The 275,081-nt window shown below is 35.8% G+C and overlaps 8 protein-coding genes and 1 non-coding gene across 15 annotated transcripts; 2 read left to right on the top strand and 7 right to left on the bottom strand.

The window, feature by feature from the left end:
- Positions 1 to 39,113: 39,113 nt before the first annotated feature.
- Positions 39,114 to 45,163, bottom strand: LOC138329547 (uncharacterized). The gene has a single exon (XM_069276616.1). It carries the CDS (start codon positions 45,056 to 45,058, stop codon positions 43,886 to 43,888), a length of 1,173 nt encoding a protein of 390 aa, XP_069132717.1. The 5' UTR covers positions 45,059 to 45,163; the 3' UTR covers positions 39,114 to 43,885.
- A 2,001-nt stretch (positions 45,164 to 47,164) lies between these two features.
- Positions 47,165 to 66,329, bottom strand: LOC138329545 (dynein axonemal intermediate chain 7 homolog). Of its 4 annotated transcripts, none has more exons than XM_069276615.1 (20): positions 66,220 to 66,329; positions 65,768 to 65,812; positions 65,208 to 65,295; positions 63,609 to 63,700; positions 63,229 to 63,333; positions 62,657 to 62,797; positions 62,098 to 62,178; positions 61,616 to 61,785; positions 61,074 to 61,228; positions 58,292 to 58,401; positions 55,361 to 55,484; positions 55,082 to 55,225; positions 54,398 to 54,560; positions 54,044 to 54,150; positions 53,466 to 53,632; positions 52,701 to 52,790; positions 52,170 to 52,241; positions 48,561 to 48,713; positions 48,092 to 48,193; positions 47,165 to 47,726 (listed from the first exon to the last, which is right to left on the bottom strand). In XM_069276615.1, exons 2-20 carry the CDS (start codon positions 65,768 to 65,770, stop codon positions 47,589 to 47,591), a joined length of 2,205 nt encoding a protein of 734 aa, XP_069132716.1. In that variant the 5' UTR covers positions 65,771 to 65,812; positions 66,220 to 66,329; the 3' UTR covers positions 47,165 to 47,588. The 4 variants fall into 4 exon arrangements, with proteins under 4 accessions (XP_069132716.1, XP_069132715.1, XP_069132713.1 ...); XM_069276614.1 differs by lacking the exon at positions 66,220 to 66,329 and adding an exon at positions 65,944 to 66,069 and having other exon boundaries at positions 65,768 to 65,852; XM_069276612.1 differs by lacking the exon at positions 66,220 to 66,329 and adding an exon at positions 65,944 to 65,962.
- A 4,229-nt stretch (positions 66,330 to 70,558) lies between these two features.
- On the bottom strand, positions 70,559 to 117,749 carry LOC138329544 (kinesin-like protein KIF27). The gene is given in 37 exon segments (XM_069276611.1): positions 70,559 to 76,091; positions 76,788 to 76,969; positions 80,530 to 80,629; positions 80,951 to 81,045; positions 81,374 to 81,564; positions 81,842 to 81,979; positions 82,385 to 82,496; positions 83,128 to 83,342; positions 83,470 to 83,574; positions 87,765 to 87,861; positions 90,839 to 90,981; positions 91,755 to 91,854; positions 92,014 to 92,121; positions 92,765 to 92,868; positions 93,356 to 93,452; positions 96,840 to 97,011; positions 97,774 to 97,895; positions 98,166 to 98,356; positions 98,724 to 98,849; positions 105,601 to 105,720; positions 106,382 to 106,468; positions 106,869 to 106,952; positions 107,486 to 107,621; positions 108,453 to 108,583; positions 108,807 to 108,887; positions 109,303 to 109,404; positions 110,312 to 110,433; positions 111,182 to 111,277; positions 112,936 to 112,953; positions 113,262 to 113,336; positions 114,089 to 114,235; positions 114,492 to 114,627; positions 115,130 to 115,231; positions 115,411 to 115,497; positions 116,022 to 116,159; positions 116,494 to 116,631; positions 117,621 to 117,749. Coding segments are annotated over 36 exon segments (4,134 nt in total). The 5' UTR covers positions 116,527 to 116,631; positions 117,621 to 117,749; the 3' UTR covers positions 70,559 to 76,050.
- A 4,673-nt stretch (positions 117,750 to 122,422) lies between these two features.
- Positions 122,423 to 122,495, bottom strand: Trnat-agu (transfer RNA threonine (anticodon AGU)). Its single transcript has one exon. It is a non-coding gene; the product is annotated as a tRNA-Thr (tRNA).
- A 6,343-nt stretch (positions 122,496 to 128,838) lies between these two features.
- LOC138329543 (carboxy-terminal kinesin 2-like) lies at positions 128,839 to 150,383 on the bottom strand. Its single transcript, XM_069276610.1, has 15 exons — positions 150,281 to 150,383; positions 147,916 to 148,020; positions 146,653 to 146,950; positions 145,722 to 145,799; positions 145,122 to 145,371; positions 144,149 to 144,359; positions 143,772 to 143,939; positions 143,293 to 143,439; positions 142,925 to 143,038; positions 142,463 to 142,636; positions 141,124 to 141,285; positions 137,709 to 137,847; positions 136,217 to 136,356; positions 131,798 to 131,947; positions 128,839 to 131,416 (listed from the first exon to the last, which is right to left on the bottom strand). Exons 1-15 carry the CDS (start codon positions 150,293 to 150,295, stop codon positions 131,372 to 131,374), a joined length of 2,196 nt encoding a protein of 731 aa, XP_069132711.1. The 5' UTR covers positions 150,296 to 150,383; the 3' UTR covers positions 128,839 to 131,371.
- Positions 150,384 to 150,674: 291 nt separating this feature from the next.
- On the top strand, positions 150,675 to 162,765 carry LOC138329542 (SAP30-binding protein-like). The gene is made up of 10 exons (XM_069276609.1): positions 150,675 to 151,156; positions 151,351 to 151,454; positions 151,674 to 151,713; positions 153,417 to 153,505; positions 155,084 to 155,175; positions 155,639 to 155,699; positions 156,452 to 156,503; positions 159,485 to 159,543; positions 160,362 to 160,410; positions 161,472 to 162,765. The coding sequence occupies exons 1-10, from the start codon at positions 150,907 to 150,909 to the stop codon at positions 161,624 to 161,626; spliced, it is 951 nt and encodes a 316-aa protein (XP_069132710.1). The 5' UTR covers positions 150,675 to 150,906; the 3' UTR covers positions 161,627 to 162,765.
- Positions 162,766 to 163,617: 852 nt separating this feature from the next.
- Positions 163,618 to 199,085, bottom strand: LOC138329541 (uncharacterized). Of its 3 annotated transcripts, XM_069276605.1 has the most exons (28): positions 198,953 to 199,085; positions 197,519 to 197,769; positions 193,278 to 193,401; positions 192,607 to 192,717; positions 192,265 to 192,363; positions 191,350 to 191,409; positions 189,530 to 189,667; positions 187,177 to 187,209; positions 183,800 to 183,894; positions 183,070 to 183,151; positions 182,653 to 182,742; positions 181,866 to 181,992; positions 181,515 to 181,594; positions 179,923 to 180,027; positions 179,348 to 179,477; positions 178,462 to 178,541; positions 177,977 to 178,219; positions 174,881 to 174,991; positions 174,460 to 174,559; positions 173,460 to 173,580; positions 173,104 to 173,257; positions 172,633 to 172,791; positions 172,154 to 172,329; positions 171,238 to 171,318; positions 170,875 to 170,952; positions 170,157 to 170,350; positions 168,393 to 168,479; positions 163,618 to 167,896 (listed from the first exon to the last, which is right to left on the bottom strand). In XM_069276605.1, exons 2-28 carry the CDS (start codon positions 197,689 to 197,691, stop codon positions 167,673 to 167,675), a joined length of 3,255 nt encoding a protein of 1,084 aa, XP_069132706.1. In that variant the 5' UTR covers positions 197,692 to 197,769; positions 198,953 to 199,085; the 3' UTR covers positions 163,618 to 167,672. The 3 variants fall into 3 exon arrangements, with proteins under 3 accessions (XP_069132706.1, XP_069132708.1, XP_069132709.1); XM_069276607.1 differs by lacking the exon at positions 191,350 to 191,409; XM_069276608.1 differs by lacking the exons at positions 191,350 to 191,409; positions 192,607 to 192,717; positions 193,278 to 193,401; positions 197,519 to 197,769; positions 198,953 to 199,085 and adding an exon at positions 190,908 to 190,924 and having other exon boundaries at positions 192,265 to 192,351.
- Positions 199,086 to 199,288: 203 nt separating this feature from the next.
- Positions 199,289 to 212,102, top strand: LOC138329540 (mucin-4-like). Its single transcript, XM_069276604.1, has 4 exons — positions 199,289 to 199,437; positions 201,848 to 202,612; positions 202,914 to 203,054; positions 204,992 to 212,102. Exons 2-4 carry the CDS (start codon positions 201,866 to 201,868, stop codon positions 210,065 to 210,067), a joined length of 5,964 nt encoding a protein of 1,987 aa, XP_069132705.1. The 5' UTR covers positions 199,289 to 199,437; positions 201,848 to 201,865; the 3' UTR covers positions 210,068 to 212,102.
- A 10,462-nt stretch (positions 212,103 to 222,564) lies between these two features.
- LOC138329539 (uncharacterized) lies at positions 222,565 to 256,689 on the bottom strand. Of its 2 annotated transcripts, none has more exons than XM_069276602.1 (5): positions 256,464 to 256,689; positions 246,574 to 246,761; positions 234,155 to 234,305; positions 229,375 to 230,421; positions 222,565 to 225,891 (listed from the first exon to the last, which is right to left on the bottom strand). In XM_069276602.1, the coding sequence occupies exons 2-5, from the start codon at positions 246,748 to 246,750 to the stop codon at positions 225,353 to 225,355; spliced, it is 1,914 nt and encodes a 637-aa protein (XP_069132703.1). In that variant the 5' UTR covers positions 246,751 to 246,761; positions 256,464 to 256,689; the 3' UTR covers positions 222,565 to 225,352. The 2 variants fall into 2 exon arrangements, with proteins under 2 accessions (XP_069132703.1, XP_069132704.1); XM_069276603.1 differs by lacking the exon at positions 256,464 to 256,689 and adding an exon at positions 250,125 to 250,315.
- Between the last annotated feature and the right edge of the window lie 18,392 nt (positions 256,690 to 275,081).

Here is a 275,081-nt window from a genome sequence, read left to right as displayed (position 1 = left end):
CCGGCCATGCAGCTGTAATTAACCAACGTGTACGTAGCTGTTAGTCCGAGCTGAGGAAGTTAGAGTGCAAGAGGACTCTGCTTTGTACAACGAATTTCCATCCTCTTGGCCATAATTATTTACTAATATAGGGGTATAACCGTGGGTTGAAAATTCGTTTAAAAGCTCTGTGTGTGTTTGTTGATTGGCATTCGTACCAAGTCCATGTAGTACATACCGTACTATACTATATAAAAAAGAATGAATGAAAAATAAAAAAAAATGCAAAACAATGATTTTTTCATGTTTTGTTTTCTTGCGAATCACGAAAAATACCAGTTACGTAATTTAAAAGCCATAACGGTCACAGAACAGGTACACAATACACATTGGGAAACCAGCTTGATATAAACTTTATTTCGTTTTCTTTGAGAAACATACAGCAATTACAATTCTAAGGTTTGGATTCGGAAACAAGTTTTACAACTTATATAAATCCGTCTCCAGAAATAGAAAAAGCATTAGATTATGGACGAGGCATGATGATGTGTGGAATATTTTGATATATTTTCACATAATTGAAACAATAAATAACTGGATAATTATAATTCGGGAATGGGGAGGAAGGGGTGGGGTGGGGGGGGGGGGGGGGGGGAGAGGTTGTTGCCCAACATGCAAGTGAAATAATTCATGATTAATTAAAAGTAAAAGTTATGAAAGGATCTGTACAGGATGCGGAAAGCTGTGCAAATGGGACAAAGAATATGAAATAGCATACATAAAACTACATGTTACAGTAAATGGAAATTTAGTTAAATCTCTTAGTGCTTATTATAAAACTTTGAACACACGTGAATATTCGGACATTTTCATTATATGACAATTCATCATTTCCGAACAACAATATTTGAGTTGAAATTGGACATGTTATTTCATTATAAGCACGTGTACGAAGTTGAGAGAAGAGGCGACAGTGTAATAAGAAATGTTCATTGGTTTCATCTCCATCATTGCATGGACATGAAGGACTGTTTACAAGATTTCTGCGGAACAGGTAGAAATTAAGAGAGCTGCACTCCATCCTTAATCTAGCATGATGGATTTGGCCAATTCTGCTACCACAATAATAGAAAGAGGGAATTTTAATATTGGATTCGTTTAGATGTCCTTTTAGTCTAGATATAGAAGGGTCTCGTTTTATCAATTCGGGTAGGGAGTTCCAAAGGCTGATTACGGAAGGCAAAAAAGATTTCTGATATAAACTGGAGCGACAGGCAATAGGACGGAAGTTATTACAAACACGAGTATTGTGGTCATGTATTCTACTGTTTCGCGGAGGAAGTATATCATGAAGGAATTGAGGGACCAGTCCATGGACCATTTTGTGAAACTGGATTATTTTATGTTGTTCGCGTCTTCGCTGGAGGGGAAGCCAGCCAGTTTCGGTATAAAGTTTTACTCTACTTGTCAGCTTAGTGGCACCAGTAACAATACGTGCTGCTTCCAACTGTATGTCTTCCAAAAGGTCGGATTGAGCCTTTGTAAGACAATCCCAGACAATATCACTATATTCGAGAATAGGTCTTATTAGGGTAAAATATAATGTTTGTAGACAAAAACGGTCTAATGTAAATTTAAATGACCGCAAGATATTTATTTTAGGTGACGTTTTAGTTATTAAATAGTTGATATGGTCTTTCCAATCCCCATTACTCGATAGAAATACACCTAGGTGCTTATGTGTTTTGACTTCAGTAATGATAGTGTTATTCATAGTCAAGGGGGGATGAATGGGATTCGGAATTTTTTTCTACTTATTAGTAAAGTTTCAGTTTTACCGGGATTGAAGTTGACCAACCACTTCTGTGACCACTCGTGGATCTTATTTAGATCAGTGTTCAAAATTTCTGCGCTTATCCTGGGAGAATCAATAATAACATACAAAGAGGTATCATCAGCAAAAAGCTTGATAATAGAGTTGATATTTTTTACAATGTCATTAATGAAGATTAAGAATAAAAGTGGGCCAAGTATAGAACCTTGTGGAACACCTGCCTTGACTTCTGACCAATCAGATTTTTTACCATTAATTACAACTCTTTGCTTTCGGTTACGAAGATAATCCTCAAACCATAAAAGCAGAGAACCCCGGATTCCAAAACTAGATAGTTTACAGAGAAGACCCTTGTGCCAAACACGATCAAAGGCCTTGCTAATGTCGCAAAAGACCAATCGTATTTCTTTACCTTTATCTAAAGAAGAGTATATGTCATAAATGATTGAAAGAAGCTGGTAGGTCGGTGAGTCGCCGTGTTTAAACCCTGACTGATAGAGTGACAGAAGGGAATGGGTAAATAAGAAATTATATACGTGTTTGAAAACACACCTTTCCATCAATTTACCTACAATGGACAACAAAGAAATTGGTCTATAATTAGTCAAAATAGACTCGCTATCTTTTTTATGTACTGGAGTAACATTCGCAGCTTTCCAGTCACAAGGAAATACACTTGAATTAAGAGATTTATTAAATAGAGAACTTAATGGGATACATAAAACATCTACTGCTTCTTTAAGTAAGCGAGGATTCACAAGGTCTGGACCAATAGCTTTGGAACAGTCAAGAGATAGTATAGCGTCTTTAACGTCAGCAGCTGTTATATTTATAGTGGACAAAATAGCGTTAGTTTCGTTCTTAATAGTTGGGAGGTTAGCATTAGTTTCATCAATCTGTGATTGGGAACAGAAAAAGTCATTAAACAAATTAGCTTTCAGAAAGTCATCTGTGACTACAGTGTCATTAATGGTCAGTGGAGGTATACAGAATTTGCCAGAGTTTGGTAATAAAAGATTAACAGTTTTCCACCAATCTTTTGCACTAAGATTCGAGGGTCTTTTTGTTTTTCCACATAAGTTATCAATATACTGAATTTTAGCCTTCTTTATAGTATTTACACATTTATTTCGAATCTGGCGGAATGCTAACCAATGAGTGTTGTTCATGGTACGTTTAGCTCTCTTATGAGTGCGTTTCCGTTTGCGAATAAGTCTACGTATATCATTAGACATCCAGGGAGGGTCGTCAGATCTGACTGTTACAGTTTTATTAGGAATACAAGATTTAGCAATGGCTAGTAAAGTACCTATGAAATGTTCTACCGAGAAATTAATGTCATCGACATCAATAAAATTTTCCCAATTAACTGCACTCAGTTTCTCCCTAAATAATGGATAGTTACCATGGTCAAAAAGCCATATGTTACGTTTAAATGTGTGCTGCTCTGGCTTAACAATATTAAAGGAACAATACGTTGGGCAATGGTATCTTAACGGCTGGTCGAGAAAACTTTCGCCAACAGTACATTTACTTATTATATTAGCGTCATTAGTACAAACTATATCAAGTAGAGATGTAGAAGCCTCCGTATAGAATGTTGGGTCTTCTACTAGTTGTGTTCAAGTAAGATGATTGACGATCGACTAACAAATTAGCATTGAGGTCGCCTAATATTACAATTTTAGATATACCAGTATTAAACGCATTTTCAATAGACTGTGAGATATGGGACCAAATGATTACAGGGGAGTTAGGAGGTCTATAGAATGTACCATATAGGTATTTCTCTCCATCCAAAACAAGTTCAAGCCAAACACTTTCAACAGTAGGCAGCTCCAGATCACGCCTACGTTTAGCAGATATATTTACTTTCACATAGACAGATATTCCACCACCCACTCGATCGGGCCTACAGTGGTAGAAAGGGTCTGAGTAACCGTGTAAATTTAAGTTGGAAGAGATGTCATCGTCACTTAACCAAGTTTCGGTAAATGATAATATAGAAAAAGTATTGAGCTCAGTATACAGGACATCGAGCTTATGTTTGATACTTTGAACGTTCAGATGAACAAAGGAATACCTGTCGGTGCAGAACTGGGTACTTGGATTAGAGGACAGAGACGAGCTCAACGAACTAGTAGATAAGGGACCTGGATTTAATTCAATATCACCGGATATTCTCAAGGTGATAAATGCATAATATATCGAGATAAGACTGACAGTATCTGTTATGAAATAAGCAAACCAGAAGAGGGAATATCTTCGACTACATTTATAGAGAGATGCAACACTTATACAAGTGTAAAATATGAAGGGATAAACTAGAAATAGTAATAGTTTGATACACAGCATGTCGCGAACGTTCACGAGAGAGATAAATTTTGCCGTCTGTACACAGTTGTTGAAGACACCAATCCTAGCACGGTAGAGAGATACATTAATTGGCATTATGAAGTCAGATACATGTTGAGCAACAAGGGGTGGGGTTGGGTAAGGGGAGAAGGAACTATAAAAACATTCAGTAGATCTAAAGGAAGGGGGGAGGGGGGAGGATAGAAAAAAATGTAAGATTGGAAGAAAGGGGTGGGGGGAAAGATGATTCCTAGCAGAGGAGGAAACAGAGAAAACAAGAATAGAAAACATTTGGAGTTTAATAAGAATGAAAGAGGGATCCGGAGGACAGAAAGTGCACGATAACATACTTAGTATATGGAGGAGGGGAACGCTCAGGGTATAGTAATATAATGCTTGGTAACTAGAAATAAGAGGGGTAAAATAACTTTTTGTAGTGTAGGGGCAACGAGGAATATATATATATGTAATATATAGAATACATACATACATACATACATACATACATACATACATACATACATACATACATACATACATACATACATGACGTAGATATAATGTACAACATACATATTCAATTGACCTTGATGAAAACAAAAATCACTGGATAAAAGGCGGATTTGTGATAAATGCATTTCTTGACATAGATATAAAGTGCAACATACATACATCATTTGACGTACATATAACGTACAACATACGTACTGTATATCACTTGAATTGTTGAAGTGACGTAGATATAACGCACGACTTACATGCATTTCTTGACGTAGATATAACGTACAACATACATATCACTTGTGACTTAGATATAACGTACAACATACGTACTGTATATCACTTTGAATTGTTGAAGTGACGTATATATAACGCACGACTTACATGCATTTCTTGACGTAAATATATCGTACAACTTACATACATCATTTGACGCAGATATAACGTACAACAAACCTACATCATTTGACGCAGATATAACGTACAACATACATACATTTAACGTAGGTATAACGCACGACTTACGTGCATTTCTTGACGTAGATATAACGTACAACATACATACATTTAACGTAGGTATAACGCACGGCTTACGTGCATTTCTTGACGTAGATATAATGTACAACATACATATATCTTGTGACGTAAATATATCGTTCAACATAGGTATATCACATGTGACGTAGATATAACGTACAACATACGTATATTACTTATGACGTAGATATAACGTACACATACATATATCTTGTGACGTAAATATAACATACAACATACGTATATCACATGTGACGTAGATATAACGTACAACATACGTATATCACTTATGACGTAGATATAACGTACACATACATATATATCTTGTGACGTAAATATAACGTACAACATACGTATATCACATGTGACGTAGATATAACGTACAACATACGTATATCACTTATGACGTAGATATAACGCACAACATACATCTCTTGTGACGTAAATATAACGTGCAACATACATATCTCTGGTGACGTAAATATAATGTACAACATACGTATATCACATGTGACGTAGATATATGTAAAAACATACATCAATCGACATGGTTAATTGTGTGCATAAATATGTAACATGCCTACACCATTTAATATATATATATGTATTACTTAATACAACCACTGCTCAACATACATGGTTTGGCATGACATATAATCGTAGTGTATTTGTAGCATACAGTAGATAAAGCATATCACATTGTTATTTTCCATAATTGTGAAAGGCAATTTACGAATCATTACAAAGTCATCACTGCATCGAGATAGGTAACAGTATAGATGTAGCTGTAATGTAGCTTTACTTGTTAACTTGCCCTGTCCATATATAAATACATAAATATTTACATCCCTCGATACACTTATATAAAGGCACAACGAATTTTCCTTACGGTCAACCTTTCGACTAAAAATCCTCCCGGAACGCAGTTTTATTAGGATTTATTAGGACAATTGATGGATGCAGGCTGGAAGCCTCTATATCCATATCAACAATATATACATTCATAAAATAAGTAAATAAATTCCAGTATATCAATGGCTATGATCCTACAATATAGACTATTAGATTTTAAAACAAATGTTTTTCTAGTGTTCATCTAACATTACTTCAAAGTTGTATACAGTATCTGCATCTATAATATGTTGCGGCAATTTATTCCATATGTCTACTATTCTGTTACTGAAGATATTTCTATCTTAATTCTAAATTGCAACGTTTCTTAAAAAATTTCTCAGAGTGACCTGTCGTTCTGCCTGTACTGTCCATTTGCAAAAAGTTCTCAGTTACTCTACGATCATATTATGTTTTTTTATTTTAAAAACATTTATAATGTCCCCTCTAGTTCTCCGATGTTGTAAAGTTGGAAGATTTAGTCTTTCTAAGCGTTCCTCGTATGTTAGGTTTTTGAGGTTTTAAGCTCCAAACTCGGGATACATAGATCTGCATCTATTTTTCGTAGTAAAAACACGCGTTCATTGTAGTCAAACGTAGTAAAAAAAAAGTCACGTGCTTATACTTCATTCATGCCATTGGTCGGAATATACAATTGTATTATGGGTAACTAGTGATCACGTGATTGTGTGTTTACTTCCAAATATGGTGATAGTTTGCTTGCCATTTCTTCGGAAAAAGTGTTCTATTTGAAAACATTTGAACTCCAAAATGTTATTAATATTGCATGCATATCATTTTGACTTGCACATATGCACTATTTACTATAAATAATGAACTGAAATGAGTTATAAAACTGATATTTCCTCGTTTTGTAAATAAATGATATAATGCGAATTGACCAATTCAATAGGTCTAACCGTCTAATCTAGGATCAGCGAAGATCGGCTACTCCCGGCTAAATTCGTAGAATTATAAATTTATATTGATATATAATTACCTGCTTTAGGTTTCAGAACAGATACATATAACACAGCGAAAATAAGATTACTAAATACCAGGTCAGAGAAATCACTATATTTGGAAGTAAACACAATCATGTGATCACTAGTTACCCATATTACAATTCCATATTTATTTCGGCCAATGGCATGAATGAGGTATAAGCACGTGACTTGTTTTACTACGTTTGACTACAAAGAACACGTGTTTTGTGCCATTATTGGGCAAATCCCCCGCGGATCGTGGTTTCATTTCCACCATTAGAAATTGCTAAGCAATACTATCATTTCATAGTTTAATTTCCAAATTCTTTCCAAACAAATGGTTAGCTTCCGCGTAGCCCACTTAGCTTTTTGGGAATCTAATACATGTACATTGTACTTGTACACATGCTAAGGAAAATGATGTGCATGCACGGGCTAATGTGCTAAATTGGAACCTACATTATGCTTCGGTAGGTTCCGTACGAAAATGCCTAGATACTACTGGTTATTAGTATATCATTTTGTTTGTCAGAATTACTCTTCATAGATTGAAAGGTCTCAAGGCCCTCTACCAATTTTATGAATTTCATGGCCCTGCATGGGGTCTCGGAATTTTCCCCAGGGAAGAGGGGTCAAATTTACCATAGTTTATATAGGGAAACACATTTACGAGCATTATTTGCTCGATTTTCATAGGAAATGTAGCAGATGTAATGGAATCAACATAATGGCAACAGAATTGTCCGCCTGACTGTGTTTTGAGCTACACAATCCCATGGGAGCAGTAGACAGTAAGTCAAATAGTCAGACTAAATTGAATTTTTACAGATAAACACTTTGTTGATAGATCAATAATATGAGAGCCATTAAAATTTAATCTGTTGAAAAAGATTTGGTTACATTGTAAATACTATATCACCAATGCTAGGAGATGCGCACGTCAGTAAATGAGTTTATTTTTATTTCAAATTCTTTAAAGCATTGTTGGTTTTTCCTAAGTTGGACATTGAAATGGTGGAAGAAGTTTTTTTCATGTCCTTGACATTGCAGTCTTTACAAAAAAATGAGTCAACACCCAGTGCTTCAAAGCAGAAATATATATATATAATTATGTATATGTGTTTCTGTTCAAAGGGTATCAAGGTGATGAAATACAAGTACAAACACATAACGTCAGCTGATGAAGCATATGTACTATGGAAAAGAAAATATATCTGTCTTAATTCTTAAGGATTCAATAATTTGGGCTTTGAAGTTGCATTTTAATGCTAAAAAACCAATAAAGAATCCGGAACTTTGATCAAGTACATATGAATGTTTTAAAGATGCTCCATCGCCGATAGAACATAAATGATACACATCATTTGAACAATAATTGGTGTTTAATCGTGTGTATATATGTCTAATTAACACACAAAAAATAAAATAATTAATTAATCTGCAACCAGTACTTCATTTCATATAGGACATAGTGCGACGGAATTTTTTCGGGATGCAATTAATTATTTTTAATATTTTTATCTTCAAGTAAAATGAAAAGCTGAAACTTTTCGATGGTGGTAATGATGTAAAGTCAGTAACTTTGTAACTGAAGAAAAATTCTAAATCGTCTGTTTTTGTTTTTGATAGATAAAAAAATTACCATTTGTCAGCGGTGGATCATCTTTAAATGGGAGCATAAAATATTTACATCAAAAGCTTTTTGTGTGAAGTCATGAAAGTTAACATTCTCATAATCTATTAATTTCACAATTTCAGAATAGAAATTATCTGCGATATTTTCATGGAGGCTGATGTTACAGGACCAGAATCTAAAGGTAGGAAGAAGGGAGACAACCTTCAGCGCCTGTCAACGAGACATTTCTTAGGACACCTTCCATCCAACGGGAACCAAAATCTGTGGGCCAGGTGAGATAGAGCTGTATAGAGCTGTGTTCCATTGTGTTTTGAACCCTGTTTGAATTATATCACACAAAGGCAGAGTTTGTGTTAGCTTACAGAAGGCTTAGAGTAGACTTTGATTGTGAAACATTGATAAATTGAAGATTACATATTGTGCCAGATGTCAAAGTTCATGTATATACTTGAAAATTACTTGAAACATCATCTAATAAATTTGTGTTGAAATTATAATTGACGTTGACCAGGAACTGTCCCAGGCTAATTTTTTGGTTGAATAATGCATGGAAAGTGAATTATAATCTTAACTTTTCCACTTTGTGGAAAATCCCTCAAAACGGATTATCTCCCTTGATTGAAATTACAAACCATGTACATTTGCTAGGATAGTTTTTTTTCTTCATTTTTTTTAAATTAAAACAATAAATGCAGACTAAATATATTAATCAAATATGTGTATTAATATAATTTGAAACATGTTTGTTTTGCTGAAAATTTGCAAAAAAAAAAAAATAATAACAATACAAAATATTCATGATCATAATTTTATTGTTGTTGTTTTTGAACTTGCTGTAAAGTAAGAAAAACCATGTTGTGGAGAAGGAGTTTGTTAGAATTAGAATTGCTTACAAATGGATGAGAGTTGAGAATGAGCAGAAGGCAATAAGGATATATATATCTAACAGTCACCTGAATTTCGATATGCACAGTTATAAATAATGTTTTACTTTTAAACAAATAATAGATATGTCTCAGCTCTCTGACTTGGCACATAGGTCAAGATCATTGATTTGAACAAACTTTGTATCCCTTAATCCCAGCATGCTATGGCCCAATATCATGTCCATGTATGAGGTTCTTGGTTATTAAGAAGATTGTAAATTGCTTACAACAGACACTGGAAGATGCCGGTGTAACGTTGAAAATGGACCTTCGTTGAAAATTGACCTCGGGTCATTCTTCAACGTTGAAAACGGACCCCGAATGCCGTTGAAAATTTAACATGCCGTTTAAAATTGACAGCGTCTAGGGTCAATTCTCAACGGCAGGTCTGTTGAAAAATGACCGTTGAAAAATGACCTTGGCAAACTCTCAACGGACGGTCTCTTGAAAATGACCTTAGTGCATTCACATATGTAGCTGTTGCACAAACATAATTCTCGAATTCTGTTATCGCCATTCTTAATATAAGCCCCCCCCCCCCCCCCCACTTATGTGCTGATATCTAAATTACGTAATCACCGCGATTTGAAATGAAATTTTGTATTGTTATCATCGTTGTGTTTTGTGTTTTGTGTTGTTGTTATGTTGTGTGTTATTGGTGTGTTGTGTGTTGTTGGATGCTGTGTGGCTGTGTTTTGTACGGTGTTGTGTTGTGTGTTGTTGTCGTGTGGTTGTGATGTGTGTTGTGTTGTTGTGTGTCGTGTTGTTGTGTGATATGTTGTGTGATGTTGTGTTGTGTGATGTTGTGTGTCGTGTTGTGTTGTTGTTGTGTTTTGTTGTTGTTGGGTGGTTGTATTGTCGTTGCGTGGTTGTGTGTTGTGGTGTTGTTGTGTTGTGTGTTGTGGTGTGGTTGTGTTGTGTGGTGTTGTTGTACAAAAGATGTTATGTGTCAATGGGATCAGACAACAGGCATAGCCTATCTTTGTCTTTTCCTGAGAAGTGTCACTTTTCAACGGGGTCCATTTTCAACGGGTCGATGTGAAAAGTGCGCTGAAGTTCAGTTTTCAACGGTTTTCGGGGTCATTTTTCAACGTTGAAAAATGACCCGAAGTCAGTTTTCAACGGGGGTCCATTTTCAACGTTACACCGGTCAAAAGACACTTGAGACTTCACTCCCACACGAGGAGATTAATTCAACACGCAACCATATATACTTTCATGTTTTTCTCATAAATCATTACATATAATCCTTGTACACATCCACATCTTTAGACAGTGGCGACGCTAACAGGAAATTAATGAATAAGCAAAATGGCGTGCGAGCGACGAAGGGTCGAGATTTTGGTGTTTGGGGTCCGGGAGTCTCCCCCAGAAAAATATTACGATTTTGAATTGCTGAGGTAATTTTTACGATGTATTGTAATGATTTTATTACGATTTAGAATGGCCAAGAGGAGTTTTACGATGTATTTTGAGGATTTTAAAGCGACTTAAAGTTACCTGCTTTAAGAAATTGTAATTGTGAATGCCGTCATATCATTACCGGCTTCACACCTTCAGCACATTGTTGATTAACTCAAAAAATAATGAATTGATTTAATTGTCTTGCTAAGACATATAAACAAATTAAAATTTTAAGAAACATTTTTGAAATAGTAGAATCCCTTGATGGACATTTTTAGTCTTGTTCATGTGTATTGAATTTTTATTTTTGTTAAAGGTTTGAACATAACGTGATTGAACGTTTTAGGAAATGTGCCGCAAAGCTGCAAAAATTTCTAAAATGAAGTACGAAAAATGTGCAGGAGAACCCTTTTCTTCCTATGCCCCTTCAGTTGCACATTAAAGTTTAATTATCTTGGTACCCACTACTGACTGATGTAAATCATGCCAATTAAAGATGGATCTTTTCTCTATTTCTGTAATTCTTTACCTTTTTCTTTCCTCTTGGAAATGTTTTATAACATGGGAAAACTAAAAATGAAGTCTATTTATTTAAATAGCAGTAATAGCCACCTTTCAGCCATGTTTTTTGTTTTCTGATTGGTCACCTGAGTTCGGATACAGAATGAAACAAAGACATACACCGTATATAAGCACCATATATTGGCCTATCAGGCCCATGAAATCAGTCAATGATGATATCAATTTAACCTTTTAATCTATGAAGAGTATTTGATTCTATTATATCTGTTACATTTCATATGAAAATTGAGCAAATAATGCTCATAAATGTGTTTCCCTATATAAACTATGGTAAAGACCCTATCCCATGGGGACAATTCTGAGACCCCAGGGCCATAAAATTCACAATATTGGTAGAGGGCCTTGAGACCTTTCAGTATATGAAGAGTATTTCTGACAAACAAAATGATACATTTTCTTACGGAACCTACCGAAGCACAATGAGTTAGGTCCTAGGTCCCAAATTACCAGGCGTGAAGCTGCCATGTAAGCACATAAGCCCGTGCATGCACATCAGTGTCCTTAGTATGTGTACACATGTATTAGATTCCCAAAAAGCTAAGTGCGCTACACGGAAGCTCATAACTATTTGTTTGTAAAGAAAATAAACAATTATATGATAGTATTGCTTAGCAATTTCAAATGGTGGAAATGAAACCACGATCCGCGGGGGATTTGCCCAATAATGGCACAAAACACGCGTTCTTTGTAGTCAAACGTAGTAAAACAAGTCACGTGCTTATACCTCATTCATGCCATTGGCGGAAATAAATATTGAATTGTATTATGGGTAACTAGTGATCACATGAGTGTGTGTTTACTTCCAAATAGAGTAATTTCTCTGACCTGGTATTTAGTATATATAATTTGGCCTTTTGACGAAGATCTTATTTTCTCTGTGTTATATGTATCTGTTCTGAAACCTAAAGCGGGTAATTATATATATATCAAGATAAATTTATGATTCTACGAATTTAGCCGGGAGTAGCCGATCTTCGCTGATCCTAGATTAGACGGTTAGACCTATTGAATTGGTCAATTCGCATTATATCATTTATTTACAAAACGAGGAAATGACAATTTTATAACTCATTTCAGTTCATTATTTATAGTAAAACAGTACATATGTGCAAGTCAGAATCATATGCATGCAAATTTTAATAACATTTTGGAGTTCAAATATTTTCAAATAGATCACTTTTTCCGAAGAAATGGCAAGCAAACTATTACCATATTTGGAAGTAAACACACAATCACGTGATCACTAGGTACCCATAATACAATTGTATACTCCGGCCAATGGCCTGAATGAAGTATAAGCACGTGACTTTTTTTACCACGTTTTACTACAAAGAACGCGTGTTTTTACTACAAAAAATAGTCCCGGCAGGATTTTTAGCCCAAAGGTTGAAGCTGGCTATTAAGACCTTAACAAAAATCCATTGTGCCTTTATATAAGTGTATCGAGTGATGTAAATATTTACCTATATATATATATATGTATTGACAGGGCAAGCTAACAAGTGAAGCTGGTTTCCCAATGTGTATTGTGTACCTGTTCTGTGACCGTTATGGCTTTTAAATTACGTAACTGGTATTTTTCGTGATTCGCAAGAAAATCAAACATGAAAAAATCATTGTTTTGCAATTTTTTATTTTTTCATTCATTTTAGCTCACCTGGCCCGAAGGGCCGGTGAGCTTATGTCATGGCGCGGCGTCCGTCGTCCGTCCGTCCGTCCGTCCGTCTGTCCGTCTGTCCGTCAACATTTCCTTTAAATCGCTACTAGTCATAGAGTTCTGCATGGATTGTAACCAAATTTGGCCACAAACATCCTTGGGGGAGGGGTAACAGAACTTGTATAAATCTTGGCTCTGACCACCCCGGGGCAGGAGGGGCAGGGCCCAATAGGGGAAATAGAGGCAAATCCTATAAATCGCTACTTGTCCTAGAGTTCTGCATGGATTGTAACCAAAATTAGCCACAAACATCCTTGGGGGAAGGGAAACAGAACTTGTATAAATTTTGGCTCTGATCCCCCAGGGGCAGGAGGGGCGGGGCCCAATAGGGGAAATAGAGGTAAATCCTTTAAATCGCTACTTGTCATAGAGTTTTGAATGGAATGTAACCAAATTTGGCCACAAACATCCTTGGGGGAAGGGGAACAGAACTTGTATAAATTTTGGCTCTGGTCTCCCGGGGGCATGAGGGGCGGGGCCCAATAGGGGAAATAGAGATAAATCCTTTAAATCACTACTAGTCATAGAATTCTGAATGGAATGTAAACAAATTTGGCCACAAACATCCTTGGGAGAAGGGAAACAGAACTTGTATAAATTTTGGCTCTGATCCCCCAGGGGCAGGAGGGGCGGGGCCCAATAGGGGAAATAGAGGTAAATCCTTTAAATCGCTACTTGTCATAGAGTTCTGAATGGAATGTAACCAAATTTGGCCACAAACATCCTTGGGGGAAGGGGAACAGAACTTGTATAAATTTTCGGCTCTGGTCCCCCGGGGGCATGAGGGGCGGGGCCCAATAGGGGAAATAGAGATAAATCCTTTAAATCACTACTAGTCATAGAATTCTGAATGGAATGTAACCAAATTTGGCCACAAACATCCTTGGGGAAAGAGGAACAGAACTTGTATAAATTTTGGCTCTGACCCCCCGGGGGCAGGAGGGGCGGGGCCCAATAGGGGAAATAGAGGTAAATTCTATAAATCGCTACTTGTCCTAGAGTTCTGCATGGATTGTAACCAAAATTAGCCACAAACATCCTTGGGGGAAGGGGAACAGAACTTGTATAAATTTTGGCTCTGACCCCCCAGGGGCAGGAGGGGCGGGGCCCCAATAGGGGAAATAGAGGTAAATCCTTTAAATCGCTACTTGTCATAGAGTTCTGAATGGAATGTAACCAAATTTGGCCACAAACCATCCTTTGGGGAAGGGGAACAGAACTTGTATAAATTTTGGCTTTGGTCCCCCGGGGGCAGGAGGGGCGGGGCCAATAGGGGAAATAGAGGTAAATCCTTTAAATCGCTACTTGTCATAGAGTTCTGAATGGAATGTAACCAAATTTGGCCACAAACCATCCTTTGGGGAAGGGGAACAGAACTTGTGTAAATTTTGGCTCTGACCCCCCAGGGGCAGGAGGGGCGGGGTCCAATAGGGAAAATAGAGGTAAATCCTTTAAATCGCTACTAGTCATATATAGTTCTGAATGGAATGTAACCAAATTTGGCCAAAAAATCCGTGGGAGAATAAGGCATGAGTTTGTATAAACTTTGGCTCTGGCCCCCCGGGGGCTGGAGGGTAGGGCCCAATAGGGGAATTATAGGTAAATCCTATAAATTGGTACTTGTCCTAGAGTTCTGCATGGATTGTAACCAAATTTGGCCATAAACGTCCTTGAGGAAAGGGGAACAGAACATGTATAAATTTTGGCTCTGACACCCCCCAGGGGCAGGAGGAGGGGTGCAATAGGGGAAAGAGGTAAATTCTATAAATCACTACTTGTCCTAGAGTTCTGCATGGATTGTAACCCAAATTTGGCCACAAACATCCTTTTTGGAAGGAGAACAGAACTTGTATAGATTTTGGTTCTGACCCCCTCGTGGCAGGAGGGATGGGGCCCAATAGGGGATTTAGAGGTTAATATTAAAATTCCTTCAGAAAAGAAACAATGAACCTGTATTCAGAACATTACTTGGCATTACAAACCAGGTGAGCGATACAGGCCCTCTGGGCCTCTTGTTTAATATAGTATAGTACGGTATGTAGTACATAGACTTGGTACGAATGCCAATCCACAAAACACACACACAGCTTTTAAACGAATTTCCAACCCACGGTTATACAATGTACCCCTATATTAATAAATTATTATGGTCAAGAGGATGGAAATTCGTTGTACAAAGCAGAGTCCTCTTGCACTCTAACTTCCTCAGCTCGGACTAACAGCTACGTACACGTACATGTAGGTTAATTACAGCTGCATGGCCGGGATGTGCAGGATCACAATTTTTTAATTTTGAAATCAAATAAATAAAAACCTGAATTAACAAAATCAACGTCGATCTCTGCTGTATGGTACCTTGCTGCATATACACAGTGCGTCATGAAAGAGTGGCCTTTGATTTCCACTTTCAAGACAGATGTCGACATCTTTTAGTTTAGATGTCGACATCAATAACTGACAAGTCGGTGTCACACCCGAGCATAAACACGATTAATCGCCGAGTTACCGACTTTCTACATAATTATCTTGGAATCATTACGTGGGCAGGTACATGTGGTAAGTCGACATATTCTTCTGTTTATGTCGACATCTTCCTATATGATGTCGACATAATGCCTTAATTATGTCGACATCATTAAGTCGTAAGTCGGCAATTCGATGGCAGAAATATGCCACCAGTATACTTATTTTATTTCAATTTACTTGAATTAAAACTTACAGTGTGTTTTACACTGTGACAGTTATATCAAGGTTTTGTTAACGTTTCTTTGTATTTTGTCAAAGGTGTATAACACTGTCTGACAATTGGCGTAACAAGTTTTCCTTGACAGAAATTCAACATTTTGTCTCTAATTACGAAATCATTGCCACGTTGTACAATACATAGATACATAGATTTATTCCGACAACATACATGTTAACATGTACAGGATTTTTTATAATCCTATAATAGTCAGCTCTTAGAAACTTACGGATTTATTTTTTCAGTGTATAGATACTTTTGTGGCTGATTTTTCCAATGTGAATCGAGTTCATATTCAAATTGCTTAACTGTCTTAGATGAACAACATTTGATGGGAGACTGTTCCAAGTATTCACAACTCTATGGGTAAACGAGTGTTTTCTCACGCACAGCCTTGAATGGTCTTTGTACACTTAATTCAAATCATGTCTGCGGGTACTTGATCCCTGGTTGATTGAAAACAAATCTGCGACTTCTTTATCGTATTTTCCAGAAAGTATTTTGTACATTTCAATCATATCCCCACGTGACAGCCTGTATGCTAACATTGGAAGTTCGAGTACAACATTCCTGTTTTAAGCCGTTGTGGCATTTTCAGAACAAAACATATTTTGTCTATCAGTTTGGCAATTAGGAAGACTTATGAGCAAAGATTATATTGAACTGTGATGACCATATCCAGAGATTTAAATAGTAAATCTCTGCCATAAATGTCTGGTCAGTGTATTGTTAGCTCACCTGGTCCGAAGGACCGAGGTGAGCTTATGGGATACCGCAGCGTCCGGCGTCCGTCGTCCGTCGTCCGGCGTCCGTCAACAATCGACTTCTTCTCCATAACCGCTGGTCGGATTTCAACAAAATTTGACTGGTAGCATCCTTATGGGCTACTAACTGAAAATTCTACAAATAATGGGGCTGATGCCCCGGGGGCCTGAGGGGCGGGGCCAAAAGGGGTCAATTTGGCTATTTCCATATAAACGACTTCTTCTCTGAAACCAAGCATGGGATAGCACCCATAATGCAATGGTAGCATCCTTATAGGGTGGGGATTCAAAATTGTACAAATGATGGGGCTGACCCCCCGGGGGCCTGAGGGGCGGGGTCAAATGGGGTCAATTTGGCTATTTCCATATAAACGACTTCTTCTCTGAAACTAAGCTAGAGATAGCACTCATAATGCAATGGTAGTATCGTTATAGGGTGGGGATTCAAAATTGTACAAATGATGGGGCTGACCCCCGGGGGGCCTGAGGGGCGGGGTCAAAAGGGGTCAATTTGGCTATTTCCATATAAACGACTTCTTCTCTGAAACCAAGCATGGTATAGCACCCATAATGTAATGGTAGCATCCTTATAGGGTGGGGATTCAAAATTGTACAAATGATAGGGCTGACCTCCTGGGGGCCTGAGGGGCGGGGTCAAAAGGGGCCAATTTGGCTATTTCCATATAAACGACTTCTTCTGTGAAACTAAGCATGGTATAGCACCCATAATGCAATGGTAGCATCCTTATAGGGTGGGGATTCAAAATTGTACAAATGATAGGGCTGACCTCCCAGGGGCCTGAGGGGCGGGGTCAAAAGGGGCCAATTTGGCTATTCCCATATAAACGACTTCTTCTCTGAAACTAAGCATGGTATAGCACCCATAATGCAATGGTAGCATACTTATAGGGTGGGGATTCCAAATTGTGCAAATGATTGGGCTGACCCCCCGGGGGCCTGAGGGGCGGGGTCAAAAGGGGCCAATTTGGCTATTTCCATATAAACGACTTCTTCTCTGAAACTAAGCATGATATAGCACCCATACTGCAATGGTAGCATCCTTATAGGGTGGGGATTCCAAATTGTGCAAATGATAGGGCTGACCCCCGGGGGCCTGATGGGCGGGGTTAAAAGGGGTCAATTTCCATATAAATGACCTTTTCTCTACAGCTTAACATGGGATGACGCTCATAATGCAATGGTTACATCCTTATAGGGTTTGGATTCAAAATTTTGCAAATGATGGGGCTGACCCCCCGGGGGCCTGAAGGGTGGGGTCAAAAGGGGCTAATTTAGCCACATGTATTTCCATATAAACGACTTCTTCTCTGCAACTAAGAATGGAACAGCACTTATAATGCAATGGTAGCATCCTTATAGGGTTGGGATTTGAAATTGTACAAATGATAGGGCTGACCCCTGGGGCCTTAGACGGCAATAGATGCGAGGTCAAAAAGGTCAATTAGGCAACTACTTTCATATAAATTACTTTGTCTCTGAACCTATGTATTGGATAGCATATTTGTATGGTATCAATAGCATCATTGTATGGTTGTGATTCACAATTAAACTTTGGGAGTCAATTTTGCTTATTTTTCTAATTGTCAGAGTCTTGTGATAATCACTAACAAAAAACCAGGTGAGCGATACAGGCCCTCTGGGCCTCTTGTTTCAACAACAATTGTGAAGACCAGTTTTTATGTCCATTATTATAGATATCCACCATGTTCCTCTTCTGAATGTCCAGGAGGGATGAGTTGCTTACCATCTGACATGTCGGGCTGTTCTTTAGGTAACTTGTCCTATTCTTCTCTTTTTTCCGGCTTTAAGCCAGCACTCTCACTATACTGTCACAAATGCACATTGGAGAAACTTCACAATCTTCCAAAAACCATATCGTAAGCGTATTGATGTGGTTTAATCAGATTTAGAGATTTCCTAATAAGGTATACTCATCTTTCATTCTTCCAGAGACTGCCTCCTCATTCGTGGTGGGGATTTGATACAGGAGTTAGGTTAATCTCGGCATACCCTAGGGATCTACCCTTGTGCTCCCCTGGAAGTCTACACGAAGACGGAGCGGGGCCTGGGTGATCTGGTTCTAACTGTTATTTGCCTATGCATTTGATTGGACTTCTAATGACTGAAGGGATATCTTCCCTCAAGGCGTTCAGTGTGAACTGCTGGTTTACCTCATCCTCAGCACAGGGATCTGAGAATCAGTTACAGATTACATAATCATGGACCCACCAGAGTGCCCTAAGACCATTTTAGACGTTTTAGAGGTCTAGATAAAAAACGATAAAAATCATACTCTACATGGTATTAAGGATCTGAGAATTAGTTACAGATTATATAGTCATGGACCCACCAGAGTGTGTAAACTCTGATGGGTCCATGATTATATAATCTGTAACTATTTCTCAGATCCATGTGATCCTCAGGACTATGATAATGTCCAGGTTTGAAATGCGGTGCCCACGTGATCATCATCCAATACATTACGGTCACATGCGTGGTATGGTTTTTGTAGTAATATATCCTCTATACGAAACCTGGTACACATTTACTATACTCTCCGTAAGACACCATTAAATCAGGGGCGTAGGAAGCGGGGGGGGGGGGGGGGGGGGGGGCAGTTGCCCCCTGTTCCCCAGGACGGGGGGGGCAAACATGTCTTTTTGCCCCCCCCCATTTTCGCCGACTGAAATGTTCTAAAAATGCATATTTGAAAGAAAAAAGAGTCCTCCTGCACAATTATCGTACTTCATTCTAAAAAAATTTCCGCTGCGCGGCGTATTTCCTAAAACGTTCAAGCACATAATGTTCAAACCTTTAATAGTAGTAATTCAATACACATGAACTACACTAAAAATGTCCATTAAGGGATTCTACGTACTGCATTTGTATTTCAAAAAATGTCTCTTAAGAGATTACTTTGTTTATATGTCTTAGCAAGACAATTAATTCATTATTATTTTGAGTTACAAAACAATGTGCCGATGGTGTGAAGCCGGTATGTTCAGATCGAGCAGGGCTGCACAATGATATGACGACACAATTATCACAATTATCATTTTTAAATGCAGGTTACTTTAAATCGAAAATTTACCATGGTAAGAACGCTTTAATATCATTAAAATACATCGTTAAACATTCTAAAATCGTATTTTTTTGTGTGTGTTGAATTAATCTCCTCCTGTAGGTGCGGCGGGGGAGGGGGGGGGGGGTTACAAAATATTGAGGACCTTTGCCCCCCATTACGTTTCATCTTCCTACGCCACTGTAAATGTTATTCATCCTCGGTCAGTACGGTCTCCGCATGCCCCGTTTAAAACGACATTCACCTGAGAGTATTGGTGAGTTAAGTTTATACTGTTACATTGTAATATCCTCTCCTCTAGATCCATAAAAGTTCTATTCCCCGACAGAGAATCTTTAACCTCCCACATAAGTAGTATATCATCTTTCGTGTGTTATTGGACATACGAGTTTAGGCCGCCACCTCCATCAACAGATATAGGACTGATCCTTAGGTTCACACAATCCTATCAAAATAGACAAGGTTGTCTTCTTAGCTTCTCTAATTATTTGGCTGATAGCATGCTCCAAGCATTCTGACCACCATATGTTATATAACCAGAAATAATAAAAAAATAATATCCCTTTCTAAGCTTAGCATTGAGGTGGTCCTAAACTGGTCCACTGTCATCAATATTTTCTTTTTTTGAGTCAAGATGTCGATACATCCTTTGGAGTCAAGATGTTGACTCATCCTATTGAGTAAAGACCTCGACTCATCCTATGGTGTCAAGATGTCGACTCATCCCTTGGAGTCGAGATGTCGATCCGCGATATATCTTTTGGATTAAAGACCCGACTCATTTTTTGGAGTCGACATGTCGACTCATCCTTTGGAGTCAAGATGTCGAGTCATCCTTTGGAGTCAAGATGTCGTAACATCCTTTGCAGTCAAGATGTCGAGTCATCCTTCAGAGTCAAGATCAATCTTGATGTCGACTCATCTGCTCTTTCCGGCACCTCGGTATTGCCCATTTCTTCCACACAATTTCTATACGAGTCTCCTTAGTAAAGTTTACGTGTTTTATTTTGTGAAACTTGAATGCAATTCACTTGGGCCTGGTCTTGATATTGCATTTCTGACGATAATTACAACATGGGCGAAGCTTCGTATCCACTGAATGGTAAGTTGGGGCACCCATCTAGTTTGATAGCGTAATGTTCGAATGAGCACTCTTTCGACGTGATTCGACTTCGCAATATGTTCTTGGTGAATTGAAAGGAGTCATTAAAAAAGTCGATCTTTTCTTTGTTCTCTTCTTTGTACTTTCCGAAATCCTTGGGTAACGTTAGGGTTCTTTAAAGGCCCACTACCTTTCCGAAACGGCTTTTAATTTTTAAAATGGGAATGTAAAACAAGATCGTTAATTTTGTAGAGTCCTAAAAATTATTAACTTACCGTTAATACTACATTTATCATCACCTTCAGAACGATTTGATTAAAATAAATAAACGCGGGTCGTATTATGTTTCCCGCCGTCGTCCTAAATACCGCGCGGTAGTAGTTGACTATCACTGCGCCAGACGGCAAAACAGCGAATTGACTCTCCACTGTTTTCATATATTACGCAGGCAATCTTGCATATGTTTGGTGTCGTAACCTTATTTTAGATCATCGGTATGCATTTTCTGGTGTTTTATATTTTTGCTCCGGAAAGATAATGGGCCTTTAAGGTAATTTCTGAACTGTTTAACCCCAAAGCCTTCTTCATCCGATGCTTACTTGCATCAACTCTCCAAATCTCTCGCCTCTTTGGTAGATTCACAATTCAGCGCTTTCTCTTACTTGGTGTTGTGACTTGTGACTGGTAGGCTACTGTCTCTCCTTGCTTAAGATGGCATTGAAGTCTCTTGTCTTGTGACTGGTAGGCTATCTGTCACTTCTTGCTTAGGATGACATTGAAGTCTTGTGACTTATGACTGATAGGCTATCTGTCTCTCCTTGCTTAGGATGACATTGAAGTCTTGTGACTTGTGACTGGTAGGCTATTTGTCGCTCCTTGCTTAGGATGACATTGAAGTCTTGTTACTTGTGACTGGTAGGCTATTTGTCGCTCCTTGCTTAGGATGACATTGAAGTCTTGTTACTTGTGACTAGTAGGCTATTTGTCGCTCCTTGCTTAGGATGACATTGAAGCCATTTTTGTGTAATACAGTGGAACCTCCCAAAACCGAACCTTCTCAAAACCGATCACCTCTAGAAACCGAACATGGATGTCATGTACGGAATGAATTCCTCTTTATTAATAGTATATAAAACTTCCCAAAACTGATCCCTCCCAATTCCGAATACCGGACGATTTTAAGATCGGAATAGTCAAATGTAACTAAAAATACACTTCTGAAAACCGGCCTTACCTGGTGAGCGACACCGATTTGGATCAACCGACCGTGAAATACCACACGTACCTGTACCATAGTTGTCGCATGCCATGGGGGCATGTATACAGGCTGTAAAAACGCTATAAGGTATATGTACACGGTAAATGTATACCCGCGATGGTGGTGTAATTATTTAATCATGCTATTGTTTAGATGTAATCTGACAGCATGTAGTCCAGTCAAACTAGGTTTCAACGTCAAACTAATTGCAACAGAAATTATTTTTGTTGGAATGTTTTTAGATTTCGACTATAAGTAACTGGTAAAAATTCCCAAAAAATCCCATAAGGGGAAAGTGGTTAATTTTACCTATTTATAAAGCCATCTACACCGCCGGTAAATGTGTCCCGTATGGGCCGCCGTAGATCGGAAGAGTTCCACAAAGGAGGTGGAAAAGAGCTACAATGTTGGCATGAGTGGAATACAATTCACATAAACAAAAGCGTTTATTATTGACAATCGTGCATCATTGGCAGGTTTTATGATAGTGTGAGCTAAGTTCATGATTATTTTAAGTTATATTATACATAGTACCATGTACTTCACAGATGTCTATAAGTGTTGAAATGGTTAGCGATCGGTGACGGTAACCTACCCGACGGAAGTACCAATTTGACGACGACATAATATTGTATTTATGTTAAATAAAACATATCTGAATTTCGATATTTTGTCAGTGTATGCTTTAATTTATCTTTAATGAGTAATGGTTCTGTCATTACGATGTATTTAAGTTTTAAAAGTTTGCCAGTTTTGATAACCCTGTTTTCATTGACGAAAAAAGTATGGAAGCCTGTTTGTACTAGCGCGATATTGATCAAAATTTTCATTTTACACATACATTTTGTATTTCCGATAAAATTCAATATTTAATACTTATTCCGAAGAGTGGTTTGGATTTTTGTGGCCTCATTGTTGTTTTTGGTTTTAACTGTGTATTCTATATGTACTATTTTCTTTTATTTTTGTAATTATTTTACTTTATTGCCATTTTATTTCTTAATACATGTACGTGTCATAGCTCTACATATAACAGATACTAATGGTCAGTTAGTTCCATGTATTTATTTATCTGGGGCCAGTTGTTCAAAGGTCTATTAAAAGTTAATCGAGGATTAAACCTTCATTAAACCGTCATTAACTTGATGACGTCATTTCCAGAAAATATGATGTTGCACAAACGTCCATTAAAGTTAACGGAGCATAAAGCTCTAATAAAGCTTTATTAAAATCTGCGATATTTAATGGACCTATGGGGCTCCTTTAAACCACAATTAAATGTTAATTTGTATGGTAAAACTTTTGTATAAACTCTTTTAGCAGATTTCGGTTACCAAATTGACAGAGCATTTATATATTTGAGGAAATATTTAGAAATGAAACTGGAAGAAGCAGAATTAAAAAGTGAACTTGCCGGGTTGGGGATGTACATGATGTACATACATGTATATGATAATCAACTTCTACATGTTCTTTATGGATACATATTGAAAAATTACTTTACAGTGAAAACTAGTCATCATGTTATAGACTTTTACACCTTCTTATTAATAACAGAAACAACAATATCAAGCAAATAAAATAAATATTTTAACAAACAAATGTCAAAGGGCATATAGATGTAGCTCTGAATAAGTAGTAAATACACACAGTGATGAATAAAGTCAATATACAGTAAAACTTCCTTAAGAAGAATTTGCTTGATACGCATTTTTATTTATTACGAAGTAAATTCAAATCTTGGGTTTATGGCTCCTCTTTATTTATACTTCTTTGAGAAACGTATAGCGGATTTCCTTATAACGAATTATCTTTTGATAGGAGTGATTTCGTGGTCCCTTCAAGAAAATGTTTGCTCTATAACAATTTTTTTTTCCAGAAAGTGTTGGATGTAGCCTTGTTTTAAAGTGAAACTTGGGGTTTAAAAAGGGAATTAATTTATAGAAAATCAAATACGATCAAACAAGTGTACAATTAATTGTTGATAATGGAAAATCTGTCAAAGAAGACATTGTTGCTGACTTCGGAATTTGTGAGTTAGCTTGATAACTATGTTGATTCGGGTTGCAATCGGCCTATGACTTTAAAGATGCTCCACCGCCGACAGAGCATGAATGATATTTATTATTTGAACAATAATTGCTGTTTAATCGTGTATAAATGTGCCTAATTAACACAAAAAATAATATAAAATAATTTATTTCGCCGTTGGTGCATGCGCAATCATTACTTCATTCCATATAGGATAAAGTGCTACGGAATTTTTTCGGGATGCAATTAATTATTTTTCATCTTTTTAACTTGAAGTAAAATTAGAAGCTCAAACTTTTCAATGGTAGTAATGGTGTAAAGTAAGTAACTTTTGTAACTGAAGAAATATACTAGATCGTCTGCTCCCGTTTTTGATAGTGAAAAAATACCATTTGTCAGCGGTGGAGCATCTTTAATTAACTTATAGTTTCAGAAACTCTATATCAAATTTCTGTTGTAACGAATTATTTCCTCTGGTCCCAAGTCTGATTGTAATTAGATTTGATTAAAGTTTATTTTAAAGTATAGATGAAAATTGAACTTTTGAGCTTTTCTACACACATGTACATATGGAAGTAACGTATAATGTAACCAGTGGGTTCCCGCCAAAAATATAAACTGTTCTTATTTTTTTTAGAATATCACTTTATACAACGTCAACGTAATGTTGTAGACCACAACCAATCCCCATGACACAAACCATAATATACATGCATATATGAGGCTGTATTATTTGAAGGTAAGCTATTGGTACAAGGACAATACTGCCACATCACTCCGCTAATTACATTTTAAACAATTTGACGTCAATATATAGTTCCGCTTCTTAATCATTTTAGTTCTTTATATACATGCTGTATTCGCCGTAATTGGCGCCCCCTCCCCTCTTCTGGAGGAATTGATTTGTTTTTCTGTTTGTTTGTTTGCTTGTTTGTTTGATTAAATTAACGTCCTATTAACAGCTAAGATCATGTAGGGATGACCTCCCATGTATGCTGTGTGTTGTGTGTATGAAGAGCGTGGTGGCAGCTTTGGGAGACTGTTGTATATTCGTGTTGTATAGTGGAAGTCTTGGCCTTTTTATAGTGCTATATCACTGAAGCATTCCGCCGAAGACATTATACTGACGGGTGAACCAGTCGTCCCACTCCCTTAATGCTGAAGTTAATATAAATGCCCCAATCATCCGATGAATTTAACGATGTGATTTGTGGTTTGAACGATCCGAAAAGCAATTCCGGACGCTTGAACGCAGTTCACTGTACAACTGTGTGATGCTTACAGGCATCGTATTCCATGAACTTGTGAGACTTCCACATGTGAATCATTACGTGCTAATGCGTAATCAAAGGAAAGAAGGCGTATGTATGTTTACTGTGACAGATTAATGTGCCATGAGTGTGGAAAGAGTAAAAATGGGCGCTAATTACGGTGGATATGGTAATTAATAAATAAATATTCTGTAGTTGATGTTCATTTTATGTGATTTTAGTTATCACGCCACTGAGGTCAATTATATAACCAATGACAACACAAAGAATGTTCGAAGTTTATGTGCGAAAGGCTGGGAAAGATACAACCTTGGTATTAGACTACATTCATCAAAGAAATGCCTTTGGCCAAAGTTTGTTTGTTTGTTTGTTTGATTAATTAACGTCCTATTAACAGCTATGGTATAAAATATAGCAATGTCATTATGTAATTTAACTTTTTGGTCCATTGAGCCTTTTGAAATTATCAAAATCCAGCATTTCCCCCTTTAAGTCATTGTCCATATACCACAATTATAAACCAAAATTATTGCAGAAATAAATGTCAGTTCTGACATATGACAGTATTACAACACTTGCACCAAAACCTTAACCTGCCTACTTCGGCCAATTGGGCCTCTTGAAATTCTCCAAATCCAGCATTGTCCTTCTTTAAATGCTTGTCCATACTTATCATAACAATTTTAATCCAAGTATATTATAGAAATTAATGTCAGTTGTTAAAAATAGCAGTATATATTACAACACACAACCAAAACCTTAACATGGGATTTCTAACACCGAAGCCGACACTGACACCAAAGTGATTCCGTAAGCTCCGAGTAGCGAGCTAACAATGTAATGGGACATTATATAGTTGCCATGGTTATATTTTGTAGTGTGTATGAATTTATTTTAACTTTGTGCAAAGATGAAAATGGTATAAGTGATATAAATGCATTATAAACCTACAAGAGAGTAAATCTGAAAGCACTGCTGGTTTTTCATCATTTTTTCACCAATTCGTCAGTTTTGACCTTTATTTGACCTTCATAATAGAATGATTTTTACAGAAACAAATATCATAACAAAGTTTAATCTATCTTTATTGTAATATTGCAAGTATATACTGTGTACATATAAATACTTTCCAAGAAAGAATAATTTTATTACCCTACCCCCTTAATCTACAGTGCTTATCTGCGAGGCTATATAGGTCTTAGAAAAGCTGATATTTTTCAATTTTCCCCTTTTGGGATTATTTGGGAATTTTAATACATCATTTACTACATATCAGGGAGTAAGAAAAATGCATAGTTGCTTCTGTTGCAATTAGTTTGAGGTTCAGCTATTTTTATGGCTAGATTGACTGGTCTCTGACGGTTACCGCGGAAAAGCCGATCGTGTGACGCGGTTTTATTTGGTTAGGGGGTGGTTGTGCATGACATTTCGCGAATCAACCCCCTAGATCATGGTCCAGAATATCTATTCACAGTTCTCTGTCTTGGTTGATGCGCGGTCTGGTGGCGGAGAGGTAGCTGGCGGGGTGTTATTATTTTGGTTGCAAAGTCAAGTTTGCCTTGTAATCCATTCACTTTTAAACGTATGATTTTCTCTTTTTGTGGATAATCAATCACATTAACTAACTCAATTTAGGTCGGTTGTTTTTTTAATACGGATCCACTAGCATACTTTGCACGTGCGACTTAATTTTAATAAAAATAAAAAAAAACGACCTTCCGAACGAATGTAATTTAGATCCGGTTCGTGATTGATCGTTATTCGGTATCACTTCCTCCAAACCGAAACCCTCCTACTCATAATACATGTAATTTGATATAAAATAAAAACAGTACTGTAAATCATGTGATTCAATTTAGCGTTATTGTAGTACAATTTATAATTAGAAATCCCAGAGAAGCATTTCAATTATAGGTACTGAACAACATTAAGATATTTATAATAGTTTAAGATCTTTATTATGATTCAGTTTCTGTTGTCTGTTGTTCGACTTGCCATTGTTTCGTCAGCCATCTCTTCGTTGTAGGTCTCGTCAAAGTCACTTAGGTTGAGTTTCATTGATCTCCTTTTGGTCATCAGGTATACACCCCAGTCCTCCTGTTAATCACAGAATTATTCACGACATCATGACAATCCATCAAGATACTGGAGTGTTAAAATCAAAGAAGTCAATTGTCAAAGGCTATTTCTATGGCATCTGCTTTTTCAATAATACTTCTGGTATCGCATGTATCTTAAAACTGGTTATCTCAGGAACTTTTTCAGTATGAGGAGAAACAAATAGCATACTTTTGTTGGTGAAGTTTATGATAACAAACTAATAAGTATACGAGGCACATTTGTTAAATTTCTTTTTGTCTTTCCTTGCTTAGGATGACATCGAAGTCTTGTGACTTTTGACTGGTAGGCTATCTGTCTCTCCTTGCATAGGATGACATTGCTTCCCACTTCCTCCTCTTCACTCAACTACAGTGTATAGCTTCAAGTATGAATATAAATCAAGGTTGTTTCATGCTTGGTCAATGCAGTATCCATTGCCTTAAACTGTCCTTTCTTGATCATATATGGCGCCCTTGTCACCCATGTCTACCTCACAGTCATGAGCTGACACTAACACAGAGATTCTCATACTTTGGGGTTTATACTGTGTTGCGCAGTTCTTCGTCTATGATAGCAATTGCATCATACATGTACTAACGAATCTTCAGTCGTTTGATGGTTCTTAAGATTTTAAATCATCGCATCTTGTCTCTTCTTCTTCTTATATAGAACACAATTCCATCGATGCCGATGATTATATTGTGCGGATTGGCAGAGGCGTGATTGTGAAAAAAAAGAGTGAAGTTATTTACAGTGATTGTGAAGGTGCATGTTATTTCTTTTTTTTTAGTGACAGTTATAAGATAAAAAATATGAAATAGAGAAATTTTTCAAGTTCCTGTTTTTAGAGTACGTTGAAGAACCCTCTAGTTTTAGTGCTTTTAGGTACGGCCGTACCGGTAGGAATATTAAAGTTTCCTTTCTGATTTATATTGTGTGTGACAAGATGAATTTTAGAATTTTTATATCCCCCCCTCTTGTTGACAGCGTAATATATTATGTCATATGTGAATTGAGTGTTGATATGTTTAGTTGAGATCCCTTAAGTATTTCCATGATTAAGAATTTGACTATTAATATTATTGCCACAAAAAGATGATATGATATTTAAAAAAATAAAAATTAACTAGTTCCTTTTTCTGCCCCCCCCGTGGTTTGTATGGAGGTCCATTTATGAGGTTTTTCCATCATTGTGTCATTGTACTGTAACTTGTGTTGTAAGTGATCTGCTTGTTGGTGTAGCGATCAGTGCTGCCCTCAGAGCTTTATGTGTTTTTTCGATTTGGATCACCAGGATCACACCACTCATTGTCAGTACTCAAATATGTTGGTGAAATACGTTTAATTGTCACGGTTGTCCCTGATCGTTATCGGGTTTTAGTACGTTTTCCAATGAACCCTCCATCTGAAGGCTATGGAGGAGATATTGCACTTTTTCAGTTGAAGTGAGGTACATTTTGTGCCGTGAAGATAACTAAGGAATCAAACTGGCCTATCCGCTAAAATACTTTACGTCAACCAACGTGCTGACTCAAAAAATACACCCCCAAAATTACGCAATATTGGTTTTCCGTTTCAGCAGAGCCCATTTAGCCTGCCACGAGATTAACATATTCAGGCATCTGATATCAACGTCTCAATAGTACTCCTTCCCATACATCGATCCATGGCTTTCTTGCCTATTCACCTTCGAAGTTTTGTAGCATGTCTTCGATTTGACATCAGGACAAAAAAATCATTTTAGCAGACCTACCCTCCACTCTAAGCGCTATTTGGAATAGTTGCCCATGCCCCAAGTGACCAACCATGACCTACTCCATCATCCAAAAATATCATCTTTTCCTTTCATAGGTGTCGGAACACAGACACATGATACGAGGCTATGTAGCATGTGATATAATATAGGGTACAAAGTGGCTTATTCAAAGTTTATTCACTCAAGGTCGCTGGGGTCATATTGGCTACGGTAAAATGTTTCAGTAATTTTATCTCGGTAACCAAGTTATAAAAGGCATGATGACAGGTGAACGAAATAATGAAAACAAACACTTCATTAATGTTTTGATTTGTATTTACAATAGGATTTTTATTGATAAATAACACTCATTATGAGTTTATAATGTACAAAGACTTTTAATATTTGTACAGTTCATCAAAGTAACATGTAATAATCCAGGCATGTTATTCTCATATCACAGATTATCTACAAAATTTATAAACTTTTATTTACAATATTCAACATCATTACGTAAAGTTAAACATGCGTTGGTAATTCGAGAGTCCACTTTGTATGATATAAGTCATCTGCACACGTACCTGACCTGGTAGCGATGGAAATTTGTAAGATATCTATCTAAAACTGCACAATGGTGAAGGATTTGACCCAATTGATGTCTTTTAAGGGAGGTTTAAACGCAGTTAGTTTTGATTGGTATTATAATATCACAACCTTCAATAATAAAATAAATACCAAAAAAACAAAAACGGAAAGTACAATGCTTTATCATAAAATTACCTATTATCGGAAATAATAAAGCTTCATTATAGTGTCTTGGCTTGAGGAAGTTGTATCCCTATGTCGGAGTAAAGTACTGACTGAAAGAACGATCATGGGTGTTTTTTCTTGAATTTTATTTACAACGTTCACGGTTCAGTGATTATAAAAGTTGTTATTAATATCTAATCCTCTGCTAAGGATTCATGTTTAGTGTTATTCTTTCACATTGTGCTGGACAACAAGTAATTGTTAGACTTTCTAAAGAACAAAAAAAAACGATTCACTAATGAATCTCGTTATTGATCACGAAGAAAATATTTCAGACATTTTTTAAATAGCTCTGAATTGTCCTCAGAGTCTCTTGATATATTTCTCTTAACTTTCTTTGTCTGGTTCTTAGAATCTACATTTTTTTCTATTGTGGAGCCTATCATCTTGACATGTTTTATCTACTGCGGTGGAGATTTGGGGCGTAACTTCATTTGCTAATTTATTTATCGCATCAATCTCCGTGTCATCAGCAGTACCACCAGTCTCAGACGCATCTACAAAATCATCATCATCGTCGTCATCTGTCTGAGTGTCAGCGTTTTTGTTTCTTTTAACTTACCTTTCAATTGTGATAAAGGTATAAGTTCATCATCTGAATCAATAGGACTAGCTTTGTCCAATTCTCGAGTCCGGAGCCTTTGTCTTAGCTCCATTAACGGAATATCATCCTCAGAGTCCGAATCTGACCTTTCTTGTCTTCTATATCTTATGACTCTTTTTAAGGATGTTTCCTCCTCAGACTCCTCTGAACTACTCTCAGGGGGAACTACATATGTCGATTTCCTTAAAGGTCGACCTATATTATCTTTGGGCAACTCCCATTCATCAACATTTGCTAATCGTAAATGCCTCGCGTGTGTCTTCGTGACTTCACCTGTAAGCTGGTTTCTTACCTTAAAACTTACTTGTCCAGTTTGCTCTATTACCTATAGTAAGGTGTCCATTTATTGTCCAGTTTTGAGGTTCGCTTATGGTTTCTTATGTAAACCGGATCTCCTGTCTTAAGATTCTCGTCTTTACAGTTCCTATCAGCGAGTTTCTTCTGTTTCTTCTTCGCTTGCTTCATGTGTCTATGCACTAGAACAAAGGACTTATGTTGCTGCTCTAAGGCGATCTTGTGTAACTCTTCACCGGCATACCGCCGTCTTGGCTTTAAGATTGTGTCCAAGGGGAGTACTACATCGCGGTAATATAAGCAGAAAGAAAGGCGAAGCCTTTGTTACCTCACTGGTATGAAATCTTACTGCGGCCAAGACTTGGTTCAAGAAAAGATCCCACGTGTTAACGTTTTCTTTGATCTTCTTGGCCAAAATGTCTACCATCGTTCTATGAAATCTCTCCACCTTTCCATTTGACTGAGGGCAATAATAAGAAGTGGTAACATGGTGGATATTCAATGCTTCTAGTGTCTCCTTTACTGATCTAGCTATATTCTCTGAACCGTTATCTGTAACCAGTTCCAATACGCTACCATATCTTGGGAATAGTTCTTCCAAGATAAGATGTACAATGTTTGCTGCTGATTTGTCAGGGACTGGAAATGCTTCCGGAAAGCCAGAGTAAACATCTCTGAACGACACGATGTATTTGTTTCCTGATAATGTCTGGGATAAGGGCCTGACAAATCCATTGCTACCTTAGCAAAAGGGTATGGGGGTATCTGGCTGTCTTGAAGAGGAGGATGAGGGTTACTGTGACTTCTTGTCTGACAAGTCACACACTTTTCAATGTGTTGGTGAACCTTCTTGTATAACAAAGGAAAATAATACTTCTTTCTTATTACGTCATATGTTTTGTCAACTGCCATATGACCTAGGGAATCATGATACTGTCTTATCACCATTCCTTCAAGTTCCTTCGGAATGTAAAGTCTCAAGACCGGGTCATCTGATTCCGCGTTTGACAAATAATACACTAAGTTATCTACAACCAAGAAGCGCTCCTCCTCACTCTTGGTTGCTTGTCCATTACAAAGTCTAAGTCTCAGCTTTGATATGTCTTCGTCATTGTCTTGCGTTTTTCTTATGTCTATGTCTTTAGGGAGATCCATATGAGGTTTACAATATCGTCTGGAGTATCAACTGCACTACTGACAAAGTCTCTTGGCTTAAACTTGTTAGAGTTGAGAGCTCCAATCTCTAAGGCTCTGTCATCTACGTCCAAGACATTATGAATGTCTTTAGTTTCCTGGGTTTCTCCTTGCTTATCCTCAGCTTCTTCTGCTGTATCTATTGGTAGTCTCGATAGTAAGTCCGCGCAACAATTAAATCTACCTTCAATATATTCTACCTTACAATTATAAGACGCTACAGTAAGGGACCATAAGGAGAGTTTCTTCTTCTTCTTGTCTGAGAATATGTAAGAAAGTGGGCGATGGTCCGTTCTTATTACAAAGGAACTGTTGTGTAAGTAGTTATCAAGCTTCTGAAGAGCATATACCACAGCAAAAGCTTCCTTCTCTATCACAGACCACCTACGCTGTGTTGGGCTAAGCTTATGTGACAAGTAATAAAGTGGCATTTCTTCACCTTCCTTTGTCTTCTGTGTAAGACAAGCTCCTATGCATGTGTCTGATGCATCTGTATAAAGCACATATGGTAGGTTTGGGTCTGGGTATGCTAGTAGAGGTACTACTGTAAGACTTTCTTTAAGATAGTCAAATGACTTCTGACATTCTTCAGTCCATTTGAACCTAGCATACTTCTTGGTTAGTTCTGTAAGACATTCCGCTCTTACATCTCTTACGCAAGTAGGGGTTGGTAAGGCCCTAATAGCTTCAACTTTCTTTTGGTCCGGCTTTACACCTTTGTCCGTAATCATAAAGCCAAGATATTCCGTCTCTTTCTTGAAGAAAGTGCATTTCTTAAGCTTTAGTTTGAGTCCATGTTGTCTTAATTTGTTGAAGACTATCTGTAAGTGTTTCAGGTGTTCTTCGGCTGTCCTACTGTAAATTATGACATCATCAAGGTAAGCTGTGGCGAATTGTTCACATCCTTGTAAGACAATATTCATCAATTCTTGGAAGACAGCAGGGGCGTTACTTAGTCCGAAATGCATTCTGTTGAACTGGAATAGTCCTTTGTGACAGGCAAAAGCTGTCTTTTGTTTACTTTCCTCGTCGAGTTCTACTTGCCAATATCCACTTTTCAAATCTAATGTAGTGAAATGTTTTGAGTGTCCTAGGAGGGTCAAAATGTCATCTATCAAAGGAAGAGGTACTGACATCGGGGGTAACGATCTTATTTAAACTCCTAAAATCTACACACATTCTCTTACTTCTATCTTTCTTATCAACTACCACTAAGCCAAAAACTCCAGGGACTTCTAGACCTATCTATGACCTTTGCCTTTAACATCTCGTCAATAGCTTCGTCCACTACTTGACGTTTCTTCAGGGGTGTCCTGTAAGGTCGGTTCTTAATTGGTTTGTGATCTTCTGTTTCTATATGCATCTTAACTGTTTTTGTATGTCCAAGCTGAGAATCTTTTTTTGGCGAATAGATCCTTGTTTCTTCTTAATATCTTTAGTGTCTCAGCACTGTACTCGTCTGGTACATCTACCTCTTTAAAGTTTTCTTCGTCTTTGTCATCGTCTTTTGTCGCAGTTATACTTGAAATGTCTTTGTCTTCTAAGGCCTGTGCTTTGCCTACTACACTTCCTCGTTTTAGGTTAATCGTCCTGTTTGTTTGGTTAAGTATCAAGATAGGTATCTTGCGAGGGTTCGTGACCTTTGTTACACCGTTTTGTAAGGTCAAACCAGGTTCATCATATATACAAGTGTTATTTGGTGATAGTTCTAGGAGCTTTGATCCTGATATCTTAAAAGTTCTTGGGAGTCTTACCCTGACATACCGTTGCTGTTTGCGGTCTTAACAATGTCTTGTGGGTGGTCCTCATTATTGAGGCAATATGTATGTCTTCCTCTAATTGAACATAGGTCTTACCTATACGCATACATGCAAGGTCAAAATACATTCTAACGCCATTTTGTTTAAGAAAATCTAAACCAAGGATACAGTTTCTGTTCATGCCATCAACAACATAAAAATTTATGTCTTAAGGTCAAATGTCTTATTTGAAATGAAATGTCTGCTGAACCTATTACCTTGAGCAGTGTACTGCTGACGGATTGGAGAATCATGCTTTCTTTTCTTAGTCGTGGTTTGTTCGGTAACATCTTAAAAATCATATTGCTGATTATGGAAACCTCAGCACCTGTGTCTAAGAGAGCTCTTATTTTTTGTTTACCTATTTTTATCACAGTTGTACTTGGGTTACCTGATATTTCTATTTTCTTAGACACATGCTTCGTATTTCTTTTCAACCTCGCCCCATCGGTTTCCTTATGAAGCGAGGTCTTTAGTTTAACGGCCTACCTTTTCTATTTAATTGGGGACAGTTCTTTCTTATGTGACCTTCTTCATTACATTGAAAACATCTGAATTGTGATCTTTGTTTATTTGGACCTAATGACTGCACTTGTGGGGGGTTCTGAGTTTGCACTCTGTTACCTGTTCTATACGACCTATTTTGACTTTGGTTCTGATATCTGCTATTGTCTGAATTCCTATTTCTAGGGGCTCTATTAGGGGGAACCTGCCTCTGTGTTTCCCTAAAACTATTTCTGTCTTGTACTGGGCGTGGTCTATGTCTTATGATATTGTTCTGTTTACATTTATAACACTGTCTCTGTCTGATGTGGTCAATGTCCATTGGTACTTCTCGCCTCGTGTTAGTTTCGTTATGTCTAAGGTTAATGTAGGTGTCTTGCGTAGGGGCTACCTGAGGGTCATATACATGTTCCTGTCTTGGCCTTAAGACAATGTCATTATCATTATTCATGTCTTGCCTTAGATTGAACCTTTTCCTAAGGTTCTGTTCGCGCATAGCTATATGTACCGCCCTCTCTAATGTGTCTGGGTCCTCGCGCATAACCTTCATCTTAACATAGTCGAAATGCAACCCATCACAAAAGGCGTTAACTAATTGTCTTTGAGCAATGCCCTTTTCACATTCCTGGGCATCAGGATACGCGTCTTCTGCTACTTGCAGGAGTCGTTCAGCGTATATCTAGACGCTTTCGTCCCGTTTCTGTATCGTTTTACGTAATAAGGCCATAGCTTGATGCGAATCTGTTATGTCAGCGAATCTTTGTTTGAGGAGTTTTCTTAAGGTCCTCCCAAGACAGATCTCCCTCTAAATCGTCTAAATATCGTTTGATAAAATCCCCTACTGAACCTACACTTGTTTGATACGCTATATTAGGGATTGCCTTGTCATCTAGCCCTACTAATTTCGCGTATTTTTCTATTTCTTTTATCCAGGTCTTGAATTTAGTGGGGTCACCCTCAAATGATCTAACGACCTGGAAAACTCCCTGCGCTGTCATAGCTGCAGAGAAGTTCTTAAAATGTTGTGCCATGTTTCTGAACACTACCTCACTATTGTTCTGAGAAATATTCTGATCTGTGGGCATACTTTGATTTTGTTCTGTCTGTGTTAGACCTGTCATACGGTCAGTTAATTGGGCCATGTCTACATCTAAATTGAGAGACATATTTCTTTTTAAGATATTGCCAAAAATATGAATACTGACAGAACCTGGTTTCTAACTAACCAAATTAAACCACTAAATACCTAAAAAACATTAAAAATGGTCAGCTACTAGAGGTACAAATCAAAGTAAAGAAATTTCGCTTACCTTTAGCTGTCTGTTTCTTCGTCTTCAGGTTCTTTCTTTTCTTCTTTATATTGAAGAGCCTGGTCATGCAGCACCAAATAACATACCCCTTACCCCACCTTGTCGTCCTATGGCTGGCTGTGTTGGTCGAAATGACGGCAAGGAGTAGGATAGAAGCTTGTTGACGGCTTTCATTCAAAGTGTAGACAAGAGTTCTCACTTTCTCTCTCTCATGTGTGTTGCCCTAGAGGAGGCGGTGACGTAGGTGTATGTGAGGCGGAAGTACCCAGTCTCAGTCTTATTCCCGTCCAATGTCCGTCTAATTTCAGTCTAGTTTCAGTCTAGTTTCCGTCTGACTGGGGCATATTGCGGCCCTCTATTTATAATGATTGGGTACGTGACTGGTACACGTGCCGTTGGGACAAAGCTTGCCCCAAAGGTTACCCAGCTCATCATAAAACTGTCAAAATTTACTAATTTTAATTCAGAATACAGCCTTACCAGCGCCTGATGCAGGCTCAACAAAATATAAATGTTTTGATTTTCTGACTGGACTTGGTTGAGGCTGGACATAACCGCCTGTAATATGCACATTTTGCACAAACTATACTGCGCAGTGAAACAGGTGTGTGGACTACGTGATGTCCTATCATTCCTTCCAGAACATTCCACGTAGTCCCTACCATACCCATACCTATTCGGTAACAATTAACTAATAAGTTGGTCACCTAGTTTAACACGTGCATAGACCGTGAGATGTCCTGTCATGCTTTCCAGAACATCCCACGTAGTCGCTACTAAGTAGGTGCCGTAACAATTTACTGATATTTCGGTCACCTAGTTTGGCCATGCCCTAAAACAACAACCTAACTCTGGCTGCAAGCATGAGTAAACAATCCCGCGTTACTGACCTTTAAATATACTACACATCGGTACTAGGTCTAAGCAACACTATATACACCACAATAATGCACTATGAAATTAAACACAGCCTAATAAATATATACATGGTTGTTATCAAATAACTAATACTTGTACTCTTATAAAATACACTATAATTTAACTCAGCCCCGCGATCCACAATTATACACGGCTAACATAACAACTTCTGTCAAGGTTCAACAGGTACCCCACTTCCTGTTTACCTAGCGGGAATATTCAAATATCATATCTATTAATGATATTCATGGGGACTTCAGCAGGGCTACTAGCCTGTCTATCTCTATAGGGTTACAATCATCTATCACCAATAATATCATTGGGGCTTAAGCAAGGCTACTAGCCTGCCTACCTCTATAGGGTTACACAGTTCAAAAATTCCCTTGAATAGGAGCAGTAAAGATAATGGATTCAGTTCCCATCCATAATGTAGCAGGATTTCACCGGGTCGATCATCGGTGACCAGTTAGTGCCTGGCTCAGCGGTGGAGTCTTCGGCTGGCCCGGATCCCAGTCTGTCCGCTACATTTTCTCCTCTCCTGTTACATAGGTACACATTGTTCAATGATGTTTTAGTACATTGGAGTTACAACAATGTCACCAGTGGCATCAGGTTTGATATAGGCGTCTGAACATAATAAACAAGCGTACTGAGAGTTTTACTGAAGCATTGTATGTCCTTACCGGTCCCCGCATCTTATCACACTAGCCTTAGCATATTTTAAATAACAGTGCTACCTGCAATTGAAATTTTGACCTCAGAATCAATCCCAACTGTGTTACCTCATATTAAAGCTACCATTGTTGAAAGTTTCATGAAAATCCATCAATACCAATCCGTCAATACCTTTCTAAGTTATCGTCTGAAAACCTTTATTTCCCAAAACAAATATAATTCTAGTAAGAATTATTAGAAACTATTGACGTTTGTTGTTGACCTTTGGACAACCAAAATCAATCCCAATCTGTGTGTCCTCTAAGCTACCATTGTATGAAGTCTTGACAAAATCAATTCATCTGTTCTCAAGTTATCTTCTGAAAACCAACATCCGGACAAACAGACAGACGGAGACAAACACTTCACCCTCCGGTTTCACCGCCAGGGGACTAACACGCAGGACAGACCAATAAACTACAAGTAAGAACAAACGTGTAGTTATCAAGCCAGTCAAACCAAAATAGGACGATCTGTAAGGAGAATATTCAGTGGACGAGCAGGACGCACACAACCAGAACAAATCTATTGCCCTAAAATATCCTTGTCGCCTTCACCATACATGTACATATGGTTCCATCCAAGTGAGAGAAATAAGGGCGCAGCCCTTCGTGCCCGATGCACGAAGTACTTCTGAGGTAACATATACATGAAAATATATGAAAAAACCCAATCTTCAAAATTCAATCCTACATACTGACAGCTTCAGTTTGCGGCCGCCATTTTTCATACATACGGGGAGAAGAATCATGGGTAATCACCATGGATATAATGCTTTAAAGTTAGCTCACTATATAACCGAGCGTTTCAAACGCTTTTATGATCTGACAAACTTAATCTTCATCCGGCAGAAGCTCAGCGCTATCGCTCTTTATTTACAAACGTTAAAGTGATTAAGACCAACTTCCAATATAATCAGCTGACCAAAACGGAATATCTGTTACGGAAATAAAATTTCTTTCTTCTCTTATGGGTGAAATAGGGGTTTTTGGGACAAGGATTGAGTGTGAATATATGAATAAAAAATAAAAATAAAATTCGGCTCCTTTATTCCCACGAATTGCACTTATTAACATTGCATAAGTAATAGTTACTGAAACATCTGGCTGCGCCTTTTAAGGCCTTGCCTTCAGTCATATTAGAATCGTATGTCTCAACTCAAGTGGAAGATTTTGGCATGTTAACCGAGGTTTGCAGAGTGTTGGTAAAATTATCTTGCAAGAGGGTGAACATGTCCCTGTCCATATGACAACCCCATGTTCGATTATTTTCTCTGACACTTTTAGTAGAAGCATTTTCATCGCGTCCCCATCACAAGCACGCCATACTCCGTCAAAAATTGATGACGACGTCAACAATGGTTGGCGCTTGTATTGATGACGTGCGAGTGGGCATGAACTGTCTTCCCTATGATATCGTTTTCGTACCAACAGCGGGGTAACTCTGTCAAGTATGGAGCATGATTTACCCATGGTAAAACAAAAATGATAATTAAGATAAGAAAACATTGGTAATTTTCTACAAATGCGTTTTATTTCCAAACCATATTAGGTTTATACAAGGTTAAAGTGGAAAAATCTCATCAAGACAGTTATTACGAAATACCAACAGATTCTTAAACAAAATATAACATAAAACTAAAAAAATAAACATCAACAAAAATACATCTATCTACAATACTTCTGGCCCTATGACTAAGTATTTTTGGCCTTGGTCACGTGTTCTTTGTCAATTTAGGTCGAAATCTACGAATGGTAATTTTGAACGTGTATGATTTGATTACACCAGAATTTATGGATCAGCAATATAAAAAATCATATTATAACCTAAAGAAATATTCTAAATTTGATAATATATTATTTTTACAGGTACTTCTATCAACAATTATTCGGATCACATTTTTTGTCTGGAATTTTAACAGATTCCAATGTGATTTCTAAATGAAGCATAAAAAATTCCCATTGAAAAGACAATGCAGCAGTCTGGCCACCAGATTTTAAGTTTTTATAAGACTTTCTCAGCAGAGGTCTTTATTAGATAATCTCCCCCTTTGAAACTTCTAGAATAATACATATAGTAGAGATAATAATAAATAAGCCAAATGTAAGTGCATTGTTTTTTAATATTCTAGATAGAGACTGGTGGCCAGTCTGGTCATATGGGATAAAATATAACCAGGTTTTTAATGGCTTGTTTACAAATTCAAATTCATTTCTAATATAATAAACAAAGTATAAAAGTAAAAAAATGAGCATTGGCATTATAAGATACATATATAGTGTAAGTAAACCACAACAAAATGGGATGAAATTAAAACTCAATGTATAGGATAAGATAAATCTATAGTAGGTATAGTGTTCCGAGGTTTACTGTTCAGGACTTATTCATAAAGGTTTATTTCTGCGACTCTTTGTAAGTTTTGAAAACACAAATTAAGCGACAGAATTTGACAGGAAAGAATCGCGAGGTATTATTTTTCGCAAATTAGTGCGAATCCGCAAATTTAGCAAACTAAGAACCTCCGTAAATATTAGCAGAATTAGATAAAAAAAATCCAATTAATATTACAGTTTCTATTCATGCTTCATTATTTACTCCACAAAACATTTCCCGAAGGAAAATATAATAACCCAATTTTTTTATTATATATTTCCCCCTTTTTTCTAAATAAAATATATCACTACAGACTTATTTGCCACAAAATGATATGACCCTGAATACATAACATACATATTATTATTATATTAAATACATAAAAGAAATATTTGAGGAGCACTGTTACATGGATACTAGTGAGTTTACTGCGTGAAAAAGGTCCAATATATCAGCACGTATCCATTAATTAAATAAAAGAATTGAATCAAGTTTGTATCGATTCATCATACTGTAAACCTAATTATTTTCGCGTGCGATTACATATCCGGATTATTGAATTCGCGAAAATTCATGAAACACAGGTACATTAGAACCTCACGAGTCAAAATGACGAAATAAAATTACCGCAAAAAAGTTGTTACGCATGAAAACGCGATATTAAGTTGTCGCGAACATAAGTTAGTTTGCAGTGATTTTATCATTAAAACAATTATATACAAATTACAAAAAAATATCAAAATAATACTTAATATCAAAATATTTATCATACCTCAAAATGCAGAGTAAGAAATTAAAACGTAACTGATAGGATAAAAAAGTTTTTTAAAAATATATTTAAACGTTGAGTTTAAATATCGAAGGCACTCTCAGAAATATTTTGTAGAAAATTTAAAACATCTTCGGGGGAATGAACTAAATTAAATACATGACATATTTAAAATAAAATTTTAAAAAAAGTTTCAGAGAATATCCACAAAAATACCAGAAATTAGTATCACATTTCATCTTCAACCATGCATGACACAAATGTTAAATAAATGTAATGAATAAGTAGTCATCTTTAGAATTATAAACTTATTAAAGACACACTGACGATTAAAGAATTATTAGCACAAGCAGAAATTATTTTTAAGACAGTCGATAAGGGATATGATAAGTATTAAATGCATGCTTCCGATTTTCTTAACTTTCAAAACCGAATGAACTCGCATTCGCTGAAACATATCTCTGAATGCCAATTTTCTGTATGGTAATTATGAGGTCAATGTCAACAATTAAATCTAACCGATGATACGTAATGAATCATAATGCACTAATTTTGATATTAAAAAAAAATCCAAATAAATATTACACAAAACTATACTTTAGATGACCTTTTTCAATTGAAAAGGATACATTTTTTAACTTAAACGAAACATTGGAAATATCAGCGTAAACATGTTACATTTTGGTCGAGCAGAACTAAAAATATACATATTGATGATAAGTATTTCACACATAGATAACATACATATTTCACAGCATCAAAAAAATCATTTCTTTCAACGAAGTGTGACATCGAAATGACATGAATTTTAGATTATATATCTATATAAGCTTGTGTATTTGAGATGTCAGTAAGTTTGCTTTTTGTGGTAGAACGTAATTATTGCTATAACAGTCAAATTTTAATTGACACAAATAATATGATTTAGTTTTCTAAGGTAAATGATTTTTTTTAAAATCTATTTCACAAACAAATAAGAAAAAATATTCATTTGTCATAATAAAAAGCAAACATCTCACTATAACCTAAAATGTACAATGTTCAGTTTCAATATTTCTAAAAAGGCACATAACAGAATGTCACTTAAATACACATGTATGTACATGTACTGCCTAGCTAACAAAATTAAGATAACCTTTCAAAGTCTTTTAAGCAGTTAAGTGACAAAAGACACTGTGTTGAACACTTGTAAAAAGATTAAACAGTGTATAATTAACTTATCATTATTTCATTTTGAAAAAAAATATCGTTCAAAAATGACCTCATTTGATGAACACTGTCAGAATATATTATACAATATTCTAGTACTTCCGGTTTAAACTATCAAAACGAGACTAAAGCACACCCTTTTTTAACTAAATAAAACATATTCATGTCGCAAATTGTAATATAATTATATGCAATTTGATTGCCTAACATAATAGGGGTACTTCATACTACGATAAAGAAATACTGAAAACGTAATCCGAACGTGATTGCCATGTGACCTAATTAAACTACTCCAGCTCTTATTGGTTTCTTGTCCAACAAGACAACAAGATGGTCAGGAGAAACAGAAATCTGTCGAACAACTGAGTTAGTATCCTTTTCATACACGTGTTCTTTTGGAGAAATGAGTTTCTTTTCGTCTCCCGATGATTCGTTCATAGCATCAGACTCTGCGTCAGCGGTGTCGGAGAGTGAACTAAATTGTTCTCCCCTTAAGAGATTATCTCCCGATTCGTCTCGAATTTCACCACCTTCTACATCCGTAACAGCAATTCCCTGATCCGAACATACTTTAACGTTTTCTATCTCGATATCGGCTACGGTCCAATTCTCCTGGTATTTTCTGATGAGATCGTTTAAGACTTCCCGGAAATGAAGGTTTTCAATGTCAACTCCACTGTCCACAGGGGCTTGTAAATATTTTCTAAATAGCCAAGGAATCAAACCACCGGCGATGGCTGTCAAAGTTTGATTCGTACCAATTGTATCGGTTTCCTCGCTGAACGACAGAGCAGTGACCATAATGAAGAAAAGGAAGAAAAATACCCTTAAGATACTGTTAATGACGTCCAAGAAATTCTGTCCGAGTGGTCCGGGAACACCTGCGCAGTCCATGACGCATGCGTCAGAGAAAAATAGCCTTGGTATGTATGGGGAGTCTTTTCTGTCAAGAAAGAACATCAATCGTTTAGTTTTCCATGATAGCGTTCCTTCCTCCTCGAGTACCAAGTTGAAGTTATCATTTGGTATGACACTGGCTTGTTCGGCATCAGGATCGCCTATTGGTATTTCGTCAACTAACTGGAACGCTGTGTTCTTCTGAAGATTTTCATTTAACATGGATACTTTGAGAATATCTCCCTTTGTCTTTTTCATTGCTTCGGCTAAGATAGTATTATTAAACTTAATGTAGCTATTTGTCACACCTTCAAATAGGTCACGAATGTAAAAGGCCAACATGAGATATAGAATCACATATTTTGTGGTGAATGCCGCATTCAGAAGTAGTCCAATCACGACATAGATAAAGATGTCAATGTAGAATGACATGCAATCTAGGACCACAAACAGAATCAATGGCATGGAACACAGTAAGATAATTATTAACAACATATCGGCAGGTGAAAATAATATGCTTCTCTCTTTGTCTTTTTCGTCACCACCATCCGACTTGTCTACTCCGTCGCTCTGGCCTAAAAAGATAGGATTTAGCCCTAAACCGTCAGATAGATATTTAGCAATATCCCGCATACATTTACTGCTAGAAAAGCAGCCGCACTTGTTGGACAGTACGAACGTAAATAGATAGATCGGGACAGAACATGTGAGGTTCACAGTGGGCAAAAGATAGAAGATGAAGTTAAAAACAACGAAAGGAAGGAAGAGAATGAAGTAAACCAGAGCCAGTAATTTTCCTAACACTTTGCTAGCACTAGTAACAGAGCGACATGCTTTGTAGATCGTCTTGAATGCCAATTTTATCCGTCTTTTACGAGAATCCCGAAGGCACTGTTTAAGAATTTCAACAACAATGTCTACCCGGCGTGTGCCCCTGATCTTGAAGAATTGCACAATTAGAAAGAGTCCGATGAGAACGAAGTATGTCAGGTACAACTCAAAGCGAGGGATGACGCTGACTCCGAAACTGCGATACTATATGAGTACAGTATTCATTTGAAGTTTTTCTAGGCTTCTAACGATATACCAGGCAGGTGCCGTGTAAGTAAAGAAAACAGCCAGCCGTATTATTACAGGGATATTGATCAGCGCGATTATCAAGAATAAATATGCTGTGTTCAAGATCTTCCCATATAAAATACGAATATAGTCCACACACGACTTCCCCTCGCTGAATTCGCGTCGCCTAAGCTCATATCGAGCAAGAGCGTCGTAAGGTATTACGAAACGTCCAAATGGATCATCATCCTTCCCAATCAAGTTACCTTTATCAACATAAAAATGGACCTTCGAGAGAGTACACTCATACTTTATGTTTTCATTCATTGTTTCTAATGTTTTCCGGAATTTAGGCATTTCCTCGAAATACTTCTGAGGGATTTCTAATTGCGAATTCTCCTTGTGTTCCTCCGACCGCTTGGTGACGTAGATAAGAAGAGAAGAGTCCATCTTATGTTGGAAGAAAACGGCGGTACTGTCATCACGGAACAGATCGTAAGGAATCAGCAGTGGGGCAAACATGAGAGCTGCCAATGGTAACCCAATGATGAATATAAAGAAAATGTCCATCCATTGATTACGTTTGAGCTCGTAGCAGGTGGTCTCGAAGGCGTCATCTTTTGAGCAACACACAAAATATACCTCAGTACCGGTTTCACCTTTTCTGAATCTGGCGTTGCATATTTCACCGCCTGACCAGGTGTTATTAGCATCGGAACCGTCAAGATTATTCAGAATAAGATCACTGACCTGTTCTGCGATATCCAAAGATGACTTCGTGTCTAAACAACCCTGTGGATTGTCGGATATTTGTATTTCCATATCGGACACACCATATCTCAGACTGGTCAGTGACAATATCTCGAAGTTCTGTCTGAGCCACAGTAGACCCTTACCGTGATTCCCTGTCACGTGCACCCAGGTCAGAGGCTGTGGGATGTCCACAGACGCGGGTAGCTCCCGGCTGGTATTGCTGAAGGAAAATAGCATAAACAACATCTTGTTGCCAATTTCCAACGCACTTTGCAAATCATCACTATTCTTGTTAGTGCTCAAACTGCAGGTTTGTCCCTTTGTCTGACCGAAGAGTGTGAGCAACACAAGCGATCCCAGCAAGGCTCCATTGAAAACAATCGTAGTCCCTCCCATGACAGCTTTGTATTCGGAGTCTGTACTCTTTCTCTTATACTCCTTGTATTATCTGGAAAGATATAAGTAACTTATACATATATGCTTATAAAAACGAAAGATATAAACTGCTGGTAGAATGTGAACAATTTGTGCCCAACGTAGTTGATGGACAAAATTAAAATAAAATATTATAAACATTAACAAAGGTTAAAGGAAATATGATCACACAATTTACACGATATAGCTGACAGAGAAGTGACCCAATTTTACAAAATTTAGGTTCAGCATACATTGTGGATCCCATTATTGTCCCTAGTCAATTTTAAAAGTAGGTAAGAGTGACATAATTTTGCAATTCAACTTGAACATGCATTATGGATTTTCAGTTCAGAACGTTTAACGCCCCATGTTCAAGCCAGCTTTCAATTTTCATTGCTCTGTAACTTTTTTATCTAAAAATTAGGTCACAGTGACTTGATGGTAGCTATTATAATCGGTCGCTTTGCCTGCCATGTTGTTCGCATTTCACATGGTTATAAATAATCTGTTCACTTTGACTGGCTGGCCGAAACGATTTACGTGTGTTGATTTGTTACTTGTTGTTGATGATTTCATGAGTGTAAGGGGTACCAGTGGGGAAATGATTGCAAACAAATCATCATTAGTTAAACCCAGAGAAGTCCGAATTTTTTTTCTGGTTGTCGGACATTATTCTGAGAAATCACACAAGGCGGCGCTACACATACTGAATAGTTTATTAAACATTTTCTTGAGCGAGTGGAGGATCTATATATAGCCTAACTAGTGAAACAAAGTTAGACTTTACTTCGGGGATATTTGTGGAACTGTATGCGCTAAAGTAAAGTACAGTTTTAACCGAGATGTTATGCTTATGTTATGTACATGTATATCAGTACAGTGTATTTTAGACGGAAAACTTGTTAGCATTAGGAAAAGGCCCACTACACCTTCTGAACAACTTTATTAAAATAAACAAAAAGTTAATTTTCAAAGCGCAGGTCGTATTATGTTTCCCGACGTCGTGTTAGTTGAATATTTGTGCGCCAGACGGCAAAACTTCAACTTCGTTAATGTTGTAACCTCATCTTTAGCCATTATTATCAATTTTATTAAGTTAAAATTGTTTTTAAGAGACCTTTATTTCTTTTCATTTTTTTTTTTGTTTCGGAAAGTTAGCCTAGTGGCCCTTTCATGAATATCATGAAGTTAATTATCTTTTACATTGAATGTGAAAGCATTTAAATTATCATTCTTCAAAAATGAATTGTCATAAGAACTATGGCAGCTAACTGTGAACAGAACAATTCGTCAAGCTTTCCTATTATTGCTTCCTAATAAATAATGCTGTATGGTAGCCTTCTTAGCTTTTTGGGAAGCTAATACTTGTTTGTCATTAACTTTCGTTATTTCATCCTCATATTCATACCTCACCCACGATTAGGCCAAGATGGAACAAAAGTATTTAGTATGGTGGCTGATTACGGCCATCTCGTGTTGTTGTGTTGTCGCCTTGTCGAGTTGTCGCGGTCTCAAACTGCGACAACCCGAGATTTAACAGTTAAAATGTCGACTAGTCGCGTTTTCGAACCGCGACAAGTCGACAACACGACAAGACGACAAGTCGACAACACGACAAGTCGACATTTCAAACACGCTAATTAGCGCGTACAGAATCTCGTGTTGTCGCGGTAAAATGTCGACTTGTCGTGTTGTCGAGTTGTCGACTTGTCGCCTTCCTGTACACATGCGCAAACAATGGATAACACTCGCCATATTGGATTGCTAATGAAAATAATTGTGTGCATGTGTTTGTACATACCTAGATGAAGAAATTTGATAGCAATTTCTTTACCGAGAGTTGTCAAAGTATTTTTCTCTGAACTATGAATTTCAATAATTTGTTTATTATATGATAATTGTGTAATAATGGTCTGGTCACGCCGTCTGATTAGTACGCAGTAATCGTCATCTGTTAATTTTAAGGTCACTTGAACCGCTAAGGCCTAATAGTTCGAAGGCCCGTTAATCCGAAAATTAGAAAATATTGCAATTTTATGGTGGCATATTTCTGCCATCGATTTGCCGAAAACTTAGCGACTTACTGGCTAGTGTCAGAGTCACATATGATAGGCAGCCATGCTTCTTCTCATTTGGATACAAAATTGTGAATGTTTCCCATATCATAAAGGGAGACAATCCAAAATTAGAAATCTTGTTTCCCATATCATAAAGAGAGACAATCCAAAATTAGTAATCTTGTTTCCCATATCATAAAGAGAGACAATCCAAAATTAGAAATCTTGTTTCCCATATCATAAAGAGAGACAATCCAAAATTAATAATCTGTCTTCATTTCGTATTGTTCATATGCAACACTTCTTTTCCACAATTCTATAACATAGTTGGTCAAAATGAAAGTCATCATCTCATGAAAAGGAGGTTTGAATGGTGATGGAAACAGGTCACCTTTTTCTTCTGCAGAAAACAGTTGGCGACCATTTATGATGTCCAGTGAATTTTACAGGCTTCATGCAAAGGTTAAAAGTTTAGTAGACTTGAGTATCTGCGTGACACAGTCTACAAACTGGAAGCTTGTGTCTGTAATCCTGTCTTTGGCCGTCGGTGTGGCTAGGTCCATGACCAGATGGTACAAGTTAGATTTAAACTGGAAATAAAAACAGATTCAGGTCAGACAGGTGTTAAACAGGGGAAAGTATGGTGAAATTTACAGAAAGCAAATATCTTCAAATACAGGTTGTCACAAAATAGATAATCATCTAAAATATTAATTAAATTATCAAATATGTTCTTGGACCATTTGTATGTAATACTCATATTACATGTAATTTGATATAAAATAAAAACAATACTTAAAAACATGTGATTAAATTTAGCATTTTTGTAGTACATTTTGTAATTAGAAATCCCAGCAAAGTATTTCAATTACAGGTATTGAAGAACATAAAGATATTTATAATAGTGTTAGATCTTTATTATGATTCAGTTTCTGATGTCTGTTGTTCGACTTACCACGGTTCCGTCAGCCATCTCTTCATTGTAGGTCTCGTCAAAGTCACTTAGGTTGAGTTTCATTGATCTCCTTTTGGTCATAAGGTATACACCCCAGTCCTCCTGTTAATCACAGAGTTATTAAAAATTACGACATCATGGCAATCCATCAACATATTGGAGTGTTAAAATCAAAGAAGTCAAAGGCTATTTCTATGGCATCTGCTTTTTCAATAATACTTTTGGTATTGTATGTAACTTAAAGCTGATTATCTCAGGAACTTTTTTAAGTATGAGGAGAAACAAATACCGTACTTTTGTTGATAAATTTTATATAGCAAACTAATATAAGCATACGAGGCACAATTTCTTTTTATTCTTTTTCAGTAATAATATCAAGTGGCATTTCAATTGACATTAGATAACTATTTAGATACCAATGACATGAAAATCATGTTCACCATCAGTGCTATCACACTGTGTGACTTACCTCCAGTAGGGGCTCGTCCTGGAGACACTCAGACACTTGGAAGAAGATCTTATCGCTCTCCTGAATCTCACCGTTCCACTTTGACCAAGAGTAGGCGAAGGAGGAGGCTGTCAGTGCCATCTGTTCGTACGCATTTTCTGCCACGATTGGGTGCTGTAGAGGCAGAGAATTAATGTTAATATTTCAATAAAGATATCTCCCTCTTATAAAATGTATGTATTGGTTTCATCATAAGTCAAAATTTCACAGCAAATGTCATTCAATATACAGTAGACCTACATATTTAGGCACAATCAAATTTGAGCGCAAGATTGAATTTGAAAAGGTTGGGGCAATGATAGGTTTACAAACAGCATTATGGTTATATGTATAAACATTTACAATGTACAGAAATACATTACTTATCAACTATAACTTATAACTAAGTGTTGGTGAAATCCAGTAAATACTTAAGGAATCTACCAAAGTTAGCTGGGATGTAAAATAAGTTTAAACTTGACTTCTTTATTTGCATTAAAAAACGACCTGCTTTCAAAACCTCACAAAACATGGCAATAAAACCTTTTTTCTATTTATAGCTTGAAATTGACTTTTCAGATGGAGATCAACATTAAAATCAAAATATCAAAAAATCAAAATCGCACTCAATAATATAAGCAAATTAACTTCAACAACTTTTTTTTCTGTGACTGCATGTTTCCATATCTTCAAAATCATAAAGCAAACAAAAAACACACACTGTGTATAATACCCACCACATGCTGTAGAAATCATTTAAAGATAATGTTAGTACAGTATTTATACTTCAATGAAACATACATATGTAATACCATAATAAACAGTAAAGGACATCACATATAGTTATCATATCTTCAATCTTACCAAAAATATGTAGCCTGATGGGAACTTTTTTGCCATTTTTCTGCTTGTAAAAGTCATAACACTCCTATCTACGTATACCTTTAGTTCACTTTTATCTTTATATCCCACCATACCAGATCTGAGATAAATCTATGGTAACATATTAAAATGATAAAATTTGGTGGATGGCCAGGAGAAGTGATACAACCCACACATCAATGTAATGATTGGTGGATGGACAGGAGAAGTGATACAACCCACACATCAATGTAATGATTGGTGGATGGACAGGAGAAGTGATACAACCCACACATCAATGTAATGATTGGTGGATGGACAGGAGAAGTGATACAACCCACACATCAATGTAATGATTGGTGGATGGACAGGAGAAGTGATACAACCCACACATCAATGTAATGATTGGTGGCTGCTATGTATAGATGTCAAGATATACCAGGTGATATCAAGATCACTTTGAAATGAATGTCTTCTCCACAGGTTGTTCTTGGTTAAAGGACACAGTAAGAAAAAAATGATACACAAAACTGTACCATGGACTCCTGTAGAATGTCATCCTTGGTCCCAGGTATAAACCGCCCACACATTTATCTACCCTAAGTGGCAAATCAAGCCTATGTATACCTATGGCAAGGGTATATAAATAAAAGTCAATGGGATTTACACCTGGGACTGAGGATGGTAGAAGTTCTTCATCAAATCAATGATAACTGATATACATATACATGCACTATAATTATTATAAAATATTGGAATAACTACAACTGTCGTCCAGGAGCCCAGCTTATACCCCAACCACTCCTGTTTGTAACAAAGTATAACTCTGAAACAAGAGGCCCATGGGCCTTAACGGTCATCTGACTATTAGTACAATACAACATAGTCGTTTAAAGATTTTAGCCTATTTGACCTCTGTGACCTTGATTGAAGGTCAAGGTAATTCATTTGAACCTTGGTAGCCCTTCATCCAAGCATGCTACATGCCCAATATCAGTAGCCTTGGCCTTCTAGTTCTTGAAAAGAAGTCATTTAAAGATTTTAGCCTATTTGACCCCTGTGACCTTAAATGAAGGTCAAGGTCATTTATTTGAACAAACTTGGTATCCCTTCATCCCAGCATGCTACATGCCCAATATCAGTACCCTGGGCCTTCTGGTTCTTAAGAAGAAGTCATTTAAAGATTTTAGCCTATTTGACCCCTGTGACCTTGAATGAAGATCAAGGTCATTCATTTGAACAAACTTGGTAGCCCTTTATCCTAGCATGCCACAGCCTAATATCAGGTCTCTAGGCCTCTTAGTTATTCACAAGAATTTGTTTAAATGATTTTAGCCTATTTGACCCCTGTGACCTTGAATGAAGGTCAAGGTCATTTATTTGAACAAACTTGGTAGCCCTTCATCCCAGCATCCTACCGGCCAAATATCAGTACCCTGGGCCTTCTGGTTCTTGAGAAGAAGTCGTTTAAATATTTTAGCCTTTTTGACCCCCGTGACCTTGAATGAAGGTTAAGGTCATTCATTTGAACAAACTTGGTAGCCCTTCATCCAAGCATGTCACAGGCCCAATATCAGTACCCTGGGCCTTCTGGTTCTTGAGAAGAAGTCGTTTAAAGATTTTAGCCTATTTGACCCTCGTGACCTTGAATGAAGGTCAAGGTCATTTATTTGAACAAACTTGGTAGCCCTTCATCCCAGCATGCCACAGGCCTAATATCAGGTCTCTAGGCCTCTTAGTCATTCACAAGAAGTTGTTTAAAGGATTTTAGCCTATTTGACCCCTGTGACCTTGAATGAAGGTCAAAGTCATTTATTTGAACAAACTTGGTAGCCCTTCATCCCAGCATCCTACAGGCCAAATATCAGTACCCTGGGCCTTCTGGTTCTTGAGAAGAAGTTGTTTAAAGATCTAAGCCTTTTTGACCCTCGTGACCTTGAATGAAGGTCAAGGTCATTTATTTGAACAAAGTTGGTAGCCCTTTATCCCAGCATGCCACAGGCCTAATATCAGGTCTCTAGGCCTCTTAGTTATTCACAAAAAGTTGTTTAAAGGATTTTAGCCTATTTGACCCCTGTGACCTTGAATGAAGGTCAAGGTCATTTATTTGAACAAACTTGGTATCCCTTCATCCCAGCATCCTACAGGCCAAATATCAGTACCCTGGGCCTTCTGGTTTTTGAGAAGAAGTTGTTTAAAGATTTTAGCCTTGTTGACCCCTGTGACCTTGAATGAAGGTCAAGGTCATTCATTTGAACAAACTTGGTAGCCCTCCATCCCAGCAACCTACAGGCCAAATATGAGTACCCTGGGCCTTCCGGTTATTGAGAAGAAGTCGTTTGAATAAAAAGTTTACGCACGGCGCACGGCGGACGGCGGACGGCGGACGGCGCACGGCGCACGGCGCACGGCGCACGACGACGTACGGTGCATGATGACAATAGGTCATCCTGACCCTTCGGGTCAGATGACCTAAAAAGGTGAAGGACAGACAGACAGACTGATAAAGAGCATTTTATGTACATTTAAACTGTATAAGGATTATTGCTGCCAAGTTTTGTTGAAAATCCAGTCAACTCCCTCTAACTTTGTTGTGGGGGGAGGGGGTATAATTACTTTCATTATAAATGTGCACCTACTGTGTACTTAATTATGAAGAACCCTTCTCGTCAATGTAACACCACAAGTAATTAACTATTACATACTGTTACAGTACATCTTGTAACTTACCTTATTCTGAATGCTGACATATTTTGAAGAATCCACTGCTGGGAACACATTTATTCCTGCTTGTTTCAACATCTACAGAATGAAATATATCAAGTGTTGCAGACTGTGGTCAAAGACAAAAATCTCAAGGATTTACGGGGTATAGGAAGACCACATGAAATGTGAAAAGAAAATTGTTATGAAACAGTGGTCAATGTATTAAATTTTTTAGAAAATTTTGAAAAGTTAAAAACTTTGTTAAGAAGAAATCAAAGAAACACTGTACACTGTCATTTATTTAATGTATTTAAAGCAAATTTGAGTCATAGTTTGATGTTTGGTGAACACTTTCAAGAGTAAGTCATTTTCAGATGCTACAATACCTGTACCACCTAGAATCTTTAGTTAGAGGATACATTTTTATGTTATTGAAATGTTTTGTTTTTTAATATCATTTTAAATTGTCTTTTTCTAATAAATGGCCAATATCAGTTCAAACATATTAGGTTTTTATTATACCTTTGCTCTAACAAGCTTCCTCTGAAGACTTACCTTTACAAGTTCCTTAGGGGTGACCCATACATTCCTTATCTTGTCTAGCTCAGGGCGGTCATCAGGTTTGCTTAGACAACATACAGAATCCTAAAAAGTTGAATGTAACATATAAATTAATCAAACAGAAATGCGATACATATTATAAATTGTAACAATGACGAAGGACAATCTGTGTCAAAAGAATAAATAATTCTGTTTCATTATTTCAAAATCTCCACAGACAGGGGAATTAACAGGTGCTAATCAAGCAAGAACAGTAACGTGATAAAACATCCAAAATTTTGTTGTGGGAGCCTCTTAATTCAGATTATCATGCATTTGACACAGAAATAAAATATGATTTTTTTTTTTGTATTTGATTTATCTTTACAGCAAAATATAACCATACCGAGCATGTTTAAAAAGGAATATCTTTGACACTCTGTCTAAATATAGTAATGTGGGCACCTTAATTTCTATCTCTTAATTCAGCAGTGGCAGAAAGCTATAATGGTACTTTGGTTTGGACTACATTTTACCATTGTGATAATGAAGTAATGTAGATACCTTTATGTCAATTTGTAATAGAGTGCATGATTTGTCATAAACATAATCACTGTCTCTGCCAGGGATTTTGAACTCTGGACCTCTGAGTTACTAGTCTGATGCTCAACTGATTAAGCTAAAGAGAATTTCTCTGTAACCGAGTGGTATATTGTGGCTAGTATTCACCAGGGTTACAAACCTGTTTCTACAATGGGGTAAATGAAGTGTGGTTTATACCTTAATTTCAATTTCAATCTCTACAATGGCGGCGATGATGGTCAGAACAGCGGCGTTGGTGCCGTGGGGCCGGAGTTCCCAGGACTGGAAAGGCATGTTTAGGTGTGAATCCTGCATCAACGCAAACGTCCCAAAGTAGGCGGTCTTGAAAAAGAACTCCCTCTTGTCTGCAAAACATTAATGAATATTGTATGATGGAAATTTACACGATGTGGAAATTTACTTATGGAGAAAATTTATGAAAGGTGGAAATCTACGCTAATTATACAAAGGCATTTTTACTACAAAAAATTCCGAATATTATTTTTTTGTAGAAATGTATAAACTTGATTACAAAAAGCAAGCAAGTGTAATAAGCATGAAAACAGCAGCAGCACAAAATGTTTACATAGTGTGCAAATCACTACTGATAAGCACTTGTGAATATATATTCACAATTATTCACGTACAGCAAATAAAAAATAAGACTAATATAGCTTCATTTTCCATGCTACAAAACAGGCTCTATTTGTCAGTAAAGTGAAATCGAAATATATTTGAACAAAACAACAGAATAATAAAATATCATGTATACAAACCTTCATCATATTTCATGTCTGAGAATCCATCTTGCTTCCAGTGTTTCTTTGTGTAGTCCCATCTGGCAATCAACGGCTCCTCAGAGAACAGCACTTCTGACGGGAGTCTGGGACAGAAAACAGTATCATTAGTTGAGTCTCTCAACGTAGCTAATATTATATAGCTAGTTTGAAGGAATTCTCAGCTAATGCTGATTTCTTTATCAAATTCCATTGAGACTATTGAAATTATATATAGTATACATGGTGTTTAGTAATTACAAAATATCTCAGAAACAAAAGTGATGAAGGAAGACAATCTTATGCCCCATTCCCTGTCACTAAATCACTTAGGCATACAGCAGTCATACATACTTCATGGTAACACCGATCGGTGGTTTTTCGTCACGCTTGGTGTCCTGAGTCTGTTCTTTCTCCTTCTTCTCCTGAGTGGGCGTGTCACCCTCCGCAGGAGCGGGTGGGGCCAGAGCGATGTCTGCTATGTAGTCCATGTACTGAATCTCAGGTGGGTCTACCACTGCAATGCAATGACAGTTTATCTGGGTAAATTCTAGGGGAACTTTCTATCATTGTGGATGAGAAACATCCAAATGTACTTCACTAGAAAAGAAAGCTAACTACCCTCCCCCATCCCACCTACACACGTTCAATAGTATAATCAATTTCCTTGCGTTATTCTGATGTTCTATACACATTCATGATGGAACAGAATTGAGCAATATTTATTTCCCTTTAATGTCATACTTTGTGATAGGGGGCGCAGTATACGGGTGTGTGGCATATGTACATGCTTGACATGTAGCACTGTACATGTAACGGTCATTCAGAGTGAATACTCTATATGTTTTAAAAGTTGACAAGATTTTTCAATTAAATTCCAATCAAAACTACAAAAGTCCCAAAATTTATGTGTGGTTTCTATGATTCTTATCTAATCATGCTAGGTTTAAACAGAAATGTACGGGGATCAGCGAGTGTTCTGGTTTCCTTCAACATCCATTACAACCACTGTATTGCTATAGAATGCTAAACACATACATAATGTAGTTGTCCATGAGGCCATGTTTTTGGGCTGGGGTGGCAGGTGCATCAAATCAAAGTGTAACACTCCTCCTACGATATCATTGGCTCGCAGATCAACAATGTCGTCATCCTCAGCAAAGTCCTCCCATTCCTGTGGCTCTGTAAAAAAATAAATAAATAAGGATTCCTCACCAAAACGATGCAATGAACTGGTCTGACCTGTTTTTGTTGTAGTAAATCAAAACAAATTCAGGCATAGAGAATGTTATAAATCCAAGTAACCTGGCTCCCTACCTGGTGTTGCTCTTTCCTCAAACTCTTCTATTTCTTCTTCCTTTTCTTCTTCTTCTTCTTTTTTCTCTTCTTCTTCTTCATCTTTTGGTCCATCTTCCAACTCCTTCAATGCAGCCATTAAATCCTGCAAGTTCAGAAAGTGAAATCATTTTAAAACTTGAATCATGAAAATGTAAGCTTCTGACAATTTTCTTTTTTTCAAGTTTTACTATTTTTTTTTAAAGATACAAATGTGTTCAATACTTATTAAAAAACAAAACACTTTTATCATTCAAGAAGTCATGTATTTAGTAAGAAAACATAAAATGATTGCTGTGACAGATATAACTGAGATGTAATCTGCAGTCATCAGTCTTAAATCAATCTAAAAACTTTTTTCAAATGATAGTTTCGTATTTTAACCAGGGTATGTTACGTCTAACTGGTAAAAGACACACAAACACACATGGTTAATTTAAAAATCAATGAAAACATAACAATTAAAATTGCCAACAAGTGATATAGAAGTATAATAAAAGCTATTTGAACAAACAGTGATTTTGAACATAAACATTAAATGTTCATTTGTAATATGTTGCCTTCAGTAGTTTGTAATAAAACTTTCCTTGAAATGTGATAAAAATCCAATACTACAGCAGTGGATGGGACAGAGCAGGGAAACACAAAGTACTTTTTTATTTATTAATTAATTCATTCATATTTCTTTGTGATTTTTATCTTTTTGTGAGTGAGTTTTAGTTTTGTTTTTATTTAAACATCGAAGTCACTATTTTTTAATTTCATCTGGGTATGAAAGAAATTTTGTTGGCAAATTGTGTGAATCCGCGTAGTTTATTTCATAACCCAATGAAATTAAAAAATAGTGACTTCACTGCTTATAATTAATTTTCCAGGCTACTTTATAAAATGAAATACGTTTACCCGTATGATTCCATTGATTTTTTCCAAGGGATTATTTTTTCCAAATCGATATGCAACCTCAATGTTTATATTTTGACATAACGATAACGTCGGGTTTCCGTGCTATTCTTGGAGTTTTTTTCTTTGTTGAATGAAAAAAATGAATGGGCCAATCAGAAAGCCAGAAACAAAGAGAAAATTAATTTCATTTAAATATAACACTGTATATGGTTATCTTGGATTGAATGTCTATACACAAAACTGAATTTAATTAAAACTAACAATTTTAAGAAACTTTTAACTTTAATGGTACAGGCATTATCTGGAAAACTATTTTCATGATGTGTATATAAGCAAACAAACTGAATCATCTAAAATAAACTTGAATATCTTCAGTGTGTTTTGTGAAAGCTAATGAGGTGAACATTCAATAAAGCTGAGCACAATTTTATCAGAGTATTCATGCACACATTCATGTATAATATTTATGGTAACCTAGACAAAGTGACACCTGGTCTATGAGTGTTTTTCCATGCTGTGTCTGAATTAAGAAATCACAGGCTTGATGCCGTGTTAGATAAATATGTAGTCATAAGGTTATATATACATATTCTAACTTCTGTGTTGGGAGTAGCTTTAAACTGGATTGGTAAAATGATATCATGCTGCACATACATTGTAAATTCTTCAGTAATTACAATGAAAAGCTGAAAACAATTGTTATAGCATAAAAGGCATAATACAGAAGTTATTTATTAACAAACTTATTGTCATGAGTGATTCCAGTGCAGACCCAGAAATATTTGCCAGTTACATGTTCATTGCCAGTTTTCACAGACCTGCTAACTTTTCATACAGAACTTCTTGGATAAATTTTCCTACAAAATTATCTCCCCTTGACGAAGGAGACTATCATTTATGTCACTATTACCAGCATGGTGGTAGGTTAATGTAAGTTGACAAATATTTCTGGCTTTACTGTAACATGCACCAACAATCAAAATCACAGGTAAACCTTCCCATGGATACTTACAGGTAAATATAAACAGGTGTGTGTAGGAGAGAAAGGTGATACAGGTAATTAGAGTGTGCAGAATATCACAGTAAGGTTACTCGGACAAAATCAACAGTTTGTTTACATATCTAACTTTATATAATATAAACAGGACCATTCACTCAATAAAATATCCTACCATTCACTCAATAAAGTATTCTACCATTTACTTTAATATCCTATCTTTAGATATTGGACTACTTATTATATCCGTATACATGTATTCAAAGATTTCCCTTTATTAAAAAAGGGTTTATCAAAATGTTCAGCTGCAATGGCATCACAATCTTTAATTTTCAAACTTTGTTATTTGTTACTATAAGTCCTAACACTTCCATCCAATATTGTCCAAAAACATTTTCTTCACAAATATCAATCACTAAACATTCCCAAAACCAAAATAATATGTACAAAGAAAGTTTCTATTGGAATCAATGCATAGAAGGATAATAAAAATATATGGGCTTGAATGTGTACAAATCTCTACAATCAGTGACTCAATGAAATAATTGTTAATTAAGTAGGTTAAGGTCACAGAAACAAGGTTTAAAAGGTCATTCTGAAATAAAGTATGTTAATTAATGCTCAGTGCTATTACATAAAAAAAATTTGAATTTATGAGACACTGCTGAAAGACAGGTAACATAAATTTCTTTGAAATGTCTATCAGTCTTATAAAACAAAACAAAGGGAAAAAACATGGAGAATTAATGATTTTTATAGATTTCAACAAACGTATCAATTCAAAATCCTTTTCTTTATCATGCTATGGTAGGAAGTTATAAAGCCAGTAAAACTAAAGGATGATACGACATAGAAAAGTAATGTTTAGTGAGTATGTGGTTGAGGAGAGATTTATAGGTAGACAAGAAATATTGAAAAGTTTATTTGAACTACAGCAATGATAACTAATTTGAGGTTCATATTTGTACTTTCAGATTGATCTACATTTCTATGATAAGATCGATGAAGCATACCGTCTCTTCACGCTCCACTGGTTCCTCCTCTTCTCCCTCCTTTTTCTCCTCCTCAGCTGGGGCCTGTTCCTCCACGACAGGGGCCTCCTCCTCTGGTACTACCTCAGGTTCTATATAAATATCGTCAATATAGTGTTATCAAAAACATTAGGTACATAGCAAAGTTATAGCAAGTGTAAGTATACTAGCTGCTATAACCTCAGGTTCTATGTAAATATCATCAATATAGTGTTATCAAAAACATTAGGTACATAGCAAAGTTATAGCAAGTGTAAGTATACTGCTATAACCTCAGGTTCTATATAAATATCATCAATATAGTGTTATCAAAAACATTAGGTATAATACTACATCACCTCAGGTTCTATTTAAATATCGTCAATATAGTGTTATCAAAAACATTAGGTATAATACTACATCACCTCAGGTTCTATTTAAATATCGTCAATATAGTGTTATCAAAAACATTAGGTATAATACTACATCACCTCAGGTTCTATGTAAATATCATCAATATAGTGTTATCAAAAACATTAGGTATAATACTACATCACCTCAGGTTCTATTTAAATATCATCAATATAGTGTTATCAAAAACATTAGGTATAATACTACATCACCTCAGGTTCTATTTAAATATCATCAATATAATGTTATCAAAAACATTAGGTATAATTCTACATCACCTCAGGTTCTATTTAAATATCGTCAATATAGTGTTATCAAAAACATTAGGTATAATACTACATCACCTCAGGTTCTATTTAAATATCGTCAATATAGTGTTATCAAAAACATTAGGTATAATACTACATCACCTCAGGTTCTATTTAAATATCATCAATATAGTGTTATCAAAAACATTAGGTATAATACTACATCACCTCAGGTTCTATTTAAATATCGTCAATATAGTGTTATCAAAAACATTAGGTATAATACTACATCACCTCAGGTTCTATGTAAATATCATCAATATAGTGTTATCAAAAACATTAGGTATAATACTACATCACCTCAGGTTCTATGTAAATATCATCAATATATAGTGTTATCAAAAACATTAGGTACATAGCAAAGTTATAGCAAGTGTAAGTATACTGCTATAACCTCAGGTTCTATATAAATATCATCAATATAGTGTTATCAAAAACATTAGGTATAATACTTCATCACCTCAGGTTCTATTTATTTAATATCGTCAATATAGTGTTATCAAAAACATTAGGTATAATACTACACATCACCTCAGGTTCTGTATAAATATCATCTCAATATAGTGTTTATCAAAAACATTAGGTATAATACAACATCACCTCAGGTTCTATATAAATATCGTCAATATAGTGTTATCAAAAACATTAGGTATAATATTACACCACCTCAGATTCTGTATAAATATCATCAATATAGTGTTATCAAAAACATTAGGTATAATACTTCATCACCTCAGGTTCTATTTAAATATCGTCAATATAGTGTTATCAAAAACATTAGGTATAATACTACATCACCTCAGGTTCTATTTAAATATCATCAATATAGTGTTATCAAAAACATTAGGTATAATACTACATCACCTCAGGTTCTATTTAAATATCATCAATATAATGTTATCAAAAACATTAGGTATAATACTACATCACCTCAGGTTCCATATACATGTCATCAGTATAGTGTTATCAAAAACATTAGGTATAATATTATACCACCTCAGATTCTGTATAAGTATCATCAATATAGTGTTATCAAAAACATTAGGTATAATACTTCATCACCTCAGGTTCTATTTAAATATCGTCAATATAGTGTTATCAAAAACATTAGGTATAATACTACATCACCTCAGGTTCTATTTAAATATCATCAATATAGTGTTATCAAAAACATTAGGTATAATACTACATCACCTCAGGTTCTATTTAAATATCATCAATATAGTGTTATCAAAAACATTAGGTATAATACTACATCACCTCAGGTTCTATATACATGTCATCAGTATAGTGTTATCAAAAACATTAGGTATAATACTACATCACCTCAGGTTCTATTTAAATATCATCAATATAGTGTTATCAAAAACATTAGGTATAATACTACATCACCTCAGGTTCTATTTAAATATCGTCAATATAGTGTTATCAAAAACATTAGGTATAATACTACATCACCTCAGGTTCTATATACATGTCATCAGTATAGTGTTATCAAAAACATTAGGTATAATATTATAACACCTCAGATTCTGTATAAGTATCATCAATCAGAACAAAAAACCATTATATATTATACTTAACCAGGTTCTGTAAAAATGCCAAAATAAATACGATTACAGTATATCACAGTTGCTATTTCAGAAAAACAGACATAATGTGAACACTGAATGTTATTGCTGTGTACTTGACAATTTGTAATTAATATCTTTTTGTAGGTATATTTAACCAAAGACTGGTGGAATTGTAGATTTCCTAACAGATTCTGTAACTGAAGCCCTGACCCTTACTGTAACACTTTCAAAAGTCTCCAAAACATACACTGGCAAGAAGTACAATCCAAGTTTTATCCCAGTTTTTTATATGGCACAACCAGACAACAACCAGTTAAGAGTGATGTGGTTTGATTACCAGTAGTCAGCTAACTAATGGTGTCTAACAATAAGTTACAAGTACAAGTAATACATCCATTATTATAACCAATATACATTTATTATATAATTGATACATCTGACAATCTTCCACTAACGATATGTCTTTATAAAGTACAGGTAATGTAAACACACCTGGCTGTTTCTTTGGTCTGGGGCGGAAACTTTTACAGGTTGGAGAGTAGTGGTCATACTTAGGGTCAAGGACACGGATACCACAGTCTGACAACGTCAACGGCCGAGGGATGTCAAAAGTGAAACCCTGCTTTGTAAACTCAAAGGATTTAATTCTGAAAAAAAAAAAATATAGATTGGTACCTCAAAATGGTGTCCATTGCAGAGGAATCACTATATAAAGTTTGAGTAAATCTAAGATATCCAGTACAATAAAACATGTTTAAAATGAATACACTTACATTACAAATTCATGGTTATAACACAGTAATTTTCATTACCCACCCAGGTTCCTATAAAATGTTTGTAATATGTAAATCACAAAATCTGGTCTCTAGAGACATGTTATAACCCTGTTCTACTGTACAACATATTTTGTATGAAATAAAAGATCTCATCCTCCTTCAACGCTGTATTTCAACCAAAACTTTGAGACATAGCCAAGTGATAAAAGTTAACTTAAATAGCAGTCTATATAATGTACAGAATATAATACCATATACCTGGGATTTTTACTCAAGTTGCCCCACACACTCAAACAGGTGTCTTCATTTTTTATGGCAAATTGTAGGTTAAATGTTTCAGGATCCGCTCGGACAGATGCTTCTTGTAAAAGTTTCATTGTCGCGAAATCAAGTTTTGTCTTCATCAGTGTTTGCAGATCTTCTTTGGTCTGTCAATCAGAAGTTCATTGTTATTACTGGCTTAAGCTTCAGGGTTTGCTGAAGCAAAATTAAGTAAAAATAAACTTTTAAAATACTAAAATGAGTTATATTTTTAAAAGTTAATTACGCTCCAATTTCCGTTATTGGATTTTAAGCTTCTACTCAAGCAATAGAGGACTTTTCTAGATAATAAAACAGGATACATCAGATATGATAAATTAAAACCCTTTATTGCTGTCAAAGGGATAACACTTGTAATTTTGAAATACAAGTGTAGATAGAATATATTTTACCTTAGCTTAGTCAAACTAATTTCTTACCTCATAATACCTTGCTACCTCATCCGGCAATAATTCTTCTGGAGGCGTGTCCTCCAGTAAAAAGTCAAGTTCATTGATCAACTGCAAAGAGAAAAATAATTGCCTTATTTTTGGTAACAACAACTTAAATATAAGTAATGGATAAGCTTAGAAACTAGTAGTATAAAAGAACAGGGTAAATACATACTCCTAAAATTCAAACTGAGCCAAAGAAGCATACTCTGTCAGCTGAGTGACAAGGACCATACTTAACACAGTTTCATACTAATAAAACTTTTATATATATACTGATCAAGTTTGCAATACTAATGCACCATAACAATTAATGAAATTACTGGTATTATGGCACACTTACAGAGATACCTGGTTATACACTTACTGAGTTATCTAGTTATACATTTACCTAGATATCTAGTTATACACTTACCGAGATATCTAGTTATGCATTTACCAAGATATCTAGTTATACACTTACCGAAATATCTAGTTATTCGTTTACCGAGATACCTAGATATACACATACGCATACGGAGATATCTAGTTACCTGTATACACTTACCGAGATATCTAGTTTACTGGCCTGTAGAACTGACTCTACGTCATCATGTTCTCGGTCTTCCATACGGAGGTTGATGTACGTGTTTATTTCTCCGGCAATAGTGGGATCTGGGGAACCGTCACATCTCATATATCTGGCCCACTGTCAACAGTTTATTTAAATATAATTGTAAAACACTAACTTCTTCTGTATTATTGTATTTCATTTCAAAACATTTACTGATAATACAAAAATTATAAACAGAATTACAAGATAAATCATGAAATAATAAAATATTAACAAATGGATGGGACAACAGGCAAAGCCTATACAAATTCTTTCCAAAAACTAGTAGAATATTATTGTATTATTGTATATTCATGTAAAATGCTGTCATCATATTTCTTTAGGTATCTTTCTCAAATCCACAAGTTACTCATAAATGATTATCGGGGTATTGTTTGCAATGAGGTTTGGATACATTGTAGTGAATGTGTTTTTTAATACACTAATGTATACATAAATGAAAACAAGAAATCTGTTATTTCGTTTTTAAAAAATTATGTATTTTTCTGAAAGTAAGACAAACAAACCTTGGCTTTCTTTCGTCTGTTATTGTGAAGTTCATTTAAAGCATCTCTGTTTCTTTCCGTGATCTGTGTTAACTCCTTCATCTCTATAGATCTGTTCTTTTTCTCCTGAAAATTACAATTATACTTCATGCATTAAAAATAAAGAATATCATATATATCTAAAAAACATTTAAAAGATATTACCTTTAAGGTTTTTTTTTTTAGCTTTACTAGTTATAATCATCATTAAATAAATCTACATGTATGCTCATCTTGCATGTTGTATGATTGAAGGGCCAGGAGAATTTCAGTGAAGGAGTCACTTTAACTTTGGATCTGTTGATTTTGGCAATATAAATGACAAAACGTTGAAAATTAGTTGTAGGTACAATTTGTCTGACCTCATTTTCCAACTTCTTCTTTTCTGCAGCTACTTGTTTTTCTTTTGCTTTTCTTTCTTTCTCCTCGACAGCGGCTTTTTCCCGAGCCTCCTCTGTAAAAAGTCAAAATAAAATTGCTCTGAATTCTGATATGCAGGTAGCTGAAATCTGTTTGCTCAATTTAAGTAACAAGAGGCCCAGAGGGCCTGTATCGCTCACCTGGTTTGTAATGCCAAGTAATGTTCTGAATACAGGTTCATTGTTTCTTTTCTGAAGGAATTTTAATATTAACCTCTAAATCCCCTATTGGGCCCCACCCCTCCTTCCCCAGGGGGTCAGAGCCAAAATTTATACAAGTTCTGTTCCCCTTCCCCCAAGGATGTTAATGGCCAAATTTGGTCACAATCCAAGCAAAACTCTAGGACAAGTAGCGATTTATAGGATTTACCTTTATTTCCCCTATTGGGCCCCACCCGTTCTGCCCCCAGGGGGCCAGAGCCAAAATTTATACAAGTTCTGTTTCCCTTCCAAAAAGGATTATTTATGGCCAAATTTGGTTACATTCCATGCAGAACTCTATGACTAGTAGCGATTTAAAGGATTTACCTTTATTTCCCCTATTGGGCGCCCCCCCTCTCCTGCCCCCGGAGGGTCAGAGCCAAAATTTCAAGCCACAAGTTCTGTTCTCCTACCCCCAAGGATGTTTATGGCCAAATTTGGTTACAATCCATGCAGAACTCTAGGACAAGTACCGATTTTTAGGATTTACTTATAATTCCCCTACTGGGCCCCGCCCTTCTGCCCCCCGGGACCAGAGCCAAAATTTATACAAACTCAGTTCATATTCTCCCAAGGATATTTCTGGCCAAATTTGGTTACATTCCATGCAGAACTCTGACTAGTAGCGATTTAAAGGATTTACCTCTATTTCCCCTATTGGGCCCCGCCCCTCTTGCCCTTGGGGGATCAGAGAGCCAAAATTTATACAAGTTCTGTTCCCTTTCCCCCAAGGATGTTTGTGGCTAATTTTGGTTACAATCCATGCAGAACTCTAGGACAAGTAGGGTTTTAAAGGATTTACCTCTATTTCCCCTATTGGACCCTGCCCCTCCTACCCCCGGGGGGTCAGAGCCAAAATTTATACAAGTTCTGTTCCCCCTCCCCCAAGGATGCTTGTGGCCAAATTTGGTTACAATCCATGCAAAACTCTATGACTAGTAGCGATTTAAAGGAAATGTTGACGGATAGACGGACGGACGGACGACGGACGACGGACGCCGCGCCATGACATAAGCTCACCGGCCCTTCGGGCCAGGTGAGCTAAAAATGGTCTGGTATATTTCAAGACAGCTGAAATAAGTTTACTTGAATACATAGCATATAGTAAGGAAAAGTGTTGTCAACAAAATACTTTGAATCAAACAGAATATTTGAATTAAAAAGAATCTTTGAGATATAAACAAGTTAAGTTACAAGGTTCAAATATTTCAAAACCAACGTTTCATATGACATAACTTATAAATTTCTAACACCACATAAAACAATCGTTAGCTTCATCCATTCAATAAACAATTCATTTCATAACCTCATCCTGTCCAGCTTATATGTAAAATTAGCTACCATCTTCTTGTGCTTTTCTTTCATCTTCTTCCTGCTGGAGTTTTTCTTTTTCTGCTTTTGACAGCTTAGGGGGTGCCTTCTTTGGAGGCTACAAAATTATATAAAGAAAACAATATCAAACATGTTTCGCTAGATAGGGATCCGTCAATATCTAAAAATATAAAAGTAAAATCAGGACATATATAACTAAATTTCATTTTGATTTGGAACAGTTAGAGTCTAATTTTGCAGCTTGTTCCTGGGCAAAATAAAACCTGGACTGAAAATATGTTACATATATATTCTGTTGTATGGTCCATGCATTTCGATAGATTTACATGTATGAATTTCCCCAATTTAGATAGTGCTGATCTAATCCGATCCGTAGGCCTTGTAATTTGACAGTATTTAAACACCGATGTTTTCAGTAAATCAGCCTGTTGTCTGTAGGGTAATTCGATTGAAATGTCGGAAAAGAGAGTCATTTTGCATACTGACTATATTTTCTGGTATGCCAATTTAGACAATAATTAGCACATAGCAAATAATTCATGCTACGATTGAGAATAAATGGTATTTACCATGATTGTTCTTTCAGTCGGTGCGCGGGGACCTTCTGTTGTTTTCTGTAGCAACCAACAATGGCGGCTATCGTAAAGTGGTTCTCTACCAAATTACGACATAACAAATCAAACTCAAATAAGTATAGTATAGAATCATAAAAAAGTAAAATATGACAAGCTAATCATTTGAATACTTTGCATATTGATACACTGCTTTGTTTGTATCGTTATGATTAGTTTTATAAGAAAAGGCGTTGAATAGATTACGAGTCCTACTAAAGACCTGAATGGACCTGAACGGGACCTGAAGGAGGACCTGAACGGGGTTTTAGAGTATTAAATGCATATTTATATACAATATCTCTTTATTTTATGCTAGAATATATATTAATACACATCTTGATGTCTTTTTTTTGTGAAAAAATTTTTTTGAAGACTTAATTATAAAGCTCGACAAAAAGGTCGCTTACCGTACCGATAATATGGCGGACCTGAACGGGACCTGAAGGAGGACCTGAACGGGGTTTTAGAGTATTGAATCGATATATATAAGTAACATCTCTTTGTTTTCCGTTTGAATATATATAAATTCACATATGGTTGTAATTTTTTTGAAATATTATATATTTATTTAAATATAGCTCGCCAATAAGGTCGCTTACCGTAACAATAACATGGCGGACCTGAGCGGGACCTGATACTCAGATAGGCCTATTATAAGTTACCTGTGTTAGTCTTAGTAGTACATATGTATATGTAATTTCAACAAGAAATATGTAGAACTCTTGGCCATATATGTTTCCAGACTCAACGACGGGGACGTGGTTCTACACTGAGTCCATATAATTTTATTTACACAATAGATCTTGGAGACTGAATTAAGACAAACAATTTTTTCTTACTTTTATTTTTGATACACCTGCATATTGTTTTTACTAGTAATGAATTGATAATAATTATTACATCTACATTAAGCCTACTTAACACAATAAAAATAAAGTCCAATGGTAATCAAATACTTTATTTCTAAAAATTAATTACAAAAACAGCAATTTACTAAATACTTACCATGCATATTGTTATGAAAATGTTGTACAGCTATACCAAGAAGCACTAAGAATAAATGCAAGAAAAATGTTTAACATCCGAGTATCTATACGCAACAAGGCGAACTGCAAATGGAAACATTTATTAGCTAAAAAGCACTAGACTAATTACATATATATTTTTTACATGAAAATGTGTACTATGAAAAAAAATGTTAAACATCCGAGTATCTATACGCAACAAGGCGAACTGCAGATGGAAACATTTATAGGTTAAAAAGCACTAAGACTAATTACATATCTGTTTGACATGAAAATGTGTACTATGAAAATAAAATGTTTAACATCCGAGTATCTATACGCAACAAGGCGAACTGCAGATGGAAACATTAGTAGTTAGAAAGCACTATAAATTAAATGTATATTTGTCATCAAAATGTGTAGTCTGCAAAAATTAGAAAAAACATCCTGGATGTTTGTACTGAATGGTGAACCTACTTATATCAACTAACAGTGTTTATCGCAAAACCAAGTGTCTCCTGCAGATAATTTTACACAGTTTTTGTGTTTCCAAACATTACAGACTTTTTTGCCTTTAATCCATTCACATCCTACCATATCTTCCCAGCAATCTGGTTTTCCACAAGAACAATTAAATTCTATTTTAACAGATTTAATTTTGGAACTACCACAAGTCTTACTTTGAGTTTTTGGAAATGGTGAAAATGATCTTTTTTCTAAACAGCTAACCAAATGAGGTCGAGATACTGGGGACAGAACTCTATTTTCTTAGACCCTGTGAATGTATTAAAACAAAATTCTACCAAAAATGCTATAGCAAATAGACCACAATCAAAGCTGTTACTTTGTTGTTGAACTTCTGGGATTTTAACTGATAAGTTTTGACCTGGTTTACCATATATGGATGACAATTGGATTTGAAGTGAATCTGAAAGTGGGACAGAGTTTTGTAAACTGTCAAGAACAAAAATTGAATTTTCTGATGTTTGAACTGATGTTACCCAATGATCTTTACCGTTATGATGTATCTGACCAGAAGGAAAAGAAGTTGACTTAAACAAAGAAGTATTTTTCCATGATCCATCATCATGCTTTGTTGGAGCTAGCAATGTGTCTTGAAATCCTTTTATGTTAGGAAACTGTTTGGAAAGAATTGAACTTTATCAGGATCCATGTGAAGTTCCCCGACCACTACCTCCACGACCTTGTACATCTTAATGACACCGGACTCCAGACACAGTTCCTTTCAGTGCGTAGGCCAATGTTTTTGTGATGTATGTGTACATATTGACATTTTACTTCTGTAATGTACTTTTTGAACATTATCTGTAAATACCGTGCAAAATGTTTTGATGAATTAGATATGTGAATGTGAAATGTACAAATGTACCATGTAAAATAATTGTGTATTGATAAATAATAAATTAATGATGTATTTTATATCTATGCATGTATTATGTGAACTGATGTGTATGTAAATAATGTTTATATATATATATTCTAATAAATAAATGATTTAATTCACTCTGTGTCCTATCGTATTTTATTTTTTGACTATAAATATTAGGTTAGCATTACTTGCTATTAGCTAACAAGAGTCAATCACCTTTACATTGATATATCTGTATACATGTATGTGTATATACATAAATTAATTCAGTTTTTTACTAAAAAAAATGAGAAATTACTGAAAACTTCACTCATGTCCATTCAGTTCATGTTGTCTTCAGGTCCACCATATCGGCATTAACTATACAGTACAGTAAGCGACTCTTTTCTACAAGCTTTGAAATTAAGAGTTTTTTTTTTACTCATAAATAGCATTAATATAGTTTATTAGTGAATAATATTGGATAAAACAAAGATATATTGCTTCCATACACGAATTAATACTCTAAAACCCCGTTCAGGTCCTCCTTCAGGTCCCGTTCAGGTCCGCCATATTATCGGTACGGTAAGCGACCTTTTTGTCGAGCTTTATAATTAAGTCTTCAAAAAAAAATTTTTCACAAAAAAAGACATCAAGATGTGTATTAATATATATTCTAGCATATAATAAAGAGATATTGCATATAAATATGCATTTAATACTCTAAAACCCCGTTCAGGTCCTCCTTCAGGTCCCGTTCAGGTCCATTCAGGTCTTTAGTATGACTCATAGATTACGACATACGGAGTACATGCCCTTGTGATGTCTTGCCGGTACAAACAGAATAGTGAGTAAAGTATTTTATCATTTAAACGACTTCTTCTCCATAACAGAAAGGTACAAGGTACTCATATTGGGCATATAGCAAGCTTTAGGAAAGACTACCAAGTTTAAATGAATGACCTTGACCTTCACTCATGACCACAGAGGTCAAATATAGATTGAAACCGTCAAATAAATTCTCAAAAAAGGCATAAACTGGCCTGCTGGAAGAAGAATTGATATCCAAAAATACAATCATTTCTTGATATCAAGAATTCGAATTTTGGATATCAAGAATTGATTTTTGGATATCAATAATTTGGATTTTGGATATCAAGAAAGGTTTGTTATTTTTGGATAACAAGAATTATATTTTTGGATATCCAAAAATCATTTATTGATATCCAAAATTCGAATTGTTGATATAAAGTAAAGATTGTATTTTTGGATATCAAGAAATCGAATTCCTCTTTCACAAAATAATAAATTCTTCTTTGTTTTGGCATTTTTTGACATCAATAATTCTGATTCCAAAAATGAATTGATATCATGTTAAAAAGTAATTTCTTGTATATAAGCTATATTTTTATTGTAGAATATGTAATTTGTGTTTGCAAATAACCTAACCTAAATTATTTGATTTGAGATATTACACAAAGATTATTTACAGTACATTAAAAGATCCTTTTCTGTCCTGACTTTTGATATTCACACCAGTGAAGAATGTAATAAGTGAAATAAACTTAGCGATATCCATATATAGTCTAATAAATAGTCTAATTCATGAGGATACATTCATATCTGCATGACCTTTTGTTCATCTTAAAACCAGCTCTTTATTCGGTATGATTTGTGATGTATGCTTTTTTTGTTGTTGATTTGTTCATGATGTCAAAAGTCACTCAGACTGGAGAGGAGGAGGAGGTGGGGTGGGAGAAGGGTGATGTCGTGTTGTCAGTCACACCATTTTGTACATTTTTGAAATGCAATCCCTTAGCTGTCAAATGTGAATGGGATCCATTACTTGTGCAAAGGTTTAGAGAACAAACGTTACTACAGATTTAGGTGATCTGTTTGTCCCTCCTGCTCAGGGATGATGTCAGACTGGTCATTCTTACAACTTGTAATCCCCACCAGATCAGATGGCTACTAGACAAACCATGGTGTTAGGATCGGTCATTCTGAAGAAATCATTTGTACTCTCACAGCAGGCTGCACAAACAGACATCACTGCTTTTCGCCAAAAAAAAAACACCATATGTCTGTTTAGGGTTACCTGACCAACCCTAATTTTTTACCCCCGACCCTAATTTTCCCCCCACTTCTCTAGGAAAAAAAAGTCGGGATTTCGATCTCAAACTCTGGTTCCGGCCATTATTTTAGAGTGAAAGACACTAAAAATTTTTTTTTAAATCTTCACGACCTACCGACCCTGTTTTTTGCTAATGTAACCCTAAACAGACATATTTTTTTTGGCCTTACATAAGCTCATGGTCATTCTCACAAGGTAAACTAGAAATGTGTATAAAATGAAACACAACTTCCAGTAAGTAAATTGTTTTACATACTTAATTTATTAATATTTCCAGACAATTCCTTGGCAGAGAAAATCTATAGAAAATTTTATAACAAGCAAGTGACAAAAGAGCTTGAGAAATACTACCGTTGATAGATGTAACCTTCCACACTGTAAACAGTGACACACAATCTATACAGTACAGTACTAACTCAGTACTGAATTACTGACAGATGAAATTTTGATATTTAACAACTGTAAAATACATGGAACTACAGTAAAACACAGTTATAATGAGCCTCTAGGGTCCAGCATAATTACTTCATCATAAGTATTGTTTGTTATATACATACAGAGACTGTATTACAAACATCTTATAAAAACCTTTGTATTATAACCATGGATTCAGTATTTGCATGCTCATTATAAATGAGTTTTACTGTAAATGTATTTATTCATAAAATGAAAAATTACGATAAACTATTATCCTTACATCAGATCTTTGATTATTATGAAGTTTATCATGTATTGACATCATGAAAGAAATTTAGAGGAATGGAATACACCAGTTGGAATGAATGACTTTGGTAGAAGAAATGAAGTTGAGATAAGTTTCACCTGTATTGGAAGAACAAGTTGACACATAAACTTACTGAAGTTCATTTGTACACCAGTCACTAGTCTGCTAATACCAAACAATGTGACACTCAACAAATATCAGTTTCAGGGGACTTGTAGTCAAACAACAATAAATTAACATGACCCTGGAATTTTTTACATCATAGATGAAATATTATAAAATACACAAAAAATGTATTTTGATGATCACAGTCAGTTATACCACAATGCATATATTGGGACAGCTGTTAAGCAATTTAAAATAAGTAAAGACAGTTTAACACATCAAGTCACTTCTAAAATATCTGTATACCGGATCTTAGTATCACACTATAGTTGAGTTCAAAGTTGAATTTGTAAATTACAATATACAGTTGCAATTTTACAGGAAATTCATTTAGTGCAATTATCTTTCAGCACAAATTTTCTGACATCATGACGAATAATGATTTAAATAACATTTACCGCGAAAATAACCTGGACTTAACAGAAACTGGTCTAATGGAGAAGTCATGAAAAAGTGGGGAAAGAATCTTAAACAAAGTGTAAAAGTAAACATTTGATTTAATGTGATTAAATAAAGAAGATCACAGAAAATCTGGTGTCCTGATGCCGAGTTTGTAATTTCTGAGACATTAGCCCTATATCTGCAGACAACAGAGAGATTACATTTACTAGAAAAAGTAGAAATAATAAATATTATGACATACATGTATATATCACATGATATAAAAATAATACAAGATTTTATCTTACAGATGTTGTCTATAGATTTGGTCCCAACATATCATGGTTAAAATGGATTTATTTCACAAAGTCACTATTATTATATCAGAAATTCAGACACATTCTTACACAACCAACACCACTGTTAATTTATATGACAGTTACCATAGCAAATGCAAGACAGATTGGATGTTAAGTATACTTATAATGATATGTAAACATCAATTATTGACCAAATGATAAATATTATTTATGCTCTGTTGGCAGTGGAGCATAACTTTTGGATTATTCCATCAAAAAGAATTTGCTTTTTAAAATAATATCAAAGCAGTATCATTAAAGAAACTGTGAGATTACCATCTCTAAGTTATCATTAAATATGTTGTCTCCATTTAAGTTTTTCTGTCATGTTTTTAAATGAGATAAAGAGTCATTACATTTTATTATCGGTTTCATTTAATATTAAAATCTATATATCATAAATTTTTAAACCCAGATTAGTAAACACATTTTCTTAAAGCAGCTTTAATTCAAACAGAACCTGTGTACTCTCACTTTTGAGGAATTGTTACTACTTTTGAGTGATGACATCTGAATTACAATCTATTAAGGATTAGTATTGTTGCCATGGTTATGTATAATTGTGCTGTAACATGTATTATACTGGAATGTGTGGATTACATAAATATATATAACTCAGGTGCAAACAAACAGAAATAAATAACAATATATAGATCAATCAACATAAATACCACTCAAAGGTAAGAATGATTATTCAATAAAAGTGTATCCTATCACATCACTTAATGTGTTAGGGGTACACACAAGAGAGGATACATCAACACAAGATTCTATATATAAATTCATATAACGAAACATAAAACAGACATCTAAATTCAAATTAACAAACAAGTTTAGTAAGCCAGTGTCTGGGTTTCCGGAGCCTAACTCAATTTGCCTTCTTCTACTTCTAGAATATAATTTTCCGGACACTAAATGTGTAGCTTTGCTGCTTTTGGATGCAATGTTCCACCTCATAAAGAGAAGACTTCTTTTCTTAGAAGAGCGCAAATCGAGTTGAGCTGAGAGATTCTATAGACGGAGGTAAATTATTAATTAGGATTTGTGGTGGAATAGTGGATGAAAATATAAATATATTTAAACAACAGACAATATGTCAACAACCTATTGTGATTGGCGAGTGGTTCACAACAATTATGATATGGACAACTTTGATTTCAATAAATAAATACACTCCAGTTGGTTAGGCAGTGAATATTACTCTCTGTATTTCTGTTTTAAAGTACGTCTGAAGATAAACTGTTATATCTCTCTAATATGATCATTCAATAACAATGGTTACTGTACTGAAAAGTAAAACACAGCCATTTTATAAGTGAATTATGTCTTTTTAATGTAAAATAATGTTTGATATATGGACGGAGAACCTTGACACAAAGTGAGTGGAAACAAACACATCACATCTACCAAGAAAGGACGGCTATGGAACCATATATACAACCCAAATCTGTACCACACTGTACAAAAATACTACATTATTGACATGTAGCTGGCAGCAAATTACAGTTAAAAGTCAAAAATAAAGGAATGCCACACTTTTGAATACATGTAATGAAAATATACATGTATTCAGTATAACGGTAATATATTTATATGTGTACCATAATTATATCACACATACTTCCCTAGTGCAACACAAATGCATAACAATATTTTATACAATAAACATCAGTTACAATTCTATACAGTTGAAAAAACACAGACTTTGCCAAGTTTTTACATAAACCCTAAAATGATGGTTTACAGGAACACATATTCCGACTACATTGTTTTCCTTTCGTACTCTTTCATTGTTTCATCCTCAACATTTCATTACCAACACATTTTTACACTAGTCATAGAAGTACAAAACTAAACTCCAAATCTTATACAGATCTTTCATACTACGAAAAATGGAAAACAATTTCTTATGGAGCATGTAGTATTGTTATCATTCTTTATCTATAAATAAAAACAATTTAGTAAGTTATCTAGGTATTACTTTCATATTACTAAATAGTGTTTACTATCCTTTACTAATACATGTATAAAAACGTTGCATGGTTCTATTAAATGCATGAAATAGTAGGAATAAAGAATAGGTTTATATAATGAAACCTGGATTATCTGTTATTTGATAGTACAAGTAAAGAATTACTACTTAAGACACATTGGACAGCATTACTAAGAATCAGCAGTAAAATTTCATAACCTCGACCGATGATTCTCTCACATCATCATTAACTCGACCGATGATTCTCTCACATCATCATTACCTCGATCGATGATTCTCTCACGTCATCATAACCTCGACCGATGATTCTCTCAAATCATCATAACCTCGACCGATGATTCTCTCAAATCATCATAACCTCGACCGATGATTCTCTCACATCATCATTACCTCGATCGATGATTCTCTCAAATCATCATAACCTCGACCAATGATTCTCTCACATCATCATAACCTCGATCGATGATTCTCTCACATCATCATAACCTCGACCGATGATTCTCTCACATCATCATAACCTCGACCGATGATTCTCTCACATCATCATTACCTCTACTGATGATTCTCTCACATCATCATAACCTCGACCGATGATTCTCTCAAATCATCATTACCTTGACCGATGATTCTCTCACATCATCATAACCTCGACCGATGATTCTCTCAAATCATCATAACCTCGACCGATGATTCTCTCACATCATCATTACCTCGATCGATGATTCTCTCAAATCATCATAACCTCGACCAATGATTCTCTCACATCATCATAACCTCGATCGATGATTCTCTCACATCATCATAACCTCGACCGATGATTCTCTCACATCATCATAACCTCGACCGATGATTCTCTCACATCATCATTACCTCTACTGATGATTCTCTCACATCATCATAACCTCGACCGATGATTCTCTCACATCATCATTACCTCGATCGATGATTCTCTCACATCATCATAACCTCGACCGATGATTCTCTCAAATCATCATAACCTCAACCGATGATTCTCTCACATCATCATAACCTCGATCGATGATTCTCTCACGTCATCATAACCTCAAACGATGATTCTCTCACGTCATCATAACCTCGACCGATGATTCTCTCACGTCATCATAACCTCGACCAATGATTCTCTAACATCATCATAACCTCGACCGATGATTCTCTCACATCATCATAACCTCGACCGATAATACTCTCACATCATCATAACCTCGACCGATGATTCTCTCACATCATCATAAACTCGACCGATGATTCTCTCACATCATCATACCCTCAAACGATGATACTCTCACATCATCATAACCTCGATCGATGATTCTCTCACATCATCATAACCTCGACCGATGATTCTCTCACATCATCATAACCTCAATCGATGATACTCTCACATCATCATAACCTCGACCGATGATACTCTCACATCATCATAACCTCGACCGATGATACTCTCACATCATTAACGGAAATAAGCAGTCAGAATTTCCTATTAAAAACAACAACCTATCATAAAACAGACCACAGAAAAAGGATTAATATAGTTGTGTTTTGGCAATCAATTTGTGAATTATGAACAACAATGATAAATTCTTCTGAATTCTAATAGACAGACAAAATGTGACAAGAAAAGTGTATTGACCGTCTTTGGAAATAACAGTATTATTTCAATGATATCTTCACAACCTCTTACAAAACATATCATTATTCACAGGTACCTTTAAAGACATTTTCCATAGAAAAATCTATTAAGGTCGCTTTCACAAATCACCTTTGGTTAAAAGTTTTTGTGTGAACTTCTTGTTAACTTGTGACTCCGTAATTATATTAACACAAATGTCTCCTGTTTCACTTCAACGTTTGTCATACAGTTGTCACTGTCATTTTTGCACTGTAAAATAGCACTAGCTTTGTCTATAAAACGTTACATACAATACACTACCACACTATTGATAGGCAGTACTAATGAATACTGAACACAATGGTTACTATCTAATGTGATTTATCCCACTAGATCCAAGGAAACTTTTCTCCCACTAGAACCGAATCTCCTTCCAAGGAGTAATAAACCCACATAATATGTTCCTGTTCCTCCGAGCCTCAGCTCCATGGATTGTTATCAGCATTGGAATCAAGTGAGTCTGAAATTGACAATAAAACATGCATATATTATAAACACTTGGTTACTGCTAATCAAACTATCTCAGAATATTTGTATAAAAAATGAAGACCCTGACTAATTTCATAACCCAACTTTACACAATGCCAACTTACTCTAATAAATAATTGTACAGAAAAGTTTTACAATGGCTACACTTGTTCAACAGTTTCATCTGTGGTATTTGGATATTTCACCACTTGCCAATGTAACTTCCTATGAAGATCTTCTCAGCCTTAAAACCAACCATTTCAATGTTCACTGTAAACAGTTTCACTTTTCTTGCACTGCCCTTTTTGAATGCAATTAAATCTATGACAAAGTCAACTAAATGTGAACCACTTCCCTTGAGTCCCCTTCCCTCTGTCCTACCACCATCCTTGACGTTTCATGAGTTACCATTACTGTAGTAATATCCACCCTTGGAGAATGAGATAGCAAAACTTAAGGCATTTTAGGAGAGGAAAAAACAGACCAATAACAGGCCCACATAAGTCGTTCTTTGAAGATTACCAGATATGTACAGAGTGAGGCCAACATCAAAGGACTAAACTACTGTTTCGTCTGCTGTTGCACATCCAGCCTTCAGTTTTGATAAGACATATTCCAGGGGTGGATATTACATCAGTGATAGTAATCTCTGGAATATCGAGGATGTCCTACAACTATACCAATGTACCTCTAAGTTGCTGAGAACTGCCACTGTGACTAAGGTTAGACCTCCGTAGTTTGACTTCGGTATCTGACATCAGACGTAGGTCCTTCCTCGATATTTTGACAGGGGTAGCATTGGCAGGAATGTGTGGCACAGATCGTGCAGAGTTTGGGCGTGAACTAGACTTCTCTCCATGATGGGAATGACTGCAAGCAAATTTGTATAATGTTTTGAGCATTAGAATTATAACTCAAGATAAAAAAGAATTGTTTTGCTCTGCTTTTTACAACAATTATACGAACATAAACTTTACTCTAAATGTTGATCAATTTAATACACATTTTTATTTCAATTATAGCTGAACATAATCAAATCAGGAAAATGTTTTAAGTGCAAAGGAAAACAACAACCCCATTATTATCCGTAAATTTCATTTTTTTGATGATAATTATTTGTTTACATTGTAACAATCTCAAAATTTATTCAAATATCTGGTTAATTGTCTGGTTTGTTTCCAAATTTAGGGTCAATATGTGACCTCAGTTTTCATCATGGTGGCATCCAATAATATACTACATGTGCTTAGACGGTGCCTAATCATCCGGGATAATAATAATATTGTCATGTCATTACATTGAGTAATTTCTGTAATTTCCTTACCTGCCGTTATCATTTGTTCTGTGATGTGACATTACATAGAGTAATTTCGGTAATTTCCTTACCTGCCACTATCATTTGTTCTGTTATGTGACATTACATAGAGTAATTTCTGTAATTTCCTTACCTGCCACTATCATTTGTTCTGTGATGTGACATTACATAGAGTAATTTCTGTAATTTCCTTACCTGCTGTTATCATTTGTTCTGTTATCATTTGTTCTGTGATGTGACATTACATAGAGTAATTTCTGTAATTTCCTTACCTGCTGTTATCATTTGTTCTGTGATGTGACATTACATAGAGTAATTTCTGTAATTTCCTTACCTGCCACTATCATTGGTTCTGTGATGTGACATTACATAGAGTAATTTCTGTAATTTCCTTACCTGCTGTTATCATTGGTTCTGTGATGTGACATTACATAGAGTAATTTCTGTAATTTCCTTACCTGCCGTTGTCATTTGTTCTGTGATGTGACATTACATAGAGTAATTTCTGTAACTTCCTTACCTGCCACTATCATTTGTTCTGTGATGTGACATTACATAGAGTAATTTCTGTAACTTCCTTACCTGCCACTATCATTTGTTCTGTGATGTGACATTACATAGAGTAATTTCTGTAATTTCCTTACCTGCCGTTATCATTTGTTCTGTGATGTGACATTACATAGAGTAATTTCTGTAATTTCCTTACCTGCTGTTATCATTTGTTCTGTGATGTGACATTCCATAGAGTAATTTCTGTAATTTCCTTACCTGCTGTTATCATTTGTTCTGTGATGTGACATTCCATAGAGTAATTTCTGTAACTTCCTTACCTGCCATCATTTATTCTGTGATGTGACATTACATAGAGTAATTTCTGTAATTTCCTTACCTGCTGTTATCATTTGTTCTGTGATGTGACATTACATAGAGTAATTTCTGTAATTTCCTTACCTGCTGTTATCATTTGTTCTGTGATGTGACATTACATAGAGTAATTTCTGTAACTTCCTTACCTGCCATCATTTATTCTGTGATGTGACATTACATAGAGTAATTTCTGTAATTTCCTTACCTGCCACTATCATTTGTTCTGTGATGTGACATTACATAGAGTAATTTCTGTAATTTCCTTACCTGCCACTATCATTTGTTCTGTGATGTGACATTACATAGAGTAATTTCTGTAATTTCCTTACCTGCTGTTATCATTTGTTCTGTGATGTGACATTACGTAGAGTAATTTCTGTAATTTCCTTACCTGCCGTTATCATTTGTTCTGTGATGTGACATTACATAGAGTAATTTCTGTAATTTCCTTACCTGCTGTTATCATTGGTTCTGTGATGTGACATTACATAGAGTAATTTCTGTAATTTCCTTACCTGCCACTATCATTTGTTCTGTGATGTGACATTACATAGAGTAATTTCTGTAATTTCCTTACCTGCTGTTATCATTGGTTCTGTGATGTGACATTACATAGAGTAATTTCTGTAATTTCCTTACCTGCTGTTATCATTGGTTCTGTGATGTGACATTACATAGAGTAATTTCTGTAATATCCTTACCTGCCACTATCATTTGTTCTGTGATGTGACATTACATAGAGTAATTTCTGTAATTTCCTTACCTGCCACTATCATTTGTTCTGTGATGTGACATTACATAGAGTAATTTCTGTAATTTCCTTACCTGCTGTTATCATTTGTTCTGTGATGTGACATTACATAGAGTAATTTCTGTAATTTCCTTACCTGCCACTATCATTTGTTCTGTGATGTGACATTACATAGAGTAATTTCTGTAATTTCCTTACCTGCCACTATCATTTGTTCTGTGATGTGACATTACATAGAGTAATTTCTGTAATTTCCTTACCTGCCACTATCATTTGTTCTGTGATGTGACATTACATAGAGTAATTTCTGTAATTTCCTTACCTGCCACTATCATTTGTTCTGTGATGTGACATTACATAGAGTAATTTCTGTAATTTCCTTACCTGCCACTATCATTTGTTCTGTGATGTGACATTACATAGAGTAATTTCTGTAATTTCCTTACCCGCCACTATCATTTGTTCTGTGATGTGACATTACATAAAGTAATTTCTGTAATTTCCTTACCTGCTGTTATCATTGGTTCTGTGATGTGACATTACATAGAGTAATTTCTGTAATTTCCTTACCTGCTGTTATCTTTGGTTCTGTGATGTGACATTACATAGAGTAATTTCTGTAATTTCCTTACCTGCTGTTATCATTGGTTCTGTGATGTGACATTACATTGAGTAATTTCTGTAATTTCCTTACCTGCCGTTGTCATTTGTTCTGTGATGTGACATTACATTGAGTAATTTCTGTAATTTCCTTACCTGCCACTATCATTTGTTCTGTGATGTGACATTACATAGAGTAATTTCTGTAATTTCCTTACCTGCCACTATCATTTGTTCTGTGATGTGACATTCCATAGAGTAATTTTTGTAATTTCCTTACCTGCCGTTGTCATTTGTTCTGTGATGTGACATTACATAGAGTAATTTCTGTAATTTCCTTACCTGCCGTTGTCATTTGTTCTGTGATGTGACATTACATTGAGTAATTTCTGTAATTTCCTTACCTGCCACTATCATTTGTTCTGTGATGTGACATTACATAGAGTAATTTCTGTAATTTCCTTACCTGCCACTATCATTTGTTCTGTGATGTGACATTCCATAGAGTAATTTTTGTAATTTCCTTACCTGCCGTTGTCATTTGTTCTGTGATGTGACATTACATAGAGTAATTTCTGTAATTTCCTTACCTGCCACTATCATTTGTTCTGTGATGTGACATTACATAGAGTAATTTCTGTAATTTCCTTACCTGCCACTATCATTTGTTCTGTGATGTGACATTACATAGAGTAATTTCTGTAATTTCCTTACCCGCCACTATCATTTGTTCTGTGATGTGACATTACATAAAGTAATTTCTGTAACTTCCTTACCTGCCATCATTTATTCTGTGATGTGACATTACATAGAGTAATTTCGGTAATTTCCTTACCTGCCGTTATCATTTGTTCTGTGATGTGACATTACATAGAGTAATTTCGGTAATTTCCTTACCTGCCGTTATCATTTGTTCTGTGATGCGACTGACTATGATTAACCTCCATATCTCCCATAGAACTCTGTACAGAACTATGTAGGCTCATGTGGTCATCTCCTGTGGGGAAAACATTATAAACATACTAATAGTAATGTGTTATACAGTTAGACATTACATTAATATTGTAGCTACAGAACTCAATTATTATTATTAAAAAATATCTTTGTTAATATTCTCTTTAGTCTTTAGTGGGATAGAAAAGCCCCATAATCTCATATAATTCAAAGCTGTGCATTTCAAAACAAATGGATATTCAGATTAATAAGATGTTCAAATAGTTTTGTGTTACCTTTGCAAAAGAACAGTAAAATCACAAACCTAAAGCACCAGAAACATGTATTTTTCTAACTGCTACAAGAGAACAGTAAAATCACAAACCTAAAGCACCAGATGCATGTATTTCTCGTAACTTCCTCTTCAGATCTCGACTAGTTTTCTTGTAATAATATAACTCCTTCTCCAGCTGTTGATACCTACAAAGAACAATGGGTAATAAGTTTCAGTACATGACCATTAAATATACATTACTGATTAGGATCCTAGTTCTCTTCCATTCAGCTGATGTGTTTGTGCTGCAAATCTTGTCTCCTAACACAAACTTTAAATTCAAATTTACCTAGTAAACTCAAATTTAAAGTGGATTATTAAGGGACATTCTTTAATATTTTTACAGACAGATCAGAACAATGACGATTGAATAATTACCAGCCATGAACTTTAATAATGACAAGTATGTTTGATTGAGAGATATGATTGACAGCTTATTTCTGAGTATCAGTATCAACCAGTATGTTGACTTACTTTGAGTCCAAGTTTTCACTCTGATGTCCATTTCCTGCTCCACCCATCTCTGTAATCTGTCGCATCAATAACTGTATTTTCTGTTCGTACTCCTTCTGTTGTTTGGTGAGTCGGCGGTCGATATCCACCTGTGTCCTCTGTAGTGACGACTCCAACTCACGGATCAGTCGCTCCTGTTCATCTATCTTCACCTGCACATTATACCACCAACTTACTGTAAATTCTGTCATTTTTGTGAGGGGTTAACTTTATCATTTCTTTTCGAAAGCTATACATTAAGGTTTCATATATGACTAAAGAATAATTTTTCTGCAGTACACCTTTCATTAGCACAGCACTTATCACAAACTTTGTTTAATTATAATTTGAAGCAATTTTCATGACTGAAAGACACATAGCTTAATTTCCATGGACCATGAAAAATATTCCATAGTTTGATAAGAAAACAATTATTCAACCTGTACTTACCTCCTGCTCACTGTTATGAAGACTTATCTTGCGTTCCGTTTCTCTCAGTGAAATGACCTTATCAAAGTATCGTGATAGAAGCGTCCTCGTCTCAGCCGTGGACAAGGAATTCAGGCGGTTGATCATATTGTCTTCACTCTGGAAATTTAAAACACAGTTCAACTCAAAGATTGTGATTCATTTTTAGAATTTATGACAATATATGACCAAGGTGTAACTTTGAAAAGACATAATCTGTGTATTTTCTTTCTCCATGACCTAATCTTTCTATTTCTTCACAAATGTCCATAGAATGCACTTGCCTACTTTTCACCTTAACATGTTTAAGTTATATCATTTTTGTTTTTTAATTTTTAAGTTTGGCTCTAAATAACCCTGAATGTTGATGGGCTGTTAAGCTTAAATAAACAAACAGAATATTTCTCATCCCTGTGCCAACTGTTGACTCAAAGTTGCTATTTTCTGTTGCTTTTTTTCAAGAACAACACATAATGCAAGTTTCTTACTTTCCGTACATGTGATTACTTGGTATGACTTATTTACCTGCGACAACATCTGTGAATGTCGGATCTCCAACTGTCGACTATTGATGTTCTCATTTTTATAATCTATAGCAGCATCCAAGGCATCGATAGCTTCGTCCAGCTCAATCATTCTACACCACAAAGTAAGTGTTAAACAAAGCATTCAAAGGGAATGTGAATACATAATTTTTTGATGTGCAAAAGATATTGATTATTTTTCAGTATTTTCAGCCACCAAAATCCCTGCACAAATTACATGAGATTTTATGGCGGACAATTTTACACCAGACCCTAAATAGTCAGGATTTCCTGAGAACAATAATTGTAAATCATCTATCAAGTTCTTATCAATATGTATCATTCAATTTATATGAAAATATCTTCAGATTTGATATCGATACAGATTTTGTAAATTGATTTGAACATGAATTTAAATATTGCATATGGAAAAGTCATGTAAGGAATGGCTATTGTAAATGGTTTCCTTTCACTCAAGTCTATTATGTTTATTTTTGTTATGTATTAAAACAGAAGTTTTAGAGTTACAGTAAAACATGTTTATAACGAACACGCTTACAACAAATTCATGGTTATAACATAGTAATTTTCATTCCCAGTCAAGGTTCCTATATGATGTCTGTAATATGTATATAACACCCTATACTAATATAATCTAGTGATTTGTATTGTCCCCAGAGGTTCGTTATAACTGTATTTTACTGTATATGACTTCAACAAGTTAGACATTAAATCACTACTCACCTCCGCTCTTCTGGACCTGAGAGAATTCTTCCATCCTGGAGTTTCTTCTCCAGTACGAGCCTCTGTTTGTTGAGTTTTTCCCGATTCTCAGACAACCTCTGGATCTCCTCCTTCACTTGTGCCTGATGTGCCTCAGGGGTTTGTGCTAGTTCCTTACTTTTCTCCTCTAACTTTTTATCCACAGAATCAAGTTTTGTTGACACCGTTAAGATATTCTATTAAAATCAACAGAAAATTTGTATCTTAGATTAGAAAATTATTGACTTGCACCAACGTTCATTTATGAATGCATCATATATCAGAAACCATGAAAGGACTAAATATTTGAATTAGGAATACTACCTTGTTAATGACTTGGCTGGACCGTAACCTTTTCATCTCTAATTCGCTCTTTTCAGCTAATATAAACTCCTTCTTTGAAATGATTGCCTCCCTTTTCTTAAGCTCCTGTTGTGAACAAACGAAACAGATCATGATTTAATAGAGAATTACATTTTCTTTAATCTGAATTCCACATTTTTTCATAGGATTTTTTTATGCATTCCTTGTTCATTTGACAATAATCATCTTGTTAAAATGCAAAGAAAACAATATCAGTCATGCCCTGGCAAATCGCATGCCACCAAAATTGTAGCAAGCATAATTAAAGGCCCATTACCTTTCCGGAGCAAAATATAAAGGTTTCTTAAAAAAAACATTAATAACACCAGAAAATGCATACCGATGATCTAAAATAAGGTTACGACACCAAACATATGCAAGATTGCCTGCGTAATATATGAAAACAGTGGAGAGTCAATTCGCTGTTTTGCCGTCTGGCGCAGTGATAGTCAACTACCGCGCGGTATTTAGGACGACGGCGGGAAACATAATACGACCCGCGTTATGAAAATAAACATTTTATTTATTTTAATCAAATCGTTCAGAAGGTGATGATAAATGTAGTATTAATGGTAAGTTAATAATTTTTAGGACTCTACAAAGTTATCGATCTTGTTTTACATTCCCATTTAAACAAGAGGCCCAGAGGGCCTGTATCGCTCACCTGGTTTGTAATGCCTAGGAATGTTCTGAATTCAAGTTCATTGTTTCTTTTCTGAATTCCCCTATTAGGCCCCACTCTTTCTGCTCCAGGGGGTCAAAGCCAAAATTTATACAAATTCTGTTAACCCCAAGGATGTTTCTGGGCCAAATTTGGTTAAAATCCAAGCAGAACTATATGACTATTAGCGATTTACAGGATTTACCTCTATTTCCACTATTGGGCCCCGCCCCGCCTGCCCCCAGGGGGTCAGAACCAAAATTTATACAATTTTCTGTTAGCCCCCAGGGGGTCAGAACCAAAATTTATACAATTTTCTGTTCTCTTTCCCCCAAGGATGTTTCTGGTCAAATTTGGTTACAATCCATGCAGAACTCTAGGACAAGTAGCAATTTATAAGATTGACCTCTATTTCCCCTATTGGGCCCCGCCCCTCCTGCCCCCGGGGGGTCAGAGCATCAATTTATACAAGTTCTCTTCCCCTTTCGCCAAGGATGTTTGTGGCCAAATTTGGTTACAATCCATGCAGAACTCTAGGACAAGTAGCTATTTATAGGATTGACCTCTATTTCCCTTATTGGGCCCCGCCCCTCCTGCCCCCGGGGGGTCAAAGCCAAAATTTTTCCAAGTTCTGTTCCCCTTCCCCCAAGGATGTTTGTGGCCAAATTTGGTTACAATCCATGCAGAACTCTAGGACAAGTAGCGTTTTATAGGATTTACCTTTATTTTCCCTATTAGGCCCCGCCCCTCCTGCCTCCGGGGGTCAGAGCCAAAATTTATACAATTTTCTGTTCTCTTTCCCTCAAGGATGTTTCTGGTCAAATTTGGTTACAATCCATGCAGAACTCTAGGACAAGTAGCAATTTATAAGATTACCTCTATTTCCCCTATTGGGCCCCGCCCCTCCTGCCCCCGGGGGGTCAGAGCCAAAATTTATACAAGTTCTGTTCCCCTTTCGCCAAGGATGTTTGTGGCCAAATTTGGTTACAATCCATGCAGAACTCTAGGACAAGTAGCGTTTTATAGGATTATCTCTATTTCCCTTATTGGGCCCCGCCCCTCCTGCCCCCAGGGGGTCAGAGCCAAAATTTATACAAGTTCTGTTCCCCTTCCACCAAGGATGTTTGTGGCCAAATTTGGTTACAATCCATGCAGAACTCTAGGACAAGTAGCGTTTTATAGGATTTACCTTTATTTTCCCTATTGGGCCCCGCCCCTCCTGCCCCCGGGGGGTCAGAGCCAAAATTTATACAAGTTCTGTTCCCCTTCCCCCAAGGATGTTTGTGGCCAAATTTGGTTACAATCCATGCAGAACTCTATGACTAGTAGAGATTTAAAGGAAATGTTGACGGACGGACGACGGACGGACGGATGACACGACGGACGGACGGACGGACGGACGGACAGACGGACGACGGACGACGGACGACGGACGCCGCGCCATGACATAAGCTCACTGGCCCTTCGGGCCAGGTGAGCTAAAAATTAAAAGCTGTTTTGGAAAGGTAGTGGGCCTTTAAGGCCAATTTAAAAAAAAAAAAAATATTTGACAGAAATATTTATTTCTTCACCTTTCTCGGTAAATAAATATGCATGTGAGTAGGACTTAAATGGTCCGCTCTCTATATATAATAGGAAGAGATGAGAGGCTACAGAAATTATACTTGCGACTATAAATCTTGAGCCCTTACCTCCTGACACACTTGCGACTATATATCTTGAGCCCTTACCTCCTGACACACTTGTGATTATAAATCTTGAGCCCTTACCTCCTGACACACTTGTGATTATAAATCTTGAGCCCTTACCTCCTGACACACTTGTGATTATAAATCATGAGCCTCTACCTCCTGACACACTTGTGATTATAAATTTTGAGCTCTTACCTCCTGACACACTTGTGATTATAAATCTTGAGCCTTTACCTCCTGACACACTTGTGATTATAAATCTTGAGCCCTTACCTCCTGACACACTTGTGATTATAAATCTTGAGCCCTTACCTCCTGACACACTTGTGATTATAAATCTTGAGCCCTTACCTCTTGACACACTTGTGATTATAAATCTTGAGCCCTTACCTCCTGACACACTTGTGATTATAAATCTTGAGCCCTTACCTCTTGACACACTTGTGATTATAAATCTTGAGCCCTTACCTCCTGACACACTTGTGATTATAAATCTTGAGCCCTTACCTCTTGACACACTTGTGTTTATAAATCTTGAGCCCTTACCTCCTGACACACTTGTGATCATAAATCTTGAGCCCTTACCTCCTGACACACTTGTGATCATAAATCTTGAGCCCTTACCTCCTGACACACTTGTGATCATAAATCTTGAGCCCTTACCTCCTGACACACTTGTGATCATAAATCTTGGGCCCTTACCTCTTGACACACTTGTAATTATAAATCTTGAGCCCTTACCTCCTGACACACTTGTGATTATAAATCTTGAGCCCTTACCTCTTGACACACTTGTGATTATAAATCTTGAGCCCTTACCTCCTGACACACTTGTGATTATAAATCTTGAGCCCTTACCTCCTGACACACTTGTGATTATAAATCTTGAGCCCTTACCTCCTGACACACTTGTGATTATAAATCTTGAGCCCTTACCTCTTGACACACTTGTGATTATAAATTTTGAGCCCTTACATCCTGACACACTTGTGATTATAAATCTTGAGCCCTTACCTCCTGACACACTTGTGATTATAAATCTTGAGCCCTTACCTCCTGACACACTTGTGATTATAAATCTTGAGCCCTTACCTCCTGACACACTTGTGATTATAAATCTTGAGCCCTTACCTCCTGACACACTTGTGATTATAAATCTTGAGCCCTTACCTCCTGACACAATTGTGATTATAAATCTTGAGCCCTTACCTCCTGACACACTTGTGATTATAAATCTTGAGCCCTTACCTCCTGACACACTTGTGATTATAAATCTTGAGCCCTTACCTCTTGACACACTTGTGATTATAAATCTTGAGCCCTTACCTCTTGACACACTTGTGATTATAAATCTTGAGCCCTTACCTCCTGACACACTTGTGATATAAATCTTGAGCCCTTACCTCCTGACACACTTGTGATATAAATCTTGAGCCCTTACCTCTTGACACACTTGTGATTATAAATCTTGAGCCCTTACCTCTTGACACACTTGTGATATAAATCTTGAGCCCTTACCTCTTGACACACTTGTGATTATAAATCTTGAGCCCTTACCTCCTGACACACTTGTGATTATAAATCTTGACCCCTTACCTCCTGACACACTTGTGATATAAATCTTGACCCCTTACCTCCTGACACACTTGTGATATAAATCTTGACCCCTTACCTCCTGACACACTTGTGATATAAATCTTGAGCCCTTACCTCTTGACACACTTGTGATTATAAATCTTGAGCCCTTACCTCCTGACACACTTGTGATTATAAATCTTGACCCCTTACCTCCTGACACACTTGTGATATAAATCTTGAGCCCTTACCTCCTGACACACTTGCGATCATAAATCTTGAGCCCTTACCTCCTGACACACTTGTGACTATAAATCTTGAGCCCTTACCTCCTGTAGAGCCTCCATCTGACGCCGCTGTTCCACCACCTTCTCCACCTCGTTATCCAGCCATCGTTTCTGTTCATCAATCTTGTCATGGTCCTCACTGTTAACAGAAACATTGAAGACTTAATCCCAATGTTCTTGGTAGAACTATTAAATAGTTTAAACCTGAGAATTTGGTATATTCCTTTGTGATATAATATATATGTTTTACTGTATTGTAGGTGTACCTTACATCTGTCTAAAGGAGCATTATCTTTGTTTTGTAATATATAGATTTTGCAGGTGTAAAAGGACTAGATATGATAATGGCTCTTTTTGGCCCCTAAATCTACCAAATTTTAAATTAAGTATTTAGAAATTAAGTTGCCGTGTTTGAAATATTGAATACACCCCTGATAAAAACTTAATGATGTTTTTGTTGACAGAAAGTATGTTTTTGCTATATAACCATGGTAACTTTGCATAAATTATGCAAATTTGAAAATTATGTCAATTTTGGCACATATTTTGATAGTTTTTCTTTTAAAAGCAATAGAGCGCATTCTAGAACAAACTTTATATTTTAAGAGAATTAGCAGACTCAAAAAATACATCATTTTGAGAAATATAAAGTTTTTTCTAGAATGCGCTCTATGTTAACTAGATGAAAAACTGCATAAAAAATGCCAATTTTGATGAAATTTTCACATTTTGCATAATTTATGCATAATAAAATGGTTGCCATGGCAACTAGAACTGCTATATTACCTTATAGCACTATCAAATATGTCCGGTATGTAGTTAATATTTGAAATGCAAGAATAACATCTTAAAATAACAGACTTTGAAAAATAGCGGATTTGGGGGCCATAGATGACCCTTACCATATCTAGTCCTTTCATGATGTTATATTTGAAACTTCTTTGGGGGGTGGTCTATTTTCGCGAATTATCTTTTTAGAATTTGAACTTCATTTAAACTACAGGCTATATTATGTAAAACCACGATTTTAATTTTCAATTTTGAAATAAATGAAATTGCAAATTTAGCAAAATTAAAACTCTCACTAACATCAGCAACTTTACAGTATTGTACTAGCTATTTTATATTTCACTGTTGAATAAGAGGCCAACATTAATGCAGCTAGGACAAGTTATTAGCAGTAACCAGTATTTAAAGCGATATTACCAGTATTTAAAGCGATATTACAACAGACTTACATATTAATGGGAGGCAGTGAGCCACTCCTTAACTTCCTCTGAGCCGCAGCTATCTCTTCATTTTTACTTACATATTTATGGGAGGAAGTGAGCCACACCTTAACTTCCTTTGAGCCGCAGCTATCTCTTCATTTTTACTTACATATTTATGGGAGGCAGTGAGCCATTCCTTAACTTTCTTTGAGCCGCAGCTATCTCTTCATTTTTACTTACATATTTATGGGAGGCAGTGAGCCATTCCTTAACTTCCTTTGAGCCGCAGCAATCTCTCCATTTTTACTTACATATTTATGGGAGGCAGTGAGCCACTCCTTAACTTCCTTTGAGCCGCAGCTATCTCTTCATTTTTACTTACATATTTATGGGAGGCAGTGAGCCACTCCTTAACTTCCTTTGAGCCGCAGCAATCTCTCCATTTTTACTTTACATATTTATGGGAGGCTAGTGAGCCGCAGCTATCCTTAACTTACATATTATGGAGGGAGCACTGAGCTTCCTTGAGCCGCAGCTATCTCTTCATTTTTACTTACATATTTATGGGAGGCAGTGAGCCACTCCTTAACTTCCTTTGAGCCGCAGCTATCTCTTCATTTTTACTTACATATTATGGGAGGCAGTGAGCCACTCCTTAACTTCCTTTGAGCGCAGCTATCTCATTTTCTACAATATACCTTTGAGCGCAGCTATTTTTTTACTTACATATTTATGGGAGGCAGTGAGCCACTCCTTAACTTCCTTTGAGCCGCAGCTATCTCTTCATTTTTACTTACATATTTATGGGAGGCAGTGAGCCACTCCTTAACTTCCTTTGAGCCGCAGCTATCTCTTCATTTTTACTTACATATTTATGGGAGGAAGTGAGCCATTCCTTAACTTCCTTTGAGCCGCAGCTATCTCTTCATTTTTACTTACATATTTATGGGAGGCAGTGAGCCATTCCTTAACTTCCTTTGAGCCGCAGCTATCTCTTCATTTTTACTTACATATTTATGGGAGGAAGTGAGCCACACCTTAACTTCCTTTGAGCCGCAGCTATCTCTTCATTTTTACTTACATATTTATGGGAGGCAGTGAGCCACTCCTTAACTTCCTTTGAGCCGCAGCTATCTCTTCATTTTTACTTACATATTTATGGGAGGCAGTGAGCCATTCCTTAACTTCCTTTGAGCCGCAGCTATCTCTTCATTTTTACTTACATATTTATGGGAGGAAGTGAGCCATTCCTTAACTTCCTTTGAGCCGCAGCTATCTCTTGGGAGGCAGTGAGCCATCCTTAACTTCCTTTGAGCGCAGCTATCTCTTCATTTTTACTTACATATTTATGGGAGGAGTGAGCCATTCCTTAACTTCCTTTGAGCGCAGCTATCTCTCATTTTTACTTAATATTATGGGAGGCAGTGTGCCATTCCTTAACTTCCTTTGAGCCGCAGCTATCTCTCCATTTTTACTTACATATTTATGGGAGGCAGTGAGCCATTCCTTAACTTCCTTTGAGCCGCAGCTATCTCTCCATTTTTACTTACATATTTATGGGAGGCAGTGAGCCATTCCTTAACTTCCTTTGAGCCGCAGATATCTCTCCATTTTTACTTACATATTTATGGGAGGCAGTGAGCCATTCCTTAACTTCCTTTGAGCCGCAGATATCTCTCCATTTTTACTTACATATTTATGGGAGGCAGTGAGCCACTCCTTAACTTCCTTTGAGCCGCAGCTATCTCTCCATTTTTACTTACATATTTATGGGAGGAAGTGAGCCATTCCTTAACTTCCTTTGAGCCGCAGCTATCTCTCCATTTTTACTTACATATTTATGGGAGGCAGTGAGCCACTCCTTAACTTCCTTTGAGCCGCAGCTATCTCTCCATTTTTACTTACATATTTATGGGAGGCAGTGAGCCACTCCTTAACTTCCTTTGAGCCGCAGCTATCTCTTCGTTTTTACGTTTAAGAATTTTTTGTTGCTGTTCATTTTTTAGTTGCAATTCTTTCACTCTATGAACTTCTTTCTGCATGTCTCTCTACAAGAAAAGAAAAGAAGTTAAAGTTTGCTTGTACTAACAATCAGAATACAGTCACAAAATATTTAGCAAACATTAAAATCAATTACCAGACCTTCAATTAAAATCTCAATTGTAGGATTATTATCATCACAAGTCAACAATAACCATTATAACAATATTCTCAATGTCACAGTAAAATTATTTTTCCAACTGATGTAAAATTCAAATATCATCTTTTCCTTTTTTTGTTGAAAAGTCCAAGCTAAATCAGAAATGTGGTAGCTTGTAACATTTTATTTATTAAGCAAAGTGTTAATAATATGACAAAGACATTCTTGATGGTGATCAAACTACACTTACATAAAAAAAAATTGTTCAAGGTTTAATTGTTGGCATGTGATTTCATGGAAAAATGAATCCTGCTGCCAATGTTAGCAGTGATCACAAAATCCAAATCTATTAAAGACTTGCAGACATGTTAGCTGACATTGATGTAACAAGGGGTGACAATGAGAGTCAAGCTGACAGTGAGACAGATACAACGTACCTCAAGGCCGAGACCCATCACCTTTAAAATATGTAATGTTGTCACTCTCTTATTTCTATCATAAAAAGTATTTTTTGCAAGTAATCAAAATAATTTTCAAATAGCTTCTTTCGCAGATCATCAAGGTGTTCTTTCTGACTTAATTTTTGTATTTCTAATAGACAAGACATTAAGACTGTTAACTCTAATGAAATTACCCCTAATCAAGAATCTCTGTGTCTGTGAAAATCATAGAAATACATACCTCTAGTTTACTTTTCCTCTCTGTCTCCTCCCTCAGACGCTTGTTCAAAGTTTCTTGCTGTTGTTTCATTCTGTCTACGTTCAGTTCCAGGTCCTGGATTCTGTTTACAGAACAAATATTCATCAAAACAACACTTCGGCCAGAAAAGGCTAATTTATAGTAGCAATGTATTTGGAATCTATTAAATACCAGGTCTTAGGGGCATGAAGTAGTTATTATAAAGTAATTCAGAAATTATGACAATGTCATCATTACTTACTTTTTCTCATTCTGTTGTGTAAAGTTGGCAATTTTTTCTGTGTCTTTTTGTTTTCTATGAAGAGTTGATATCCTGGCTTTAGCACTTTCTATTTTCTTTCTATATTCACTGCAACAAAGAATGCCAAAACACCATTAAATCAGAAAATCAAGCATTAAGAACAGAACCTTATCATCTTTCCTCAAGGGCCATGTTTAATGATTATCTACGGGAAACATATAAATCTAAATGTCAAAGCTTTTCATTTATTTTATTACCCCATTCAAATACATTATTTATACAATATTAAAATCATAAGGACTATTACATTAAAAGTTTTTTAAACCCCAATAATTCAAATTAAATCTATGTATGACACTTATAAACAAAACTTGTGTCTAATGTTGATTTTGTCTTCTTATTTATTACATAAAATGCTAAACTTTACATGAGCAGCCTCACGAAAGTCCAGTTTCCAGACAAGTGAATTTGGTAGAAAGATGCAAGTCCAGTTTCTAGAGAAGACTATTTAGCATTGACATTTTTTATGCATATTTACTTTTCATTTGGAAAACAATTTGTTCACTTTTTACACATTTTTGTATGTATTCTGCCTGGTCATGTACTTATGAAGACGACAGAGTACACATATCATACTAGTCACTGAAACATCACACAAGAAATATTTACTGATTGTGTAATAAGATTACTACATGAACTACCCATTATATAGCATAGACAATATACTAAAAAGGCCAATAATGCTACATACGACTGTAATCTTTGTTTTTCTGATGATTCCTGTTGACCTTTGGCCTCTATATCAGCAAGAACCTTCTGTGTCTCAGCCAGATCACCTTTTACTTTTTCCTTTTCCTGCAACGAAGCAGAGAAATAAAAGATTCATAATATTACAAAAGTACATTTAGTATTTCTATACTAGAAGTGACTCTAAGAGCCATGTGAACTCTAACAGTATACAGTTGTTGGATTGAGGGCCAAAGGTCGAGGGCAACTGTTTGTTTGAGGGTCCAACAAATCATCTGTTGCCCTCAATCTCAGTCAATAGCTGCTTTGTTATACCCATTGACGTCACGATTTGTAGGTGTGACATCACTCCGGTCCAACAGCACATTTTAAGAGTCAATTTTAAAAGTTCTTTGGACGGCTCGATGGAACAGTTCATTTATTGTCATTTTTGTCAATAGAGTTTATATAGCAACGATTGTATAGGGGTATAACAAAAAGGGATGCGCCAGGACACAACTATATACCTCAGCATTTCATGGTAGGGGCATAATAAAAGTGGCAAGCATATTGGACAGATTAATATATTTAAGCTTTTAATGATATTCATGCCAACCTTTTCCAAAGCTTTGATTTTTTCAGCATATTGTTTATTCATGCTCTCCGAGTCTTTCCCTGTCTTCACAAGTTCTCTGATTAGTTGTTCCTTCATCCTGTAAGTAAGTAAACATTTGAGTCTCAAGTCTGTTTTAATAAAAGTCCATGATAATGTGAAGAACTTGAGTACCAAGTAACCAGTACATAATTTTAAATTATTTCCACATCTGTAATACTTCTGTGGTATAAAACATTCCTCTAAAAAATTCCATAGGTATAAGGAAATAATCTACAACTCAATACCTAAGTCAATTGCCCCCCCCCCCCACCCCCATATCCCCATCTGTCCCCGAATGTTTATACACAACCATTAATAAATTCTAAGGTATCAGGAAATAATGTACAACTCAATAACCTAAGTCAATTGCCCACCTCCCCACCTGTTCCCCAGTGTTTATACGCAACAATTAAGAACCAAAAACAACAACTTTGCTAGTGAAATATGCAAGCTCTGGAGAGATCCGCCGTTTTTCGAGCTCTGATGAGCTAAAGCTTACTCTATGTTGACTGCAGAGGAACCTCATTTTTTTAGCCTTGATAAGCTGCAACTTACATCATATTAACGGAGAGACTACATGTACTCACTTTTCAGCTTGGTTGAGCCAGCACTTATTTTATAGGGATTGGATTGCGCTTTTATGTTAACCATGCTTGTATGGAGCAATTCCTCTAAGAATATATTCTATGGGGCGCGTTAGCGCCCCATATTGAATATATTCTTAGAGGAATTGCTCCATACAAGCATGGTTAACATAAAAGCGAAATCCGATCCCTATATTTACACTCACATGACTTTTTTCATTTATATTTTATGCAATAAAATCGTCATTTGAATGTGACGTAATTATTCAATAAAAGTCGGTCAAAAGTGGGAGGAGCTTACTCAATTGAACAGCGAATGATGACTCTTCACATAAGGTAGAATTATTCATCCGCGACGACAAAAAGTTCAATATTTTATTGTAAAATAAACATGACAAACAAAGTCAATTTCAGAGATAATTTGATTTAATCAGATCAGAACTTTAAATATATATTCAATTTTGCTAAAAGTTAGTATATAGCGTAATAACATAAAGAATTTGTAAACGGTCACATGTGTGTACTCGGTGACCGTTATTGTGCAGCGAGGCGAAGCTGACGCACGCTTACACACTGGAGTTGTCAAAACACCGATTTTCAAGTAGCTCAATGTGTTTGAGATGTCGTCTGACTTGACGATATTACATCCTTGGGAGCCATGTGATTATATAATCTACGCTCATATCGCCATCGATAGATGAAACAAATTCACTTGTATTCGATGGATACAATGTATTTGTGGTGACGCGTAACTGTCAACACGTGGATTATTAGCGGTGCATGTTTTATAATACACATTATTAAATTCTCAAAGAACAAAGACAAGAGGATATGTTTATAACTGACCTCTATCAGAGGATCTCACGCCCGTCCACCTCAAAGACTCGATCGTAGGACGAACATAGGCACAGAGGTAATGTTTTCATTTGACACTCATCATTTTTAACAAAAATGAAAGCACGTCGCCTCGGTCGGGATATTTTTCCGTTTCTTTATAAAATTGTTAATTTAAAAATTGTTTGAATCATATATAAATATAAAACATGTATTATTTTGTTTACTTTCTTCCAAAATCCTATGAAAAAACAACAATATATACGTAATGTTGCGTCAAAATGTAAACAAAGCCATGTGTTTCTTTTTAAAAAAAGTAGTCCTTTTACGTTGCACAGAACATTTTCATACGCCAGTTCAAAGTTCAATGTTACCATGCAGTTATGGTAAACAAAATCGGCTAGTACTTACGTATAGTGACCAAGCCTAGCAAGTGTAAATATATATCAATGGAGAGATCCCTCATTTTTTAGCCTGGATGAGCTAACACTTACTCTATAATAAAGGAGAGGTGCCTCATTTTTAAGCCTGGATGACCTAACACTTACTTTATATTAATGGAGAGATCCCTCTTTTTTAAGCCTCGATGAGCTGAATCTTACTCTTTGTTGACCGCAGTAGGAATCTCATGTTTTAGCCTGGATGAGCTAACGCTTTCTTCATATTAATGGAGAGATCCCTCATTTTTAGCCTGGATGAGCTAACACTTACTTTATATTAATGGAGAGATCCCTCATTTTAAGCCTGGATGAGCTAACACTTACTTTATATTAATGGAGAGATCCCTCATTTTTTAGCCTGGATGAGCTAACACCCACTTTATATTATTGGAGAGATCCCTCATTTTTTAGCCTAGATGAGCTAACAGTTACTTTATATTAATGGAGAGATCCCTCATTTTTAAGCCTGGATGAGCTAACAATTACTCTAAATTATTGGAGAGATCCCTCATTTTTAGCCTAGATGAGCTAACACTTACTTTATATTAATGGTAGAGATCCCTCATTTTTTTAGCCTGGATGAGCTAACACCCACTTTATATTATTGGAGAGATCCCTCATTTTTAGCCTGGATGAGCTAACACTTACTTTATATTAATGGAGAGATCCCTCATTTTTTAGCCTGGATGAGCTAACACTTACTTTATATTAATGGAGAGATCCCTCATTTTTTAGCCTGGATGAGCTAAACACTTACTTTATATTAATGGAGAGCATCCCTCATTTTTTAGCTGGATTATATTAATTAATGGAGAGATCCCTCATTTTTTAGCCTGGATGAGCTAACACTTACTTTATATTAATGGAGAGATCCCTCATTTTTAGCCTGGATGAGCTAACACTTACTTTATATTAATGGAGAGATCCCTCATTTTTTAGCCTGGATGAGCTAACACTTACTTTATATTAATGGAGAGATCCCTCATTTTTAGCCTGGATGAGCTAACACTTACTTTATATTAATGGAGAGATCCCTCATTTTTAGCCTGGATGAGCTAACACTTACTTTATATTAATGGAGAGATCCCTCATTTTTTAGCCTGGATGAGCTAACACTTACTTTATATTATTGGAGAGATCCCTCATTTTTTAGCCTGGATGAGCTAACACTTACTTTATATTAATGGAGAGATCCCTCATTTTTTAGCCTGGATGAGCTAACACTTACTTTATATTATTGTAGAGAGATCCCTTCATTTTTTAGCCTGGTAATGAGCTAAACACATTACTTTATATTAATGGAGAGATCCCTCATTTTTAGCCTGGATGATCTAGACACTTACTTTATATTAATGAGAGATACATTTTTTTACACTTACTCTTAATGGAGAGCATTTTTTTTTGCCTGGATGAGCTAACACTTACTTCATATTAATGGAGAGAGTCCCTCATTTTTAGCCTGGATGAGCTAACACTTACTTTATATTATGGAGAGATCCCTCATTTTATAGCCTGGATGAGCTAACACTTACTTTATATTAATGGAGACATCCCTCATTTTATAGCCTGGATGAGCTAACACGTTACTTTATATTAATGGAGAGATTCCCTCATTTTTTGCTGTGATTCTATCATTTTTTCAGCTGCGACTCCTTGATCTGACGTTGCGTGTTTGTACTTTTCCTAAGATCCTCACTCTGTTTAAGGAAATGTCCATCCAGATCTCCAGCCGACGGGATAAGCTTGACCTTACGGAACACTAACAAAAGAACAATTTTCATAATTTCTTACTAAATTAAATTGTTACTGATCAAAAATATGTTCAGGTATCACAGGAGTAATATGGTTTGTTTGTGTGACAAAATAACATTTCTGTGTATTTTTTTGTTTCATTTTTTCTTGTAACCAGTGAAATATCTTTAAGAACTTGCTTGTCATAAATTTTGTTTGATGTCTATGTTTTGGCTGATCCACAGATGGATGCAATGTTGTTTGTTGTTGAACAAAATTAACATTAACATTAATAAACATTATAAATTTTTATTTATAGACATCAAATATCTACTGTAGCTTTTATACTTTGGATGCCTTGCCAGCTTGTTTCTTCAGGTTGTATACTGTAATTAGACTAAATGTAAAATGCACTGTAGCTTTTTCTATACTTTGGAGACCTTGCCCACTAAGCTTGAATTTCTTTCAGGTTTTGTTGGTTGGTAATTAGTTAACAGCCAGTATCATTTAAGGATGGGTGTGTGAAGTGTGTTAATTTTTTAGGGAGACTGCAGTAAGTTTGTGTTGTGTCTTTTTGTATTAGTGGAACTCTTGCCCGTTTTATAGTGCTATCTTTCTGAAGCATGCTGCCAGAGACACAGAAAAAACAGATCCCATCTGGTCACATCATACTGATAATGGACGAAACAGTCGTCCCACTCCCTTTATGCTGAGCGCCAAGCAGGAGCACAAACTACCAATTTCATAGACTATTTTGTGTCTCAGCTAGTTGACACATGATAATATTTACCTGGTCGACTGAGCCTGATCTCTGGAATGTTGACACTACTGGCGTTGTTTTCCTTGTTTTCCTCAGCCTTCTTCTCTTTCCCCACCTTGAATGTACCTCTCCTTGTGAGCCGTGAGCCAGCCCTAAACACAAAGTCATTCATTGTACAACCATTGGCATGTAAAATATATTCAAAGAACATCCAAACATTTAAATAAGAAATATTCACAGTTATTTATCATAAGCCAAAGACTTGATTTTTTTTTTCAAAAGAATGCTTAATATTGAAAGATTCATATGAAAAAGATCACAATTAAATAAGTATATTACAATTATTTTTGTATACCAAGCTCGTTATCTTCCATCACACTACTCAATCATGAATCAGATACAATATTTTCCGTATTACATACACGGAAGTTGTCCGAGGGTTACTGTTGTCTGGTTCCTCTCCAAAGTCTGGATGTAGGACCTCGTCATTGTCCTCCAGACGGCTAACCAACAACTGACTCCGCGCCCTGAAACTCTTCATCACTCGCTCCAACGTAAACAGGGCAGGACTTGTCTTGATGTTTCTGGACGGTGGTCGTAGACCAGGGTTAGTCTAGATTAAAACGGTTCATTCAACATCAATTTTATCTTTTAAATAGAATTTTAATATCTGAATGACATATGTTTAGATTTAAAAAAAGATGAAAACATGATGTTGTGAAAAAATATCTTTATCTGTATATTTAAACTCTTAAATAGTGCACTAAACTTTAAGAGAGTGGGAGGCTTTCGGTAGTATTAAAAATAAATTTTGAGTAATGGTACGCTTATTGTGAATTCATGGATATAACTCCGCATTTTTAAGTCCTAGACATGTACAGGCAGACTTTCTTTTGTGTGTACGTACATATTTATAAGTACTGTAAGACAAATTATGCTTGTAATAAACCAGTTTAACAGTTAGTCCCATTACTACTTACTGTATCTGGCCTTCGGTTCATGTGAGCAGGAACAGACTTGGGCCGTCGACTAGACATGGGAGCAGGAGGGGCACTTGCTGATACCGCATCATCTTCTATTATACTGCTCTCATTGAGGAATGTGTTCTGTGTGTAGAAAATCATGGTGAAAATAGTAGCGGTCATCATAGAAAATAGCTGTCATCATAGAAAATAGTGGTCATCATAGAAAATAGTGGTCATCATAGAAAATTATGATCATCATAGAAAATTATGGTCATCATAGAAAATAGTGGTCATCATAGAAAATAGTGGTCATCATAGAAAATTATGGTCATCATAGAAAATAGTGGTCATCATAGAAAATAGTGGTCATCATAGAAAATTAGAAATCATAGAAAATAGTGGTCATCATAGAAAATTATGGTCATATCATAGAAAATTATGGTCATCATAGAAAATAGTGGTCATCATAGAAAATAGTGGTCATCATAGAAAATTATGGTCATCATAGAAAATAGTGGTCCATCATAGAAAATAGTGGTCATCATAGAAAATAGTGGTCATCATAGAAAATAGTGGTCATCATAGAAAATAGTGGTCATCATAGAAAAGCCTAATTGACCTTTTGACCTCGCATCTATTGCCGTCTAAGGCCCCGGGGGTCAGCCCTATCATTTGTACAATTTCAAATCCCAGCCCTATAAAACGATGCTACCATTGCATTATAAGTGCTCTTCCATTCTTAGTTTGCAGAGAAGAAGTCTTTATATGGAAATAGCTAAATTGACTCCCATTCAGGCCCCCGGGGGTCAGCCCCATTTAAAATTTTGAATCATATAAGGATGTAACCATTGCATTATGAGCGTAATCCCATAGTAAGTTGCAGAGAAAAAGTCTTTCCACTTTTGATTTAGCCCTATCATTTGCACAATTTTTTTAAATCCCCACACTATAAGGATAACTACCATTGTATTATGGGTGATACCGTGCTTATTTCAGAGAAGAAGTCGTTTATATGGAAAGAGCCAAATTGGCCACTTTCGACCCCGTCCCTCAGGCCCCCTGGGGGTCAGCCCCATCATTTGCACAATTTTGAATCCCCAATGCTACCATGCATTATGGGTGCTATACCATGTTAGTTTCAGAGAAGAAGTCATCATATGGAAATAGCCAAATTGGCCCCTTTTGACCCCGCCCCTCAGGCCCCCTGGGGGTCAGCCCCATCATTTGTAAATTTTGAATCCCCATCCTATAAGGATGCTATCATTGCATTATGGTGCTATCCCATGCTTAGTTTCAGAGAAGAAGTCGTTTATATGGAAATAGCCAAATTGGACCCCGCCCCTCAGGCCCCCCGGGGGGTAGCCACATCATTTGCACAATTTTGAATCCCCAACCTATAAAGATACTACCATTGGTGCTATCATAGAGAGAAGAAGTCGTTTATATGGAAATAGCATTGAACATTTACACCGCCCCTCAGGCCCCCGGGGGGTCAGCCCATTTTGAAATTTTGAATCCCCACCCTATAAGGATGCTACCATTGCATTATGGTGCTATCATAGAGAAGAAGTCGTTTATATGGAAATAGCCAAATTGACCCCATTTTGAGCCCCTCAGGCCCCCGGGGGGTCAGCCCCATCATTTGTACAATTTTGAATCCTCCCCTATAAGGATACTACCATTGCATTATGGTGCTATCTCATGCTTGTTTCAGAGAAGAAGTCGTTTATATGGAAATAGCCAAATTGATTTTGACCCCGCCCCTCAGGCCCCCGGGGGGTCAGCCCCATCATTTGTACAATTTTGAATCCCCAATAAGGATGCTACCATTGCATAGAAAGAAGTCGATTATTAGGAAATAGCCAAATTGACCATCATGAAAATTTTGAATCCCCAATAGAAATTGCATTATGGGTGCTATCCATAGAGAAATAGTTTATATGGAAATCAAATTGACCCCTTTTGGCCCCGCCCTCTCAGGCCCCCGGGGGGTCAGCCCCATCATTTGTACAATGGTCATCATAGCATCATATTTAGTTTGGTCAATCATAGAAAATAGTGGTCAATCATAGAAAAATTATGGTCATCATCGAAAGAATTATGGTCATCATATGAAAAAAATCAGTGGACCATCAAAGAAAATAGTGTCATCAAAGAAAATTGATCCCATAGTTTAATAGTGGTCATAGCCATAAAATATGGTCATCAGACATAGGTTCATAGAAAATTTAGTGAATCATCATAGAAAATAATGGTCATCATGGTCATCATAGAAAATAGGGTCAGCCCCATAGAAAAATAGAAAATTATGGTCATCATAGCAAAATATATGGTGCTCATCATAGAAAATAGTTCAGAAATAAATAGCCAAATTGACCCCCATCATAGAAAATAGTGGTCATCATAGAAAATAGGTCATCATTTTGTATCCCCATGTTAAGTTAAAAAAATAGTGGTCATCATTTTAAAATTATGGTCATTTTGACCCCGCCCCTCAATAGTGGTCATCATAGAAAATGGGTCATCATAGATGCTTGGTTTCAGAGAAAAAGTGGTTCATAGAAAAAATAGTGGTCATCATAGAAAATAGTTTTGAATCATCATAGAAAAATGCTACCATGGTGCTATCATGCATCATAGAAAAAATTGGCCCCCTTTGGTGCATCATAGGGTCATCATAGGTAATCATATGGTTTTGACATCATAAAAAAGGGGTCATCATAGAAAATATGGTCAAAATAGCATAGAAAATTTGGTCAGGCCCCCGGGGGGTCAGCCCATAATTGTGGTCATCAAGAAAATAGCGGTCATCATAGAAAATAGCTGGTCATCATAGAAAATAGTGGTCATCATAGAAAATTATGTATCATAGAAAATAGGTCATCATAGAAATAGTCATCATAGAAAATAGTGGTCATCATAGAAAAATAGTGGTCATCATAGAAAATAGTGGTCATCATAGAAAAATAATGGTCATCATAGAAAATAGTGGTCATCATAGAAAATCATCATAGAAAATAGTGGTCATCATAGAAAATTATGGTCATCATAGAAAATTATGGTCATCATAGAAAATAGTGGTCATCATAGAAAATAGTGGTCATCATAGAAAATTATGGTCATCATAGAAAATTATGGTCATCATAGAAAATAGTGGTCATCATAGAAAATAGTGGTCATCATAGAAAATTATGGTCATCATAGAAAATAGTGGTCATCATAGAAAATAGTGGTCATCATAGAAAATAGTGGTCATCATAGAAAATAGTGGTCATCATAGAAAATTATGGTCATCATAGAAAATAGTGGTCATCATAGAAAATATGGTATCATAGAAAATAGTGGTCATCATAGAAAATAGTGGTCATCATAGAAAATATGGTCATCATAGAAAATAGATGGTCATCATAGAAAATAGTGGTCATCATAGAAAATAGTGGTCATCATAGAAAATAGTGGTCATCATAGAAAATTGTGGTCATCATAGAAAATAGTGGTCATCATAGAAAATAGGTCATAAAGAAATAGATGGTCATCATAGAAAATATGGTCATCAAGAAAATAGTGGTCATCATAGAAAATAATGGTCATCATAGAAAATAGTGGTCATCATAGAAAATAGTGGTCATCATAGAAAATAGTGGTCATCATAGAAAATAGTGGTCATCATAGAAAATGAGTGGTCGATCATAGAAAATTATGGTCATCATAGAAAATAGTGGTCATCGTAGAAAATAGTGGTCATCATAGAAAATAGTGGTCATCATAGAAAATAGTGGTCATCATAGAAAATAGTGGTCATCATAGAAAATTATGGTCATCATAGAAAATAGTGGTCATCATAGAAAATAGTGGTCATCATAGAAAATAGTGGTCATCATAGAAAATTATGGTCATCATAGAAAATAGTGGTCATCATAGAAAATAGTGGTCATCATAGAAAATAGTGGTCATCATAGAAAATAGTGGTCATCATAGAAAATAGTGGTCATCATAGAAAATAGTGGTCATCATAGAAAATTAGTGGTCATCATAGAAAATAGTGGTCATCATAGAAAATTATGGTCATCATAGAAAAAAATATGTCATCATAGAAAATTATGGTCATCATAGAAAATAGTGGTCATCATAGAAAATAGTGGTCATCATAGAAAATAGTGGTCATCATAGAAAATTATGGTCATCATAGAAAATAGTGGTCATCATAGAAAATAGTGGTCATCATAGAAAATAGTGGTCATCATAGAAAATAGTGGTCATCATAGATAGTGGTCATCATAGAAAATAGTGGTCATCATAGAAAATATGGTCATCATAGAAAATGGTGGTCATCATAGAAAATAGTGGTCATCATAGAAAATAGTGGTCATCATAGAAAATTATGGTCATCATAGAAAATAGTGGTCATCATAGAAAATAGTGGTCATCATAGAAAATAGTGGTCATCGTAGAAAATAGTGGTCATCATAGAAAATAGTGGTCATCATAGAAAATAGTGGTCATCATAGTGGTCATCATAGAAAATAGTGGTCATCATAGAAAATAGTGGTCATCATAGAAAATAGTGGTCATCATAGAAAATAGTGGTCATCATAGAAAATAGTGGTCATCATAGAAAATAGTGGTCATCATAGAAAATAGTGGTCATCATAGAAAATAATGGTTATCATCAATTACAACAAATCTTATCTCTAATTTTTTCAAGATAGATGTGCATTTAATGCCATACTCAAGAATCAAGATAAGCTTTAGTATTTCAATCTCGATAAAAAATTACTAACATTTTGATAATTACAATACTTACAATGCATAGGTTTTACTAGTAAATTTACAAGTACAGATAAGTAAATTTACAAGTACAGATAAATAAATTTACAAGTACAGATAAGAGCTGAAAATGATTTTGGCAGTACTGCTGAAAATCGTTATATTTACATCAACAGCACAGTTAAGTGAGTGCACATGATCAGACATCCATGAAGCTACATTGTGGTCTACAATTTCATTTCACATTTTTACAGTGTTATCTGTAATTATAAAGTGATCTGTGCAAGTATGATACCATCTTAACATACATAAGGCATAAAAACAAGAACTTGACAGTGCATAAACTCTGTGGTGTAACTAATGTTTAAAATTTTCTCCCAGTTACATCACATATAACTTTAAAGTTGACGTTATTAATCTACATTTATTTTCTGTAAAGCACTGCTGCAAGCATTGCACTGAAATAGTAACACTTTGACTTTCGTTTTCTTTTTAAACTACATATGTAAACACAATGTATGTATAAAATATCAAATGAAATAGGAACATATAGAAGTGTACTCGACATAATGATATAGACTAAACTAATAAAATGATTAGATAATTCAACATTCAAACTCTTCCTAATTTAATTTTGGAGCTTCACTAAGTCAAAAAGTCATAAATGATTTTAAAGTTAAGTCATTACTATTAAAGTAAGTGTCCATTGATTATGCCTTGAAAATAAACGTTTGTATGTGATAGAGATATGGGAAAGAGACAATCACAAGAAAAAATTCAATGAAAAAAGTGAGTACACAAAGAGAGAAAATGGGATGTTTAGAAAACTTGACATTGAATTTAACATTTAATTGACATCTCAAGTTGCAGTTTCAAAACTTCTGTTTGAGTTGAGCATCATACCTGCACATTAAATACATTTCATTTACTCTGCAGAAGAAATAAATTCTAATATCTTAATAAAAAAAAAGAAAATTAATAATAGTGTGTTCTCTCAGGTTTTCAATGTGAAAAATTAGTGACAAATGTGAATGATAGGCAAATTTGATTTCAAAACCCAAATTATTCCTTAATCTAATGCCATTTACTGACATTTTTATTATAATAAATTAATTTTTACTAGATATATTATAATTCTGTTGTAAACTTTAAGGTCAATGCCATATGCTTGTAGTAATAGTGTAAAATAGAAAGAGTTTTACTGAGAAGAAGATAGATATAATGAAAATAGGTTCATCTGGTGAGTGTTTTTACAAAATTAGGCATGGGCAGAATTACTAGTAGCCAGGGGTCAGTTTTAAAAAGTTATACAGTATATTTTAGAAATGAAATAATAGGGCATAGATGAATATATGTAATTCATGTGATTATTTTTTAATAATTTAATAATATATTATTAAACAAATTAAATCTAGTGAGTTGTAACTTCGTTTTAAATCAAGGCCATGAATTCAACTAAATACAATTGTGCAACTAGCAAGGAAATAAGCATAAAGTTAGAAAAAATTATCTAAATTGTGTAAGAACTAAATACTGTGATAATTATAGCTGTTTACCTCTGCCTGGAACACAAAATAAAGGCAAATATATAATAAAATTCAGATACTGTTAAGTGTGGAAATCCAATAGGTTAGTTATTTTTTAGGCTTTCCCAAATAACACAATCAGTTCTATAAATATGGTTAGATTCAAGCTCTTTTAATTCTTAAAGTAGAGCAGTTCATGATAGAATAACAGCTGGTGTTCATGAAGTGCTTAATAGACTTTTTTTAATTCGTTAAGTACACTAATTAGCTAATAAGTGGAGTTCAAAATTAAATAAGATTGCTTTTGAGAAAATGCTTTGTCAGACGATAAGTTGTAAAAATCTCAACACCTTTTGAAACCTTGTGCAATTAACCATCTTATGTGATCCAGCTGTCTTGAATGAATTTACCATTATCATTTCGATTAAAACATAAATCAGTGAACTTTAATTTTATGATTTGTGCTGATTCTAAATCTGTTAGTACCAATGCCAGTGTAAGCTACAGTGTAGGTTTTCCTACAGTGAAGGTTTCCAGACAGTGTAGGTTTTTCTACAGTGAAGGTTTCCAGAGTGTGTAGGTTTTCCTTTGTGACTTACCTTGAGAGCTTGCTGCAGTTCCTCGATCTTCATCTGCTGTTCCAGTAACTGTTGCTGCTGCTGTTTGATACGTTCATCTGAATCTATCAGTTCCTGGTCCCTCTGTTCTAGAATAGCCTCCTGTCATATACAAACAAGCACTTTCGGTGAGAAAAGTGTGGATGAAGTTTCGAAATTGATCGGCGATAGAGAGCTTGAGTGATGACACACAATTTCCTACCAAATTCTGCATCAACAACGCTGTCATAGTGAAACCTATATGTCGTCTACATGGTGCATGTTATCTTGTTATACTTGTAGATCATAGATCTGTTGCTCATAATGCTATTGTATTTTTTTATCCATATAATATACAAAAGAATAATTATATAATCATCAACGATATGTCCATCTTTAGCTAATTATGATAGAATTTTCATCAATTACTTTATGTTGTATACATGTAAGCCATAGACTAAAAGTTTAATAAACAATCAACAATCAATCAGCAGGCAATGTTACAAAATCTGTGTATATCATGCCAATTTGAATCTACAGAATACAACCAAAGTTTATCTTTAACTGTCAAGTTATTTTAAATTTTTCATTTGGAAATATTAATTTCAAAATTATCTTCTTTAATTATTAATTCTGTACTAATTAATAATGGTTTTTGTATATAATACAATGATAAATGCATTTTTTTATCAATTCTGTTTGTACATATTAATGTCTTTACTTGTGATTTGGGAAGTAACAGCATATGTACTGTAAATTAAGGAACTGACAGAGGCATACGTACAAACTCCTCGAGCCGGTCCATCATCTGACTGTGGTCTCGACTCTTCTCAGCAAAGATTTCCTCATCACTTTTTAGGTCTTCCTTACACTGCATTATCAAATAAATTCTATGTAAAATGGTTTCATGGACTTCACTTTTCAAATGAATTCAATATATTTGGTGTTTGACAACAAATGCACAAATGTATAGTTCTTAATGATAGTATCTTAAACTTGTCTACTGGAGCAATAAGCTATATTTTGTGTCTTCCAAAACAAGAGCTTGACTAGGTAAAACAGAAAATCCTTCTTATCCTATCACAACATTTTTTATTCTTTTTTTTTCCAAGTCTGTATCAAATCTGTCATGCAGCAGTGTTATAAGTCTCAAAATTAGGTACTGAAAACTAGTCTAAATGTATTTCAATGCAAACAGTCATAACATATGGAGTTCAAAGCATGTCAGCAGTTGCCTATTTGATAGTAAACTGAAAGTAGATTAGTGTCACCTTAGAGAGTTGTGTCTGTAGATCCCTGATAGTTTCATTTTCCACTTCCTCCCTTGTCAGTGTAGATGGCACCTTATTCTTAATCTATAAACCACATAAAACAAAATTAAAATCACCTGACTTCAGAGGCACAATTTCTAGAAATGAAGGCCAAACATTTCAGGAGATAATTGCAGACTACAAACACTAGTCGGTGATAGAGGACCTTACATGAGTGGCTGTGAAAACAAGAAATTTGTTTAACACGTTCAATAATTTGATTTGCCACAAGATTTTAACAAGTTTCACTAATTTTATTTTACATTTTCACGAATGTCATATATTCTATTCATCACATAACTAACATTTACGGAAATATAGACAAAACTTATAACTTGTTTCTATATAGGAGTGGCAAGATCAAGGTCAGATTTGACGTCTCCATCTACCAAGACGATCATGCCAAGTCATGTTTTGTTTATAAAATCATTATTACATGCGACATCACAATATTGTTTTTCACATGGGTTTCTTTCGACTTTTATAACATGGCCGTATGTCATGTCTGAAGGGGACAGTTAAATGTTTAAGAAGTATAAACTGACCTGAGAATTTAAACCAGTACAAAATCTACCTACCTCCTCCATGAGATCTAACCAGTCTTTTAGTCTGAAATCTTGGCTCTGAGATAAAATATCTCGGTCTTGGATCTCCATAAGTTGTTTGTATGCTTCGTCTGCTATCATCTTGTAGTGAGAACATTCTGTTTGCAGCCTGAAGGTAGAAATTCAAACACATTCTGTACTTTTTATAGAAAACTTTGATAAAAGCCGATGTACAACCATACAGTTGAGAAATTGTCCCTGTTATGTAGTAGTACTTATTCCTAACCTGACTGATGTCTCCACCACCCTGCCATATATTTGATATATACCCATACCTAAACTGTGGTAGATGCTGAAAATAAACTCTAAGGTGTACACTAAGATGGCACCAGACCACAGAGTTCTTCTAATATTAGTCTGGATCTGTAGGAAAGGTGATTAACTTCAAGGATGTTACAGAAAAAGCAAGCTAACTCACCAACACTAGTTATTACTCGGTCACAGCTTATACACTGAAAAACCTATGAATCATACCAATGTGCCTGACCAGCTACTAAAGAGCACCATTTTTTATCTAACAAATCATCAACTAATGTTCACAACTATCATATGTCCTTCTCAAGATGAACTGAACAATATTGAAAGAAATTGGATAAAGCCATGATACAATCAACACATGCTGAAAACAAACTCTTAGGCTTACACTGAGAGGGCACCAGACCACAAAGTTCTTCTAATATTAGTCTGGATCTGTAGGAAAGATGATTAACTCCCAGGACATTACAGAAAAGGGTAAGATAACTCACCAACACTAGTTATTACTCGGACACAGCTTATAGACTGAAAAACTTATGAATCATACCAACGTGCCTGACCTGCTACTAAAGAGCGCCATTTTTTATCTAATAAATCAACAACTAACGTATGTCCTTCTCAAGAAGGTACAATATTGAAAGAAACTGGATAAAGCCATGATACAATCATCACATTCCGTATGTACCTGCTGACTTGATCTTCCAGGTGTTTCATGTTAGCAGCATCCTGTATTGCCCTCTCAGCATTGACCATGTCTCCAGCCCCACCGTTACTTAGTATGGACGTCCGCTGGCGTACAAGTTCTTCTCGTAGGGCCTATCAACACAAAACACACATTTATACCATGTTTTTAAAATCGTCACATGTGTAAGCTTGTCCAGGACACTGGCTGACTAGCAATTAATAACCAAAGGATACCGCTAGTGATGAAATCTAATCTCCAAGATGCAGATAGAATGTCTTATTTTAAGTTAATTTGATCAGTAAAAATAAAGCAGAGTGAAAGGTGAAACTATCAAACCACTGTTGATGTATATACCTTAATTTCACATTGCATCTCCTCAAACCGCAGTGCCTGTACATCTTTGTTCACAATTGGCTTGTTCTTGATGTTACGTGCCTGTAAACATAAATATACTATGATTATTCTACGAAGGGTTACTGGTAAGTATATAATTGTACACATACGATAATTTCTCTTGGTAGGGTTATATCAAATCAGTGACCAAAGTCTAAGAAGCAATTATTTGTTCGAAGTAATTTCCAAAGAAATACTTGTCTAAAAGAGATTTTAGTACAACAAAGAAATAAACACAAATTCCCTATATTACAATATTGAGCAGCTTTTCATTGTTACAGCTGCTTTGTGATTTATTCATTATAGATTATGGACCCAACACATTCAGGATAACCCAAGACTTTTGTTTGTGTTGTATCTCCTTCCATTTATAGCGTGTTCATGGTTTATCATGATTAGTCATTAAATCTGAAGTTTACTGTCACTAGTATAGAAGGACAGCTATGGATAATCTTACCCTATTGGCATACTTGAGGGCGTTGAGAGATTCGTCAAAGTTTGCTGTGGCTGGACTGATACAACACACCATTAGGGTCTGGGCGTTACCCCCTAGGGAGTCCTGAAATATTACAGACAAAGTCATGTTACAATCTAAACAGGACTGATACAACACACCATTAGGGTCTGGACGTTACCCCTAGGGAGTCCTGAAATATTACAGACAACCTCATTACAATCTAACAGGACTGATCAACACATATGGTTGGGCTTACCCCTAGGATCCTGAAATATTCAGACAACCTCATGTTACAATCTAAACAGGACTGATACAACACACCATTAGGGTCTGGCGTTACCCCCTAGGGAGTCTTGAAATATTGCAGACAACCTTGTGTTACAATCTAAACAGGACTGATACAACACACATTAGGGTCTGGGCCTTACCCCCTAGGGAGTCCTGAAATATTACAGACAACCTCATGTTACAATCTAAACAGGACTGATTCAACACACCATTAGGGTCAGGGCGTTACCCCCTAGGGAGTCCTGAAATATTACAGACAACCTCATGTTACAATCTAAACAGGACTGATACAACACACCATTAGGGTCTGGGCGTTACCCCCTGGGAGTCCTGAAATATTACAGACAAAGTCATGTTACAATCTAAACAGGACTGATACAACACACCATTAGGGTCTGCATATTGGAGTTCTGAAATATTACAATCAAATTATCAAATAACTGATATTTCGCATATAACTATTGGACCCTGCATCTCATTTCACGTTACCAACATTCATAAAAGGAATTTTCTTTAAACATGTATTTTGATTTTATATAATATTTATATATAAACAGTAATTATTTCAATCTGAGAATAAGTGGACATCACAAATATGATTTTTGAGTAAAATATTCATATCAAGTTCATTGTATTGTTAAGAAATCATTAAAGAATCCTAAAGTCCTTACAGCTAAATTTTATTAATGATTTGCATTCTTTGCCTTTTCTCAACTCATACCTTAAGGAGTCTGGTGATTTTGGATTCTCGGTATGGAATGTGAGTGGATTTCTTCTTCGGATCACCTAGAGCACTGATCACATTGCCGAGGGCCAGCAGTCCCGAGTTGATGTGTACAGACTCTGTAACATTAGACATCACATTAAAAAATGTAGACCTTTCCAACCTGTATCATTACTTTACATCAAAACATATTATAACATATAATTTGTATCGTCACATCCTTAAATTCACTATCAATTAAAATCAAACAAACAATATATCGCCATGACAATTAGTTCAAAATAATTTACAAGTCAACCCAATTATATCAAAATATACCACTTGTCCTATTGTAAAATGGATCTAAAAGATATATTCTGCATTTGTATATCACAGAGTTATCTGTGTTTGTGGTACACCTAGGTGTTAATAGTTATGTGAGTGCAATATTTTTCAGAAAAGAATTACGTGTAAATATAATATATTGCCTGTATCGCATTGCTGATTTATTACATAACTATAATGGAATATTTCAAAAAAAAAACATCTGAAAGTATATATAAATAAAGAAAAAGTGAAATGCAGTAAATAATGTCCTACAACATCTGAATCCCACAGGCTGAAATGAATCCTGCAAAAATTAGGTGTGTTGAGATGATAATGATGGCCTTTAGCTATATTCCAAGATTGTTTAGGATTAGACATACACTTTTTGATAAAAACAGCTATAAAATACATTTTAACATCGCAATACACGATACAATAAACAGGATTAAATAGCCCACAAAACAATGACATAATCATCAATACTACCCTCAAGAGCAGATAACTCTGTAATAACAAACACAGAATTGGATTTAATGTACTGTTATATGATTCCGTCTGTACCTTTGAATCTGTCCCCAACATTGCCAGTCCTGTGTGCCCGCTCAGATCCAGCCAGATCCACAAAATGGAATTTACCGGACATACAGTGGGTAATATCTGAAAAGTTAGAAGATATCTTTTATGTATGAATTTGCAAGAGGGAGAAAAGCACTGTGAACCAACCATCCTGAAGGAGAAAACATTAAACATTGAGAAGACATGTATAAATCTTGATCACTCGTCAGATCAAGTAAAATATTACCATTCCTTGTTATCATAAACTGATCTACCACACTTAATCACTACGTCTTTATATTAGAACATTAAAAAAATCATGTAGAATTGTTTTAGTAATTTAGACTTTTTAAACTATTTATTTGAAAGTATCCTTAATGAGAAAAGTTAGAATGTATTATATTAGAATAAATTAACTGTATCAGATATGGCTCGAAATTGTCCTTAATGTCTGATAAAGATGAAACTTGAAATATTTTCTTTATATCATATATTCATATCCATGTCAACAGTATGTTACAGGCTAAATTGAGATTACTGCAACAATTTTAAATGAAGTTTAAGTAATAAAATAAATAAATTAAGTATTACTGTGACAATAAAAAGCAGAAATCTTTAACATTTGGGATCTAAAGTTTTCATCCTTCAGAACGTAAGTTTAAGAAAAGTGATTGGATTTGTGTTAGTTTAGAGTGAAATGGTTAAAGAGGGTCATTATTAATTAACTAGTGCATTAAAGGACTATTTAATACAAAATCTGTAAAATAAACATTGTTCATCCTCTTCTGATACAATATTCCAGATCAGAAATTAGTAGACAAGTACCAGTAATCTTGACTGATATGCATCTAAAAGTAAAAGTCAATGTTCATGATTGATAATGGTACAGTGTAATGTTTAAAGAAGAATTTCAAAATTTGAAAATATATTTTTTTAATTAAATGAGGCAGATTTAAAAAGAATCTTAATTTCAGTAAATAAAAGTCAAGCTACTACCACAATGATAGTATAGCTAAAACATTTAACTGGTTAATCTATACCACACATAAACTATGAGAATAAGTAATCAAATCTGACAAACCAATAGTGAAGTTGAAATTAATATTTTTGCATAAATGACCATTCTACATAAATAGTGAAGATGGGATTTGAATTGAACAATATATGAAGAAGCTGATGAAAGAATTTCTATATAAATTACTTACTTGATAATTTTTCTCAATTTAGTTCATAATTTTTCTCAACTTATAAATAAAATTACGAAATTAGTAGAAGAATTTCTACGTTGATTAAAGCCATTAATGATTTCATTTACACAGAAATAAATCTGGGAAGCAGACAATGAGTTTCTATGCTAAGTAGGAAAATGACACAAAATGGAGAATTGATACTTAGATTTGAACAGCTACACAAATAAGAGAGTTGGCTTTTGAACAATTACGATTTGTGTATGTAGTCATAATTCTATAAACAATAGATAAATGACAATTATCTCTATACATATCTAATAAGGAGTGCACACAAATGGATCTTGGGAATTCAATTGTTTTTACACCATGCAAACAAATTTCCAAAATTATGGACATGGGAGGATGATAAGAAGGAAACAGCTTAGCAACCTACAAAATGTGCAACACTCTGTTAATCTTACAAGCAAGAAAAAAAAAGGAAACAACATCAGCATTCAAAATATAACATACAAATGATGACAAAAGTGCAAAAACAAATCAAAATATAAACTTGTAACTTAATAAACAAACCTTGTGGAATATTGGCAGCTGAAATACAGACAGCCACATCATACAATAACAGAAAACATGATGATAAAGGAAGAAATAAACATGCTGGAATTTGATACATGCTGGAGTATGGTAGGTCTATACGTTTGTATAAAGAAACACTTCAGAATGCTTGGTAAAGTAAGCAGTCTTTCAGAATACCAAAGTGGTCAAAGGTAACATGTAATAAATATATGTACCTGACCAATCAACCAAAGGTCAAATATTTCAAGTCAAATTAAATCAATATATGAAAACACAAAAAAAAACCTTAAACATATATAGTTTACTAAAATCATGACACTAACCTTCATCTACGACCTCCGAACTTTCACTAGCCTTTCTCTTTCCTGCCATCACATCTGCTTCTGTCCACTTTTGCTCTAAAACAAACACACATAAAAAAGCTAGACAACAAGAAACACTATGATATTTTGAATTTTAATAACTTAAATACGTAAGAGCTGCTGAACCTATCTGAATTGAACATTAGGAGATTCTGCATCACCATGATAACAAATGATCTGTACTTCAGCATTGCTTTGTTAGATATCAGATATGAATATTGATTTAATGTTTTATCACATAATCCTCCTGACATCCAATGATTTCGCCCGTGTAATATTTTTGCGTATGTCACTAGCGTAATATGACCTGGAGTGATTTTCATTGACTGCAAATTAATTGTGACGTCAGACAGAAACAATAAACTGACGTCAGGAAAAATGATGTGACATCAGGATTAAGATGACGGCAGGACAAAATGGGGGCCTCTGATGGATTTTCGGAATACATTTTCACGCGTAATTCTTTGTTATGTAGGTATTTGTAGTTATGTGATAAAAAGTATCCTAAATTTGTGTTCATTTCATATGAGATTTTATAAAATGACAACTCATGTAAAAGTCTATATTTACAGTATAATAGTGAGATATGTAGTAAATAGGTTGAAAAATCATATTTTATTTTCCAAAATTATTCCTAAAGCTGATCTTACACTTTTTTACTGGATATTAAATTAAAACAAGATTGAAATTGAATATTATTATATGAAAGAATTAGAAGACGAGTGACCAAACTTCCACTTACATTTTGTGGAGAAGGTATAAAAAGTTTGTCTAAAGGACATAGATACCTATTAGTACAGTAAATATGGAATGTGAGCGACTTGATTGTTCATTCATCTGTGTTGAGCCAGTCTGTCTGACAGCTGATCCCGCCTCAAGTAAAGTCATCACGTCATCCAGCGACTCACACTCAACTTCTCGAGCTCCAATTATCACTGAAATAAACAGTTCATCAATAATTTTAAACCCATGTTAAAGACCTATCTTAACACAACAATCTCTCAACGTCACAATGAATTCTTTTATTTGAAAATACATGTATCCTCTTAAATATTTTATCATCAATTATTTAAACTCAAAATACAATACCTAATTTCTTATTAATTCTGGACCTTAACCAATACATGTAGTTCTGCCACGATCAGAATGTGATGAACCTTTAGATATTTATGACCATAGATGTAACAGTACCTGTGTTGCCTTTGTCGTCCTCGCGGACATGGAGATCCTTGTAGGAGGTGTCTGTGTCCAACAGATCCTGAAGTTCCTCTTTGTAAATCTCTATATAGGATACCTTCACCAGGAACTGCTGGTCTTCTTTCTTGGACTGTTTCATAGTTTTTTTAACTGCTTTTACTAATCTGGGTTTTTGTATGATTTATTTCAAAACAAATTTAAGTAGGTTTCTGTCAACCTAGATGATAGCATTATCTCCCTTGCCTCAATACATGAACATACAGCTACCAATCACAACACATTTGTTTGTATCATACCGGACTGTACAGGTGAACTTTGCTATTTCAAACCAGTATTGTATTATTATTTGTTTTAAGACCTTTTTTGGATTTTGCAATGCATTATTGATCCCAGTCAAAATTATAAATATTCCATTTTTCTTCCTAAACTCATATCTTTTTGCTGTAAATATTGTACATTTTATATGTTCAACCACAAAGAAAGAGTCTCTTACTCAATTTGCTTTCGAAAGAAAACATAGTCCATTATTATTTTATTGTAACTAATATAATCTCATAACTCCCCATTTTATTAAGGCCTAAACTTTTCCCAAATAATAACAGGTTTAAATATATTTTCTATTAGATGATTACCTCTATAGTGTCAAATATCTCCTTCAGAGCTCTTGGTATGATCCCATATTCTTCCTCACTCGAGATATTTCCTCCTCCAATAGTGAATGTCTTACCGGAGCCCTAAATAAAGGAAAACCATGAAAAGGTTGTTTGTATATTGATTCCGCACCTAATTGAAAAAGTAAAAATAGTGAAGTTTTTCAAAATATTTAAAAATTCAGTAATCTATAAATATTTCTTTTTCTTCTCACTGCTTATTGCTATCCATGTATTATATCTAACTAAATCTCCTTTCTTACCGTTTGACCATAGGCAAAGACTGTAGCATTGTAGCCATCAAATGTACACTTCACCAGGGACTCGACACAGGATTTGTAAACATCCTCCTGTACAGAAAACAAACATTTACAATGAGATTATAATACTGTGCTCAGATTTATTGAGAAATTATTAGAAAATCATTCTTAACATCTACAATAGTCATTGTAGTGAGAATCTACTCTACAATGTGGCTCAAACTTTACAATTTAACCTACAAATCTATAGACAGCTTTTCATCGATATAAAAATGTAATTAAAATTTTGCATGTAACTAAAATATTGAACAAGTTATTCTTTTAACTGCAGCAGTATGGTCAGGGCATCCCTTGATTCAAGAGTCAAGTCACAATTTCTCAGAAATCTGAGAGTCATAACATATGACAAATAGATACATGCTTCAAACTCAAGAGTCAAATCTGATTTTTTAGAGTCAAAAACATACTCTCAGTGGTATACTATATGCGTATACTACATTGCCTGATGGTGTATTTATTCACACAACTGTAAATATCTTAAGCATGTGAAATAACATATTTGTGCATTTAAAAATTGACAATGATGGATATTCCTTAGGAAACTCTGAACAAACCTGTGTTGTCTTGGAGGACAGGACATAATCAAACGTGAAGGCTCTATCCTTGCCCACTACCACCTGTTTGGTGTTGGGTAAAACTCTCACACAGATCTCCTCTCCTGCTATCTTCTCCTTCGGGAGCATGGGGCGTACCTAAACAGTAATCCATACATGTTGTAGAACTGATGGTTTGTTTAATTAATGTCCATAAAATCAACTTAGTTTATTATCAATGAATACTGAAAATCTGTGTTTGATAATTTTTCTTTAATTCTAGCCTGTATTCATTAGTTGATAGACTTTTCTCTTAATTAAATTCTTTTTCATCTCATTTTCGTTGTATTGTTTTTATTTCAAAGTAATTATGTCCAATTGTCAATCATACCAAGTAAAAGTCTGATCTTTGCTTCATAGTACAAGTCTAGTTATCGATTGAAATACACTGTTTTAGTCTATTTTTATTATTTTGATATTTATAGCTACTTACCCTCACAGCTACTCTCACATTAACTTCTGCCATTGTGGTGAGAGCTAGTAAACACCACTGTGGCCTTGGAAGATACTGGTACTGTAGTTAATTCTGACTTCAATACTTCATTGATTCTTGAATACAAGCATCATTTCACTGAAAAACATATACAAAATATTATTTACATGATGGATATGGTTACTGCTACAAAAGAATAATCAATTTTCTACTGCAAGTATCATGACCATTGAGCTTATTCATTATTGTTGTGCTACTTATCTTTTCTTTCTGTTACTGTCGTTGACATTGAGTTGGATGTGATGTTGTCTTCATAACATTTTTTATTACAAAAGGATAAAACTTAAAACTTTGCCAGGGGTTGAACAAGACAAACTGAGATCTAGTTGGGCGCCAATTCTGTAACGGGAGCGGAGAAAATGTAGCAGCCAGACCGGGATTCGAACCCGGGACTGTCTGAACACTAGCCAAGTGCTCTACCGACTGAGTAGCTACTGTTGTAGCGGAAAAGAGATCACCTTTTGACTGGAAAAGTCAGTCAGAAGGTGATATATTTTCCGCTACAACAGTAGCTAGTCCTAGTAGAGCATCTGGCTAGTATTTTGATAGTCCTTGGTTCGAACCCTGGTATGACTGCATTTTCCGACTCCTCTTTGAGTACAATAGCTATTCTCTGTCACACGTCTAAATAGTATAATCCCTGCATTAATGTAAACTATAGGAGTGAAACCAAATTTTTATCGGATTCTGATAACTCTACGACAATATAATACTGTATGGGCCGAAATGTCCTGTGATCATGAGAAAAGTAAAAGTTATAATTCGTCAATGGTAAAATGTGAAGAATTTTAAAGATGTGCATTTCATAGATGGTAATCATTTTGTTTACTCTAAACGAAAAAGATTATTAAATTAATGCCCCTTTGTAAATAGCACTGACTCATCTAGCAATTAACTAAACCACAAAGACTCTCAATGTCGACCCATTCCTATTATGACTCAAACAGTAGCACCAAGTTCAAAAAGGATCACCTCTACCGAGTATACAACCTCCATACGGTATGATCGACAGATCAAAACATAGGATAGAATACTTCATATACGATTGTTGGCGATGAAATTATTACCTTTTAATCTGTCTTCATAGGAAACATTTCCTCGGTAGCTTCCAGCGGGGAAACCGATGTAAACAACACTGAAACATTTTGCAAGATGAGCATTCTCCGCATGCGCAGAAGGGTTCGGGAGAAAATACGAAACTAAAAATAACACTGACAAACTATACTAAATATTTCATTATCATCTGCTCTTTATATATTTTATTGAAAATATATGACAAGACAATATAATTGTTAATTTCTCGGATAAATTATCGATTAAATTATTTCTATTGTTAACATTTAGTTTCGCATTAAAACATGATTCACGCACTTCACTCTTGTTACAGGCAACTACTGCCACTTCAGGCTCGCGAGAAACTTCAGGTACAGGTTTACGACGCGCAAAAAACAAAAACTAAAATACTGTATTTCAGCATTTTTAGTCTTTTTTTTGCGCGTCGTAAACCTGTGCTTTAGGCTAGCGAGATGCTGTGCGTAAGCTACCTGGTCAAAATATATTAAAATTCATATACTAATAGTTTAGCTATAGAGTTTTCCAAGGACGTATAAAATCCTTGGGTTTTCTATAATACTTTATGTTTTAGAATATCACAGTGAATACTGTTCTTCATCGTTTTATTTGTGTGTAATTTTTTGTAGACCTTTCCTGCTTCTTAACAATCTTTTTTTCCGAGTTAGTTTGTAAGAGCAACGTTTGGTTTGTAAGAGCACACGTGCTTTATACTACATACATCTCCATATCACCAGAAACATATACATGAGGCTAGCCTATATGTTTCTGATATCACAGATGCCTGCAGTAAAGTTATGGAGCTACAATAATATACCTTCAAAGTCAAGTCACTTCAAAAATCACAAGCGGCCTATGTGTAATTCTTATATATAAAATATACTTTGTTGTTAAAATACCCGCGATAAGAGTAAAATTTTGCTTCATATATTTAATTTTTTTAGTTATTAAGCATCACCTGGGTAGATACGTTATACATGAACGAAAGTTGTTGGAGTAGAATTAATCTCATACAAAGGTAGAGTCTCATATATCTATACCACAAGACTATAATTCTTTACTTGACTTTGTGATATTAATATAAGTTGAAATCAGTAACTATTTGGTTTTTTTCGTCAAAAGTCTGCAAACTGATTTTAATTTCATTTGTTTATGGCAATTTAAAGCTACATTATCTATAGGAATTTTCCGTTTATTTTCAACATACTTTGGCTTATTGTTGTCACAACAACACATGTACTCTTTGTTGATACATTTACACAGCCACATGATAACAGGTTTTTCTTGTTGTGACAATTCTATTATCTCACATACCCGAGTACTGACCAGGTCGAAAAGATTCTTCATCAAGAAGTGCCAACGGAACCCCCAAAACCCGACTTATGCCACCGACTATTGGGGATGAAGTGCAATATTGCAAAATTTGCATAACCGATGCTGGCGATTTATTTTTTTTGTCCTACCAGTTTCAATTTCTTGGTTGTGATTCCTGATCCTAAGTTTTGCCAGCAATTTTCAATATTCAAAATTTTGCAAAGAAGTTTAAGTTTATTATAAAGAAATTGCTTATTGCAACTGAGCTTATTACTACAATCTAAAAGCTGCATCTACACTTTATGGAGTTTTCAAATGACCGTTTTAATCTGGCTACTTTCTTCCTACTGAAATTTCCTCTTTTAATGTCAAAATGTGATTTTGTTTTCGTCGATAATACTTGATACGTGTGAAAACCACGAGTGTGGTCCACTTTCATTAATGTTTTTACTGACCTTCAAAACTTCTTTTACAAGATTCTTCATGACATCTTGTGATATTCTAGCCAAATAACACAATGCTTGAGTATTAATGAAACAGTCTAGTGTATACTGTCCTAATTCAGGCCTGGAAGCAACTGCATTTACTGCATACTTTCCAACCCTAAGGGCCATTTTGCAAATTTTTAATTTATTTCTTCAAATGGCGTTTTATCTAATATTGAAAATTCGTCATATGTTGAATTATTCACACTATTAAACTCCATATAAACTTTTTTCTTACAAATATGGTCAAACAAATGAATGTAATATATGTTGAACTTCTGATGTGAAAAGATTTTAACACTAAAATATAGAGTTTATAAGCTAAGGAACGTAACTCGAAATTATTTTATCATTTGATAACGGAGTTGTTTCCCTTATTTTTCATCTATTTTAAATATAATAGTCTAATTTTTTATTCAAAGGACAATAAACATATATTTAAATTATTAAAGTATTTTTGTAACATAGTTTTTTCGTCTTTGGTACTTTTCAAAATACAAAATCAATATAAATAATCATTGATTTAAAAATTAATCTGAAGGAAAGCTAATATATATACTAACAAATAACAACTTTTATTGAAACTCTAGCACGAAATTCTGACGCGAAAACTCTGAATATAACTTATATTTTTGACAGACCATTGGTCTATTTTGACTGTGCAGAACTATCAAAAACTGTAATCGTAGATCGACGATGAATTAACTATAAACCAACCGTTAGCTTAATTGCAACTTATTTCACTGATTTAGAGTTGCCTAAATTCATTCTTATATGATTAATATACAAAATGTATTTCCGTTTCATGTATCAGTTACTTTAAACAAGTTTTCCATGCTGTACATTTTAGTTCGCAGGGGTAATTGCACATTACTGGGGTTACCGGTTGTCCAGTTCAACCAGCTAGCACTTCATCACAACTTTATTGAGATCCTAAAGTTTACCTGCTTATAAAGACCACTATTTCTCTGTTCCTTGTCTGGTCATCATACTGTTACCTATATAGATATATCATAAGGATTCTAGGATTTCAATTTCTTTCTTGAAGGCTAGCATTTTTAACTGTAATTCTCTTAGCATTGAAGCTATCAATTTTAGAAAGATGAAACAAATAGAGTGAACTGCATTTACTGTATTCATTAGACATCCCGTCTCTAATTAAACGTCTCCGCCTATTTCCTTAGTCATACTCCCGCAACGGAAGTAAATGGGGTTACTGGAACCGGGGTGTCCGCCTGTCTATAGACACAACTTTGTCCAAAGAACTCCTCAACTACTCGACAGAAGTAGGAACTCAGAACCCTGACATAAAGGGGAGCTGAGTAAACTATAAGGATTCAATTTATCACGTACGCTCCCCAGACGCAATATCGATCTCGTTTTACATTCCAATTTTAAAACGGAAAGGTAGTGGACCTTTAATATACGTTTTATGAGGTATATATTTACAATGTTTCTTATACATACTCCGCGTTGTTGGGAGAGCAGTGGTGACTAAGCCATAACGTGATGACGGAACTTAATCGATCTAAGACTTCCAGCCTTCGTCTATCTGATAGTGTCAAAATTACTTAACATCCTCAGAGCTCAAGACCCTCAGCAGTGAACCTTCTCATTTACACAGGGTCAGATTACATTCCCCATACACCTCTTTAGAATTATCATATATACATCTGTATATATACATTATATAGACGTATCAACATAACTTTTTTTGAGTTATCGCCCTTTGTAAAGCGATAGTGGCGCCGGGAGTAAAGCAACTTCCGGTTTACATGGACAGAGCATTGCATGGTAGTAGATGTCAGCTGATCTTTTGCGTAAAACACTTAAATTACGAAATTTTAGAGGTACATGAATGTTATGTTTGGATTTTGAACTGCTGTTTAAACCAAGTGAAAGAATATAGTTAACTGTCAAGTCATATTCACTAGAAAAACTACCGACTCTAAGTCCCCGGTAACGTGATAATGGCGGTATTACACTGGTTACATACACGTACATTTCGCGTAGATACATTACTGTTGACGGTGATTTGACAGCTGTATTAAATGTACAGATAAAACGTCTACATATCATGTTTGTTTGTAAGCATCTGTGATTTAATTCTAACACTTAAAAGTAGCCGTTTTCAGTGAAATAGGTCAATAAATATTGTGTCTTCGACCATAGCACATGAAGGAGTTTGACGTCTCACGATTTGTATACATCCTACAGTATCGACATAAATATACCACTCTATAAATTATTATTAACAAAACCTATGTTTTTGAACTGAATAAAGTATTTAATGTCACCGTAACAACATTTTGTTAATTTGTGTTATGTACTTTAATTGTATGTATGTAAATTAAAATAAACATTTCCCACTATCATAACCATATTGGAACAGACTACAAATATGAACCTGTAGACTGAATTTGTCTTCTAATAAACCATCTGAAAACATGCTTAATGTAAATAATTAAATGAATGTTGTTACTACATGTATGTACATCATAACATGTTCAAATGTAGATGTATACAACATTCAAAAGAGTATGTTTTTGTTTTTACAACAATTACATGTACATACAGGTATCAATCTACATGTAGCTCTGATTTAGAACCGTTTATGGTTAGTTCCCCTCAAGGATTGAATTACCCTCTAAACTTTAAAAAAAACCCATTTGAAGCTAAAACTGAACACTTTTTATGACAAAAATCCCCCTTTGTCTTATTTTTCATCACATTTTAAGCCTTTGGTTGTAAATGTCTTCATGTTTATTATACATCTGCTACATATATCTATGATGATGGAGCTTAAAAAACTGTTTACTGAATCCTGCAATAACATTCTAGGTGTTAAAACACTTCAAAATGATTATTTCTACCAAAATGAGAATGGTCAAATATCCGATAATGCAGCTATTATAAACTTTTCCCAATTTTGAAAAGGACCATAGTTTTCCCCCACAACCTAGATTTGATCCCTGGTATATATACAGGAGAAAATGTAGCGGCCAGACCGGGATTCGAACCCGGGACCCTCAGAACACTAGCCGAGTGCTCTACCAACTGAGCTATCTGGTCACCGATGATCGCCCCAGTCTAATCCCGCTACAAATATATAATGCATATTTGGTTATGATAATGTATATGTATGTTTACTTCTAAGACTTTGGTTTATGCTAGTCCTAAGACAATGTCACAGCCAGCTGAAAGCAATAAAATCTTCAAACCAAGGGCTTGAACACTTATAAACTAACCTGAAAAATAATTATCCATTTCTGGAAGAAATGGGTGGGAAAATGTCACTGATTAGAAAAAGATCATAGGTTATGTCTGAAAGTGTACCTAAAAGAATCATTTTCTCATAAATTTCTAATGTATTTTCCATCTGTATTCCAAATCAAATAACAAACAATTATGTCTTCAAATTCTCATACAATCATCATTATTTATGATGTTCGTTACATAATACACATAGTGTACATTTTTTTGGCAGTTTTCCTATGTGTCGCTGTCATGGCCATATCCCTTACTAAAGAGACAATGCAGTGAGGCTAGATACACAAGATTTCTGTCAGCTTGAAAAAATAATTGCAAATATCAAGATTTGAAGATAGTTTTCTTTTGGTTTGGGCAGTTTGCTAGCATCAGTATTTTCACAAGAAATTTACAATAAAAAATCTCCTAAGATGCATATCAATCACTAAAGAAGTTTGATTAGCCTGAACCTGAGTGTATTGTACATGTATTTATATCCAACAAATAAAAAAATATACAATATACAATACATGTAACCTGTGAAGGACCAAGGTGAGCTTATAACAATCGCTTCTTCTCCAGGCTGGTCGGATTCAACAAAATTTGACAGGTAGCATCCTTATGGGCTACTAACTGAAAATTGTACAAATGATGGGGCTGACCCCCCCAGGGGCCTGATGGGCGGGGCCAAAAGGGGTCAATTTGGCTATTTCCATATAAACGACTTCTTCTCTGAAACCAAGCATGGGATAGCACCCATAATGCAATGGTAGCATCCTTATAGGGTGGGGATTCAAAATTGTACAAATGATGGGGCTGACCCCCCAGGGGCCTGAGGGGCGGGGCCAAAAGGGGTCAATTTGGCTATTTTCCTATATAAACGACTTCTTCTCTGAAACCAAGCATGGGGATAGCATCCATAATGCAATGGTAGCATCCTTATAGGGTGGGGATTCAAAATTGTACAAATGATGGGGCTGACCCCCCCGGGGGCCTGAGGGGCGGGGTCAAATGGGGTCAATTTGCTATTTCCATATAAAACGACTTCTTCTCTGAAACTAAGCATGAGATAGCACTCATAATGCAAATGGTAGTATCGTTATAGGGTGGGGATTAAAAATTGTACAAATGATGTGGCTGACCCCCCGGGGGCCTGAGGGGCGGGGTCAAATGGGGTCAATTTGGCTATTTCCATATAAACACTTCTTCTCTGAAACTAAGCATGAGATAGCACTCATAATGCAATGGTAGTATCTTTATAGGTTGGGGATTCAAAATTGTACAAATGATGGGGCTGACCCCGGGGGGCCTGAGGGGCGGGGTCAAAAGGGGCCAATTTGGCTATTTCCATATAAACGACTTCTTCTCTGAAACTAAGCATGGTATAGCACCCATAATGCAATGGTGGCATCTTTATAGGGTGGGGATTCAAAATTGTGCAAATGATGGGGCTGGACCCCAGGGGGCCTGAGGGGCGGGGTCGAAAGTGCCAATTTGGTGCTATTTCCATTTAAACGACTTCTTCTCTGAAACTTAAGCACGGTATAGCACCCATAATACAATGGTAGTATCCTTATAGTGTGGGGATTCAAATTGTGCAAATGATAGGGCTGACCCCCCGGGGGCCTGAGGGGCGGGGTCAAAAAGTGGTCAATTTCCATATATATATGACTTTTTCTCTGCAACTTAACATGGGATTACGCTCATAATGCAATGGTTACATCCTTATAGGGTTTGGATTCAAAATTTTGCAAATGATGGGGCTGACCCCCGGGGGCCTGAAGGGTGGGGTCAAAAGGGATCAATTTAGCTATTTCCATATAAACGACTTCTTCTCTGCAACTAAGAATGGAAGAGCACTTAAAGTGCAATGGCAGCATCCTTATAGGGTTGGGATTTGAAATTGTACAAATGATAGGGCTGACCCCCGGGGCCTTAGACGGCAATAGATGCGAGGTCAAAAGGTCAATTAGGCTACTATTTTCATATAAATTACTTTGTCTCTGAACCTATGTATTGGATAGCATATTTGTATGGTATCAATAGCATCATTGTAAGGTTGTGATTCAAAATTAAACTTTGGGAGTCAATTTTGCTTATTTTTCTAATTGTCAGAGTCTTGTGATAATTACTAACAAAAAACCAGGTGAGCGATACAGGCCCTCTGGGCCTCTTGTTATATATAGGATCTCCGATTCTGTGTTTTTCTGAAGCTTGAAGGTACCATTCTGGCTAAAATGTGATTAATGTATAGATGGATTTCTAGCATAGTTACAATGTACTATGTTCTAAAAAGTAAAAAAAAAACCACTTTATTATATGCATTTTTACATCAATAGCTGCAGTATCATGCTTCATCAAAGTGTATTTGTAACACAGTATGGTTTGATGTATATGCATTTATTATTTGTATATAGTTATCATCAAATTATAAATAAATAATAATTTGCTTAATTGCTGACTATCTACTCTAATATATAACCACATAAAATGAAAGAGATAACGGTTTAAACTTCTTCATGAAGGCGGTGGAATACAATTCACATAAACAAACACACATAAGTACAAACATGTACATTCTTTCAGCTTCCTCTTCATTTAGACAGCAACACCTACCACTGATTACCTTTTGTTGTCATCAGCTTATCAACTTTTTAAGATTTACATGTAGGTCAATTCAAATTGGTTTTATTTGAAACTATGTGCACATAAGGATTCATACATGTATATCTAAATAAAGTGCTATGAAGTATGTGTAAAGAGTGCATGTGTATTTCATTTTGAATATAAATAATAATAATACATTTATCTACCTAAAGGGATCATGATATGGCATTAAATATTTCTGATTTGAATGAAAAGACTATCATCATTTACCAAGTCTTTTAGAAGAAAGCAAACATTTCAAAGTACAAGTCAAATAATCCATTTAAGATTTGGTATCACATAAACAATTGTTTCAAACTATTCCAAGTAGCAGAAACATTGACAAAACAGTGATGGTAAGTTTTAACAGTTTTTATTTCCAGATCCTAGGGTGCAGAAAAGAAATCTATGTATACACAAGTGTCATCCTATTTAGACTTTTGGATTGAAGGGTGCTGTTTATAATGAGAAAAAAATCCTTAATCTACAGTATATTCTCTCTGTGTCCACTTCAAATACAGCAACTACACAGTATTCATTTGTTTGAATGATGACACTTACAAGATATGGACAAGTTGTATTAGGTTTTGAGTAAATATAATTCCAAGTGACATGAAAGAATCCTATATTATAATAGCCATTAATTGCCTATAATCAATGAAATGTACATGTCCATTTCCACAGTGCGTTCTAAGTTGTCAGTTACTAATTTGGATCGAATTATGGTAATCCCTTACCCATTCAATTTCGTATCCAAACAAACTCGTACCCACATTTGGCGAACTCGCAACCAATCATGGCTAACCCATACTCATGGAATTTGGAGAACTCGTACCCATCATAAAATAGATAGTTCATGTATTTGTGATTGATATATATAAGACTTAAAGTGAATAGTCGGGGAAAAGGAAACCAGTCTAAATGCGTTCTTTGGCCTTCCAAAAGTCATTGCATACCATAATTATGGTCAAGTTCTGCTTACGGTGTCCAGTTTTGACCATTGAAATTTTGGGGAAGCCCCATGTAAACGCCAAACTCTCTGAAAACGAGGCTGCGTGGAAATGTCAACATGGACATGTGTTTCTCAGTCGTATCGGTTTCGTTTCGTGTGATAAACCACTAATACGGTATGTAAATTGTTGTTTTGAGATGATACATTTGATGCAAATGAAGTATTCTTACATTAATGACAATGCTTTGTAATCATTTTTCGATAAAAGCATCTTTATACATGGAAATCGACACAAATATTCTGCCGATGTAGAGATGGGGCCCCGGCAAGGGGCAATTATTGCAGCATCGCATTCGTCGTATTTTACATCAACCGAATCATGAAGGTTAAATACAAATAATCGTAACATAATTTCCCATTTAAAACCACACGAAAACGTTCCATACAACGTCCATGCATGTAGCTGTCAAAGATGTGAAAATAAATTAGCTCATACAAGTCGAATTGACCCTCCACTAAAACTTTTAATATCGGCCACGCCCACTTAAAAAATGAACGAAAAAGTGGGGAAACTATCCAATATTTACAAGAAAAAACACATACATATAAGAAAATATGCAGTCCAAACAGTATTACCAACAACACGGGTCACAAATCGGGGAAAATCGTTTCAAAGTTACTCAAAAATGCAGGTAGTTGTAAGCTGTTTCTATATTGCGCAATGAAAACCGGAAGTGTCTTTACTCCGATCAAGGGGAGGATAACTCTAAAATTTCAAGATGGCGGATTGATGTTGATACGTACATTATATAGAAATAGCTTATTACTACAATCTAAATGCTGCATTTTGCTTGAGAATATAACGTAAAATCTACAATGTCTAGAGTTTTTAAATGACTGTTTTAATCTGGCTTCTTTCTTCCTATTGAAATTTCCTATTTCAATGTCAAATGTGATTTTATTTTCGTTGATGATACTTGATACGCATGAATCCACGAATATGATCCACTCATGAATGTTTTTAGATCTTCTAGCCAAATAACACTATGTTTGATTCCAACCCCAATGGCCATTTTGCAGAATTTTAAATTTATTTCTTCAAATGGCGTTTTATCTATTATTGAAAATTCGTTAAATGTTGAATTGTTCACTCTATTAAACTCCTCGAAACCTACTTGCTTACAAATGTGGTCAAACAAATGAATCTGAGCTACAGGTAGTTTATAAGCAATGGGAGTTAACTCGAATTTATTTTTTCTTTTAATGACGGAGTTGTTTCCCTTATTTTTAATCTACTTTAAATAAAATAATCGCAATGTGCTGATTAAAGGACAATAAGATGTATTTAAATTATAAAAGAATTTTTGTATCATAGTTGTTTCAGGTGTTTGTTCCCTTTAGAGATATATAATTCTGACAATTATCATTTTTTATATATATTTTTAAAGGAAAGCTAATAAGCCTACTCACAAATGACTATTTATTTTGAAACACTTACAAAAACGTAACTTTTGGAGAAAATCGACTTTTTATTTTTACTGGTCTATATCATGGTCCATACAATGCATATATAACTGAATAGCTTACGAAAAAATAACTTCTGGAGAAAATCAACTTTTTATATTTTTATAAACCTATCATGGTCCATACAATTCGTATATAACTGAATAGGATGTCCTTTGTTTAGCTGCTCTTGTAAAGTTGATCATGCGTGACCAGATACTCTCTTGCTAAGTGCCTGGAAAACTTCCAGTTAGGATCGAAAGGTTCCATAAATAATATGTCAATAAGATTTGTTGAAATTGGAATTGAAAGATTCCGAGTTCAACACTCAGTCTGGTTGCTATATTTCCTCCTGTTAGTAGCTGTGGCTTTTTAGGTGGAAGTCATACCCCAGAAAATATGGCTATGTACTACACAGTCACAACTGCCTTAGCTACCACCTCGATAGATATAAAGTTGACCTGCTCATAAAGACCATTATTTCTTTATACCTTGTCTGGTCTTCATGCAGGTTTTACTGTTACCTATAAAACTATATCATATGGATCCTTGGATTTCAATTTCTGGGAACCCTCAGCAGGCAACCTTCTCACTCACATAGGGTCAGCTTACACCTCTTCAGAATTATCATCAAGTGTCTGTTCTCTAAGAGTATTGGACTAAGTTGTTATATAACCATAAACAGAATAGAGGTCCAATATCCACAACAAAGTTCTAGGTCAGTATTTTCACACTCAAATATCATGTTACCATCTTATAGGAGTCAGCCTGCCACTGACAAAGTTGCACCATCCATGTTGGTAGCTGTGGATAAGTCTGTTCTGTATTTGAATATTATAGAGTTATCTGCCCTGGCAAGTAGGTATTGGTTATGACGTCATGTGTACTTTTCAGAGAAAACAACATGAACTTCACTTAAAAAATAACGTCACAATTGATTATGCAAGAGAGATAAATCTGTAATATATAACGACGGAATACTTTACTTCATAATCTGAGACACTGCAGACTATTGACTAGTCTAGTTAGTTTATTGTTTTGGAAACAAACCAAAAGAAATAAGTCTGACTGATAAATGAATTTATTCCTAAAATTGAAGCATATTAATTCATACAATACATAGATATCCAGTATATATACATCAACATATCAATATACTTGATTTGTAAATATATGCTGGCTTCCAAGTTCACATAGAGATGTAGTCTAAAGTAACATTGATAATGTCTGAAGTACATTTTGTCCTTCATTTAATTATAATTGCACAGATAAACTCGAATCTTTAATGTAGTTGAGTATGATATGGAAGTGGCAAATGAAACATGTATGTTTGTATTACAAATTTATATCTTGATTCCATTATATGCTACAAGAACACTCTGATATGAATCTTTCAAGGACATGATTGGAAAAAAATGAAGAAATGAATGTGAAAAAGGAAAGAAAGTTGAGAAAGGTAGGAAGAACATTGGCATTTGACAGGCAGAATACAGAATTAAGAAAAAGTCATAGGAGTCATAGGAGTTCTAAGTATATAGTTACACTGAAAGGAAATACTAACATCGTGAATCAAACGGGTATCAAACTGGATAGAATGATATAACCAGCTTGATACATGTATGTATAGCAAGTTATTTTTACAGGGATGATCAATGTTCCACTGGCTTTAGTATAGCCCCAAGAATGTTATTCCATATTACAAAGTTATCTGCCCTTGGTGGTATGTATTGATTATGACGTCATACTTGCGAGCTTAACATCATACATTTCGGGGAAATCAATGTGAAATGCACTCACAACATTGTAATGTCACAATGGATACCTACCCCCAAAAGAGCTAACTCTGTAATATGCAAAGACGGACTTTGTGACACAACAGACATGGATAAACAAACAAAAATCAAAAGGTTATAAAATCTGAAATACCAGGTACTTGTTTTCTAATTGTTCTTTCTATAGAAGCTTGTCAAAAATAGTGACATTACATAGAGACAACAATATTAAAGATATATACCTACCATTTCTTATGTTTACAATACAAAGCTTGAACATTGGAAAATTAACATAATAAGCATCACATACAAATTACAAATGCTGCCTTTCTTACTATGTTTTAACAAGTTATAAGATATGAAATCAAAGATTCTCACAGCAACACAATGCATACAGTAAACATGTTTTGATACAAATCTGATATTGCATACATTTTTAAGAAACAAGTCACAATTGAAACAAATCACACAGAAGTCTTGGAAAATTTATTCCGTGCTATCAGGCGAATATTTGTATCATATGTAAAAATCATTTTGAAAGCATGAAAATGTATCATATTAGTCTACTAAAGTTGACTCAATTGGCAACATTCTTCTTCCAGAATTTGTGTTCCAGGACTCTTTTGGAAGCCATTCAGGGTCTGCTATTCTATGCGGTTTAAACAATACATATATCAAACAATATTAAGACCCCAATAATGGTTTTCCTGTTTTCTTTTTGTCAAAACATTTTCATATCTGCCCTATTTGTTTTCTGGTAGCTTGATTGCATTCACCAGTAAACAATTGTTCCAAAAAGGTCTTCTGTTTTTAGTGTATGCTTTATTACCTCTAAGAGCAAGATTTAGGATATTGATCTAGATACAGTGTTTTAAGTCAAATTTACAACCAGATTGTGTTTTGCAATAATAAAACATCAACATAAGAACATCAGAAATTCAGCCATGAAAATGCAAAAAAAATTATCAATGCAGGTGTACCAGAGATAGTATACCAAAGAGACCAGATGGGACTTATCCATTAGATAAAATATACATAATTTTCATCCTCAGCTAAAACATGAATTAAAATGATACACATGTCTGAGTGTACTTTCCTGCAAACTAAAGTGTCCTTTTATTATATCGGTATATAAATATGTGTGCTTATCAACATCCAGTCATATTATGTTTTAAGTTGATTTATTGTTTCTATTAGACAACTGTTCCCCCATTCTTACAGATATACTAAAATCTAAAATGATAATTTATGTAAAATCGATAATAAAATTGAGATTTTCTACATATTCATATTTAAAAATGATATATGAGGATAAATTTATATTAGTACAATATCTGCAAAAATGCATGCTTATATGTTACTCCTAGAGATTCAAAAAAAAATTCCAGATCTTCACAGAGAGGACAATGAAGTTAGACATGGAATTATCATATTTGTACATAAAAACAAATTAAGATATTTTTTATAAATAATATCTACATTTACAATACCTATATGAAAAACAGTTAAACCTAGCTTGTGAAAATGGTATTAAAGTTTGGCAGTAAAATGTGTCTCATTGCACCTAATGTCATTTTGCTGAATACAATGTACATAATGGAAATAATTACTTTAAATTAGGCTGGTATCAGGACCTTTTCCAACATGCTGTTTCTAAAATCTGTTATATCCAATAGGATTTAATTAATTTAGCCATCCTTATTTTTAACAAATAAACATACAAAAATAATCGTTGACATGACTACAACTTTTAAAAGCACTCTCTTGCACAGAAAATCCCACCATCCTCTCATGCTTTTATCATTTATAATCTCCGTCTTTCATTTTTATTTAGCTTTCTTCTGGGCTGTTCCAATATTGCATTGATTTACCTGAAAGGAAACAAGAATTTCAATGTTAAATTCTGGAGTTTATGAATATATCAGCAGTTTATAAAATGCAAGACAGCATAGGTTTTCTAGCTGTTAAAATAGAAACACTTCACCATACAAATTTTAGAAAGTCATCATACAGTTGTAGATAAGGGGGTAGTAACTTATTTTATAATGCACTCCCCTTTTTCTTTAGTAGTGTTCTTTTTTTTTTAATTCTGCTCATTTGTGTATCAACATCAACAATCACTTTCCCAGAAATAGCAGTATCAAATATTGAGCTTGTTCAAACAGACAAGGATAGATGAAGTGCTGTTTTATCAGTTTTTTATTGGTTGGCAGTGGTCGTATCAAGGGTATAGTAATCATTGGAGTGTTTACCTTGGTTGCAAACCTCAGTGAGTTGAGTGTCTCCTGGAAACATTCTTCCTTTGGATTAGCATTGACAAACATGAGTGTTTTACTGTTACCACCCAGTGAGTTCTGTAGCAGGTATGTCAACTTAGAGTTCCTATAAGGAATGTGGCTATCCTGAAACAAAAATAATGGATCAGTCATTCAAAGACAGTTCAAAGGGTAAAGTAATACATCAACAAATGAAAACTTTATACATTGTATACACATATACATACAATAAATCTAAATCAAACATTTCCCTTATCAACTAAAGTGTATCAGTTACTGTCTAAGGGGTTGTGAATCTTACCCATATCCTAAAGCACCAACTAAAAGTGTTACTGTCTAAGGGGTTGTGAATCTTACCCATATCCTAAAGCACCAACCAAACGTGTTACTGTCTAAGGGGCTGTGAATCTTACCCATATCCTAAAGCACCAACCAAAAGTGTTACTGTCTAAGGGGTTGTGAATCTTACCCATATCCTAAATCACCAACTAAAAGAGTTACTGTCTAAGGGGTTGTGAATCTTACCCATATCCTAAAGCACCAACTAAAAGAGTTACTGTCTAAGGGGTTGTTAATCTTACCCATATCCTAAAGCACCAACTAAAAGTGTTACTGTCTAAGGGGTTGTGAATCTTACCCATATCCTAAAGCACCAACTAAAAGAGTGTTACTGTCTAAGGGGTTGTGAATCTTACCCATATCCTAAATCACCAACTAAAAGAGTTACTGTCTAAGGGGTTGTGAATCTTACCCATATCCTAAAGCACCAACTAAAAGAGTTACTGTCTAAGGGGTTGTGAATCTTACCCATATCCTAAAGCACCAACCAAAAGTGTTACTGTCTAAGGGTTGTGAATTTACTCATTCCTAAGCACACAAGTGTTACTGTCTAAGGGTTGTGAATCTTACCCATATCCTAAAGCACCAACTAAAAGTGTTACTGTCTAAGGGGTTGTGAATCTTACCCATATCCTAAAGCACCAACTAAAAGTGTTACTGTCTAAGGGGTTGTTAATCTTACCCATATCCTAAAGCACCAACTAAAAGTGTTACTGTCTAAGGGGTTGTGAATCTTACCCATATCCTAAAGCACCAACTAAAAGTGTTACTGTATAAGGGCTTGTTAATCTTACCCATATCCTAAACACCAACTAAAAGTGTTGCTGTCTAAGGGGTTGTGAATCTTACCCATATACTAAAGCACCAACCAAAAGAGTTACTATCTAAGGGCTTGTGAGTCTTACCCATATCCTAAAGCACCAACTAAAAGTGTTACTGTCTAAGGGGTTGTTAATCTTACCCATATCCTAAAGCACCAACTAAAAGTGTTACTGTCTAAGGGGTTGTGAATCTTACCCATATCCTAAAGCACCAACTAAAAGAGTTACTGTCTAAGGGGTTGTGAATCTTACCCATATCCTAAAACACCAACCAAAAGAGTTACTGTCTATTAAAGGGGTTGTGTATCTTACCCATATCCTAAAGCACCAACCAAAAGAGTTACTGTCTAAGGGGATGTGAATCTTACCCATATCCTAAAGCACCAACTAAAAGTGTTACTGTGTAAGGGCTTGTAAATCTTACCCATATCCTAAAGCACCAACCAAAAGTGTTACTGTCTAAGGGCTTGTGAGTCTTACCCATATCCCAAAGCACCAACTAAAAGTGTTACTGTCTAAGGGGTTGTTAATCTTACCCATATCCTAAAGCACCAACTAAAAGTGTTACTGTCTAAGGGGTTGTGAATCTTACCCATATCCTAAAGCACCAACTAAAAGTGTTACTGTCTAAGGGGTTGTGAATCTTACCCATATCCTAAAGCACCAACTAAAAGTATTACTGTCTAAGGGCTTGTGAATCTTACCCATATCCTAAAGCACCAACTAAAAGTGTTACTGTCTAAGGGGTTGTTAATCTTACCCATATCCTAAAGCACCAACTAAAAGTGTTACTGTCTAAGGGGTTGTGAATCTTACCCATATCCTAAAGCACCAACTAAAAGTGTTACTGTCTAAGGGGTTGTGAATCTTACCCATATCCTAAAGCACCAACTAAAAGTGTTACTGTCTAAGGGCTTGTGAGTCTTACCCATATCCTAAAGCACCAACTAAAAGTGTTACTGTCTAAGGGGTTGTGAATCTTACCCATATCCTAAAGCACCAACTAAAAGTGTTACTGTCTAAGGGGTTGTGAATCTTACCCATATCCTAAAGCACCAACTAAAAGTGTTACTGTCTAAGGGGTTGTGAATCTAACCCACATCCTAAAGCACCAACTAAAAGTGTTACTGTCTAAGGGCTTGTGAGTCTTACCCATATCCTAAAGCACCAACTAAAAGTGTTACTGTCTAAGGGCTTGTGAATCTTACCCATAACCTAAAGCACCAACTAAAAGTGTTACTGTCTAAGGGGTTGTTAATCTTACCCATATCCTAAAGCACCAACTAAAAGTGTTTCTGTCTAAGGGGTTGTTAATCTTACCCATATCCTAAAGCACCAACCAAAAGTGTTACTGTCTAAGGGGTTGTTAATCTTACCCGTCCTAAAGCACAAACTAAAAGTGTTACTGTCTAAGGGGTTGTGAATCTTACCCATATCCTAAAGCACCAACTAAAAGTGTTACTGTGTAAGGGCTTGTGAATCTTGCCCATATCCTAAAGCACCAACTAAAAGTGTTACTGTCTAAGGGCTTGTGAGTCTTACCCATATCCTAAAGCACCAACTAAAAGAGTTACTGTCTAAGGGGTTGTGAATCTTATCCATATCCTAAAGCACCAACCAAAAGGGTTACTGTCTAAGGGGTTGTTAATCTTACCCATATCCTAAAGCACCAACTAAAAGAGTTACTGTCTAAGGGGTTGTGAATCTTACCCATATCCTAAAGCACCAACTAAAAGTGTTACTGTCTAAGGGGTTGTTAATCTTACCCATACCCTAAAGCACCAACTAAAAGTGTTGCTGTCTAAGGGGTTGTGAATCTTACCCATATCCTAAAGCACCAACTAAAAGTGTTACTGTCTAAGGGGTTGTGAATCTTACCCATATCCTAAAGCACCAACCAAAAGTGTTACTGTCTAAGGGGTTGTGAATCTTACCCATATCCTAAAGCACCAACTAAAAGTGTTACTGTCTAAGGGGTTGTGAATCTTACCCATATCCTAAAGCACCAACTAAAAGAGTTACTGTCTAAGGGGTTGTTAATCTTACCCATATCCTAAAGCACCAACTAAAAGTGTTACTGTCTAAGGGGTTGTGAATCTTACCCATATCCTAAAGCACCAACTAAAAGAGTTACTGTCTAAGGGGTTGTGAATCTTACCCATATCCTAAAGCACCAACTAAAAGTGTTACTGTCTAAGGGGTTGTTAATCTTACCCATATCCTAAAGCACCAACTAAAAGTGTTACTGTCTAAGGGGTTGTGAATCTTACCCATATCCTAAAGCACCAACTAAAAGAGTTACTGTCTAAGGGGTTGTTAATCTTACCCATATCCTAAAGCACCAACTAAAAGTGTTACTGTCTAAGGGGTTGTGAATCTTACCCATATCCTAAAGCACCAACTAAAAGTGTTACTGTGTAAGGGCTTGTGAATCTTGCCCATATCCTATAGCACCAACTAAAAGTGTTACTGTCTAAGGGCTTGTGAGTCTTACCCATATCCTAAAGCACCAACTTAAAGAGTTACTTTCTAAGGGGTTGTGAATCTTACCCATATTCTAAAGCACCAACCAAAAGTGTTACTCTCTAAGGGGTTGTGAATCTTACCCATATCCTAAAGCACCAACCAAAAGAGTTACTGTCTAAGGGGTTGTGAATCTTACCCATATCCTAAAGCACCAACTAAAAGTGTTACTGTCTAAGGGGTTGTTAATCTTACCCATATCCTAAAGCACCAACTAAAAGTGTTACTGTCTAAGGGCTTGTGAATCTTACCCATATCCTAAAGCACCAACCAAAAGAGTTACTGTCTAAGGGCTTGTGAATCTTACCCATATCCTAATGTACCAACCCGGGTTTCAAGTGTCCGTTATATATGTTAAAAAGACAACAGACATCAATTGGTGTCTGTTGTCCGCATTGAAGGTGTTGCTATATAGAGTGCATTTTTATAGTAATTTACATTGGGTGTTCCTCACACTTGTCTGTTATAGACTTGACTGTATATTTAAATCAACATTTAGTTTTAGGCAAAAGCGTTTTAAGATACATCAAGACTGCCTAGTACACTATGTTGAAATGCCAAATATGCAGACTCAGTAAAAAGATTTGGTGCACTAAATTTCCGTGACATCAATTTTAACATCAATTACAATAAAGTGAACGCATAACACATAGGAGCAAACAGAATGAGTACAAATATAATGCTGATAAAGTTTTAGGCTAATATTTCGTACCTTATTTCCAAGGGCCATGATTACATTGCCTAGTGTGCTCAAGCTCTTGTTTATACTCAGGGTCTCCTTCAGTCTCTGTCCTTCTGATCCTGAATCCTTCAGTCTCTCACTTCCTGCCAGATCGACTAAATTCAGGGTTCCTGCAATAAACATTCAAGTTATATTTTTATTTAACTTTCTCCACATTATATATACATATATAAACATTTTTATTTAGAAAATGACAAAATTAAAAACAAAGCTTTTTTCCTGAATTATAACACCCAATCTTTCCTCCTCTATGTAATATTATACAAATATTCAATGGGGTACTGTGCTCTAGTTCATAATATTTAACTCGAGGTGATGGTAATCAACAAATGTTATATTGCACGAGGCCAAAGGCCGAGTGCAATATAACATTTGTTGATTACCATCACCGAGGGGTAAATATTATGAACTGGAGCACAGTAACCATGGAATATTTGTTTTAATACATAATCACCAGTTTTTCAGTTGAATATTTTTTTAAATAAAACAAATACGACGATCAATTGTTTTAACAAAATCATCAACACTGTACTGTACGGAAAAAACCTTAATATCCTATTGAAGATTGACGTATAGCCCACGTATGTCACGTTGTAACTCCGGTTTGGATGTCTTATTGTCTGTTTTCACATTATTAGACCTGCTTGCAGCCTTTTGATTAAATATGTTCATCGTGTCCGTCCTTTACTCGGTACAGTAAACGTCTACATGACGTGCTTGATTCGAGATCTACAAATCCAGCGCAAAATAGTGCGTGAACCTTTGTGACGTCATAATAACGTAACTCACTGTTACTCGCAATTCCTCGGAAGTTTTCTACAAAACTAGACAACAACAGCGAGGTGTTCCTAAAGCCGTGCAATATAACATCTCGAACCGTGCAATATAACGTTTCCATGGAAGCGTGCAATATAACTTTGAACCGTGCAATATAACAAGGTTTTATTGAACGGTCGGTGTAATTGTTGAAAATATTATATTTCTTCATATATAGAATGGTGTAAACAAATTATGTAATAAACACGTATATAGAATCTTACATGAGTGTTCACTTCATATGAGATTTTATAAAACAAGTCTTAGAACTTTTAATTTTTGCAAGCTACTTTTTATCACATATCTACAAATACCTACATAACAAAGAAATTAACATCAAAATGTATTCCGATAATCCAGCAGAAGACGCCATTTTGTCAAACTGTCCTTGTAATCCTGACGTCGCGTCATTTTTCCTGACGTCATTAATTTATTGTTTCTGTCTGACGTCACAATGAATTTCCAGCCAATGAAAATCGCTCCAGATCATATTACACTGGTGACATATGCAAAAATATTACATGGGCGAAATCACTGGATATCAGGCGGATTATTTGATAAAATTATATCCTTTATCAACATTTAATAGAGTATTCCCCTCATTTTGTGAAAACTATGATATAGATCTATGACAGGCTATACTGACCAACACAAGCTTCTCCACTGAGTGAATTTTCCCCGGTCAGCTTCAGACGTAGCACACTGTGGCTCCGAGATGAGTGTTCGTTACATTTTGTTTCTGCTACAGCTCTATTATGTGATGCTTTCTTCAGCAGTGTAGTGATCTGTGGAGATAAATAAATAATCATTTGTGGTACAGGGCTTGATCTCAAAAGGTATTCTTCTGATAAACTTTACATACTAATTCATATCACAGTATTACTACTATTAAATAAACATCTGAAAAGAGAAGCTTGAGAAGTCAATGAGTATGATTTGAACATGAACAATTTCAGGCATACCCGGTACTTTTGAATTAAAACAGTAAGTCTGACTTACAATGTACATATGATTGTTTGTCTTGCCTTTCCTGCTTTGCTTATCATGTCAATCTTTCATTAACCACAAGAATTCCACGGAAGTGGATGTGTCGCCTGCACAGCATCACAAAAAATAGTTATTTACAGTTGAAAATATTGTTAATAATTTAATAAAGTTCCATAACTCTTGCAAATATTGATGGATTTTGAAAAGTATCAAAACCATCTAAGATCTCATTGATATAAAGCAATATACCAAATTTGGTTGAAATCAGACAATAAATACTAAAGTTTTCAAGCGGAAGCCACGTTTCGACTATCTTAAAGATGCTCCACCGCCGACAGAGCATAAATGATATTCATCATTTGAACAATAATTGGTGTTTAATTGTGTATATAATAGTCTAATTAACACAAAAAAATAATATGAAATAATTTATTTTGCCTTTGGTGCATGCACATTCAGTACTTCATTCCATATAGGATATAGTGGTACAGAATTTTTTTTGTGATGCAATTAATTGTTTTTTATATTTCTAACCTGAAGTTAAATTAGAAGCTCAAACTTTTCAATGGTGGTAATGGTGTAAAGTAAGTAACTTTTGTAACTGAAGAAAAATACTAAATCATCTGTTCCTGTTTTTGATAGTGAAAAAATACCATTTGTCAGCGGTGGAGCATCTTTAAGGTCCTGTAACTCTTGCAAATATTGACAGATTTTGACTAGTATAGAACCCATCTAAGATCTCATTAATATAAAGCAACAAACCAAATTTGGTTGTAATCGGACAATAAATATTTAAGTTATCGAGCGGAAACCATGGATTTTTCTGTTTTGATGATTTTAAAGTCCCGTAACTCTTGAAAAGATTGATGGATTTTGACCATTATTGAACTCATCCAAGCCATCAATGATATAAAACAATTTATGAAATTTGGTTGAAATTGGATGATAAATATTTAAGTTATTGTGCGGAAACCATGGATTTTTCTGTTTTGACGATTTTAAAGTCCCGTAACTCTTGCAAATATTGACGAATTTTGACCATTATCGAACTCATCCGAGAATTCATTGATATAAAACCATTTATGAAATTTGGTTGAAATTGGATGATAAATATTTAAGTTATTGAGCGGAAACCATGGATTTTTCTGTTTTGATGATTTTAAAGTCCCGTAACTCTTGAAAATATTGACGGATTTTGACCATTATTGAACTCATCTACGATATCAATGATGTAAAACAATTTATGAAATTTGGTTGAAATTGGACGATAAATATTTAAGTTATCCAGCGGAAACCATGGATTTTTTCTGTTTTGACGATTTTAAAGTCCCGTAACTCTTGCAAATATTGACGAATTTTGACCATTATCAAAGTCATCCGAGAACTCATTGATATAAAACAATTCATGAAATTTGGTTGAAATTGGACAATAAATATTTAAGTTATCGAGCAAAAACCATGGATTTTCCTGTTTTGATGATTTTAAAGTCCCGTAACTCTTGCAAATATTGACGGATTTATACCATTATCGAACTCATCTGAGATCTCAATGATATAAAGCTATATACTAAATTTGGTTGAAATTGGACAATAAATACTTCAGTTATCGCACGGAAACCGTTTCCCGGACGCCGACATAGTGATACCTAAGTGTCGCCCATGCGTTGCAGGCGACACAAAAAGCCCTTAGGTACATGCTTATAATGTTGAAGATCATTTGGCAAAAGGAAAGCAGGACAACTATTTCTCCATGAGTTTAATCTCATCATTATGTATTGATAGTACATGTAGCAAGAACTTTACTACGTCTTTGTAAAATCAAATTTAGATAATCTTTGTTAAAATGTTAACATTTTTTAAACACTAATTCTTAAAATCCACAAAAATTTCAAATGGTCCTGCACCATAAAACTTTCTCAGACAGATTTTTTACTCAGGTATTTGATTTTCCATAGGCTTGAGTAAAAAATTTGTCTGAGAAAGTTTTATGGTGCCGGGCCCCGATTTTAGATACTTTTCTCTAGGGCTGTTACGAGTACCCGAGTACCCGGTTACGGGGTCGGGTTGGGGATGTAACCGGGTCAAAAAATGTTGTACCCGGGTACCCGTCAAAATAGGACAATTCGTCTGGATGTACGTAAAGAAGTCTAGAACTTATATTAAAAATATTACAAAATCCAACTCATTTGTTTTGTTTTCACTCACCAAGGATGACACCTTATCTTTTCACAACATTCTCACATGCAACATTGTTACAATTTTTATTTTTGATGCGAGAACAATCTACTTGACGGACATGTGCTCTCAAATAGGTCACACTATAGTCATATCGGATAACACTAGAGACCGTCCGAATGAAGACCGGAAGGTTTCCGGTTGTATTATTGAGCATGTGCAAAAACATTTCCTCTCGGACTGGTATATGCTACAGACACGCTGGTTAGACTGACACTTTACGGCAGCTCATTATCAATAATGAATGTTCAATAGAAATGAAGTAGACAATTAACGACTGAAGCTATCTTTACTGAACTTACATATTATTTCATTGAATTTCCGTTGATCAACCGATCTTCCCAAACAACAAACATAACGTAACCCAATTTGTTACAAAAGCAGTAGATCTGTGTCGAGTACCCGGGTACGGGTCGGGTACTAAAAATCGGGTACCCGGGGACAAAATTTAGAACCCGTGACAGCCCTACTTTTCTCAACTTTCTGAGAAATAGTGGTTACAAACTTCTTAACTATCAAAGTTTAAGACCGTTGCCCGTTGGTCATGTTGACAGATCAGTCCCAACATGCATAACTAGGGCTGATGAGGAGCATATAATTATGTATGAAATTTGAGTCAGATCTCTTTTGTATTTTCTGAGAAATAGTGATAACAAGAATTGTTAACGGCCAGGCAATGCATCAGGTACAAAACACAATATGAATAGCCCAATTTATCCAGGTGTTGTGGCTGATGCAAAGAGAAGTTTGACCAAGTTTCAGTTCAACTAAATATGATTAACTTGTCAAATTTAACTAAATGCAAATATTGTTTCTATAGTTTCTATTGTGTCCATTACCTGTTGGTCAGTCTCCACATTGACTAGTGTGAGGTTAGTCACACTCACATCGTTACTGCTGGTACCGGTCAATTTTATTTCATGCTTAACATCTTTGTCATTTCCAAGCAAATCCCGAATTGTTTCATTGTAAATTTCCAAAAAGGAAGCCTCCATATTGTACTGTAACAAACAAATAAAAATTGGATAAATAAATATTGAATTAAATTGGGATATTTTGGATGGGGTCATTTTTGGCTAATTTTGAATTTGGCATAAAAACACAAAAATTACACACCAAAATTTGACTTTGTCAGTATCTTGTTCACTAACTTGCTTTCTATCTACACTGCCCTCCAACAGTTCTGTTACATATGTTAAAATCTGCTGACAATTTATCGCAAAGAAAACGATCGAAAATGAAATTAATGATTTAGAGAAGGTAAATACTGTGAAATCATTAATTTTAGTGGGGGTTGAATTTTCGTGGATTTAATGTAAGTTTATGCTTTCATACATTGTAGGATGATTAGTACCTCATTACATAAAGTCTATTTCGGGGAGAAGCATGACTAGTTCAAAGTCGGAAAGTATTGTTCAAACAAAGATAGTTTTCAGAATTTCGCAGACTTTTCTACATGTACAAATGTATGAATTAATTAATGTATCATGAATCTATTAATGTGACACAATAATTGTTTGATGGACACAACTGTAAAAACACTGGTTGAGTACCAACTCTAGCTTGTGATTGTAACTCTGTTGTGTGGAAGAGCTTTGTTCCGCTTGAGCAATCACACAGTACAGATGACAGTGTTGACTGTGTATTTCAACGATTATGTGTAAGGTTTTCTCCACGAATTTACATGCCAACGAAAAAGTAAAATTTTAGAACCCAACGAAAATAAATGATTTCACAGTAAGTTGATATATAATATATACTGATGCCTGTAATAACAAAATTTACATGTTTCCGTACTTTAACAAAACTTTTGGAGGGTAGTGTATGTACACGTAGTGTTATTCTATCTACTATCTGCATATTTTCTCGCCGAGTACCCATTCTCGCCTTCGGAATGTGTATTTGTATGATCACATACAAATTTTTAGACTTTTTGTGGAAACCAGCATGGTAAAGTCTTCTATCAGAATATTACTTTATTGACATAAATTTGCGTGGTAATCGTGCAGATACAGATGTGATGGTGAACTGGTACTTGGCGAGAACTGGATGCCTGCCAGTAGTTCGAAATTGAACATTCACTTGAAAATCAATAGTGTTATTTTGGTAAACTATTGTACAACTTTATGTGAATTACAGTTGGAAATTGATCAACAGCATTAGCATGGAAGTCTTTACCTTCCATCCTTTGGTCTCGAGTTCCTTAATAGTCTCAAAGATCTGAATCACAGACCTGGGTATCATGCCCTGGCTCTCAGGGTCATCCACTGATCCCCCCTCCATTGTGTAGGTTTTACCCGACCCTGTCTGTCCGTAGGCAAAGATACACACATTGTAACCGTCGAGTGCGCTCTGCAGAGGAAACACACAAAACCATATTTAAAGTCAGAGCAGTATAAGGTTTCTGTGATGTAATGTTAAATACCATATCTTTGTAGCAAGAGTATTGACCAGGTGTCACATCCTCATCATATTTCAAAATGGTGGTGCTTTATCATTTTTCTAATATATATTTCTCATTTGGGTTTTATCAAAACAGAACATTGTCAGAAATATCAGCAAGGATTTGACAGTATCAGCCATTGTACAGAAGTAATCACACCAGTACCTTAAAGCCTGAGTCAAGTTGCTATGATTTACCTGTATCAACTGTGAAATCTCTTCAAAAACCTCAGCTTGTGTAGAGCACGGCTGGAAAACTCGGTCAAATGAAAATTCAAATTTGTTTCCTCGTCGGTTTGATGTCAGACAACTCTGAAATCATTAGCAAATGATAAGCAATTAAATCATTACAGAATTAAAACAATTACTGATAATATTCCTACTTCCAGTAAAAATCTTCTCATATTTGTTATCTAAAGTGGAAACCACATCAGAATTCACTTAAAAACAACCAAGCAGTGTACTAAACATTGTTGTGACAAGGTGATGACAACAATCATCTAAAACATCAAACTAACAGACATTTGAAATTTGATGAAACAAATTTAAGCACTGTAACTACTGACCTCGTTCATAGACATGTCTCCAATTTTCTCCAATTCCAGAACCTTCTGATCAATGTCGGGAAAGTTCATGTGTTGTATCTCCCCATTGTTACCCAAACATTCATCTCCTAAGAGTGGACGCACTCGACAAAATACTCGAATATTACCCTGTAAATAACAGAAACATTACCCTGTGAACAATTTATTTTAACATGGTACGATAATTTGTGCTAGAGTTTGTATTGTATAATGTGTGAGAAAATGTGATGAAAAACATTAAAATTCAGACATATTTTTTAATTTGCATTATTTTTCTTTTTCAAATTTTGATACTCAGCACTGTCTTTTTTTACTAATGACCCCACTTTTTCAACCCAAGGGGGGGCCCCAAAGACCCTTCTTTTTTGAACCCTAGACTGAACACTTACACTGGATGTAAGCTATATAAGTGGTAAAGGAATAACTAATGATAATATGCTATTGACTGATTGCCTTATTACCTTCAGCTCTTGGATAGTGTTGTGGAGTTTACGACGTGCTGTTTCGTGTTCCCTGAACTTGGTATTAAAGTCTTCTATGGTTTCTTCATTTGATTTCACAACTCCTTTTAGTCTGCGAATCTCTTCATCCTTCTCCCTGCCTGCTTTTAAAGCTGCCTCTAGAGAAATCTGCCAAATACATCAAATTTGTTAAAAATACAATTTATATTGATATGAAGCAGAGCAATGTTAAGTTTTACCTTAGAAATAAATTTCACATTTCTCTGTTGTTGGAAAAGATACCATACCATTTACATGTCATTGATAATGATTTAAAATAATAAAAAGTAAAAAATTATACAAGTTACAATCTATACACAGAAGGTTCCCAAACCTACCTTAGTGGCATCCAACTCGGCAGACATGCCTGCCTGTGCTGATGTCATCTGGGCTACAGTGGTTTTTAGGCCACTGATCTCAGCATTAGCAGTGGAGATTTCACCATCCAACTGACGTTTCTGTCGCTCTAAGGATTCTTTCAGAAATGTCATATCACTAAGATCTCCTTGTAGTTTTCTTCTTACATTGTCAAACTTTTCCTCCTCTTCTCTGAAACAGACATCAATTAAAAGTTATGTTTTATCATAGCTTTGTGAATAATGATTAAGCTCATTGAACAAAAGACCCACAGGAAGAATATTTCTCATTAAAATTGATCCCATGTAAAAAAAAAAAAAATGTCAATAATTGAATTTAAAGCAAAATTTCAAAATCTATCAAAATTCTGCCTTGTTCATCTCAAAAACAAAAACACTAAAACCTAAACATGTTTGAACAACCTTTACCCATGTTTTTATGACTTATGTATACTTGGCCAAAATTCAATTCAACTGAATATAATTAACACTGTCAAATGTGGACCGATGCCAATGTTGACGCCACCACTAGAAAGCTCTTTAGATTTGGCTGTCTCGACTGTCACCAAAGGCATCACAAAAATGTGTAAATAAGGCAAAATACAGTACATGTATATCATTGCAAATTAGAGGACACATAAAAACAACATCACCAATAGGAAACAACATATTTAACATATATCTTGTAAGTTCAGCCTGAGCCATGTCATAAATATCCTGTATGTGAAATAACACTATTGTGATGTCACTAGTAGTTATGATACTATAATCAAATACACTTCTACTGTTTTATATAGAGATCAAATACAAAGTTTTTCCATATAAAATAAAAGTTAAATGTGATAAATTGAATCTTTCATTCACTTAGAAGCTTGTGGCATGTCAAAATATTGTTCACCAGATTTCACATGACATAGTCCGACACTATGTAAGATGCTTTATATCAGCCATTTACCTCATCTGCTTCTTCAGGTGGGCGATCTCCTCGGAGGCACTGGATGCCACTTGTTCTTTCTGGGCTACAGTACCAGATAGCTGGTTGTTCTGGTTCTCCAGTGTCTGTATGCGGTTGTTGTTGAGCTGAAGCTGCATCATCAGGTCAGAACGAGAATTTTTCTGCTCTTGCATGATTAATTCCATGTCCTGGAGACGACCTTTAAGGTCCCAAGGTGGACGTTTCTTTGTTCCACCTCCTCCGCTGCTCTCTAATCAATATACATTGTCATATAAATGTAAGGCACCAACATACATTAATCAATCTGCAGAAAATACTTCTACTTTTGAGGCTTATGTATAAAAGCCTGGTTTAAATTGAAACTAATTCACATGACATAATTTCCATCTCTAGTCAGACTATTATATAACATGATTAATTAGCGTTTAAACAAATACAAGATAACTGGGTTTTCTTCATAACTTATACACTAGCATCACTACATATATATCCATATACCTGTTGAGCAGAGTATACATAGAAGGGGCCGCTACATCATTGATCTATAAACTTTTCATGAATTAATAAATCAAATTTTAAGCAGAAAGGTATGATTGTTACCTGAAACTTTCTGTCCTTGCTGACCAGTTGTTCTTGTGTTGGCTGTAACTCGTGACGTTACTGTGGACCTTGTTACAACTGTAAGTGATAATTATCAACTGTAAAATACTTTATCATATATTCAAATCTATGTCAATATGTAAGATATATTTAATAAGTCAGGAAGATTTTTTTTTACATTATACATTTATCACACTATATACTAACTGGTTTAATTTATTTCTGAAATGATCAACTGCTTTTTACTAAAATCAAAATTTTAAACATATTTGGTAGCATTCATGCTGCAGCATCATAAAACACATCCATCATGAAATACACCTATCTACAGTCATTATTTTCATTCTGAATGTGTAGTTGGTTCCAGCAATGTATCATCATTGTCTGCAAGTCAAACCTTCTACATTTATTTTTTAGCCTTGGAAAATATTTGAATTTGGAGAAACAATCAGATTGAAATGCAGATCCTTAGAACCACTCCGTTCAATACAGGATCTGACAATATCAGATATGGGGTCACGTTCGGATGACCTTTTACCACGTGTACTCCAGATCAAATACATTTTCTACACATTTCTAAGTAAATTGTTAACGCCATTTCGTTCCAGTAAGCATATACATCTAGCATTGTTGTTCACTTTGGGCGAGATGACTATGTACACGAAAATAATTAGGACAGCTTTTTCAAACTAGTTCGTCCCCAGGCAAGATTCTGGCAGTGCCAATTTCATTGGCTATTTCCAAAGGTCATCCTGACGTGACCCCTAATGGGATGTTGTCAGATCCTCATATGAAACGTAGTGATAATAAGGATCTGTATTTTAATCAGATTGTTGGAGAAACACATGCCAGTGAAAATTCAACGCTTTTTGCTGATGTAGAATGTAAAGTGAAATAAAGGTATATATAATATCAAACAAGAAAGTCTTACTTGGCTTTGTGGCTGGTTTTGCTGATGATACAGAATTAGATCTTGCTGGACCATTTCTGGTGGGTACGGTCCTACTCGTAGTAGGAGGTCTTCCTGCTACAGCTTTGGGCTTGTTCAGGGTACTGCTGTTTGCACGTAAATTTGAACCAGATGTTTGAGGACGTAGACTTGATCCAGATGTTTGTGAGCGAAGTTTGGACCCTGATGATTGTGAACGGAGACTAGAACTGCTACATGTACTGGTGTTAGATTCTGTTGACAAACGATCCTCTAGGCACATCCTTTTTTGTGAAGGCAACTAAAGGAAAAATTTTCATAAACAAACCATATTGGAAACAAAACAAATTTAAAGCTTGACAGACTGATCAGGATAGAGTGAATAATAGGATAGCACTCAATCCAATCATCTTCAGCAAGTGGCAATAAATTTAAGCCTACATTTACTATTTTCATTTTAATTTAGAAAAATTTGATAAAGATATCGTATACATATCATACAACAGGAAATGATGTCTAATTAATGTTTATCAACTCATTCAGAGATTTGTTTTCACATTTTAAGACTAATGGCAGAATGATTATACTCAACCTCTACTATCAACATTGTCAGAGTGATTAAATTGTGTGTTTTCTTAAATTCTTATTGTCCCTGCCTCCGATAAACAGGAAATTTAATCACACATGGAAATACTTATGATTAGGCCAAAAAAAAAAATTGTCTGCTTGGGGTTACCTGACCGACCCTAATTTTTTTAACCCAATGTAACCCTAAACAGACATAAGTTTTTTTGCCTTGCAGATAGTGACATCCTTGATACTCCAGGGGTTAGTATAACTGCCTTTATATCCATCCCTGGACTATATCTCATAGTCAGAGTAAAACTGGAGGCAACAGAACAGGTAATTTAGTCCTTTGATACACATTAAAAGTGCTGTATTACAGTACTCGGTGGTTGACTGTGTGGCTTTGAAGTTGGGAGTCGTTCTCTCTGTAGTCTTCAAATGAAAGCTTTGCAGACCTGTGATTGGTTCAGATTTTATCTCCTAAGCTGTCTCCACAGTGTAGCAATATATAGCTCTTTTAATGTACATCAAAGGACTAAATTACTTGTTCTGTATTGTTGCCTCTAGTTTTACTATGAGGTAGTCCAGGGGTGAATATAACGTTAGTGATAGTAATCTTTGGATTATCGTGGATGTGATAGTGAATGATAAGATATAAAATATGCATTTTCAAACATTATAAATGTTATGTTTTTATACCTCATCAGGACTTCGGGTTCTTTTCATTGGTACAGGCATCTTTGTCTTAGGCACTGGTAATCTTGGCAGCCGACTACTTGTACCATTTAGAGATGCTAATGGCCTCTGACAAATAAAATTCAAGAAATTTAATAATATTAGTAGAAACATTCCTTTAGCTATCTAATCAATGGTCATCTATATTTTTTTATGATTTGGGGCAGGAGCTCGTGGAACGGGCCACAATAGGGGCAAACAGATGGGTAAATCCTTTAAATCATTACTATATTTGCCTACAGTAATATTATATATAGAAGAGCAGTTATCAATTTAGGGTCTTACTAGTGCTTTTTATGCAAGTTCTTTTATACATGCATGATCATCAGCCCTTAATTCGTCAGAGACCTGTTTTCATCATGTTTACAATTTTCCTTATATCTTGTAAACTATCATGTGATTTCATAAAGAGTGTTGTCAGCCAAACCAGATTTGTTCAAGTGTGGTTTGTACATAGTGTTAAATACGGTCTCTGTCACTCAGCTGACGGAGGATGCCTCTTTGGCTCAGTTGGTAGAGCCGTAGATTTCCACGCTGGACACCTGGGTTTGATTCCTGGTCGGGGCACTCGACAGGAATGTGTATTTTCCCTATTCTTCTACAATAGTATGAGGAATCGGTAACGATGTGTATATATCATATTCTACTGTTCCATTATCAACGGAAAAGGATTTCAACAATAATGAAATGCCTGTATATATTATATGGTCAAGTGCCCTAAATTCGTCAGGGACCTGTTTTCGTCATGTTTACAATTTTGCTTATATCTTATGAACTATCGCATGATTTCATAAAAAGTGTCGTCTGCCAAAGCAGATTGGATCAAGGAAGATTTGTCATGCTTAAAAAAGATTGTGTCCTATAACCAAGTGATTTTATAAAAACTATGTTGCAATATACCTCAAAATGAAGGTATTTTCTGAAGTCTATTTTAAATGAAACTTTTAAACCCTACCGTCAGCATTTGACTGCCCACGTGTACGGATCAGCAGTATGGCAATAAAGTACCGGAAGTCACGTGTCTGATCGTGTGATTCATAGCCCAGATTTTGGGTTATTACAAATTATTTTGTGCGATTCAACTTACCCGGAATTTTTGGTATTGGTGAAAACATAACGTTATTCTATGTAAACAGAGGTGTTCGCCACTTTCCATGACCAAGAGGTTTAAAGACTTAAAGTGAATAGTCGGGCAAAGAAAATCAGTCTAAATGCGTTCATTGGCCTTCCAGAAGTTCTCACATATTAATACGACGGTCAAGTTCTGCTTAGTTTCCCAGTTCTGACCATTAAAGTAAAGAAAAGTTGAAAGCATTGAAAGCGAGGCTGCGTGGAAATGTAACCACGGACATAGTGAGCCGGGAGAACGTTTTAGAATTTCCATACTTTAAATTAATTTCTTCGTACGCAGACAGATTTTGACGAGAGATTTTATTTTTCCATTTCATAAGAAATTATCCTGGATACATTCACACCATTTTACCGACTTTAGCCATCCCTGCCCAACTGTTCACTTTAAAATTGATGTAACAACAAGAAATTTTCAGCTTAAACACGGTCTCACAAGCACCTGCTGCTCAACATTTTATTTTATTTGGAATTACGTCAATTTTCATAATAAGCCAAACGGCCTCCCTGACGAAAATAAGTCTCTATTGTGTTTGCCATCACCGAGCCACCGGCAGGTAGAAATCTTCCGTATCACGATAGATAAATAACAAATTGATAGACAACTTGTTGTACAAGTAAGGCAAAATATTATATATTTGTGTTGATAAAATTGGTACATTTTATTTCTTGCTGGTTTGTTGAAATACGGAAGATTTGATTACCCTGACGAACATTGGTCCTTCAAGGGTATATATTATTTTAAGCAACAGGAAGTTCATAGTAAAAGCTAGGAGTACACTTTGACATATAATTTGTTCGAAGAAACTATAATACATCTTCACAAGCTAGCATCAGCTTACCAATGATGCCAACTGAGCGAATATTACTCAACACAGGTAAATTTACTCAAATGTCAATGGAGTATTAGGCCGGTGTACTGTTCAACCCCGTTGTGCCCAACCTGTTAAAATTTAGAACGAAACAGACTCAATGCAAACGGTATTTAGAGCGAAACAACCCGTCACCATCATATAAAAGATTGCGTAAATATTAACCACATGGCACTAACTCAGATAGTGCCAGCGTAAACATTTACGTTACTGACAGTAGCCTCGATTGACATTGGAATCAATTGCATTACAACGCTGCATAACCGTCAACATATATCAACATGACACTGACTCGTCAAATGAATGTTTTTTCAAATGAAATGCAATACCTGCAGCTGGCTCATTATTCTCGACTATCGCTGAAATCCGTCAAAATATTTTGCCTTTCAAAAAATGAGCCAAAATCAGACGCAAGATTTGATTGGTATATGTTTGAATGAAAGCTGTCATCTGATTGGTTAATTTCAGTAACAGTACTAAGCCGATCACAGTCGGATTCCGATTCCGGAATATGTTCTATTAAAAAAATCTAACGAATTGCTTATGATTTAAACAAGTATGTTAAACTATTTACCTACGTTTCATTATTAAAAAATAAATATTACAATACTGACATAGAATTAGATACACTAGGAGAGCGAAATTTAGAAGTAAAGTGAATATTTTTTAACAGGCCGGAAACAAGAAACTCCAAGAACTCTTTTACTTTGAAAGATACAAAAATCGAATTGACGAAAGAGAACCGAAAGCTTCGTTTTGAACCTCGACATATTCTGAAGAAAAAAATACGAGTGTGATCCCGAGAAATTATTCTTACTACCGATTTTATAATTTCTTCAGTATGTGAAGAACCGTACAGACATATTTTGCTGAAATGAGTTTAACATATACTGTAACTGAAGACTTAATTTGATAAGTTGCTGACGAACCTGTGTTCGCTGATAAGATAGACATAATGGAAAGGAACGATAGCTCAAGCGCGATGTCTTCGCTGGCTATGTATGGAAGGGCCGACGAAGAGATTTCTGATGATGAACAAGAAAAACTTGATTCGCCTTCCATATCTGCGATTGATAATATTTCAGACGAAGAGACTGAATTACCAGGCTCACGACCATCTTCAAGACCAGTTTTGGATGAAGATTACAACTCTGGCTCAAGTGTGCCTGATAGAGAGCCAACAAAGAAACCACTGAAGAGAAAACGTGATAATTAACATTAATCTTTTTGATTATTTACTAAATTACACTCTATCTGTTTGTGGTTTAAATGTTTAATATTTTCACAATAATCCCAACTTTGAATATGTAACCCTCAGCATCTGGTTATAACATTTTCAGTTCTGTTAGATATTTAACTCTGTATCAGTATGTTAAATATATGTTTTGATTCATTACAGCTACTAGATTGGTGTCTTATGCTAAAGATGACCTAGAGTCTGATGAAGAAGAAAAATCTGATGAAGAAGAAGATGAAGAGGAAGAAGAAGATCTTGTGTCAAAGGTAAAGTGATTATCATATACATAAAGAAGCATATCATTTGACATCAAACTGCAGTTCAATTAAAAAGTCAAAACAGGAAATACAATTCACTTCCAGGTAATAAAGTATAAATTAATAGATCAATATAAGATGGTGAATTAATTAAATGTTTTTTCTTTATAAATTGTTTACTCTTTATTTAGATAGTCATCTGTTCAATCACTTTTGTTTTCCTTGTAGGAGAATGATCTGAATTCTTCCTTAAACCCAGAACAAGCTTGTAAGTTGTAATTTTGTATTTTGATTTTTTTTTATTCAAAGTATCCTAGTATAAAATGCAAAGATCAGACTGATTAAAGTGATCATGTTTATGAAGATGTGTTGAATTTGATATAATAGCTTTTAGTTTTGATTTCTAGTTCTGTGATTACAAATCAGCGATTGGAAAATATTGGAACTATTTTTTTATTTATATTGTTTTTCACCCAATCAGCATCAAAGGCAAAATGAAAAATGAATGGGTGCTTACCGTAATAGGACCAAATTTGGACTAACAGTTTGCACAATTATTACACAAAATAAGTCTTAAATCATATAACAAAAAAAATGAAATAGAAAGATATTCACTGTTTCCATAGTTTCAGTCTGTAATTAAGTCAAAAAGTGACATTTGAATCCTCAAAAAGGTGAAGAGGTGCATGTATATAGATGGCTTGGACAGGGCACCTTATTGGGTCAAATACAGTATACATATAGAGATTGAACAGTGTTTTGATTGCGTTAAAGGTGGTATGAACGCAATGGGATACAGACATATTCAATGTAGCGCGTTAGCGCTACATGTAGAATATGTCTGTATCCCATTGCGTTCATACCACCTTTAACGCAATCAAAACACTGTTCAATCTATATATTTACATAAATAAATCTACCTTTACGTACAATTTAAAACGGTGATGGTTGCTAAGTTGGGTAACTACGGTAGTCAGGATGACCGAAGATATAGTTCCGATTGTTGAATGTTATAGCTGTAGTTTGGTTTGAAATACAACAATGACACTTTTCAATTATTTTCAACATATTTTTTTTTTCAATTTGATAATATATATTAATAATGTCCATTTCGAATAAAAATTGAGATAACCAAGGCGGAACGACTACCGGTATGTAGCGTTGTCAGGGTAGTGATGCGGTCCGAAGTGAAGCGAGCCGCCATATTTGATTTTCAACCGAGGAAAGTGACTGTGATAAAGCCTATTGATGGTATGACCGTTGAGCTGCTGAATGTTTGTCATGTATGTATCGGTCTAAGAACGCGATATACACTAAATTCTTCGCAGTCATGACTTTTATTTTATTGTACGGAGGATAGACAAGTGTTTGCATGTGTGTAGGCCTATTTTGAATGCAAAGACGGGGCCATTAAGCTGATGATACTGTTTCGGATAGGCTACCTGTAATGATTTTTTCTGGAAACCTGTATATGATCTGTTAACCTATTGTTCGCTTAGACGCTCCCAGAATTATTCACCGACAATCAGATGTTCTGTATATTTAGGTGAGATGAGTGACCGTACACACATGTACATCTGACGTAACTATGGGATTCCCCGAACATTCATGAGGAAAGCCCCCCGGTTGTAGCCCCGAACAGCGATTCATTTTGTAGTTTATTACCGTTACAATGCTTGAACACATGTTTTGTTTTGATGTCAAATACATATTTAATTGGATCTAATAAAAACTCTTTATTGTTATTTTAAAATCCGTCAACTTATGACGCAAAATCTTATCGAAGCGTGAACTAGAAGTAGTCCGAACCTGCACTGCGTTTGTATTCATACGTCATTGCGTTTACGCTAATTTGAACGCAACTCCCCTCCCGTTGATTATATAGGGGCATATGTAAATATATGTATATGAATTGATGTTTACACTTTTGCACAATTTAAGATGAATGTTCTATTATTTCATTGTTAACAGCTCTTTTGTCAAGAAGCGTGCTGAATAAAGCAGCAGATGAGATAGAAATTCCGCCGGAGCCTGCAGGAAAATGTCCTCGACATCTACAGGTACAAATATGTGGCAACTGATAGAAACATTTACATACTCTAAAAAAATATTTCTGTAGAACATTACGAACTGTCTCCAGGAGCAAATAATAATATATTATCTTGGGGTTAACCATTACTGTAAATCAACCTATTTTTTGGGAGCGATTGATTTTTTGGGTATTTCGCGGACGATTAGAAATCGCAAAATGAGTCGCTGCGAAAATGCATAAGACATGTGTACATTAAAACCTCATGAGTCAAAATCACAAAATTTAATCACCATGAAAAAGTTGTTAGGTATAGAAACGCAAAAGAAAGTTGGAATAGAATATTTGATATAGGATAAAACAGTACATGCTGTACCAATGTTATGTCAAAAACTTATCAATGAAACAGGCTAGCTTTTAATGAAAACAGCATTAGAAATTGCTATTGCCATGGATATCAACTCATTTATATGGATACAATAGTGAAGGGTTTCCTTAAAATCTGTTTATAAAGCCTCACTACCTTTCCAAAAGGCTTTTAATTTTTAGGTCACCTGACCATAGGTCATAGTGACCTATTGCGATAGTCTTTTGTCCTTTGTTGTGCATCGTGTGACATTCGTTAACATTTCCTTGTGAATGTGAAAACTTGAGTAAATATGCACCAAACTTAATGAAACTTTATAGATAGATGAATATTGGAAAGACTTAGAAAATCAGCTGGATTCCAATGAGTTATTGCCCTTTGCACTAATAATTATTATTAGACCCTGTGTATGCGATAATTTAAGTAAATATCAATTGAACTTAATAAATCTTTGTTTGTTGACTGACAGTGGAACGATCGCGGACGAGTTCGAAAATCAGCTTGATTTGATGGTAATTTACAGAGTTATTGCCCTTTGCTCTAATAATTATTATTTGACCTTGTGAAGGCGATAATTTAAGTATATATAAACCAAGCTGAATGAAACTTTGTATGTAGACTAACAATGGAAATATCTTGGACGAGTTCGAAAATCAGCTTGATTCGACAGTACTTTACGGAGATATTGGCTGTTTTCATATAAACAACTTCTCTGAAAATAAGCATGGGTTAGCACTCATAATGCAATGGTAGCATCGTTATAGAGTGGGGATTCAAACTTGTACAAATGATGGGGCTGACCCCCCGGGGGCCTGAGGGGCAGGGCCAAAGGGGGTCAATTTGGCCATTTTCATATAAACAACTTTTTCTCTGAAACTAAGCATGGGATAGCACTCATAATGCAATGGTAGCATGCGTATAGGATGGGGATTCAAAATTGTACAAATGATGGGGCTGACCCCCTGGGGGCCTGAGGGGCAGGGTCAAAAAGGTTAATTAGGTTAGTTTTTTCATATAAATTACTTCTCTCCGAAACTGTATTGGATAGCATATTTGTATGGTATCTATAGCATCATTATATGGTTGGGATTCAAAGTTAAACAAATCGTGGGGTCAATTTGTCTTTGTGATTTTTGAACCACTATTTACTAAATTACAGAATTACTCTTGATGGGCCTCTTGTTTTTAGTTTTGGAAAGGTAGTGGGCCTTCAAATCATAAATGTTATCTTTTTTCTTTCAGGATAAGATTTCTAAATTGTATGAGAAAATGCGAAGAGATGGACTCAATATGGTAGCGTCAATAGAAAGGAGGAAAGACTTCCGTAATCCTAGGTATTACATATTTATTTACATTCCTTATTGATTTACTTTTCATGACCAATTTACCTAGTTTACATTTATGATCAATGTTTTCTGTCTTTCCATATTACAGAGTCACATTCCTTACGGATAGGTATCAATCGTGACATTATTTTATGAGCAAAATTCACGTAATTTTCGCTGATAAGTATGACATTACGCTTGCAAACACATGATGTCACAATCAGAACCTACCCACAAGGACAGATAACTCTGTAATAATAAAATACAGAATATTTCTTTGGCAATTATTAATTGACCTGTAGGATCTATGTTCCATCATTTAAAGTAATCAATTATTTTTTGCTGTAGACAGATAATTATGTAATACCATTATGATTTTATTTTAAAAGCGTTACTTCAACAAAAATGCAGCATTTAGCTTGTTTCACATTCATACAAAACTAATATTGTTTGATATACCTTTATTTTCCAGTATATGTGAGAAACTTATAGAATATTGTGGTATAGACGAAAAGGGCACCAATTACCCACCTGTAAGTGTTCTATATTGAGTAGTTTATAGAAATATATTTAATGAGATATAATAAAGTTATCTGCCCTTGCTGGTAGGTATTGATTGTTTTGCCATGTTTGTATAAGTGTAACATCATAATTTTTTGAGAATATGACATTATTTAAACTGATTTTTACTCACAAAATAATGATGTCACAATCAATATCTTTCTGTAAGGGAGATAACTCTGTAATGAGTAACAATGGAATACACAATTCTTTTGTTAAATTGTGGTAATTCACTTCCTATATATATCACTAAGTCAGAATTTGATGATTAATAAATTTCTTACACTCTCACTACTAGCTGTATTGTTCTCTTCTAAAATTAATGAATGTTTGTTAGCCAAGGTGGAAATAGCCCAAGGCTGCTAATTAGGGCCACTGGGGTGTTGATCAGGGGGTCAAGGAGTGGTCACACCACTTTTGTTTACTTCATTATCAAACTACTGCCTGGTATTTTGGTAGTTTAGTAAAAATGTACTGGGGACAAACAGGGCAAGGCGTAAGGTTATAGGGGCATGGCGTCAGGTAAAAAGGGCACGGCACGGTGCCATGCTAATCGGGGCTGTGGGAAACACTATTATTTCATAAAAACATTTTATGACTGTGACAATTCAAAGCTTTTATCCAGGTGTTAATTTAGTGTTTCAGAATGAAATCTCATATAATTATTGATTATTTACATGTACATTTTATACACTAGAATAAACAACAGCTTTTTTCTTTTCAGGAAATTTTTGATCCACATAGATGGGGGAAAGAGTCTTTTTATGATGCATTAGGTAAGAAAATAACACTACATATGGTCAAGAATAGTGAAATAGCAAATCAAATGCGAGGTGTTTTTGTGTGGGTTTTTATGTGGATGATACCTAATTATAGCCACAGAACATCAATTATTGTTACGTGACCTTCAAATCAAATGCGAGGTGTTTTTGTGTGGGTTTTTATGTGAATGATACTAAGTTATAGCCACAGAACATCAATTATTGTTACGTGACCTTCAAATCAAATGCGAGGTGTTTTTGTGTGGGTTTTATGTGAATGATACTAAGTTATAGCCACAGAACATCAATTATTGTTACGTGACCTTCAAATCAAATGCGAGGTGTTTTTGTGTGGGTTTTTATGTGAATGATACCTAATTATAGCCACAAAACATCAATTATTGTTACGTGACCTTCAAATCAAATGCGAGGTGTTTTTGTGTGGGTTTTTATGTGAATGATACTAAGTTATAGCCACAGAACATCAATTATTGTTACGTGACCTTCAAATCAAATGCGAGGTGTTTTTGTGTGGGTTTTTATGTGAATGATACTAAGTTATAGCCACAGAACATCAATTATTGTTACGTGACCTTCAAATCAAATGCGAGGTGTTTTTGTGTGGGTTTTTATGTGAATGATACTAAGTTATAGCCACAGAACATCAATTATTGTTACGTGACCTTCAAATCAAATGCGAGGTGTTTTTGTGTGGGTTTTTAGGTCATCTGACCCGAAGGGTCAGGATGACCTATAGTCATCATGTTTCGTCCGTCGTCGTCCGCCGTCCGCCGTCCGCCGTCCGCCGTCCGCCGTGCGCCGTCCGCCGTGCGTTAACTTTTCACATTTTGAACTTCTTCTCAAGTTCTACCGGTGCAATTTGGCTGAAACTTGCATGAAATGATCCTGACATGGTCCCGACAAAGTGTTGTTATTTTTCGGGTCAATCCGAAATCCAAGATGGCTGCCACAGCCGCCATCTTGAAAACACATTTTGAACTTCTTCTCAAGTTCTACCGGTGCGATTTGACTGAAACTTGCATGAAATGATCCTGACATGGTCCCGACAAAGTGTTGTTATTTTTCGGGTCGATCCGATATCCAAGATGGCCGCCACAGCCACCATCTTGAAAACACATTTTGAACTTCTTCTCAAGTTCTACCGGTGCGATTGGGCTGAAACTTGCATGAAATGATCCTGACATGGTCCCGACAAAGTGTTGTTATTTTTCGGGTCAATCCGAAATCCAAGATGGCCGCCACAGCCGCCATCTTGAAAACACATTTTGAACTTCTTCTCAAGTTCTACCAGTGCGATTGGGCTGAAACTTGCATGAAATGATCCTGACATGGTCCCGACAAAGTGTTGTTATTTTTCGGGTCGATCCGATATCCAAGATGGCCGCCACAGCCGCCATCTTGAAAACACATTTTGAACTTCTTCTCAAGTTCTACCGGTGCGATTTGGCTGAAACTTTCATGAAATGATCCTGACATGGTCCCGACAAAGTGTTGTTATTTTTCGGGTCGATCCGAAATCCAAGATGGCCGCCAGAGCCGCCATCTTGAAAACACATTTTGAACTTCTTCTCAAGTTCTACCGGTGCGATTTGACTGAAACTTGCATGAAATGATCCTAACATGGTCCTGACAAAGTGTTGTTATTTTTTGGTTGATCCGAAACCCAAGATGGCTGCCACAGCCGCCATCTTGAAAACACATTTTGAACTTCTTCTCAAGTTCTACCGGTGCGATTAGACTGAAACTTGCATGAAATGATCCTGACATGGTCCTGACAAAGTGTTGTTATTTTTTAGGTTGATCCGAAATCCAAGATGGCCGCCACAGCCGCCATCTTGAAAACATATTTCGAACTTCTTATCAAGTTTTACCGGTGCGATTTGGTTGAAACTTGCATGAAATGATCCTCACTTGGTCCTGATAAAGTGTTGTTATTTTTCGGGTTGATCTGAAATCCAAGATGGCTGCCACAGCGGCCATCTTGAAAACACATTTTGAACTTCTTATCAAGTTCTACCGGTGCGATTTGGCTGAAACTTGCATGAAATGATCCTGACATGGTCCCGACAAAGTATTGTTACATCTCTGGTTGATCACAAATCGAAGATGGCTACCATGACACTATATCTAATTAATTTCCTATATGTTAAGGCCCTTGGGCCTCTTGTTTGAAATAAAATTTGTTGAAAGAAATTGAAAATGATCCTGACATGGTCCTGACAAAGTGACACCATATATAATTAATTTTACTATTGCCAAGGTAGTCAGATGACCGTTAAGGCCCTTTGGGCCTCTTGTTATGTGAATGATACTAAGTTATAGCCACAGAACATCAATTATTGTTACGTGACCTTCAAATCAAATGCGAGGTGTTTTTGTGTGGGTTTTTATGTGAATGATACTAAGTTATAGCCACAGAACATCAATTATTCAAATCAAATGCGAGGTGTTTTTGTGTGGGTTTTTATGTGAATGATACTAAGTTATAGCCACAGAACATCAATTATTGTTACGTGACCTTCAAATCAAATGCGAGGTGTTTTTGTGTGGGTTTTTATGTGAATGATACTAAGTTATAGCCACAGAACATCAATTATTGTTACGTGACCTTCAAATCAAATGCGAGGTGTTTTTGTGTGGGTTTTTATGTGAATGATACTAAGTTATAGCCACAGAACATCAATTATTGTTACGTGACCTTCAAATCAAATGCGAGGTGTTTTTGTGTGGGTTTTTATGTGAATGATACTAAGTTATAGCCACAGAACCTTATTGTCACATGAAGAAAGCGTTTTTATTTTTTCTAGCTTTTATTGTCACATGACTGTAGTCATCTTAATGAGAATATTAGTTACATATTTAAAATAAGTACATGTAGTGGCTTAGATATTGTTGAGAATTAGAATCACAAATGGAACCATTTGTATGGTTGAAACTGTATTACAGATAGACTAATTTCTATATTTTGTTTTTAGATAAAGCCCAAACAATCGAAGTAAATAAACGAGAGAAAGAAAAGAAAGACAGAACAAAGGTACAATACATTTATTTCATCAAAATTTATTTCAAAGACGGAAAAGGATCAAACAGCAGGCATTGACTATTATCATTTTAGTTCTCTCCAAATAATACATGAATATCAACAAAAAAGTATTGAAATAAAATGAACTTTAAAATAGCATCAACATATACATCTGAACTAAGTGATAAATAAACAAAATATATCTTACTTTTATTTTGAACATTGGTTATGTATTTTCTGTGCACACTCTTCATTTTGTAGACTACTCTTACTACAATTTTCTCTTATATTGGCCTATTTAATGATAACCTATTGCTTCTGCTTGAACCTTCTCCCTTTCTCATTGAAACATGTATATAGTGACATCCCGCTGTTTGCTATGTTATTGATACTGATAACTTGACAAGGCTGGCATTTTACTTAAGTGACTTAAATCTTGTGTGCATACACTGCCAAATAGGTCTCATTATCTTAGCTTAAAAGTCATCAAAAAAAATGTTAAAATTTTCATATATTATTTTCAACATGGCTTGTTAAAGCTGAAGTTTTATACCAAGCTGATGTCATTTGTCTGATCATAAAATAGGAGAGATGTGTGCTACCCATTTCATGTCCAGCTTTTATTTTATATGGGGTGTTGGCAGACATTTCTTCTTTTGTTCTCAAAAACAACAAAGTTCAGTCAATGCATGGTTTTCATACTTGCACCCATTTAGAGAAAATTTAATCTTAAAGCCTGTTATCAATGTTTTTATAAAGTATCAAGATTTAAAAAAAAATGTGCATTTATACTTATATGTATATATAAATGGTATTATTTTTATTAACAGATTGAGTTTGTAGTTGGAACAAAGAAACCTTCGTCAGATGGACCATCAGGTAGGATTCATATAAATCTAACATCCATTTAGACTCCATTGGTTGGCAGTACAAAACAAGTTTATTCAAATTTATCATTATTGATATCCCAAACCATTTAGGTGTACTTTAGAGTTAGTGTTAAAGAGACTTCAACGTTACATAAAGAAAAAAAGAATATTATGTTTATAAATATTATATTAAGTGGAATCTGGTTGTACCTTGTATTAGATTCTGATATTGAAAAAATGCATTAGGAATACATTAAAGGATTACAGTATACCTGCGATAATGTGAAAGTCAATAGTCTGGAAAACTCACAATCCAGACTAAAATACCAGGAAACATATTTGGTTAATAACTAAAAAGACGGAATTCAGCAGTTTGGAATACATGTATTCTTAATCCGGATGGTTTGGGCTTAGAATGAGAGTGTCTGGATTTAGGGTTCACTGTATATCATTTTATGTACATTTATGGGTTATAATTATAGAACTGGGTGAAGTTTTGATCCAGATAGTGTACAGTGTATACAATCCTTCTGTCATAAAAATTGAAAAAAAGTATATAATGATTTTCAGATTTTATTAGAGTTGATATTGGTCATAAACATATAAACATTAATGTCATCCATGTAAGATTTGATGTTTTGTCAGGGTTTTTTGGTCATAAACATAAAAACATTAATGTCATCCATGTAAGATTTGATGTTTTGTCAGAGTTTTTTGGTCATAAACATAAAAACATTAATACCATCCATGTAAGATTTGATGTTTTGTCAGGGTTTTTTGGTCATAAACATAAAAACATTAATGTCATCCACATAAGATTTGATGTTTTGTCAGAGTTTTTTGGTCATAAACATATAAACATTAATGCCATCCACATAAGATTTGATGTTTTGTCAGGGTTTTTTGGGTCATAAACATAAAAACATTAATGCCATCCACATAAGATTTGATGTTTTGTCAGGGTTTTTTGGTCATAAACATATATACATTAATGCCATCCACATAAGATTTGATGTTTTGTCAGGGTTTTATCGTATTTGTAACAGTACACATGTAACTGTATATCCTTAGATGAGAAGAAGAGGAAAAGTAAATGGGATGCTCAGCCTAGTGTCATCAACATCCCAGGTATGATCAACCCTGCCGTGATTAATCTCACTGCCACTGGGACCAAATCTACTGTCATTCCTGCTCATGGAAGTATAACAAAGAAATCCTCTAAGTGATCAGGTCTACGCCAAGACAACGGTCAGCAGGAGTTTCTAACATTAATCTATTAAAAGGATCCCTTATTAGCAGTGTCAGACGTCAAGATTGGCTGTTAATTGTGATAAAGTTTAAAATGATCTGAACATAAGTCAGTGGACAACATTACTTGGTGACTGAATAGGTACCGGTAATTAAGTATTCACATAGAAATGAAATTGTTGGCCAGTGGGAAACTTCAAAGTGACCCCCAATCAGTCATTCCTGGTGATTGACGAAACCTGATGTTTTTAGAAGGATGTTGTACAAATGCCTTCAGTCTTTGTGAACGGGTCACTCAGAGTGTTCAGAACAATGCAATAACATATGGAGATGAAACTTACAAGAATCCTACCTGTGTTTGTGTGTATGTCTATTAATAACAATTACAAGGTATAGAATCTAGAAGATTTATACTTAGCTTGTGAATATCACAATTTCTTGTTTGAATGTCACAATTTCTTAAACATTGTCAGTCGTATTTGTCAGTTTAATCATTCATGAACTGAATTGATCATACAGTGAATTTCATGTAAATATCTGTATTATAGCTGTATTTACTCATTAGACAAAGATCTGTTAAATCAACAAAATACATGTACTTGTAATCTTAAAAGTGTTCTCTCTCAATGGTAGAAACATAATGGAGGGCTAAAGGACGATACTAATAGAGTCAAATGATGGTAAAGTAGACTGAATTAAAGACTGGAACTTCGTAAGTTTTCATTTGAAAGATGATAGCCATTATCAAAAGGTTTATCTATAATGCTTTGATATTGGTGACTTGTTAAAATGATTTTCTGTAAGAAGATTAATGTTATGGACATAAGTAGCAATGACAATGCTGATAATGTATAATGATCATGACTTTATATATCTGCCTTTCATCGTCTAATGCATTTAAGATGATTTACTGTTTACTCTCTGTTAGGTAGTCCTATTTAACATAGTAGGACGATGTATGTATGGCTGTTTTAAGGGATTGTGTATATGTGCATAGGTTTGTTTATGGTCCATTGTATGGCTACTTCAGTGTCATTATTATCAGAACAATGTCAAATCTACTTATCATCAAAATTATGTGAAATGGTTGAATACAAATCTAAATTTTATATGAAAATCACTGTTGTCATCGTTGTTATTTATAATAGTATCTCTTACTTATTGATTGACCCCGTCAAAGTTCCGACCAAAATTTTCATCGTACATGTATATATCAAAATACATGTAAATGGGTACATACCTTGAATATTCCTGTATCTCAAATTATTATCCATCCATGATTCTATCAACCTAAGATAATAAGATTTGTCGACTGTATTAAGAGCCAACTTGTATTGTGTTTATACTAGTACTCAATTGTTTAACTAAGCAGCTATGGCTAGTTCAAACATGGCACTGTTTTCTGTAAAATTTAAGTTGGCTTGGTCATGTTATACTGTGGAGGCATTTAAGTTTACAATCCAGATACAACAGTTCAGACATACTTTATAGTAGTGGTTAGCCATAGTGACTGTATACTGGAAAGGGACAGTTATTCAAAAGTTGAAAAGTGAAAATTTTCATTGGCTGCAAACGTTATGCTCATATCTGCATTTGGAGAGTTAATAAGAAAAGAATAGATTCCCAAGTTATTTTGACAAAGTGTATTTGCTTTATCATCTTTTGAACAACCTGTCCTTTCAATTAATTTGTGTTGCACTGAACATGCAAACACAGATACTGTAGCTGTACTAGTTTGTTATAATCAAATTTTAGTGCAAATGTGATCCTGCACAGGTTAGGGCCATGATGAAACCACAGAATTACCATAATTGCCATATAATTATATACAGAAAATGTAATTAGCACAATCATCACAAAAATAGAATTACCGCTAAGACAAGTGTGTTTATATAGTAGTCTATATTATCTGAAGATCTTCTGTTCTTAAATTATATAAACAAGAATTTCAAAGACAACACAACTTAGCTTTATTTTTATTATTTTAATGGCCGTGCTCCTGTGACAAAAGCAAATAATAATATAAATACTGTGTAAATAATTCACAAAGTGAGCAAATACTCCCCAGTACATAAACAACATTGTCGATGCATTTAATTATTATGTGTATGAATCTGATAACATAAATACTAGGGCTTTTCAACAGAAATGCTATTTGACCATCACTTCAGTCCCCTGTTAATAACACAACCGCCTCTGAAGATACACTTGAACTCTTCAAAGGTTGGAAGAGTTTATTAGGATTTTTCAGGGATAAATAAGTTAACCTCAGGTAGAGAACATCCTTTCGAATGACTTTACCTTGTATACCCCTTAGTACACATCCTCTTTAGACCTAATTTAAAATAGTAACCGCATTTAAAATTAATCACCATTGATTTGAAAGTAAATGAGAAAATATTCAAAAAATATGGTAGAAATGGGTAATTGTCACTTACATATCAATTGTATTTAATAGATAAATGCTTATGACATCATATAGTAGAATGCAAAAGTTATTCTACTTTTTATCAATGATTATGAGATTACAACATCTCTGATTTGTATGGATGTACACAATAAATAATTTATCCTCTTAAAGATGCTCCATCAATGACAAATGAAATGTTTTCTCTATCAAAAACAGGAGCAGACGATTTAGTATTTTTCATTAGTTACAAAAGTTACTTACTGTACACTATACCATTATTGAAAAGTTTGAGTTTCTAATTTTACTTCAAGACAACTATACTAAAAATAATTAATTGCATCCTGAAAAAATTCTGTGGCACTATATCCCATATGGAAACACTGCTGGTGCATGCACCAAAAACAAAATAAATAATTTTATATTATTTTTGTGTTGATTAGACACATATATACACGATTAAACACCAATTATTACTCAAATGATGAGTATCATTTATGCTGTCGGCAATGGAGCATCTTTAACTACGGTATGGCTATTATAACTTGTATAAAATGTTCCATCTCTACACAAGTAGCACTTTAAACAATCTTAAATGTTGTTAACACTTTCAAATGCAACAAAAACGTTTTCATACTTGAATCACATTTATGATTAACTTCAATGCATTTTCTGTAATGAAAAAAATCAGTTTTGAATATTATTCCTAGAAAAACCCAACAGAACAAACCCATTAATTACTTATCAATATACTAATAAGTTGATTGAAGACAAAAGTAGATATAATACTGTACTAATAAAATATAAAAAGTCTGGCTTCATTTCTCTCCTCTATTTACAACACTAACGTCTTTCTTATTTAAAGCTTCCTGCAAGCCATTGCACAATACCAAAAATTTAATGATCAATTAATACCGATACGCAGTTATATATCCATAGCCAGTCAAACTATATACTGGTATATAAAGTAAGCAGGGTTACACATCTATAAATAATTTGGTTTCCACTCTATCACTTCTGTGTAAGCTACTGAATGAGTTATGTGGGATAGAAAATGCAGGAGTCCTTGGATTGGCTTTGCAAGGGATAATAATTTAATAGGATAGTCAGTACCAGTATAAAAGTATCAAATATCATTATTAATTCATGTCCGAAATTTAAATTTTAAAGTAATAAAGTACAATTTGATTACAAATTAAAACATTTAAACTCATTGACATCCAATTCAATCTAAAACTTCAACAGTTATTTCGGCTTCTCGATGATACAAAGATGATTAAAAGTAACAGCTAACCAATTATTATGGTTATTTAGCAATTGGCCCCTTTCAAGGTTCACCGATCTCAATAGCCATTAAGGATAACTACAGGTCATCTAAGGTCAGAAAAATCTGTTATAAAGCTAAGAGTTAGTTGCAGAGACGATTTCATGAAATTTTTGTTGTGTAGAAACATTTATTTTTTGCTTGCTATGAAACAATGAATATAGAATTTTAAAAAATGTGTTTTTCATTTGATTGTAATTTTTGTTACAAAGACTTAGCAAAGATATTTTGAATTCTTTTGAAAGCTCCAAACCACTAAAAACAAATACCCACAAATATTTTATTCATTCAGTATACCAAGCACATCATGACAGATCAAACCAGTGTTTGCCATGATCGCAGTACTATAGTACTTGATATGTCAAACCATTGTCAAAAAGTATCACAATGGTTACCATAAGAAAACTTCATTTGGCGAAATATAAATATAAAAAAACAAACAATATTCTGATGAAAAAAAGTAACAAATATAAAAATGTAAAAATTAACAAGTGGAAAAAGCTATAGATTTATGGAAAAATGATATAAAAATATGTTTAAAAATATGTCTAAAAAGATGTAACAAAGAAATGAATAAAACAATGGATTAATGATAATTATGTCCCTGGATCTAGGTAGTTGCCAGAAGTGGACAGAGTGATATGGACGGAGTTGGGAGTATTTACATTTCATTTGATTTTATCTACATATTGTTAACCACAATATTTCAAGTCTTGTTATTTCCAACATTTATGTAATCACAAATATATAAATTCACAATGAAGGGCGTGCAATCATAATGACATTTTATACAAATACAGTTACCAGCTACTGTATTCACTGAGTTCTAATGGAGTTGAGTTTCTATGAAATTATGCAAAAACTTGTATCTCATGACAAGCACAAGAGAGAAGGTATCAATAACTCTCTAGAATGCTGGACTTTTGACATAAGTTATGTACAGAAATTGGCAAAACTTCCTAACAGGTATAGGCACTGGTATAGCTAATGTTTGACAATATAATTTCTTTAAACTCTATACATGTAAGCATATGCCACACTAATAATATCTATGATTTCTGAATATTTTACATAGAAATTTTAACTCTAATTTAACTAAAACACTACATTCTAGAGTACTGTATTCTGATTTTCGAAAACATAACATCAAACTGGTTATATAATTATAATAAACACTTTTTACATGTCTTTTCATTTTTAACATTCTTCTATTATTTGACCTTTTGTAGAGATAAAAACATGCCTTAATCCAAAAGTGTTATAATTAAAGCCATAATGGAACAACATCAGAAATATTACCTACAAATCATGCAATATTGTAAAATTTAAATATATATATATGCCTGTGTACAAATGATCTGTCCTTAGCGCTGTCTTCCTCATGGAGTCAACACATAACATATAAAATGATGTAAAGATATGTACTGTACTGATGTTCCCCACATACTTCACATAAACATAATAGTATTAAAATAAAACAACTATCAAATACTGGTCCCATGATTACATATATATTTAGTATTAACAAAAAATAAATAGTGCTATTAGAAAATCTACATGCTAATTATCATTAATTGATAATACTGTAAATTGAGATATAGAAATTCTAGCAAAAATAACAACAAAAATAGACAACAAAATTCTATGAAATATTGGCACAATGTTATCAACAACTAGCTTTAAGTTTTTAAAATTAATAAAAAAGAAAAGTGTAAATAAATCTACTTTTATACATCAACTTAGCTGCTGCAATATCTCTATAAAGGTTTCCTATAAAACAAATCTCTCTTCCCATATCACTGATTTAATTGTCCTTATGTGGAACAATTGGCGATCACAAATAGTTTTGTGGGAAAATTTCTGATTATCACAATATCAAGCTCAGAATATAAAACAACTGGTGATTTTGTTCATTTTTGAAATCATCTCTACACCACCTTGTTTGCTTAGAAAATCAGTCTAAAGATCAGTTAGTAGTGGCAATGACTAACACATTTTGATGTAACCGGCTCTAGATATTGAAGGCTGGTCAGTATTTGATGTAAGCGTCTGTAGATATTGAAGGCCAGTGGATGGACTGTCAGTTTTTGATGTAAGCTTCTGTAGATATTGAAGGCTAGTGGATGGACGATCAGTTTTTGATGTAAACAGCTGTAGATATTGTTGAAGGCCGGTGGATGGACTGTCAGTTTTTGATGTAACCGGCTGTAGATATTGTTGAAGGCCAGTGGATGGACGGTCAGTTTTTGATGTAACCAGCTGTAGATATTGTTGAAGGCCAGTGGATGGACGGTCAGTTTTTGATGTAACCGGCTGTAGATATTGTTGAAGGCCGGTGGATGGATGGTAGTTGACTGGAGAAGTGAGAGTTGGACATGGTGTTACTGGTCGTGGGCTGGAATGACGTGGTAGATAACCCTGATCTCATCCTCATCTCGGGGAAACTATGAAGCTGGTTTGGTTTGACCTTCTTAGATATGGCCCTGATGAGGTCACGGGCATGCTTTAGACTGTAGGCTACAACACACAACAGAATGTATTAAAGCCAGACTCATTGAGTGTAACTCAAACCATAGAGTACAGAACACAGTAGAATGTAATTAACCACTCAGTTTATAAGTCTGTCCTATCAACAGCTTAGGTGATTTAGGGTTGTGACATGTTAAGAGAAAGTAACAGTATATCTTCAAGCATTTTGGCGATGATGAACTAAATTAGTGACACCATCTGGTGATAAGAATATGTATCATTTAGCTATCATTTATTTTTGTGGGTCAAATTTTCCCAATCTCAATATCATCCTGCAAATCCCAAAATATATTGTTAACCCAAAAATTACCATAATGGCCATAATATTAAGTGGGTCATCAACATTTCCTTGCTAATAGCTGACTCTTGTTAAAGATGATTGACTCAGCAGATCAAAGACATTAATCGTAAGTATCTTGTAACAAACTATTTTCATTCTGTTTAAATTTAAGTTATTTTTGCTGTGAATGTGTTATAAACTCACCTTTCAGTCGAGCTTTTATGTCATCTTCAAAATAGCCACATTCAATCCATTCCTCGAAATCCACAATGTAATCAAATGCAGTCAAACCTGATGGAAACCAAATAAAGCATGAAATATTAACAAGAACATTTTAAAGGACAGAACACATAAAAAATAATCTGTGACAGGAATAAGTAAAAGATGATTGGCTTGAATAGTTCACCTGCTTCATAGTGAAAACACTTGCTGTACTGCCTCTTACCATTTACACATTTTTATGTTAAGTTAAGTCTTGTGACCTTGAATAAAAGTTGATACCATGTACTTGGATTAATTAGTCCTTCAATGAAGCATTCAATAAGGTTTCTGAACTTTGTATTAGTTAAGAAGTTGTTTAATGATTTTTAAAGCTTTTGGTGTCCCTTGTCCTGAATGAGGGTTATAAGTAGCAAGATCAAACTTGGTAGCATTTCACCCAAAATTCCAATTACCAACTATCAGACAACTCACTGGGTCTCTTGGTTACAAATAAGCAATCCAAAGGTTTAAGCCTTTTTGGGCCAAGAGACCATGATAGAAGCTCAAGTTAATTCATTTGAACAAATTTTGTAGCTATTTATACCCAAAATGCTACAAGCATCTCTTTGCCTTTTTTTGTTTTTGATTTTCTATTTTTTTTTTTTGGTTCTTATTATTTATATCGTGATAGTTAAACCATCAAAAATTGCACTCTTAAAGCTTTAGTTTTTGGGCTATACCTAACCAGGATATTAAAAAATCAGCCAAAATATCCCAGAATTCCTTTGACTGCTGTACCTCAGCATGCACACTTTCACAAGTGAATTCATTAAGATATTCCATTTCTTTTAAAGAGTATTAAATGTCAGTTTGAAATAGCAAAATTTACCTGATAGCTTTAGAAGAATCTTCCGTGGATTGTTCTACCAGGATGGAAGAGAACTTACCCTGGTTATTTTTATGTCTGACATTAGCACTCTGTTCTACGAGGATGGTAGAGAACTTACCCTGGTTATTTTTATGTCTGACATTAGCATTCTGTTCTATGAGGATGGAAGAGAACTTACCCTGGTTATTTTTATGTCTGACATTAGCATTCTGTTCTATGAGGATGGAAGAGAACTTACCCTGGTTATTTTTATGTCTGACATTAGCATTCTGTTCTATGAGGATGGAAGAGAACTTACCCTGGTTATTTTTATGTCTGACACTAGCATTCTGTTCTATGAGGATGGAAGAGAACTTACCCTGGTTATTTCTATGTCTGACATTAGCACTCTGTTCTACGAGGAAGGAAGAGAACTTACCCTGGTTATTTCTATGTCTGACATTAGCACTCTGTTCTACGAGGAAGGAAGAGAAACTTACCCTGGTTATTTTTATGTCTGACATTAGCATTCTGTTCTATGAGGATGGAAGAGAACTTACCTGGTTATTTTTATGTCTGACATTAGCATTCTGTTCTATGGAATACCTGTTTTTTGCTGACATTAGCATTCTGTTCTATGAGGATGGAAGAGAACTTACCTGGTTATTTTATGTCTGACATTAGCGCATTCTGTTCTATGAGGATGGACAAGAACTTACCCTGGTTATTTTTATGTCTGACATTAGCATTCTGTTCTATGAGGATGGAAGAGAACTTACCCTGGTTATTTTTATGTCTGACATTAGCATTCTGTTCTATGAGGATGGAAGAGAACTTACCCTGGTTATTTTTATGTCTGACATTAGCATTCTGTTCTATGAGGATGGAAGAGAACTTACCCTGGTTATTTTTATGTCTGACATTAGCATTCTGTTCTATGAGGATGCATGCAGCAAACTGATTGTTTGCCTGTGTAGCAAAAAACAATGGTGTGCATCCGTTATCGTCGACAGGATCCACCTCAGCACCATGGTCTAGTAGGAGCTCCAGGACATCTGATGACCCGGTCAGACCAGCCGCGTAATGTAGACACCTGAAAATAGAAATTATCATTCAAGCTGCAATCATTGTCTCATCCTGTTAGTAACTAGACATTTTTGTATATTGTAAACCAAATTAATTTGGCGTTTTCATGTCCAACAATGTTTCCACAGCAATTTAATTTCACAATCTACAGGTAAAACACTCTGACATTTGATTCTGATGCATTCTAATTGGCCATGATATACTCAAAAATAAATCAAACATGGAAATAAGCAATGTGATAGTCACTTATACATATCAAATGAATAATGAATTATTGTTATGCATAAATACTAAAAATTGAGTGTTCAATTGTTAATTCTTATTCTAGTAAAGTTTATGACAAAATTCAAGGGGTAAAATTTGAGTAAATAAATTATGTAATTGTATGCATCAGTCTGCCACACCTGCAAAGTTTGTCACGGTAATTGGCGTTGAGATGATGCAAAACAGAATAAGATCTAAGATGTGCTAATATGACATCAGCACTTCTACATGTCTAACATCAAGAAAAGATGTAATGCTTCCACTTACGTGCTTCCACCAGGATAGCGAGGACTGGGGTCAGCTTCATTTTCTAACAGGAACCTCACAGCACCCTCTCTGTCGTTACTATGGAAACAAAATATCTCTAATTAATATAAATATAAATGAAAATATCTCATGATAGTTATTATGTACCACAACAATAAATAATTAATTAACAACAGAAAGAAACATGCACAGAAATACAAATTAAGAAAAAAAATGAACCAAGACCTGACAGTTTTAAGCAAAAAACTGCAAAGCATACCTTTAAATCAGACTTAAATTATACACTTAATATTTCAAAATAGTACCTTTCGCAATTCACTGAACTAAATCAAGAGTTTTAAACTGAAGAAAAGATCAACTTACAGTGTGATCTGTTCGGTGATGATTCTCCGTAGTAAAATGTCTTGTTCTCTTTTCTTGAAGTAGAAACCATTGGTGGACAACCTAGAGGTTGACAATACAAACAAAACATGTATGCATATAGCTAAATAATTCTTAAAGTAGGAAAGTAAACACTACAGTGAATAGTGTAGGGGGATATAATGTAAACAAAACATTTAACTAATGTAGGGGGAGATAATGTAAACAAAACATTAAACAAATGTAGGGGGAGATAATGTAAACAAAACATTCAACTAATGTAGGGGGATATAATGTAATATAAACAAAACATCAAACTAATGTAGAGGGAGATAATGTAAACAAAACATCAAACAAATGTAGGGGGAGATAATGTAAACAAAACATTAAACAAATGTAGGGGGAGATAATGTAATATAAACAAAACATTAAACTAATGTAGAGGGAGATAATGTAACAACATTCTACTAATGTAGGGGGAGATAATGTAAATAAAACATTAAACTAATGTAGGGGGAGATAATGTAATATAAACAAAAAATCAAACTAATGTAGGGGGAGATAATGTAAATAAAACATTAAACTAATGTAGGGGGAGATAATGTAAACAAAACATTCAACTAATGTAGGGGGAGATAATGTAAACAAAACATTCAACTAATGTAGAGGGAGATAATGTAAACAAAACATTAAACTAATGTAGGGGGAATTAATGTAAACAAAACATTAAACTAATGTAGGGGGAGATAATGTAAACAAAACATTCAACTAATGTAGGGGGAGATAATGTAAACGAAACATTAAACAAATTTAGGGGGAGATAATGTAAACAAAACATTAAACAAATTTAGGGGGAGATAATGTAAACAAAACATTAAACAAATGAAGGGGAGATAATGTAAACAAAACACAGACATACCATTTGGCACACTCTATGAAGTCATTAGCGATGGCCAAATGTAACAGACTAGGCGGCTTCTTATCGTCCTCACTCGAAATGGCCTTAGAAATGTTGTTCTCTGTGTCCGCCTGCACCATGCGACGTATAACATCTACACGGCCCTGCATAGCACAGCAATGTATAGGCAGAAGGCCCTGAAATACAAACAAGTCTAATCAGCACAAACACTAATGGAAAAATATGTAACATATTAGCCATCTCTATGTACACACAGCTAAATTGTCTTCGTTAAGTTTCATCAGAAAGCAAATTTACTAAATCTCACCCTGTATTTGAAACAAACAGCTCTATTACAAAATGGACAGGTCATTGGATCACCAAAAATATTTCCAAAAAGAAATTTTGTCTTAAACTTATTATCTTATATTTTTTAATCTGGGACATAATTCAAATCTACTGTTAGCACTAAAATTAAATATTTTTTTGGTCTTAAATACCCGAACATTTCTCCTGGCAAGGTTGGCATTCCTGGCAAGTAGCACTTCAATAGATGGTATTTCTGATGTAGCGTTAGTCTCTCCGTAGCACTTAACATGGAGGGGAGTATTTGCTTCTCCGTCCTCGGCGTCAACACTGGCACCTGACTCCAACAACACCTGGTAACAAGTCGTACATTGGTAATGTCAGCTTTGTTTTTTCCTCTTTTTGGAAGATAAATTAATTAAATCATTTGGAGAAGTCAAAATCTTCAAAAAAATGTTTTTAAAAGCATTTGGATATCTCATTTTTCATTACATTTATTAGTTGTTCGAATTTGAAGCATTCTGTTGACCATGACCAGATCAGTCTCAATAAATTGAGTAACATTTGACATGAAAACTGCCAACTTCAGCACAACAGGAGTTGACTGTATGGAAAGTTGTTGCATCTTACAAAGTAAAGTCCAGCCATGTAACTGTTACACCTACCTCTAAAATGTCTTTGTTTCGTGCACGATGGAGAGCTGTCGCACCTTTGTAGTCTCGGATGTTTACATCTACTCTAAGCTGTATGAGTTCACGGACTGCGGAGACGTTGCCGTAGTAGGCTGCAGTGTGGAGTAGAGTACTGCCATTTATACACCTGTCACAGTTCATAGATATGATTAGTAACACTCAAAAACTGAAGTCAAACTTGTATAACTCAAATTTCATTTCAAGTCTTTATTTGGTCCTGATCATGCTACACTTTTCACTATACTGTAAATTATTCAAAATTTTAACAAGGTGCTGCCAACTTCAGTCAACTTAGTTTGATTTTGACAAATATATATCTTCATACTGACCTACTACGAAGGCTGCAGAACTGCTTCACTTTGGTGGCGTGTTTATGTATGACATCATCCAGGAGTGCCTTGTCACCTTCCATGATCTTGGGTACAATATCAGAATAATGTCCATATAACTCTGTAACAAAACAAAGTTGTTGATAGGATAATTCAGTAACCATAACAGTTACTATAGAAAATAGGTTGCGCAATCATATAGTGTGTATTAACTTCATATGCATGTATGATGTGTTGTCCAGTCATTCAATTCAACCAATGAATAACTATCTAACTATTCGCAAAAGTAATAAACCTGTCATTCTGTGCACTTTTTTAATTTCTGGGTAAATCATCAATGATGGTCACAACATCCTTTGATTTGCTTTGTATTATGTGTAGGGGTGTAACAATACATCGGACTATCAATATATTGAGATTGTATGCATCTCAACTCGATCAATCAATGGCAATTTCAAAAAGTCGATAACAATCACCAATAGTACACCAAACTATCAATAGTTTCAATTGTCAGACATTTTTTCTGTCACTTGGACTAAAAATCATGCACTCACAGAGGATTGATAAGCCAATGAACAGTCAAGATAAAATGTTACTTTTTCCATGCTATTTAATCAAACTGCAAACCCTGACAATGTTCTCAATCACGACCTTCATTACGTTGGAGTTAGTACTGACGCTAGCAGGTAAAGGGAAGTAACTCTAAACCAATACTGCACTAGATGTACGTCGTGGCGGTAATTTCATCGACTGGATTTTAATATAATTCAGAATGCAATACTATTGCAATTGTAGTCTGCAATAGTTAAACTATTGCAATAGTATTTTACCAAATAGCAATAGTATTGCAATAGTTAAAATGGTAGGCGGTAGTCACCCCCAAATATGTGTGTATCAGGAGGAAGAACATACATATATCTGAAAGTGATAAAATAATTGTAAATGATACAGAATTTGTTTAATTTTAAAATAATATTTGTAGGACACTATAAGTACATACCTATCAGATAGTGTTTGAAGTCGTCATTTTTTATCATTTCAAATGGAGTCAAATTTTTGACATTTTTACAATGTACATCACAGCCCCATTCAATCAGCAACTATGAAAAAAAGATGCAAAAGTTCAGTTACACATAATATCAGCCCAGAGATATTTATTTATCTGAAAATATCAGCCAATGAAATATTTGAAATAATGTGATCTCGTATGTATCTCACAGCAGAATCATTATTTTCAGTTGACATGGCAAGATCATTAAACAGTCTTAATTATAAAACTATCTTCAGTTTAGACTAAGCCAATCAAAAATTGCGTTACGAAATGCTACGTTATATTTGATTGGCCAAGTCTAACCTTAAGTCTATAATTAGTTGATGATCCTGGAGCCTGATCTGACTGATTTCATTGTTCTCCGACTTACATGACAGATCCTTCTGTGTAGTCCTTCAATAGCAGCAAACAGTGGAGTACTTTTGTTTGAGTTTTTACTGTCAACATTAGCACCATTCTCCAGCAACAGACACACCATGTCCTGTAGGAAAATAAACAACTAATTAGACACACCATGTCCTGTAGGAAAATAAACAACTTATCAGAGACACACCATGTCCTGTAGGAAAATAAACAACTGATCAAACATACCATGTCCTGTAGGAAAATAAACAACTTATCAGACACACCATGTCCTGTAGGAAAATAAACAACAAATCAGACACACCATGTCTTGTAGGATAATAAACAACTAATCAGACACACCATGTCCTGTAGGAAAATAAACAACTAATCAGACACACCATGTCCTGTAGGAAAATATACAACTAATCAGACACACCATGTCCTGTAGGAAAATAAACAACTAATCAGACACACCATGTCCTGTAGGAAAATAAACAACTTATGAGACACATCATGTTCTGTAGGACAATAAACAACTTATCAGACACACCATGTAGTGTAGGAAAATATACAGCTAATCAGAGACACACCATGTCCTGTAGGAAAATAAACAACTAATCAGACACACCATGTCCTGTAGGAAAATATACAGCTAATCAGACACACCATGTCCTGTAGGAAAATAAACAACTAATCAGACACACCATGTCCTGTAGGACAATACACAACTAATCAGACACACCATGTTTTGTAGGATAATAAACAACTAATCAGACACACCATGTCCTGTAGGAAAATAAACAACTGATCAGACACACCATGTCCTGTAGGAAAATAAACAAATAATCAGACACACCATGTCCTGTAGGAAAATAAACAACTTATCAGACACACCATGTCCTGTAGGAAAATAAACAACTAATCAGACACACCATGTCCTGTAGGAAAATAAACAACTTATCAGACACACCATGTCCTGTAGGAAAATAAACAACTAATCAGACACACCATGTCCTGTAGGAAAATAAACAACTAATCAGACACACCATGTCCTGTAGGAAAATAAACAACTAATCAGACACACCATGTCCTGTAGGAAAATAAACAACTAATCAGACACACCATGTCTTGTAGGATAATAAACAACTAATCAGACACACCATGTCCTGTAGGAAAATAAACAACTAATCAGACACACCATGTCTTGTAGGATAATAAACAACTAATCAGACACACCATGTCCTGTAGGAAAATGTACAACTAATCAGACACACCATGTCCTGTAGGAAAATAAACAACTTATCAGACACACCATGTCCTGTAGGAAAATAAACAACTAATCAGACACACCATGTCTTGTAGGATAATAAACAACTAATCAGACACACCATGTCCTGTAGGAAAATGTACAACTAATCAGACACACCATGTCCTGTAGGAAAATAAACAACTTATCAGACACACCATGTCCTGTAGGAAAATAAACAACTAATCAGACACACCATGTCCTGTAGGAAAATAAACAACTAATCAGACACACCATGTCCTGTAGGAAAATAAACAACTTATCAGACACACCATGTCCTGTAGGAAAATAAACAACTAATCAGACACACCATGTTCTGTAGGAAAATGTACAACTAATCAGACACACCATGTCCTGTAGGAAAATGTACAACTAATCAGACACACCATGTCCTGTAGGAAAATAAACAACTAATCAGACACACCATGTCTTGTAGGATAATAAACAACTTATCAGACACACCATGTCCTGCAGGAAAATGTACAACTAATCAGACACACCATGTCCTGTAGGAAAATATACAACTAATCAGACACACCATGTCCTGTAGGAAAATGTACAACTAATCAGACACACCATGTCCTGTAGGAAAATAAACAACTAATCAGACACACCATGTCCTGTAGGAAAATAAACAACTAATCAGACACACCATGTCCTGTAGGAAAATAAACAACTAATCAGACACACCATGTCCTGTAGGAAAATAAACAACTAATCAGACACACCATGTCCTGTAGGAAAATAAACAACTAATCAGACACACCATGTCCTGTAGGACAATAAACAACTAATCAGACACACCATGTCCTGTAGGAAAATAAACAACTTATCAGACACACCATGTAGTGTAGGAAAATAAACAACTAATCAGACACACCATGTCCTGTAGGAAAATAAACAACTAATCAGACACACCATGTCCTGTAGGAAAATAAACAACTTATCAGACACACCATGTCCTGTAGGAAAATAAACAACTTATCAGACACACCATGTCCTGTAGGAAAATATACAACTAATCAGACACACCATGTCCTGTAGGAAAATAAACAACTAATCAGACACACCATGTCCTGTAGGAAAATAAACAACTTATCAGAGACACCATGTCCTGTAGGAAAATAAACAACAAATCAGACACACCATGTCCTGTAGGAAAATAAACAACTTATTAGACACACCATGTCCTGTAGGAAACTAAACAACTAATCAGACACACCATGTCCTGTAGGAAAATAAACAACAAATCAGACACACCATGTCCTGTAGGAAAATAAACAACTTATCAGACACACCATGTCCTGTAGGAAAATAAACAACTAATCAGACACACCATGTCCTGTAGGAAAATAAACAACTAATCAAACACACCATGTGTCCCTTGTATATTTCATGTCAGAAAATCTGACATAGCTCAAACTGCTATTCGTCGAATACCCCTTATTATTTGTACAAAAATAATCCCCTTTCTTTTACAGAGTATTTAAACCATCTATTTGTTGAACAGGTGCTTGGACGTTTAGAGTGTTTTATCTACATTATTTTTATCCATTTCTACCCATCTGGGCACCCTATCACATTCAAATAACAAAGGTTCACGACCTTTCACACTTGAAATGTAGACTCTTGATAAGGTAGTCTTATTTTTATCTTAAAATTTGACAAAAAAGATCCAAACAAAATGTCAAATCTAACAAAATTGAATGGAATGTATGCTAATTGTGAGGACAAACATGAATTCCTGTGACGTTTTGTTGGACGACCTCTGTTTATTTTTATGTAGGATGCTAAGTTATAAAGCTGAATACTTACAAACAGGCCATTCCTACAGGCCCAGTGTAGGGCTGTATTTCCTGTCTTTGGTTCCTTGGCATTAATGAAGGATGGGTTACTTTGAAAAAACACAATCATCTTTTGAACAGTTTCAAATTCATTCTCCCTGGCTGATTTAATGAAGAGTCTCTGCCAGGTTGTGGTGTTACCAGGAAAGACTTGATACAGGAACACGGTACCAGCCTTTAGGAGTTTGTTCCGACTTTGGGCTTCCACAAATATCTGTAACCCAAACAAGCATGGCTGTAGTTAAGGTTTACTACACACTGATCTCTAACGTTATCATGTCTGTAAAAGGTTCTTAATCCTAATCAAAATGTAAATATAACTATTGAATCATTTTCATTTGGCAGTTATGGAATAATGAATGCCAACTGGATAACAAAAAATTCTATATGGAACCCACAACCTTCATTCTCCCATAACTGTTTATGACTGAAAGCAGTTCAATATTTAATGATTACCTCAATGTCTGGGTAGTTGTCTGGATAAAGTTCAACTACTCCAGCATCTGCTACTTTTAAAATCTCTCTTACAGTCGGCCCTGAAAATAACAATGAAATTAATGTAATTTACATCAAATGTCAAGCTTTTAGGAGGTCTTATGAAAGAGAATGAAGTTATTCACACTCTAGACTAAATAATTACAATTAAAAAGAAATCTGTCAGCTCAATGATCACCCCCTTTAAGACAGTCAGACTGTGATATTCACATTTCCTACACTGTCTGCTCACCAAAACCATACACAGTATAACTTGTCAAAACAAACCCTTGTCTAATGATATTAATCCTGATCTACGTGTATTCCGGTGTAGCAGCCATTTCTTTCCCCCCCTGCTGAAAGTTTCCCCGGGGAAAGAATCAACTTGCCAATTCTTTCCGGTGGATAAAAGTAACTAGGGGGGTGGGGGAATAATCAGCTAGCCTATTCTTTCCCCGGGGAAACTATCAGAGGGGGAAAGAAATGGCTGCTACACCAGCACAATTGTATAAAATTCTCTTTCTTTATTTATAGTACATAAAACCTTTATGATGCCAAATATGATGGTCCCAGTGACATCCGGTGACAAGTTATATCTGTACTATAATTCATAATGCAAGTGAACATTTATCAACATAAAATGCATTTGAAGACAAAACATTACTTTACGTTTGACATGTACTGTTAACGTGGATATTTTTGAAGGTGATTAATTTTGTGACTTTTATGCATAAAACTTTTACTGTGGTATTATTTTTGTGATAGATTCTTTTATACTTTTAACAACAGTTTTTATGTACATATATACAGAATATTACCAACAGGAATATGTCCACGTTTAAATTATATGTATATTCCAGTAAGTTACCTCTTGTCCGCCCACTGCTGAAATCATCAATGAAGTCTCCAGTTTCTTTGGCTCTCAGCACAACTTTTCTCCCATCTCCCAAAACTTCCTTGTGACTCGCCAGGTAAAACCCAGAGCCATTTGTCAGTGTCTGCAAAATTAATAATTTTCATTAGTTTGTCACAACGACATCAGAATAGTTTAGACACATTCCACATGTTTCAATATAAGAGACTCTCAGTATGAATTTTACTTTCCTAAACACCTAAAGATAATATAGGATAATGCCTTAAACAAACTAAGATGACATATTCAGGACAATTTACAGTTCAAACATTTTGGTATTCTGTTTCAACACTTACAATAAAAGGTTTTCATGTGGGTCCAGACCAAAAAAGTCTTTATCAATGTAATACTGTATAAGGAAAATTGTTTTCAGTGCTAGAAATGCAACAACATACCCTCCAAATATCAAAATAAGGTTCCTTCATATATATATATATATGAAGGAACCTTATTTTATTTATGATGAGAGGCAGATGAAGTCCCAATGATAAATGACCCTCTAGGTTTGACTTATTTCCATTGTAACTTACCAGGTTGATGACACAAGACAGACACATGTCGTTCACTGTGATGTTTCTGGGAGCTGTTATCATGTCAAACCGACTCTTCATCTTCTCTCGGATCTGACGCCTTACCTAAATACATGTTAATATTCTGATATGTTATTTTTTTAATGCCAGAAGTTAATTTAAACATCATAATACAAGCAGATAATGGCTTCCATAATAAAATACAGTAAAACCCCTCTAACTCGAACCCGGATTCCTCGAATACCCCCTATTCGTCGAACTGGTCGTACGGTCCCGACCGTCTCTCTATATAATCTAAGTAACAAAACCCCGGATAGCTCGAACAGCTATTCGTCGAATACCCCTTATTCCTCGAACAGAAATATGTCCCCGTTGCATCAAATACATAGTATTTACCCATGTATTCGTCGAACAGGTGTTCGGCCCTTGAGATTTTTTTTTACCTGTGTCACACCTGACTGCACCGACCAACATGGATAATTGCTCACGATCTTGTCTTTTATACAATTGGCGTGTCAAGCCTTTAGGTAATTAAGGGATTAACGGTGTCATTATTACCTACCTACACGATCGCAAGCCGTTGTTTAATGCTAACTTTATTTAATATTTCAGAAAAGGCATTAAGTTATTAATGTTTCTCTCGTAATAATCTTCGTTGTAAATACGAAAGTTGTTGATCCGTGTTAATAGAAAGTACGCATTGTGAAATGACAAAAGAGGCGGAAGATATTGCTGACGTCTGCCTAATTATAAAAGTTTATTTTTGTTTTAAATTTCATCGTTGGTTTCATTCGACAGGCTAATACAATGTTATTTGCCGAAAGATGTAAACGATATCAAACGATATTTGCAAAGTACATTTTATCAGAGCGTTCCGTATCTTTTCATGTAAATTGTATTTTGTAACTTTACTCGTAAATACTAAATAGACATCTATAGATATCATTCCTTATGTCCGTAAATATGCTGGTTAATAACTTTATTGTGAGTATGTATTTTGTAAATGTTTTAAATAATTTGGGATAATTAAATAATAGAAAATGTATTCCTTGTTGACCAATATGGATATTGTACATTAACCTAGATGACGAGCGCTTACTCTGATGTGAATGACATTTGATTTAGGGCTTTCTCATTAGCTTTTCCAAACGCTAAATTTACGTTATACATTTTTTCAACTTGATATTGCTATCAATACAACACTTAAATAAAGAAATCCAAAATGCTGAAAGATAGGGTAATTAAAATGTCATTGCCGTGCATTGTTTGTCATATTTTGAAACCGGACATTTTAACTGTCGATCTTGACCAACCTCGGAAGAGTCGAATACCCCGTATTCCTCGAACTATTGACCTGGTCCCTTGCAGTTCGAGTTATAGGGGTTTTACTGTACCAATTTGAATATTTCTACTGTAATTATTTTCATTGATTTGATCAAACCGATTCAACACATAATATAATATGTGTTTATTTTAACATTCTGAGTTAGTTTATAGAGACGGTCTGACTCAGTTAATTTAGGTAAATACACCGATCAGTGTTCAATATATGTTATTTCAATGTTAAAACAAGTAAATGTTATTATGTTCACCTCATTCTGTACATATTCAACATGGTTCAGCCACTTCTTACAGTAAGGGATATCAAATCTGTTATTGAACTTGTCCAGAGCTAAAAAAAAAAAATACTTCAGTCTTGACAACATGGAAACAAATCATGATTAATACACATGTATCTAAACTCCACAAAGTCCTAAAATATCACTACAATGTTTTGGAAAATTCAAGAACATACATATTGATATTTAAAGCAGTAATAGCAAATACTGCTCTCAGATGGCCGCATGTGCATGTACCAGTACTATATTAATAGTGAAATAGTAAACTTTCTTTTATCCTACACATTCTACCGGAACTGTCCGACATACAGAGGTATATGTTACCTTGTTTGTGCTGCTCAATCTCATTCTTGACTTCTTTCCGTCGCTGAAGTTCCTGCATGTTTGACACTATGGCTGGGAACTTGCTAATCTCATGGTTACATTCCCTGATCAGCATACTGATGTAATCCTGATGGTAGAATTACGATATCCAATCAAATATTCTAAATTACCTCCCCCTTATGTGATTTAGATTTATCTCCCTTTCTAATTGCCTCCCCTTTAAGTAATTTTGACTTCTCTCCCCTTCTTATAACCTTTCCCTTGTGTGATTAAGACTACTCTACCTTTCTTATTACCTCCCCTTATGTGACTTTGACTTCTCTCCCCTTCTTACTAACTCTCCCTAAAATGAACTAATGAACTAGTTCTGCTATAAACTATTCCTCTGTTCTTTAAGTAAATAAAAAATAAGACATGTCCTCTGAACTTGAAGTACCAAAACAAAAGTTGCAAATTATCTCCCCTTTTGTACAATGTTATCATAGGTAACCCTGGTACTGGACTCCCATCTAAGATGTTGATCAATATACATCATTACAAATAAAACTATTGTTCTTATCTATAATTATATTGAAGATGCTGTCTTTTCTACACATACCAATAATTTATTTGAGCTTCATATTTTTTTGATAATGTGTATTGTCAGGATGTAACATTAGCATATACAATGTACTTTGAAATGCACACTATTATAAGTTAGCCTTAACTATCTTACAATTCCGGAGAGAACAAATATTCTGATGCAACAGCTTTTTTATATGCATACACAGTATATAATCAAACTTACCACTCGGCTGACAGCAGCTTTACACTGGCGATACTTGTAGGCCATCATCAGGAAAAAGCAGAAATAGGAACACACAGCAGTGGGATCAGCCTGGAAATATCATCATCATTTTATATATTTCTAATAAAACAAAAACAAGTTGTAAAAGAAGTACCAAAAATAAAATGATTAGACTTATACTTAACACTCACCAGCTCTGTTACTAAATTAACTTTTACTTGTTATTAGTTATCTTTAAAAGTTTTTATGACCAAGACTCATATGATACTTATTAATTGACCTATTGGTTTAATGAATTACGCTTTGAAAAGTTATAAAAGAAAATGCACACGTAATATACTACTGTTGTCTATACAGGCAAGGTGACTGGCTGCTTACAATGATCCTTTTTAGTTTACTGTACATTCTATTTTATACCTCAACTAAATCCTCCGAGTCAAAAGGCGTTTCAGCGTAAAACATTTTTTCTGCTGTGCGCAGAGCAAGGTTTATCGTCCATCTAGGAAATACATAAACAAGGTGCAACAACATCAACAAGGCAGAAAAAATCATTCATTATAATTATATGATATACCTTGATATATAAAGATGGTGTGTTCCTTACACAGGTATGATAAGGCAAGCAGACCAAAGTCAGTGAAGTAAGTGTTAAATACTGTAGGACTGTGGTGCAGATAGTATCATTTTATAAAATAACATAGCATGCAATATACAATTGTGAATAGAGCAACAAACAGAAACTGTTCACAACACTGATATAAACATTCTGTAAATTATTGTAATGTAAATTACATTGTGTATTTAAAACAAAGTACTTCAAAGTCAGCTGAAGTGTGGATAAGCACCATATCTATATCATACTCAATATTCCAGGGGTTACTATCACTGCTATTATGTCCACCCCTGGACTATGTCATAGCAAAAGTAAAGGCTATGAAGTAAAAAAAAATTAACCTGAAAAATCACAGGCCTCAAATGACCAAACTAACTCAGCTGTCTCATCTGTTGTCGCACACAAAGCCTTCCAGGGGTATATATAATGACAGTGAAAGTAACCTCTGGTACATCGAGGATGCAGATATCGTAAAGGAAGTGATACATGTAGGAAAACATTTTATAATGAGGAGTGTAACAGAGACATATTTACCTGTCATTGAGGAGCAGGTCAGTAGTGAAGGTGTTCGGTACAAAGGAATTAACCAGGGCACACAACACTCTACTGTCAACAAAGTCGTCGATAGTCTGAAACCAAATACAGAATATTTTAGCATTTTACTGTCATTCAAATAAATATACACCAGTCTATAAAGACCATCCAAGAGACAGAGGGAACAAGAGGCCCAGAGGGCCTGTATCGCTCACCTGGTTTGTAATGCCAAGTAATGTTCTGAATACAGGTTCATTGTTTCTTTTCTGAAGGAATTTTAATATTAACCTCTAAATCCCCTATTGGGCCCCACCCCTCCCGCCCCCAGGGGGTCAGAGCCAAAATTTATACAAGGTCTGTTCCATCTCCCCCAAGGATGTTTGTGGCCAAATTTGGTTACATTCCATTCAGAACTCTATGACTAGTAGCGATTTAAAGGATTTACCTCTATTTCCCCTATTGGGCCCCGCCCCTCCTGCCCCCGGGGGATCAGAGCCAAAATTTATACAAGTTCTGTTCCCCCTCCCGCAAGGATGTTTGTGGCCAAATTTAGTTACATTCCATTCAGAACTCTATGACTAGTAGTGATTTAAAGGATTTACTTCTATTACCCCTATTGGGCCCCGCCCCTCCTGCCCCCGGGGGACCAGAGCCAAAATTTATACAAGGTCTGTTCCCCTTCCCTCAAGGATGTTTGTGGCCAAATTTGGTTAAATTCCATTCAGAACTCTATGACAAGTAGCGATTTAAAGGATTTACCTCTATTTCCCCTATTGGGCCCCGCCCCTCCTGCCCCCTGGGGACCAGAGTCAAAATTTATACAAGTTCTGTTCCCCTTCCCCCAAGGATGTTTGTGGCAGAATTTGGTTACAATTCATGTAGAACTCTATGACTAGAAGCGATTTAAAGGATTTACCTCTATTTCCCCTATTGGGCCCCGCCCCTCCTGCCCCCGGGGGACCAGAGCCAAAATTTATACAAGTTCTGTTCCCCTTCCCCAAAGGATGTTTGTGGCCAAATTTGGTTACATTCCATTCAGAGCTCTATGACAAGTAGCGATTTAAAGGATTTACCTCTATTACCCCTATTGGGCCCCGCCCCTCCTGCCCCCGGGGGGTCAGAGCCAAAATTTATACAAGTTCTGTTCCCCTTCCCCCAAGGATGTTTGTGGCCAAATTTAGTTACATTCCATTCAGAACTCTAGGACAAGTAGCGATTTAAAGGATTTACCTCTATCACCCCTATTGGGCCCCGCCCCTCCTGCCCCTGGGGGACCAGAGCCAAAATTTATACAAGTTCTGTTCCCCCTCCCCCAAGGATGTTTGTGGTCAAATTTGGTTACAATCCATGAAGAACTCTAGGACAAGTAGCGATTTATAGGATTTACCTCTATTTCCCATATTGGGCCCCGCCCCTCCTGCCCCGGGGGGGACAGAGCCAAAATTTATACAAGTTCTGTTTCCCCTCCCCCAAGGATGTTTGTGGCCAAATTTGGTTACAATCCATGCAGAACTCTATGACTAGTAGCGATTTAAAGGAAATGTTGACGGACGGACGGACGGACGGACGGACGGACGGACGGACGGACGGACGGACGGACGACGGACGCCGTGCCATGACATAAGCTCACCGGCCCTTCGGGCCAGGTGAGCTAAAAATGACCTTTATAGACAGGTGGTCTTTATATTACACAGGTTGATCTGTGTTGAAATTGTTCATATGGGACCATTGAAAAGAAGTCTTATTAAGCAAGTGGTCTTTATACAGAGGTGTTTACAATGGCAGGTTTTACTGTACTTTTAGTACATTCTTACAATACTCACACTAGCTGTGCAGAAACGTACCTACCTTATTGTGAGAATTTTGAGATAGTGAAAATATTGACAACGTGCGAGTATGATAAGACCAATCACTGGAAGATGGGACTAATCGTAGACAAATGAGTTATTTAAATACTATCCATATTACTTACTGTAATGGTACATTGTCTGTGTGTTCACAATACATTATACTATCATGAAGTGTACTTTTGATAAATATTCGGAAAGTACAAAATAAATTCACAAAACAATCATCATGCATCAATACTGAAGACTCATGCAACATATTCAGTGAAGATCATACCATTTCCTGCTAAAGCAATCCATGGATCCTCCTAAAAATATTCATAGAATAATAGGTACATTAAAGTCCCAATATCCGTATCTGTCTTAATTTTTTTGTGATTTAGAAGAATGTTGAAAAAAAATCCTGTTGTAAATCATGGAGAGACATGACTAAATCAAAGTCAATATGGATGATAACGATTCGGAAACTTTTGATAAAAATCAAATAAATATTGGATATCTCTAGGTGGGTCCCATTTAGTCAAAGAAGCCAAAGTTAGCCGACCTTGTAACGTTGTTGCCGAGAATGTTATGTGACTACCATAACTATGTAATGACTGTCCGAAATCTTCTGAGAATGGTCATGAACTTTCCGACTTCCGTTCCGCAATGATCGTGACTTCTATAGAGACCAGTTTAAAATGAAGACATGTTTAAAAGTCTCAACTTACAACAACTGCCGTACCAATATTATTAAGAAATAAAAATAAATACTCTTTGATATAACTTAATTTCAACTACATCTACAAATACTAAAAATATCGGGGTCAAATCTAACTTGACCTTTTGTTGATAGTTACGTATAGTGTGACTTTAACTATGTGTCAGGTCACCTTTAACAGAGTGTAGAAGGCATGTGATCAAAAGGTAACGTATATGTCAAATTTCAGGTCCACTTCAGGGAAGAAAACTTGCTGTAATCAACATTTCACTTCATCGAATTTACAGATTTTTGCACTATAACTACAATTGTAGCATTCTTTATATTCGCAAAGAACAATTTGAAAAAAAAATTGTGTAGTTTTTCGGCACACGTTGATAACCTTGTAAAGTAACTGACGTACACGTCCCTGATCTACATGCAAAACTGAACTCACACAAAAGAACTACACTTTATTGAAATATGTTGTTTTCTAGGAAAATATAAGGCACTATTGTGTATACTCTACAAAATAATTGGTTCAGGAAAATGTTTGTTCACATATTTTACCTGTCTGAAGCTTGATGTTACAGTACCATTTGATTATGTAGCTTCCTTAAAAAGGATCGAGGAATAGTGAAGTTATAGTAAACCTGAAACTAGGGAGTTATAAGAATAATATTAAGTTATACTGTTAGTAATTTTACAAGTCAGTAGGATTTTTGTCTAAGCTTAACTAATTTATTCTAATGCCTTGTATCATCATAGTCAGTGAAATGTTGTCCATATTTGGTATTGATGGGGATTCTGTCTTTAGACCTGTAATAAATGTGGTATTCAGTAATACTCACATGACAAGTCAGATTCCTTCCATCTCTTGTTGTCTGTAAACAAAAATAAACAAATCAACAACTGATCATGTTGTTTACATACATGTAATTATCACAAAAGTTACATGTACATATTTCAAGAGAATTAGATATTGAGGTTCATCATATATAAAAATGTTCCTTGATCATGAATGTCAAATATCTTTTTATATATCTTTTGTAGAATTTTGGGTTCTCTTAATGTCTCACCATGCCCCTATAACCTAGCTAACACCATGCCCATATAACCTAATGCCATGTCCCTATAACCTGATGCCATGCCCCTTTAACCTAATGCTATGCCCCTATAACCTAATGCCATGCCCCTATAACCTAACACCATGCCTCTATAACCTAACACCATGCCCCTATAACCTAACACCATGCCCCTATAACCTAACACCATGCCCCTTTCCCGCAACACAATGCTCCTATAACCCAACGCCATGCCCCTATAACCTAACACCATGCCTCTATAACCTAACACCATGCCCCTATAACCTAACACCATGCCCCTATAACCTAACATCATGCCCCTATAACCTAACACAATGCCCCTATAACCCAACGTCATGCCCCTATAACCTAATCCCATGCCCCTATAACCTAATCCCATGCCCATACAACCTAATACCATGCCCCTATCACCTAATGCCATGCCCCTATAACCTAATGCCATGCCCTATAACCTAATCCCATGCCCTATAACCTAACGCCATGCCCCTATAACCTAATGCAATGCCCCTATAACCTAATCCCATGCCCCTATAACCTAACGCCATGCCCCTATAACCTAATGTCATGCCCTTTAACCTAACGCCATGCTCCTATAACCTAATCCCATGCCCATATAACCTAATGCCATGCCCCTATAACCTAACGCCATGCCCCTTTAACCTAATGCCATGCCCCTATAACCTAATCCCATGCCCCTATAACCTAATGTCATGCCCTTTAACCTAATCCCATGCCCCTATAACCTAATCCCATGCCCCTATAACCTAACGCCATGCCCCTATAACCTAATCCCATGCCCCTTTAACCTAACACCATGCCCCTTTAACCTAACGCCATGCCCCTTTAACCCAACGTCATGCCCCTATAACCTAATCCCATGCCCCTTTAACCTAATGCCATGCCCTATAACCTAACGCCATGCCCCTATAACCTAACGTCGTGCCCCTATAACCTAATGTCATGCCCTATAACCTAACGCCATGCCCCTTTAACCCAACGTCATGCCCCAATAACCTAACACCATGCCCCTTTAACCTAATCCCATGCCCCTTTAACCTAATGCTATGCCCCTATAACCTAACATCATGCCTCTATAACCTAACACCATGCCCCTATAACCTAATCCCATGCCCCTATAACCTAACGCCATGCCCCTATAACCTAATGCCATGCCCCGTTAACCTAATGCCATGCCCCTTTAACCTAACGCCATGCCCCTATTACCTAACTTCATGCCCTATAACCTAATCCCATGCCTCTATAACCTAACGCCAGGCCTCTATAACCTAATCCCATGCCAATATAACCTAATGCCATGTCCCTATAACCTAACACAATGCCCCTATAACCCAACGTCATGCCCCTATAACCTAATCCATGCCCCTATAACCTAATGCCATGCCCATATAACCTAATGCCATGCCCATATAACCTAATCCCATGCCCCTATAACCTAATGCCATGTCCCTATAACCTAATGCCATGCCCTATAACCTAATCCCATGCCCCTATAACCTAACGCCATGCCCTATAACCTAATCCCATGCCCCTATAACCTAATGTCATGCCCCTATAACCTAATGCCATGCCCCTATAACCTTATCCCATGTCCCTATAACCTAATCCCATGCCCCTATTACCTAACGTCATGCCCTATAACCTAATCCCATGCCCCTATAATCTAATACCATGCCCATATAACCTAATTCCATGCCCCAATAACCTGGCAAATGCCATGCCCCTATAATCTGACACCCTGCCAGTTGTCCCCTTTTCTTGACGTTAACATCAACATGGACTGTAGTACATGATTACTGAACTACCAAAATACTGTGTATTAATATTAAAATGTTACTTTTTAACTGTTTTTATGCGTCAATAAGCAGTATAGAAACTATTTTAGCCAGAGTGAGCAACATTAATTATTTCAATTGATTAAAATCAGTTTGCAAAGCAAAACTCAGTATGCAGTTAACAATGCTCACTATAGTATCCAATACTTTTAAGATTGTTGAATCTTTTTCCAGATAATAAGTACAATATGGTGTCCTTGACAACATCAGAAGTCCCCTGTGACGGAGAAGTGACAGTCGCCTACCTTGAGTTGGAAGTTGACCATTTCTAGGATACATTCATCAGGACTGGGATAGTTCCCAGGCTCTCGTTTCTTCTTCTTGAAGTTTTTAACCCACTCAGCGTTTGGAAATTTAACCCAGTCCTCCATTATATCATCTTGCTGGAAAAATTCACACAAAATCATTCAATTTATTAAACACATTTAGTTAGTCTTACTAGTACATTACGGTACACAAATTCACCTGTATTGATTATACAAAATGTACAAAAAAGTCTTTCACATGTGTTCTTTAAAACAATAACAATCCAGTAAATCAATAAAGATTTATCAAATTGAGAATTAGCAATGGAAGAATTTCAACATGTATAGTTATTGATTCGCTCAAAATGTCTTCTTAAACTTCTACCTGCCGTGATATAATAAATCTAATTTTGACATTTTTGTTCCATATCAATGTTGTTTTTATATATAACAGAAGCTGATATATAACATGATCTGGTGTTATAATTGAGAAAACTTCATGGCGTTCAATTATTCATATAATACAAAACCATGCAACACAGATATATAGTTATCAAAATTTATGCATTAAATATAGTGCAATGAAAATTTTGTTTTTAATTTTTTAGACACTCTAAAATATTGAATTAAAATTATTTCTAACTGGGAGTTAATTTTGCTATTTGCTATATTCACAGTCAAGTTAATTTATTGACAATTTCTGCAAAATCATAAATACCTATAAATCAAATGAAAAGAATGATAATTGGTAAGTAATATAACCTGTATAGCTGATTCTATTTGAAGTTAAAAATAAATTTGAAGTACATGGACAAAATATATCTTTGGTTTTTTTTCTCTCTCACAAAATTGTATTAGTTCTATTACTCATGAGAGAAACTAAACTAAGTAAACAAGTTTTGAACACATTATATGCTAGTTACGGTGGAATTCCCTTTTTAACAAATCTCTTGTACATTCTTGACATACACTAAGTAAGTGTTGATCAATTAAACTTTTAGCAAAATTTACTGTTAGAATATCATAAAGGTTTCTCTCACTGGTATACTTTAATTAACTATGACAGATACCAATTGTTACATTTATAATATTGACTTCTGACTACTTTCTTAATTCATTGATAAAAATAATCTCAATTTGAATTGGCCTTATAATCATTGTGTTAATATGTAAGAGAGAAGATACATTAGAATCAACATATTGATGTTAGTCTGTTAATGAAATAAAACCAGTATTCTCTGGTTACGGATGTAAGACAGGCATATTAATAACAACTTCCACGATATTAAAACTGATGCGTAATCACAGTTTTATTTATTAATAAGCCACAGACATGCATGACCATTCCTTAAAGCCACAACCAAAATATTCCCCATACCAAGTAGAGGTCAGATTCTATTGGAAAAAGAACATTAACAGACAATTAGGAATAGCTGAAAACCCATGCAGAAATGGAAAGGGATGAAAAAAGGTAAGGAAAACAAAGAAATATATGTTTTTGATTATGAAAAGGAAGGCAAATTTTTTAACAATCAGAATCCAAGGCAATGTTATGTTTATTATATACTGGGTTCAAAGATTGGAGATAGAACAATGAAGAAATGAAGAAAATTAAAGGCATTGTTTTAGGGATGTATGCCACATACCCAGATTGGAGTTAGGATGAAGGAGGAATGAAGAAAACGGCAATGTTTCATGAATGTATACCATTTACCCAGATTGGAATTAGTTCAGGACAAAGGAAGAATGAAGACAATCAAAGGGAAATATACATGTATACCATAAACCCAGAAAAGAGAATAAAAGGAGAGAAGACAAACCATAACATCAGGTATTGGTGATGGTGAACATGTGCTGAGATCAATGGAGTCTAAAGTACCCTAAAGTGGAATGTAAGTCATAAATAATAAATAAATTGTAAAGGATGGCAAATCTGTAAAGTAATGGTCAAAATCACAGAACTTAGCCCAACAATGTCTCTTAATTCACCATGTCTTTCATACTTTGTCTCTATACCAAATCTCTTGACTACGCTTTAATTTAAATCACTCAACTTTATCTCAGTAATTTTCTCATTCAGGTCTCCCAAGCATGCCTTCTATGTACGTATTTCAACCATGTCTCTGCAACTGTCAACTATGATAAATATCTCTTAATTATGTATTCAAAATATGTCTCTTAACCATGTCACAACAAAGTCCCACCAATGCCACTCACCAATGTTGGTATATTTATGATTTGTGTCTCTTCAAGTCTCAACTTGCCCCACCTTCCAAAAATGTCCTTCTCAACCTCTAAACCCCCTTTCCCTATACTCATGTCTCTCATCTGTACATCTTTCGATCATGTCTCTCAACTTCGTCTATTTATTTTGTCTCTAAATCATCTCTCTAAATCATTTTCCTCCTGGCAAATATTACACCACTCAACCATGTACATTTTACCTCATAAAAAATGGCTGCCTGCTGCAAGTAGCTATATCGACTTAATGATAAAATGCAACAATATGAAGGTGCTAGGGATGAATCTGATAAATAATTGATAATAAAGGATCATTTATGTGAACAATTATCTAAGTTTTATGTATAGTTCTAGACATGGTATTGAAATAGTGATATAACTTGATTATTACATTTTATGTAACGAATGCAATGCAGAAAATTCATGTTCAAGAAAATTTGTATAATATCTTGGAGGTGTATATATACACTGTATAAGAAATACTTCTGCCTTACACTATCATCTGCGGCTCCTGACCCTGATCCAAACCCTGATAGTAATGACTTCTTAGGCTTTTTACTTTTCTTCTTTTTGGGAGGAGGTTCAGGAGTCCACTGAAAAATGTTTAACAATAATATAAACATTGAGGTGATGCTCTCTGCCTCAGAAAACAACAGCCATATCTTTAAACAAAAAGCTAAAGCTTAAATAGCAAAATTAAAAAATAAATAAATAAATGTAAATTAATTTACTTGAAAAAGTTAATTTTGTGATGATGTCTACATGGACCATTTATTTAGTTAACATAACAATTGGCTAATACAATAACTATCAAACAAACATTGTAATTGTACAACCTTGAATGGGATCTGTGTTAGGACATCCAGGTCTTCATGCTGTAAGTATTCTGCCCTCTCCCACACAAACCAGATATCATGACTGATTAGTCGCCAAAGGAGGTCAAATACCTTAGAACAAAAACAAACCGTTATGTTGATTGTTATAGAATAAGTGAATCCCACGTGGGTTTGTCAAGTAGATGGGGAGGTCTCTACTTGAGTGAAATATCTTAGCTGGTCAGCATAAGGCTTGTCGAGTACCGACCAGCTAAAATCTTTCACTATGGTTGGGATTTATCTATCTACTTGATAGGCAAATGTCTCATTATTTTGTTTTCATATTTAAACAAAAATGCAAACACATTTCAGTTTCATTGCAAGCATTATAACAGTATAGTTGGAATGGGTCATAATTGATGTTGTCACTGATAAATGATAATGGATACCATTGTTTTGCTACACACACCACGTAAATGTAACCATATAATTTTTTAGAGTAAGTAATGTCTTACAACCCTTGAGTAAGATAGAGTTGACCCAAGTGACCACAGAGTAACTCTATTAAGTATAATGTTACAAACATTTTTTAACATTTTTCATTTTTCCAATTTTTTCTTTTTTTTTTTGGGGGGGGGGGGGGGGGGGGGGGGGGGTTATGTACATTTGTATAATGCAAGGATTTGACATACATGATCTGCACTCCTCATAGCAAAAAGTCTGGAATCAACAACAACATCATCTGGTAAGACCTGACATGTCTTCAGCTCATCCACGACCCATTCTACTCTGGTCTGTTTCTGCTGCTGGGATAGACTAGGAAAATATAAATAATATGAGCATGAATTTGTTTTAAACATCCAATTAAAAAATACAGGATCAATAAGCTTTAGATCAATAACTAAAATCACTCAATCAAGCAAGAGACAAAGAAGAATGATGCTGATTGTATTATAACATGTTATATAATATATACATTGAAAAATATCAACATCATGAACTTGTTTTAAATATTGAATTACAAGGCTAATTAGTTCAAAGGCAAATAAAAGGTATTGAAGAGCAATGCTGATTTTATGAATGCAACAATTAAATTGCTTTAAAATTCAAGGCTTTATATAATAATATACTTAAAGTGAATAGTCGGGCAAAGGAAACCAGTCTAAATGCGTTCTTTGGCCTTCCAAAAGTCATTGTATACCATAATGATGGTCAAGTTCTGCTTACGGTGTCCAGTTTTGACCATTGAAATTTTGGGGAAGCCCCGTGTAAATTTAGCACAGTTCTAAATATAAATTCGCCAAACTCTTTGAAAACGAGGCTGCGTGGAAATGTCAACATGGACATGTGTTTCTCAGTCGTGTCGGTTTCGTTTCGTGTGATAAACCACTAATGCGGTATGCAAATTGTTGTTTTGAGATGATACATTTGATGCAAATGAAGTATTCTTACATTAATGACAATGCTTTGTAATAATTTTTCGATAAAAACATCTTGTACATGGAAATCGACACAAATATTCGGCCGATGCAGAGATGGGGCCCCGGCAAGGGGCAATTATTGCAGCATCGCATTCGTCGTATTTTTACATCAACCGAATCATGAAGGTTAAGTACAAATAATCGTAACATAATTTCCCATTTAAAACCACACGAAAACGTTCCATAGAACGTCCATGCATGTAGCTGTCAAAGATGTGAAAATAAATTAGCTCATACATAGATATTTTACAAGTACAATATATGTGTTCAATTATTCGTGTAGTTTTTTGCAGAGATTTAATTAAATTATCTATGTCTCTGTTTTTTTTGTAAGCAATATTTGAGTTCTGGAGAGAGATGACATGAATGTCCAGCTGGAAGGAAAGAAACTTTTAAGATGTATATGTATCGTACAATGTATATATGTAAACGTACATTCCATGTAGCTGCTATAGAATTACAACTAGGAAATTCTCTCAAACATTGATAATATTTAATTCTTCACATTCATGTAGGCCTATGCTGTGAGAATTAACACATCATATATATTTCCAGAAAACATATAGGCCTACATGTATGTTACTTTCCTTTTCTCTTGTTTCCTGTTCTTTTTTGTGCTCTGGAGAAAAAGATGCTTGAGTTGAAGAAAAGTAATTAATTAAGAGAAATGTGTACCGCAGTACTTTGTAGCCGAGGGGTTCTATACTGTTTTAATAGTCCAGTAATTAATAATTAAATTGAAAATTTCAAAATTAAGATGAAATTGTAAATTCCATTTTTGAATGAAGTGGTTCCCCTCCTTTGAGAGTACACAGTGTGTATACCCTTTTTGGTTTTTAGGAATAATACCTGAATAGGAACCTGAAATAACATGACAATCAATCAGGTATGTGTGTGTTGGTGGGCGGGGGTTGGGGGTGGGGGGGGGGGGGGGGGCTAAAAGACAGAAGAATCATGAGGTTGGGAAGTTGTAACTTGAGTGGGGGTTTTGAAATATAGAAGAAATAGCTACAGATAACTGGAAGTGGAAGGACGTGCTTTATCATTGATCTGGTCATTGCATATTTGGGGTTTACATGGCTTTTTTTTGGTTATTTAGTCTCATTGATTTTGGAGCAACTTTGAATCCATATGGTACTGTATATCTTTCTTTTTTCCATGTGTAGCTATTTCTTCTGTATTTCACCCTCCGCCCCAGTCACAACTTCCCAATAGGTACCACTTTTTTGTTTAGAACTCAAATCAAAGACAGATGTTCATAGTACTACATACTACATTTTAGTCTATGTGTTTGTAATCACTGTTACTACAGTATAATACATAAATGGTCTATGTACAAGTTACACATAGACAATAAATGTGAAATTTGGTTCAGACAAAAAGATTTTTAACATTTCAGATAACTTGCTAGTTTTATGGTTTTATTTACTTGTTGAGTCTACTCTCTTGTAAAGTAGAATTTAGAAATGCTAAGACAATGGTATCTATATTGCTATATGTAAAAAAAATCCTTATATTTTAAAAGTAATTGAAAAGCTATCTCACAAGCCCTGACAAACAAATGGGCCGGCATATGGATGCAAGAATTATAATCACTGGATCTAGAGGACTAATATAAACAAATATTTCTACAAAGTTAAACAATGAAAAAGTATTGCATCATAATTTTATTTAATGATTACAGTTGAAAGGAACATTTAATAAATTAATACTGTTTAGATGTTCTGTTCATGATCTTATAGGTCCATATTGGAAAAGTTTACTTTCAAGAGCACTCATATCAACATTCTTCAGTCATCATATGATGCTAATTGTATGTATATGTATACATACACTTGTATACAGGTCCAAGGGATGAACTTTCTGTATTCATGTCACTATGCATGCATGGTGCCTGAAAAAAAGAACCAACAATTTTTTATATCTGTTGAATATGACAAAAATTGAAATGATCAATTTCAAATATATATAAATGAATAAATGTAGGTTCATTCTACAGTTTTTATTTTTTTATTTTAGAGAAAACATTTTATAAGTTGTGAATGTGTCACTGATGCATTTGATAGAATCAAATATTGTTTCAAAAAAGATACAAAATTCATTATCTATAGTTCCAACAAAAATTCAGAATAATTATAAATGATACATGGCTGCAGTACATTTCAACTCTGTAAAGTTTGTCATATACACATGAACCAGGTACAGTTGTAATAAATATACAAACACTATTTATTATTATGACCAGAAATAATACTGTATGTGTCCTCCAAATATATTTAAAGAACAAGCTAAAACCTACATGTACATATGTATATGTGTATATCAGAACATATACAATACAATTTTACCAATTAACCTACAATGTAAATCCTATATACAATGTATGTGTATAACACTACCAGAACATGTACAGAACAAAAATTTACAAATTAAAAATCTATAAATATATTCATCAGAACTGTATGAATTGACCGGTAGCATAATATTATGGATTAATTGAAACAAATCTTAGCTTGATAATGCACTAGCGTTTACATTCTAACTGTACATGCATTACAACGGTACATTTTACCCCTAAAGAGGCCCCACGAAAGAACCGCTATTTACCCCAGGGTTACGTTTTACGCGATTGGGGAACAGGTATGAAACATGTGACCATATGTGACCACTCATTTATGAAAAAATACTGCTAGGGACTATTTACATAATGATCAAAATACGAAGACTCACTCACTATCAGCTGAGCAGGGAGTACCGGGTAGGCTTAGGTACGTACAGTAGCGGTCCGGAGCCGCGTGCTCGTTTGAACTGTTCTCTTCACTATAACAAGTTGTATTAACACTCTCCATGCGTCGTAATGTTTACCGAGTCAGTTGTTGGGATTGTCGCTGCTCCATTGCCTTTCCTTTCGCATTTTAGGTGAGTCAGTTGGTTGTTTTGGCGGAAACCTTTTGGTTCAAAACTACGGTAGCCATGTTTTGTTTACTACGGAGAGTGGTGGATGTTGCGCATGCGTTAAGATTGACCTGCACTCATAGCCGGTCGGGAGGACTTTTAGGATTCCCATAGATATTATTATTTTCTTCGCATGTACAGCGATTTTGACGGAAAGTTTTATTTTTCTAATTCATAAGAAATTATTCCGGATATATTAATACCATTTTTACCGATTTTACAGTCACTTGCCCGACTATTCGCTTTAATTGAAATTATTTAAAAATTGATACAATTTCTTGACATGGGTTTGTACACTAAATCTTATAAACAAAAATTGTTTGAGGCAATATGTATCTTTGCCATTGTTAACCAAAGATCAAGGTGCTGAGTTATGATATATACATGTAATATATATAATTAGCATTAGAAAACGACAAGAGCTTAATCTGCTTATATTGTTAAGCGTCTGACTTTCATAGGTAAAAAAAAATCTGTATCAAAAAATAAAAACATACTCATCAAAGCTTTCAAGTCGCTTTATGTCTCTGCCAGTGATACTTTCCAGCAGGAACTTCATATGTGTTCCTGTGAGAAGATCCATCAAAGCATTGTTCAGTAGGTGGTCGTACGGCATCAACCGCAGATTTACCCAGGCGGTGTAGCCATTGATCTTTGTCCTCATCGACATGATGTGTAATATATAGTACACTCTCACAGCTGATGATCTCTTTTAAAAAGGCAATAGCCTAAAAGCTGGCTGTCCTAGCTAGATACAAGACACAAAAGAACAAAATAATTTAATTTAGATATAAGAGAAATTTTCAAGAATATGAAAGAGATTTAAGTAAGTCACAGAAAAATTTACTATTATGAAGTGGCTTTAGGCCTATATGTTGCTGCATAGAAAATCCAATATAGTATCCAGTACATGCATGTATCTCGATCAGGGTTTTTACTCAAAGTAATCTTAATTATAATAGCTATACTTATATATATGATTAAGATACATGTATTTTCCTGTTATGAAATGTAACCCTGGTGAATACTAGCTGCCATTGATTTACCGCTCGGCTAGAGAGAACTTCTCTTTAGCTCGATCGGTTGAGCATCTAACTCTAGTAACCCAGAGGTCCCGAGTAGAGGCAGTGATTAAATTTATGGTGAAATCATGCACTCTGTTACAAAAAAATAATACGTTATTGTCATTAGCAACATGCAACATTTATCTAATCAATAAATATTGATCATCATTACTCAATTACTGACCACGGTATGATCATGCTGCTCATAGACCCGAAAATGTCTTATGATACTGGCAGGCGACCAGTTCTCGCCGAGAACCAATTCTCGCCATCGCATCTGTATCTGTACTATTTCCGCGCAAATTTAGCCAATAAAGCCTTCTTTTGAGAGAAGACACTACAATGCTGATTTCCACAAAAAAATGTTTCAAAATTTGTCTCTGATCATACAAGTACATATGCGATGGCCAGAATTGGTACTCGGTGAGAACTGGTCGCTTGCCAGTATATATCAAATAAGACTTTAATCCTATTCTTCAGGTAAGACCATAATTTTAGAATAATTAAATTTATAAAGGGACAAAGGTGAAACATGTAAACTATAAAGTCTATATACGTACATATGTATAGGTCTAATAAGCCGAGTAAGTTTAGATGAAATCCGAGATGTTTATAAATTAATTATTTCGATATGATCTGTTGAAATGGACAAACACTAATATGAAAGTCACCAAAGTTGGTTTACAAAAATAACAGAATATTATTCCTTCTCACTTTCCGAGCAATCAATGTTCAACAATACGTTCAATAGTGAAAGATTTAAAGATATTCATGACTACGGCTTAAGCATGAATATTCTTCTTATAAACGAATTCATCAAGTAATATCAATTGGTAATCAAATTAAATGTTTTGGCTTAGGACCTACCTCATAGTTCTCTCTCTACGCATGATTGCTGTCATCTGTAGGCCGCCATTTGTAAACAGTAACTATTCTATTCGGTGCTCTCGCACTTCTACCACTCAACAAAGGCATATCGTGCGATATTCCGAGTGAAAATATGAAAGAGTTTCCTCCCTTTTGGAGGGAATGCGAGTGCTTGTTTTCGCGGAAGTTTTCCCCTTAAATGCAACACGTGAACATATTCATGCTATATTTTTTACTATATTTTTAGTTTTAAATACCACGAATTAAACGTTTTAATCATTTCTATTAACCACGGGTGAAGGTCAGCGATAAAGTTTTGGGTCATTACATATTCATGCTGGTGGCGCCATCTACTGAACACACACAGGAAGCTTTGAAAGTTGTCCAAGGCCTAGACATTGATGAAATGAAAAGCAAGCAAATGAACCGAAATTAAGATTTTTTGTACTATTTGTAATGCAGTATAATCAACAAATGAACGAAACGTAAGTTGAAGTCGCTGATTGCAATAAGCAGAGTATTCTTGTTTATTATTGACATTAGCATTGTATCTGAATTCAAGGGATGTTACTCTAATGGCGAAATAATCAAAAATGCTAAAGAAGTTCATAGCAACAACAAAAGCTTTTGTGGGCTGGATATAGAGTACTTTTTACAAAATATACAATACAGGTTCAGCTGCTGTGTTGTCTTTTATGTAACTGACTATATCATTGAGTCTGGATTGAAAGGCATTCTAAAATATGAAGGAAATAAAACGGTCATTCATGAATGATTTTGGCCTTGCCAAGGCTTGAATGATGCTGTTTTACTTGATAATATAACTCCAGCCTTATTAAAGTTATTGAAGTAAAATTTAATTGTATCCTGTTTCCTAGATAAGCTTAAACGTATTTCAATAAATACAACAAAGCATATGGTCATAAGTGTGGAAGATCTCGCAATTTTGAATGCCACAATTGCAACTGAACCAAACCTGGGTATCAAGCATTTTATAAATAAACCAACTGATCCAAAGAAGCATGCTATGTCAAATTTATATAAGACTGTATATTTAGCACTATGTATCAGTCAAACTGACCCTTAAGTTTATTTGTTAATAACGTGTCCTTGATACTCCAAGGGTTTTCTCCACAAATGTTTACTTCTCCACAAGTGTTTACACTTTCAACGAGGCTGCCATCAGCGAAGGGTTAAATAGTTATCTGCAATCTTGTTATATATCCTGGTGTTGATTTCTCAAAACAAAAGTGATGACTTTAGTAAAAAATAAAGTTATTTCTATTATGTAATTCTATGTTAATAATTTTAGACTTAAGTTGGTTTCAAGAAATCAGGGCCAGTTCTGACTAATGTCAGTAGATGTCCTATTAAAACATTTCAGAAGAAAATTACTATAATAACATGCACACTTATAGAGACTTTGATGATTCCTGAGAGCGACTTAAAAGCCACATACACTATAGTTAGCTTCATTTAACTCTGATGCATTAAAGGACCAAACTACCTGTCTTATATCGGTTGTCACACACAGCTAGCTGCCTTCAGATTTGTTTCTATAACACTATTGATTATCATCTGTCACCCAATGACCCATACTGGCATCAGTACATATATCACAGACCTTGATTGCTATGTATCTGATTTTCTTTTTTCCAAAGAAAGCCTTATTCCAGAATTTTTCAACCAACATGAATGAATTCCAAATTTTCCTTGAGTTGTGCAAGCAAGACAAAAATAAATCCATCTGATTTACTTTGATATTACTTAAACATTGAAATCATTTTCTATTGATTATTCTGGATTGTGGAATAATCATATATTTATAGGCTAAATCAACCCATGCTGTGATTTCAATTCTGAATGAGTATTCAATACAATTTTAATATGTAAACTATATCTAGCTGTTTACAAACTTGCCTTATAGTCTACATAACATGTACAATTGGCCAGTTGCCCTATTGTACACATGAGACGTCAACACATGTGGAGCAGTAGTAGATAAAAATACATTTCTCAAGTATGAAAGAGATAGTAATAATAATTTATTAACTGTAAGGTTAACATGGTTATGTGAATTTCTTTTTAATGATAGTATCAAAATGGACTATAGTTCTAAAGCAGCACTTGTGCAAATTAATAATTGGTAGGTAAATTTTGAAAATGCAGTGAACCAGTAATTTTGTTTCAGTACTGCATTCTAAGGGTGTTGATAACAGAAATCTATATATATATATAGTACTAGTGAATGATTAAGTCCCCAAAATTCATTATACTTGATTTTACTAATTTATACTGTAGCTTTATTTGATTACCATGAAAATATAAAAAAATAAGAATGAAAAAAGAAGTGTGCAAACATTGTAAGTATAATGATAGCTATAGATTGGCCAAAGTTACACCAGACAACTGTCACTTAAGGTATTTTGATAGATGACTGTTAACATTGTTAAGCTGAAGTGCCAATGCACTACTTTTTGAAAAAGGTGAAATTCTCCCAACACTGCTTGAAATATAAATCCAAAAACACTAAGTTACCACCAGTTGCTTTTATTTGCAGCAATTTAAATTTTGTTATATTCACCTGTTATTGGTGTTAGGAACACGTGAATATCAAAAAGGAAGTTATGAAATGTTCTCCCCACAAAATTAAGCAACTACCACGGTATGCAATCTATTATGCAAAATTTTCATATTTTTTTTTAAGTGATTTAAATACAGTTAAAGTCTTCAATTATTAAAGGAAAGGAATTGTCTCAAATGAAGGCTGAACATTTCATAGACCAGTACAGAAATTTGTATCTATAAAAGGATATTTTTTATTCATGTATATTAATACATCACATAGGAAATGATTGGACTTTTTCTGATAGCTTCTTAATATGTTTGTTTTAGGTGCTAAATTTCCTCGCTATGGCAACAGGAAGAGGTCAGTCCTCCAGTCATCCATGTCACAATCTCAGTAACCCATCAAAACGTCTCTTCTGGTGTCGTCACTGCATGGCCAAGTTCATTGATCCAATTCAAAGGTGGAGACATAGCAAGACCTGTAAAAAGATTGTTTCCTCAAATCCTCGTCAGGAAATTGTCAGTACAGATGGTCGAATATTACAGGTGGTGGCTGGCACCACGGAGGGCAGTGTGGTGGTATCCAATTTATCACCACCAGAAGAACCTGAACCCTCTGTATCAAAACGCAAAATCCGTAAGCTTGTCATGAATGATCTGAAATGTCAGATATGTGAGCGAGGATTTGTATCACTTGATGAGATGCGAGAGCATGTAAAGCAGCCCTGTAGGAAAGAAGTTCCATTTGAAGAGCAAGTCATTCCTGTGACTGGAGTCTCAATAACGCTACCAGATTATGAGCAAAAAGGAAATCAAGAAGATGAAGATGAAAAGGCCATTGCCTTGAATAGTCTGGAGGCAAATTTGCAGCAGATGGAACAGTCTCTGGCTATGCGGTCCGATGTGGCTGATGAAGTTGTGGCTAATCAGATTGAATCCCTTTTGAAGGCTGCCCAAGTGTTGCAGCAGCAGCAACAAGAACAACAGTCGACTACTACCTACCAACTTTTGGGGGCAGAAGACCTTGCTACCAATGTGGACACACAATATGTCATTACCACTAATCAACAGTATGAAGATTCGTCTGATCAGGTAGGTTCAATTTCTGTTTAAGTTTGCTAGATTTGAATTTAAATTACTACATATCGAGTATTTCCATGTAAAACTTAGTTGGTCCACCTAGATTGTTGCTTCCTGTTATTTTCATTTTAGAAAGTCATTTATGCTCCAGAAAAAGTCAAATATTTAAAACTTGGCTTGAGAACGTCAGTTATCCTGTACCTAATGTTAGGTTTGGTAATAAAGCTACCGGGGGTATTTTCCTTGACTTGTTGTCCTTAATTCCAGTGCTTAACTAGTAATACCAGTAATCAGAATATTTTTGACATTGTAGCAGTTTGAAGCAGTTACTGTAGAAACAGTTGCAACACTGGAGAACATAGTTCCACAAGTTGCTATGTGTCCAGAAGCTGCCCAGCAACAAGTAGTTCTGCAGCCAAATGTTGAGCCAGATGACCTCCAATTAATATCTGAGGTAAGGATTCAACTCTGACTTATGACAAGGCTCCAAGATCATGAAATGATTTGAAACTTTGTTTTGATTAGGCAATCAAAATTATGTCTTATTTTCAAATGATCTTTGTGTAAGGTTTACTCAGTCAATCAAAATTGGTGTCACATTTTCAAATGTTATCTCACTTTCTGTGGTTGGCTTCATAAAAACTTTGGTTCAGTTTTTGATTGTTTCATGATCTTTGAGCTATGTCATTAAAGGTCATGCTAGGTCATCTTTTATTTTACAAACACATTTAGGGGAATTAAGTCCATTTTTTGTTGTTTTGTTTAGTTTATATATCCGGATAGCTCATTGAACCTTTAAAGCCTTTGGTTTTCCTTTCAGACTGTTACAGTACCAACATTCGAACTTGGTAGGTAGCCATTTTGTGTCATTTAACTTCATTTTAAACAGTTTGTTGTTTAATAGTTTTTTTTATTAATTTTGTTGCGTTTTTTTAAATCTAAAAATACAATTTTTCGTCCTTCCCTTTGTTCATCATGGTATATTGCTAGGTTTAATTTTGCTGTTTTGATGATTTAAAAGTTATGAATCCTTCACTTGGTTAAATACAGTTCAGTCATTATTCGGTAAAAATGTTGTTTTTTTTTTTTAATTGGAGATATCAAAGGTTATTTTGATAATTTTGGTCAGTTTTGCAAATGGTGTGGATGTTTCAGCTTCCTAACACATTCAGTATCAAGTAAATCTCATTGGAGTAGTTGTATAGGTGAAAGTTTCTGTATCTCCCTATTGTCTTGTCTTCTAGGTGCTCATCAGTTCATATTTTGCCATCATATAAATATGAAATTACTGCCAATTAAGAAATCATTCAATTTACATAGATGTAAGTTTATGGTATTTGAATCAGCTATTACTACATTATCAGTCTGATCTTCACAATAGTTGAATTTGCTGCAATATATGATCTAATCTTTGATGCATATTATATTTCATAACTGCAGGGTTTTCAAACATACTTCATACATGATAAACAAAATGAAATACATAATTAGAAGATAAAAAACTTAGTTGATAATAACTGAAAATATTAATTACTGTTTTCATCCCAAAATTCAAGCACAGTGTTTTATTTTTTAGGTCATTGCACGTAACTTTCTTTGCTAATGGACATAGCACAAAGTCACAACATCCTGTATTTCTACAGAGATTTTGTATACTTCAGATCAAATTCAATTCTTTCATTCCACCAAATATCCAATGTCAATAAAATCTGGTCGGAAAAAGGATATTTGATAAAAGAAAAATGTTAGGTAAAAGGATATTGACAAAGAAAAAAGAGCGAAACATCAAGTGTTTATTCTGTATATCCTGCAAAATACTTATACACAGATTAGAGAGAAACACATCCTGGATTATTAAGTTTAGTTTTTAACTCTTTGTAAATGGTCAAAGTTAGGTTGTAAATATAGGCTTGTAGACATCGTTGGAGACTCACGGTTGATTTCGCTATGCTACAATACTCTACATTTATCTGATAAGTGTAGTATTCTGTTTTAGCATGTTACAGAGTTATCTGCCCTTGTGGATAGGTTTTGATTGTGACGTCTTGCGAGCATGACATCATACTTTTAGGGAAAACAACATAAATTTCGCTCACAAAATAATGACGTCACAATCGTTACCTATATGCAAGGGAGGTAATTATTCTGTAATATGCAAAAAAAGAATAGCGTAGTGCAATTAACCGTGGGTCTTTGATAATTTTATGCAGATGCTTTAATTGACTACTGTCCGTACATAGTTTTAACTCTTGTCTAAACCTATTTACTTGAGATACAGGATGTAGATTGGTCTGAATGCTATGTTTCATTATTATAATTACATGTAATCAGTTTTGTTGATTTGGTGATTGAATATTTATTTTAAGTGTTTATTTTTCTCACATTGAGTAGGTGATAGCGAGGGAGGAACCAGAGATTGGAAAGCATCATAGCTTTGTTTCACCATCCAGTCGAACAGCATCAACTAGCTCACCACCTCCACCACTTGACCCTGTCTCAACTGCTGAACAAACCCAGGAAACAACCAGTCAGAGCCAGATGTCCACTCATATGTCTCCTTCCAAGGACAATTTAGACTGTAGCAATTCATCAGACAAAACCAATTCTGTTGAAACTGAAACTAGCAATACAATCTCACCTGAACCAGGATGTGTCTCCGTAAACAGTGATAATAACTGTGAAAGTGTGTGTTCAAATAATGAAAAGGATGATGTTGTCAAACATTTAGCCTCAAACTGTTGTGAAAATGGATGTTGCTATGATCCTACTGTAGATGATTTTGGATTTAGAAGCCTTATAGATGACAATGATAGCCAAACAAATAGACCCACTAAGCACTGTACATGTAAATTAAAATCTACATCTAGCCCATTATCTAAAAACAAAGATTCACAATCAACGTCCCGACCACCCCCCAAACCACCAAAGTACAAAGCTCATGAAACTGCCAAAAAGATGAGAACTAGAAGTACATCTGTGGATGAGGAAAAACATATTCCAACAAAAACTGTTAAAAAGAAACGGAAATATATTGGAGGGAAAGGAAGTCTTGACTGTATAGCGAGGTCAAAGAGGAAAAAATTAAAAAAGTCAAACGCAAGTGATACAAAGACAGGACCACAGAGGGAGGAACAAAACTGTGATCAGAATAGTTTAGGAACAATCGGAAATGGTTCTAATGTAGATAAAGACTCGGATAGACCTCTAGGTATCATAGAAAACTCCGAAACTAAACAGCCAGATATTAAAATGCCAGAAGCTCAAAGTAACACATGTCTTCCAAAACCAAGGAAAACAAAACCAGCAAAAGAACCAAAATGTCGAATCTGTGATCGTGTGTTTAAGTCTATACAACTTCTTCAGAAACACAACAAGGTGCCATGTAAGATCAAACACACACGCAATCTGTGTCAGAAGGTGCTGCGTCCCAAACGAGCACCTGTTGAACACTTTACTTCTCTCAAACAAAAACCTAAACAGACTCTCGCCAGCAAGAAAAGCAAAGCTGTTTCACGACCACAGCTTCTACCTGTTAGACGAATCTCTGATACAACTCTCTTTATCTTGCCCAAAGCCAAAAAGGGAGGTAAGAAGCGACGGAAATCTGCCCCTGTGTTTATCTACACTCCCCCTGTGAAAGAGTACAAAAATACATTTCTTGGAATTCACATGCTATACAAAACATTACCATTTAAGGAGAAATTCTTTTTTGACCTTGGCATGATTTCGTCTGCTCATCTGAACAAAGACAGTTGTGACACAAGTGATTTCTCAGGTTTAGATCAGTCTAGTCAGCATGCCATTAATATTGATGGACCTTGTACACCTCCACCAGTGTTAGAAAAAATACCTGACCTTGACTTTTTTCCGATGCATAGTCCGTCGTCTTGTCTTGATCTTGAACCTCCTGTGTTGGAGGTCATTTCTGATTTGAGATTTGACCATTCTAGTCCGGAGATTATTGCAAATTCAACAGCTTCAGTCACACCAATCATGCCTTTAGTGCCGCAAATAACAGCAGAGGAGATGCCACCAGTCCTGGAAACTGAGGATCAGTCTGGAAATATCAGTGATAGAACTAATGTTACTCAGTTCTCTGTCAACACTGTGTCCCTAAACAAACAAAAAGGATGTGTCAAGGAACATTCCAATACATCGGGACAGGAAAGTCCAGAAACAGTTCAGAAACAAATGAGTGAAATATTCACAAAGTATTTCAACTCTCCTGAAAAACACAAATTAAATGACAAGAACGAGCTACAAACAGAATTACCATCAAGAGATTTACTTCAGACAGATATTGCATCTCCAAATTCCAAACACGAAGTTCTACAGGAGATGATATCCGATCAGGAACAAACCGATGTTCATAAAGAGGTCTTGTCTTTACCGAAAGGATATGTCCAGATGAATGAGATACCTGAGGAGGATCTGAGTGCTGCTGTGATCTGTAATCAACTCCATACTAGTTCAGATGTAGAATTGCCAGAGAATTTTGCAAGTGATGTTAATAAAGATTTGCAACCTGAAGGTGAATCACATGTGTCATTGGATGAAAAATTGTCACAGAAAGGTCAAACAGAACATTCCCATCAAGAGGAAAATGTTTCTACTCCATCTTCATTGGTAATAGGGGACATTATTTTAGACACATCAGAGACAAGTCTTTCCTTACCTGTTCTCATGGAGAATTCAGAGACAAGTCTTTCCTTACCTGTTCCCATGGAGAATTCAGAGACAAGTCTTTCCTTACCTGTTCCCATGGAGAATTCAGAGACAAGTCTTTCCTTACCTGTTACCATGGAGAATTCAGAGAAAAGTCTTTCCTTACCTGTTACCATGGATAATTCAGAGACAAGTCTTTCCTTACCTGTTCCCATGGAGAATTCAGAGACAAGTCTTTCCTTACCTGTACCCATGGATAATTCAGAGACAAGTCTTTCCTTACCTGTTACCATTGAGAATTCAGAGACAAGTCTTTCCTTACCTGTTGATATGGATAATTCAGACACTTTTCTTCAATTACCAGTTACCATCGATAATTCGGAGATCGCTCTTGAATTGCCAGTGTGCGGTAATGTCTCTGCTCCAGGAGATTTGGAAGAGAATCTGTGTAATAACTCTGAAATGAAGCAATCTCCACAATCAGCCATTCGTGAACAAAACTCAGTCAGTGAAAATGTTAAAACCCCTGCAACTGTAACGTCTTCCCCTTCTAAGTCATCAAGCACTCGACATTTCACAGATCTTCTTGCAGATCTGTGCAGTTCATCATCATCAGAGGGAATGACCACAGATTCCTTAGCTTGGTGCAAGCAACAAGAACTTCCTCCACACAGAGAACCAGATCACAAAGAAAGTTGTTCTAGTGTAAAATCCAAGGATTCTCCTCAGAAACTTGGGGAACGGCACTTTATGGATGCAATCATGGAAGCAGCATTGGAAATCGGCAAGACAACTAATGCTAATGTTAACCAAAAGAGTAAAACTGTCCAAAAGGTCACTGTGGCAGTGCAAACTGATGCAGAGTCTTTCACTGCCAAATTGGTGGCATTTCGTACCGACCCAGCGTCTACGGACTTGCTGTGTGCTGACATGGTAGGGAGTGAAACATTTGAATCAACTACCAAAACTCACAAAGTGGGACAGACTGAAAGGTCTCTCAACAGAAATGCAGAGTCCAGTGACCTTATAACTCAAACAGATACTAATATTTCCTCAAAACTAGATGTTTCGTTGTGTCCTAACAAAACAGCCTCATGTACAAACCCCGCTCAAGTGAGTATGAAAAACACTCACTTAGAAGGACATCCGATGGAATCACAGTATTCTTCACCACAATGTATCACTCCTGAACAGTCCTCATTTCCAACACCGGAACAACCTCCTCCAGTGGAAATAAGTCCAGTGAAAGTCTCAAAGAAACCTGGGTTATCTAAGGAATCTTCTCCTCAAAAAGGCGAAGGTCGAAACTTATTTGAAAGCCTCTTTTCTAGTCTTGGTAAAGAATCTGAAAGCAACAATAGTTCATCACTTTCAAACACTTCAGAAACAGTTACATACCCTCCAAACCAAATCAACACACATTATAACAAGGGTGACGCTGTTTCATACCCAGCACACGCTAAAAACACACAAGGTAATAGTAATGATTCTGGTCCAAACAAATCTATATCTCTTAAGGAGAAACTTCCAGAAAATGTACACATCCAGCAGCCTAACAGCCAGGAAGTAGTTGTATTTCCACCTCCTGGCAGTAAGCTGGTAGAACTGACACCCGACCGGGCTCCACAGTTTGTCGGTAGAACAACATCATTACCGTTAGGTCTTTCGAGGGAGGTTCCAGACTTAAAGAACAGAACAAATTTACTGGAAATGGTCGCAAAATCTCTTGGAATCTTCCCCAATGAGAATTTAGATCCTCAAAATGAAGGCTCAATTAACAAGCAGACTGAAAGTTCAAATTCAAATTTAGCAACAAGGGACAGTGATGTGGAAAAGCCTAATGTATTTGTAAATATGCCAATTGTACAGTCTACCTCATGTGTTGATGAAACTGAGGATTCAAGTGTACAGATCATCGTCATGAACAACCAGTCCACCTGTAGTGACTACACTACAGACATTAATGTTATTGACTTGCCGTCTAATCCAGAGCTTTCCAAAGATCAACCTGATACTGAGCAACTTCACACGGACAAGCGTTCTTTCCAACAGCGTAGCTGCTGTGCTGCAGACACAATTACTAATAAGTGTTCATTTGATAAAACTGACGTGCCACCTGTTGTGTCAAAACCAGTAAATTCTCAAAAACCTGCTGTCAAAGTAGTAATGTGTGGTTTAAAGGATTTAAAACAGTGGGACAATACCGGTGTGGTAGTGGCCAACAAACCTTCATTGCAAGTTAATTCTAATGGTTCCAGCAGTATAGAGACTGTTAATGGTGTCAGTCAGAGCTCTCATACTTCTACTGTTTCATTGACTGATTACCAGACACCAACAATTACTAGTGTATCTGACTCCCCAACGCTGTACAACATTCACCATGGATCTGATGTTACTATGGTTACAGACATTCACTTGTCTACTAACGATACAAACACTATGTCAGAACATGCTGCTATGGAAATTAATGCAGGAAACACACCTGCTACCATGGACACTGGAGAGACAGTTGAGTCTCAGGTTACCATGGTAACAGATCCTTTGTCAGTAGCACCTGAGAAAGTGAATCCGTGTCCAGGGTCATGGGGGGAACCCAAAGTCATGGTTCAGTATGTCCAAGATTTTAATTGTGATCAGAATGTGTCCTACATTGTCTTAGATAATGAACAAGAGAATGGCTCTGATTCATTTGTGATCACAGATTCGCCGTTCCTTCCAACAGGGGACACAATTCTGTGTCAGGAAGACGAAAGTCTGCTAAATAGCAATGATCAACCATTACAGGCAGCTGTAATGAATTAAGTTCTATCAGTCTTTCACAAGAAAGATAATTTTGTATGGTTGAAACCTGTTATCTCCAGTGTTAGGAATTATTTGTCCACATCCCCAGAATAATTCAAATTTTTATCTGAGATTGGGAATGGTAAAGCTTGCTCATCCACCTAAACTTAATGACTCGTTTACCAATAAAATTGAAAAAAAAAAAATTAATGAACATTTCTAGCTTTTCAACTTGAATTGTAACAAAAGATGTTGATAAAAAAAGTATTAAGATTATGGTAAATATTTGGTGAATTTTGATAAACTTGAGTTGTAAGGTTTTTTCAAACAGATACAAGCAATATATCTGATGTATCTCTAAATTAAATAATACAAACTTACAATGCTTGGTGAGAAATAATTTCTAATGTCATTAGGTAATATACAATTTCAGTTTTATATTATGTATAAATTAAATGCTTCAGCTATTGGTTTACAGAAATTTTTTCTACTTTTCATAGAGAAGAATTAGAATCATTTTATTTTTTGTTTTAAGAACTCAACACATCATATACTGATTGTGTATCCATAAGCGATGGTTGATGATGCTGTCAGTGGTGTATGAGAGGTATATCTTAGTGCTGGAAAATATTATCTTGAATGAGTTGAAGAACATTTGTTTTTGGCGGCCTTTATTTAAAGATGCTCCACCGCTGACAAATGGTATTTTTTCACTATCAAAAACAGGAACAGACGATTTATTATGTTTCTTCGGTTACAAAAGTTACTTACTTTACACCATTACTTCCATTGAAAAGTTTGAGCTTCTGATTTTACTTCAAGTTAAAAATATGAAAAATAATTAATTGCATCCCGAAAAAATTCCGTGGCACTATATCCTATATGGAATGAAGTACGGATTGCGCATGCACCAAAGACAAACTAAATTATTTCATATTATTTTTTGTGCGAATTAGGCATATATATACACGATTAAACACCAATTATTGTTCAAATGATGAATATCATTTATGCTCTGTCGGCGGTGGAGCACCTTTAAAACTTAAAAACTTACCTGGTCAAAGAATGCATGAATACTGTATAGATGTTAATTTGTTTTATAGTTTAATGTTGAATTTTGTTGTACAATGTTGTTGTCACCTTGAAGCAGATTTTATTCTATTTTATGGAAAAAAATAGTGCAATATTTGTTTATTGTAAATTTCTGTGAAATCAGGCTTGTTAAATGGGGATTTGCAGATTTCCACTCAACAAGAGTTTTTGGTAACAACTTTTTTGTTGTTTCATGGATATAGATTTTTGTGTTGCCTTCAAAAACAGATACATGTATTATTATAGAATCAGATTTGTTGGATGAGAAGTATGGTGAAACTCTAGTTCTCTTTAGTTGATCAGCCTTCCTTATCAAAAGTGCTTGTGTGAGATTGCATTTCTGGTAATTATATAAGAAATTCAAGGGTCAAAGTATTTATTATTAAAGATATGAAAGTCTCTCTGCAAGATATATGTGTACTGTCAAACCAACTTTCTTTCTCGTATAATTTACATTAGTAAATTTCGTGATTCAAGAAGTTTATTGCCACAAATCCATATCTACATTATCTGTATTGATAAAAATTAGCATTCTATTCTTAAATTCGCAAATATTGATCTTAGCGAACATTGTTTTGAAATGGAAACCGCGAAAGAAAGTTTATTTACAGTAACTTAATTTGCAGACATAATCAGTAGTGATACTGTGCAACAAAGATGGAATTTTTTCCTGCATCTGCCTTGTTTTCCCAATTTTCATCCATTATTTAATGTACAAGCCGATTTTTCAAATAGAGAGCATATGGTCGTAGTCCGGGGAGTTCTTAGGGAGTTATATGTCTATGGCAGAGTTATGACAAGTAATGTGTTATTTGAATGTTGTGAAAGTTGACATACTGAACCATGACAGAACAAAGTTGAGTTCATATTTCCATTTAATTAATTACAATGTAATACAAAATTTTTGATTGTTATGATATTTTCTTAACAAGAAACTATGTATAAAATATCAAAGAAAAAACAGGTCTTGTATACGTGTTTATTCCTATGCATGGAGGTGTGAGCCTATGCCATGATGCAAAGTTCCTCGTCAAAGTTATTTACAGTGAAGTTGAAATATGAAATGAACAGTTGGACAGTCCTCAAACTTTGGTCATCTTAAAGAAGATCTTTGTGAGATTTTGATGCCAACCACTGACTGGTTTATGTCAGTAATAGAAAAGATATAAATTTTTAGGTCATCTGACCCGAAGGGTCAGGATGACCTATAGTCGTCATGTTTCGTCCGCCGTCGTCCGCCGTGCGTTAACTTTTCACATTTTGAACTTCTTCTCAAGTTCTACCAGTGCGATTTAGCTAAACTTACATGAAATGATCCTGACATGGTCCCGACAAAGTGTTGTTATTTTTCGGGTCGATCCAAAATCCAAGATGGCCGCCACAGCCGCCATCTTAAAAACACATTTTGAACTTCTTCTCAAGTTCTACCGGTGCGATTTGGCTAAAACTTGCATAAAATAATCCTGAAATGGTCCCAACAAAGTGTTGTTATTTTTTGGGTCGATCCGAAATCCAAGATGGCCACCACAGCCGCCATCTTGAAAACACATTATGAACTTCTTCTCAAGTTCTACCGGTGCGATTTGGCTGAAACTTGCATGAAATGATCCTGATATGGTCCTGACAAAGTGTTGTTATTTTTCGGGTTGATCCAAAATCCAAGATGGCCGCCATCATGAAAACACGTTTTGAACTTCTTCTCAAGTTCTACTGGTGCGATTTGGCTGAAATTTGCATGAAATGATCCTGACATGGTCCCGACAAAGTGTTGTTATTTTTCGGGTCGATCTGAAATCCAAGATGGCCGCCACAGCCGCCATCTTGAAAACACATTTTGAACTTCTTCTCAAGTTCTACCGGTGGGAATTGGCTGAAACTTGCATGAAATGATCCTGACATGGTCCGACAAAGTATTGTTATATCTTTGGTTGATCCCAAATCGAAGATGGCTACCATGACACTATATCTAATTAATTTCCTATATGTTAAGGCCCTTGGGCCTCTTGTTTGAAATAAAAATTTGTTGAAAGAAATTGAAAATGATCCTGACATGGTCCTGACAAAGTGACACCATATATAATTAATTTTACTATTGCCAAGGTAGTCAGATGACCGTTAAGGCCCTTTGGGCCTCTTGTTAGCCGGTGAGCTTATGTCATGGCGCGGCGTCCGTCGTCCATTTGTAAAAATCTTGGCTCTGACCCCCCGGGGGCAGGAGGGGCGGGGCCCAATAGGGGAAAAGAGGTTAATCCTATAAATCGCTACTAGTCCTAGAGTTCTGAATGGATTGAAACCAAATTTGGCCAGAGAGTTTGTATAAATTTTGGCTCTGACCCACTGGGGGCAGGAGGGGCGGGGCCCAATAGAGGTTAATCCTTTAAATCACTACTTGTCCTAGAATTCTTCATGGATTGAAACCAAATTTGGCTAGATACATCCTTTGGGGAAGGGGAACAGAGTTTGTATACATTTTGGCTCTGACCCCCAGGGGGCAGGAGGGGCGGGGCCAAATAGGGGAATAGAGGTAAATCCTATAAATCGCTACTAGTCCTAGAGTTATGCATGGATTGACACCAAATATGTCCAGAAACAACCTTGGGGAAGGGGAACAGAGTTTGTATAAATTTTGGCTCTGACCCCCTAGGGGCAGGAGGGGCGGGGCCCAATAGGGGAAATAGAGGTTTAATCATATAATTTGCTACTAGTCCTAGTGTTCTGCATGGATTGAAACCAAATTTGGCCAGTAACATCCTTGGGGGATGGGGAACAGAGTTTGTTAAAAAATTTGGCTCTGACCCTCCGGGGGCAAGAGGGGCAGGGCCCAATAGGGGAAATAGAGATAAATCCTATAAATCGATGCTCGTCCTAGAATTCTGCATGGATTAAAACCAAAGTTGGCCAGAAACCTCCTTGGGGGAAGAGAAACAGAGTTTGTATACATTTTGGCTCTGACCCCCCGGGGATATGATGGACGTGGCTCAATAGGGGAAATAAAGGTTTATCCTATAAATCGCTACTAGTCCTAAAGTTCTTCATGGATTAAAACCAAAGTTGGCCAGAAACCTCCTTGGGGGAAGAGAAACAGAGTTTGTATACATTTTGGCTCTGACCCCCCGGGGATATGATGGACGTGGCTCAATAGGGGAAATAAAGGTTTATCCTATAAATCGCTACTAGTCCTAAAGTTCTTCATGGATTGAAACCAAATTTGACCATGAACATACTTGAGGGAAGGGGAACAGAACTTGTATAAATTTTGGCTCTGACCACACCTGGGGACAGGAGGGGCATGGCCCAATAGGGGAAATAGATTTAAATCGCTACTAGTCATAGAGTTCTGCATGAATTGAAACCAAATTTTGCTAAAAACATCCTTAGGCGAAGGGGAACAGAGTTTGTATGAATTTTGGCTCTGACCCCTCGGCAGGAGGGGTGGTGCCCAAAAGGAGTAGTAGAGGTAAATATTCAATTTTCATTCAGGAAAGAACAATGAACCTGTATTCAGAACATTACTTGACATTACAAATCTGGTGAGCGATACAGACCCTCTGGGCATCTTGTTGTTTCTCTGCATTTTTAGCCCACCATCATTAGATGGTGGGCTATTCAAATCGCCTTTCGTCCGTGGTCCGTCGTCCGTCCGTCCGTCCGTCCGTAACAATACTTGTTACCACTATTTCTCAGAAAGTACTGAAGGGATCTTTCTCAAATTTCATATGTAGGTTCCCCAAGGGCCCTAGTTGTGCATATTGCATTTTGGGAACGATCGTTCAACAAGATAGCCGACAGGCGGCCATCTTGGATTTTGATAGTTAAAGTTTGTTACCGCTATTTCTCAAAAAGTGCTGAAAGGATGTTTCTCAAATTTCATATACAGGTTCCCCTAGGACCCTAGTTGTGCATATTGCATTTTGGCTCCGATCGGTCAACAAGATGGCCGACAGGCGGCCATCTTGGATTTTGATAGTTAAAGTTTGTTACCGCTATTTCTCAAAAAGTACTGAAGGGATCTTTCTCAAATTTCATATGTAGGTTCCCCTAGGGCCCTAGTTGTGCATATTGCATTTTGGGACCGATCGGTCAACAAGATGGCCGACAGGCAGCCATCTTGGATTTTGATAGTTAAAGTTTGTTACTGCTATTTCTCAAAAAGTACTGAAGGGATCTTTCTCAAATTTCATATATAGATTCCCCTAGAGCCCTAGTTGTGCATATTGCATTTTGGGACTGATCGGTCAACAAGATGGCCGACAGGCAGCCATCTTGGATTTTGATAGTTAAAGTTTGTTACCGCTATTACTCAAAAAGTACTGAAGGGATCTTTCTCAAACTTCATATATAGGTTCTTCTAGGGCCCTAGTTGTGCATATTGCATTTTGGGACCGATCGGGCAACAAGATGGCCGACAGGCGGCCATCTTGGATTTTGATAGTTAAAGTTTGTTACCGCAATTTCTCAAAAAGTGCTGAAGGGATCTTTCTCAAATTTCATATACAGGTTCCCCTAGGACCCTAGTTGTGCATATTGCATTTTAGGACCGATCGGTGAACAAGATGGCCGACAGGTGGCCATCTTGGATTTTGATAGTTAAAAGTTTGTTACAGCTATTACTCAAAAAGTACTGAAGGGGTCTTTCTCAAATTTTGTATATAGGTTCTCCTAGGGCCCTAGTTGTGCATATTGCATTTTGGGACCGATCGTTCAACAAGATGGCCAACAGGCGGCCATCTTGGATTTTGATAGTTAAAGATTGTTACCGCTATTTCTCAAAAAGTACTAAAGGTATCGTTCACAAATTTCATATGAAGGTTCCCCAAGGACCCTAGTTGTGCATATTGTTATTTGTGACCGATCGGTAAACAAGACGGCCGAACGACGGCCATCTTGGATTTTGATTGTTTAAGTTTGTTACCGCTATTTCTCAGAAAGTACTGAAGGGATCTCTCTCAAATTTTATGTGTAGGTTCCCCTTGTACCATAGTTGTGCATAGTACCTTTTAGGACTGATGCATAATGCCTTTCGGGACTGATCGGTAAACAAGATAGCCAACCGGCCGCCATCTTAGATTTCATTGTTGAAGTTTGTTACCACTATTTCTTAGAAAGTACTATAGCGATCTGTCTCAAATTTTATATGTTGTGTGTTTGAAAAAAGTTTGAAAAGCAGGGAAAAGATCCCTCTTTCCATTGTCAGACATAGATCATTCTTTGGTGGGGGCCAAGATCATAAGCTAACTGAGATAAAATCAATTACTCTACCCTATTCATTTAATGTTGAATCCAATAATGAACTTTGCTCCTCATATACTATTTTGTATTATAAAATATACACACATCTTTCACTTAAGCACTCAGTCCAAAACAATCATTAAGGATGAAAAATAAGGCAAGAATAATATAATAAAATACAGATCTATCAATGCATTGTACATGCAGCCACACCAACACTTTCACAAAAATGGCTCCTAAACTGAAGTTCAAATTGACAGGAGAGTTTCTTTTTCATTTGTTTAGACTAGGACCACTCTTTAGAATGGAGATAGAAAAAACAAAAGCTCACATAAAATTTCTCATTGTGCTAACATGTAGCTTTTCAGTATTAAGACTTGTGTGTACCTTTGATTTTTTTCGAAAGTTTCAGATTGCTCACATGGTCTTGCTAGCTTTTCCAAAAATCATGTGAGCTTTTGTTAGTTTTTCAGAAAGCTCATGTGCAAATCAGATGAGCTTTTCAATAGCTAACCTAATGCTCACATGGCTCACCTAATTTGCATAGGATTCAACATCATGTCTCATGCTATCCTGTAATATTGCATATTACAGAGTTATCTGCCCTTGTTGGTAGGTATTGATAGCGATGTCATGTGGTAGATATTGCTAGTATAACACCAGTTTTCAAAAAACTTGACTGTTTTGAATACCAAAATATGATGTCAAATGGACATAACTCTATCTACATGCAAAGGGACTATAACCCCAATGTATCTTAGGCTTTATGATCAATACCAATACACATAAGGGTCAACAGAGGGTCAACACATTTCAAATGTGCCAACTAACACTTATTATATTTATAGATTGATACCATAATACAATATGCATAAATAAGGGAAACAGAATATACAAGATTTGAAAAATAGCCTTTCAATAGTTAATGAGTAGTAATAATCTTCAATGTCAAAATACAAAATGTCTGGCTGTTGACCATATTGCCGTTCACTGGCCGGGTTGCAAAAAATACAGTATGTGCACAACCAGGGACCAAAGAGAATCTTTACAACCATGATGATCTTTTCAAGACATCAGATGGACAGACATAGGACTGATGTAATGTGTTGGCCAATATCTGATGATGGTGAATGTAACCCAGAGTGCTATGCTTAATTGGTTGCAAGTTTCGTGTAACCTACATGAAAAGTGCTCTTAACTTAAAAAATGAATAACAGCAAATGCATTTACTTTCATTTTCTTCTTTATTTTAATGAATACATTTGCAAATATATAGCATATATGTACATATGATTTTCAAGAAATGATCTTTAATATACTTCATCCCTGAAATGACTTGTACATGTAATATAAAGATACATGTACAATTATTTACAAGCAGTGTATGTACAAAACTTGAAATAACAAACAGACTGAGCCGTAAATATAGCTTATCAGCTAAACCTGCCTATATTATTGGGCTTTTTTAAAAACAGAATTTTGTCAAATATTATATAATCTATATACAGTATTAGGCAAAACAATAAAACAAAACGAAAAAAAGTCTACTAATGTAGGCAGGTTTAGCGGACTATTGTATAGCTTACACTGAGCAGAACGCACCTAAAACTTATACATAGACTACATCAGATGGGTGATCTGTGACCATATACCGTTACTGTTATTTTTGGCAATCAATGATTAATTTCGTAGTTTTATTCCTATCCTTTTCCATGATGTTTCAGTTTACTAGTACAGTAATTTAATCGAGTTCTATTGTACCTGCAGTTAAAGGCCCACTACCTTTCCGGAGAAAAAAATTAAAGGTTTCTTAAAAACATTAAAACCATAAGAAAATACATATCGATGGCCTTAGATGAGGTTACAACACCAACCATATGCAAGATTTCCTGCGTAATATATGATAACTGTGGAGATTCATGTCGCTGATTTGTCGTCTGGCGCAGTGGCAGTCAACTACCGCGCGGTTTTTAGGTCAACGGCGGGAATCATAAGACGACCCGCGTTAAAAAAAATTAACATTATATTTACTTTAATTTAATTGTTCAGAAGATGATGATAAGTGTAGTATTGACGGTAAATCACGTAAACTGTCTGTAAACTTGTTCTGTAAATGTATAACAAATAAAACTCACAATGATGTAAATATCTTTAGCAAAATTGATTTGGTCATGTTTCTGTTCGTTGTTTACTCTGCCATTACGTAAGACTTCTTGTGTGTAAACAAACATGGCGGCCGTACGAATTCACGCTTACTCTCTCTCATATTTCAACATGCCGGTTAAAATACTTTCCTCAATATGCATACGATTTTCTTTTATATCTATTTTTGATATACTTCGCGTATTAATTATATTAATGTGTATAGGATTACTTTATTATCAAGACTATCATTAACCTAAAATTGACTTCGTTTAGAGTGTTCTCTCTCAACTTGCCATCCCATGATGCAATTCACCGAAGCCTTATTTTTGTAAACTTCCGGATATGATTTCGTGGTGTTTGCCGCTGCAGAGATCGATTAATGATGTTTTATACGACTGTTTGGTGCTTTTTAAACATCGCTATAATGTCCTATATTACATGTATGTCGCGGTGTTTAAATTCACCATATATATAATATGTATTATATTTGGTGTTTTAACTACATGCGCTGTGTATTGTCTTAATTTACATGTCCCTGTGTCTGTCTGAATTTACATGTCCCTGTGTCATGTAATGTCCTGTACATGTAAATCTGTGTGTGTAAGTTGTTATGATGACGTATGAGAGGCGAGTGAATGGATTGGTTGAGAGTGTCACATTGACCCTGCATGACCCTGTCCTTGCACGTGCACGCCCACCCTTGAGGAAGCGTGTCCGCACATTACGTGGAAATAGACACTGGACTGTACATGTGTGCTTTACGGCCACAGTACTAAAAGGTATGTTTATTTAATGTATAACTAGAAATAAAGTAATTAACTTATTCTTTCACTATGCAATATAATTAATATACTTTATATAATTAAAACTTATTTAAATAACTTGTCCATAAAGCTTTATATTATATGTATAACAAAGGACCGCACGTGGTCGGTGAGGTTAGGGCAATGCATAGAGTCAAGTGACTGTAAATTAAATGTTATTTGTAAATATATGTAACTCGGAAATTAAAATACAATTTAATATTATAATATATTAAATAGATACCTGTTTATATGTTATACCTTACAGTATAAATATAGAAGATATAGTAGTCGGTTCATTTATGTGTCCCTATATATTGTCAGGTATTGTTCTTTTTATTTCAGGGTTATCTGTCTCCGTTTTTGTGTAAATAAACTTTCAACTGTTTATAGCTGTTGGATTATATTTATATATTCGTGAACCAACCCTACATACTTTCACTCTCGTGACATTGGCGCCCAACGTAATCGTTCGACGGAGGCAGTGCCCGGCGTACAAAACGTAACACCCATAGTTTACCACGTGGGTGTCATGATCACGTGATACGAAGCCTAGAGGACCGGTAAAGCATGGTCAGGGGGAGATCACTCTATTACTTGTTACCTCATCGTATTCAACATGTGCTTCCGGTTGTGATGTCTTCTGTTTACCTGTGATTGTCATCGTCTTTATTTTCGTCTTGTCATCATGGATTCGTGATTGTGTCGTCGTCATCCTGTTTACTTTGGAATTCCTGCTGTCGTCGTTGGATTGTAACTGATTGTCAATTCTGTATCGTCCAGTGGAGAGCCGTTCCAAGTGTTGACATTTTTATCGTTCGCGTGTTTATCTTTGACTTTAAATATTTACATATTTATGTTTTCATTGTCATTTGTATTCACTATTGATATTATTCATTGCATTTGTTATTGATTTGTTTGATGCTGTAGGCTATTCTCATATTCTCATAGCGTGGTAAACATAACTAAATTTCAAATGTTCAACTTAGATTTAAACATATAAATGCTAGTGTAGGTTACAATTGTGAGAATCTAATTATACTACATAAAATACTCTAAATCACATATCTAATATTACTAAATTAACTATATAAATAGATAAATAACAACATTATCGTAAACATTTTATAAAATTATATAGATATTCATCTACAAATTTAAATCTGTAAAATGTGATAAACTTTTATATTTCTTTCCATTTCAAACTATCTTATATATTTACATATTATTGCATGCTTGCTTCCCAGCTAACAATCCCAACCTACTAACACTGCACACACACTGCACTGCACTGTAGCGGAATTTGAGGATTGTGTCAGAAGATCAAGAGCTGAGTGAAAACTGCTGCTGAAGATTGGTTTGTAAATGTTGTATTTGTCCTATGTGTTTTATGTCAGCGCATTGTATGATATATATATATATGTAATCGATACTTCTACATATTCTGTAATGAATCTGTTTATGTATATGTAATATACTTTGCTGGGTACCATTTTGTATATTATCTTAGAGTATACAGATATTACCTGTTTATATGTTATACCTTACAGTATAAAATAATAGAAGATATAGTAGTCGGTTCATTTATGTGTCCCTATGTATTGTCAGGTATTGTTCTTTTTATTTCAGGTTATCTGTCTCCGTTTTTGTGTAAATAAACTTTCAACTGTTTATAGCTGTTGGATTATATTTATATATTCGTGAACCAACCCACATACTATCACTCTCGTGACATGTAATTCACACTATAAACTGGACTGCCGATTATTTCAATTGAAGTCACAGCGACAGGATTCTGAGAAATACACATGTTGACCGTGTGTAACACGTGTGCAAAGTTATATTTAGCAGTCATTCAGAAGATTGTTTTTTCCCTGTCTGCGGACATTTCTTTCACTCAAATAATATTTAAATAATATATTTAACTTATTGTTTGATATTTGATGGTTTTTGACGTTTTAGTTATTATTTTCTTGGTAACGATCCTGCAGCAAATCGATAGCGAAATCAGTCCGCCATTGTGTTGTGACTGTAAACACCACGCTCAGTCGGCCGATTTTCCATGAATTAAAGGGACAATTCAGTCTAAGAGAACATTAAAATTTGTACATATTTCGGAAAAAAACCAGTTCTAATGGAAATTAGATTATTCGGTTTTACTGTGATATGCCTGAAAAGCCTATGGTTGTGACATGTGTGTAGATGTTCAAACTCGCTCGCTGTCCGCCATTACACATTGTGGTCGAACTTCTTGTATGCCGAACCCTGTCCCTTGCTCGTAGAGTAATGCAACTTTTGTATAGAACTGCTCAAATCGCTCTGACAGTAGTGTGTTTACCTTATTAGGTGAATTGTCTTGCCTAAAAACCATTTCATCACCTTCTCGGTGGTTATGTAAGTTTATTTGCTTAACGTGCGTGACTTTGGCTCTTGCATGGGTACAGCGGCCATATTTGGTACCTACTTAATCGTATTGATCAACGATTTGATATTTCAACGATATTAATTGAAATACTAAACAATGATGTGGAATTTGTCAATATTTTTTGTTATATGTTTCATAAGAAATGTAGAATAATACATTTGTGCTATATATTTGCTTCATGGTAATGTAAAAGAATTATGCCTGAGCGAATTGTCCCTTTAAACAATTTTACGATTGAACATGTATCTGGTAACGTTATTATTTTTATCTTTACTTTTGCGAATCTACAAAATTATCGATCTAGTTTTACGATCTTGTTTTACCCATTCCCATTTTAAAAATTAAAAGCCGTTTCGGAAAGGTAGTGGCCCTTTAATATATTTTGGCAGCAATAAATTTTTACAATTTCTAATGACCCATGAAAATAAGTGAAGTTTAATTGCATATGGAAATAATTTGGTCTTCAGTAAATATATACCAGCAAATCTCTCTGTTCCCTAAGCACAGCTAGTATAGGCTTTCACTAAAATATACCAGGACAAACAGCTACCTGAAGTAAGATGTAATGATATTTAATATGGTATGCTGACTATATATTGTATACAAAATATGGTATATTATATACTCAAATAATGCATAACTTAATTATTTTCCTGTCTATCAATCACCGTGACCCAAGTCTTTTTATAAGCAACCATAATAAATTTTTCATATTATTGGACAATAGCTGATACAAAGGGTGTACAAATGGGTTATGGTTCCTAAAACGGTAATTTGTCTAAAAAGTATTTGGACAACATAGCTGATTGGAATTCATGTATCTGATACATGTACAAAAACTGATATTTTTTTGGAGAAAAAATTGCCTCTGCAACTTCATTATATGCCGATGCAACTTAAATAAAACAACATATTGTCTAGCAGCAGACAATGACATGTCCTATTTTGGTTTTTACATTAGACCTTACGGACTTACATGGTCAGTACTAAATGAGGTAATCAAGTTTATATGGTTTAATACCAGCAATCATCAATGTCCAGTAACTCCTTACATGAACGACCGTCTGATGAGGATCTTTCTGCTGTTTTTATGAGAGATACCAAAATGAGAATGCTACATCATCTAAGTCAAGAAATTACCTATAAAGCTTTATGAATAACGATAGCTATATATATCATTTAATTTGATATTACACTCGGAAGATATAATTATGGTTAATGCAATATCAACAAGAGATCCCAGAGGGATCTTGGCGCCCACCAAAGAATGATCTATATCTGACAAAGGAAAGATGGATCTTTTCTCTACTTTTTAAACTTTTTCAAACATACTACATATAAAATTTGAGACAGATCGCTCAGTACCTTTTGAGAAATAGCGGTAACAAACTTCAACTTTCAAAATCCAAGATGACTCCTTGGCGGCCATCTTGTTGATCAATCGGTCTCAAATCACAATATGCACAACTAGGGCCCTAGGGGAACCTACATGTGAAATTTGAGAAAGATCCATTCAATACTTTCTGAGAAATAGCGATAACAAACTTTGAATATAAAAATCCAAGATGGCTGCCTGGCAGCAATTTTGTTGACCGATCGGTCCAAAATCACAATATGCACAACTAGGGCCCTAGGAGAACCTACATATGAATTTTGAGACAGATCCCTTCAGTACTTTCTGAGAAATAGCGATAACAAACTTTGAATAACAAAATCCAAGATGGCTGCCTGGCGGCCATCTTGTTAACCGATCGGTCCCAAAATGCAATATGCACAACTAGGTCCCTAGGGGAACCTACATATGAAATTTGAGACAGATCCCTTCAGTACTATCTGAGAAATAGCCATAACAAACTTTAACTATCGAAATCCAAAATGGCGGCCATCTTGTTCACCGATTGGTCCAAAAATGCAATATGCACAACAAGGGCCCTAGGGGAACCTACATATAAAATTTGAGAAAGATCCCTTCAGCACTTTTTGAGAAATGGGGATATCAAACCTTAACTATCAAAATCCAAGATGGCCGCCTGGCGGCCATCTTATTTTTCCTATCAGCCTCAAAATCTGTATGGCACAAACAGGGACCAAGGGTAACCTCCATGTGAAGTTTGAACAAAATCCCTTCTGTAGTTCTCAAGAAATATCGATAACAAACTTCAACTGCCAAAAACAAAGATGGCTGCCTGGCGGCCATCTTATTTTTTCTATCAGCCTCAAAATCTGTATGGCACAACTAGGGACCAAGGGTAACCTCCATGTGAAGTTTGAACAAAATCCCTTCAATAGTTCTCAAGAAATATCAATAACAAACTTTAACTGCCAAAATCAAAGATGGCTGCCTGGCGGCCATCTTGTTTTTCCGATCAGCTTCAAAATCTGTATGGCACAAATATGGACCAAGCTAGGGGACCCTCCATGTGAAGTCTGAACAAAATCCCTGCAGCAGTTTTTAAGAAATAGTGATAACAAGCATTGTTTACGGACGGACGACGGACCACGGACGCAGGGCGATTTGAATAGCCCACCATCTGATGATGGTGGGCTAAAAAGAATGTCAGCCTAAAATTTTCGGGAAACAACAAAGATTTCAAATGACGACTGTTACCTGCCAGAAGATACTGATGTTAATGTTAATCTAGGGATGTTAACTAGAGCGTTATTACTTTAATGATTAATGCAGCACGCTACAGGTAATTCTATCTAGGAGTGTTTAAAACATTACAACGTGCCACAGCCGTGGAGATAGAAAAAACAAACAAACAAACTAACAAAACAAGTGATGACTACCATTTTCATAACTTGAGAAGTGATTTTCAGATACAGGGTATTGCAAATGATATACAGTACTGACTCTCTTAGTGTCTGTGAAGTATATTGAAATATTTAGCTTTAAGTCCCCATAAAGGAATGAAACCAGGGTTCTGATCCACCATATTAAACGAATCTATACTAATCTAAATTGACACAATTCTTTATGACATTATGCATATGTGATCTACTTAATTAATAATGCATACACAAAGACTGTCATCTATAACAGTTGTTTAAATATGGACATGATACACACAGAAAGAAACAACATCTGGCTTCAAATCACAACACACAGTAGTTATAAATATATATCAAAATGCTTAGTCATTATGACGCAACAGATTTCTAAAGGTAGAGTAAACTTGTCCTTGGTTTCAATTGCTGACAAGTTACACGCTCATTGTTTAATACTGCATGTCATGTGATATATGATTAAGATAAAAATCCATGTGGGGGTCATCCAACAGCTAGAAAGGTCATGTTGACTTGAAATTGCCATGTCTTGCAGTCATCATTGTCACGTTCCCCTGTGTGTAGAAATTATTACATTCAAAATGCTACTCCTTACATACCAAAGCAGATTTCATCAAAATTAGCCTAGCCATATCTTCTATAAATGAAGCTGTTCTGGCTAATGGTGGACAGTCAGTTAAAGTACATAGATAATTCCACAATTTGGTCCTGATAATGTCCTTAAAATTGTACAAAAAAGTTCATATACATATACCAGGAGAATGAATGCTGGAATTCTTCCCAAATGATGTTACAAGGAGATGAGATGATGTTTATTTGTACCACTTATGTCTTAACATCTCTCAATTGGGCACCAAGAAATGCGAGTAGTGAATTGTGAGGATCTGGGTAGTTGAAAATAACTGTTGACCTAAAAATGCCTGGAATGTGACGTTGATCAGCTCCAGAGTTCAGGAAGAGAACAGGGAAAAATCTCTTGTTTTGTGCGAGGGAATGTAAATGTTCAGCAAAGGCCTGGTTATAAATGTACTTGGTGTGGAGATGGCAATTGGTAGGATGTGCCACAGCCGCTGCCTGCTCCTGTGGTCTCACGTACTGAAAGTACTTTGGTGAAATACAAAAGACCAGGAATGTTGCATTATGGACTTGGTATTGCAGCCACTCTAGGGTATTGCTGAAGAATTGTCTCAAACTGTTCTGTTCGTCTAATGACGAGGGCTGGGAGATAAGCTTCCGAATTGTTTGATCAAACATATCACATTTCACACTGTAACCCATTTGTTTCAGCTTTGCACCAAACTCCAAGACCTCTTCTAAGTGTTGTTCACTGTCGTCAGCAAATGTGAGAAACACCTTGATCTGATCTATAAAATATAGGATAAATTATGTTAATGAAGATTATCTGCAACGGTCTGTCATCTATTCAAGCATTGATGTCACTATTTTTTAATTTTATTGGGGTATGAAAAAAGAATTGTTTGCAAACTGTGTGAATCTGCGTAGCGGATTCTAACAAAAGTTTGCAAACAATTCTTTTTTCATACCCCGATAAAATTTAAAAATAGTGACATCAATACTTATAATTAATTTTACACTCTATTTGATAAAATGAAGTATGTTTAATGTAACATTATAGTGGTATTTCAAGGGATTCTTTTTTCCGAATCAATACGCAACGTCAATGTCTCTATTGTGACGTCACGATAACGTCGGGGTTTCGTGCCATTCTCGGATTTTTTTTCATAGTGGTATGCAAAAAAAATATTGGCCAATCAGAAAGTCAGATTTGGTATGAAAACAAAGAAAAATTAATTATATTATATATAAATCATGAAATAAATTCCTTAAAAAAGTGAAGTGCTTAGATACAGTGCATTATTGGTGAAGGTGGTCAGCTAATATACTGCTTACTGCTTAATTGGCAGTCAGCTTATATTAACAAGACAATTGACATATCTTAGGTTATTCATCTTGCTTGTCAAATATTTTCCAATGTTTATTAAAAGGATGATAATATTTGAGTTTTTTTTGCAAATCTGTATTTTGCAATCTGGCAATAAGATAAGATATGGTTGAATCATAACTGATTCCTATTTTACAGATTTCCACTTCAATGTTCTGTGAAATCGTGATAATATTATCCCCACTACAAGAGGCCCATGGGCCTTAACGGTCACCTGACATCCAATAGTAATTTGTCATTTAAGGGCCAACATAATAGCTATGAGGGACTTTAACACATGGTGTGTTAATTTTTTTTTCCCTCCTGTATTCAACACAGAAGCTGAAGTAAATATGAACTGACGTTGATGAAACTCTGTATGCAATGAGGTCTTGGATGAATTTGTATACTGGAACAATTTACCATAACTGACATATGGTTGTTATTTTTCTTTCTAATTTTATCATCCTATGGTCAGGTGACCTAAAAATTTAAGCCATCTGGACCCCACTGGGCTCCACCCCTCAGCCTTTGGGGATGAGACAGGGTCAAAATGACATAATAGCAAAATGTCCTCTTGTGGTTATAATTTGAATCAAAAGTTTGAACAATTTCCAGTAGAAAATAAACAAAATATACCCAAGAAGTATTCAATATAAACTATAGCAAACTAAGCCTCCTCCCCAGGGGCAAACAAAGAGGCCAAGGGTTATAAAATTCACAATTCTGATAAAGCACCACAATATCTTTAGAACACAAGGTCCAATAATAGCATTATTACAAAAGAAATGAACTATATAATATAGTTACCGTCGAAAAATTCCCTTTTTCAAACTCATCCTAGATCTTGTTGATATAAGGCTACATACAGAGTTTCATCAAAATCAGTTCACATTTACCAAAGTTATCTTGTTCACAAGCACAATGATAAAATTAGAACAAAGGGCAATAACTTGTACGTTACTGTCGAATAATTCCCATTTTTGAACTCGTACGAAATCTTGTTGATATAAGGCTACATACAAAGTTTCATCAACCTAGGTTAACATTTACTCAAGTCATCGTGTTCACAAAGTAAAGTTAATGCACGATGGACAATAGGCTATTGCAGTAGGTCACTATGACGAATGGTCAGGTGACCTAAAAATAGTAACAGTGACCTTGACCTTGACCTGGCAATCCTGAAACTGTATCTTGTCGAAAATATTATGGTCCTTTAAATTTGTGTGAAGTTTGATCAAAATCACTCAAGGAATGAAGCAGCTTGAGCACTGAAAAGGATTTTCTAAAAAAATTAGTAATGAAGACCTTGACCTTGACCCTGTAACCTTGAAACTCAAACTTTTTCAGTCCTTTGTATTTGTATGCAGTTTGATCAAAATAACTCAAGGAATGAAGCCGCTAGAGTGCTGACAAAGAAATTATCTAAAAATAGTAACAGTGACCTTGACCTTAGTCTGGCAATCTTCACACTCAAACTTGTCCGAGATATTATGATCCTTTGTCTATGTGTGAAGTGTGATCAAAATCACTCAAGGAATGAAGCCACTAGAGTGCTGATAGGGATTTTCTAAAAATAGTAGCAGTGACCTTGAACTTGATCCAACAACCCCGAAACTCGAACTCGTCCGAGATCTTGTTAATATAAAGCTACATACAAAGTTTCATCAATCTCGGTTCACATTTACTCAAGTTATCGTGTTCACACCTAAAAAGTTAACGCATGATAGAGTACTGACAAAGAAATTATCTAAAAATAGTAACAGTGACCTTGACCTTAGTCTGGCAATCTTCACACTCCAACTTGTCTGAGATATTATGATCCTTTGTCTATGTGTGAAGTGTAATCAAAATCACTCAAGGAATGAAGCCGCTAGAGTGCTGATAGGGATTTTCTAAAAATAGTAGCAGTGACCTTGAACTTGATCCAGCAACCCCGAAACTCGAACTCGTCCGAGATCTTGTTAATATAAAGCTACATACAAAGTTTCATCAATCTCGGTTCACATTTACTCAAGTTATCGTGTTCACACCAAAAAGTTAACGCATGATAGAGTACTGACAAAGAAATTATCTAAAAATAGTAACAGTGACCTTGACCTTAGTCTGGCAATCTTCACACTCAAACTTGTCTGAGATATTATGATCCTTTGTCTATGTGTGAAGTGTGATCAAAATCACTCAAGGAATGAAGCCGCTAGAGTGCTGATAGGGATTTTCTAAAATTAGTAGCAGTAACCTTGAACTTGACCCAGCAACCCCGAAACTCGAACTCGTCCGAGATCTTGTTAATATTAAGCTACATATAAAGTTTCATCAATCTCGGTTCACATTTACTCAAGTTATCGTGTTCACAACAAAAAGTTAACGGACGACGCACGACGCACGACGGACAAAAGGCTATCGCAATAGGTCACCATGACCTATGGTCAGGTGACCTAAAAATAGACAACTTTATGGTACATGACAACTGTATAACATGAAATGTTGGTTGTGTAGAAAGCTTTGTTGTTTTCATGGTTGCTGTGAGACCACAAGTATAAAAATAACAAAGGACTAAGTATGTATGTTTTAGGCCCTTTTTGGCCCCTAAATCCATGAAATTCGAAATTGTTCTCTAGTATTTAAATTATGGAATTTGATATAATTAGTAATCCCTAATTTAATTGTAATGATTTTTTTTTTAATTTTTGCAGCTTTAGTCTCCATGATAACCATTTGGTGGATTTGGGGGCCGTACATAGTCCTTTTGTTTTTTATATAATTGTCACTAATGCTCCTTTAAGGTACCATGATTATTACAATCCACGAAATGGTATGAAAGTTGCAGACCACAAAAGAAAGTATACACAAACATTTCGTGTCATACAGTAAATGGATACATAGTCACTAGCTGCAAACTTACTATTCATAGACCTCATGGGAGCTTGACTTTTTGTTTGTAACTCAGTATTGCTCCTGGATCGCCGCACACCATCACTGCAGTTGTCCGAGGAAGAGAAATCCTCTTCTGTGCTAGAGAACTGGTTCTCTAGGGGATCAGAGTACCGTCGCTCAGCATCAGTTTTATTACTGGGCTGACTGTAATTTGAACTCTCAACTACTTGAAGTACCTTTGTCTCATCAGAATCCTCATCATCACTACCCATTTCAGATGGAGGGTACCAACTTTCTTGTGATCCTTTAAACCCCTCAGCAGCTGCTAAACCTGTGGCAGCCATTAAGGATTCCCTCTTTATAGACCGCGGACAGGTGCATTGTTTCAGATCTCTGACCTCACTGTCTTTTCCCAAGTCATTAACAGGGGAGCAAATTCGATAGTTATGGTTCGGATCATTCTGAAGTGTTGCTGGTTCATTGTGAGCAAAATTGTAACAAGGGGTGGGGGGCACTTCTCGATATGATATTTGCCTGTTAACTGTTGGATGTCGGCAGGGCTGTTTAGGAATAGCACCATTGTGTGGTCCAAGCAGAGGTGATGCTCGTGTGTCCGGCGTCTGCAAGGAGCTGCCTTGGTAAAGTGGGAGTTGCACTGTAGATGTACTCTGACCGATGTGTGGAGGAGGGCACTGAGGTTGCATAGCAACAGAATCTCTCATGTTAGCTCCACGTGGAACAAAATGTGATTCATGTTCTCTCCGAAAGAGTGTGTTAGACATTTGTCTATTCTGAGGCATCAAATTTGGTGATTGAACAACAGACCTACAATGCTCACTGGAGGGCACAGCATGAATTGAATGTTCACAATTTGTGGAGTGTTGGTGGTGGTAAGTCCTTTGAGCAGACTCCATGGAGGAAGGATGGCACCGCGGGTGTATATTGTTGGAATGTATGCTGGCTGTTGTTACAGAATGTGATGGTTTACAATCAACACATGTACATCGATGTTCTGTCATGGGCCTGCCTTCACTACAAGGTTGATGTATTCCTGCTCTCTGTCTCTCTATGATTTCTGAAAAATAAACAATAAATATCTAAGGTTATTTCATATAATGCCTAGAAATATATAATACCTCCACATCTTTACGCATCGCTAGAGATCACGGTTGCTTTGTTTGTTTGTTTAATTATTTGTTTGATTATTTTAATGTCCTATTAACAGCCAGAGTCATGTAGGGACGGCATCCTATGTATGCAGTGTGTAGTGTGTGTGAAGTGCGAGGTGCGTGTTTTGGGAAACTGTGGTATATTCATGTTATGTCTTCTTGTATAGTGGAACTGTTGCCCTTTTTATAGTGCTATATCGCTGAAGCATGCCGTCGAAGACACCAAGCAACACACCCCACCCGTTCACATTATACTGACTACGGGCGAACCAGTCGTCCCACTCCATGTATGCTGAGCGCAAAGCAGGAGCAGAAACCACTTATATAGACTTTGGTGTGTCTCGGCCAGGGGACAGAACCCAGAGCCTTCCTCATAGGGGCGTACGCTCAACTCAAGGTCAAAATTGAGGCGGTGCCAAGGGAGGCATTAGGAAACATAAAGTCAGTTAGGAAGAAGAGAAAAGATAAGATCCTAAATTTAGTCGCCTTTTATAATCATGCAATAGGGGCAGCAGGTACAATTCTAACACCCTACCTGCATGGCCACGGCTGCACTAGCGAAGAGAAATCAACCGTAATTTATGAACTGAACTGAATTTGAATTCTAATACAGTTCAATTTCACCAAAATTTCATTTCAATTAAATTGTAAAGGGATTAAACAACAGACAATGCCTATGTAACTGCTCTCCCTAATACAGTTCCAGAAAACAAATTGAGTGCCAAATTTAATTCCACTGAATTTACATTGAACATATTGATTTAAGTTTAACCTCCTATTAGCAGATAGGCCAGCCCCCTGATAGTTTCCCTGGGGAAAGAAATTTAAAATAGAGATATCTTTAATTGAATTACAGATATCCCCCACCCCCCACCTCTCAAATATTTTTAGGTGGGGGGAACTATTGGCTAGCTGATTCTTTCCCAACCTCAATATATTTTCAGCAGGGGGGGGGACTGTAGGATAGGCTAGCTTATTCTTTCCCCCCTCTCAATTATCTTCAGTGATCATCAGGGGAGGAGAACTATAGGCTAACTGATTCTTTTCCCCCTCCCAATTATTTTTAAAATCAAACTGTACAAAACAAATTTTCTTAATATTCTGGTTTCTAGTCAACTTTGTTGATAACCTGCATTACTAACCCAGATATGCGGATATATTTTGTTAGTAAAACTATTACTTTGCTAATTATTATATAAGCTACAAGGATGAATTGTAACTTTGTAAGGACCAGTAACTTTCAGTCTGAACAAGTAAATTCCAGGGTCAGCCGGTCCTTAGGACCAGCAGGACAAAATCCCAAAGGGAGAACACTGCCAGTACCTAGAGAAAAACCACAGACCTACAATCAGAACCTGGCAACTGCCCCACATGAGATTTGAACTTGTGACCCAGAGATGGAGAACACAGCCAATATTTCCTAACCTAAATTTCAGGTCAAGAAATCTTGACCTTAAATTCACCTAAAATTGACCAGAAATTCTGGTCAATTTCAAGTCAAAATTTCTTGACCTGAAATTCTGGTCAATTTCAGGTTAAAATTTCTTTATCTGAATTTCAGGTCAAATTTCAAGAGAAATTCTGGTCAATTTAAGGTCAATTTCAGGTCAAAATTTCTTGACCTGAAATTCTAGTCAATTTCAGGTTAAAATTTCTTGACCTGAAATTCAGATCAAATTTCAGGTGAAACTGGTGAATTTCTGGTCAATTTCAGTTGAAACTCTGGTGAACTTCAGGTGAACTTCAGGTCAATTTTAGGTTACAAATTATTGGCTGTGTATGTTGGACTGTCTGAACCACTCTGCCACCAAGTCCGCAACTAAGACGTAAAAAGCTGTGACTTTACAATAGTGGTATTACATATTTGTCTATTTTATGGTTTAATTAGGTAAGCCAGCTATGTAATAGTAATAGAGGAACTTACATGAGTCCCTATGTAATATGAAATTTTCAAACTATTTACACTGTAACAAGCTTGATAAATTTTATATAACAAAGTCACGAGTGTAAGATTCTATGAATCACATAACTTTTATTTATAGAAAAATAAGTGCATGAAGCTTTTGTCTCTATATAAAACAGTAGAAATCCAGCTCAGATGTGACGTTTCTGTCTACTGAAACAATCATGCGAAGTCATATATAGACTAGAAATTGTCACCGGGACAATTTGACGGGCTTTTCACCTAAAGGTTCTCCGTTCAAGGTCATTCATAACACACTTGGTAGTGCTTATAAGTTTCAACATACCAAAAGTCCAATACCAGGTCTTAGACTTTGCAGAACTTTACAATAAGTCATTTGAAGATTTTACAAATGTTAGCCCCAGTGCCCTTGGATATAATAGGTCAAGGTCATTCACATTAATAAACTTGGTAGACATTTATATCAGCATACTTTATGCTTAATATTAGGTCTCTAGGCCTTCTAGAAATTGAGAAGTTTTTTTAATGATTTTGCCAAAAAATTGCATTTTTGAGCTTTGTCCCTTATTTCCAACTGGAAGTTGACGTTTTACATAGAAGTGGTATTTGAATTAACTATTTCATTTTTTATTCTACATAACATATCCAAAAATGAAAGAAATTGGCTTTGTGGTTAACGAGCTACGGCTGTCTCAATGAGCTGAATTTTCACAGGATTACCGGTATTTTCATAGCTGTACAATCACAAGCACTCTGTGACTTTGGATGAAGGTCAGGCTCGTTTATTTTTTCAAACCTGATAGTCAATTACCTAAGCTTACTTCATGCAAAAATATGAAGCCTCTATACTATGTAGAACTTGACAAGAATATATTTTGTGATTTTCACCAAAAACGGCAATTTTGCACTATGAGTCAATGATCAACCAGAACTTGTACGTGGAAGATCTTGTGTGAGTTTGGGTTTGATTGGACTGGTTGAATAAGAGGAGATGTTGAAAAATTAATATAATTGTCGAAATTTGCAAAAATTTCTTTGTTAAATATCAATTATGTCATAAAAAATTGAGTTTGAAGATATCAAAATCTTCAGAATGGCATACTGCATCGATGTAATGCAAAAAAATTGACTGAAATTGAATGAAAAAAAAAAATCTAAAAATAGTAACATTAGGTAAAATTTGACCTCTAGCGAGCTGTTTAACGAGACATATTTATTATAAACATGTAACAGGGAAAAGTTTGATATGTCCATTCCCTACAATAAAATACCTTCATATTTAAAATAGCCTTCATATCTTTTGAGTTATAGCAGTTTTTGTGTTTTTAGGTTTTCTGTCATGGCAGCCATATTGGAATTTTTGACATACTTAATTTTGTTCATCGGACACCTTCAGTTACATGGCTTAAGCACACTGAAATAATTTTCATCTTATGTCCTACCGTTTGTCCGATAGAGCATTCACAAAAACAGGAAGAATAATAATAATAAGAATAAGAATAAGAAACTTAACAAAAACAATAGGTTTTTTCACCATTTGGTGAAAAGCCCTAATTATGATGTCAAATCCATATGTGATATCATAATAGTGTTATTACACAAGTCATGTGTCTTACGTTATTTATGACATGGTGGTATGACATATGGCTGGACGGGCCAGTTATGTGATAAAAATACAATGTTCACATGAAGAATCTGTACAGTTATATACTGACCTTGCCTGGAGTCATTGAGCACAGTTAGACAGTCCTCCAGGCCCATGTCCTGTAGTACTTTATACACTAAGTCTAACGTGATCCCCGGTCTGTGGACACAGTACGAGTCAAACAATGCTAGTGTTGGACCATATGGTTTGTGCTTCATCACCTGTCAGAGAAGAAAAGAATGGTAACACTTGTCCTTGGCCTAGAAGTGTAAGTCAACTGGTACCCTCTACCTCTCTTTGGACACCATGGCAACCAACATCTTTACTAGTCCACTAGTTAACTGATACTCCCTTACCCTCACAGGAGACCATGAAAACCAACATCTTCACTAGTCCACTAGTTAACTGATACACCCTACCCCTCATAAGAGACCATGACAACCAACAGCTTCATTACTCCACTAGTTAACTGATACTCCCTACCCCTCAAAGGAGACCATGACAACCAATATCTTCACTAGTCCACTAGTTCACTGATACTCCCTACCCCTCATAGGAGACCATGACAACCAACATCTTTACTGGTCCACTAGTTAACTGATACTCCCTACCCCTCATAGGAGAACATGACAACCAACATCCTCACTAGTCCACTAGTTAACTGATACTCCCTACCCCTCATAGGAGACCATGACAACCAACATCTTTCCTAGTCCACTAGTTAACTGATACTCCCTTACCCTCATAGGATGAAAACCAACATCTTCACTTGTCCACTAGTTAACTGATACTCCCTACCCCTCATAGGAGACCATGACAACCAACATCTTCACTAGTCCACTAGTTAACTGATACTCCCTACCCCTCATTGGAGACCATGACAACCAACATCTTCACTAGTCTACTAGTTCACTGATACTCCCTAGCCCTCAAAGGAGACCATGACAACCAACATCCTCACTAGTCCACTAGTTAACTGATACTCCCTACCCCTCAAAGGAGACCATGATAACCGACATCTTTACTGGTCCACTAGTAAACTGATACTCCCTACCCCTCATAAGAGACCATGACAACCGACATCTTCACTACTCCACTAGTTAACTGATACCCCCTACCCCTCATAGGAGACCATGACAACCAACATCTTCACTAGTCCACTAGTTCACTGATACTCCCTAGCCCTCAAAGGAGACCATGACAACCAACATCCTCACTAGTCCACTAGTTAACTGATACTCCCTACCCCTCAAAGGAGACCATGATAACCGACATCTTTACTGGTCCACTAGTAAACTGATACTCCCTACCCCTCATAAGAGACCATGACAACCGACATCTTCATTAGTCCACTAGTTAAGTGATACCCCCTACCCCTCATAGGAGACCATGACAACCAACATCTTCACTAGTCCACTAGTTAACTGATACTCCCTACCCCTCAAAGGAGACCACGACAACCAACATCTTCACTAGTCCATTAGTAAACTGACACACCCTACCCCTCATAGGAGACCATGACAACCAACATCTTCACTAGAGTACTAGTTAACTGATACTCCCTACCCCTCATAGGAGACCATGACAACCAACATCTTCACTTGTCCACTAGTTAACTAATATTCCCTACCCCTCATAGGAGACCATGACAACCAACATCTTTACTAGTCCACTAGTTAACTGATACTCCCTACCCCTCATAAGAGACCATGACAACCAACAGCTTCATTACTCCACTAGTTAACTGATACTCCCTACCCCTCAAAGGAGAACATGACAACCAACATCCTCACTAGTCCACTAGTTAACTGATACTCCCTACCCCTCATAGGAGACCATGACAACCAACATCTTCACTAGTCCACTAGTTAACTGATACTCCCTACCCCTCATAGGAGACCATGACAACCAACATCTTCACTAGTCCACTAGTTCACTGATACTCCCTACCCCTCAAAGGAGACCATGACAACCAACATCCTCACTAGTCCACTAGTTAACTGATACTCCCTACCCCTCAAAGGAGACCATGATAACCGACATCTTTACTGGTCCACTAGTTAACTGATACTACCTACCCCTCATAGGAGACTATGACAACCAGCATCTTCACTAGTTCATTAGTTAACTGATACTCCCTACCCCTCATAAGAGACCATGACAACCGACATCTTCACTAGTCCACTAGTTCACTGATACTCCCTAGCCCTCAAAGGAGACCATGACAACCAACATCCTCACTAGTCCACTAGTTAACTGATACTCCCTACCCCTCAAAGGAGACCATGATAACCGACATCTTTACTGGTCCACTAGTAAACTGATACTCCCTACCCCTCATAAGAGACCATGACAACCGACATCTTCATTAGTCCACTAGTTAAGTGATACCCCCTACCCCTCATAGGAGACCATGACAACCAACATCTTCACTAGTCCACTAGTTAACTGATACTCCCTACCCCTCAAAGGAGACCACGACAACCAACATCTTCACTAGTCCATTAGTAAACTGACACACCCTACCCCTCATAGGAGACCATGACAACCAACATCTTCACTAGAGTACTAGTTAACTGATACTCCCTACCCCTCATAGGAGACCATGACAACCAACATCTTCACTTGTCCACTAGTTAACTAATATTCCCTACCCCTCATAGGAGACCATGACAACCAACATCTTTACTAGTCCACTAGTTAACTGATACTCCCTACCCCTCATAAGAGACCATGACAACCAACAGCTTCATTACTCCACTAGTTAACTGATACTCCCTACCCCTCAAAGGAGAACATGACAACCAACATCCTCACTAGTCCACTAGTTAACTGATACTCCCTACCCCTCATAGGAGACCATGACAACCAACATCTTCACTAGTCCACTAGTTAACTGATACTCCCTACCCCTCATAGGAGACCATGACAACCAACATCTTCACTAGTCCACTAGTTCACTGATACTCCCTACCCCTCAAAGGAGACCATGACAACCAACATCCTCACTAGTCCACTAGTTAACTAATACTCCCTACCCCTCAAAGGAGACCATGATAACCGACATCTTTACTGGTCCACTAGTTAACTGATACTACCTACCCCTCATAGGAGACTATGACAACCAGCATCTTCACTAGTTCATTAGTTAACTGATACTCCCTACCCCTCATAAGAGACCATGACAACCGACATCTTCACTACTCCACTAGTTAACTGATACCCCCTACCCCTCATAAGAGACCATGACAACCAACAGCTTCATTACTCCACTAGTTAACTGATACTCCCTACCCCTCAAAGGAGACCATGACAACCAACATCCTCACTAGTCCACTAGTTCACTGATACTCCTTAACCCTCATAGGAGACCATGACAACCAACATCTTCACTAGTCCACTAGTTAACTGATACTCCCTACCCCTCATAGGAGACCATGACAACCAACATCTTCACTAGTCCACTAGTTCACTGATACTCTCCCTACCCCTCAAAGGAGACCATGATAACCGACATCTTTACTTGTCCACTAGTAAACTGATACTCCCTACCCCTCATAAGAGACCATGACAACCGACATCTTCACTACTCCACTAGTTAACTGATACCCCCTACCCCTCATAGGAGACCATGACAACCAACATCTTCACTAGTCCACTAGTTAACTGATACTCCCTACCCCTCATAGGAGACCATGACAACCGACATCTTTACTGGTCCACTAGTTAACTGATACTCCCTACCCCTCATAAGAGACCATGACAACCGACATCTTCACTACTCCACTAGTTAACTGATACCCCCTACCCCTCATAGGAGACCATGACAACCAACATCTTCACTAGTCCACTAGTTCACTGATACTCCCTAGCCCTCAAAGGAGACCATGACAACCAACATCCTCACTAGTCCACTAGTTAACTGATACTCCCTACCCCTCAAAGGAGACCATGATAACCGACATCTTTACTGGTCCACTAGTAAACTGATACTCCCTACCCCTCATAAGAGACCATGACAACCAACATCTTCATTAGTCCACTAGTTAAGTGATACCCCCTACCCCTCATAGGAGACCATGACAACCAACATCTTCACTAGTCCACTAGTTAACTGATACTCCCTACCCCTCAAAGGAGACCACGACAACCAACATCTTCACTAGTCCATTAGTAAACTGACACACCCTACCCCTCATAGGAGACCATGACAACCAACATCTTCACTTGTCCACTAGTTAACTAATATTCCCTACCCCTCATAGGAGACCATGACAACCAACATCTTTACTAGTCCACTAGTTAACTGATACTCCCTACCCCTCATAAGAGACCATGACAACCAACAGCTTCATTACTCCACTAGTTAACTGATACTCCCTACCCCTCAAAGGAGAACATGACAACCAACATCCTCACTAGTCCACTAGTTCACTGATACTCCCTAACCCTCATAGGAGACCATGACAACCAACATCTTCACTAGTCCACTAGTTAACTGATACTCCCTACCCCTCATAGGAGACCATGACAACCAACATCTTCACTAGTCCACTAGTTCACTGATACTCCCTACCCCTCAAAGGAGACCATGACAACCAACATCCTCACTAGTCCACTAGTTAACTAATACTCCCTACCCCTCAAAGGAGACCATGATAACCGACATCTTTACTGGTCCACTAGTTAACTGATACTACCTACCCCTCATAGGAGACTATGACAACCAGCATCTTCACTAGTTCACTAGTTAACTGATACTCCCTACCCCTCATAAGAGACCATGACAACCGACATCTTCACTACTCCACTAGTTAACTGATACCCCCTACCCCTCATAAGAGACCATGACAACCAACAGCTTCATTACTCCACTAGTTAACTGATACTCCCTACCCCTCAAAGGAGACCATGACAACCAACATCCTCACTAGTCCACTAGTTCACTGATACTCCTTAACCCTCATAGGAGACCATGACAACCAACATCTTCACTAGTCCACTAGTTAACTGATACTCCCTACCCCTCATAGGAGACCATGACAACCAACATCTTCACTAGTCCACTAGTTCACTGATACTCTCCCTACCCCTCAAAGGAGACCATGATAACCGACATCTTTACTTGTCCACTAGTAAACTGATACTCCCTACCCCTCATAAGAGACCATGACAACCGACATCTTCACTACTCCACTAGTTAACTGATACCCCCTACCCCTCATAGGAGACCATGACAACCAACATCTTCACTAGTCCACTAGTTAACTGATACTCCCTACCCCTCATAGGAGACCATGACAACCAACATCTTCACTTGTCCACTAGTTAACTGATACTCCCTACCCCTCATAGGAGACCATGACAACCAACATCTTTACTAGTCCACTAGTTAACTGATACTCCCTACCCCTCATAAGAGACCATGACAACCAACAGCTTCATTACTCCACTAGTTAACTGATACTCCCTACCCCTCAAAGGAGAACATGACAACCAACATCCTCACTAGTCCACTAGTTCACTGATACTCCCTAACCCTCATAGGAGACCATGACAACCAACATCTTCACTAGTCCACTAGTTAACTGATACTCCCTACCCCTCATAGGAGACCATGACAACCAACATCTTCACTAGTCCACTAGTTCACTGATACTCCCTACCCCTCAAAGGAGACCATGACAACCAACATCCTCACTAGTCCACAAGTTAACTGATACTCCCTACCCCTCAAAGGAGACCATGATAACCGACATCTTTACTGGTCCACTAGTTAACTGATACTACCTACCCCTCATAGGAGACTATGACAACCAGCATCTTCACTAGTTCATTAGTTAACTGATACTCCCTACCCCTCATAAGAGACCATGACAACCGACATCTTCACTACTCCACTAGTTAACTGATACCCCCTACCCCTCATAGGAGACCATGACAACCAACATCTTCACTAGTCAACTAGTTAACTGATATTCCCTACCCCTCATAGGAGACCATGACAACCAACATCTTCACTAGTCCACTAGTTAACTGATACACCCTACCCCTCATAAGAGACCATGACAACCAACAGCTTCATTACTCCACTAGTTAACTGATACTCCCTACCCCTCAAAGGAGACCATGACAACCAACATCTTCACTAGTCCACTAGTTAACTGATACTCCCTACCCCTCATAGGAGACCATGACAACCAACATCTTCACTAGTCCACTAGTTAACTGATACACCCTACCCCTCATAAGAGACCATGACAACCAACAGCTTCATTACTCCACTAGTTAACTGATACTCCCTACCCCTCAAAGGAGACCATGACAACCAACATCTTCACTAGTCCACTAGTTAACTGATACTCCCTACCCCTCATAGGAGACCATGACAACCAACATCTTTACTGGTCCACTAGTTAACTGATACTCCCTACCCCTCATAGGAGACCATGACAACCAACATCTTTACTGGTCCACTAGTTAACTGATACTCCCTACCTCTCATAGGAGACCATGACAACCAACATCTTTACTAGTCCACTAGTTAACTAATACTCCCTACCCCTCATAGGAGACCTTGAGAACCAACATCTTCACTAGTCCACTAGTTTACTGACACACCCTACCCCTCATAGGAGACCATGACAACCAACATCTTCACTAGTCCACTAGTTAACTGATACTCCCTACCCCTCATAGGAGACCATGACAACCAACATCTTTACTAGTCCACTAGTTAACTGATACTCCCTACCCCTCATAGGAGACCATGACAACCGACATCCTCACTATAGTCCACTAGTTAACTGATACTCCCTACCCCTCATTGGAGACCATGACAACCAACATCTTCACTAGTCCACTAGTTAACTGATACTCCCTACCCCTCAAAGGAGACCATGACAACCAACATCTTCATTAGTCCACTAGTTAAGTGATACTCCCTACCCCTCATAGGAGACCATGACAACCAACATCTTCACTAGTCCACTAGTTAACTGATACTCCCTACCCCTGATAGGAGACCATGACAACTGACATCCTCACTATAGTCCACTAGTTAACTGATACTCCCTACCCCTCAAAGGAGACCATGACAACCAACATCTTCACTAGTCCACTAGTTAACTGATACTCCCTACCCCTCATAGGAGACCATGACAACCAACATCTTCACTAGTCCACTAGTTAACTGATACTCCCTACCCCTCAAAGGAGACCATGACAACCAACATCTTCACTAGTCCACTAGTTAACTGATACTCCCTACCCCTCAAAGGAGACCATGACAACCAACATCTTTACTAGTCCACTAGTTAACTGATACTCCCTACCCCTCATAGGAGACCATGACAACCAACATCTTCACTAGTCCACTAGTTAACTGATACTCCCTACCCCTCAAAGGAGACCATGACAACCAACATCTTCACTAGTCCACTAGTTAACTGATACTCCCTACCCCTCATAGGAGACCATGACAACCAACAGCTTCATAGTCCACTAGTTAACTGATACTCCCTACCCCTCAAAGAGACCATGACAACCAACACTTCATTACTCCACTAGTTAACTGATACTCCCTACCCCTCAAAGGAGACCATGACAACCAACATCTTCACTAGTCCACTAGTTAACTGATACTCCCTACCCCTCAAAGGAGACCATGACAACCAACATCTTCATTACTCCACTAGTTAACTGATACTCCCTACCCCTCATTGGAGACCATGACAACCAACATCTTCACTAGTCCACTAGTTAACTGATACTCCCTACCCCTCAAAGGACACCATGACAACCAACATCTTCACTAGTCCACTAGTTAACTGATACTCCCTACCCCTCATAGGAGACCATGACAACCAACATCTTCACTAGTCCACTAGTTAACTGATACTCCCTACCCCTCAAAGGAGACCATGACAATAAACATCTTCATTAGTCCACTAGTTAAGTGATACTCCCTACCCCTCATAGGAGACCATGACAACCAACATCTTCACTAGTCCACTAGTTAACTGATACTCCCTACCCCTCAAAGGACACCATGACAACCAACATCTTCACTAGTCCACTAGTTAACTGATACTCCCTACCCCTGATAGGAGACCATGACAACTGACATCCTCACTATAGTCCACTAGTTAACTGATACTCCCTACCCCTCATAGGAGACCATGACAACCAACATCTTCACTAGTCCACTAGTTAACTGATACTCCCTACCCCTCATAGGAGACCATGACAACCAACATCTTTACTAGTCCACTAGTTAACTGATACTCCCTACCCCTCAAAGGAGACCATGACAACCAACATCTTCACTAGTCCACTAGTTAACTGATACTCCCTACCCCTCATAGGAGACCATGACAACCAACATCTTCACTAGTCCACTAGTTAACTGATACTCCCTACCCCTCAAAGGAGACCATGACAACCAACATCTTCACTAGTCCACTAGTTAACGGATACCTCCTACCCCTCATAGGAGACCATGACAACCAACATCTTCACTAGTCCACTAGTTAAGTGATACTCCCTACCTCTTATAGGAGACCATGACAACCAACATCTTCACTAGTCCACTAGTTAACTGATACTCCCTACCCCTCATAGGAGACCATGACAACCAACATCTTCACTAGTCCACTAGTTAACTGATACTTCCTACCCCTCATAGGAGACCATGACAACCAACATCTTCACTAGTCCACTAGTTAACTGATACTCCCTACCTCTTATAGGAGACCATGACAACCAACATCTTCACTAGTCCACTAGTTAACTGATACTCCCTACCCCTCAAAGGAGACCATGACAACCAACATCTTCACTAGTCCACTAGTTAACTGATACTTCCTACCCCTCAAAGGAGACCATGACAACCAACATCTTCACTACTTCACTAGTTAACTGATACTTCCTACCCCTCAAAGGAGACCATGACAACCAACATCTTCACTAGTCCACTAGTTAACTGATACTCCCTACCCCTCAAAGGAGACCATGACAACCAACATCTTCACTAGTCCACTAGTTAACTGATACTCCCTACCCCTCAAAGGAGACCATGACAACCAACATCTTCACTAGTCCACTAGTTAACTGATACTCCTACCCCTCAAAGGAGACCATGACAACCAACATCTTCACTAGTCCACTAGTTAACTGATACTCCCTACCCCTCAAGGAGACCATGACAACCACTCTTCAAACTAGTTAATGATACCCCTACCCTCAAAGGAGACCATGACAACCAACATCTTCACTAGTCCACTAGTTAACTGATACTCCCTACCCCTCATAGGAGACCATGACAACCAACATCTTAACTAGTCCACTAGTTAACTGATACCCCCCTACCCCTCAAAGGAGACCATGACAACCAACATCTTCACTAGTCCACTAGTTAACTGATACCCCTACCCCTCAAAGGAGACCATGACAACCAACATCTTCACTAGTCCACTAGTTAACTGATACTCCCTACCCCTCAAAGGAGACCATGACAACCAACATCTTCACTAGTCCACTAGTTAACTGATACCCCCTACCCCTCAAAGGAGACCATGACAACCAACATCTTCACTAGTCCACTAGTTAACTGATACTCCCTACCCCTCATAGGAGACCATGACAACCAACATCTTCACTAGTCCACTAGTTAACTGATACTCCCTACCCTCATAGGAGACCATGACAACCAACATCTTCACTAGTCCACTAGTTAACTGATACCCCTACCCCTCAAAGGAGACCATGACAACCAACATCTTCACTAGTCCACTAGTTAACTGATACTCCCTACCCCTCATAGGAGACCATGACAACCAACATCTTCACTAGTCCACTAGTTAACTGATACTCCCTACCCCTCATAGGAGACCATGACAACCAACATCTTCACTAGTCCACTAGTTAACTGATACCCCCTACCCCTCAAAGGAGACCATGACAACCAACATCTTCACTAGTCCACTAGTTAACTGATACTCCCTACCCCTCATAGGAGACCATGACAACCAACATCTTCACTAGTCCACTAGTTAACTGATACCCCTACCCCTCATAGGAGACCATGACAACCAACATCTTCACTAGTCCACTAGTTAACTGATACTCCCTACCCCTCAAAAGGAGACCATGACAACCAACATCTTCACTAGTCCACTAGTTAACTGATACCTCCTACCCCTCATAGGAGACCATGACAACCAACATCTTCACTAGTCCACTAGTTAACTGATACTCCCTACCCCTCATAGGAGACCATGACAACCAACATCTTCACTAGTCCACTAGTTAAACTGATACTCCCTACCCCTCATAGGAGACCATGACAACCAACATCTTCACTAGTCCACTAGTTAACTGATACTTCCTACCCCTCATAGGAGACCATGACAACCAACATCTTCACTAGTCCACTAGTTAACTGATACTCCCTACCTCTCATAGGAGACCATGACAACCAACATCTTCACTAGTCCACTAGTTAACTGATACTCCCTACCCCTCAAAGGAGACCATGACAACCAACATCTTCACTAGTCCACTAGTTAACTGATACTTCCCTACCCCTCATAGGAGACCATGACAACCAACATCTTCACTAGTCCACTACTACCCCTCATAGTATACCATGAGACCCATGACCCCTCATAAGAGACCATGACCCCTCATCAGGAGACCATGACAACCAACATCTTCACTAGTCCACTAGTTAACTGATACTCCCTACCCCTCATAGGAGACCATGACAACCAACATCTTCACTAGTCCACTAGTTAACTGATACCCCCTACCCCTCAAAGGAGACCATGACAACCAACATCTTCACTAGTCCACTAGTTAACTGATACTCCTCTACCCCTCATAGGAGACCATGACAACCAACATCTTCACTAGTCCACTAGTTAACTGATACTTCCTACCCCTCATAGGAGACCATGACAACCAACATCTTCACTAGTCCACTAGTTAACTGATACCCCCTACCCCTCAAAGGAGACCATGACAACCAACATCTTCACTAGTCCACTAGTTAACTGATACTTCCTACCCCTCATAGGAGACCATGACAACCAACATCTTCACTAGTCCACTAGTTAACTGATACTTCCTACCCCTCATAGGAGACCATGACAACCAACATCTTCACTAGTCCACTAGTTAACTGATACCCCCTACCCCTCAAAGGAGACCATGACAACCAACATCTTCACTAGTCCACTAGTTAACTGATACTCCCTACCCCTCAAAGGAGACCATGACAACCAACATCTTCACTAGTCCACTAGTTAACTGATACTCCTACCCCTCAAAGGAGACCATGACAACCAACATCTTCACTAGTCCACTAGTTAACTGATACTCCCTACCCCTCAAAGGAGACCATGACAACCAACATCTTCACTAGTCCACTAGTTAACTGATACTCCCTACCCCTCATAGGAGACCATGACAACCAACATCTTCACTAGTCCACTAGTTAACTGATACTCCCTACCCCTCAAAGGAGACCATGACAACCAACATCTTCACTAGTCCACTAGTTAACTGATACTTCCTACCCCTCATAGGAGACCATGACAACCAACATCTTCACTAGTCCACTAGTTAACTGATACTCCCTACCCCTCAAAGGAGACCATGACAACCAACATCTTCACTACTCCACTAGTTAACTGATACTCCCTACCCCTCATAGGAGACCATGACAACCAACATCTTCACTCACTACAGTCCACTAGTTAACTGATACTCCCTACCCCTCATAGGAGACCATGACAACCGACATCCTCACTACAGTCCACTAGTTAACTGATACTCCCTACCCCTCATAAGAGACCATGACAACCAACATCTTCACTAGTCCACTAGTTAACTGATACTCCCTACCCCTCATTGGAGACCATGACAACCAACATCTTTACTAGTCCACTAGTTCATTGATACTCCCTACCCCTCATAGGAGACCATGACAACCAATATCTTCACTAGTCCACTAGTTAACTGATAGGAGAACATGACAACCAATATCTTCACTAGTCCACTAGTTAACTGATAGGAGAACATGACAACCAATATCTTCACTAGTCCACTAGTTAACTGATAGGAGAACATGACAACCAACATCTTCACTAGTCCACTAGTTAACTGATATTCCCTACCCCTCTATTATTTCATATCTTAATTAAACCTAACAAGGCAGACAGACTGTAATTCCAGCTTATAATTTTATATCAAAACATGCCTAATTTATCATGAAAGTGAATCATTTCTTTAAAGATTTAAAGTAAAATGGAAATGCCTTTCAAAATGACTGTGGAAAATATCAATTTACAGAGATGAACTTTCGTGAAGTTACCATGATCATGAAATTCGTGAAAATAAATTGCACACAAACAGTATACTGATACATGTAAAATCTTCTATGATATTTTTCTTTTCGTAATGTACATAAAGGGATTATGATTTTACCTTCAGTTCATTTTCCTCCAGAATACCATATCTATAACCACACAACCTCTCTAGGTTTTGAGCGAATACCATATAGTCCTTGCCTGTGCCATCAACCTGATCTAGTTGGTTTGCTAAACGCACTCGTTGATTTTGAGGCAAATATACAAATGGTATACCAGCAAACCTCTCCATCATAATTTATAGATCTGCAAAAAAAAGAAACACAAAAAAGTTAACATGAGGGTTTTGAGATGCCAAAAAATCAGTTAATTAAAGTATAGAGTACCGACCATACATTGAATCTTTGAACGGCGTCAAAGAAGCATGCTCCGTCAGCTGATTGATAGAAATTTTATTTAATCACTATGTACAAGCCACACAGACATTCTGCTTTTACAATTGCTTTACATCATAGTGGCATCATGTATTCACTCTTTCATTAAGAAATTAATATACATACATATATAGACTAAACATGAGGCCCATGGGCCTTAATGGTCATCTGACAAAACATATTTTACAAAAGACGAAAAAATAATTGAAAGATTTAATAGTAGACCCTAGGGCATAGACCAGACTCATTTATATACAATATGATTGCCCTATATATGCTAATGATGTTTTACACCTAATCTCAATGTAATCCACTCAAGGGTTATTAAGATTTCCAAAAAAAACATGGCTGTAATGGACCTCTGGGGACCAACAAAATCACTTTGTTATAAGCATAGTTCGCCATTGACAGTCCACATGTCTGTACACAGGTGGAAACATTGACAGTCCTCATGTCTGTACACAGGTGTAAACATTGACAGTCCTCATGTCTGTACACAGGTGTAAACATTGACAGTCCTCATGTCTGTACACAGGTGTAAACATTGACAGTCCTCATGTCTGTACACAGGTGTAAACATTGACAGTCCTCATCATACTCTGTACACAGGTGTAAACATTGACAGTCCTCATGTCTGTACACAGGTGTAAACATTGACAGTCCTCATGTCTGTACACTGGTGTAATCATTGACAGTCCTCATGTCTGTACACAGGTGTTTACATTGACATTCCTCATGTCTATACACAGGTGTAAACATTGACAGTCCTCATGTCTGTACACAGGTGTAAACATTGACAGTCCTCATGTCTGTACACAGGTGTAAACATTGACAGTCCTCATGTCTGTACACAGGTGTAAACATTGACAATTGTAGCCTCATACTATGTGCTATGGTTTTCTCCTTTTACTATTCTTTAGTCCAGAATTATTATCAACAAAGAAGGCAGTTAAGCGGTGCTTCTAAATCACAGTAAACGAGTGACCTTGTCATATATCCGACACGACACGAATAATAATGCATGTGATCACAGTGGAGTGTCCATTGCCTTATCTCAGATCACAGGATACCACACTGTGTGTAAAGCCTGACACCATACTATGATTTTATTTTACAATCAGCTAAATGAATACAGTAAAACGAGTTTATAACGAATACAATTACAACAAGCCTAAATTCCTATTAGATGTCTGTAACATATAAAGATTATAACAAACTTAATTATGCTTTAAAAAAAAACGAAGTGATTATCACAATTTCTATAGTGATTTTTTACACGACAACAAACTTCTCCTCCTAATATTCGATGACATACTTCACCTGGTAATATATGACGACAAACTTCGCCTTACAATATATGATTATCAGTTTTTCTATTACAATATATTACACCTTGTGCAGTACAACTAAATACAAACTTTTCATCTAACAACACTTAAAGCATCTAAAAGACCCTGAATATGGCAATGAGGAAATATTTCGACTCCCAGTGTCAACATGATATTTTCTCATGACATTGAATTTCACCATGAAACGCAAGTGTATAGTGAATGGTTTATGCGTGAAGCTCTGTAGTGACCTTACCTAGACATTATAACTATGGCAACAAAGCAATATGAATACCCAGACTTTGTATTGATAGAATACTCTAGCTAGGCCAAGCCTGAGAAATGTGAGGGTTCCAGCAGAAAAGTCTGAAAATATCACATTACAGATTACAGATTCAATGTATGTAGAACTGTCGATAAGAAACTCATGCAGGGTCGTCATTGATTCATTCACTTAAGACACAGCTAGTCTAGAATATCTTGTGTTAAATCTATAATGTATACAAAGCTAGCACATGCCATTATCTCTCTTATAGGCTTCACACAAAGCACTCACCACATAGCCATCATAACTGGCAACTTCTTCCATGTCATATATAACCATCTTATAAATATTGTATGACTCAAGTGTAATAACATTTAATATGACACACATGTAATTATGACGTCATGAACAATATATGAAGAAACATGACTCAAGCTTGTTGCATATCAAATTATTGAAATTGTTTAATAAATATCATATTACAAAATAAAAAAAATTAACCACTTATACAAGATAGCACTTTCTCAATGATATAATGGACACCTGTATCTATAGGTCCGAGCACCAAATTGTCACCAGTGACACGTAGCTCCATTTAATCATGCGTTCAAACCCTAATTCCAAGTTGTGAATGTTTGACAAGAAGATACCTGTGAGTAACAACCAATTGGACCCTTTAAAAAAGTAATTACTTTAAGTATAAGTTCAGATTCAGTACCTGAGATTTGAACAAAAAGGTTGTTAGGAAATAACATAGAATCTCTAGGTCTATCATTATTTCACAAACAAACAGCTAGGTCCACAACCAGTTCCTGATCCTGGGTTGTGAGTTGTGTTTTTATCCAATGTCTACAAAAGGTCCAATGGGCCCTCATCACAAACCCAGTCCGCCAAACTTACTTATATTACTAGGCTTTTCCCCCCCTTATCTATACATATTAAGTGAAAAAATAAAATAAAAAAGCAGGTTTAGTGGACTATAACCTACTATCTATTGGTTCTGTCTACAGTTATCCTTTAATTTGGATAGCTCAATCATATGATCTGCTACATATTTGGCTTGAGACAGCAAACACCCTTCATATGAAAATTGCGAGAAAGACTTTTTCTGCACATTTCTAACCAAAAGCAAAATCAAAAGATAACAGGTTGATGACCAACAATGGCAATATCCAAGATAGCCAAATTTTGGCCATATTGTTTTTTGTTTGGTTAACATATGGCAAAAAGTATTACAAAACACCAAGTGAAACCTAGCCCATACCAGAGAGAGATTCTTTCAGAATTCTGCAAGACCTGAACAGTGATAATGTTCTGTTGACAAAATTCAAGATGGCCTCCTGTCAGTCATGTTGATTTGTTATCATTACCAAAATGGAACAAACAAAATTGTAAATTCATTGGAACCTGCACATGGAAGTTAAGATAGACCACTTTGATATTTTCTGAGAGGTGGTATGGTAGCAAGATTATAGAGGTATGCTGAAACCATAGACCTGATGTGCATCATCAGATAGATGATTATAGCCCTGGACAATGAACGAAAAGATTTTGCTGGAATGAGTGAAGGCAGGGTATGATTATTAGTTCTATTCTGACAGCTGCAAATAAAATGGTGGTATCACACTATTGGACAACCTACCTTGCTACGGCAATGGTACATAATCCTTTAACATGCTTCTACTGTTTGTTAATGTCAATGAATATTGAACCTATTTCCCAAACTTTTAAAATGGCGACACTCGGGTAGACTGTGTACATTAACATGTACTGATAGGTAGTGCACAGTGTATATATATATACATAGCATGCTCCAATAACTCCATTCTGTCTAACCGAGATAACACAACTTACAGGTAATCACAGTGTAATGTTAAAACTAACTTCTATGGCAGCTTATATCAATAACAAAGCACTGCATTTTAAACCACCAATGAAGTGCTGGGCTTTCAATGATCAACTTTCATATCTTGCAGTGTCAATACCATACCTACATGTATAGAATCAAATATTATTTGTACAAGTTCGTATAAAAACGAATAAATGTACGGTTAGTTTCAATGATTTTGTAATCTATTTTGATTGAATATTTCAAAATTTGATGCAATCCAAGCAGGAGATTATTGTGAATTTTACCTAATTTTATCTATTTTTATCTACACAAAATGAACCAGCACATAAATTTCTTATCAAACCAAAATCAAAATTGAATGATATGTGTACTTCTTGGGTTAAGGGACTACTTTGAAAACTATGTTTAATAAATAACTGCACCCACAATTTATGGATTGTGTAGCGGGACTAGGACTGGATTAATTACCGGTGATCAGATATAGCTCAATCAGTAGTGCATTCAGCTAGTATTCAGCAGTCCGGGGTTCAAGCCCTGTTCTGGCCACTACATATTCTGATGTTACACATGTATGATAGTATGTAAATGAGAACTGAATGCAAGAATGAAATTACTCTGGATATATCTCTTTCTTCTCCTGTTTAGGCACATAAGGAGGAGATGAGAGGACCCCGGGGAACAGGTTAATCATAATCACATGACTAGGGAGCCAGGCTCGTACTTAAATAACCTTGAACTAAGCTATTAATAAAATGTAAAGAAAAGTAAAACCAAACAAAACCAATCAAATAAAAGCAGTACCATATCACCACTAGCCTCCACCTTTGGGTTGTAAGTTCAAATCCTACCATGGGGCAGCTTATGTTGCCAAGTACCGACTGTAGGTTGCTGGTTTTTCTCCAAGTACTCTTTCCTCCACCTCCAAAACTCGGCATGTCTATAAATGTTCCTAACTGTTAGTTGGCTGTTACACAAGTATCTGAGTAGTGCTGATGCTATACTTTTACAGTTGTCTTAACCTATTCTAAGTAACAGTGACCTTTGTAATTGACCTGAATTTTTGACCCAAAATCCAATCCCATGCTGAGTTATCTCATAGCTACTGTTACACATATGATTTAGTTTCAACAAAATCCATCAATCCAATCTGAAGTTATCATCTGGAAACCAGCATTTGCCAAAACAATATATTTTTTATGATCTTTGTAGTGTAACCTTTTGACCCCAAATTCAATCTGCAGTACAACTGTGTTTTCTCATGATTACCATTGTATGAACTTTCAACAAAATCTATCTCAATAGATCATGTTATTGTCTGGAAACCAACATCCGAACATGCCAGACAGACAAGACAGACAGACAGACAGATGGACAGACATTATAAGACAGACAGAGACAAACACTATGATCAGATAGTCCCTTCTGTTTTCACTGGCTGGGGACTTTTATGAACTGAAATTAACATTTTTTACTTGTCCTCTTTTATCTTGTTTACATTTTGACATATCTAAACTGACAGACAGTCTGGACTAAATATAGCTATAACATCTAGTCCAACACAATATTGTTATCAATAATTGTACACATAAGGTCAGGGTTTACTATGTCAACTAAAGACAACCTGAATAGACAACTGTAGAATGATATCAAACAACGCTAGTGCCTGTATTCTAACAATGTGTCTCATAAATGGTAATATGGGTATCGATCTGGTTTATAATGCAAACACAGAAAGTCTTCCTTCAAACAGAACTGGTTTGATTATCAATATGGAACAGATTATTTGATTACAACTTAGACAAATGAAAAAAAGGTCATTTAGCAAACAATCTTACATCAACATCTTACTTGGCAACTTTCTAAAAGCCTCATAACTACTGTTATATTAAATGATAAAACACTAAATGTTATCATACATGTAGCTCTTTGAAATATATATTAAAACCTGCATTAGCTACCACCTCTGTATATTTCTAGGGTCCCAAATGACTGATTTCAATACAATACAACCTGTGTATATACATAAAGACCACCTGGCTATAAAGACCATTTTCTATCCCTTGTGTGGTCATTATAGACAGGTCTGACTGCATTCAAATGAATGGATCATTATCTCCAACATTAAAGAGTAAATGGCTCATTATCTCAATTATTCAAATTAATTGAGTTCATATCTGAAATATTCACTGACAAATTAGGTTCACATCTGAGATATTCACCGACTAATTGAGTTCATATCTAAAATATTCACTTACAAATTGGGTCCACATCTGAAATATCCACTGAATAATTGGTTTCACATCTGAAATATTCACTAAATAATCGGATTCACATCTGAAATATTCACTGATTATTGGGTTCACATCTGAAATATTGACTGATTAATATTGGGTTTACATCTAAAATATTCACTGACTATGGGTTCATATCAGACTCAGATACTGGACAAGGTAACATGTTGGTGATCTGTGGTCTTATAAGTATAACAGGAGAGGAGAAACGTAGTGGCCGGACTAGGCTCGAACCTAGGGCCTCCGCACACTAGCCAGATGTTCTACCAATTGAGTTATATACCTGCTGTATAAGTATAGTAAAACATGTTTATAACAAACACACATACAACAAATTCTTGTTATAACATCGTTATTTCCATTGCCCATCAATGTTCTTATACAATATCTGCAATATATATGTGTATAACGGATTATACTTATAACAAAGTGATTTTGATGGTCCCCAGAGGTTCGTTATAGCTGTGTTTTACTGTATATAACATCTGTTCAGAACCCCCTGGTTTAGTTGGTGAGACAAATTCTAGTAACAGTCATGTGTGCAATAAACCATGACTAAAGATCTGGATTCAAGTCTGAGCTACATTCGAAGTCTTCTAGTTCCTTAGTCTCTGTCCATACCTCATATGAAAATAAAGAATATCTGATTTGGTTAATATGGTGTTATATTAACCTGCTGTACTAGTGGTAAAATCTAAGGCAGACTCTAAAACATCTCATTCAACCCCATCACTCTAAAGTCACCATATTAACCTCTAAAATTATTAAATTGGTTATTCTTGAATTCCATGTCAGTCTCCTATCCAAAGAGAATTGTCAAACAGTACCTATATAACAGGGTGTCACGCCTATAATATAAATAGGAAATATCTGGTACCAGTCAACCACCTGAATTTCTATTCACAATTAATTTTTTCCATTTTTATCATATTTTCAGCCTTGCTACAGCTTAAACACCTAGAGTATGTATAGTGTTTCAATTTCTGTGATGTAATTTGTAAACGACCTTGAAATTGTCCCATCTCCGGGGTACCTGATCATGGCAGTACAGATAACATGGGTCTACGTGGTTGGCCAAATGCCAGCCAGCCTAATATGAACATCGAAAAATCAAATTGACCTCTGTTCGTTTTATCATTACATTTATACAATATAGGTAACACTTTGCCTCATACATCACATGATATCAGCTTAATGAACAGAAACTCAAAGGCTGAAACCGCAAGTGACACACTTTAACCTAAATTCTTGCTCCTTTGTGAAAAGTATACAAACCACTATATATCTATATGACTGTATTCTTTTAATTTGTCTCCAGATTTCGATATCTAAGGTATTGAAGAAATCAAATAGATTAAATCCATTAATTTAATTCTTTAAATCTATTTTACCAATATATATATATATACATAAAATATTTAAAATCAGTAGCAAATCTCATTGAATGTCACAGAAAGACAGTGTGACGTCATGACCGACACAATAATGTCAGGATTCAAGGCATCCTGGATACTCCAGGGGTTCCAATCACATACGATCTCTACACCCCTGGATTATCTCATAGTAAAACTGTAGGCAGCTCAGGGGAACAAATCTGAACCAATCACAGGCCAGGAAAACATTTCTTTAAAGACTACACAGAGAGCAACGCCGTACTTCAAAGCCAGGCAGTCAACCACAGTTTACCATTATACGACTCTTGATTTACATCAAATGACTGAATTACCTGTTCTGTTGCCTCCAGTTTTACTATGAGATAGTCCAGGGGTGTAGAGATATACATATCATATACATGGTTATCTCCCCTATCCTTTTAAATTGCAACCACATATACCTGGTTATTTCCCCTGCATACTCTAATATTATGAATAAAAATACAACCACATATACCTGGTTATCTCCCCTGTATACTTTTAAAATATTATGAATAGAAGTAAAACCACATATAACTGGTAACTTCTCTGTCTACTTTTATATTATGTACAGAAGTACAACCACATATACCTGGTTATCTCCCCTATCTACTTAAATCACAACCACATATGCCTGGTTCTTTCCCCTGTCTACTTTAATATTATGTATAGAAGAACAACCACATATACCTGGTTATCTCCCCTGTATACTTTTAAAATATTATGAATAGAAGTAAAACCACATATACCCGGTTATCTCCCCTGTCTACTGAAGTACAACCACATATACATGGTTATCTCCGCTGTCTACTGAAGTACAACCACATATACCTGGTTTCCTCCCCTGTATACTCTAATATACCTGGTTATCTCCCCTGTCTACTGAAGTACAACCACTTATACCTGGTTATCTCCCTTCTATACTTTAATATTATAAATAAAAGTACAACCACATATACCTGGTTATCTCCCGTGTATACTTTAATATTATGTATAAAAGTACAACCACATATACCTGGTTATCTCCCCTGTCTACTGAAGTACAACCACATATACCTGGTGGGCTGATTGGCTGCGATAAGAATCGTCCGCACAATCAGAGTACCCATTACAAATCAACAGTGTGGCTGTCTGAAAGCAAAAGTAACGCATAACTTAGCGACCTTCAAGAAAAAAACGAGTGCTCTGATTGGTCACAATTTATGTCATCAACCAGTAACGGGACTATAGTGGAAATTTTTGCCACCAGATGGCAGCAGTAGTAAAGCACCGTAAAAGCGTGGATTTTGTCAAAGCTTAGTAAGGATTGTAATAGATTATCTTGTCTTGACATGTGAAGATGACTGAAGCACAGCCACATATAACTGGTTATCTCCCTTGTCTACTTAAAAATATTATGGATAGAAGTACAACCACATATACCTGGTTATCTCCCCTGTCTACTGAAGTACGACCACATATACCTGGTTACCTCCCCTGTCTACTGAAGTACAACCACATATACCTGGTTATCTCCCCTGTCTACTTAATATTATGTATAAAACAACAACCACATATAACTGGTTATCTCCCCTGTCTACTGAAGTACAACCACATATACCTGGTTATCTCCCCTGTCTACTGAAGTACAACCACATATACCTGGTTATCTCCCCTGTCTACTGAAGTACAACCACATATACCTGGTTATCTCCCCTGTCTACTGAAGTACAACCACATATACCTGGTTGTCTACCCTGTCTACTTCAATGTATAAGATCCCTAATACATTTATTTGGATTAATCCTTCGGGAGTAAGCCATATTAACTTGAACTATCTTCCATGGTCTCTGCTTGCATGCCATTTATATGATCAGTCTCCTACTTTGCCTATATTTTATCCTTATCTTTAGTCTGATGTCTGGACCAATGACCACTGTAGTACCATTCTTCAGCATAATTCTGTCCTTCCTAACAAACAGATTATTCTATTGTAATGCCAGCATTACCTCTGTTCTATTTATAGGTATATACATACGTGTATGTATTACGAAATACAGGTAAAGGTGGCCGACTTTTTCTGTTCCGAGAAAAGGTGCAGGTCTTCGCATACCAGGTCAAAGTATCATAGACATAATTCAAAACAATTATACCCGAGTAATCATACAGAAAGGAACTGGTTTAGAGCTAGACTTTGGTAAAAAATGTCGTACTTAGAAGTTTTTCCCCGCTTACCACTCTGTTACATATATTTTGTTAATTACAGAGAAGACTAAATATTTTTTATAACTGCAAACAAAGCAATTCTAATGAACTCTATAATGACACAAAACAGCATGCATATAGTTTCCTTGATGCAAGTCTTCTTATTGACTTATATACAAATGTATCTGCTAAATGTATTACAATGTTCCATTGAGTGGTCTTGGTCTATATCACGAACTCACCTTTATCAGCTTTGATTGACGACAATCCACGGGAATGGTTCCACAACACTCATTATTAAATGGTACCACAGTCTTGGGGACAGTTGGTAATCCGAACAATCCACGTCCAGATTGTATGAATGTATACCTTTTTGTAATAGTAAAATGTATTTGTGACTGGTTGCGTCTCGTTAACAACCCTGCAAAGCCTCGCAAGTAACATGCAATGGGAGTTTCACAAAGGGGAATCCCCACATATCACTGCCGAGGAGCGTGTACACATACATTCAATCCACCCGGTATACACACTGACAACGAAATTAGGAGTTAACGTACAGGCTGTGCGGTATCTTGGTACGAGGAAACTCTATCATAACACACATGTTATTATACATTTTATACATGTTGTTGACCCATAATTGTAGTCTCGCATTCGAGTTTATCGTCTAGATGTTCACCCTTTTTGGAAAATAAAACTGTGGTGGCATATTTCTGCCATCGAATTACCGACTTACGACTTAATGATGTCGACATTCTGATGGCTTTTATACATGTTCATCAAATGCATTTTCTTCACCTAATTATCTCAATTGAAAACGATAATTCGTCCCATTATGGATATACATTTAGCTTTGTTGTGCTCTTTGGGCGAGATGACTACATGCACGAAAGTCTGACGGCTTTTTCGTCTACATTCGTCCCCAGTCAAGATTCTGGCAGCAGCAATTTTATTGGCTATGTCCAAAGGTCACCAGAACGTGACCCCTAATGGGCTGTTGTCAGATTGGTTCTATTTCGTTAGACGTTTTGAATATCATATATTGTTTAAACAAACATAGCTCCACAATGAGGATGATGCAACAGTATATATAATATTCAAGTTGGAGCTCCATGTCATTTTTTTTTAAATTTTGTATATGTTTTTGGAAAAATCGTTGATGGTTAAATTTAATTGTGTCTCAGTGGAGAGCATGGCAACGACAAAAATTAATTAAAATTAATGCATATTTAATTAAAAAAATTTGCTTTAATTTGAAATCAATCCGAGAACGAACAGTTACATGTACACTGAAAGGGGCCGCGGTGGCCGAATGGTTAAGATGTCCCGACATATTACCACAAGCCCTCCACCTCTGGGATGCGGGTTCGAATCCTATGTGGGGCAGTTACCAGGTACTGAACGCTGGCCGGTGGTTTTTCTACGGTTACTCAGGCTTTCCTCCACCAAAAAAACCTTGCAAGTCCTTACATGACCCTTGCTGTTAATAGGACGTAAAAAGCTAAACAAACATGTATACTTATATGTCGTAGAGAAAGAAGTGTTTTTTTAATTAGAAAGACTTATCATTGTATAAATGCTACTGCTGTAATAATTGATGAAAGGTCATAGTGACATGGACGTAGCGCGCGATATTGGTAACATCGTCTCAAAATACACATATTTTCTTTATCTTTTTGGCATACCTGCGCCATGTTATATATCATTGAAAACGTTTTTGATGAACGTTTATTTTGTGGGAAATATAGGCGGAATAGCGAAATATTAAAACATTTATTCGGGTTTAGATTCTCAAAAATACCAAGATAACGGCATGTAACGCGTAACATTTACCGGAGTGTTTGTTTCTAAAATTGCTCTAAATCCATGCAAAAATAAACAAACGTGATTCAAGGTCAATGGTTTTATATGATGTACGATGTTGTAAAAACTTCAATATTCATCTTTGCCTAAGTTTAAAGATGCTCCACCGATGACAAATAGTATTTTTTCACTATCAAAGACAACAACAGACGATTTAGTATTTTTCTTCAGTTACAAAAGTTACTTACTTTACACCATTACCATCATTGAAAAGTTTGAGCTTCTAATTTTACTTTAAGTTAAAACTATGGAAAATAATTAATTGCATCCCGAAAAAAATCCGTGGCGCTATATCCTATATAAAATGAAGTAATGATTGCACATGCACCAAAGGCGAAATAAATTATTTTATAAAACTTTTGTGTTAATTAGACATAAACAGACACGATTAAACGCCAATTATTGTTCAAATGATGAATATCATTTATGTCCTGTCGGCGGTGGAGCATCTTTAAAGCTTAACCCATAGAAAACGATGTTCAATTGCACAGTGATATTGAGAGAAAGTGATAAGTTATTTAATTATGCTTGTGAAGTTTGGGATGAATGTAATAGTTATAATTCAGGCATATTAGAAAAACTACAACTAGTGGCAGCCAGAATTGTGACTGGTCTCCCTTTTTTACAAGTCGACAAAGTTTATATTATGAAACAGGATGGGAAACATTAAGCAACCATCGAAAGTCTAGAAAATTACACTATTTTACAAAATAATACTCCATCCTATTTATATGACCTCATGTCTAATCCAGTACATACCGTAAGCAATTACAATTTCAGAAATCTTAACAATTACGTAGTTCCAAGAACCAGATTAGGCACTTTTGAAAAATCATTTATATCTCATACAACAAAACTTTGGAATAATCTTGATATCCAAACACGTTCTTGTAATTCTGTTTCAACTTTTAAAAACAAAGTTTCTTAAGGCCCGGTCCCACTCACAGGGACCTGACACGAATTTTTTTAACCAATAGTATACATATGAACTCGGCGGTCGAGAAAAACGGACGTATTTTTTTTTTAAAGATGCTCCATCGCTGACAAATGGTATTTTTTCACTATCAAAAACAGGAGGTGAAGTTACTTACTTTACACCATTACCACCGTTAAAAAGTGTGACCTTCTAATTTTGATTCAAGTTAAAAATATGGAAAATAATTAATTGCATCCCGAAAAAATTCTGTGGCATTATATCCTATATGGAATGAAGTACTGATTTCGCATGTACCAAAGGCGGGATAAATTATTTTATATTATTTTTTTGTTTTAATTAGGCATATACATACACAATTAAACACCAATTATTGTTCAAATGAAGAATATCATTTATGCTCTGTCGGCGGTGGAACATCTTTAAAACCGTGATTTTTCTAATAAATTGGTTCTATACAAAATTGACGGATATCTTACCTTAAAGGAAAATAGTTTATCTTTCCATTGAGTGCTTGATAAACAAAATTGGCCAAGTATTGACGAAGTCATGGCTTGATGAATCGGGAATTTTACGAAAAATATGCGAGGTAGACATTTCCCTGTCCGGTCGAAATGTCGTCTCGGCTCGAATGGGTAACTCAAAAACCAGGCCAATATCACAAAATCTACGCTTGTGGTGGTAAACAGTACCCATAACTTTGTTCATCCACAATCTCCTTTGGAGGTGTCATGACCCGTACTTTGTAGAAACTCCATTTAAACATCGTGTAGCTCACTTATTTTAACCGTCACCGTCATGTTCATTTGTTCTTCGGAACGCTTCTCGAGTTTACTCACAATCACAGCACTACATTATTTGCGTAATGTAGTCACGATAGGTGATCAACATTAATAAAAATACTACATTATGTACGCATTTTAAAAAAACATCCGTAAATTGTCCACTTATAAAACGACGCAGAGCAAACGTTACTAACGTCAGTTTGAAACATCTCATATTACGTCTAGGTCTAGCTAAAATCGGATCCGAACATTTGTAGAAGACATGTACGTTAAAGTATATGAGTGCTTATACAAAATTAGAACGAATAATCATACCCTGCCTCCACTCCGTTCCCGGCCATCTGTCAGAAATCTTCCGTCCGTCGTTCAGAGCTACGTCATCGCAGCTAATACAAAATAACCGACAGGCCTGCTCGGTGAATCTTTAAACAACTTTTATAAACTGCCAGCGCATATTCTTCAGTTGTATATCCGGAACAGATTATTTCAATTTTTCACATAAAAACTAAATTTTGGTATTTCCTTTGTTGGTACATCTTAGGTAATATTCACGCCTTGGGTATAATCACGCTTAAAAGTTGGGACGAGAATATACATCCATTCAATGTAATATATGTTGGGTGGAAGCACAGGGACCTGGCACGATTTTTTTAACTAACAGTATACATATATATATTATAGTATCAAGGGTATGAACTCGGCGGTCGAGAAAAACGGACCTATTTTTTTAAAACCATGATTATTTTAATAAATGGGTTATATACAACATTGACGGATATCTTACCTTAAAGAGAAATAATTTATCTTTCCATTGAGTGCTTGATGAACAAAATTGGCCAAGTATTGACGAAGTTATGGCTTGATGAATCGAGAAATTTACGAAAAATATGCTAGGTAGACATTTCCCTGTCCGGTCGAAATGTCGTCTCGGCTCTAATGGGCACCTCAAAAACCAAGCCAAAACCACAAAATCTACGCTTGTGGTGGTAAACAGTACCCATAACTGTGTTCATCCACAACCTCCTTTGGAGGTGTCATGACCCGTACTTTGTAGAAACTCCATTTAAACATCGTGTAGCTCACTTACTTTAACCGTCACCGCCATGTTCATTTGTTTTTCGGAACGCTTCTCGAGTTTACCTACAAGCACAACATTACATAATTTGCATAATGTAGTCACGATATGTAAAGTCGAGAAGCGTTCCGAGAGAAAAATGAACATGGCGGTGACGGTTAAAGTAAGTGAGCTACACGATGTTTAAATGGAGTTTCTACAAAGTACGGGTCATGACACCTCCAAAGGAGATTGTGGATGAACACAGTTATGGGTACTGTTTACCACCACAAGCGTAGATTTTGTGATTTTGGCTTGGTTTTTGAGGTGCCCATTAGAGCCGAGACGACATTTCGACCGGACAGGGAAATGTCTACCTAGCATATTTTTCGTAAATTTCTCGATTCATCAAGCCATAACTTCGTCAATACTTGGCCAATTTTGTTCATCAAGCACTCAATGGAAAGATAAATTATTTCTCTTTAAGGTAAGATATCCGTCAATGTTGTATATAACCCATTTATTAAAATAATCATGGTTTTAAAAAAATAGGTCCGTTTTTCTCGACCGCCGAGTTCATACCCTTGATACTATAATATATATATGTATACTATTGGTTAAAAAAAATTCGTGCCAGGTCCCTGTGGGTGGAAGTGTACTTTATGGGGTGATTTCAACATGGTGACCTCTTGATTTAGAAAAAAGGCCCACTGAAATATCTACGATTATGTCTGGAAACAATGTACAATATTGCATACATCTTGGCATAATCGATGTTTTACCGACTTGTTTATCATCCATTGTTCTCTTCTTTTCGCTTCGATACTCTCAAGTGACAATACAGTCAGCAATTTATCTACATCCGTTCATAAATTATAAACCCGGATACGATCGCGATAAAAAGGGATTTTGATAATTTTAAAAGCCAGTCCAATTTCAAATTTTTTTCGATTCAAACATATTTTTATTGTCAAAAATACAATAATGGATTAGGCACAAGTTATCACAACTTAATAATGCCTTCTCCATAATACATGTATATACAATACTTTGACAGCATACAATCATATAATTATGTATATATACAGAAAATATTTAAGAAGAAATAGAAAAAAAAATCAAAATGAGTTTGTTGTTACAGACTTGACCTAAAATCTAGCACTATCTTTAATAAAGGTTTGTACCCATTGAAATATCATTTGGTTTTCCATGTTGGACAATTGTGGAGCACCATAAAGCAAAATATTAATTGAAATATTACCATATTGTGAAACATTACGGAATAAAACATCCCTTTGCCTAGTATAAAGACTACATTCAAAAAAATAATGAGTTGCATTTTCACATTGATTACCACATGCGCATGATGGGTCGTTAATTATATTTACTCTGTACAAATCATAGTTCAGACTGCTATACGAATGTCGCAATCTTGTATGTAAAATATTAAACTTCCTTTTCCCAGTACAATAATAAACGGGTAAAGAATTTACATCAGATTGTATCAATGTTTTGAAGGTACGAACGGATGGCTGCTCTCTGACATTGCTAGGCAAATCATTCCATAATCTAATAGAAGATGGCAAGAAAGATTCAAGTGAACATGACAAACGAACTTTCGGAATAACATAGTTTTCTCTATTTCTCATGTTGTAGGCGGATCGCTCTCCAACTTTAGGAGGAAGGATATTGGTCAGATAAGATGGGGTTAGGTTATTATGGAGTTTATACATTAGAATAAGTTTTTTATTTTTTCTTCTTTTTACTAGAGGTACAAGATTGGTTTCGAAATAGAGTGAGTCTTTACAGACTGTACTTGAGAAGGATGGCATACCCGTTATGATTCTTGCCGCCTCAAGCTGCACTTGTTCGAGTTTGTTAACATCTCCCAGAGAGCAACCATCCCATACTTCGCACGCATATTCCAACACAGGCAACACAAATGCTTTATATATCCTTAATAAAGTTTTCCTATTGAGTAAAAATTTTAACTTACGTAATGCCGAAAGTTTTTTCATACACGATTTTTGAATTTCTGAAATGTGTAACGACCACTTAGCATCTGCACTAAATGTCACACCTAAGTGCCTATGACTGTCAACGCATCTTAAAATTTCATCGCCAAAAGAAAGTTGCAAGGGATGCAGGTTTTCAGAGTTGGATACTAGTAAAACGTCCGTTTTTTGAGGATTAAATTTAGTGAGCCAATCTAGAGACCATCTGTTTAATCTATCTAAATCTCTATTAAGATTTAATTCAATATCGTGATCAGAGGATGAAGAATACATCAAAGAAGTGTCATCAGCAAATAGACGTGATACACTATCTAAATTGTCAACTACATCATTAATATATATTAAAAACAAAAGAGGCCCTAACACACTTCCTTGTGGGACTCCAGCATTGGTGCAACCTGTGCTGGAATATTCGTTTTTAACAATTACCTGCTGTTGTCTACCTGATATATAACTTTCATCCAATTAAGCAAATTACCTTTTATGCCATACGCATTCAATTTAAATAACAGACCCTTATGCCATACTCGATCAAATGCCTTGGAGATATCACAAAATATAAGACAGGCATGTTTCTTTTGTTCAAGTGAACAACAGATAGTATTATACATTTCTATCAATTGATGAACCGTTGAATGGTTCATCATAAAACCAGACTGTTTTTCATAAAACAATGAATTTTCAAAAAAGAAATTGTAAATATGTTTGAACATAACTCTTTCAAAAACTTTACCTAGACAAGATAGCAACGTTATAGGTCTATAATTGGATACCAAATGCCTATCCCCTTTTTTGAATAGGGGTAGAACAATACCTTTTTTCCAAGTTTCTGGAAAAATATTAAGATTTAATGACATATTAAATAGAAGAGCCAATGGCTTACACACAGTATTTGCAGTATATTTTAACATATGGTGACTAATATTATCATGACCAGATGCTTTACCTAATTTAAGAATTTTTAAAATATCACAAATTTCATTACTGGTTACCACAACAGATTCAAGCACAGATTCTGTACGAGATTCAAAAATAGGCAGAGGTTTATTTCTGTCATCTATCGTGGAAATAGAACAAAAGTATTTATTGAGAATGTTTGCCTTTTCAGAATCACCTATTTCTACATTTCCCGTATCATCGTTTAATAAAGGTGGTATAGCTTCTTTGTTGTCCCATCGCCCACATTTTCATAAAAATCTTCTCTAGCATATTTTTTCATGTTATTGACTTTATTACGTTGTCTTTTAAACTTATCGATGTTGGATGCGGACTTAACTCGTTTAACTGCATTGTGTAGCCTATCTCGCAATCGGATGGCTTTCCGCAGATCAGAATTCATCCATAATTTATCACGTGGTCGTATACATACTTTTTTCCTTGGTATACATTCTTTAGCAAATAACAAAAACTGTTCGGTAAATTTAACGCTCGCAATATCAATTGACGTGTAATTAGAAAAAAATGTTTCCCAATCAAAGGAATATATTAATATATTTAATTTTTCAAAATTTGCATGTTTGTATGACCAAACTTCACGAATATAGGTTCGTGAAAGGCTAATAGGCGTAGATAAAAATACGACACATGCGTCATGGTCGCTGATATCACGATCAACTGAAATTACATGTGAATCTATACATTTCGAAATATCACTTAACAAAATAGGATCGAGTAAACTGTGTCTTGTGGCTCCATACCTGGTCGGTTCATTTATAACATTGCTTAAGTCAAGCTCCAACATAATTTGCTTTAAAATGTGATTATTTGATAGAGTTAACATATCAATATTAATGTCACCAACAATAATAACATTTGGTGTACTTTCTAAAGCTTTTTCAATTGAATATTTAAAATTCTCCCAAAAAGGATGACGTGAGTTTTCGGGTCTATAAACAATACAGATTAAAAAAATTTGACGTGCTATATCCACCTGAATCCAGATTACTTCTCCGCCTTGAAATTCTAAATCATCTCTCCGTATGCATTTTAAGAAATCAGAGTAGTAGACTAAAATTCCACCCCCAGCAAAATTTCTATCTTTCCTAAATGGCTCCATGAATCCCGATAGGGTTAAATCAGATGAAGGCACCCGATCATCTAGGTGTGTTTCTGTAAAGCAAACAATGTTAACTCATCACAAATATTTTCTATGTATTCTAATTTGTTCCTTATGCTTCGTGTATTCAGGTGGAATATAGACAATTCATTTTCAGTTGGACCTGGATTTTTTTCTACATCCATGTCTAAAAAGAGTAATAGTAATAAAATATGACAAAAATTAATATTCTTAAAATGTGATTGTAATTAAGCACATAAGTATTACAGATGCCAAACTGGCTTTTATACTAGAAACAAAGAGGTCACGATAAATAACATGTTCATGGACAAAGAAATCGAAATTAACGTGTATAATATATCGACTCTTTTTAAAATTTGGTCCTCCATACGCTTTGCAATAGAAGCAACCGATTGAAACCCTATGCCAAATCGCAGATATATCGCCTGTTAACCATTGTCATAGCATAAATATAGCACAAGGTCTCGCACGGACGCACTCACACATAAACGCTGGAAAAACCGGATAAGGTACACTACAGAAAGGCACGTGGTTAATTGTTCTAGGTCAAGGTAACAACACTTCGTATTTAGAGAAAAAATACATAAATAGAGAAACAGAGAAAAAAACATAAACATTTTGTATGTACATTTTCACATGGGATATTTGTTACAAAAATTAGGATAAATTCAACTTTAATTAATGTTTTTAACAATTGAGCGCACTGAAGCATTTGAAAATAACAAAATAGAAACACAAAAACCGACACCAAAAACACACAAGAAAGATCTAATGTGGTATTATTATAATAATTGTTCCTATACTATACAATTTAATGCTATTCAATCTCTAGGGGACACAATGTAGTATTCAGTTTTGCATATTAATACAAATAACTATCGGATTGATGATGTGATTTACCAAAAATAATTTTATCAGACCCAAAGTGATATTATATATCACAATAAAAAGAAAACAAAACCCACCAAATTCAGATACCGATGTAGATGTATCTTGTATCATTTAAATATCTCTTATACCATTCAGATACCAACGTATTTAAATCATGTACTATTCAGATACCAATGTAGAAATCTCTTTTACTATTTATATACCGTTGTAGATATCTCTTATATCATTCGGATTGCAACATAAAAATACCCTATACCATTCAGATACATTTACAGATATATCTTATACCATATCTGTAGTCCAATATATCGACTGTGTTTTATTAGAGCCCATTATCAATATTGTACGCTAAACATGTCTTTTACTAGCTTTTAACAACAGTGATACATGTATATACTTTAACTTTTTATTTCTTTTGATTTAAGTACATATCATGCTCAAAGTTCGTTGACTATAAAACGAAATATATTTCACGTGTAGCATATGTCAAGTTTTGGACAATGCATTCCTGCACATTACTGTCAGAACATGTAATATAATTGTTTATAAAGAAACAAACTATTGCCAAAATGATACATAAAGACTAAACATTTCTCTAAAATAAATTTCAGTAACTTGATAAGCCAATCGTATATAAAGTGATGACTATATTATATGTGTACTATTGTACCATAACAGTCGATAAAGTAATTGAAAACAAAAAAAAATAAAAAAGTGTGATAAAAATACTTTAAATATACAAATGGGCGTTGCATTTCTGGGTATCTTCCTACAAACCAAATAAACTAAAAGTATTACATAATTTGTTTGTTTGTTTGTAAGGTTTTTTTTTTTATTTCGAAATAAAACATTAAGGTTAACTTAAAGTATCGTGTGTATATTCCAGTGTGATTTATAGAAACACTAATAGCCTCTCAAACTTTATTTAGTGTTGCAGGCCTACGGTCCAGGGAGTTGACTTGATAGCCTTGCAATCTCGACCTTATAAATCGAGGTCGAGATCCGAAGTCATCCATAATTTACGGCAAGTTACGCGAGGTCGTAAAAGGAAAGTTGTTTTCATTTCAGACGTACAATGCACAACCAACTTAATGTTTACTGATCACGATGTTATCACATTAGTAGCATAAAGTAGATGTTGTATGTAGACGATTAGACTGGCCATCAGACCCTAAGTTGGCATCTTGCTGATAAAAAATTCTCAGCAGAGTTCTTTACTAGAAACTACGAATCCCCCTAGCTTGAACTCTAGAATCAGGCATGTAGTAGAGACAAAAATAATCCAGCCAAATTTTGGTGATTTTTTAATATTCTAGAGACTACTGGTCAGTCTAGTAGATGATGTAAAACCCAATAAAAAGGGTAGTAATTACGATTTCTGCGATGATCTGACAAGCTCTTTCATTTCAGACCTGTTACTCGTTGTTTAATATTGTATTTAAATCACATTCACATTTTGTCATTGGTGTTTATATATCAATTGTGGTGCTAAATCATATTTTTATTGTGTTTTCTATGAGTGCCCAACAGAATAAGTACTAGCTAGTCGTTAGACTGTCAAGGTCGGCCTGAATCACGCATCTCTCTCATGGCGTGGTGTAGGGGTGATATACACGATACACAGGCACACACAACATCTCAGACATCAATATAATTTCCTCGCCTGGACGATTTCACCACTCGTCCGTGATATTTGAGATGTGTTAACATGCAACGGCAAATGTACAGCTAGCATTAGAATCCGATATGGCTGTATCACTGGGGCGCATTTTGTGTCGGCTACATAAGGTGAGATTTATTTTGTTTATCCAGTTTTAACACTGTCGATAGGCCTATGCATTATCTGCTGTGACACATGAAGATACACACATGTGGCACGATGGGGAATGTATCGTTTCCGGGTTGTCAATACAATGGTTAACAAGAGCTAGCATACTTATTTTAATCTAATTCATAAAATAATGTCGACATCTCTGTACTAGAGTGCAGTCAATAGCAAAGGCTATATAAAGTACAGCACATGTTTGTCTGATAATAAGTGTTAAGTTTAGTCTCAACCAATCACAAATGCCGTTACTCGTACCATACCTGACCTTGTAATGTGTATCATGACCTTGTAAACTGCAACATGACCTTGTAAACTTGAAATTGTCATGACTTTGTTAGTTAAAATCCTGTACACTATATGTATGATACTGTCAATTAGATAACGACCTTGAAAATTAGTGCATGGCATGGGAATGTTGATCGTTATTGAAGTATTGAAAAGTAAAGAACGATATGATTATATGAGCTATCGGCCTTGTGAATTATATCGAATTTTCATTTAGACTACCTGTATATACCATTCTGTACTTTTATATTAAAGTGACACTGTTCATTATAACGAAAACGTCTAATCATACCCAGACACTATATAATATAACAAGATCTTATACAACGAAATGCAATGAAACACGACTCTGTTGTTACCCTGACTTTGCTGTTACTTTGACCTTATTGTGACCTTGACCTTGTTGTTACCATGACCCTGTTGTTAACCTGACCTGCTGTTACCTTGATTTTACTGTTTCCTTGACCTTGTTGTTAACTTGACCTTGTTGTTACCATGACCTTGTTGTTACTTTGACCTGTTGTTACCATGACCGTGTTGTTACTTTGACCTGTTGTTACCATGACCTTGTTGTTACCATAACCGTGTTGTTACTTTGACCTGTTGTTACCATGACCTTGTTGTTACCATGACCTTGTTGTTACCTTGACCTGTTGTTACCATGACCTTTTTGTTACCATGACCTTGTTGTTACCATGACCTTGTTGTTACCATGACCTGTTGTTACCTTACCTGTTGTTACCTGACCTGTTGTTACCATGACCTGTTGTTACCTTGACCTTTTTCCATGACCTTGTTTTACCATGACCTTGTTGTTACCTTGACCTTGTTGTTACCATGACCTGTTGTACCTGACCTTGTTGTTACCTGACCTGTTGTTACCTGACCTTGTTGTTACCTTGACCTGTTGTTACCATGACCTTGTTGTACCATGACTTGTGTTACCTTGACCTGTGTTACCTTACCTGTTGTTACATAACTTTGTTACTGACCTTGTTGTTACTGACCTGTTGTTACCATGACCTTGTTGTTACCTTGTTGACCTTGACCTTTGACCTTGTTGTTACCTGACCTGTTGTTACCTTGACCTTGTTACTGACCTTGTTGTTACCATGACCTGTTGTTACCTGACCTTGTTGTTACCATGACCTTGTTGTTACCTGACCTTGTTGTTACCATGACCTTGTTGTTACCTTGACCTGTTGTTACCTGACCTTGTTGTTACCTGACCTTGTTGTTACCTTGACCTGTGTTACCATGACCTTGTTGTTACCTTGTTGTTACCTGACCTTGTTGTTACCATGACCTTGTTGTTACCTGACCTTGTTGTTACCTTGACCTTGTTGTTACCTGACCTGTTGTTACCTTGACCTGTTGTTACCACCTGTTGTTACCTGACCTTGTTGTTACCATGACCTGTTGTTACCATGACCTTGTTGTTACCTGACCTGTTGTTACCTTGACCTGTGTTACCATGACCTTGTTGTTACCTTGACCTGCTGTTACCCTGACCTTGTTGTTACCTTGACCTTGTTGTTACCCTGACCTTGTTGTTACCTTGACCTTGTTGTTACCTTGACCTTTGCTGTTACCATGACCTTGTTGTTACCTTGACCTTGTTGTTACCTTGACCTTGTTGTTACCTTGACCTTGTTGTTACCATGACCTGTTGTTACCATGACTGTGTTACTATGTTTTACTGACCTTGTGGTTACCTTACCTTGACCATAACTTGTTGTTACCATGACCTTGTTTTACCTGACCTGCTGTTACCATGACTTGTTGTTACCTTGACCTTGTGTGTTACCATGACCTTGCTGTTACCATGACCTTGTTGTTACCTTGACCTTGTTGCTACCTTGACCTTGTTGTTACCTTGACCTTGTTGTTACCTTTTACATTTACCATGTCATGTTGTTACCACGACCTTGTCGTTACTTTGACTTACTTTAGCTATTATGTCATGTAACGAAAACATCACCTTGTGACATAGCCTTGGAAAGAAACCAAACGTTTTTACGTGTCAAAACGACTGTCTAGTTCCTCTTACGTTGTCCAGTTTTGACAATTGAAGTTGTGGGAAAGTCCCGCGTAAATTTAGAACATTTCAAAAACAACTCTTTGAAAGCGAGGTTGCGTAGAAATGCCAACACGGACATGGCCAGCCGGGAGGACATTTTAGAATTCCTATGATATAAATTAACTTCTTCACGTGATGCAGAGCGATTTTGAACTGGATATATTAACACCATTTTTACCGACTTCAGCCTTCCTTTGCCCGACTATTCACTTTAATTAACGACAGCACGGTTAACAAGAAAATGACAAGATAAATTGAAACATGACCAGGGAAACCATAACTTTTCATCCCATATAAATTATAGCATGGCAATGTACATTGACTTAAACTAAATTACTAATGGAACTTGGAACGAGGAATGCTTGATAATCAGTGATATGAGGATAATTTAAAGCGAATAGTCGGGCAAAGGAAACCAGTCTTAATGCGTTCTTTGGCCTTCCAAAAGTCCTTGTATACCATAATGATGGTCAAGTTCTGCTTACGGTGTCCAGTTCTGACCATTGAAATTATGGGGAAGCCCCGTGTAAATTTAGCACAGTTCTAAATATAAATTCGACTAACTCTTTGAAAACGAGGCTTCGTGGATATGGCAACACGATATGTTAAAGTGAATAGTCGGGCAAAGAAAACCAGTCTAAATGCGTTCATTGGCCTTCCAAATGTTCTCACATATTAATACGACGGTCAAGTTCTGCTTAGTTTCCCAGTTCTGACCATTAAAGTAAAGAAAAGTTGAAAGCATTGAAAGCGAGGCTGCGTGGAAATGTAACCACGGACATAGTGAGCCGGGAGGACGTTTTAGAATTCCCGAACTTTAAATCAATTTCTTCGTACGCAGACAGATTTTGACGAGAGATTTTATTTTTCTATTTCATAAGAAATTATACTGGATACATTCACACCATTTTTACCGACTTTAGCCATCCTTGCCCGACTGTTCAGTTTAAGAGTGAACTGCACTGATAGCCCATCGGGAAGACGTATTGGGATTCCTATAATATATATTAATTTCTTCGCATACAGAGCGATTTTGATGGGAGATTTTATTTTTCTATTTCATAAGAAATTACATTGGACATATTAACACCATTTTTACCGACTTTAGCCTTTGTTTGTCCGCCTATTACTGATAATTAGATGAAAAACACCTGCCCACGCTAACGTCTCAAATCGCTAACGTAGGAGTGAACGTTGTAAAATCTCCATCTAACTTGTACAGCCGAACACACGATATATAACGATCGATATCGTTGTTGGATTGTGTTGTTGACTGTCGAAATACTTCAATTATCGCAATCTGATTTCTAAGTACATGTTTAGGTAGCGGAGGTGACGAATAAGTCATGGACTGATGATTTTACCAGATTGTAATTATCGAAGTATTCTGTCTTTATCAGTGCAGTTATGTCATGTACGTGAGCGATGTGCACTTTTAACATCATGCTGAATTGTGTTGTATGATAGAGGAGCATTCTGTAAGATCACATTTTTTCTCTATATAATATGTAATATAGAGAAATAAGATAGAGCGAAACGCCTGTGGTTAGATGTCTGTCATTAATCTATGACGAGGAGAACTGTTTTAAATGTATTTGTGAAGAAACAATATTATTTGGATCGATGACAGTGAAGATGAATGGTTTCTCTGACATTCATATGTGTAAAGTATATGTTGATGGATAAAGTGCGTTGCGGATTGTTAATTGTATTGTATCTATATCGAACCAAGCATCGTATTTAAACTCTAACGCACAAAATACGATTTCTCTCCTAATATTACTACTAACCACCTCGTGTTTGGACTTTAAATTGGACCCACGGAAACAACCAATTATTGAGATGAATTACGTGTATTTGACATTTGAGAAGCATACACATTTGGGAAGGTATTATAAGATTTGAAGATACGACCCTTTTTAATCATGTTTATGTTTGTACCGGTGTCAAAATCCTGTACGGATGTTACACTAATTCATCATCATCGTAATCGAATGCTCTCGCGTCTTATATCTCTTTATAATGACAAATAAACGACATTTTATTGGACCAAATTTCACAGATAACGTTTCAGGAGATATCAAATATGGTTACAGTGTGTATATATACACAGATTCATTTGGAGGAGAAGACGAAACATTAGGCCCCCTCAATACAAATTCAAACTGATTATACACATCGGTTGATACTTTATATGTTACCATAGTTATATTCTTCTTTTCTTTCTACATAAATATTTAAAGGCCCACTAACTTTCCGAAACGGCTTTCAATTTTTAAAATGGCAATGTAAAACGAGATTGATATTTTTGTAGAGTTTCAAAAGTTATTAGCTTACCGTTTATACTATACTTATCTTTAGAGACAGCAAAACAGCGAAATGAATCTCCATTGTTACATTGATTATGGAGGAAATCTTGCATTAATTTGGGGTTTAACCTCATATAAGCCATCAATATATATTTCCGTCTGTTATTGTTGTTTTCAAGAAACTTCAAATTTTGGTTTCGGAAAGATAGTTGGCCTTTAAAGGGCCACTACCTTTCCGAAACGGCTTTTAATTTTAAATAGGAATGTAAACGAGATCAATAATTTTGTAGAGTCCAGAAGTTATAACTATACGTTTACAAGCACTCTTATCATCACCTTCAGAACTGTTTAATTAGAATAAATAAAATGTTAATTTTGTAACGCGGGTCGTTTATGTTTCCCGCCGTCGTCCTAAATGCCGCGCGGTAGTTGACTCACTGCGCCAGCGGCAAAACGCGAAATGAATCTCCACTGTTATCGTACATTAGACAGGAATCTACATCAATATTTATTAATTTTTTAAGAAACCTATAAATTTTGCTCCGGAAAGGTAGTGGGCTGAGTCTGAGTTCAGGATAAGGACGATTCTTTTGTGATATAACAAATAGTGGAACTCAATAAATGAAGCATAACTGCATCGTGGACAAATTGATATTAAACAGATTTGTTTCCTCCTCCATGTCCACCATTTAACAAAACATATTATCCTTTGGTTTCTGTCCCCATTCTATTCATTAGGTCGAGAGTCAGTTTCCGTCGGGTATGTCAGAAGCTGTGTCTAGCAGCTGTTTATAGAGACAATCTCTAGTAAGATGTCAATGTACCAATTCATATCCTAGATTCAACTTTTTTACGGATGCATAAACCATCTGAACAGCGGAAACGCCGAACAGCCATTCTTAATATTAAAGAGATTACTATCACTTTCGTTACATATAGCTTAATCACTACACCACCCATCCTCGATACTCCAGGGGTTCAGATCAATTACGATCTCTACACCCCTGGACTATCTCATAGTGAAAGTGGAGGTAGATAGGGGAATCTCACCCCAAAAGGGGTGAAAGATTCTACATAGTGATGCACATCAAAAGAGCCATATAACGGTAAACTGTGGTTGACTGTGTGGCTTTGGAGTTTGGCATCGCTCTCTCTGTAGTCTTCAAAGAATTTTTTGCAGGCCTGCGATTGGTTCAGATTTGCTCATCTGAGCTGCCTTCAGTTTTACTATGAGATAGTCCAAGGAGATCGTATTTGACCGGAACCCCTGGAATATCAAGGATGTACACCACCCGATCGCCCGATATGACGGCAGTGATACTACCCCTGGAATATCGAGGATTCCGAGTAAGGGAATATATTCGCCGCGCGAAAACTTTAAGATTATTCAGAGTTTCTTATAAATGTATGTTAAAACAATTAACGAATACTGCTATGAAACAAATTTTAATCCAAATTCAATTATCAAATACAAGTTATATATATGTAGCTACAACGATAAAATAAAATCGTGCTAGAACCAGGTGGTTAAGAAGAGTAAGCGCCGCCATGCAAATGTAGGTCAAAGCCGGTACAGTCCCAATCCCACAGGAGACTGAGGTGATGGGAATAGAAGTAAAACGTTTATTAACATGTAAAGAACACGTCTACATTCATATCGTTTATACATTTATAATGACATTGGGCAGCTGTAAAACTTACAACAAAACTGTACCCATTTCTTGAAAATCTGCAGATAGGGCGTTAGATGAATCAACAAATATGATAATATTATAAAATATCTAGAGCCATCTTATGATGTATACATTCAATGTTGTGTAAATTTTATATTTTTTAAAATTTTAGCTATGAAATATATGTTAAAGATGTTGCAACACTGACAAATGGTATTTTCTCAATCAAAAACAGGAGCAGACGAATTAGTTTTTCTTCAGTCACAAAAGTTACTTACTTTACACCATTACCACCATTGAACAGTTTGAGCTTCTAATTTTACTTCAAGATAAAAATACTAAAGGTAATTCATTGCATCCCGAAAAAATCCGTGGCACTATGTCCTATAAAGAAATGAAGTACTGATTGTGCATGCACCAAAAGTAATAATAAATATATTTAGATTATTTCTGTGTTAATTAGACATATATATACACCAATTAAACACCAAATATTGTTGAGTGAGTATCGTTTATGCTCTGTCGGCGAAGGAACATCTTTAACTAACCTTGTCCCCATTGATATTTATTGTAAAAGGCGACTAAATCCGGGATCTTTCCTTTTCTCATATTCCTAACCTACTTTCTCTTCCCTAACCTCTCCTTGACACCGCCTCGCCTTTGGCCTCGAATTGAGCACTCGCCCCTGTGGTGAAGGCTTTGGGTTGGGTCCCCTGGCCAAGACATACCATAGTATGTTAGTATCTATGTTTAAACTAATAAGCCAAATGGCTCTATAAGTAATAGAAGAAACTTGTATTTGACTCTTATTACGGAACAGTTAATTTTTTTCGGACCGGTTTTTTGCGCTCAGAGGGACTCGAGGCATACCGGGAGTGGGACTACTGGTGTGTGCCCGGTATGTCCAGTATAACGGGTGTGATTCGGGCAATTATAATCGCTCGGTGTATTTACGGGCAGCATTGGGGCATTCACAGTGAAATAGCACCATTAACAAGAAGAGTATAACACGAAATATAAACAACAGCCTCCAAAACAGTACTGAATGGAGCACAGTGTACACGCA

This window comes from Argopecten irradians, chromosome 8 (genome assembly GCF_041381155.1).
Source record: "Argopecten irradians isolate NY chromosome 8, Ai_NY, whole genome shotgun sequence".
Classification (NCBI taxonomy): Eukaryota; Metazoa; Mollusca; class Bivalvia; order Pectinida; family Pectinidae; genus Argopecten; species Argopecten irradians.
The sequence above is the reverse complement of the archived record's forward strand: the minus strand, read 5'-3'. Positions and strand labels throughout refer to the sequence as shown.

Bases quoted from the DNA above. Each gene is read 5' to 3' on its own strand.
- LOC138329539 (XM_069276602.1), bottom strand. From the start codon at position 246,750: ATGATGGAGAGGTTTGCTGGTATACCATTTGTATATTTGCCTCAAAAT. The intron at 234,306-246,573 runs GTAAAATCATAA...CTTCTCTGACAG, and splicing joins TGGAGGAAAATGAACTGAAG to GTGATGAAGCACAAACCATA. The intron at 225,892-229,374 runs GTAAGTTTGCAG...TATATTTTATAG, and splicing joins TCCCATGAGGTCTATGAATA to ATCAGATCAAGGTGTTTCTC.
- LOC138329540 (XM_069276604.1), top strand. From the start codon at position 201,866: ATGGCAACAGGAAGAGGTCAGTCCTCCAGTCATCCATGTCACAATCTC. The intron at 202,613-202,913 runs GTAGGTTCAATT...TTGACATTGTAG, and splicing joins ATGAAGATTCGTCTGATCAG to CAGTTTGAAGCAGTTACTGT. The intron at 203,055-204,991 runs GTAAGGATTCAA...CACATTGAGTAG, and splicing joins ACCTCCAATTAATATCTGAG to GTGATAGCGAGGGAGGAACC.
- LOC138329547 (XM_069276616.1), bottom strand. From the start codon at position 45,058: ATGGGAGGGACTACGATTGTTTTCAATGGAGCCTTGCTGGGATCGCTT.
- LOC138329541 (XM_069276605.1), bottom strand. From the start codon at position 197,691: ATGTCGATGAGGACAAAGATCAATGGCTACACCGCCTGGGTAAATCTG. The intron at 191,410-192,264 runs GTAAGGCAGAAG...ATTCCACTTTAG, and splicing joins CAGGAGCCGCAGATGATAGT to GGTACTTTAGACTCCATTGA. The intron at 178,220-178,461 runs GTAATCATTAAA...TTTGGGTTACAG, and splicing joins ACAACTACCCAGACATTGAG to ATATTTGTGGAAGCCCAAAG.
- LOC138329542 (XM_069276609.1), top strand. From the start codon at position 150,907: ATGGAAAGGAACGATAGCTCAAGCGCGATGTCTTCGCTGGCTATGTAT. The intron at 153,506-155,083 runs GTACAAATATGT...TTTTTCTTTCAG, and splicing joins AATGTCCTCGACATCTACAG to GATAAGATTTCTAAATTGTA. The intron at 155,176-155,638 runs GTATTACATATT...TTTATTTTCCAG, and splicing joins AAAGACTTCCGTAATCCTAG to TATATGTGAGAAACTTATAG.
- LOC138329543 (XM_069276610.1), bottom strand. The intron at 143,940-144,148 runs GTAGGTTTGGGA...TGTATTTGGCAG, and splicing joins CCGAGTTGGATGCCACTAAG to ATTTCTCTAGAGGCAGCTTT. The intron at 142,637-142,924 runs GTAAATCATAGC...TTTCCTCTGCAG, and splicing joins AGATTTCACAGTTGATACAG to AGCGCACTCGACGGTTACAA.
- LOC138329545 (XM_069276615.1), bottom strand. The intron at 61,786-62,097 runs GTAAGAAATTAG...TCTGATTGACAG, and splicing joins AGGTAGCAAGGTATTATGAG to ACCAAAGAAGATCTGCAAAC. The intron at 52,242-52,700 runs GTAAGTCTTCAG...TTCATTCTGTAG, and splicing joins CCCCTAAGGAACTTGTAAAG to ATGTTGAAACAAGCAGGAAT.